General features: G+C 38.2%; 5 protein-coding genes and 1 long non-coding RNA gene across 8 annotated transcripts; 3 read left to right on the forward strand and 3 right to left on the reverse strand.

Moving 5' to 3' along the window:
* Positions 1–11,105: 11,105 nt before the first annotated feature.
* Positions 11,106–94,205, forward strand: SHOC1 (shortage in chiasmata 1). The gene is given in 27 exon segments (XM_003407806.3): positions 11,106–11,150; positions 11,623–11,746; positions 15,242–15,329; positions 16,030–16,214; positions 22,162–22,327; positions 23,170–23,281; positions 24,557–24,710; positions 27,216–27,314; positions 28,447–28,558; positions 32,540–32,634; positions 35,724–35,963; positions 42,571–42,987; positions 45,847–45,951; positions 47,385–47,561; positions 55,863–55,967; positions 59,780–59,958; positions 61,026–61,098; positions 62,164–62,233; positions 63,281–63,459; positions 65,834–65,951; positions 74,496–74,607; positions 76,916–77,037; positions 82,571–82,664; positions 84,709–84,840; positions 86,573–86,722; positions 87,438–88,389; positions 93,935–94,205. Coding segments are annotated over 27 exon segments (4,506 nt in total). The 3' UTR covers positions 94,036–94,205.
* Positions 94,206–96,387: 2,182 nt separating this feature from the next.
* Positions 96,388–102,160, reverse strand: GNG10 (G protein subunit gamma 10). 2 transcript variants are annotated; one of them, XM_064291613.1, is made up of 3 exons: positions 102,029–102,160; positions 98,266–98,397; positions 96,388–97,303 (listed from the first exon to the last, which is right to left on the reverse strand). In XM_064291613.1, the coding sequence occupies exons 1-2, from the start codon at positions 102,107–102,109 to the stop codon at positions 98,272–98,274; spliced, it is 207 nt and encodes a 68-aa protein (XP_064147683.1). In that variant the 5' UTR covers positions 102,110–102,160; the 3' UTR covers positions 96,388–97,303; positions 98,266–98,271. The 2 variants fall into 2 exon arrangements, with proteins under 2 accessions (XP_064147683.1, XP_023400823.1); XM_023545055.2 differs by having other exon boundaries at positions 96,388–97,306; positions 102,029–102,159.
* A 20-nt stretch (positions 102,161–102,180) lies between these two features.
* LOC135232456 (uncharacterized) lies at positions 102,181–127,681 on the forward strand. The gene is made up of 2 exons (XR_010323053.1): positions 102,181–102,266; positions 104,910–127,681. It is a non-coding gene; the product is annotated as an uncharacterized LOC135232456 (long non-coding RNA).
* On the reverse strand, positions 110,176–128,979 carry DNAJC25 (DnaJ heat shock protein family (Hsp40) member C25). The gene is made up of 4 exons (XM_003407525.4): positions 128,607–128,979; positions 116,727–116,879; positions 113,797–114,267; positions 110,176–112,088 (listed from the first exon to the last, which is right to left on the reverse strand). Exons 1-4 carry the CDS (start codon positions 128,925–128,927, stop codon positions 111,966–111,968), a joined length of 1,068 nt encoding a protein of 355 aa, XP_003407573.1. The 5' UTR covers positions 128,928–128,979; the 3' UTR covers positions 110,176–111,965.
* A 38,280-nt stretch (positions 128,980–167,259) lies between these two features.
* PTGR1 (prostaglandin reductase 1) lies at positions 167,260–189,741 on the forward strand. Of its 2 annotated transcripts, XM_003407526.4 has the most exons (10): positions 167,260–167,352; positions 169,064–169,179; positions 172,071–172,116; positions 173,358–173,414; positions 176,785–176,952; positions 180,400–180,517; positions 181,173–181,328; positions 183,218–183,326; positions 187,693–187,811; positions 188,823–189,741. In XM_003407526.4, the coding sequence occupies exons 2-10, from the start codon at positions 169,074–169,076 to the stop codon at positions 188,931–188,933; spliced, it is 990 nt and encodes a 329-aa protein (XP_003407574.2). In that variant the 5' UTR covers positions 167,260–167,352; positions 169,064–169,073; the 3' UTR covers positions 188,934–189,741. The 2 variants fall into 2 exon arrangements, with proteins under 2 accessions (XP_003407574.2, XP_023400824.2); XM_023545056.2 differs by lacking the exons at positions 187,693–187,811; positions 188,823–189,741 and adding an exon at positions 185,132–185,324.
* Positions 189,742–197,076: 7,335 nt separating this feature from the next.
* On the reverse strand, positions 197,077–209,947 carry ZNF483 (zinc finger protein 483). The gene is made up of 6 exons (XM_064290845.1): positions 209,876–209,947; positions 208,295–208,715; positions 206,516–206,604; positions 204,586–204,712; positions 204,106–204,201; positions 197,077–202,131 (listed from the first exon to the last, which is right to left on the reverse strand). Exons 1-6 carry the CDS (start codon positions 209,945–209,947, stop codon positions 200,579–200,581), a joined length of 2,358 nt encoding a protein of 785 aa, XP_064146915.1. The 3' UTR covers positions 197,077–200,578.
* Between the last annotated feature and the right edge of the window lie 9,377 nt (positions 209,948–219,324).

Here is a 219,324-nt window from a genome sequence, read left to right on the forward strand (position 1 = left end):
TCTGTTAGTAAAGTATAATAACACCTTGAAGTATTGCTATGAAGATCAGAAACAAATATTTATTGAGCTCCTACTCTTTTCTAGGCTCTTAACACAAATGAAAGATTTTGTTAAAGGTGCAATATGAAGTGCTATACAAAAATATGTTAACTCATCCAACAAGTCCCCTGCTCTAAAGAAGGGAAGGGGAGAGGAAAGGCAAACAACTGTACATACAATTAATGATAATTGTAACGATAATTTAGACACAGAGAGGAAAGCCATGTTAGGGGAGAGAATGAAGATGCACATGAAAGGAAATAACCTATGAGCTAAATTCTGGAGGTCAGTGGAGAGGAAATTAAGAATCCAAGAGGAATGGTACTCTTTGATTTTGATATCTGTTTTTATCCTGTGATACAGAATGCATTTTTCTAGGTAAAATATAATTTGGGAAGTAAATAAATACTGAAAGACAACAGTCTTGGAAAGAAAGACGTATACTTATCCAAAGGAAGAAGAGTAAGAAAATGCCAAATAACACTGCATAGACATTTTGAAATGAAAAGAGAAACTTAAAGGAGTAGACAGTTTGGTATGCTTGCTTATGATGACCACCTTGGTCCGGTCAATGAGTGGAAGCGGGGGAAGTGCAGCAATGAACAGATGGGCTGAGTTTGGACATGTTCTGCTGGTACCTATTGACCTAGACCATGGGAGCTAGGGATGAGACAGAAAGAGAGAGGAAGAGCTGGCTAACCAGAAGTGAAGGGAATTGTGTGGACTTCTGAGTTCATGGGTGGAGCCCATTGACCTAGCCCAAGGTGGCTAATTTCCTCTGGGAATAATATTTATGTAAATATCTTATTTTCTCTGCCACATTGACTGAGTTGAATCCATTTGCTCTCCCCAGCTAGCAGAGTCCCTTGTACATAATAGGTGCTTAAATAGTTGATGGGTAAATCAATGAATGAGCTACCACACTATAGATGTTAGAGGACCTAAGTTTTAGACCTATCTCTGTAGTTTTGGGCAAATTGTTAACCTCATAAGGCTGTAACATTAGGAAGGCATTAGGTTGAATATTACCCCGGGAACTTATAAAGTGTAAAGAGTAAGACCTTCCGTTTTTTCCAAAGAAATAGGGACCCAAGTATCACTGTTTATTTCTACCCATGGCTTTTTTAGGGTTACAGAGTCAAGTCTAAGCATGGATAAAGTTCTTATCCTGGCCAGAGCTTCAAGTAAGTGAATTTTTCAATGTGTATAAAATATCCAGTAAGCATGTGAGATACGAGATGGCTTATAATAAGAAAAATGTCGAGGACCTGAACATGTGGAACAAAGAAAAGCAATACTGTTTATAGAGGCAAACGTTACGAAGATACAAAAACATTCGGCCTCTTGTATTTGAAAAAAGGTAAACTGCATGAATATGAAATCTTATGTTTGTCTTCTATATTTGTGAAACTTTCTTTACATGGTACTGCTGCCACAGTTCTATCCAGCATTATCTAGTTTAATTAAATAAGTTGTACTAAATATGTTTAAATATTTTTACTCTCAACCTCTTGATTCGAAACAGCCCTTTACTGATCAAAAGATAGTATGTGAGGCTACACCTATAAATTAGCAGCCACAAGACAATAAATTACTTATGCAACACATTTGTGTAATATTCTTGTCATTCCATACATCCAGATTTTCTGCTTGATCTGGTCTGAGCTAATCTGCAATTCTGTCCCAAGCTGATTATCTGCCACATCCACACTATGTTCATATTGGCTGGTGTGTGTATGTGTGTGTGTGAGAGAGATACTTCATACACATTGATGCTCCTGCAAAAACACAGAAAGCCTATATTTAATAGAAAAGACAAAAACAAAAATGGTGATAGCCATTATTCCAAAACGACCTAGTACCAGCTTTTAAGAAGTAAATTCAATTAAATATTTATTTCAGTTCTTACTCTGGATAAAACACTGTGCTAGTTACTAGAGTATATAACATAACTAAGACAGGTCCATGATCTCAAAAAGATTGTAGTCTGATGAAGGAGGCAGATACGAACAAAACAATTATAAATGCAAAGCATGAAAATTACCCAGAGTGACATACTGACAAAAACTGTAGGAGTGCCAAAAAGGTAACAATTAGTTCTTACCAAAATTATCAGTGGGAGAAGGAAACATTTGAACTGAACCTTGGAAAACGAATAGGGTTTCAACATCTGATAAGGCTGTAAAATAAAACAAGAACAAAGATTTGGAAGCAGGAGAATCTGTGAGATATTCAGAGAATAGTCAAAGGTTCAGGGTGCCAGAGTAAATGGAGTTGAGGGTGTAGTTGTTCCATGCTAAGGATTTTAGATTTTATCCTGTAGGTGATAGAGAGCTGAGATTTGAGCAGGGGAGTGATGTTATCAGTTGTTTCAGAAATATCATCCTGGTAGCAGTGTATAGAATTGTCTGACAAGATGAAACATAAGAGCAACTTCAAACAAGGATTTGTGAGCTTCTTAAAGGCAAAGATTTTTTTTCCCCTTAATTTTGCATCCTCAGTGCCTAATATTATGCCTGGCACAAAGTATGTTCTCAATAAACATTAAATGTTATTAGAGTCCAGTGTCGCTTAATGTCCAAGATACGTTTTGGGAAATAGGATGTTATGGGTTTTGGATGTTGTGCAAACATGTCTAAATTGCGAGCAATAGCATTCTTTGATTTTCCATCCTTGTGGTGTTTAATAACCTTTTGTTTCATTTCCAAATCTATACTTCTCCTTTGCCTCTTCCTGCTGCTATCACTAGCACTGGTTTTGCTGTGTTTGAGAGCCATGATGCACTTCTTGATAATATTTTCAAAAGAAAATTAAACAGAGAGATAATGCTACAACACTCGAGATGCATAATACACAAGATTGGATGCTGCTGCCTATGAGTCGAAGCATATATTGTTATACAGTAACTAGGGAAAGTTTACATTGAAATAATGATAGAAAGTATAGTACAGCACATACATAAACCAATAATATAGGCATTATGATTATCAAGACATGTATTATAAGTTTTATATGTACCGTACCATTATACACCAGGCAGTGGAATCACTTTGTATACAAGAGCCATGTGATACATGTATTCACATGTTGCATGTGGGAAGGCATTGCATTCATTACATCTGGTTACATCCACTATGTCTGGTTATACCCACTATGTCCCATTCTCCAGTAGGGATTTCTGAACTCTCTTATAACCTTATGGGACCACGGACATATATGCGGTCAGATGTCGCCTGTCTTAGTTATCTAGTGCTGCTGTAATAGAAATACCACGGATGGCTTTAACAAAGTGAAATTTATTCTCTCACATTCTTGGAAGCTAGAAGTCTGAATTCAGAGTGCCAGCTCCAGGGAAAGGCTTTCTCTCTCTCTGGGCTCTGGAGGAAGGTCCTTGTCATCAATCTTCCCCTTATCTAGGAGCTACTCAGTGCAGGAACCTCGGGTCCAAAGGAAATGTTCTAGTCCTGGCGCTGCTTTCTTGTTGGTGCGAGGTCCCCTTGTCTTTGTGCTCCCTTCTCTCTTTTATATCTCAGAAAAGACTGATTTAAGACACAAGCTAATCTTGTAGATTGAGTCCTGCCTCATTAACATCATAGAGGTAGGATTTACAACACACAGGAAAATCACATCAGATAACAAAATGGTGGACAATCACACAATATTGGGAATCATGGCCTAGCCAAGTTAATACACATTTTGGGGGGACATAATTCAATCCATAACATTGCCTGAATGGACGTTACGCGGCACATGACTGTACTACTACAGCCTCAACAGTACAGCATGTAAATATGATGATAAAGCCTAATATTATTACAAGAGATTTCTACAAATATGTAAAATTAGTGTGGACAGGAGATGGCTTCATTTCTTCCCCTTTATCAAGGCTCCTCAGCTTAGTTCATATTCAAGTATGTGTCTAAGCTTATTTTATTTCCATTTAGATTTAAAGTAACAATAATGTAAATAATGATGAAGTAAAACTTATAGAGAAAAGTAATTATTCTAAGATTTCATGTGCAAAATATTAGAAATAATGATGCAGAAACATTATCAAATAAACAAAAAACCACAGACCATTTTGATATGGGAGTCATATAAAGAAAATTACATTTAGATATTTCCAAAGATAAACAGGGAGAAAATGTTCGCAAAACATATGGCGGACTAAAAGCTAATATTCCTTTTAGAGGTATGGCCTGGTTAAGAGCATGGGCTTGAAAGCCAGCCTGCCTGGATTTGCAAACCTGTCTTATACTTTCTAGCTGTTTAGTATCGGGCAAAATACTTAGACTTTTAATTTCCCCCATTTTCTCATTTGTAAACTGGGGCTCATAGTACAGTATCTATGCTATAAATTATTTCAAAGTGCTTGGAAGAGTGCTTGGCAGAGAGTAAGTGCTCAATAAAAGTTATTTTAAAAATTATTATCCTTAGCATGGCAACCAAACCTGTTGCCGTCGAGTCAATTCCAACGTCAGGGCAGAGTAGAACTGCTCCATAGGTTTTCCAAGGAGCAGCTGGTGGATTTGAACTGCCAACCTTTTGGTTAGGTGCCAAGCTCTTAACCACTGTGCCACCAGGGCGCCACTCTATATATCCCTGAATATGTATTTTACCTTTTTTAATAATAGAATCTCCAAGTTGTAACCATGCATATGGCTATTCGAAATAAATACTGCATCTTCTAAATTTAATTGCAGCTAGGTATGACCATGTGACTAGTGCCTGGCCAATAAGATGTAAGCAGAAGTGTCATATGACAGTTTATGGGAACCTTCCTTAAGAGACAACTGGATACCCCTCAGGTTCTCAAAATTAATAAGTATAAAATTACTAAGGGTTAGTAACAAGAAGACTGCAGTCTGATGAGAGACGCAGACATGAACAAAATAATTATAATGCAAAGCACAAAAATTGCCCAAAGTGAGGACACTGATAAACACTGTAGGAGTGCCAAAAAATTAATTCTCACCAAAATTATTAGGGGGAGGACGAAACACAGAGCAATGTTGTGGTTGCTGTTTGCTGTCAAGTCGATTCCAACTAATGACAACCCCGTGTGTGCAGAGTAGAACTGCTCACAGGGTTTTGAAGCCTGTGACCTTTCAGAAGCAAATCGCCAGGCTTGTCTTCTAAGGTACCTCTGGGTAGGGTTTGAACCTCTAATCTTTTGGCTAGTAGTAGAGTGCTGAATCACTTGTATCACTCAGGGACTCCTGCTGGTGCAAGTGTAAACTTTGGTAAACGGTTTGGCATTACTGAATAATTGTGAGGGTATGCATTCTCTATAATCCAGAAATTCATTCCTCAATGTCTATCCTAGAGAAATGTGTGCACATGTCTACCAAAATACAAGTACTAGGTTTGTAATAGCCAAAAATTGTAAAAAAAATCCAAAGCTCCATCAACAGTAGAATGGTTAAACAAAATTGAGGAATATTTATAAAATGGAATTCTATTCAACAATGAAACTGAATTAACATACATACATACAACAACATACATTGAATAAAGAAGCAAGAACCAAAAGGATACGAACAGAAGATTCAAAAACAGGCAAAACTATACTGCTTAGAAATACATACTTGGGTGAAACACTTTAAAGAAAAGCAAGGAAATGATTACCCTGAAGTCAGAATATAGTTATCTCTAGGTCTTTTTTTAGGTCTAGAGGGAGACTGCCCTAGTGAGAGTTGAGATTAGAAAAGGAAACAGGGCATCTAAAATTATTGTAATTTTTGTTTTTTTTACTTGAATGGAGGTTACATGGATGTTTCTTTAAAATAATTTTTAAAACCATACATTGTCTTATGCACTTTTCTGTATGAACATTATATTTCACAATTTTACAGATATATAAAGAAACACTGTGCCCTTGGCTTCTCTTTTTCATTCCTGCCTTCGCCCTGCTGCCTAAAACACAGATATTGTCACCTGAGACCATGAGAACAAGGACCACAACATCTGAATATCAAAGTACTGAGCTGGAAGGTGGGTAAGTCCCTGAGGCCTTTGTGGGACAGTCCTGAACCTTTTATCTCTGGATTTCATTTACATGAAAGAGAAATGAATTTTATGTTATTTTGGAATTTTCTGTTATTTGTAGCCAAATCTAATCTTAACCAACACATCTATATATAAGATCCACAAGAAAACAACCTACCCAATAAAAAAACAGGCCGACCTCAGCCACTAACAAATAGACACACACACAAAAATTAGGCAATCAATTCAAGGTAGAAGAAATCCAAAGAGCTCATAAACATATAAAAATTGTTTAATTTTAGCAGTAATCAGAGAAACGCATATTAAAATGAGATAGTATTTTTTATGCATCAGACTGACGGACTATTTTAAAGAACAATAGATTCAGTGATGTTGAATATTCAGGAAGATGGTCCCTGTCAGATATTGTTAATGAAAATTGCTGTTAATTTTTGGAAGGTAAATTGGCAATATTTATTAAATGCACTTGCAATTTGAGCCAGCAAACCAACAGGAAACTATGTCATGGAAATAACAGTGACAATATTCAGGTATGTGTCCAAAAATTCTTATTGAAACATTGTCAAGGTAAAAACCTGGAAACAATCTGTTAAATCCATCCATAGTGAAATGTTTAGATAAATCATGGCACAGCCCTACTATGAAATATTATGCATCTGTTTTTTTGTTTTTAAGGGTGTTAGATCTATGTATCTTGACCTGGAAGGTTGTTTATGATGTATTATTTAGTGAGGAAAGTAAATTACCCATTTTTATATAATTAGCCAGCCAACTTTGTATATGCGTATCTGTGTAAGTCTGTATGAACATGGAGGAAAATATGAAAAGATACACCCCAGATTGTTAACACTGGTTACCTGGTGGGGAGGGGAGGACAGGCTAGTGGTGATGATATTAATGGAGATTATTTTTTCTGTAAACATCTTTGGATGATTTCACTGGCTACAGTGAGTATAAGTATTTTGCTTTTGTAATTTCTACAAAATTATTTAAATTGATTTTAATAAAACGTATATATCCAAGAATACGAAATAATTAATGTACCTCAATGTCAGGTAAACATCTTTAAAACAGATTCTTGCCAAACATTTAATCCATTTCACTGAAGCAAACTGCACAGACCTGTACAAAATAATGAAGATAACTTAAGAAAATAATGTGATGTATTCACTAAAGTTTCACAATTAGTATTTAGGTAATAATTATAGTTATAATTGAAAGACACCCATGTGTTAGCAAAATAAATAAGTGCGTGTTACTTAATTTTCTGGGATGGAATTTTAATGCCAAGCATATCATTAAAAGACAGGAATTAAGAAATAGAAAGCAACAGTTCCTCTTCCTCATCAGGTGGGTCCAGAGATTCCAAAAGGAACGTGAGAGAGTGTGTGTGTATGTGTAAGGGGGTGGCTGCATTCAAACCCATTATCTTCTAACGCCGCTGAAATGTTCCTCCACCATCAAGACATGACCAAGTCCATGGTGGACACGTGAGTCCTTTTTGCCTCTCCCTTTTGTTTCCTCCTTCCCCTGAACCCGTTTGGTTGCTAAATCCTCTCAATTTTACCTCTGGAACGCTTCTGCCTTTTCCTTTCCTCTAGCCTTGTGGGTGAGCCTTGTTGCGTTGTGCCAGGGCTAGCTAATAACGCTGGAGCCACCGCTGCCAAAACAGCCCAGACTCCTTCGCCGGGTCTTCCAGACCCGTCACACCCTTCGCACTGGGCTCCTTCTGGCTTCCTGCCACCTTCTCCACCGTCACACTCTGCCCCATGATGCATCGGTGCTATTCCCCCGGGAGGACCTCGGCTCCGCCCAGGACGCACTGCAAAGTGGGCACCCGCCGACGGAAGCTCAGGAGCCTGAAGGGTAGGCTGGAGTGGGGCGGGGCTTGTCCTGGCCAATGGAGAACCTGAGGGCAGGGCCAGAGGTCACGTGTCAGTGGGCGTGAACTTCCCCAGAGAGGAACGGTGGGCGGCGGTTTTACCTCAGGTACAGTCCCTGAGAGAATGGTGAAAAGAGAGAAGGGAGGTGTTTCTTACACCCAGGGAAACTAAAGATCTAGAAGGGGCAAAACTATAAAAATGGCAGCTCCGAAATATCTGGAAAACAGATTTGTTTGGCCCGGCCAATGTGGCACTGTGGGGACAAGGCCCCAGACTCAGCGTCCGTGTAACCTGATTAGGCCAGAATAAAGGGTGTGAAGGGCACAGGAAGGTCGTGGGATAGAGTAAAAACCTCGCCTCCTCTGCGATTTCACAGTGTTAAACGCAGTGACGAGGGTGAGGGAGCGAGAGGGACGATCTCCTGATGCTTTTGGCTGGTGAGAGGAGATGGGAAGCGCAGGCCCAAGAATTCACACACATCAATGCGTGGTATTAAATCATTTTAGAACGCTTACTTCCCCCGTTTGTGAACAAGAGCCTGACCTAATTGTTGTATCTTTGGCCCGATAGATAAAGCACAAGAGGTAGTGCAAGAGAAACAAAGCCTTTAGAAGCAGGTAAGAAAATAATTTGGGAAATGCTGCAATTCAAAAGTACCCTCTCCCTGGCCATGATTTTGTTGGTTTTCCCGTGTCTCTGATTTTAGAAATAAGGCCAGTTTATCTCTTTGGAAGCCCTGGTGACGTAGTGGTTAAGTGCTATGGCTGCTAACTAAAAGGTCGGTGGTTCAAATGCACCAGGCGCTCCTTGGAAACTCTATGGGGCAATTCTGTTCTGTCCTATAGGGTCGCAATGAGTTGGAATTGAATCCATGGCAATGGGTGTTTTGTTTTGTTTTGTTTTATCTCTTTCCATCCACCTACTATTATAACATGGATTCAGATATCTTTAGTGCAATGAAATAAAATTAACAAATGAAAAATTCTATGAATGTACATAATGAATGGGATCTTATTTAAACACTAAATATTTAGCACAAATTTAAATGATTCACTTCAATACAACAGATTATTGGAATGGAACCAAAGTTAATAGAAACATTTTAAAAATAAATGCAAACAATAAATTGTCTTAATGGGTAAACTAGTATAGTTGTTTGTGACTTTTTAAAATGACTTACAGAATGAGTCACAATTAGGTAATTTCTTCTGAAAGAGCAATATCAAGAAATGGACATACAGAATCAATATTTGCTTCAAAAATCAGTGATACACTGTAGAAAAGGTATATTAGTACAAGGATTAGAAATACCATCAGAGAAGTAATCACCAGTACCACCACCCATCTCTCGTTTTGTTGTACTGTATGGGCTTGTGTGTTGCTGTATTGCTGGAAGCTATGCCATCAGTATTTCAAATACCAGTTGGGTCACCCACGGCAGACAGGTTTCAGAGGAGCTTCCAGACTAAGACAGACTAGAAAGAAAGACCTGGTGATCTGCTTTCGAAAATGTGCCAATGAAAACTTTACAGTTCACAACAAAATATTCTTTGATGTAGTATGGAAGATGAGCACCCTAGGCTAGAAGGTACTACACAATAGCCACAACAATAGACTCGAGCATTCTAAGGATCATGAAGATGGTGTAGGGCTGGGCAAAGTTTCATTCTGTTATATGTAAAAAAGAAAAGGTTATCATTATTTGAAGCCGACTCAAAGGCGACTAACAATTACCTGTAAGAAAATGCCATTTTGGCATTGTTTAAGTAAAAGTGAAACAGGATGGCAACACTGTGTATTCCCCGTATTTGTTGGTACCACAGAATCTAACGGTATTAAAGATAATTCATATAAAACCTTTAGGCTTATTTTAATTGAAAAGCTTACTGTAAAATCCAAAAAGTTTTCTGAGTCATTAATAAAATAATTGTGTTCTGGGTTGTTTAAAAGGAGCCTTGTTCACGAAGTGGTTAGTGCTTTGCTGCTAACCAAAAGATTGGTAGTTTAAACCCATCAGCTGCTCTGTGGGAGACAGATGTGGCAGCCTGCTTCTGTAAAGACTTACAGCCATGGAAACTCTATGGGGCAGTTCTGCCCTGTCCTACAGGGTCAAAATGAGTCAGAATCAACCCAATGGAGTGTGTTTGGTTGAATTTTGGGTTGTTTAAGAGGTTTACTATTGGGTTTTTTTGTTTTTTTTAATCCGGAAGTTGACTAGTCAAGGATGTTAACTTGATGGTAATTAAATAGAAGAATAAATTTGTAGTCCATTAATGCAGACCGGATCTTCAGGTCTTCTGGTCCAATGCTACAGGTAAGGAAATAGGTCAACTTCAGACAAACTTAATATAATGACTAAAGCAAGACTGCTTGGGTTAAAATGTATGTTTCATTGACCAAAAACTTACTGACAAACTACTATTTGGAAATTTCTAGCTTACATCTGAACTCCTCAGGATATTTTAAATGATTGATCAAAAGACTAAGAACTATCTGATAAACTGGAGTCTATCCCAAAGTAACTTTTCTAAATTGTAATTCTTCTGGTTTTCACATAAACGAGAAACATTCTGGACTAATTCAGCATTCTAAATTTTACTTATTGCTCCATTAGATGGGTTTTCCAATAATTGGCCTAGGAGTAATATACTGTAATTGCTTTATTCCAAATGAGCTAGCTCTTAGGGAATTCTGACTTCAGGCTTTTTATTTTATAAGTAAGAATATGGAAACAATTTCCCAGATCCTACTCCACTGCTTCAGCACAGAGTTTAGCCCTTGGTTATGCAGTTTCAAAAACAGTTAAGAAACATGGTTATCCTGGGAAAACCATTCTACCGGTCCTGTGAACTTCAGTCTCTTTTGGCTGAACTTCATAATTTGTATTAGATATATTTCAACCTACCAATTAGATGTATGGATTAAACAAAATGAGAAAATGTGTAGTTTTTATATCACCATATATTATTTTCATATTAAGTTTAAAATCAAAATAAAGAATGTTATTTTTGTAGTTAATGTTTATCAGTCAGAGTCTTTTTTTAAAAAAGAATGAACCAAAATTTTGTGATTAAGAGAGGTTTTCTGCTCCTAAATTTGCTGTTTTACCGACATTTCATTTTAATTTTTTATTTCCAGTTGTTGAAGTTTGTACTGCTTTCAAAGAAAGAAGATATGTTTTCACCAATCAAATATTATGCAATAGACTATTTATATGAGGTAGAGTATTATTGGTTCACTACCTATTTACTAAGACTGCAAAGATATAAATTGTTTTTTTTTTCTATAGAAAACAAAAATTAAGGCAGCCATATTATACTGTTAACTGAAAAAAAGCACATTGCTAAATGGTATATAAATAGTAAGATCTTTTTTTGTCAATCGTGCAGGCACATACATGCACACACACACACACTCTCTCTCTCTCATGCATACATATTTTAGCCTAGCCTAGAAAAAAAAAAATCTACGAAAATACATCAAATTATTACTGATTGTCTTGGGGGGATTAGTTTTCTAGGGACTTTGACTTAGTTAAGTGGTTCTGTGTTATTTGATATTTTACAATAAGCTTGTATTGCTTTTAGAGAAAAATCCTACACTTTTAAAAGAGTATAAAATTTTACTATTCTGAATATTGATAAATAAGTGGTATGTATTGAAATATTTTTAATCTTACTTTCTTACACAGAATGTAGTTAGAAAGAGGTTTTGCAGAGATGCTTTATTGCTCCAAATCCCTTCTTGTTTACATCAAGATAAAAATTATCATGCAGGAGTTACTGATGATGAATTTAGGAGGCCATGGACAAGAGGTGTGTTTTGCTTATATTTCTCAAAAATCTGTTTTAAAAATTATTTCATAGCACAGGGCAGTAAATTACTAAGAAAAAATAGTGTTTTCCTCATTAAATTTATTTACATTTAGTCATCATTTAGTTTACATATTAATATTTTTATTACAGAATTCAGGTGACAAAGTTAGGAATTGGAAAGCTTATACTAGATATGAATAGAACAAATAAAAGATATGTAAATGATGAGGTCTTAAAATATTCTAACATTGTAAACATTTGTAGCATTATAATAGGATTTTGTCAGACTGTATGAGGACTACTTAAGGTGTAGCGATACACTGACTATAAAATTATTTTTAAATGTATATGTGTATAATATCATTTTTTGCTTTTATTAAGTCATGGACTTAGGAAAGAGGTAGCTTCCTTAGAGAAGTCAAGTCAGGTAACATTTATTTAGTATGTATTATGTACCAGGCACTGTTACGGGTGCTGAGGACACAGGTACTAAGAAGACATAGAAATGGTCCCGGTCCTTGCTAAATGTATAGAGAAAAGACGATAGTGTAATGTGATGTAAAATTCAAGTGGGCAGTTCTATCTCCTAATATGGTTAGGGAAAGCCCTGTGTGAAGAGGTGGACATTTGAGTTTAGACCTTAATGATGAGAAGGCAACAACTGAGAAAAGATATGGGGGGAAAGCCTTTTAAGCAGTTGCAGGGTTCCTGACTCAGAAATGAACTTGATGTGTGTGAAGATCAGAAAACTAGGCCACTGTGACTGATTGTTGTTGTTAAGTGCCATTAAGTCTATATATATAGTGACCCTGTATATAACAGAGTGAAATGCTGCCCAGTCCTGTGCCATCCTCACAATCTTTGCTATGTTTGAGCCCGTTGTTGCAGCCACTGTGTCAATCTATCTCATTGAGGGTCTTGCTCTTTTTCACTGACTCTCTACTTTGTGACTAGAGGGTAATGAAAAAAGGGAGATCTGAGAAGTAGACAGTTGCTGAATGATATAAATACTTGTACGCCATGATGTAGAGTTTTACTTATTTATTTATATTATGGTTGATGGGGAAGCCATTGGATGATTTTAAGAAAGGGTGCGATATAATCTGATTTATGCTTTAGAGAGATCATTCTGGTTGTCTAGACGATGCAAGGAGTGGGTGCTAGAAGGCAAAAGTAGCCATAGGTACATCAGTGACGAAGCTATTGTAGTGATCTAGAATCTAGACTACTAGAAGAATATAGACTTAGATGAAACATGATGGTGGCTTGGACTAGGCTCATACATAGTAATGGAAATGTGAGAAATAGTTAAAACTGGGATTGTTTTAGAAGTCCAGCCAACAGTGACGAAGCTTAAAAAAAAAAAAGATAGGAATAAAGAATGTCTCCTGGGTTTTTGACCTGAGCAACTGGGTGGAAGGCAGTGCCATTTCCTGAGATAGAGAAAGGCTTATGGGGAAGCCAATTTGTGGCAGGATTCAATAGTTCTACTTTCGCCAGATTAAAATGCCTGTTAGGCATCTACGTGGAGATATAAAGAAAGCAGTTGGTTATACTAATCTTGAGCACAGCTGGTGTTTTAAATTGGAGTCATCAATATATAGATTGCACATAAAGTCATGGAAATGAATGAAGTCAACAAGAGCATGAGTAGAGAGCATAGAACAGAGAGCCTAGGACAGAGCCTGGGAGCACTACAACAGTTAAAGGTGTGACAGAATGAGAAATCAGCTAAGAAGACAAATGAGATAGGAAAATCAGGTAAGTGTGGTGTTGTAGAATTCTAAAGAAGAATGTGTTTCAAGAAGGAGGAAGTAGTCAGATGCATTGGCTCCTCTTAAAAGGTCAAATAAGATGAGGGCAATGAATTGACCATTAGGTTGACTAAATGTAGGCCATTGTGCCACCAGGACTCCTTGTATCAAATTGCTTCTCTTATAGAAGGAAAAAATTAGTTTACCATCTTTTTCTATTTCTTTTAAAAATAATAATATCAATAACAGCCAAATTTTATTGCATGTCAATTACCATTCTAAGCAAATTTCATGTCTTATTACATTTAATCTTTACAACAGCACTATGAAAAGGCTACTATTATTATTTCTAATTTATAGATAAGAAAACTGAGGTACAAAGAGATTAAGAAATTTACCCAAGGTCATACAGTTAATAAGTGGCAGTACAAGGATAAAAATTAGGCAGAGTGATTCCAGAACCTGTACTGTTAACCACTAAACTTTCTAGCCTTTCAGTGAGGCACACATTCAGGTGTTAAGTGATTTGTTCAGGGTAACAAAACTAGTAAGGATCAGCACTGATGGTACGATACAGGCCCTTTAACTCAGTTGCTTTTTCCAAAACTAGTACATAGTCCCTCTCCACAAAGAACCAAAAGTCTAATTTGGGATACAAGTGTTCTAGGGTAAAAATATCACAAAGTTTAGTAAAGCAGAAAGAAAGGTTTTATTCAGCATATATTCAAAGAAGCAGAAGTAGGAAACTGACAAGCATGCTGCCAAAGCTTTGTCTGCTCAAGTCCAAGGAATATTACAGAATAGGCAAGAATGGGAAAACAGAGAAGCATGCTGCTAGAGCTGTGTCTGTCCAAGTCCAAGGAATGTTACAGATTGATCAGTGTATTAACACTGCAAAATGGGCAAAACCACTGAGACCTTCACCTCTTTACAGACTGGCTAAAAACTATTAAATCACCATGATTCTACATTTTGAATCATCTTTCTTAACAATCATTGGTATAGCTTTCAGTAACAACAGCCAGACGGGTCCTCATTGGTCCAACAAATCTTACTATTCACTAAATGCTAATAGAAAAAGTTAAGAGTGGAAAGTATATGGGTCTTTTGTGCTCTGTTTATGATTTATGTGAAAGTTTACTTAAAAGATGTTTTCCAAGATTGTCCTTGCTATTGTCTTTATACCTCCAGGCCCAGATGATGTGTTCTTGTGAGTCCTTGTGGGTTCTTATAGGTCCAGCTCTAGCTGGGTCACATTCTCTGTGCTCAAGGACAGGGAATAATAGCTCCAATACTATCTCCTAAATCGCAAGCTATAGATACATAAAATTTTAAAATGGCGATATAAGACTATGTATGATTAAGTCCCGCAGTGAAGGCTACATTATGACTGTTCAAGGACGATATATCCGAGTGAACTGCAATGGTTAAGAAAGGCTTTATAAGGTATAGCATGAGCTGGCGAACAGGACCATCTGGGATGGTAGTACTGTATAAGCAAAAGAGACTATAAAAATGAAGATTGTGTGTTAGGCAATATTGTTCTAACTGTAATTGAGCTTTAAAAATAATAATGAAGGATGATCGTTTAAATATTTGGAAGAAGGTATCACTTTGGAAAAACTAACATTTGTGAACAAATAAAGATAGCAACATAATGTAAAAAGGTGAATGCTTGGCTTGCTTGTATTAAGTGTAAAATAAAATTTTAGAAGCTAATATTTGCCATGCTCCTTTCTAGCCTCAGCTCTTTCAGTTTGGGGAATGACAGATACTTCAGTCTTGGATCAATGGGAAGCAAGTTTCTTTGTGGAGGATTTCCTTGAAAAGTATGTGTCTTTAACCCCAAATTTCTACTTAAAAGAAACAAATAGCCATTTAAATGTGTCCAGATTCTGGATACAGAGAAGCCAGTATACCATTTCTTCCATCAAGGAATTTAAAAATCAGGTTAGGAGAATGATCTGGAGGAGCAGATATTGATATTAAATGTATAGCACAAAGGCAACTTAGCAATGTATGGCAGAGCCTAAAAAATGTTTACACATTTAACCTCATCATTTCTGTTTTTAGGAAACTTATTTTAAGAAAACTATTAGATAAGTACACAAACATGTTCTTGCATTGTTGATCACAATAGCAAAAAACTGCAACAAACTTAAATTTCCAGCAATAGGAAATTGGGTAAATAAATTATGATTTACCAGTACCATAGGATTCCATTCATCCATTAAAAAATGATGTGACTGTACGTAAATTACCATGTAAATGTGCTTATGCTTCATTGTTTAGCAGAAAAGAGCGGTTATAAAAAATATAGGATACTATAAATGGTTTTTTTAATGTTCAAACATATTGAAAAATTTGCGTAATTTTTGCATTCATCTCTGCAGTGATAGGGCTATGGGTGATTTTCCTTGGTTTTTATCTGTTGGAATTTGATAATTTTTGTACAATAAACATATACTATTTGTTAATAAAAATGTTTTAAAATAGGACATATATATCAGTTACTTTATAATGTTTTAGGAGAACAATTACAGGAATCCCAACCCTGGTTAATTGTGAACTTGAAGAAGTTGTTCCAAGTTCAAACCCGAATTCCCAGACTGATGTAGAGGAAGCCGATTTACATACCCATGAAGATTACAGCGAAGTTTTTACACTTGTCAGCTGTTCAGAAAAATATCCAGCACTTCAAACACAGAACGAAGGTAAAGCATTTATTATTTCTATTGTTACAAAACATTTCTCACTAATATACAAATTCTCATTTCTGTGAGTTCTTTATTTGATTGGATTGCTTATCTGAAAAATCTTAATTCTATTTTCTTATTTAACTGATTTGTTAATTATGGAACTTTAGGTTGGAAATAATTTTTTTCTCAGAATTTCAACGCTTTTGTTCCATTTTATTCTAGTTCCCAGTATTGCTGTTGAAAAGTCTACGACCATTCTAATTTCTAAATATTTTTACATGATCTCCTTTTCACCCTGAAAACTTTTACAAGTTTTTTCTTACAGTCTTCTGAAATTTCACAATGGTATGCCTTGTTGTGGGTCTGTGTTCATATATGGAGTTGGGCATGCGATGTTCCCTTTTAATCTAGATATTCACGCACTTCAATTTTGAGAAATTTTCTTGAATTATTTCTTTAATGAATTCCTTCCCTCATTTTTATTTTGTTCTCTCTTCCTGAATCTCCTATTGCATATTTATTAAGGTCTTCCTTAATGCCTTTCAATAAACTTAAAAATTTTTTTTTCATAAAGTTGGTACATATCTTTTATTAGATTTATTCCTATGGGTACTTTATTTTAGCAGCTATTATTAATTGTATTTTTCAATTAAGCTTTCTCTTTGTTGCTTGTGTGTAACAAAAACCGGACCAAACCCATTGCCATCAAGTCGATTCTAACTCATGTCAGCCCTATAGGACAGAGTAGAGAACCACCCCATAGGGTTTCCAAGGAGCAGCTGGTGGATTTGAACTGCTGACCTTTTGGTTAGCAGACACAGCTCTTAACCACTACACCACTAGTGTTTCTGTGTATAACAGAAGGCAGGTGATTTTTATATTGCTCTTATATATCCACCCACCTTCCTAAACTCTCATATTAATTCCGCTAATTAATTCTAATAATTGTAATATTCATAATCATCTGTGAATAATGGCCACTTGTTTCTTCCTTTACAATGTTTTTGTTTTTTTTTAATCTTACTATGCTGACTAGGACTCCCAAGTACTTTGTTCAACAGAAGCAGTGATAGTCGCCATCCTTGTCTTGTTCCTGACAATAAAGGAAATGCTTTATTAAAAATGTTTACATTACTTTTTTTAATGTTTACATCATTTTCAATGGTGAATCATCTTCCATGTTTACATCATTTTCAATGGTGAAATGTTAGAAGCATTTTCTTTATTGGGTTGAAGGAGCTTTTGTCTGTTCCTAGCTTGCTAAGAGCTTTTAATCATGAGTGAAGATTGAATTTTATAAACTATTTTTATATTCATCAATATATATGCTTCTTAAATGTATAGAATGTCCCTTTATTAAAAACCCATAATCCTGTAATCCAAAGATAAATCATTTTACTATTGTGATCATACTATATATACATTATATTATTTTAAATGTTAACATTATCTTGGGAACATTTTACCAAATTCTTAAATTTGCCTCAAAAGTATGGCTTTTAATGACTTCAGTTCTTAATTTTATGTAGGTATCTTACATCTTCCAATTTGAGAGCATTAATGTTGCTTTTAATTTCAAATATATACATAAATGTGTGTTCCCACTTCTAATTATTTCCTGAGAGTAAATTCCTGGAATTAGGTGGTATAAATATTTTTTAGCTACATGTCCACTAGTATGTTTGTGAATACTCTGTTCAGTCCAGCCTTATCATCCCTGGGTATATTATTACTGTGGTTGTAATAAATTTTTTTTATTGTACTTTAGATGAAAGTTTACAGAACAAACTAGCTTTTTATTAAACAGTCAGTACACACACTGTTTTGTGACATTGGTTGCCAAGCCCACAACATGTCAACACTCTCCCCTTCTTGACCTTGGGTTTCCTGTTACTGGCTTTCATGTCCCCTCCTGCCTTCTAGTCCTTGCCCCTGGGCTGGTGTGCCCATTTGGTCTTGTTTTGTTTTATGGGCCTGTCTAATCTTTGGCTGAAGAGTGAACCCCAGGAGTTACTTCATTACTGAGCTAAAACGGTATCCTGGGCTGTACTTTCAGGGTTTCTCTAGTCTCTGTCAGACCAGTAAGTCTGGCCTTTTTCTGTTAGCTTGTTTGTTTTTTGTGAGTTAGAATTTTGTTCTATGTTTTTCTCCAGCTCTGTCCGAGACCTTCCATTGTGATCCCTGTCAGAGCAGTCGGTGGTGGTAGCTAGGCACCATCTACTTGTGCTGGACTCAGTCTGGTAGAGGCTGTAGTACTTGTGGTCCGTTAGTCCTTTGGACTAATCTTTCCCTTGTGTCTTTGGTTTTCTTCATTCTCCCTTGCTCCAGATGGGGTGAGACCAGTGCAGTATCTTAGATGGCCGCTCGCAAGCTTTTAAGACTCCAGACGCTACTCACCAAAGTAAAATGCAGAACATTTTCTTTAGAAACTGTTATGCCAATTGAACTAGATGTTCCCCGAGACTGTTGTAATAAATTTTAACCGATAGACAAAAAACTATATTTTATTTGCATTTTTTAAATTATTGGTATGTATTGGCCATTTGTATCTTTTTACTTTATGAAATAATTCTCTTCTTTGTTTATTTTTCTATTCTTATGTTTTATCTTTATATATCAAGGTTATCAATAACCTCAAGTGTATTTAATTTGAATCTAATCAGTTCTGTCAATGTTTTCCTTCTTTGGTTTCTTTCATTGCTTTTATACTTAGAAAATTCTTCCTTGAATTAGATAAATATTTATTCATATTTTCTTTGAGGTTTTTTATGGTTTTATTTTTCAGATTCCAGTATATGTTTAAAAGTAGGTATAAAAATATTTCCAAATGTTTTGGCAGTTGTCTCAATAATCCTTCGTTTCCCTACTGATTAGATACCTCTTACATCATATACTAAATTCTTATCCACGTTAGAGTTTATTCCTGGATTTTCTAATACGTTCTGTTGATTTGCTTATTACTGTATCAGTATCATATAGTTTTAACTATTTTATATATACTTATAACAATAATCTCCTCTCATTACTCTTTATTATTTTTTTTTACCACTCTCAACTCTTTTTTCTTCTAGTTTTACTTTTGAATCATTTTTTCAAGTTCCAACACAGACCTATTGAAAAATTGAGATAGTATTGGAACCCTTTGAAATTTTTACCCTAATTAGTCTTTCTAACCAGGAACATGGATGATCTTGACTTCTATTCAAGTGTTTCTTTCTTTTTTTTTTTAATGGTCCTCAGTAAAGTTTCATTGTGTCCTCCATATACTTTCTGCACATTTTTAGCTGTGTTTACTCCTTGGTATTTCATATATTGGTGACCATTATGAATGTTTTGTTTTGTTTTCTCACCATTTTTTGACTGGGCTTTTATATGTTAGAGAACCATTGGTTTTATTTATTTTTTTATGAACATCTTTATTTGTTTCATTTAATCATCATGGGTTTTCTAGATGGACAAAAGTATCTCAAAGAAGAATAGTTAACCAGTCCTGTTACCAATCAGTAGATTCCTTTTTCTGCTCCTTTTCATAGTTAACTAGCCAAAACTTTGTTTCCTGGTGACAATTTAACACTGTTCTATGATAGAGGAAAATAGTCTCTTCATATCTGTGTAGTACACATAGTAGCTGTAATAACGTAAGAATTCTAGGGAAGGCTGTAATAGCTGTAAGAATATAAGGAAGTAGCACCCCTGGATAACAACCTTTGTGTATTTATAAAGAACATTGGTTGTGGTGAGATGCTGCCCTCAAGTGGCTCCATCAAAAACAAGTATGGTTGGAAAACAAGACCTCATAACTTACATGAGTTATCCCCATGAACTTCCAGAAATGCCTAGATGAGGCTCTAGGAAGGAAAGATGGCTCAACTTTCTGCTTTTGCAAGTGGAGTATGGAGATGGAGGTAAAAACTAATGTCATTTGAATTTTTACTATTAATATGATTTCATTAATATTTATGGGATGGATTATATAAATGAATCTTTTTAAAACTTTCTCAGATAAGCCCTGTTTAGACATAGAATTGATTTTCTAACTTTGCCTGATTTGTCATGTGAAGCTATTGGGCATGAGATCATCCAGAACTTAACAGGTTCAGAAGAGACAATCTTTTGTGGGGCTAGTTTATATCAGGAGTTCTCTTTTGGGTTTTCATTAAGCACCAAGCAAAGAGATGTCCCCTGGCTGCCTGCTTTATACCATATATTTATTAAATACACTACCTGAAAACTTAATTCTGTCTCTGTCCCATGCTGTTCTACCATCACTTAACTTAAAAGCCACCTTGACATTCCCCTCAGGGTGGCTTTTGCTTTTGGGAACTTGGCTTTCTCAATAGTTCCTCCTCTGAGCTTACATCTTCCTTTTTTCTCTTTCCATTTGAGAACTTATTAAAGAATGGGGGCATGTTTTATGTCTCCTTCCTCTACTTAAAAACTGTTAAAGCTCTCACACAATTAGCCAAGATTGTGAAGTAACCCAAGCATGGCAGGGTGGGGGTAGAGAGGAGAAATTTATTCCAGTAATTAACTGTTAGCAGTAATGTTTCTTAATATGTAAGATATATCACACTTCTCAAGTAGACACTTTGCTGTATACCTTCCATTGTAGTTAATTTTATAGCAACCATGTATGAATAACTTTAGAGTGATAGAATCAGAGTTGGTCTCATTTGTAGGCTTTGTAGACCATCTCCATTTCCGATATGTCAGAGTGTCTGGGAGATGAGTTAGAGACCTTAAGAGGGAAAATGATACAGAGAAGTAAAGACTAGGGTCTGCAAGAAGTCAAATGCTTTTATTTCTTTATAATTTTGCTTAGGCTACCCCTGCCTATTTTGAAGCATAAGGCAATAAGATATATTCTTCCATTGATTAAACTAATCTTTGCTAGTAAAGTAGGAAGTAGTATAACTCTTTCAGGCTGTTTGACTATTTCTTGGTGTATTAAATATTAAAATGTATTGAACTTTCCCTGCCAGTGGCCATCTAAAATATATCTGCTGGTCCCATCCCAGCTGGAGCAAAGGAGAGTGAAGAAGACCAAAGACACAAGGGAAGGATTAGTCCAAAGCACTAATGGACCACAACTACCACAACCTCCACCAGACTGAGCCTAGAATTAGCTGGTACCAAGTTACAACCACTGACTGCTCTGGCAGTGATCACAATAGAGGGTCCTGAACAGAGCAGGAGAAAATGTAGAACAAAATTCAAATTCACACACACACAAAAGACCAGGCTTGCTGGTCTGACAGAGAGTGGAGAAACCCCAAGAGTATGGCCCTTGGATACGCTTTTAACTCAGCACTGAAGTCACTCCTGGTTCACCCTTCAGCCAAAGATTAGACAGTTCTATAGGGTCAGTAGGAAACCCTGGTGGCTTAGTGGTGAAGTGCTATAGCCGCTAACCAAAAGGTCGGCAGTTCAAATCCACCAGGCACTCCTTGGAAACTGTATGGGGCAGTTCTGCCCTGTCCTATAGGGTTGCTGTGAGTTAAAATGGACTTGACAGCAAAGGGCTTTTTTGGTTTATAGGGCCAACAAAAACACACGCGAGGGTTGCGCTTCATGGCCACACCAGCCCAAAAGCAAAGACGAGAAGGCAGGAAGGGATAGGAAACCTGGACTAACAGAAACAGAACCTGGGGTGGAGAAGGGGAGAGTGTTGACACATTGCAGGGTTGGCAAATAATGTCACAAAACAATTTGCGTATTAACTGTTTAATGAGAAATGAATTTGCTCTGTAAACTTTCACCTAAATCACAATAAAAAAAAATTATTGAGCTTTTGTCTATGTACCAGTACTATGCCACATGCTTTATATGCACAGTACAGTGAAGAACTAATGAGTTAAAAATGTGTTTGAAAACCAACTATTTCTAATGGCTAATTACAGTAACTATCTAAATTTCTTTGCATAACTTTCAGATTTTTACTTATTCCATTATTTCTTTTCAGATTTTTTAATTGATGATGAAGAAATACTTTTTGTAAATAATTTGATGGACTATAGAAGTCATTTACCAACTTCGAATACTCTCTCGAGTAGGCTAAAACTACATTTGGTAAAGGATCCCTTTTTAGATTTGAAAGGACAGATCCTCACAAAAGCTGATTTTTTCAGGTACTTAATTGCTCAAGGCTATAAATATTTTTAAAAGGAGAAAATAGTCTTAGTACACTCCTAAGTTTAGATGTTATCAATAATAATATTTTATTGTTGCTTTACCTCAACTCTAAGGTAATCATTATGTATTTTGATTGGCTACAATTCTGGCTACATCTCCAAACTTTTGTCAGTAAATACAGTATAAACATTTTGTATATACATTAATCTAGAAAATTGAGATGAAAGAAAACCACTTTCATTTTCTATTTTGTTAAACGTTAAATTGGTATCTGGGTTGAGGTAGCTACAACTATTACTTGATACTATTATTTATTTTTTTTGTAATCATAGATTTAAACTGAATATTTAAGGTCATACATAGCATCTTACAATAAAATATCAGGCATATTGGCACTAGACTGTCACCCTAACTATCTTTTACTCATTCAAAATAATTCAAATATATAGGCTGCATAGATAATAAAACCCAGTGTAATAAAGATACATGCTATCAGTAGTTTTAAACTCTTATGCTTTAATTATGGTCACTATTTTTCAAAGCCAGAACTAGGATACATGGTCTAACAAAGGGTGTTTTGTTTGTTATTTCTAGGTGTTCAAGGCAATCTAGAATGCCAAAAATTATGGCATTAAAAAAAAATATTTTCAGTGGTTTGGAATTTCAAGTAAAATTTTATCTGATATGTTCTAAATTATAATGTGCCAATAAACAGTCCAGTCTTTGATAATTGACCACAGATCTTATTTATTTGTTCACTCATTCAACAGGTATTTACTGTACATTTAGTATGTACCTTGCTTTTAGTAAACACTTATTTAATTTTTTTTTTTTTAAGGGAATGCATACCTTTTCAAGAGAATTTGGAAGTTAATGAGAAAGAAGATTTTTCCATGGATAAAGAGAACTTTTGTCAGGAGAAACTAGAGGATACAGTAGGTTAAAATGAAGTTGTAATACTTGCTTTCAATAATTTTCTTATAAATGTAATGAAGCATGCTTTTTGAAAAATATACACTGACTGCCTACAATTGTCAGGTCAAAAGGACACAACAATGGGTGAAAAGTGTTTCAGTTACAGTCAGCTTTATTTCTAAGGCAGTGGTTCTCAGCTTGGCTACACATTGGAATTACTTGGGGAGTTTTAAAAAAATACATTGAAGCAAGATTCTGGCCTGGGTGTATTCTGATTTAATTGGCCTAGTGTGCAGCCGAGGTATAGGGAATTTTAAAACTTCTCCAGATGATGCTAATCTATATACCTGGTATAGGATATTAAGTGGTCATATCTAATTAAAAATTGGAGACTGGAGCTAGAAATACTGATTTATGAGTTAAACGCACAAAATAAATAGTAATTGAACTATAGGAGAAGTGGTCTCATTCAATTAAGAATACAGATAGTCCAAGATGGAATTTTAGGTGCTACAGAGTGGTTAATGAGTTAAGGAAGATAGTATCTTTGCATATTAAAGGCCAAACTTCTCAAAGACAGTGCTTCTTTTTCAGTGTACAGTTTCAGTAGCACACAAAATTGTTATTATGATGTTATTGTGCAAAGAATTCCACCAATTGAGAGTGCAAATTATTTTTTGCAATTTAAGGAGCTGAAAAACCTGGGCACATGTAAATTAGATGCATTCACAAAGTTAGTTAAAAAAAAATTTTAAAGGCAACTCAAAATGCTTCACATTTGGGACTTTTAAAAAACTTTCAAAGTATACACATATAACGCACTTAAGGCATTTTAAGAGTTTCCTTACATTTAATATTTTTAACACACATGGTAAGAATATCAATTCACCTATTGGCCTCTTTCCTTCATCCTCTCCACCCTTTAACTCTAGTGGAGTAGTGGTTAAGAGCTACGACTGCAAACAAAAAGACAGGCACTTGGAATCCACCAGGCACTCCTTGGAAACCGTTATGGGGCAATTGTAGTCTGTCCTGTAGGGTCACTGTGAGTCGGAATTGACTCGACGGCAACTGGAATGTAATCAATGGTCATAAAGGACATTACTCAGGGGACATATTGCTTGTAATATAATTTTGGCTGTACAACTTCTGTTTTTTAAATGTATGTAATATATAGCATTAAAAACTTTGAACATGGGTTTAGTTTAAAATATGGTACACCATTTAACCAAATGTATCCATTTATAAATTCAGAAATAATTATTTGTAAAACCTCTCTAAAATATCCTTTTAACTCTATATTATTTCAGCCATCAGTTTTGCCTCTTGAGTGTGACTTCTTAATATCTACAAGCCCCAAACAAGAGACAGATATTCCATCATTCTCAGGAGTGAAGGAGTCATTAAACTTAATGCCAGAAATAATAAATTATGTAGATGAAAATGAAGAGCTTTTAAAAAAAGGTAAGAATTAATTAAAAAATGTATTACTTGTAAAAACCATTTAATAATGTTTGTTATACAAGTTCTAGTTCATTAAACTTTTTTCTTAACCTCCAGGCTTTGTAAAATATTTTTTGGAAGTTATGTATTTAATCTCAGAATTATTATTGATGAGCCTCTTCTCATTGTCATTATCTTTATGCTGCTTTCAGGCTTAAAACTTCTCTGAAATAAATCTCACCATTTCAAGATAATTACAATATAAAAACAAAGCTAAAACATTTATAAGAGTACCAATTTCATTTAAGAATTGTTTTCTTATATACAAAAACATACACTATCAGCCTCTGTGCTAAATTTAGTTAGCCATAGAAAAGCTCAGGGCAAGGTTATGCTTCATGGAATCAGATGACTGAGTGAGTCATAACCTAGAGTTTAGATAGATTTGTCCCAATTAGTTTTAGCCAATATTGTTGAATTATTTTTAATGACAATTTAATCCCTAATATTTAAATCTCCTTTCATAAATTCTAGTTGAAATTATCAAAGATGTATAATATCAGGGGTCAGAGAAGGGGGGATTTCTTATATCCATTAAGTACAGGGATGCTTGCCATCAGTTGTTCACAGGCATGAAGAAATTCTTGCATATAGGGTTAAATCAAGGGAATTACTGATCAGCCTACCACTCAAAGCAAGAGAATGAAAAGCCAATCTGAGTAAGTGAATGAAAATCTATACCAGAACTTGAAAATGTATCAAAGCTTAGAACTGTATGGTAGCTTGCTAGCAGGCACAAATCTCAACTCTATGGCTGCGAATAGAAAGGACAGCCGTAACTAGTAAAGTCACTAGTAAAGTGACTGTGATGTTACACTCCCAGCCTTTAGGTGTCTTTGATTATGTACTAAATAAAATAGAGCTACTGGAGAGAGATGCTGATGAACAGTGAGCTAATTATATCAGGTGGACACTTGAGACTGTGTTGGCATCTCCTGTCTGGAGGGGGGATGGGAAGATAGAGAGAGTTGGAAGCTGGCAAAATTGTCACGAAAGGAGAGACTGGAAGGGTTGACTCATTAGGGGGAGAGCAAGTGGGAGTACGGAGTAAGGTGTATATAAACTTATATGTGACAGTCTGACTTGATTTGTAAACGTTCACTTGAAGCTCAATAAAAGTTAAAAAAAAATAGAGCTATTGCTCTTACAAGGAGGACTTCTTATAGGAAACGTTATGCAAGTTATTGAAAGGGCAGGGGTGGGCAATGTCCCATATATCTTTGGTTTTAACAACAATAACAACAAAATTGTTTAGTACAGTAATAAAATTACCTACAAGGATGTATCAGGCAATAGCACCATCACTATTTCTCATGGTAAAATGGTAAGTAAAACTATAGGAAATATAAAACATTTCTTTTTCCTCTTTGTCTTGAATCAATAAATTTGAACAGGGATGCACCCAGTCACTGATAGAACCGAGCTCAACTCTCAATATGATAAACATAGATCTCTTTCTGTAACAATAAATAAAAGAAAAATCACTGAACTTGAAGCAATAGTTAAAAGTTCAAAAGAAAGAGACAAGATACAAATCTAAAAGAAAGGAACCAAATGTACCTTTCTAAAACAGACTCCAAGGAATAGAAACAAAATGAACTTATCTAAATGATATTAATTTATGTTTTATTTAATTTACATCTGTGAAGAGGGGAAGAAGATGAGATCAGGGAAGATGACTTTCAGATAAAAACATTACAGAAGTAGAGAACACAGGAAGGCAGGTAACAGTCAATTGTGTGTTGCGGGAAACAGATTTAGTAAATTTCTTATAAAATTCTCCTGAAATCCAGAAGACAAGAAAAATAAAAAAAGACAGAGAGATAGTGATGATGACCTGAGACATGGATATCATACACACACACACATATAACATAGAAAGTCATCTTACATGGATGAAGGTTAAATGCTTCAAAGTGATCCCATTCTTTGAAGTTTGTGACTTACGGGTTGCCCACCCTATCTTAGCTTCCTGTGATAATATAGATTTTCCCGCTTTTACTTTCCTTTGGTCATGCTAACTGACAAATTGGGGAACAAAAACGGTGTGCATGGAGGAATATTTATTCACCTATTCTTAAGTCACCGTTTTCCTCATACATCTACATATCTACCACCACCCATTGCTGTGGAGTCAATTCCAACTCATGGTGGTCCCGTGTGTTTCAAAGTAGAACTGCTCTCCCTAGGGTTTTCACTGGCTGTGATCTTTCAGAAGTAGATTACCAGGCCTTTCTTCTGAGGCAACTCTGGGTGGATTCAAACCACCAAACTTTCAGTTAGCCAAGCACTTAGCCATTTGCTTCATCCAGGGACTCCTAAATATCTACTACTCTGTAAAAATAAAACTGACCTACAATAAAGCAATGAAGACACTTTAGGAAGAAAATGCCACTGAACAAAGTTACAAAAAACTAATTTAATTGCACTTTTGTTGATAATAGAGTTTCCTCCTTTTCTTTTCAGATCTTGCTACCAAGTATACAATTGACGTTGAGCGTATAAAATGCCGCTCCACAGAGATTTTGACATTTCAAAGCCCATGCGAACCAGAGTGTAGCGAACCTGTAAAAACCAAACCTGTTGGCATAGAGTCGATTCCGACTCATAGTGACCCCATTGAACCAGGTAGGAATTATGAATAAATCATTGAGTTTCCCAGTGGTTACCTACATATGATATAAAAGTATAATACATTCATATAAAAAGTCTGCTGTAAGGCAGTTTTCATGTTTACAATTTGATAATTGTAATCCAAATTGTCATTTCTTTTTCTGTTATCTGCTTTATTATATTTGCTATTATCATTAACTCAGAATCCTATCAGCCTCAAAACTGAATAGTTCTATAGTTACAACGATTTAGGAAGAGGAATGAAGGAAATAGCATTAATATTAAAAATAGAAATCTTACAATATTATAGCTCAGTAAACATAAATTTTATATTTTATCTCAATGTTAGCAGTCTTGCTAACTAACCTTTGTTACACTTGTTTAAAATTTGTCTTTTTAATCCCCTGAAGTAATCCTATAATTCTCTGATTCTTTATTATTGTTAGTATTGTCATCCTACTAGATTTGGAATCTGAGAGTCATCTTTTATTCTAGCATATACCAGATTATGTTGCTTTTTAACTATGTTGTTGATACTGTTATTAGTTTTGTTTGTGATTGGAGCAATCATCTGTTTGAAAGTTTACTGCTTTATTTATGAAAGCGATAGAAACACACTGACAACTTATGAATAAATGAGGATAGGTTTCAAGCGCATCCTATGAATGTGTAATTCTGCGCTAGGCCAACTAGAGTTCAGACTCATTAAGGTGAAGAATTACCCTCCACTAATACCATTTATTTAACATCACCAATATTTAGGATGAGGATAAAAATAGTCCTATCATAAAGCTGTTAGAATGTTATCTTACATACAATAAGGTCAATAAATTTTACCTGTCAATGCATTTTTTAAAAGTCACCACTCAGCAGAGACAGCAGGTAATACATATGCAATTCCTTATATAGCTGAAAATTTAAAAACGGTTATTTTGTATCCAAATTTCTTTTTACTGAAGTATTTTTGTCGTAACAGAATGATCTAACATAATACTTGTTTGTAAAAAAAATTCTATTTGATTTTATTCAGTGTTTATGCAATAGTATGATTTTTTAATTTTCGTTTTGAACAACTTAAATATTTCAGGAAATTTAGAAATGCCATTAACTCATCTACATATAACAAGCCAACGCTCTTCAGTGAATTCATTATGTGCAGGGCTTCAGACATTTCCATTTTCTCCTGTTTGCAAAATGTAAGTAAAGATAATATTTCCAAGTTGCAATTCAGAACAAGGAGTCTTTAATTAAATCTTGTCTTATGAAGGCAATTTCCAAGATACCTATTATGTAAAAAAGTAAGAAATAAAACATATCTATAGTAAACAACTGGAGGGAATATATGAATGTATATGTACATATTTGTTTTTATATGGATAGAGTATTTTTAGAAGGACACACAAGAAGCAAGTAACTTTGGTTGTGTTCAGAGGGGAACTCAGTAACTTGGGAACAGGAGTAGGAGATTTTTCACGATATACTTTTAACATTTTGAATGTGAATTTACTACCACTAAAAATAAATAACTTGAAATTTTTAAAAGATCCTGGAACAGGAAAAATCTTCTTAGGACACTGACACTGGACAGTTGCCAATGACATTGCTTTTAATGTGCGCTCACTGCCATGAAAGGTATCATTGTGGTTAAGAACACTGAACTAGAACTAGACTTCTTGGGTCTATCACTTACTAGCTATATGACCTTAATTGCTCTGTGTCTAAGTTTCCTTTTCTGTTATATTGGGATAATAATACTACCTGCCTCACAGGGTTGTTTATGAGGTCTTCTAGAAGATTTGTTATAGCTCTCTGGCTAGGAACAGTCAAGAATCACAGCAGAACAGTACGGATAGCAGTTAACCAGCAGATTTTGGCTATCAACCTACTCCCCTAGAAGTACTAGAGATCATGTTCCACCTGTAGCAGAGGATATCCACTGGTCTTGTTTACCTGTATCAATGTGGTCTTGGTGAACCAAACACGTCGAACTAAGGCTTGATCCACAAATCTCTCCAGTAACCCCATTGCTACTGACAGAATGGTCTATAGCCTTCTCAGAATTGATATTGCAGGGCTGGATCATTGTATTCTAGTTTGAGGGTGAGTCAAAATTGCATAGCTTAATGGGTCAGCATTCTCTCCTTCTGACAGAGTCTGGTACGGTTTTGGTTGCTTCTTATACCATGTGGCATATATGTAACTTAATGTTTTTTAGGCTGTATTAGTCTGCTATCTGGAAATAGGAAACCCTGGTGGTGTAGTGGTTAAGTGCTATAGCTGCTAACCAAGAGGTCAGCAGTTCAAATCCGCCAGGTGCTCCTTGGGAACTCTGTGGGGCAGTTCTACTCTGTCTTATAGGGTCACTATGATTCGGAATCAACTTGATGACAGTGGGCTCAATTTTTGGGGGTTTATCCTGGAATAAAGCCATCTCATTTCTCTGCTTCCTATACCAGTTACAAAACTAGGAGCATAACCTTTACAGCTCCCTTCTTCCCTACTGTAAACCTGGAGCTTAATGTATCCTAAAATAACATATCTTCAGGAGACATTACAGGGAAGTCTCCAAGTCTCTAGTGAATTATTTTAGAGCAGAAACTGTGGGAGCTCTATGGTGAATTTTGAGTTCTTAGTTATGCTTAGCTAATCTGCCAGGAAAGAAACCCTGGTGGCGTAGTGGTTAAGTGCTATGGCTGCTAACACAAGGATTGGCAGTTTGAATCTGCCAGGCGCTCCTTGGAAACTTTATGGGCCAGTTCTACTCTGTCCTATAGGGTCGCTATGAGTCGGAATCGACTTGACGGCACTGGGTTTGGTTTGTTTTTGGTAATCTGCCAGAGGAGAGTGCTATTACGCTACTGGGAGCAACTGAAGTCAAGAACTCATGATTGACTGCTCAGGTTTCTATTAATGGTCTCAGGAAGATACCACATAAGTTAGAGGATCTGGACACTGAGGATCCCGAATATATCTTCATCTACTGGCCAAGAATTATTTGCATTTGGGGGTAAATCTGTGCTGTATAGAACAGGTCTGCCTATATCGGATATAAACCCTAAGAATAGCATGGGATAAGTATACAAAACTACATATAATTTGTTTAAATACTGTAAGTCCTTTTGCTAAGGTGCAAAATGTTTATTTGCAGGACCTGGGTTTGTGGGTGCTGTCCTTTTTAGTGCTCTTTTATTTACTCCATATACTCTAATCCATCTGCTAAAGCAGATGGTCAGTTAAAACAGAAACTAACAGAAATTAGTATAATCTTGAATTTCAATCTGACATTAAAAGTATTTATAATAAATCATTTTAATCACACAAATCATATGTATATTTATTGTTATAACTCAAATATTTAATGAAAATTTATGAAACTTAAGTCTTACCTAATGCATTATGATTTAGGAGTTAGAAAAGAAATAGGTTTTAAATTAGGTGATGGTTTTAGAGCCATTTGAAACAACATGAAGGGAAGCAGTCTCATCACTACTGCTTTTACCAGCAGGCAATAAATCACTTCTACTTGGCTTATGAATATAAAAACTTAAAAATCCTTACTTCAGAAATGGACTTGTGTTTCAATTGTGAAACTAAAAACAAAGAGAAAAAGTGATATAGTAAAAAGAAACAGAATAGAAAGACATGTATGTTATTATACCCTTAACTTCCTTTATGGGTCTAATTACTTTTATTTCAGAATACAGTATTTCAGCTGAAAATAATTAATATGCCCAGTTAAGAAATATTTTTAGTGCCTCCCACATGTAAGACTTGGCTACATTTTATGGGGCTTAAAAGAAAAGTATGTGTGCATAAGAACTTATTTCCATACCAACTGATTACTGAATTGTAAGCATGTTTTTACATACGACCAAAGAATATATCAAATTCAGACATGTCTTTGGAAAGCTCCATTAAGAGTGAGAATGTTTGCTTTATTTGGTCTCCTTTTGGATGTGGCTTGCCTGAATATTTTCCCTTCTTCTCACTTTAAAATAATTGCCTACAATCTAAGATGTCTAGTTGTCAGAAAGACCTTGGTAAGGTTCAAGAATTGTCTAGGTTCCCAAATTTTGCCATCTGGTGCCCAGATTTTTGTTTTATGTGGGTAAATTGGACGGCTTAGACTTAAAACCTGGATTTCTACTGCCCTGGAACGTTGATTTAACTAACAGTACTTATAATTAGCATACTCACACATGTCCCATATGATCAGAGAAACAGAATACAATCAGTTCTCACTTGGGGAGTGGGAGGTTTGGGACACAGATTAAAGGGTTTGTAAATTATCAGTCTCTTTCCTCCCAAAGACTAGTAATTTTCATAGCTGTTGCAGAGATGTGATTTGCACTGACTTTCATACATATTTCCTGTTTCTCCCCCACCACCCAAAACACACCAACATACGCAGACACACATCACTCACTACATATCCGCTAAGATCGAAGGACCTGAGCTAAACTAAATTTTGAGACTCTATCACTTTCAGAGAAAGTAGAGAAGACAGGATATTTTCATGGTTCTGATCCCCTAACAGTAGAGGCTCCAGAATTTCTATGTATAAGGGACTTGGGGACAGCAATTTCATAAAAATTTGTCTTAAAGCTGCTATTTGCATGGTAATTTTACTTAGATTGCATTTTTATTTTGGGTAACTTGTACAGTTGGTGCTGGCATAGTTTATGGAGGGGAGTACTTAAACCCTCCTCTCAGCCCTCTCAGGGAACCCCGGTGGTGTAGTGGTTAAGTGCTACACCTGCTAACCAAAGGGTCAGCAGTTTGAATCTGCCAGGCACTCCTTGGAAACTCTACAGGGCAGTTCTACTCTGTCCTATAGGGTCACTATGAGTCGGAATTGACTCGGTGGCAATGGGTTTGGTTTGGTTTGGTTTGTTTGTTTGCCAGCCCTCTCAGGTTCCAAGTTCCACTGAGAGAGGAATTTAGGAGGCAAGCAGGAGCAATTAAGCAGCTGACAAATGACCAAACTTTCCCAGGGGAGGAGAGAGTTAGTATTTGTAATTTAGTCTATAGAATCTCTACTTCAGTTTACACATTTATAAAATAGAGTTAATTTCATGTGCTTTTAACTGTAAAAAGTACTTTTCCTAAAACAGATTTTTATTGTAAAAAAAGACTCAATATTATAAATGTACTAAACTTTAACTCTTCTCTTTCAGTACTTTGCTTAGCACTGAAGAATCAGCTAAAAAATACTGGATGGTATGGCAATTAGAAAGCTGCGAAAGTGTTTTGAAACCATTTTTGCTTACAGGTAAAGCTTAATTGATTTTGAATGCTAAATAGAAAACACTGGTGAAAAAGTACGATCAGTAGAAATATGGACTATCATTTTTTCATTGACTGTTTCTTAACACAGAATATATAACTTAGCACAAAGCTAAGATATCCAAATATCTGCCAGAGTGCTTATTATGCTCAGTATAGGAGTATATGACAAGATCTTGAGTTGCTGATTTTTTTAGTAATTCCTATTTATGCCGGGGGGGGTGGGGGGGGTCGGGGTGGGGGCATAAAAAAAAAGAAAATGCAAATACAGTCCCATATGTACAGTTTATATTTCCAAGTTTGTGAGTTGGTTATAAAAATTTTACTAGTGCAAAAATTATATTACTTGAGCTAATGCTAAAATTGATTTTTGGTTTCCCAAGCTTTCCAAAAGGGCTTCTTTAAAAATATTTTAACAAAATTTATATTTATAGTTTAACAAATAATTTTGAATTGAATATAAATTGCACATGTATATTCAGAGTTTATCAGAGTATGTTAAACTTTTTTTCTGTGTCTGAACTATTCTATGAAAATGGAACTCTGGATAAAATATTCTTTTAAAAAAATTTTAAAATAAGTTATGGAGCCAAAAACAGAAATCCTGGGGAGCAAGTGAGCACCAAAGCTGGCTTTCAACTTAGAGGATTTCTGTTAAGCCCTGGAGACCTTGAACCTCTGTTTTGATGTCTGCATGGTGTGTAGGGTCAAGAAATACACCTAAAGCTTATCCTAGGCAGAGAGTTTAATTGGAGACCCTAGAATAAAACTATGAGTCCAACAAAGTATTCTGTCAGAATAAGAACATGTAAGAAATAAACCACCACATAGAAGTGATACTGAGTAAATTTGCTTATTTCTACATTAGTGCCTGAGGAGAGGAAAAGAAAAAAAAAAAAACCTCTCTTTCAGAATTTTTAAGGAGGTACAAGCCATCATGGCAGGTTGCAGTCTAAATTCAGTATGATTTGAAAAACAGTGATTTAATTTAAAGTAGTTCCAGGTCGATGGTGCCCCCAAACAGATAGAGAAAACAAATGTAAATTCTTTCTAGAGGGAAGCATGTTGTTTCTGGAGGAAGGCAGTGTCAACCAATGCTTCAAGGAATTTCCACAAAGTTTGAAGAAACACATGCTAACAGATAAAAATCACAAATATTTAGGCAACATCAGTGATAGCAGAAACAAAAGACATAAAAATCAAATCACATAATGGAATTGTCAGACAGGAGTATAATAGCTATTTAAAGCAAAAGTGGGAGAGAAGAAGGAATACGAGCAATGAATAGAGACTATAAAGAGTGACTAACCAAACGAACAAGCCAAATAAAAAATGAACAAAGGACTTGAATAGAAGCGTTTCAAGGAAGATATACGAATGGCCAATAAACACATGAAAAGATGCTCAACATAATTTATCATCAGGGAATGCAAATCAAAATCACAATGAGATACCATTTCAGACCCACTAGAATCGCTATTATCAGGAAAATTGAAAAACAGCAAGTGTTGACAAGGTTCTGGAGAAATTGAAACCCTCATCCATTGCTAGTAGCGTTGTAAAATGGTGCAGCTTCTATAGAAAACAGTTTGGCGGGTCCTCAAAAAGGTAAGTATAGAATTGCCATATGACTCAGCAATTCCACTTCTAGGTATATACCCAATGTACTGGAAAGCAGGGGCTCAAACAGATGCTTGTACACCAGTATTCACTGCAGCACTATTCACAATAGCCAAAAAATGGAAACAACCCAAGTGTCCATTGACAGATGAATGGATAAACAATTTAAATATAGATATAATGAAATATTACTTAACCACAAAGAAAAATAAAGTTCCGGTACATGATATGACATACATGGACTTTGAAAACATTATGCTGAGTAAAGTAAGTCAGATACAAAAGGACAAATATTGTATGATCCTATTTATATGAAATATCTAGAACAAGCAAATGCATAGAGTCCAAAGTAGATTAGTTGGTTACCAGGATCTAGGGTGCAGGAAAAGTAGGGAGTTACTGTGTAAGGGGTACTGAGTTTCTGTTTGAAGTGATGAAAAAAATCTTAGACATAGACAGTGGTCATGGCTGCACAACATGGTGAATGTAATTAATGTCTCTGAATTATAAACTTAAAAATGGAAGGAAGAGATATTATAAAGGGACGTGATTAAACTTTGGAGGGTGATAAATATGTTTATTATTCTGATTGTGGTGATAGTTTCACGAATGTATAGTGTGTCAGATTCTTCACTTAAAATATGTATGAATTTTTGCATGTCAATTATACGTCTATAACACTGTTAAAAATAGTATCTATTTAATAGAGTTACTTTGGTGATTGAGAATAATGTACATAAAGCACTTAGCACAGTGTTGTGTATATTTTAGTAAATAATAATTACTATTATTGATTATTAGTACCTGTATTATCATTTTGTTAATATTATCATAAAAGAACCATTAAAAAATTAAGATTTCAAAATTTATAATCCTAATTTTGGGTTGATGCTTATTATAATAATAGCAATAATAATAAAACTATAATACAGATAATAACATTAAATAGTTGTACTACTTCGAATCTGTCATAAATTAAGATTTATCTCTATTTAGACTTTGTACCCTGATCATCACAAAATCTGATCAAATATACCTACTTGTTTAAAAAAAAATTTAAGCTTATTATAATTAGAGATTCTGATTTAATAAATCTTGCATGAATTCTTCAAAATGTTACCAAATGTGTTACTTTAGTAATTGAAATTGGTCAAACAAAATAATGGTTCCTTCTACTAAATATTAGAATAGTTTTACCCTCTTGGCTATTTCAAAAATTGAAATAAATCCTTTATGTGACTTCTGTTGCTGTAATATTTGAGATTTTTACAAATATTAGCATCTTGAAGACAAAATAACTAGATATAACTTCAAGTTTTTTTTTTTCTCTCATGTATGGAAATAAATTTCATGATAAGGAATTTTCAGTGTGGTTCTATTTATCGTGTTTTTCATCTCTTTTGCCCTGTGGACTGTTTTTGACTATTTGTTTTTGGGGGGGTTTCTTTTTTTAAGTACCAAGAACTCAAGAGCCCAACAGTCAACATTCAATTGCACGTTTAGAAAAGATGTCTTCTACTGAAGAAGAAAGGCTTGTGATTAGTCTGTTGAGGGCAGAGTGGTGGAAACAAGCAGGGCTAAATCTGATGACAGAAACTTTGGAACTTCTAAATATGGATTTGTGTCACAATTATCTGTCTTCTGACAATACTAAAAAGGAGATGTTTCTGCCTACAAAATTGCTTGCGTTAGAATGTAAGTACATAATAATAACTATCACTTTTGTGAACATTTCCGAATTGAAAAAAATGTTAGATACTGGGTTTCCTTTCACTAGGTGATACTGAAAATATAAGTAAGCTCCAGCATTCAATACTGGCCCTGTCTCTGCCAGGATTTATGACTTTGGGCCTCTCTAAGCCCTATTTTCTTCTATGGAAAAAAATGAGGAAATTTGACCTGCAAATCCTAAAATCTTTTTCTGTTCTAAAATTCTTCAGTCTCTGTTTTTAAATTTCTAGTAACTTTCAATTAAAATTGCTTTGTTTCATTTTATAAATGATTAATTGCTACCCAAGATTCTGTTCACATCAGCCTAGCCACAAATGAGCATATTGCCATAACAGTTATTTTTTGACCTGATAGCTGAACTTTGATAATATTTAGTAATCTCTCTTGAATAGAAAACTTTCTTTGGTATTAAAATGTCCAGTAATTTAGCATTTTTTACTTATGCAGTTATGAAGGCAGACATATCTGTTGAGTGTCTATCTTTTGAATTATTTTGGCTGCTAGATATGCCATTATAGCAAATGTAACAAACTCAGCCTGAATTATATCTTTATGAAGTATATATATACAGTTATTCAATTAGTTTCTGTAATAATTAACACATTTTGATTTTAAAGGAGCTGGGAAAATTTATTATAGAGCTAATTAATATATTTAAAAGTGAATTTTAGAAATTACTATGTATGTTGGGAGACTGGTTTAAAGAGATAAGGAATCAGGGTAAAAATTGTTATCAGCAAGGGCTGTTTCAAAGACAGAAGGCATAGAGGGTTTGGGACTTAGGAGGAAGAAGAATAGATAAACAGACTATGTGAATCAAATGCACACTGTATCCCAAGGCCTAGATGATTACCTGTGGTAGGATAAGAATTTTAAGAGATTTTCACATACCACACAATTCACCCATTTAAAGCATAAAATTCAATGGTGTTTAGAGTATTCAGAGTTATACAGCCATCATCATAATCAGTTACAGTACAAAAGGAACACAAAAAGAAACCCCATACTCATTAGCAGTCATTCTCCATTTTCCTACAAACCCCAGCCATAAAGCCACCGTGTTTCTATAGATTTGCTTATTGTGGACATTTCATGTAAGTGGAATCACCTAATATGTGGCCTTTTGTGACTTCTTTCACTTTGCATGTTTTCAAGATTCAGTTGTGTTGTTGTAGCACATTGTCCAAATGGCGTGGTGGCAGCGTCAGACCTCCTTATCTAATTTCACAAGGGGGAAGGAGAACCAAGATCAGTAGAGGATGATACCTGTGAGGCGGAGGCAGGCCAAACATACTTCCTCTGCCCAATTTTTTTTACCAGTTCTAACACCAGCCGTCCCTCCCACGGCAATCTCTGCTTCTCTGTTGGGTTTAATAATTTGTTGCAGTGGCCACACAGATCTTACAGACCATACTCACAGTTATGGGGTTTAATAGGGAAGTAACAGGTTACAATTCAGAATTAGGAATGACTCAGCATACAGTTCTTCGATCAGGGCAGCCTATTTTCAGCAGTGCCTGGAGGCAGGCTTTTCTCTGGATCTAGGCCTCTCGCCTAGGCCTCTGCCCTGCTTGGGCAAGTGTTACAAAGCTCTTTAGCTCAGCCAGATGCCCGGAGGCACCCTACTCCATCAGAAAGCCTGCCCAAAGGCTCTCAGCTCTCTTGTTCCATAGGTCAGCACACCCACTGTAACAGCCTTGCCCTGTCTGCTGGGAAGCCCACTGTGGTGTCTTTGGCTGGTCTCATGGTTCTGCTGCCTCTGTTTCTCTGCCACTGCTTCCTGAAGCCTTGTGCCGTCTCCAGTGTTACAGCTCTCTCTTGTCTCCTGGGTCTAGGAGGTTCTCGGTGCAGGGACCCCAGGTCCAAAGGGTGCACTCTGCTCCCATCAGTTCTTCTTGATAGTAGTGAGGTCCCCCCTGTCCGCGTCTGGGATGGCTCATTTTAACCCTGGCAGGATGGCAAAACTGACCAATCCCTTTGTTAGGGTTCCATACACCCTATTTTCATGGTCCCACCCCACAAGGGTACCATGCACCTTACTTACATTTTTAGCAAGCTGTCCAATCCCCTTAATTGGCCACAAGCACCTCATTTGCATAGTCCCACCCAGTCATTTGGTGGGAGTTAAAGACCATGGCGAGAAAGGCTATATGAAAGCAATCCATTGCACCACAGACTACCCCCTGGCTTTTCTAGCCATGGTTCTTTCATACTTGGAGGATATCTTCCCCCTACCAATCATTTTACCAGTCCAAAACAATTACTAACAATTAGTCCTTCAGTAGGGCAAAGAGTCCTCAGGTTGAGGTTACTCAGGTATCAGCCATTCAGTCTGCTCAGGTATCCATCTGATCTGGTCAGGTTCTCTGAGTCATCTCATCTTCACCCTTTCTGGCCTCTGGCAAAATTTAACTGAGAGAAGATTATTCCCTTGCTCTGAGCCTCATGAGGTATCGATATAACAAAGCCTTTTTAGGGACTTTAGGCTCAGCCACTATACTTTAGTCCAGCAGTGCCTCCCCCTTATTCCACTCTTTCACAGTTACTGCTTCTACAAGTTTTTACAGTCACAATTAACTCTGTTAACAGTCAGCATTCACAAGTGAATCATATAATCCTACCAGCATCTTCCCCCACCCTTTCTTCCCTAGACCCATCAGGAAAAGAGGAAACTATTCAGTGGGAATCCTCCTTTGTCCCCACATTTTGAGTGTAAGCACATCCATGAGAATGTATAAGCCAGTTACTTCATGCCTGTATCTCCACCTGCCCCCCGCCCCCATTTTAGATAGCCAATGTTTAAGTTGCCCATCCTGAGTAAACCAGTACCCTGAGAAGATAAGCATGTTCCTTTATTTGAAGAATCTCCTGTTCCGGTTAGAACTGTGAGCAACTGCATCCAGAAGCAAAGACCAGTCCAATTGCAGCAGTCCACAGCGGCTCACAGTGTCAAATATATCACTTTCTCTTCCCCCTTTACCTGGGGCCAGGTTATCTCATCCCCATTAAGTCAGGGTCAGCTCATCCCTAGCTATCCAAGCTATTTCAGTAGGGACCAGTTGTAGGCTCAAGAGTCCATATACCTCACTGCAAGCAGACCAGCCGGCCGCTTCTCTCTCTCATCCCTGGCCACCTGGACTAGGTCAACTGATTTTAAAGGAACATGTCCAAACTCAACCCATCTATTCGTTGCTGCATCTACCCCACTTCCACTCATTTCAGGGGCCCCAGCTGATCACTTCAAGCAAGCATACCAGGCTGTCTACTCACCAGCTCGCTTTAACTTTCAGTCCTAGAAGGAGGTTCTTCTTATGGGCACTGATTTTCTGCCTTGATGAATCCAACTGGCAAACTGCTTACTCAAAATTCAAAAAGTAAAACAATCGTTTTTTTTCTGCAGATCCTTCCTTCAAATGCTAATTTCCTGCTCTCTTAGCAGTTCTGGGTATGTCAGCAAGTCTTTTCAAATGTGAATTTCCTGGCTCTGAAGGTTTTGGGTGGGGCTCAGGTTTTCAACCTAAGCCCCCAATACTGCATTCAAACCAACAGACTGTTTCTTTCAGGCAAACCCTATAGTTTCCCTTTTAGCATATCCAATCATGTATTAGCTGAAGGTAGAGTTACATGCTCTCTGTAATCTGCAATACCCAATATTCATTTCCATCATACATTTAGGTCTATGATACAACACTAGTAGGAAAAACATTCAGTGTCCATAGTACATTCAGGTAAGCACATAATCCTTTTGAAAACTTTCCAGTTTCAGCCTCTCTTCCCTACACCCTGACTATCTTCCTATTCATATATATGGCCTTGGGCCTCTGGCTGGGTGGAATCAGAGGATCCTGGCCCCTTATCAGTCATCTTGTTTACCTGGCCTGTCTTTTGCCCCAAGCCACTTCAGATGCAGTTTCTCTCCTCTCAGCTGTAGCATAACACCTCTTACTTTCCTCTTAGCCATTACCAATAACAACCAAAGTAACCATTTAAAAAGCAAAACTTTCACTTCCCACACCCTTTCATCCTTTCTCTTCAAAAGTCCCACAATTCTTTGAGTCTGGAGCCATTGCAACAAATCCCACTTCTGATGTAACTGTAAAAGTGACATGATGGCATTGTCAGGCTTCCTCATCTAACTTCACAAGGCGGAAGGAGAATCAAGATCAATAGCCCAAGGCTGCATAAATCAGAGACTCTGTCAGTCTTAGACCAGAAGAACTAGATGGTGCCCGGCTACCCCCAGTGACTGCCCTGACACGGAACACAACAGAGGGTCCCTGATGGAGCAGGAGAAATGTGGGGTGCAGAACTCACATTCTAGTAAAAAGACTGAGACTGGAGGGACCCCAGAGGACATGGACCCTGGACTCTCTCTTAGCCCCAAACTAAAACCATTCCCAAAGCCAACTCTTCGAACAAAGATTAGACTGGACTATAAGACATAAAATGATACTGGTGAGGAGTGTGCTTTTTAGCTCAAGTAGACACATGAGACTAAGTGGGCAGCCCCTGTTCGGAGGCAAGATGAGAAGGCAGAGGGGGACAGGAGCTGGTTGAATGGGCACGTGAAATACAGGGTGGAGAGGAGGAGTGTGCTGTCACATTATAGGGAGACCAAGTAAGGTCACATAACATTGTGTGTATAAGTTTTTGTATGAGAAACTGACTTGAATTATAAACTCTCACTTAAAGCACAATTAAAAAAAAAAAAAAGCAATGGAGTAAAATCAGCAGGGCCTCAGCCAATGGCTCTCAGAGAGGACACTGCTGGAACACAGTGCCCTGTGGGCTGTATTGGAGTCTGAGGCAAAATAAATCAGCTATACTGATCCTGTCTTTATTTAAAATACTGATTTTTTTTTTTTTTTTTTTACCATAGATCCTTTTTGGATTAATTTGGTTTTTTAAAAAAAAATTATATTAAAATATTATTTATTTTAGGAAGAAAAAGATCCACAGCCCAAGGCTGATTCCTATGAGGTGGAGGGAGGTCACACATACCTCCTGTCTCCAACCTTTTTACCAGTTCTAATACCAGCCATCCCTCCCACGGTACACTCTACTTATTTTTGGGGTTTGATTCATTGCAATCAATTCATCGTAAATGCAATTCATTGCGGTGGCCACACAGAACACAGACCACACTCACAGTTATAGGGTGTTTTAGGGAAGTAATAGGTTACAATTCAGGTTCAGGAACAACTCAGAATACAGTTTTTCGATCAGGAAAGCCTTTTCTCAGCCATGCTCACAGGCAGGTGTCTCTTAGACCTTGGCCTCTTGGCCTCTTGGCCCCTTGGCCCAAACTCTGTCCTGCTCAGGCAAGTGTTACAAAGCTCTTTAGCTCTGCCAATAAGTGCTTGGGGTAGCCTATTCCACCAGGAAGCATCTTGCCCCAAGGCTCTCAGCTCTCTAGCTCCATGGATTGGCACACCCACTGTAACCACCTTGCTCTGTGGGCCAGGAAGCCCACTATGTTGTCTCATGTGGGTCTCCTGGTTCTGCTGCTGCCATTTCTCTGCCACTGCTTCCTGCCGTCTTGTGCCGTCTCCAGGGTTACAGCTCTCTCTCTCTCGGGTCTCGGAGGCTCTCAGCACAGGGACCCAAGGTCCAAAGGATGCTCTCTGCTCCCGTCTCTTCTTGGTAGTAGTGAGGTCTCACCTGTCTGCCTCTGGGATGGCTCATTTTAACCCTAGCAGGATGGCAAAACTGACCAATCCCTTTATTAGGGTTCCATATACCCTATTTTCATGGTCCCACCCTCACAAGGGTACCACGCAAATTATATTTTCAGCAAGCTGTCCAATCCCCTTGGTTGGCCACAAGCACCTCATTTGTATAATCCCACTCAGTCATTTGGCAGGAGTTATAAGACCCCGGTGGCATAGTCGTTAAGGGCTACAGCTACTAATCAAAAGGTTGTCAGTTTAAATCCACCAGGCACTCCTTGGAAACTCTATGGGGCAGTTCTACTCTTTCCTGTAGGGTTGCTTTGAGTCAGAATTGACTTGAAGGCAATAGGGTTTTTTTTAGTTATGAGACCATGGGGCGAAAGGCCAGATAAAAGTGATCCATCACACTGCGCATGTGTATATGTTATATGAAGTATTGTTCAAATCTTTTATGCATATTTTAATTGGGTTTCTTTCTTTAAATTCAGTTGTAAAAGTTCTTTATATATTTTTAGGACACAGGTCTTTGTCAGTATATGTATTGTAAGTATTTTCTCCCAGTCTGTGGCTTCCTAGTATATAAATTTTTAACCCTTGGAGTAACTTATTTCCAAGGCCCTGACTCATTTTAAACTTATTTGCAAATAGATTGTTTTTCTGGAATTTCTTCTTTACTTGGTATCCTAGGTCCTGTAGTAATAAAAAGAAGTGCTGAATTTTTATCTCTTTGCAAAATTTATTTTATATCTAGACCAAAAACTGATTTTCAAAATTGTAAACAAAGGACCCCTAAGGATCAAATTATATTACTAAGAAACCACAACTAAAAATTATCCTAATGTCCTAATACTCTTTTAGGCATAGAAGTCATTTGGTTATTTTTTATTTTCTGTTTTCAGCGTGGCTAGAAAATAAAAGTTGTTCTTCACCTATTATATGTATTAATGAGAAATCTGCAAATGGTCATTTATCACTGCCACAGAGGAGTTCATCTCTGGCAAAAGAAGTACCAGCTCTGTGTTTTCCTGACAAATGTATCTCTGTTAAAAGACCAACAAAAGAAGAAAAACCAAAGAATGATCCAGAGCTAGATTATAGAATAATCCAAAAGAAAGAAAATAAAGATGACTTTGAACTTGATTGCACAGTACCATCTACTGAATCATGCTCTTCTTCAAGAGTTGAAAAAGCATCATTTGAACCTGGTGAAAAACAAGGGAATGATTTGGATCTTTTGAGCGACTTTATTATGCTGCGAAAGAAATATAAGACTTCCACCTCAAAGACAGAAGTTACAAATAGTGATGAAAAAGATGGTGGGTAATTCAGTAATATTTTGGCATAGATATGATAGTGTCAAGAACTAAATGCATGATTTATTATAGAAAGCAAAGAAATAAAACTCTTTAGAATATTAGAGTCAAAGAAAATGTCTGACTTATGATGCTTGTTTATTAAGATAATACAAATACAGATATGTATTTTCTCTACAATTAACAAGTGCATTTGAATTTGTAACAAAAGCTACTACTTATAAAACTTACTTTCTGCAGCTTGGCCATACATACAGATTCATAGTGTTTCTGACTTTTGTTGGTCATTCTGCCATTCTCTTTCCTTTTTTACCTGTCATTAAGTCTTACTATTTTAACTTACATGTTAATATGTACTTACAGAACTTCTTTACCCATCTAATTACTTATTACTCTTTTCAACCTCACCCAAGAGTTTCTCTTTGAGTATATAGTTGTCTTACATTGACTGCTTATAAGCACATCAAAGGCAGTATATGTGTCATATCATTTCACTTCTGGTAAGGAATGCGTATGCTGGAGTAAGTTTGACACAGGTTACCCTGATGCAGTAAATACACACTTAAATATTTATATGTTAAACATAGCATACTTAGCCCTCAGTGCTCTTTATACTATCAGTGTACACAAGATCGTGAGTCCTTAATGTCATAATGGTTCCATATACCTTTCAAAAGACATAACAGCCTTTTATAGGTCTACTTAAAGTTATGTTACGTGATAAATCAGTATATTTTCTACAGTGAAAAATTCTGCAAAAAATGCAGAGCAATATTCAGAGATTCGTGAATCTTGTGATCCTTTATGTCTGTATGAGCCTGGTGTCCCAGAGGCTAAGAGCTAGGCTGCTAATCAAAAGTTAGCAGTTCAAATCCACCAGCCATTCCTTAGAAACCCTATGGGGCAGTTGTACTTTGTCCTATAGGGTCGTTGTGAGTCAGAATCGACTCAATGGCAATGGGTTTTTTAAATTTATATATATTCATCATAAAATTTTTTTTTATGTAGTAGAAAGAAATTTTATGTAATCGACCACCATATAATTTACAAACTTGATGACAATGCTATATGTAACTGAGATCTTTCTAACCAATATTTGCATTGTTACGCAGAGCATAATGAGCAAAATATAAAGATGATTCAGAAATAGGAATTTTTAGAAGTTTTGTTATTATTTTCAGATCTGTTAGTATTTTCAGATTTTTTCATATTTAGGGTAACAAAAGAAAACCACTCCAAAAATTAACACTGACATCCTTTTCTGGTTGCCATACTTGCAAGAATGGTTTGTGATAGGGTATATTGGCAAAAGAAACTGAGGGAAAGTAGCAAAGAAGGAAAAAAAGGATAAAAGTAACATTTCCCTGTGAAAAGTAGCCATTTATTTACTAAACAATTAAAGGAGTGTTAACATTAGAGGAGAATGCTTCTGTTCTCCTGGTGTTTCCTCAATTAGTATTACATTCCTAACCTCTTTCTCCCTTTATGCATCCTCCTCAGAGAAGGTAGAATGAATTATCTGAATGGTAAATTTGGAAAGAAAAAATTTGGCATAAGCTTATGGAATGAGCTGCCCACAAAGAACAAGCATTCTCCCTGCTTCTCTCTGTCAGGGATCTCTCCTGAGTAGGCCCACCACCACCACCATGGGGAATCCTGTCCTACTCCAGCATAGCCTGTGAATGGGTGGGTAAATCTGCCCAATTATGGTGTTTATTTAGCAAGCTCATTTGACTCTCAAAGTAAGCTCCATTCTCCGACTTAGGCTTTATTAGTAATAGAAGTAATTTTTTTGTACGTATTTTACTTGTCTTACTCTACAGCTGACTCAGGGACAGAAAAGAATGTTACAACTTATTAGCCCCCTCAAAAAACACAATAATTATATTATTTGATCATAGCTACTCCAGTTATAGTTAAAGTTTTATTTGGAAATAATAACATAAACTAGTTTAGGATATTTTACTCTATTTTTATATTTTTCACTGTGCATTTAAAGCTCATATATTAAAATGTTTTAAGATAATAATGTTTCTAAAATTATCTCTTAATTTCATTATTAAAGGATGATATTACTGTCTAGTTAATGTAACTGGAAATATATATATGTAAATATATATATATATTTGAATTTGCCACAATACCTAGGAAAGAAGGAAGAAAATTAACATTTATTGACTATTCTGTGCCAGGTACTTCATTATATATTAGAGATAAATATGATACTATGTCTCATGTTGAGAAGCTTACAGTCCAGTGGAGTAGTCTAGACTTACAGACAGATCATTTCAGTACAATGTGGTAAGTGCCGGGAGAAAGGTATGCACTGAGTGCTGAAGAAACAAAAAAGAGGGGCACTTTGCTGGCCGAAAGAAGGTGCCTGAGAGCTAAAGGGAGAGCAGTAAGAATTGGCCTACCTAAAAAAGGATGGAGACAGGGAGGGCTTGGGGCAGAGGAGACAATTCCTAGCAGAAGAAAGGGTATGTGGAAAGTCAGAGAGAAATGAAGTATAGTAGTATGTGCCTTTTATATATCAAGAACTGTACTTGGCATTTAATCCTTAGAGCAATATTCAAGGTAGGTATATTTATTCAGATTTTATGTATGAGGAAACAGGATAGTGTAAGAACCGAGATTGAAACACTGGTCTGATGCCGAAGTTTTTTCCGTTGTACCATTTCGCTTACTACCCAGCACAGTGTTAGGTCTATTGAAACTGAGTGGTTGTTCAATTTAATACTGATTCATTTCAAAGAAGAACTTTAGCAATTGTGATCATATTTTTGATGAAAGCAGTTGAGTAAAGCAACATTAAGTTTCTCCTGAACAGTCTACCTTAATATTTTTTATTAGAATTTCAAGATAAAGAGGAACATTCTTTGACTCCTCAAGAAGAAAGTGCTACTGCCCTAGAGAAAATAAATCAGAAAAGAGGAGCAGATAATGTAATTGAAATTCAAGCATCAGGTATGTTATATGCTTTTAAAATGCATTCAGATTTACTCAATTTGAAAGCCCTTTCCTCTGTATCTAGGACATACCTGATTTTCCATATAATTTTCTTCCCTTATTTCAGATGTGTCTGCTCAAAGTTGCCTTCATTTCTTCATTCTCTCCTATTTTCAAGTGATTTCCAAACCAGGAATGGCCTATTCACTGCCTTTGCTCCTTCCCATCTCCCTACCCCAGTCTATTAGGTATCCTTCCTTTATTTAAACTGCAGCTGCTTCCCTAGAATTATCACAGAAGAACTAACTGTAACTTCTCAGACTCTTCTGCCCAGTCTGGAAAATGAACTACTAGTGATTGCTGTCTTTATTCTTTTACCCTCAGTCAGGGAGATGTAAATAAGTTGCTATGGATTAAAATTTTGTACTGCTGTAAAGAATATTCTCTGACTCCTAAAGAATAGCTTGCTTGAGAACATCATGCTCATTATTAAAATCAATGAGGAAATATGACCCCAGTTCTCAAATACCTTTTCCTTCTTTTGGTTCAAGTTTATTTATAGTCTCTAGATGGCTATGCAAGGAGCGCTGGTAGTACAGTGGTTAGCACTTGACTGCTAACTGTAAGGTCAGTGGTTCGAACCCACCAGCTACTCAGAGGGAGAAAGACGTGGCAGTCTGCTTCCATAAAGATTACAGCCTTGGAAACTCTATCTGTTCTATAATGTCGTTATGAGTTGGAATCAACTTGACGGCAAAGGATTTAGATGGCCTTTCAATAATGATATTCTAGTGAAAACAATGATTGTGAGGATGGTGCAGGACTGGGCAATGTTTCGTTCTGTTATACACAGGGCTGCTATGAGTTGGAACCAACCTGATGGCACCTAAAAACAGCAGTGAAAGCTAGAAGCAATTTGTCACTGTTACAACGTTGTTTGGCTTAAGATTTTAAGCTAATAATGGAGCAAAAAGAAAAAACAATGTGATTCTCTTTACGTGGCTCTTCATACCTGTCATGTTGAATTAGTTACTGAATTAGTTTCTCATAAACAAGATACCCATGAAATTGTACTAATTCTATTTTTTGTTTTGTTTTAACTAGTCTAACCAAAAAAACTCCATTGCTGTCAAGTCAGTTCTGACTCATAGCAACGCTAAAGGACAGGGTAGAACTGCCCCATAGTTTCCAAGGAGCACCTGGTGGATTCAAACTGCCAACCTTTTGGTAGCAGCCATAGCACTTAACCACTATGCCACCAGGGTTTCCTTTACTAGTCTAGTTAGAATAAATATCCTAAAATAAGTCTGTATGCAACCTCATGATTTTAACTCAGAAAAAATTTTGGTTAGAAGTTCAGGTTTTCGTGAAGTAACATACTTTAATTGGTTTCCAGAAAATGAGCATACCATCTTTATAAAAGCACTAATTTTAATGCTTTTATTTTATAGATAGCCAGCGCCAAGCATACTGTTTCCTAGAAGCAGCAGCTACTCCTATCTTGAAAAAGCTTGTATGCCTCTGTACTCTCCCTGCCGCTACTTGGAAATTTGCCACTATTATCTTTGACCAATCAAGGTTTCTCTTAAAGGAACAAGAAAAAGTAATAAATGATACTATTCACCAAGGTAAGTGGAAATAAAAATCACATTATTTAAAAGAGAGTCTAAATTTATGGATTATTGTAGTGAATTAAAAATTATTGAGTACAGAAGATACAAAAATTACAGTCATAGATGAAGGCACAATTTTAAGTCAGTGTATTATCATACAATACTAAACCAATACTAGAGGCAGAGGTGTAACTACAGTATGGTAGGTATTGTTCTGGCCCCGGGCTTGTGGCGCCAATGAGCAATTTCTACTAATCTGGTACAGCCAGTGGTGTATTATGGAAAATGGCGCCTATGGCAAGCACTGAAATTGTACCCCTGTCCAAACATCTGACACCCCTCTTTAGATAACTTGCCTATAATATCAGCTCAAAAATACAAGTCAAGCTTGTTAGTCTCTTAACACATTACTGTGTTTGAGAAAGGATGTTGGGTTGTACCAGGTTAATAGAAACTGCTCAGTGGTGCCACACGCCCAGGGCCGGTGCAATACCCTAGATATGCCACTGCCTAGAGGATCAACTAAGTAAGGAAAAAGAGGTGTGAAATATCACCTGGTATTGCATCTTATTGAGACTCCTAATTGACATATATCACTTGACAGGGTCCTGTTGCAGAAACAAAATTAACCCTATTATTGTTAGCATGGGAACCACCCAATCCCCTTTAAAACAAACGGAGGGAGACAAAAAATAGATTCATTTAAGTCACTCCTGGACTTTTTACTTCCAGCCAAGATAGAGTAACAGGAACTGAATTTACCCTCCAGCCTGAAATAACTAACTAACCAAACAAAAAACAGACAAACCACGTAAAACCAGATTTTAAGACTCCAGACATCAGACAATGAAAGACAGTGACTATTGAGAGATCCAGAACTAATGAGATGATCCCTAACATTTGAGAGAGCTGCTAGGCCTGGTACAGGGAGAGGACCTAAGGCAGAGCCCAGTAGACTCTGTGAGTTAAAACATACTGAGAGTCTGAGGAGGCCAAGGCAGCTAGAGTTCACAGGATAGAATATTAGAGAGGAGAAAACTTCACAGAGAGAGAATCTTGGAGATCTGCAGGGCATCTTCCTCACGCAGTCAGGAGAGTACTCATTAGAGCATGTATGTGAGGCAACTACCTGAGCTTACAGAAACAAACCATCTGAAAGGATTAGAGGGAACAGTACTCTGTATGCACATGGGATTACTTTGTATGTTCCAGGTTCCGATTATTAATGGATGTTTGCAGCCGTTTCTTCTCATTTTGAGTCCTGCCCCATCAGCAAATGAAGGTCCCGAAAGCTTTACTCCATCCAAGTCATTGAGGTCGACTCTACTTTGAGGAGGCAGCTCTTCCCCAGTCATCTTTTGAGTGCCTTCCAACCTGGGGGGCTCGTCTTCCAGCACTATGTCAGACAATGTTCCGCTGCTATTCATAAGGTTTTCACTGTCTAATGCTTTTCAGAAGTAGACTGGTGGGTCGTTCTTCCTAGTCTGTGTTAGTCATTGCTAATCGGAACCTGGAATGTGTGAAGTAGGAATCTAGGAAAATTGGAAATCATCAAAAATGAAATGGAACGCATAAACATCAATATCCTAGGCATTAGTGAGATGAAGTGGACTGGTATTGGCCATTTTGAATCAATCATATAGTCTACTATGCTGGGAATGACAACTCAAAGAGGAACGGTGTTGCATTCGTCGTCAAAAAGAACGTTTCAAGATCTATCCTGAAGTACAACGCTGTCAGTGATAATATCCATACGCCTACAAGGAAGACCAGTTAATACGACTGTTATTCAAATTTACGCACCAACCACTAGGGCCAAAGATGAAGAAATAGAAGATTTTTATCAGCTGCTGCAGTCTGAAGTTGATAAAACATGCAATCAAGATGCATTGATAATTACTGGCGATTGGAATGGGAAAGTTGGATTTAAAGAAGAAGGATCAGTAGTTGGAAAATATGGCCTTGGTGATAGAAACAGTGCCAGAGATCGAATGATAGAATTTTGCAAGACCAATGACTTCTTCATTGCAAATACCTTTCACCAACATAAACAGTGACTATACACATGGACCTTGCCAGATGGAACACACAGAAATCAAATTGACTACATCTGTGGAAAGAGACAATGGAAAAGCTCAGTATCATCAGTCAGAACAAGGCCAGGGACCGACTGTGGAACAGACCATCCATTGCTCATATGCAAGTTCAAGCTGAAACTGAAGAAAATCAGAGTAAGTCCACGAGAGCCAAAATATGACCTTCGGTATATCCCACCTGAATTTAGAGACCATCTCAAGAATAGATTTGATGAATTGAACGCTAGTGACCGCAGACCAGATGAGTTGTGGAATGACATCAAGGACATCATCCATGAAGAAAGCAAGAGGTCACTGAAAAGACAGGAAGGAAAGAAGAGACCAAGTTGGATGTCAGAGGAGACTCTGAAACTTGCTCTTGAACGTCGAGCAGCTAAAGCAAAAGGAAGAACTGATGAAGTCAAAGAACTGAACAGAAGATTTCAAAGGGCCTCTTGAGAAGACGAAGTATTATAATGACATGTGCAAAGAGCTGGAGATGGAAAACCAAAAGGGAAGAACACGCTCGGCGTTTCTCAAGCTGAAGGAACTGAAGAAAAAATTCAAGCCTCGAGTTGCAATAGTGAAGGATTCCATGGGGAAAATATTAAATGATGCAGGAAGCATCAAAAGAAGATGGAAGGTCTAAGTCAATTGGCATAATAAAATCTATTAAGAAAACATTCTGCATCCCACTTTGAAGAGTGGTGTCTGGGGTCTTAAACGCTAGCAAGCAGCCATCTAAGATGCATCAGTTGGTCTCGACCCACCTGGATCAAAGGAGAATGAAGAACATCAAAGACAGAAGGTAATTATGTGCCCAAGAGACAGAAAGGGCCACGTGAACCAATGACTACATCATCCTGAGACCAGAAGAACTAGATAGTGCCTCGCTACAACCAATGACTGCCCTGACAGGGAACACAACAGAGAACCCATGAGGGAGCAGGAGAGCAGTGGGATGCAGACCCCAGATTCTCATAAGACCAGACTTGATGGTCTGACTGAGACTAGCAGGACCCTGGTGGTCATGGCCCGCAGACCTTCTCTTGGCCCAGGACAGGAACCATTCCCGAAGCCAACTCTTCAGACATGGATTGGACTGGACAATGGGTTGGAGAGGGATGCTGGTAAGGAGTGAGCTTCTTGGATCAGGTGGACACTTGAGACTATGTTGGCATCTCCTGCTTGGAGGGGAGATGAGAGGGTGGAGGGGGTTAGAAGCTGACAAAACGGACACAAAAAGAGAGAGTAGAGGGAGAGAGCGGGCTGTCTCATTAGGGGGAGAGTAATTGGGAGTGTGTGGCAGGGTGTATATGGGTTTTTGTGTAAGAGGCTGACTTGATTTGTAAACTTTCACTTAAAGCACAATAAAAATTATTTAAAAAAAAAAAAAAGAAGAAGAAGATGGGAGGAATACAGAGTCATTATACCGAAAAGAATTAGTCGATATTCAACCATTTCAAGAGGTGGCTTGTGATCAGGAATCGATGGTACTGAAGGAAGAAGTCCAAGCTGTTCTGAAGGCATTGGCGAAAAACAAGGCTCCAGGAATTCATGGAATATCAGTTGAGATGTTTCAACAAACAGATGCAGTGCTGGAGGTGCTCACTCGTCTATGCCAAGAAATATGAAAGACAGCTTCCTGGCCAACTGATTGGAAGAGATCCATATTTATGCCTATTCCAAGAAAGGTGATCCAACCAAATGTGGAAATTATAGAACAATATCATTAATACCGCACGCAAGCAAAATTTTGCTGAAGATCATTCAAAAACAGCTGCAGCAGTATATCAATAGGGAACTGCCAGAAATTCAGGCTGGTTTCAGAAGAGGATGTGGAACCAGGGATATCATTGCTGATGTCAGATGGATCCTGGCTGAAAGCAGAGAATACCAGAAGGATGTTTACCTGTGTTTTATTGACTATGCAAAGGCATTCGACTGTGTGGATCATAACAAACTATGGATAACACTGTGAAGAATGAGAATTCCAGAACACTTAATTGTGCTCATGAGGAACCTTTACATAGATCAAGAGGCAGTTGTTTGGACAGAACAAGGGGACACTGATTGGTTTAAAGTGAGGAAAGGTGTGCGTCAGGGTTGTATTCTTTATCCATACCTATTTAATCTGTATGCTGAACAAATAATATGAGAAGCTGGACGCTATGAAGAAGAACGGGGCATCAAGATTGGAGCAAGACTCATTAACAACCTGCATTATGCAGATGACACAACCTTGCTTGCTGAAAGTGAAGAGGACTTGAAGCACTTACTAAAAAAAAATGAAGATCAAAGACCACAGCCTTCAGTATGGATTACACCTCAATATAAAACAAAAATCCTCACAACTGGACCAATGAGCAACATCATGATAAACAGAGAAAAGATTGAAGTTGTCAAGGATTTCATTTTACTTGGATCCACAATCAACAGCCATGGAAGCAGCAGTCACGAAATCAAAAGACGCATTGCATTGGGTAAATCTGCTGCAAAGGACCTCTTTAAGGTGTTGAAGAGCAAAGATGTCACCTTGAAGACTATGGTGCGCCTGACCCAAGCCATGGTATTTTCAATCCCGTCATATGCATGTGAAAGCTGGACAATGAATAAGGAAGACCGAAGAAGAGTTGATGCCTTTGAATTGTGGTCTTGGCGAAGAATATTGAATATACCGTGGACTGCCAAAAGAACGAACAAGTCTGTCTCAGAAGTAAAGCCAGAATGCTCCTTAGAGGCGAGGATGGCGAGACTGTGTCTTACATACTTTGGACATGTTGTCAGGAGGGATCAGTCCCTGGAGAAGGACGTCATGCTTGGCAGAGTACAGGGTCAGTGGAAAAGAGGAAGACCCGCAACAAGGTGGACTGACACAATGGCTGCAACAGTGAGCTCAAGCCTAACAACGATTGTAAGGATGGCGCAGGACCAGGCAGTGTTTCGTTCTGTTGTGCGTAGGGTCGCTATGAGTTGGAACCGACTCGACGGCACCTAACAACAAGAACAACATTTATATGGGACAGGGAATGATGCCTGTTCACGCCAACTAGACTAAAAATATGTATAATCCATGGGGCATTAGGTAGAGTACTTAGCCCTAGAATTAGCACTGCTCTGGACCTACCTAAGAAATCACAAAAGCAAGACACAAAGGGTCAAACTGTTTCCAAGGAAATTAACTGCATCTGAGAACAAAGCTCAAGAAGATTTATAGGAATACAAAAATATCCAGCACCCAAAACCCAAAAAAAAAAACCAAAAAAACCCCAAACCCATTGCTGTTGAGTTGATTCTGACTCATAGTGACCCTATAGGACAGAGTAGATCTGCCCCACAGGGTTTCCAGGGAGCAGGTGGTGGGTTCGAACTGCTGACCTTTTGGTTAGCAGCCAAGCTGTTAACCACTGTGCCACCAGGACTCCATCCAGCATCCAGCAGAGTAAAATTCATAATCCAATCAAATATTACCAATCAAAGATTACCAGCCATACAAAGCTTGATAATCTGGCAGCCAATCAAAGATTATGAGGCATACAAAGAACCAAGAAAACACACTCATAATGAAAATAATCAAAATAAACCCAGGACTGATACAGATGCTAGAATTATCAGGAAAAAACACTAAAACAGTTATTATACCGTATCGCATATTTGCAAAAAAATTAGAGACGTAAAAAAGATCCAAATCAAATTTCTAGAGTCTAAACCTCAATGTCTAAGATGAAAAACACACTGGATGAAATTAATGAGAGATTACATACTACAGAAGAAAAGATTAGTGAACTTGAAGGCATAACAATAGAAACTATCTAAAAACACAGGTAGATAAAAGAAACCCTTGACAGCTTCAGTCAAGAAATCTAAGGGTGTATTGCACTGGGCAAATCTGCTGCAAAAGACCTCCTTAAAATGTTAAAAAGCAAAGATGTCAGTTTGATGACTAAGGTGTGCCTGACCCAAGCCATGGTCTTTTCAATTGCCTCGTGTGTGTGAAAGCTGGACAATAAAAAAGGAAGATCAAAGGAGAATTAACAAATTTAAATTGTGGTGCTAGTGAAGAATATTGAATATACCGTGGACTGCCAGAAGAATGAACAAATCTGTCTCAGATGAAGTACAGCCAGAATGCTCCTTAGAAGTGAGCATGGTGAGACTTTGTCTTGCTTACTTTGGACACATCACCAGGTGTCATGGATTGAATTATGTCCCCCCAAAAATATGTGTATCAACTTGGTTAGGCCATGATTTCCAGTATTGTGTTTGGTTGTCCTCCATTTTGTGATTTTATGTTAAGGGGATTAGGGTGGGATCGCAACACCCTTACTGAGGTCACATCCCTGATCCTATGTAAAGGGAGTTTTCCTGGGGTGTGGCCTGCACCACCTTTTCTCTCTCAAGAGAAAAAAGGAAAGGGAAGCTAGCAGAGAGGGGGGACCTTATACCACGAAGAAAGCAGTGCCAGGGGCACAGTGCATCCTTTGGACCCAGGGTCCCTGCACAGAGAACTTCTAATCTGGGGGAAGATTGATGAGAAGGCCGACAGAGAGAGAAAGCCTTCCCTTGGAGCTAACACCCTGGATTTGGACTTTTAGCCTATTTAACTGTGAAGAAATAAATTTCTCTTTGTTAAAGCCATCCACTTGTATTTCTGTTATAGCAGCACTAGATGACTAAGACACCAGGAAAGACCAATCGCTAAAAAAGGACATTATGTTTGGTAAAGTGGAGGATCAGTGAAAACGAGAGAAATGCTCCGTGAGATGGATTGCCATGATGGCTGCAACAATGGGCTCAAAACTCTCAAAGATTGTGAGGATGGCTTAGCACTGGGCAATGTTTCCTTCTGTTACACATAAGGTTGCCATGAGTCAGAGCTGACTCAAAGGCAACTAACAGTAACAACATCTCTGAAGTATAATGGGGGATAAGAAATGAACATGGTTTTAGGTATCCAGTTGGAACAATACTGTCTTAATCCTGAGCAAGTTATATACTTTCTATACTTGACATACTTTCATTGGTCCCAGAGTTGGGGTAAGGCTAAACCTACAAGTAAGGATTAAGTAAACCTACATTTAAAAACCCCAAAAAGTCAGACAGCTCACTTCCCACAACTGGCTTCCTATTCAGTACTCTATTTTTCAAACACTTTTATATACCAGTTCCCTAAATCTGGCATTTCTGGCCTATTCTCATCCTGTCCAGGTCATGACTGACTTGTTCCCATAGCCCTTCCAAGGGCTGGATATACTACCCATGATTGATTCTCCTGGTGCCTCTGATTCCAAATGCCTGCTACACATTTGTCTTGATCTTCATTGATTAAATCAGCAATTTTCAAACCTTTTAACACAGCTGTTTGTTCAAATAAATATTTAATTGGATCCCAATTTATAAAACAAAAGTGGAGCTACTCTGATTAAATGGAGGCAGTGGGCCTAGAGCCCTATCTCATTTTTATGTCCAGTAAGATTAAATCTGTCATTTTCAAAAAGCTCTGGAACTACATAGAACACACTAATTAGGCAATTTGCCTGTCCCTGTGAATACATCTCCTGTTTGAGACATATCATTGGACAAATATTCCCAGGTGTCTTTTTCCATTTCAAGGTATTGCTTTATGTTATGATTGTCCACCTTTATTTTACCCAGTTGGCAAGTTATACATTTAATTTTCTGTTTCATAACTGAGAATCATTGAACGTTTTTTCCACCAAGAGTAGAAATAATTGGATATTCTTTGTAAGTATTAAGGGCATAAGCTCCAAGGTTAGCTGTGTGGGTTTAAATGCCAGTTCCACCATTTATGTATTAATTGACCAGCAGTTACCTAACCTTGTTACGACTATTTCTCATCCACAAAATAAAAAATAATAAACTTGCCTGATAGGGTTGTTGTATGGATTTAATGAAATAGCTTATGTTCAGCCAGGCACATAAGTAAGCACTCGGTAATAAATGTTAGCTATTATTATGTTAACTATTATTATTTAGGAGCCCTGGTGGCATAGTGGTTAAGAGCTCAGCTGCTAACCAAAAGGTAGGCAGTTCAAATCCACCAGCCACTCCTTGGAAGCCCTATGGCGCAGTTTTACTCTTTCCTGTAGAGTCGCTGTGAGTTGGAACTCACTCGACACCTAACACCAAACAACAACAACATCATTGTTTAGCAGTATGATGCATTTTGTAAATTTCTAATATATACTGTATGTTTTTAAATATGCTTTTGCTTACTTAGGTACAAATGATGAAAGAGAAATGACGTTCAAGCACGCTGCTCTCTTACACCTTCTGGTAACAACTAGAGATGTCCTTTTAACGTGTAGCTTGGACACGGCATTGGGTTCGTGGAAAAATTTGTATCTCTGTTTTTTTATTTGTTTGTTTGTTTCCCTCCTGAAATATTTCATCTAAAATAAGTTTTATTTTTCTGAAAAAGGTGCACCTTATAAGAAATTAGTAACCTACTAAACATTATATACATTTGACATAATTATAATGGGATATATATTTTGTTCTTATTATATGCATAAAAATTGTCTTTAACAACTATCGTCACCTGGAAAAAGAGGTTTTATCTCTAATATAGGCCTAAATTACAGTGTCCTAATGGCCTTAAGCAGATTTGTTTGTGTAATCATTATTATATACTACTTTTATACGTTAATCTTATTTATTTGTTGTTATAAAATGTATATATAATGCAACATTTGTCAATTCAACATTTTTCCGGTGTTCAACGTAGTGGTATCAATTACATTAATCATGTTGTGCAGCCATCACCCATGATCGTGCCAAATTACTCATTGCTTCCTAAACAGTGACTCCCGCTTTCTTCATCCCTCCCTCCCCTGGTAACCACTGATAAACTTTGGTTTCTATACATTATGCACTACTTTTAAATGTAAGATCTGACATTTTGGCACATACATTTTGGGGGCTTGTTGAATATTTGTGGCTATGAATCTTTGCTAGATAAAATATAATTAAATTATAAGCAGTAGGATCTTTTGGAATTTCTTTTTTGTTGTGTGGGTAAATTAGAATATGAATTACTTGAGTAATAAAAAAGCCAACTATTTTGAACATATTGGAAGTTTGGAACACTTCGGACTTTTTTTTAAACTATCAAAATCATTTAAATATTTATCTTACTATATTATTGCATTAGGCCCCTAATTGCAGGATTATCTAGACTGGTCATGATATTCTTACAGGATTATGTTTTATAAGTTAGAATTTCCAGAACCTATTTCACACATGGAAACCCTGGTGCCATAGTGGTTAAGTACTATGGCTGCTTACCAAGAGGTCGGTGGCTTGCTCAAATCTGCCAGACATTCCTTGGAAACTCTACAGGGCAGTTCTACTCTGTCCTACAGGGTCTCTGTGAGTCGGAATCAACTCGATGGCAGTGGGTTTGGTTTGGTTTTTTCTTTATTTCATATAAAGTAAAAAGAAATTTTCTCTGATCTGTAACCCAGATATTTGTTTGGAGCCAGGTATTATAACTAAGTTACAGCTACCTTTGGAAAGCCCAGTATGGTGGTTTTCTGTTCTTCTCCAATTAAACCACTTGGGTGTTGATGCTGGACAAGGTTATATTTCTCCATCCCTAGACAAGTAAGGATTGGGACTATAGCCCTAGTTTATACTACCTGGAAGTAGTATAAAGGTGTAGTGTCATATGACCTTCTATTTAGTTGCCTGTCTTCATTATACTTCTCAGCTTTCATAAAAGATTATCAGTCCTCCCAACATCTGAGCTCACTGTTTAAGCATAATGTTAAGGTAGCATATCACAATATAGACTATCTGAGCTCCTAGTGCTGTAGAGAGAATACAGATATGACTCACTGCTGCTCAAATCTTATCAGAGCCTTGGATTAGAGAAATAATATTTATGGAGGATTGCTTGAAATATGTTCACCTTTAAACACTCTACAATTTACTGTAGAATTAAGTGAGACCATTGAGAACTATATACTTGGACTAAGTTGTTTTTGTTCCTCAAAGAAATACATTTACTAAATCATACTTTGACATTATTATCTAGCTACCTTGAAGAACACTATAAAAGTAAAACCCTTCATGTGAAATTAAGTCCTGAAACTCTAGGTAGCAAGCCATATGAATCACATAGCTGCCTTGGACATTTTTAGTGGAGAGCTTTCTCACTCCTCTAAACCAAAAACCAAACTCATTGCTGTCGAGTCAATTCTGAGTCATAGTGACCCTATAGGGCAGGGTAGAACTGCCCCATAGGGTTTCCAAGGCTGTAATCTTTACGGAAGTAGACTGGCACATCTCTCTCCCATAGAGTGGCCGGTGGGTTCAAATTGCTTACGTTTCAGTTAGCAAGCCGAGTACTTAACCCCGTGCCACCAGGGATCCCCTCACTCCTCTACACCTCTTGAAATCAAGGGGCAAATTAGGTTGTCCTCCCTTCCTTCTGTCTCTACAATAGTAGGGGAAGAAAGGTTTGTGGGGGTCTGGGTGCTTGCCCTGCTCCCACCCAAGTATCTGTATTTTCTCCTAACTTCCAGTTTGCTATGACCTCCTCAGTAGCAAGGTATAGAGTTTAAGGCGTAGCCCTTCACCCTGGGCTTTAATCCAGAAATAAATTCAGTATAGCGTAATAGGTGGTGTAGTAGAGATACACAGTAGTGGCACAAAGGATAGAGACTGTTACCCCTAAGCTGAATATTGAAAAAAAAAAAAAAAACAATAAGTAGGAGTCTGCCAAGTACAGGAAGTATAAAGGGCATTCTAGACAGAATTAAGAGCCTGGAGGAATGGCCCACTTGGGGGTGCTGCAAATAGTTCTGTGTGGCTACAGTGAAGAGTACAAGGTGGTAAGTAACACGATTTAAGCCTGGAGAAGTAAGCAAGAGCCAAATCATGAAAAAGCATTTTAAGCTACACACAAAAAAGTTTGGGTTTTATCCTGTAGATGACAAGAAGCCATTTAAACAATGATGCTGTTGGGTTATATTTGTCTTTTAGAAGGCTAAATCTGGTGGCAGTACAGAGCCATTGGGAAGTTTGGAGAATAAGAGGCAGAAACAACGTAAGACAATTACTAAACTGCCCATCAGTCTAATGGTACTAATATAAAATTAGAATTAATATGCACATTAAACATAAAGTATGTGAATTTGATGTTAAACATTTTTTATTATTTATTTTATTACCCAAATATTTATTGAACATATGATCTACATAAGTTACTATACCAGGTGCTCTACTGAAGTAATTCACACAACTCAGTGTACAGTGGAGTCAGCTGGAAAGCTTTTTAGGCATAGAAATTCCTGGGACACAATCTAGATTTACTGAATATGAGTCTTCAAAGATGGGTCTCAAAAATCTGTATGTTTAAAAATTTCCCGTAGTGAGTCTGAACTTAGGCACTGCTGTTTTAGCAGGTATACAGATTAATATGTATAAATATCATGGATCCAATCCTGAAAGTTTATAGACTAGTGAGGTTGATAAGTCACATATATAAATAACCAGAAACCAAGTACAAAGTATTACATTGGATAAAAGTTGTACAGATAAAATACCAAGAAAATTCCAATGAAGTGACATTTTAACAAGACTAGCATATAAGTATTGATCCTGGATTTAGAAAGAATGCAATAGCATTCAATGAGCAATGTTGTTGTTGCTGTGTGCCATAGAATCGATTCAGACTCATAGTAACCCTATAGGACAGAGTAGAACTTCCCCCATAGAGTTTCCAAGGCTATAATCTTTACAGTAGCAGACGGCCAGGTTTTTCTCCCGCGGAGCTGCTGGTGGATTCGAACCACCGACATTTTGTTTAGCAGCTGAGTGCTTAACCACTGTGCCACCAGGGCTCTTCAATAAGCCATAGGGGCAGGAAAAACTAGGATATATTCAGAGAATATATAGAATATATCCAGTCTATTGGTGTTAATGTAGCTTAAAAGAGACATTTGGTATATATTTTTCAGTTTTACTCAATTTTAAGGTTTTTGTTAGTTGATATATTTGATCAAAATCAAAAAAGGATTGAAGGAAAGTTTAACTTTCTTTATCTTGACTCATATTTCCTTTCAGTGTTTTGCCATGGAGTTTCCCAAAGGACAAGAAGGCATTTTTTCTTCATACTTTTGTTTTTAACAGGATATTTGTCAAATGCAAAAGAAGTCTACAAGAGCATTTTGGGCTCCTATTTGGATGACATTTGGAGACAGCTGGAGATTTTACATTTTACTAGAAAAAAAAATCCTGAAACCAACCACAAGATACAAGAATTGCAATGTCAGATTCTAAGTTGGATGCAAGTTCAACAGCAATTTAAGGTTAACTTTTAGAATAAAGCAGATAAAGTAATCAGTTTAAATAAGAATTAGATATAATATTTTTGCATTTAACTTTGAAAATGTGAAATAGTCTATACTCTTTGGCCCATTGACAGTTTTCTCCTTAAGTAGGTTAACAGAACAGAATCAGACCAACAGATAAGATGATTTGCATCTTACTCATATGTCTTGAATTAAAAAGTACTTTAATTTTGATTATACAGAGTTTTCTAAGGATTGGTTCTCCAGTTGTCAAAGATTTTGCCTGGTACTTCTAAGTCCATGAATGTATGTACAAGAATAGAACTACAACCATTTATTTTTAGATGTTGAGCCAGAATCTCATATGATTCTATTTTTTAAAAAAGCAGTTAATTTTGCCTTGGAATTTATTTACTCACCTTACCTCAAGTATATTAAGGTTGTGTTAATAAAGATTTAAGAGAAAATGCTTTTAAAAAATCTTTTTTTCAAGGAGAAAAGCACTTCAAATAGTTTATACTAAATCTGGATACAAATTTCTATGAACTTTTCTTCTCCACCCTCCCCTAGATCTTTATCTCCAACTTTATAGTTTCTTCGGTAACTTGCTTAAGTCATTAAAATAAATTAAATCATTGAGTAAGATGTTTAAAACCGAAACTGACTTGCTGTCCACCCCCTGCCAAAAAGAAAAAAAAAAAAAAAAAAAAACCGTAATGGTAGGTAGGAAAATAGAGCAGCAACTCATTGATTTTCTGAAAAAAAATTCAAACATGTCTGGGTTAAATTTAATAATACAGGCAGAGACAACTTATGTATTGATAGGATAACCTATATGAGAATACTTCAGGAATGCTAAGAACGCTACCCCAAAATATTTTATTCATGGATGCTTGATCTTACCAGAATTTATTCCTTTGTGTTTAAGTGTTGACATCTTTTCAAACACAAATACTTACTTTGTAATCTTGTTATTAATGGTTTCATGTAACCAGTTAAGTTTGTTATTTTGTCATTGTGGCTAAACTGTGGAAAAGAATAACCATTCAGATATGCATATGTACAAAATCCTTATTTTTGACTAGGTGCTGATTATAATAAGAATGGACTCAGATGGTGAAAAACATTTACTCATTAAAATGCTTAACAAAATAGAAGGTAGGAAGTTTTAAATATCAAATGTATTGATCTAACTAGTTTTTTTAAATAAGATATAATTCATATACCATAAAACTCATGCTTTAAAAGTATAGTGTTCAGTGGGATATAACCAGTTTTTAAATCAATCTGAACTATAAGTTTGCAATATAAATATACTATATATTTGTTATTATTAATAATTGAACACTTTTTATTGATTGCCTACTAGTTGCTAAGTAATTCTGGATACTTACAGCAACTCTGTGAATAGATTTTATTAAGTCAGTTACAAATAAAGAAACTAAACTTCATAAAGGTGACGTGGCATCCCAAAGCTTTTAGATAGTCAGTGAGGGTGTCAGGGTTTGAACCTGTCAAGTAAAGTAAACATGAAACTCTTCATTATTACATCACACCTTGTCAATTTTACAGTTTACAAAATATATTAATAGAATGTACAATTTATTTGAACTAGAATTAGCTATTCTTAAATTGATGTCTACCAAAATAAACTGTATTTGTGGATACAGACTTTTAAAAATGTATTATATTCTATTAAAAATAAGTAAAGTAAGAAATTTAAATTATAATTTAAAAATAGGAGTAAATCTAAACAGATAGTATCCAATAAGTCTTCCATTTCTTATACAAAAAAAAAAGCACTCCTACCACATAAAATTCAGTCTCTTGATATTTCATTATGTACTTAAATATTTGGCTGAAGAAAATAGTAAAATCCACCATGAATTTTAGCAAAATAAAATTATCTGCGTGGAATTGGTGAGTGTTTAAATTTTATTACTTTAAAATTAAGTTTCGATCCATTTCATTATTTCATATAATAAATTCAGAATTTCCATGTTCTTCATACACACACATACTCCAGGAATATTGCTTATGATAAGAACTTTGTGATATCCGAGACTTAGAAAGATATCTTTATCCAGCAAATTATATTTTAAGCAGTCTCCTCAAAGACCTTTAATTCATTTTTATGGAATTGAAGTATATGACACATCAAAAAAAGTGCATATGGGTAAGAACACTGAAGAAACTTTTTTGTATTATTCTTTTTTCCAACAGGTTTAACAGTGACAGTCCTATATTCAAATGAAAGAAAAGATTCCCTGGGATCTAAAGGTGTTTTAAATGGGTAAAAATGTATTTCTTCATTTATGAGGAACAAACACACCAATTCCACAGGAAAAGCAAAATTTCTCCTAGAATTTAAGTTTAATAAAATCTGAGATTAATCAATGTCTCTACCCTCTTCTTGAAAAATGCTTTATATAGAACATGTTAACTGAGCTCATTGCCTGTGTATTACATGTAATTGTTGTCCAGAATTTTAGTTTCATCTTGTTTTTGTATCCCCAAATTATCATTATTTATTATTGGTATAGGAAGTGCTTCTTTTACTTTTGTTTTTACCAGTTTCTTTGCTCAGCATTGTTTTTTCTTCTGGGTTCTCCATCTTCCTGAACTACATTCTTTAGAAATTCTTTCACTGAGGGTCTGCTAATGATGAACTTAGTTGTTGACTTATCTGAAAATATCTTTATTTTGTTTTATGTTATTTTTAATTTTTTTCTTATATTAGGATACAAATAATAAAAAGAGATGTAAACAAATAGTAGCCCATAAAAGCTAGACATAAATAATTTTAAAATTTTATAATGCCCTAGATAGAAAGCAGTAATGAAGAATTTTAATTACAGTAGGTGCTATATTGTATGAAAGTTGAAGATGAGAAAGCTAAACTTAAGATATTAAGTGTTCATCTTTGTTGTTGTTAAGTCACTTTTGAAGCCCACTGAGAAAAAAAAACCTCATTTCAGAGTTGTCAGATAATATTCTCTTATATAGATTCTCAAAGATTAAAACCTTACATTTATATGAAAATGAGATTTTTATTAATAGTACTCAGATAAGAAAATTAGGATCCCTTGCATTTGAGGGTTAAAATAGTCCACAGTTTTTTATATACTGACTAAAAAAAAAAAAAAAAAAGTATGATCATCAAAAAGAAAGATAAGAAGAGATAAACATAACTGGAGAGCAAATTAACAGAAAATATACCAGTGCCTTTCCAAGACGCCTAGATGAGAGAAGACTAAACTAGCCAGAAACAGCCATCATTTAGCCTTCAAGTAAATAACACAAATATAATTCCACTTTTTTGGCCTTCTTTTGTCTTCAGTACCTGTTCCTGTGTAGTTGTACACAATCAATATGTTGGAGCAGATTTCCCCTGGAATAGTTTCTCATTTGTGGTGGAATACAATTATGCAGAGAACTCCTGTTGGACAAGGCACTGTGAGAAGCTGAATATTCCTTACATGGCCTTTAAAACAATTCTTCCAGACACAGTTTTAAAGAGTAAGGCTATGAACCACATCCTTTTTTGCTCCATTAAAATGAAAAACTTTGTTTTCTGCTTGTTATCTATGAAAAGAAGATAAGCTATGGCATTAGAAGACTTGAGTCTAATCTTTAGCCGCACCTTGAACTGTGTGACCTTGGGGAAGTCCTTTAACTATGTCCTACCTAACTTTCCTCAGTTGTAAAGTGAGCTTTACTAATTATATTTGCTATCATCCCTTGATATAATTTCTAAGTTTTACTTGTAATAGCACAATTTTATTAGTTATATCAAATTATAATCTAATAATATTATGCACTAGTACTTTTGGTTTTCAGAAAAAAATTATGTTGACCGATTCAGAAAAATTTTAATATGCACCAAAAAATTATCCACAAATACTTAGAAAAGAGTCTAAAACCACCTCATATATCATTTGGTTTCTTTGTGTTTCTCAGAAGTGTTTCACATGACTAATGTTGTGAAATCTCAGGTTCATTAAACAAAAAGCCCATACGTCTTTAGTTCCAGTTCCTCTCTCCTTCAGTACTTTCCATAAGTTACGTTCTATCCATCTCAAGTTTGAATGGGAAGTCTGAATAGATTCGGAGCATTCCAACTCAATTCTAAAAATCAGTCACCATAATTATTTCTTTGAAATCTCTGATATGTAGAAATGAATGTTAAATTAATGAAAAAATGGGCCCAAGAAAGGATAAAAGATAAGTATTCTATAAATCAAAACCGAACCAAACCCATTGCCGTCAAGTTGATTCTGACTCATAGCGACCGTATAGGATAGGGTAGAACTGCCCCATAGGGTTTCCAAGCAACACCTGGTGGATTTGAACTGCTGACCTTTTGGTTAGCAGCCGAAGTCTTAACCATTATGCCACCTAGGTTTCCAAGTATTCTATAGTTATAGTTTTATAGCTTAACTAGAACAAATGTCTGCCTTGAGCATTATGCTCTTTTAAGAACTATCTGTATGGGATCAAACTGACAACAGCAACTCGAAAGATTAGATAGGAACCTTAGGGGAAAATGAATTTATGTAATGGAAGAGGAACTACTCAGAAAAGGAGGGAGAGAGTGGTTGCTTACATACCTCATAGAATGTAATCAATGTCATTAAATAGTACATTTAGAAACTGTTGAATTGGTGTATCTTTTGCTGTGTATATTCTCAACAACAACAAAATAAAGAAGGAGAATGAATTGCTGGGTCAAATATATACACACATTTAAAGTTTAAAGAATATTGCCAAATAGTCTACCAGAAATGTTGTCCTAATTTATATGTATGCAGAGTGTGAGAGTATCCTTTTCCCCATATCCTTACTTTAAACCAAGCCCGTTGCCCTCAAGTTGATTCTGACTCATAGCGACCCTATCATTGTCACCCTATAAGGCAGAGTAGAACTGCCCCATAGGGTTGCCAAGGAGCAGCTAGTGGATTCAAACTGCTGACTTTTTTTTGGGTTAGCAGCCAAGCTCTTAATCACTGCACCACCAAGTCTCCATCTTTACTATAAAAAAAAAAAAACTTGTTGGCGTTGAGTCAATTCTGACTAGGTAAAAAAAAAAATTGTAGGTATTATTAATCTTTTAAATCTTTGAAAAAGTTATAGGCAAAAAATATTTTATTACTGTGCATATCTTTATCTTCAAATGTGCATATCTGTATCTTAAAATGTGAATTGATTTTGTATAGCCATTCTTTTGTAAATTGCCTATTTATGTCATTTGCCCATTTTTCTACTGAGGTATTCTTGTCATACTGATCTCCAAAATGCTCTCCCTATGGATTATTGTGTGTAATTTAAAATTTTCATGTAAATCAGTATATATTATACAGCAAATGTCCAGTATATACTTAGGTGAATACAGAAGGTTTTAACTTTTTAGGTAGAGTGTGATCATCTTTTTTTCTTTAAGTGAGTGTACGTGTGAGTATAGGCAAGCAGATATATAGAAAAAAGTCTGGAAGTATATACTAAGCTCTTTTATTTCTAGGTAGTAGGATAACGGGTTTAGGATAACATGGGACCCCTGGTGGTTCAGTGGTTAAGAACTCGGCTACTAACCAAAAAGTCAGCAGTTCGAATCCACCAGCTTCTCCTTGGAAACCCTGTGGGGCAGTTCTACTCTGTCCTATAGGGTCTGTATGAGTAGGAATTGACTCAACGGCAACAAGTTTGGGTTTTTGTTGTTGTTTTTAGGATAACAGGATTTTTATTCTTCAGGCCTTCTGATTTTTTTTTTTGCATAATGAATAGATCCTCTTTTTATACTACACTGTGAACATACACCTATTACTCTCATGTTGAGTGAAAAAAGAGAGCTGAGGGATAAGAAAAATTAAATATTTATAAGTTTTCTCTTATTTAGGAAGCACCTCGCTGGATAGATTTAGTGGTTTTCTTCTGGAAATTCAGATTCCATATGTGTTTTTTGCATCTGAAGGACTTCTTAATACTCCAGAAATTCTTCAGCTGCTAGAATCCAAGTAAGTTATTGACTATATAACTTTAGCAAAGATATATGTATATCCTGATAGGCTAATATTTTGCTATATATGTAGCAGTATTTCTCTCTGATTCAAGCTGGGAATTATATTTGATAAGAATAGTTTTCTAGAGAGCTTATGTCAGTTTATACTTCTCTCCCTATACTACATCTTCATAATTATTGAATATTACTTTAGCAATTTTATGGACAACAAATAATGATAAAAGATATTTCATGACTGTTTAAATTTGTATTTTGCATTTCTCTTGTTACCAGCAAAATGTATTTTGTTTGCATTTGTCTTGCATTAATTATGTAGGTTTTTTTCCCTTCAAATTATGTATTCACTTCATTGGGTCACTGATAATATTGAGAATAAGTATTCTTGTTTTGTTGTTGTTGTTAGGGGCTGTCGAGTCGCTTCTAACTCATGGCAACCCCATGTACAACAGAATGAAACGCTGCTCAGTCCTGTGCCATCCTCAATCGTTCCTATGTTTGAGCTCATTGTTGAGACACTGTGTCAATCCATCTTGTTGAGGGTCTTCCTTTTTTTATTGACCTTTTTTTTAGCAACCATGATGTCCTTCTTCAGGGACTGGTCCCTTCTGATAACAAGTCCAAAGTATATGAGATGAAGTCTCACCACCCTCTCTTCTAAGGAGCATTCTGGCTGTACTTCTTCCAAGACATTTGTCTTCTGTCTTCCGTATTCATTGTGCAGCTTTCGCATGTATGTGAGGCAACTGAAAACACCATGGCTTGGATCAGATGCACCTTAGTCCTCAAAGTAGCATCTTTGCTTTTTAATACTCGAAGAGCTCTTTTGCGGCAGATTTGCCCAATGCAATGCATCATTTGATTTCTTGACTGCTAATTCCGTGGGTGTTGATTGTGGATCCAAGCAAAATGAAATCCTTGACAACGTCAGTTTTTTCTCTGCTTATCATGATGTTGCTCATTGGTCCACTTTAGGGGATTTTTTTTTTTTTTTTTATGTTGAGGTGTAATCCATACTGAAGGCTGCAGTCCTTGATCTTCATCAGTAAGTACTTCAAGTCCTCTTCACTTTCAGCAAGCAAGGTTGTGTCATCTGCATATCACAGGTTGTTAAAGAGTCTTCCTCCAATCCTGATACCATGTTCTTCTTCGTATAGTTCAGCTTTTTGGATTATTTGCTCAGAATACAGATTGAAGAAGTATGGTAAAAGAATACAACCCTGACATACACCTTTTCTGATTTTAAACCAGATAATTTGTTTGAACGACAGTCACTTGGTCTATGTATAGGTTCCTCATGAGCACGATTAAGTCTTCTGGAATTCCCGTTCTTAACAATGTCATCCATAATTTATTATGATCCACACAGTCGAATGCCTTTGTGTAGTCAATAAAACACAGGTAAACATCTTTCTGGTATTCTCTGCTTTCAGCCAAAATCCGTCTGACATCAGCAATGATATTACTCTTTGCATATCCTGTTCTGAATCCAGCTTGAATTTCTGGCAGTTCCCTGTCAAATTTCTGCTGCAGTAGTGTTTGAATTATCTTCAGCAAAATTTTACTTGTAATATTAATGATATTGTTGGATAATTTCCACATCTGTTAGATCACCTTCCTTTTTTTTAGTGTTTGAATTATCTTCAGCAAAATTTTACTTGTAATAGTAATGATATTGTTGGATAATTTCCACATCTGTTAGATCACCTTTCTTTGGAATGAGTATGTATATGGCTCTCTTCCAGTCAGTTGACCAGGTAGCTGTCTTCCAAATTTCTTGGCAAACTGAGAGAGCACTTCCAGCATTGCATCCGTTTGGTGAAACATCTCCATTGTCATTCCAGTCAATACCTGGAGACTTGTTCTTTGCCACTGCCTTCAGGGCAGCTTGGACTTCTTCCTTCAGTACTGTCATGGATTGAATTGTGTCTGAAAAAAATATCTGGGAACTTGGTAAGGCCATGATTCCCAGTACTGTGTGATTGTCCACCATTTTCTCTTCAGATGTGATTTTCCTGTATGTTGTAAATCCTACCTCTATGATGTTAATGAGGCAGGATTAGAGGCAGTTACGTTAATGAGGTAGCACTCAATCTATACGATGAGGTTGTATTTTAAATCAGTTTCTTTTGACATACAAAAGAGAGAGGTGAGCAGCGAGACAGGAGGACCTCATGCCACCAAGAATATAGTCCCAGGAGCACAGTGTGTCCTTTGAACCCAGGGTTCCTGCACAGAGAAGCTCCTCAGCAGGGGAGGATTGATGATAAGGAACTTCCTCCAGAGCCGACAGAGAGAGAAAGCCTTCCCCTGGAGCTGATGCCCTGAATTCGGACCTCTAGCCTACTAGACTGTAAGGGAATAAATTTCTGTTTGTTAAAGCCATTCACTTGTGGTATTTCTGTTATAGCAGCACTAGATAACGAAGATAAGTTCCACTGCTTCTTGATCATATGCTACCTCCTGAAACGGTTGAACACTGACCAATTCTTTTTGGTAGAGTAATTCTGTGTATTCTTCTATCTTCTTTTAAGCCTTCCTGCATTGTTCAGTATTTATCCCATGTCATTGTTGTTGTTAGGTGCCATCGAATCAGTTCCTACTCATAGCAACCCTATGCACAACAGAATGAAACACTGCCCAGTCCTGTGCCATCCTTACGGTAGTCATTATGCTTGACCCCAGTGTTTCAGCCACTGTGCCAATCCACCTCGTTGAGGGTCTTCCTCTTTTCCACTGACCCTGTACTTTACCAAGCATGATGTCCTTCTCCAGGGACTCATCCCTGCTGACGGTACGTCCAAAGTATGTAAAACGCAGTCTTGCCATCCCTGCTTCTAAGGAGCATTCTCGTTGTCCTTCTTCCAAGATAGATTTGTTTGTTCTTTTGGCAGTCTGTGGTATATTCAATATTCTTTGTCAACACCACAATTCAAAGCCATCAGTTCTTCTCCAGTCTTCCTTACCTGACATCAGCAATGATATCCTTGGTTCCATGTCCTCTTCTGAATCTGGCCTGAATTTCTGGCAGTTCCCTGTCAATACTGCTGTAGCCAATTTTGAATGATCTTCAACAAAATTTTGTTTGCATGTGATTATTAATGATATTGTTCTATAATTTCCACATTCAGTTGGATCACCATCTTGGGAATAGGCATAAATATGGATCTCTTCCAGTCACTTGGCCAGAAAGCTGTCTTAACATATTTCTTGGCATAGACGAGTGAGCACTTCCAGCACTGCATCCGTTTGTTAAAACATCTCACTTGATATTCCATCAATTCCTGGAGCCTTGTTTTTCACCAGTGCCCTAAACGCAGCTTGGACTTCTTCCTTCAGTACCGTCGGTTCCTGATCATATGCACCTGCTACCTCTTGAAATGGTTGAACGTTGACTAATTCTTTTTGGTATAATGACTGTGTGTATTCCTTTCATCGTCTTTTGATGCTTCCTGCGTCGTTTAATATTTTCCCCATAGAATCCTTCACTATTACAAGTTGAGGCCTGAATTTTTTCTTCAATTCTTTCAGCTTGAGAAACGCCGAGCATGTTCTTCCCTTTTGGTTTTCCATCTCCATGTCATTATAATACTTTGTCTTCTCGAGCTGCCCTTTGAAATCTTCTGTTCAGTTTTTTCACTTCATCAATTCTTCTTTTGCTTTAGCTGCTCCATGGTTTAGAGCAAGTTTCAGGGTCTCCTCTGACATCCATCTTGGTCTTTTCTTTCTTTTCTGTCTTTTCAATGACCTCTTGCTTTCTTCGTGTATGATGTCCTTGATGTCATTCCACAACTCATCTGATCTTTGCTCATTATTATTCAATATGTCAAATCTATTCTTGAGATGGTCACTAAATTCAGGTGGGATATGCTCAAGGTCGTATTTTAGCTCTCGTGGACTTGCTCTGATTTTCTTCAGTTTCAGCTTGAACTTGCATATGAGCAATGGATGCTCTCTTCCACAGTCAGCCCCTGGCCTTGTTCTGACTGATAATATTAAGCTTTTCCATCATCTCTTTCCACAGATGTAGTCAGTTTGATTCCTGTGTATTCCATCTGGTGAGGTCCATGTGTATAGTCGCCATTTATGTTGGTGAAAAAGGTGTTTGCAATAAAGAAGTTGTTGGTCTTGCAAAATCCTATCATTTGATCTCCGGCATTGTTTCTGTCACCAAGGCCATATTTTCCAACTACCGATCCTTCTTGTTTCCAACTTTTGCATTCCAATCACCGGTAGTTATCAATGCATCCTGATTGCATGTTTGATCAATTTCAGACTACAGAAGCTGGTCAAAATCTTCAGTTTCTTCATCTTTGGCCTCAGTGGTTTGTGCGTAAATTTGAATAATAGTCGTATTAACTGGTCTTCCTATTAGGTGCGTGGATATTATCCTATCACTGACAGCATTGTACTTCAGGAGGACAAGTTTCACCTGAGCTTCCAGACTAATACAAACTAGGAAGAAAGGCAGGGCAGTGTACTTCTGAAAATAATTAGCCAGTGAAAACATTATGAATATCAGCAGAACATTGTCTGATATAGTGGTGGAAGATGAGCCCTCCAGGTTGGAAGGCACTCAAAAGATGACTGGGGAAGAGCTGCCTCCTCAGAGTCGACCTTAATGAAGTGGATGGAGTCAAGCTTTCGGAACCTTCATTTGCTGATGTGGCATGACTCAAAATGAGAAGGAACAACTGCAAACATCCATTAATAATTGGAACCTGGAATGTACAAAGTATGAATCTAGGAAAATTGGAAATCATCAAAAATGAAATGGAACACATAAACATCGATATCCTAGGCATTAGTGAGCTGAAATGGACTGGTATTGGCCATTTTGAATCAGGCAATCGTATAGTCTACTATGCCAGGAATGACAACTTGAAGAGGAATGGTGTTGCATTCATTGTCAAAGAGAACATTTCAAGATCTATCCTGAAGTACAACACTGTCAGCGATAGGATAATATCCATACGCCTACTAGGAAGACCAGTTGATACGACTATTATTCAAATTTACGCACCAACTGCTAAGGCCAAAGATGAAGAAATTGAAGATTTTTACCAGATTCTGCAGTCTGAAATTGATCAAACATGCAATCAGGATGCATTGATAATTACTACATTGATTTAGCCCATAGACTCCTTCAATATTACAACTTGAGGCTTGGATTTTTCCTCAGATCTTTCAGCTTGAGAAATGCTGAGCATGTTCTTCCCTTTTGGTTTCTAATGCCAGGTCTTTGGATATGTCATTATAATATTTTGTCTTCTTGAACTGCTCTTTGAAATCTTCTGTTCGGCTCTTTCACTTCATCATTTCTTCTATTTGCTTTAGCTGTTCTATGTTCAAGAGCAAGTTTTAGAGTCTCTTCTGACATCCATTTTGGTCTTTTCTTTCCTTTTAATGACTTTTTGGTTTCTTAATATATGATGTCCTTGATGTCATCCCACAACTTGTCTGGTCTTCAGTAATTTGTGTTAAATGGATCGAATCTATTCTTGAGATGGTCTCTAAATTCAGGTGAGAGATATACACTCAAGGTCCTACTTTGGTTCTCGTGGACTTGTTTTGATTATTTTCAGCTTCAGCTTGAACTTGCATAGGAGCAATTGATAGTCTATTCTGCAGTTGGCCCCTGATCTTGTTCTAACTGATGACATTGAGTTTCTCCATCATCTCTTTCCACAGATATTGTCAATTCAATTCCTGTGTATTCCATTCTGTGAGGTTGACATGTTTTGTTGGTGTTGTTAGGTGCCATTGAGCCAATTCCGACTCATAGTGACCCAGTGCACAACAGAACAAAACACCGCCCAGTCCTGTGCCATCCTCACAATCATTGTTATGTTTGAGCCCACTGCTGTAGCTGTTGTGTCAGTCTGTCTTGTTGAGGGTCTTCCTCTTTTTTGCTGACGCTCTACTTTGCCAAGCATGATGTCCTTCTCCAGGGACTAATCCCTCCTGATAACACATTCAAAGTGAGACGAAGTCTTACCATCCTTGCTTCTAAGGAGCATTCTGGCTATATTTTTTCGAAGACAGATTTGTTTGTTCTTTTGGCAGTCTATGGTATATTCAGTATTCTCCACCAGCACCATAATTCAAAGTGATCAATTCTTCTTCAGTCTTCCTTATTCATTGTCCAGCTTTCACATGCCTATGAGGCAACTGAAAATACCATGGCTTGGATCAGGCGCACCTCAGTCTTCAAGGTGACATCTTTGCTTTTTAACACTTTAAAGTGGTCTCTTGCAGCAGATTTGCCCAAAGTAATGAGTTGTTTGATTTCTTGGCTGCTGCTTGCATGGGTGGTGATTGTGGATCCAATTAGAATGAAGTCCTCCACAACTTCAGTATTTTCTCCACTTTTCATGATGTTGCTTATTGGTCCAGTTGTGAGGATTTTTGTTTTCTTTATTTTGAGGTGTAATCCATACTGGAGACTGTAGTCTTTGATCTTTGTCAGTAAGTGCTTCAAGTCTTCTTCATTTTCAGCAAGCAAGGTTGTGTCATCTGCATAGTCACGTGTATAGTCACCATTTATGTTGTTGAAAAAAGATATTTGTGATGAATAAGTCATTGATTGGTCTTGCAAAATTCGATCACACAATCTCCAGCATCATTTCTGTCACCAAGGCCATGTTTTCCAACTACTGATCCTTCATTGTTTCTAACCTTGACATTCAAATCACCGGTAATTATCAATGCATTTTGATTGCATGTTTGATTAATTTCAGACTATAGAAGTTGAGAAAAAGTCTTCAATTTCTTCATCTTTGGCATTAGTGGTTAGTGGGTAAGTTTGAATAATAGTCATATTATAAACTGGTCGTCCTCATAGGCATATTGATATTATCATATCACTGACAGCATTGTACTTCAGGATAGATCCTGAAATGTTCTTTTTGATGGTAAATGTGATGCCATTTCTCTTCACTTTGTCATTCCTGGCATAGTAGACAATATGATTGCCTGATTCAAAATGGCCAATACCAGTACATTTCAGCTCACTGATGCCTAGGATGTTGATCTTCAAGTGTTCCATTTCGTTTTTGACAACTTCCAGTTTTCCTTGTTTTATGCTTCGTACATTCCATGATGCAACTACTAATGGATGTTTACAGCTGTTTCTTCTCATTTTGAATCGTGCCATATCGGCAAATGAAGGTCCTGAAAGTTGTACTTCATCCATGTCATTTAAGTCATGGGAATTGACGGCAGTGGGTTTGGTTTTTTGGTTCTAATTTGAGAAGGCAGTTCTTTCTCAGTTGTATTTAGAGTGTCTTCCAACCTGAGGGATTCATCTTCCAGCACTATATCAGACACTGTTCTGTTGCTATCCATAATGTTTTATTTTTCACTGGCTAATTTTTTTTTCAGAAGTATATCCCCAGGTCCTTCTTCCTAGTCTGGAACTCTGCTGAAACCTGTCCCTTGTGGGTGACCTTGCTGCTATTTGAAATACTGGTGGCATACCTTCCAGCATCACAGCAACACACAAATTACCACAGTACAACAATGACAGACAAGTGGTGGATTGTTGTTTATACCCATTGCTGTTGAGTTGATTCTGACTCATAGCCACCCTATAGGACAGAGTAGAAGTGCCCCATAGGGTTTCCAAGGAGCAGCTGCAAACTGCTAACCTTTTGATTAGCAGCTGAGCTCTTAATCACCACACTACCAGGGCTCCTGGTTTCTTGTACCAAACCAAAAAACCAAACCCACTGCCATCAAATCAATTCTAATTCATAGCAACCCTATTGGACAGAGTAGAACTGCTCCATAGGGTTTCCGAGGAGCACCTGGTGGATTCAAACCGCCAACCTTTTGGTTAGCAGCCATAGCTCTTAACCACTACGCCACCAGGGTTTCTGGATTCTTGTACAGAGGACTTTAAATGCTGGCTGGGAAACAGGACTATGAAGTTCTAAATGAATTCTCAAGTTTTAAACTTTCAGTTGTCAAGTTATAGGAACGCTGAACATTTTTAAAGCATAAAACACTTTACCACAGTACACAAGTTGTCACAGGAATGTTGGACATTAAGCTGCATATCAAAGAAGGATAATTTTGCTGTGATCTTCGTTAAAATGCAGCTCTATTTTGTGTGCTTTTGCTTTTATAGCTTAAGACTTTAGGGATTCACAGAAAACTGTGAGCTTATAAAAATAGTTAAAATGTTGGCTAATTTTAAGGTAAAAGAAAAGAAAATTCTGATATATGCAAAATTTTTTAGTTTCGTAACAGAATGTTTAGATTTCATAAATTATTAAAGAGCTGGAATAAATTGGTCAAGACATTTGTAATTATAATTTGTGCAGTAATATTTAGCAATACATATCTGAAATAATCTGTTTTATATGTTGAATAAATCATAATTTTATTCCTCAAATTTATAAAGTAGAATAAGTTCATGTCTGAAAGAAAAAAACACAGTAATTCAAATAATTTAATATGCAGGAGGACAATACAGCTTTTCTTGAAGCATATTTCTTAGACATTTCATTATTTCACCTAAGAATATTGTATTTTACAGCTATAATATCACACTAGTGGAGAGAAGCTGCAGTGAGTCACTGAAACTCTTTGGAGGTATAGAACATTATGTAGTGGTGACAATTGATGAACACACTGCCATAATTTTGCAGGTAAAACTATACAGTAAAAAATATAAACTCAAATATATTTTAAAATATGTACCCATGTAACTTATTTTTAACTTTTCCATAGAAAGATTAACTATAATCTATTAGTTATGTCTTCCAAAACTTTGCAAATGGGCCATCATGGCGACCCTATAGACTGAGTAGGACTGCCCCATAGTATTTTCCTAAGCTGTATTTTTTTTTTTCAATCTTTAGTAAAGTAGACTGCTACATCTCTCTCCTGCAGGGCAGCCAGTGGGTTGGAGCCGCTGGCCCTTCCGTTAGCAGTCGGTCAAATGAGCCATAAGTGCTAAAATCAACATTTTGGAAAATGACTGTTGACATGCATATTTGAAGCCTTGAAATTTTTAACATATTTTAAGAAGACAAAGGAAATGTTGAATCTTTTATTATTGTATTGACCTGTTTTTAAATACATTTACAGGATAATTATAGTACTGAAAGTTTTAAAAATAAAATTCTTGTTACTATGCTTCTTTAAAGGGGGTAGTACATTAATTGATGAGGACAGTGGTGGTTCAGTGGTAGAATTCTTCACTTCCATGTCGGAGACCCTGGTTCAATTCCTGGGCGGTGCACCTCAAGTGCAGCCACCAGTGGGCTGGGGACCATGATCTTGGGGAACATCTAGCTCAATTGGTATAACATAGTTTATAAAGAAAATGTTCTACGTTCTACTTTGGTGGGTAGCCTCTGAGGCCTTAAGAGCTTGTGAGTGGCTGTCAAAGATACTCCACTGGTCTCATCCCGTCTGGAGCAAGGGAGAAAGAAGAAAACCAAAGACACAAGGGAAAGATTAGTCCAAAGGACTAATGGGAAGGACTACCACAGCTTCCACCAGACTCAGTCCAGCGTAACTAGATGGTGCCTGGCTACTACCACCAACTGCTTTGACAGGGATCACAATAGAGGGTCCTGGACAGAGCTGGAGAAAAATGTAGAACAAAATTATAACTCACCAAAAAAAAAAAAAAAAAAAAGACTAGACCTACTGGTCTGACAGGGAGTGGAGAAACCATGGGAGTATGGCCCCTGGACACCCTTATAGCTCAGTACTGAAGTCACTCCTGAGGTTCGCCCTTCAGCCAAAGATTAGACAGGCCCGTAAAACAAAACAAGACTAAATGGGCACACCAGCCCAGGGGCAAGGATAAGAAGGCAGGAGGAGACAGGAAAAGCTGGTAATGGGGAACCCAAGGTAGAGAAGGGGAGTGTTGACATGTTGTGGGGTTGAAAACCAGTGTCACAAAATAATATTAATTGTTTAATAAGAAAAGAGTTTGCTCTGTAAATCTTTTAAGTTACAATTAAAAAAAAAAAAAAAGGTACAGCCACCACCTGTCTGTCAGTAGAGGCTTGCACATTGCTGTGATGTTAAACAGATTTCAGCAGAGCTTCCAGACTAAGACAGACCAGGAAGAAAAGCCTGGTGATCTACTTCCCAAAAATCAGCCAGTGAAAACTCTATAGATCACAATGGTCTGATCATAGGGTTTCCACGAGTCAGGGGCCGACTTGATGGCAGCTAACAACAATAACATTAATTGATGATTGGCAATATGGTTAAATGAGAATATAAATCAGAATTGCCTCTGATTTTGAAAAGACAGAGAAATTTTCTTCAAAAATCTACATAGGTTGGAAATTAAGATGCATAAATTCTTGGCTGAACCTCGATGTTTCCTCTGTTGAAGTACTAATTACAAGGCAATTAATTTGATGGGTTGGGAGTGGAGAATAGCAATCAGTTTTGATGGGATGGAGTACAAATTAATGGCAAATATTATGGTAAGGTACAAGTCTGAATTATTAACTCTATCAAAAATTACATGTGTTAAAGGAAAAAAGGGACCTAGACCATTAAGTGGAGATTCCTGGTGAGTCCAATAACTGCTAGTTTCCTTATCTTCCTTAAATATAAGTATGCAGACAGTGAGGATTATCCCATAGGTCTTTAAGTACATTTTCTATTGCCTTTGGGAGTAACCATATCCCTGTCCACAAAGGACATTGCCCAAATAGGGGCATCTGTAGGCTGGTTTCTTCATATCTAGGACCTCAGGAGATTCATGAGCCCTCCTTGCTGAAGCTATCATTAGCTGTTTTATGTCTACTGTAGCTTATCCCCAATACTTCCAGTGTGATTTTAATTTTCCCATGAAATGGGAACCCATACCCATGCCTCTTTTCAAGTTATTTATATAGCATGGATTCTTGAGATGTGGGAACAATAGTTTCAAAGTTAACTGTTAAAATCAATAAATTTTTTGTTTTCTTTATTTTCTGGTAGGATCTAGAAGAACTGAATTGTGAGAAGGCATCAGACAATATCATCATGAGACTGATGGCATTATCATTCCAGTATAGCCGTTGTTGGATAATTTTATATTTGAAAAAAACGTTAAATTCAGAGTAGGTAGACATTTTTTCACTCAAAGTCACGTTCCTATTTCTTAAGTTATTTAATCTTCTTCTTTGAATAGAAATAGCTATGCACATTTTCTGCTTGGTCACCTAGTTTCTTTTAAGTCAGGGATTCTCAAGGAAGTGTAGGCATGCCCATAGGAAAACAAATTGGAATCTGGAGATGATACATATTCCCCTGGACTTTCTGTACAAATCATCCTCACTTACCCCCACCTCATTGAGAATTGCTGTTTTAAGTGTTTCACTTATTATTCCATCCAGTATCTTATTAAATACATCAATGAAATAGCAGCTTGTTATACTTTCTTTCATTGATGTGTTTATCTCAAAAATGACCAAAAAAAAAATCCATGCGCAAGACACTGGCTTGAGTTATCATTATCTCTCCTTTTTCTCACCTCTAAACTTTCTGAAAGCACTGCTTCCGCTTTATCCTTTTATTTTTCACAATCTGGCTTTTCTGCCTTGCTCTATGATGATCTCTGTCTCTCAAAGATCACTCATGACCTTTTCATGGTCATCTTCAAAGATATTTTTATCTTTGACTACTCTGAAGTATTTAACATTGTTGTGTGTGCTTTCTTTAACTCTTCAGTTACATGAGACTTGATCTTCTACTTCTCTAACTACTCCTTCTCTGTATTCACCTCTGCTTTCTTGTCCCAGTCTCCAAATATACCTGTTATGGGTTCTCTTCTCTCTCCCATTCTGTCCATTGGAAATCTTATCTACTCCCGTAGCTTCAGTCATCATCTCTTTGCATATTAATTATACATTTATTTCTGCATCTGCAGTCTCCGGAATTCCTAGCATACATCTCTAATTTCCTATTAAATATTTCTACCCTGATATTCCACAGGATTTCAAATTTAACATGTTCAAATAGAAATTCCGCCTATTTCCTGTCCCCTCCAAACCTGTATCTCCTCTTATCTGCCCTTTAGCTCTTTATGATACTACCTTTCTTTTAGTCACCAAGACTGGAAAACAACTATAAATCCCATCACTGGACTTTCTCTTCCATTTATCCCTCCCCTTCCATTTGTATTACCAATATCTTAGTTTAGACTCTCATTATTTTATTTGGAATATGGTGGCACAGTGGTTAAAAGCTCAGGCTGCTTATCAAAATGTTGGCAGTTCAAATCCACTAGCAGCTCCTTGGAAACCCTATGGGGCAGTTCTACTCTGTACTATAGTGTTGCTATGAGTGGGATTTGACTCAAGCAATAGGTTTGTTTTTGGTTTGTTGTTTACAAACTACTGTTTCCCCACTTCCAGATGCCTTTCATGCTCCTCTCCATGATCTGCCATATACTCAATTAGTATTTCTAAAACCAGGTTCTAATTGTTTCAATCTGATAAAAAAATAAATAAAAATCTTCACTGACTTCTCCATTATCTACTGAATTCATACAAACAACTCACCCTAATATTCAAGGTCCTCAGAATATAATCCCAACCTACATTTTCAGACTTACTGTTCACTGCTTTCCATTTCAACCAAAAGGACTGCTCATCAGCTTTTAAACGTGCTCCTTCTTTCCCACTTCCACTTTTACGCATACATTTCTTTCTTCCTGCAATTCCTCTACTTCCTCCAACTATTTCATCTGGTGAAATTGTGCCTATTCTTCAGGAACCGTTCCCAGATACCACTTTTTCTGTGCAACCTTTCCTCAACACCCTACCCATGCACACAAACAGACAGGTATTGAGATGTGGCCTTTTCGTCCTTAGCTTTTTTTTTTAACCTTATTTTGTTTTGTATTATCTTTCTGGAGTACTTGTCCTATAGCACTGAGCACATTGCTTTCAGATGATAGGTGATTGGTAAATATTCCTAGGTTTGATCAATGAATTTCTTCTATCGAAGTACAAACTATCCTTACTCATATCTTGTATATCCCTGTGGTATCACATACATATATCAGTCATGGTAGAAGTTTTAAAGATATTCTTTAATTTAATTTTGAGAGAAGTTATGGAGATTTTATCTTCCTTGAAATTCTTTGATTTTTTTTCCCTTATTGACTTTCTTGTTTAACTCCATTTTTGTTCACCTACTGTGCCTAGCTCTTTGTATGCAATTATAGTCGTGTTGGGATAAGTAGAAGTTACAATGTAGTAACCTAAACACCTTGGTTCTTATTCCTTCTCTTAGTAGCAAGTAACCTGTAACAAGTTGATTAACCTAGTTTTTCCTTTCTACCAGAACTAAGAATAAAAATAATAATTCTGGTCTAAAACCTTCATTTTGATGACTTATGAAGGCTGTAAAGCATTTAAAGCTCCTTGGAAGTGTTCTGGATAAATAACTAGATTTGGAAAATTTTTAAAGTTGTTTTTAGGTTACTATCCACCTATAGTTCTAGTGGTGCAATTGAAGTACAGGAGAGAACAAGAGGGGATTTGAATTTATTTATACTCAACCTATTCATGAAAAAAAATTAATTAGGTAATACTCTGATATTTTTATGTTTACGATATGAAGTTATCATTTATTCACAATGTTATGAAATATAATAATTTTCAGACTCCCTGATATCTCAGTTTTATATTTTTAGATGATTAGAACATTTTGAAAGTATTTTAATCAACTGAACAAATGAGAAAAATTGAAAATAGAAAAGAAATTATATGGATCACCTTAGTAGTTCATGCTTTTAGTTTGAGACAGTGTGCCAGGGGTCCCCAGGACCACTCCCAGGTTTGACGATTTGCTGGGAGGCCTCGCAGGACTCAGCATATAGTCAAACTGTGACTGTATTTATTACACCAAAAGGATACAAAGAAAAGTCCACAAAGGGAGAAAGCATATGGGGCAACTTCTGGAGGAAACTAGGAGCAAGTTTCCAAGAGTCTTCTCCTAGTACAGTCACACTTAGTACACCACCCCCTCACCCCCCGCAATGAGTTGTGACAACACATGTAAAATGTTGTCTACCAGGGAAGCTCGTTAGGGACTCGGTGCCCAGGGTTTTAACTAAAGGCTGGTCATGTACATACTCTGTGCCTAGCACATACCAAAATTCCAGACTCCTAGAAAGAAAGCAGGTGTTCAGCACAAACTAATTTTTTTTTTTTTTATTAACTTTTATTTAAATTTTTTATATAAACAGTTTAGGCACAATGAGCCACTCTGGTCAGGGAATGGTGACAACTCTCCTGAAATCCAAGCTTCCAGAAACCAGCCAAAGGCCAACTTTCCAGCAGCCTTTCTAAGGATAGCAGTTTCAGGCTTGCTATGTTAACTCTTTTCTGCACAGGGAACATGTACAATTCAAGGACATTATAAACTATATTGAGGTTCGTCCTTAAAATAGGTCAGCATGTGAAGAAAAGGTTAAGGATATCTTTATGGACATTACTTACAATCATGCTTCATTGAGTCCTTATTAAGTGGAGCACAATTAGGTTTAAGACATAAAATTGTAACTGTTGAATAAACAATTTCTAGACTGCTTTTATATTTTCCATTATAACAAAGATACTGGAATGTTAGATTTTTCTTTACAGTAGTACTTGCATAATATTGCATTGATTTTAGAAACTAGTTGAATTAGAACTCCTTTGGTTGGTATTGACAGAAAGCCACTGTGACTAGCCTAAGCAACAAAAAGGGAATTTACTGGCCATATTACTAAACATCCAGGAGAAGACTTGGCTGGATCCAGAGACTCATCGACACAATGGCGCTCTCTGTTTCTTGGCTCTTCTTTCCTCTGTGTTGGCTTCTTTCTCAGGCAAGCTTTTTGCATAAGGCAGTAGGAATAGGCACCCACAGCCAACATTCACATCCTGCCTGCTTAATAACCATAAGGGGGCGGGGGCATTTTTTTCTCATAGTACAGGAAAGAGCCCCAGGGAGGATTCCAATTAGTCTGGCTGTGGTCATGTACATCTATATTACTTTGGCCAGGGGAATGGAATATTCTAGTAGCTAGGCTTCAGTCATATAACCTTTCCTGGGGCCATGAAGGGGATGGGTTAAACTGCTTTCCCACACCCCTTTCCTCCCAGCATCCCATAGATTTTTTTTTTTAATAATTTTTATTGTGCTTTAAGTGAACATTTACAAATCAAGTCAGTCTCTCACACAAAAACCCATATACACCTTGCTACACACTCCCAATTACTCTCCCCCTAATGAAACAGCCCGCTCTCTCCCTCCACTCTCTCTTTTCTTGTCCATTTCACCAGCTTCTAACCCCCTCCACCCTCTCGTCTCCCCACCAGGCAGGAGATGCCAACATAGTCTCAAGTGTCCACATATCCAAGAAGCTCACTCCTCACCAGCATCCCTCTCCAACCCGTTGTCCAGTCCAATCCATGTCTGAAGAGTTGGCTTCGGGAATGGTTCCTGTCCTGGGGCAACAGAAGGTCTGGGGGCCATGACCACTGGGGTCCTTCTAGTCCCAGACCATTAAGTCTGGTCTTATGAGAATTTGGGGTCTGCATCCCACTGCTCTCCTGCTCCCTCAGGGGTTCTCTGTTGTGTTACCTGTCAGGGCAGTCATCAGTTGTAGCCGGGCACCATCTAGTTCTTCTGGTCTCAGGATGATGTAGTCGCTAGTTCATGTGGCCCTTTCTGCCTCTTGGGCTCGTAATCACCTTGTGTCCTTGGTGTTCTTCCTTCTCCCTTGATCCAGGTGGGTTGAGACCAATTGATGCATCTCAGATGGCTGCTTGCTAGCGTTTAAGACCCCAGACGCCACTCTTCAAAGGGGATGCAGAATGTTTTCTTAATAGATTTTATTATGCCAGTTGACTTAGATGTCCCCTGAAACCATGGTCCCCAGACCCCTGCCCCTACTATGCTGGCCTCTGAAGCATTTCAGTTTATTCAGGAAACTTCTTTGCTTTTGGTTTAGTCCAATTGTGCTGACCTCCCCTGTACTGTGTGCTGTCTTTCCCTTCACCTAAAGTAGTTCTTATCTACCATCTAATTAGTGAATACCTCTCTCCCACCCTCCCTCCCTCCCCACTCTCGTAACCACAAAAGAATGTTTTCTTCTCATTTTAAACTATTTCTCAAGTTCTTATAATAGTGGTCTTACACAATATTTGTCCTTTTGCAACTAATTTCACTCAGCATAATTAATGCCTTCCAGGTTCCTCCATGTTATGAAATGTTTCACAGATCCCTCACTGTTTATCGATGCATAGTATTCCATTGTGTGAATATACCATAATCTATCCATTCATCCATTGATGGGCACCTTGGTTGCTTCCATGTTTTTGCTGTTGTAAACAGTGCTGCAGTAAACATGGGTGTGCATATATCTCTTATTTCTCTAGGCATCCCATAGATTTAACAGTATTGTTAGAGTGGAGGTGGAAACAGTTTTCAAAAGGGTGCTGAATGGACAAAAAAACATGAGTTTGCCACACTAGTATTAATACTGTCTTAGCCAGGTTATTCTAATAACATTATGAAATGTGGAAAACAATGAATTTTTAGCAAATACAATCAGATGTCAAATGAGTAGACATGTATTAATATAATTCTTTTTAGGTATCATCTTACAGAAAAGACACTTCATCACCTAGCACTGATTTATGCAGCTTTGGTTTCAAATGGCCTAAAATCTGAAGAACTGGATGTAAAGGTATCCTTTTGCTATATGTTTGTTCATAAATATTTTTCATAAACCAAAATAATACTGAAACTCAAGTGCCCTATAAGAAGAAACATTAAGTGGGTAAACTAAAAACTCCTTAAAAGCCAAATAAAGAATAGTTTTTGTTTTTAAGTAATATTTTATTGTGTTTTAGGTGAAGGTTTACAGAGCAGTTTAGGTTTCCATTCAATTTCTACACAAATTGTTCAGTGACATTGATTACATTCTTCACAATGCGTGAGCATTCTCACCATTTTCATTCTGGTTGTTTCAGTAGGAACAGTATTAAATTAATAAATATTCTTACCACTTATACTTCTGTTCTAAAAGTCTTTAATGAATTTAAAATCATATTTTATCTTGTGATTACTACTTAGATTTTTTGAAACATGACAGGATATGAATAAAAATAAATATTCTTTGATCAAAAAATGTTCACTTATGAAAGATGTACTAAGTTTTCATCTGCTATAAAATGGAAATCTTATGACATATGAATAGAGTATTATCTTAGTGGTCTCTAAACAGTCTCCTTTCATGGCCCATTTTCAATGTTGAGCCATTCCTCTAAGTTCAGGGCTCAGCACTCTTCTATTCTTACTTCACACTTTTAGCAACTTTTTATTCTCAGGCACCCAAAGAGCTTAACCATAAAGGAAGTATTAGGAAGCTGAAGTACATTTTCTTAAATTAAAATAGTGTTGCTATTGTTATACTAAATGTTATTATAATACAAAAAAAAGTTCTATAGATTTCATATGAACACTCTTCTTAGAAAAATGCAAAGTACACACACATACAAATTTTTGAAAATAATTTTAATGGATCCCTGGGTCCCCTAAAGTCTAGCCATGAACCTCAGAATCCTTGCCCCAATAAAGTAATATTCATTACGTGATCATAAAATCGTGCTTTTTTAAAAATAAAATGTATATTTAAATGAGTATGTAGGATTTCCTTAAAACATCCAAAATTTAGCAATAAAATAAATTTGGAAATAAACAGTGTCATTTCTGTGCACTCTATGTATATACTTAATATAGTTGAAAGAAAATCCTTCTTTAGAATACATACACTCCGCAAGTGTGTACTAACAGTTTTGTATTTGTTATTTTTGCAAAAGAAAAAATATTTATTTTGTGAGGTTGGTACAGTCTCTGTTTCTTAAGTGTCCACCACTGGACAGGGTATTTACATTTCTAAGACATGGTTGTTTAGCACAGTATTTCTGTATCTACATTAAACTGCTAACCATGAACTATCTTTCTTTCAAATAAATCTAAAAATGAAGGAAAAAAAGACAGACATGATAGGAGAATACAAAGGCTGGTATTTCAGAAGCAGAAGGGACTGAGGAAAAAAACACATGACAGATAAGAAGTAGAGAATATTAAGAAATTGTGTTTTACAATATGTGTAGAAATTGTTGACTAGGAACCTGTTTTACTGTGTACACTTCCACCAAAAATACAATATTATTTTTTTTTAAAAAGAAATTGTTTCTTAAGAGTTAAGATTAATAAACACACACATATTTTTGGCATGGGTAGCTTAGAATCAAATAAGCCAAGGTTGGATATAACAATTCCCTAAATATTTATTAATTTGACTTTTCTCTTTTAATTTTGCAGTTTATTTTTAGTTGAGAACTAGTAGGTTTAACCTAGAAAAAGCAAAAAAATATTACTAGTGATATTCAAATTGCTATTTCATCCAATATAGATGAAATATAACAGCAAATATATTTTAAAGATCTTACTAATAAATACCAAAAGAAAGTGAAGAAAACAGTTTAGTTTCAAAAATTGAAAACTACAAGGATATCATATTTAAATAAGGAAAGAAAACTGGTTACCCTCACAAATAAAATGTCTTGGATTTTACACAGATAAATTAATCAATTATATCTAAAATACTGTTTAAAGATCAGAATCAGTTGTTTTATCTTCTCTTTGAACTCTAAACTATTTTTGAATCATATATTTTGCTTCCTAATAGTTCCTATAATCTAACATTAAAATATATATTTTAGCTTATAATTGCACCAGGAATAAGAGAGACTGCATTGATAATTCGACAAGTTGCAGACCACAGTTTAATGACCTCCAAGAGAGATCCTCATGAATGGCTGGATAAATCCTGGCTCGGAGTTTCACCTTCTAAGGTTTATTTCCTAAATATATAAATTAATTTTCTCAAAACAAATATAAATACATGTTTATTTTACTGTTCTTTCTGGTAGCATATTTTTGCCCTATAATGGACAACAGCACGTATGCATGTCATTTTCCAGAATCATGGGTGTTTTTTAATTTCACACAACAATTTTAATGGGGACTTTTATGATAATGAACTTTCAACTTTAGCTTATTATAGTGACTTCCGTGCCTAATACTTTAAAAACAACTTTTTTCTAAACATATGAAAACAGTAAATATATTTAAAAGTAGCAAAATCCTATCATTTCATAATTTCTCAATAATGCAGTTATATAGTCGAAATTGAAAGTAGAGTTGTAATATATATATTTTTATAATTTACTTTTAAGTATAAATGTTTCCAAGTTCTCATGCCAATCGAAGTATTCCTATTTCCTTTATTTTAAAATATACTCATATAATGAAGTCATAAAAAAGAATAATGAAGGTCTTTATGTACTAATATGGAATGATCTTTAAGATATATTGTTAAAAAAACTAAAGTTGCATAACAGCATACGATATGTCCAAAACAGGGAAAGGAAAATAATATTTATGTGTATTTGTTTGTAAATGAATAAAATATCTCTGGAAAGATGCACAATAAACAGTAGCACTGGTTATCTTCAGAGAGAAGAAATGGGGTGGTAATGAGGTTTTTCATTGTATATCCTTTAAACCCACTGCTGTCGAGTCGATCCAGACTCATAGAGACCCTAGAGGACAGAGCAGAACTGCCCCATAGGGTTCGCAAAGCTATAAATCTTTACAGGAACAGACTGCCACATCTTTCTCCCACAGAGGAGCTGGTGGGTTCAAACTTCTGACCTTTCAGTTAGCAGCCAAGCACTTTAACCACTGTGCCACTAGGGCTCCTGCATATATCCTTTAGTACCTTTTAATTTTGAACCAAGTGACTGTTTTACATAGTCTAAAAAATAAATACAATTGTAAAATAAAATAGTCATAGCTATTAAACCACAGAACTTTGATATGCCTAAACAGGATATAGTACTGTTAGCAAGTATAGGTATAATTTACTCTCGTGTATTTGTGTCCAGTTTCCTTGCTATTAATGCAAATCCAGTCTACTTACATTTGTCATTTGATCAAATCAAAGAGGGTTCAAAAACCCAGTGTAACAGAAAAAATAGGAATGTGGTAGTAGTAAAGATGGCTGCTGTATACCTAGATTTTTATGAGATCTTTTTGAAAACATCCATGTTTAGACTGTCAAAGTCAGTTCTGGTTGATAGAAGTTCTTCCTAAACTCTTCACAACAAGATTTTTCTGGAAATGTAACATCTCTTAGATATTATGAACATGGTTTATCTTGGTCAAACAGTGACAGACTATAGTCTACAAAGCTAAATATTGAAGTATATAACTAAGCTCCCTCCCCAAAGGTTTTCTCATTAGATAAAACAGCTATCATCAATTGATGGAGATGAGCTGTAACTAATCATTTGGGATGGTGGATTATACTGAATGAACTTTAAGGTCCTTCCCAATTCTAAGAGTGTATATGAATTTTTACTGCTTTAAGAAATTTCTTTCCCTTCTGGCCATATTTTCTTTCCAGATATCCCAAATTCAGTAGTAGGTATAATGGCAAAAACTTTAATCTGCTAGAGTGAGTAAAATAAAGTGGGTCACTTTCAAAAGACCACTGACATTATTCCTTAAATTCTTTCCTAGGAAGAAATGTACTTACTTGATTTTCCATGTATTAATCCATTGGTGGCTCAGCTGATGTTAAGTAAAGGACCTTCATTGCATTGGATATTATTAGCAGCTTTTTGTCAACTTCAGGATCTCCTACCTGAAGTTCCAGATAAAGTGTTAAAGGTTAGTTATTTGTGATCCACATTCTTATATGAGGTTATTTTCTTTCCACTTGAGTATCCCTTTTTACTATAAGTGTTTTCAAAATAAAGGTATCCAAGTTTAATTGTTTTGAACTTTACATAACAAAGAAATAATTGAACTAAATTTCACATAGAATTCTTATGGACTCAACAGCACTGGGTTTTTGCCGGGTCAACCATGTTATACATCTTTAAAGCTATCTTTATACTGATCATTCAGTACAATCAGTTTATCACACTTTAAATCATTTTGAAATGGTATTGTGCTCACAGATAGCCACTTATACACCCTATTCACATGTATTTACATTACCTTTTCCAGTCTTTATGCTCTTCACTTAGCACAGTAAAGGGGACTTTGGCCTTATTGTTAATACAAAAATAATTTTATCGAGGAAACTGTATTCATGTATGAATTGTGTAACTAAAAATTCTATTCTAAGTGATTAGAAAAAAATAGAAATTTTAAGTTTTTCTTTTAACTGAGCCTAGTTATTTTATGCTCTTATTATAGAAGTCAATGTAATGCCTATGCATAAACTTCCTCAGTGAGATTATATACCTCAATAGACTATATTTACCTTCTTTCCATATATATAACCTAGTGCCATATATAGGCATCATAATTTATATTTACTGACTGATGTTTGTATTGTATTATTATGTAGTATTTATTAATTTTTTTTTTTTTTTAGCATTTTTGTGGCATCACTTCCTTATTCCAGATTAATTCTTCTTCCGTCACAAAATCACCTCAAATTTCATCACCTCCAGAAAAGAGCAATCGGACTAGTACTTTCATTTCTCAGAATTCAGCTTCTGGTTCTTCAAACTCAGTCATTCAAGAACATAATGAATCTTACCAATATTCAGACCTAGGAGAGACAGTAAAGGAAGACACAAATACTATTTCTAATTATAGCTCTTCCCTTATGGGACTAAGGGGAATGCCACGCATTTTACCATCTGTGCATTCTTACAGTCAGACTAGCTACCGGAGTGACTCTAGTTGTAACCGAAACACAGTACAGAATAGTTCTTTTCTAATTAATACAGAATCAAGAAAAGCGACTTGTCATTCCTTTCTAAACCAGAATGATTCAGAGTCAGATGTCTTTGGTCTGGGTCTAACACAAAGGAATTGTGAAACCAGAATACCACCAACTTGTACTCGTAAGAGAGTTGCCCCTAATTTTATAAATTATCAGAAAAAGGAAACACATGAAGCAAAAGCATCCAAAAATAAAGAAGTTTCTTCTCCTATGTATTCACTAGAGGGCTCTCAAGCTCCTGTTCCTTGGAACTTTAAGAAAAACGTACGGGAACGGAATCACGCATTCAACTTACAATATGGTGCACGTGACAAATGGTACTCTCAGAAAGGTAATTTATTCACTAGTCAGCAAAAATATTCATTGGATGAGTTAGAAGACTTCACATATGAAAGTTCAAATGCTGGTACTAAAAAGACTTTCTGGAGAGAATTACCATCTGCCCCCAATTTGGATTTATTTTGTTCTTCTGATTCTAATGTAAATCAAAAGGAATTTGACAGCCTATATTTCTGCCAAAGAGCTGGAAGATGTTTAGGACAGAAGAGGTACCCTGAAGCTTCATCCAATGCAGGAGACAAGGAAACATCAACAGGTAACACTATCCAATAGTTGCTGGAACTATTCTAAATTTAATTTAAAAAGATGGAACCATCATCACATTTTTAAAAAAAGTTTTTTTTTTTTCTTTTTTAAATTTGTTTTACTACACTTAAAAAACTCTCCTGAATAACTTTTGGTTCAAAGAGAAAATCAGAACTCTAATTTAGACTTTTAAGGAAATAAATGCTATGCCAGAACTGTTTTACTTAATTTTATCATTTCTGCATGTTATGTGTGTGGGTGCATTATTTGCAGAAAAAAAAAAATACAGTAATACATCAAATCCTTGTAGCTTTAAATGTGCTAAGCATTGTGCTTAAGAAATTAAAAATACAGAACAAATCTAAGCAGAAGGCTAAAGGCGGTAAAGATTAAACAGAGAAATTAGTGAATTAGAAAATTAGTCTTTGTGGGGCAGGGATATTTAGTTGGCTAACATTTATTGAGAGCTTATTATGTGCCAGGCACCATTCTAAGCCCTTTATGTGAATTGTTTAATTCCAACAACCCTACTAAATAGGTACTACTATTATCTCCATTTTACAATGTATGTTTTTTAGGTTTCTGAACATTTAATCATATGAACTTTAAATAATAATATTTTATTTTTTCCTTTTTAGTAGTTATAACGTTTCTTTGTGTCTCATCTCTTATTGCATTGACCAGAGCATCCAGACACAATATTAAGTTCGAACAGGCCTACAGAGTTGATCTACTATGACAGGGGTGAGGAGGTGGGGGAGCGGGAGAGTAAGCTTAAGCTACAAGGCTCTTGTTTTGTATAGGCCCTTTGAGAGGCCTGGGAGGCGCCTAGGCAATCTTGTACTTTTTTTTTTTTTTTAAATAGTTTCTTGAGTTTTTGGTGAAAGTTTATACAGCAAGTTAGGTTACCATTTAACAATTTCTGTACACATTGTTCAGGGACATTGGTTACATTTTCAACATTGTGTCAACATTCTCCGTATTTCCATTCCAGTTGTTCCGCTTCCAGTAATCCAGCTTCCCTGCCTTGCCCCTCTCCACACCGCCCCCTCCCCCCGCCCCTGACCTTCTCATCTATGCTTTAGGGTAAATGTTGACTATTTGGTCTCATATAGATGGTTTTTTTTAAAAAAAGAAGCACGCTACTCATGGGTGATACTGTTTATGAGCCAGTCTGTTATTTAACTGAAAAGTGACCTCAGGGAGCAGTTTGAATTCAAAGTTTAAAGGGTATCTGAGGGCAATAGTCTCAGAGTTTCTACTAGTCTCTACCGGTCCAGCAAATCTGGCCTTTTTTTAAAAAATAAATATTACAATTTTGTTCTACAATTTTCTCCCATTCTACTGGGGACTATCTATTGTGTCCCTGGTCAGAGCAGTGGGTAGTGGTAGCTGGGCACCATCTAGTTCTTCTGGTCTCTGGATAGATGAGACCATGGTTCAGGTAGGCAGTTAGTCCTGTAGACTAAATACTCTTTTTTTAAAAAAAGAACCTCCAAAATTATATAAGCTCCAGGCCTCTTAAACCTGGATTTGCTCCATTTAATAGTCATAACTTGTTTTGTTCCTGATTTTAATGAGTATTCCATCCCTAGGAGCCCTGGTGGCACAGTGGTTAAAGCACTCGGCTGCTAAGCAAAAGGTCAGTGATTCAAACCTACCAGCTGCTCCATGGGATAAAGATGTGGCAGTCTGCTTCCGTAAAGATTATAGCCTTGGAGACCCTATGGGTCAGTTCTACTCTGTCCTACAGGGTCACTATGAGTCAGAATCAATCAACTTGATGGCAGCAGGTTTGGTTTTTGGGTATTCCATCCCTACATTTATAAGAGATTTTGTGAGGAATAGATGCTGAATTTTATTCAAACACTTTTTAGCATTGAAATTAGGGAAAATCAAAGGTTTTCTCCATTGACTTATGATGTCAAGTATATATTTAAAAGTTTACTAATATTAAATAATCTTTGCATTTCTGTGATAAGCCTAATTATTTTTGAGGGATTATTCTTTTAACATGCTATTGAATATGGTTAATATTTTTTCACAATTTTTATATCTACCTTCATAATGAAACTGGTCTATTGTGTTCTTAATTTGTGCTTTGGCAAATTTTGACGTAAAGGTCACGCCAGCTTCATAAAATGAGTTGGATGAAAATTCCATCTTTTTTACACTCTAGAGCAAATTAATACTGTTTTTTTTTATTGCTATATATTTTTTAATATACGGCACTCCAATATGTAAGATAATCTCATTTTCTCAATGAGAAGTTCCCAGGAATTATTTTTTTAACAAATTTAAATATTTAGGCTTTTAGATATAAACAAAATAGTCAAATATCTATTTATATTTTTATTTATTAATTTAGTTATAAATACGTATTTTAAATCACATATTATATAATATGTCAGTTTAGAAATACTGTTTTTTCCACCCTTACATTCCATAAAACAATTTTATTCAAGCAAACATGAATCTTTGATGCCAGTATCTTCATTAGCAGTATGGCAACTTTTGACTTACTTCCTGTGGTTTTCCATAGTACATATTATTTCCAAATGTGTTAAGACTGAAAATTTTTTAAAAATTCATATTGATATAGTCCTAGAAAATTTATCCAAAGCCATTGATATAACCTCAAGATAATTTTCCATTTGTTCTGTAGGTACGTATTTCTGATCTCTGTAATTACCTGGAAACCCTGGTGGCTTAGTGGTTAAGAGCTACAGCTGCTAACCAAAAAGACTGGCAGTTTGAATCTACCAGATGCTCCTTGGAAACCCTATGGGGCAGTTCTACTCTGTCTTTTAGGGTCGCTATGAGTCAGAATTGACTTGACAGCAACGGGTTTGGGTTTTTGTTTTTGGTATAATTACCTATTATATTGGTTTTTAAACTTGATTATAATGTCATCCAACTATTGCAATTATGAGGTTATAGCCCCAGGAATAATTACTGGAAGTGTTCTAAATATTTTAACTAACCTCTCTTTTTATTGATGTCATAACTGACCTCTATAAGCATCCAGATCCAGCACATTTGAGGCTAATGTGTCTTCCTTAAATAATATGGTCATATAAAGTTAAGTCCCTTCATGATCACCACATTATAGCTCAGAATAAATTCCACCACATTACAAGTTTGAGTTAAGAAAAGCTTCATTAGGGGAAACTTAAAAAGCAAGTGTTTTAAAAATGAACATACTGGAGGCTGTGAAGTGGAAGCTGACTATAAGTTTCTAACACCATTTTTTAATGTGGTGTTCTAATTCTTAGTTTTTTCTGGTTAACCTGTTATTATAATTTTAATTTTTTCTTTGAACCAAGACTAGGTGCCGTGTACCATTTTTACAAGTTCTTAGTGAAGACCATTTGCAGCAGAGCACTGACCAGATTCTGTTCTAATGGCATGGTCAACAGACGTTTATTACTCACAGAATAAACAGGACAGGGATGAGCAGAACAGCAAACATCCTCATCAGCCAAGTCTCCCCGAGGTTAGGCTCCCATCCAAGGGTATAATGTTACTTTGCATTCATGCACACCCCACATTATGTCTTGGGGTAAGAATGCAGAAGCCTGTCTCTCCCAGGGTTACTATATCAGCAACCAGCCATGTCCACGTGCCATATAGCGTGTACACAGAACGAGTAGTGGAAAGCGGTAATAAATGGTAAAAGTGGTAATAAAAATGGAAGGCCCCCTGTGGGCAATGGACATTACTTATTGCCCTGTTCGAGTGGGGTGACCATCTCCTGATGACTGTTATAGACTTACTGGCATCAGGGAACAGTCCCTCCTCCTTCACTCCTCTAACAGATTTAACAGAGTTCTGGGTTTCTTCAGAGGGCAATCATCTCCCCCTAAGGCGCATACTTTACTGTGTGTCCATTAGTAGCTATTATGCCCATTAGTAGCTATGGAGACAATGTGGGGCGGGGCGGGGGAGTGTAATAATAGTAGAGCACACTGGCTGCACCCATCAGTAGGGTTTTTTTTAATCCAAATAGCCATCTTTTTTTTTTGAATAATTTTTATTGTGCTTTAAGTGAAAGTTTACAAATCAAGTCAGTCAAATATCCATCTCTTGAATTTTATTATTTCTAATTTAACTCCATTCTAGTCAGTTTATTACTTATTCTTTCCATTTATTCATAATGAAGCCTTCTCCACATTGGGAAATATGTACAGAATTTTGATCATACTCTCTAAAATGCTAGCCATCTCTTCAAGAGTGATTTAATCTGTGAATCTACTTGAGACACTTTGCATTAACTAATTTGGGATTCGTGGGTACTTTATATCGAATAACATGTGGATACCCTTCCTAATAAGTAGAAATTATTAAGTTGGTGCAAAGGATAAATTCATTTCATGGGAACGCTTTCTGGCAGATTTTTAAAAAAAATAAGAAGAATTTTTAGAATTGGCTGTGGGAGATTAGTAGCAAGAAAAAAAATGGTAGTTGCCATCATTTTGCTAGCTTGAAATCCGCCACGGTAGGAGTATTTACACCACAGAAATTTGCAGATGTTATAAATCAGGCCTCTCCCAACTGGCTGTCAGAGATCTGATTGTTAGACATTTACCAGCACACTACTGGTGCCAGTCCAGGTTCTCCCATGGCTTCACAGGGAAGGACAAGAGTCCTATCCTCATTAACATTTCTTGTGTTTTATCTGATTATTCATGTGTATAACCATATTCCTCAACTGGAGTTCAAGATCCATTTTCCAGACATGATTTTTAACACATAACCCCTCACAGAAAATCAGAAATATGTCCTTGGTGAAAATGATCTCCCACGGATCAGAGGGTATATGCTCATGAGAATAATAGCCAAAACCAAGAAAAAGAAAGCTGCAGTCAGGATTGGGACTGCAAACTTAGAAAGAAGGAGAGAAAAGAAGGAAAGGAAGGAGGGAGGGGGAGAGACAAAGAGAAGAAAGGAAGAGGGAAAGAAGGAAGGAAGAAAACAAGGAAAAAAGTGAGGGAAGGAGGGGAGAGAAACTGACAGAATGCCATGCACTCTCACCACACAGAAACAGGCTTCTTCCTACAGTAAATACATACAGATCAGGCAATATGTCTTTGTTTTAGGCTCAGAATCACCCAGGGTGAGCCTCAGACTTGTATCTTAATTAACGAGGGCTTATTGGAAACCTTCAGGAACCAGGAAACCCTGTCTGAGTTGCTTTCCAATCCATTTTGGATGATTTTACTCAAAAATACTAGAACTGGATGGTACTTTAGTGTAGCTTCCTCATTTCACAGAAGAGAAAATTGAAATCCAGACAGATTTAACTATTTGTTGAAGGCATGAACTATAAAAATGTGTACTTAATAATTTTTTAATTGGACCATTAGTTATGGGTGCATTAATGTTAAAAAATGTAATAATGTAATTTTTAGTCATTACTTTATCAGTTTAGAAACGTTAACACTTTGTAGATAAGTGATTAAGACAGGATCTCCTTCAATAAATGAAAAAAATAAAATAGGTATACTTTATTATTATCAGCAATGAAACGATTTTCGTTTTTCTCCTTTTAACAGGTTTCATGTACTCACAAGTACCACAATTCAAAAAACGACGTCTAGTGTATGAAAAAGTCCCTGGTAGACTGGATGGACAAACTCGTCTGAGGTTTTTTTGAAAGAGGGAAGGAACAGTGCTTACACGCCCTATTCTACTGCTTTTAATGACAACCCAGTACAAAAGCTATTTAGATTTGCTCATACATTAAAGAAAGTGCAATTATTTTTAGATATTCTGAGTGTTCTGTATTAAGTTTTTATATGTACTGTGCCCCAGAGTTTGTATTCTTATAAGTAAAATATTCTTATTTACCAATTAGTATAATAATTGTCATAAGAATCAAAATGTCTTCCAGATTCACCTAAATATCACAAGCCTTTTAAATTAGCCTCTATTACAGGTTCTTTAAATCAGTCTGATTTTTTGAGTCAAAAAGTGAAGATGACCACAGTCAACCCTCCAGCACCAAGAAAGTTAAAACCTAGGGTGAAGCTGAGTTAGAGAACTTCCAATTTAAAGTGCTGTCTTCCATAAACAAAAGAGGTTATTTGTAACCTACATAATAGAAAAAAGGTCTGCTTTCCTAACACACAAAGAATTCCTATAAGTTGATAGGACAAACACAACCTAATAGAAAAAAGAGCAAAATATATGATTAGACATTGTCTTAGTTATCTGGTGCTGCTTTAACAGAAATACCTTAAGTGGATGGCTTTAACAAAAATAAATTTATTCTCTCATAGTCTAGTAGGCTACATGTCCGAATTCAGGGCATCAGCTCCAGGGAAAGGGTTTCTCTCTCTCTGGGCTCTGGAGGAAGGTCCTTGTCATCAGTCTTTCCCTGGACTAGGAGCTTCTCTGCACAGGAACCCTGGGTCCAAAGGATGTGCTCTGCTCCTGGCACTACTTTCTTAGTGGTATGAGGTCCCTATGTCTCACTGCTCCCTTCTCTCTTTTATATCTCAGAAGGGATTGGCTTAAGACACTAATCTTGTAGATCTCATCCTAATCTATCTCATTAACATCATAGTGATAGGATGTACAATACATAGGGAAATCACATCAAATGACAAAATGGTGGACAATCACACAATACTGGGAATCATGGCATAGCCAAATTAACACATTTTTGGGGGACACAATTCAATCTATGACAGACGTATTTCACAGAAGAAACAAAAATAGCCAGTAAACATTTGAAACAATCTTCACTCTTATTATACAAATGCAAATTAAAACAGTAAGTTACTGTTTTTTCACCTATTGGATTGTAAAAATTTTTTTTTAATTCATAATATCCAGTGTTGGCATGTTGGAGAAAAGAACAGTTTCCTATATTGTTGGTACTTTTTTGGAAGACGCTTTGTTAACATCTACCAAAATACAAAATGTACGTATCTTTCGATCCAACAGTTAACGTATCTAGGAATGTCCTAAAGAATTATTCAATTACACAATGATATATATTGTAGTATAATTTGTAATAGGTAAAAATTGTAGACAACGTGACGAGTAGACAACATTGTGATAGCATTTTGCTGTTGAATTGTAGGAGTTCTTTATATATTCTGAATATTAAACCTTTATCGGATCTATAGTTCCCAAATGTTTTCTCCCATTCTGTCAGTTGTCTTTTCACTTTCTTGATAAGGTGCTTTAATGCACAAAAACTTTTCATTTTGCTGAAATCCAGTTTATCTCTTTTTTCTTTTGTTGTTCATGCTTTTGGTGCCATATCTAAGAATCTACTATCCAAAACAAGGTCTTGACATTTTACTCCTATGTTTTCTTCTAATAGTTTCTTGGTTTTACTTCTCATATTTAGGTTGTTAATTTTCATATATGGTGTGTGGTATTGGTCCAACTTCATTCTTTTATATGTGTGTACCATCCATTACTTTTATTTTGCTAATGTAGTGGATTGAAATTATTACTAAATAGGAGGAATTCAGATCACTTAGATTTGGAAGTTTAGTTGCTGCAAGTTAAGGGAATTCCAAATCTAATGGCTTGTATTTTTTCTGCTATTGCAACACTGCTCATGTTCAAAGATATTTTCATTTATTTATTATGGGTTTAGGTATAGCTATTTCAAAGAGAAGGAGCCCTGTTGGCACAGTGGTTAAGTGCTTGGCTGCTAACCATAAAGGGCAGCAGTTCAAACTCACCATCTGCTCTGCCGGAGAAAAGACCTGCCAACCTGCTCCTGGAAGATTACAGCCTAGGAAACCCTACAGCTCTATTCTACCCTATAGGGTAGATATGAATCGGAATCAACTCGACAGCACACAACAACAAACAGACATTTCACAGAGCTGTGTTGCCAGTAATTAAGATATTTATGTATACATCTATTTTTTCAGGACATTTAACAAAATTCTACAAGAACAAAAATTTTACCTCCCCCTTTCAGCACTCAATCTCACAAGCAGAAATTCATGAAGCCGTAAGACAAAAATCAGACACAAGATTTTCTGTCATAGAAAATGATGAATTAAGCAGAAATTTTATTTCCAAGCCCTTCACAGATTATCACAAAGTACCTTTTTAAAAGTATCCCAAATCAAATCAAAGGCACATCATCAAAACAAAACACTTGTGACATTAAAAATACTTTTAGGTTGTAATATTTTTCATATTTTTAACCATTTGCAACATTCTGCAGGTCACATTTTAAACATTTTTTTAAAGACATGAAATAATATTTTTTTTAAGTTTAAGGACAACCAAAAAGTCCATGAACTTGAAAAAACAGCAGCCAAATCTGCTTCATACACAAGAGCAACCTAATACCCAACACAGCATAAATGTTTCCACACATGTTTGCTAAGAAACAGCCCCCAATTTCAGTGTTAAAAATAAACCAGTCTTCTCATTTAGAAAAATCAAGGCATCAATTAATTAGTAAAGCCAAATTTTATACTTGTTTATTTAGAAATTGTAAATTCATGAGAAAAGAAATTTTGTTATGGTATAAAAATCTTAGGAACAAATTATATTTAATAAGCAAAAATGTTTTCTTCTTAAAATGTAAATACGTGGTAAATAAAACATACATGGTATTCCAGGTATAGAAACAACAGTAATTCACTTATGAAAAAGGTGTCTTTTGGTATGTTTGGTGGTAAGATTTTTGTTTACCTTAAGTGTAAAGCACTTCACCAAAAGAACCAGGCCATTATTATTTAAAGGTCTGCTCCTTCACCCAGTTTCCTTTTTTGAGCAGAAACACATCAATTTCTGTGGAATTTTGGCTATAGGACTAGGCCACAAGAAAGGTCACAAATATCTAAAAGTTGTTTGGCTAGAGAAAAATGTTTTCTTGGAACTTGGAGACAGTCATTCATCACTTTGTACTTGAAGGCATTCCTCAGCGAACTTCTTCCCTACTGGAAAAAGAGTTTGGTAGGTTTTTAGTTCAGTAAGATTTATTCATATAATTAACTAGTCATCATTTCATAGGGCATTTCAGTGTTCTCAAAATAGAAAGTGACAGGTTAACAAAAAAATCCAACCCACACCATTGAATAAATAGCACCAACGAAAGTGCTTTGTAAAAAGAAAAATGCTATGTTAACGTAAGACTGATGTTTTAACACCACAAATGTGGACATTTTCCATTAGAAGGTATGACAGTGAGATTACTTCCTCCTTCTAGATGTGAACAAGTTCCTTTTGCAACTATGTGACAAAGAACCTAAGGCAAAGCTTACTGTATGAACATCCCTTAGAACACATACCATATTTCAAAAAGACTCCAATAACCTATGCTCTTGCACCATTAAAAAAAAAAAAAAGTATTTGAATACCTGAAATTTCTAATAAGCCATCAGCGAAGTGTTCCCATTTCAATAATCAACTTTTAAAGGCCTTTTAACCCTACTCTCACTTTTCCTCCATTAAAACACAGAGATATATTCTGAAAGCCTTTAAGAAAGAAATCAGAGCTGGTAGTAGGAACCAGTCTTCCCCTCTGGGGTGTCCTTAGTCCCAAGAGGAAGAATTCACTCGATAGCACCAAATAGCAAATCGCGATCCTGGGATGGTGAGGGGTAGGATTAAGGTCAAGAAATTACTACCAGGCAGCACAAAGAGCTCAAGTACACCGAGAATATTAATATCTCATGAATTAATACCAAAAAGAATTGTGACTCTCCTAATTAGAAGTATCCTACAGGCATGGTAACAACAGATGACAGCTACCCTTCAGGGAAGGTTGTATATTTTGCTGTTCTTTGTTTTAGTTCCCCCAAGAATGGTAAATACTCTAAACTCAGTTGCCCCAATCCTTTGGGAAGCCCAGTGATAATGCCATGGCCCCCAAATGGCATGGTATATCATCACTTACTAGTCTTCAGAATAAAGCACAGGATCTGGGCTCCCGGAAGGGGTTGCTTCCTGCTGGAACACCAATCAGCAGGGCATCCTTGCAGGCATTCTGCATGCAGTACTGTTGAAGCTCTGCAGCCGCCTGAGAGACCTGAAACAAAGGGACGACAGCTTGACACTGCTCAGTCGGATCCCTCTGACAGTCATGTGATCTGAAAATGATCATACGACCTGATAAAGGTCACAATTCTTGGCAACCTTCAAAAGACCCTTTTTGCTGAAAGTTCTAATAACTGAACTCCAAAAATGAAAGGTTGAAATTTTTATGAACTTTAATTTAGACATTCTTTATTTAACACTGGTAAGAAAAAAAAGCATCTTTGATCCGTTTAGAATCCTAGTTTTGAGATTGAATTGGTGAAGAAATAGCTCATTCCAGGTGTTCCTTTACAAATTTGCAAGTATATAAAGCATGCATATCCAGATTTGCCACGTGAGCAAGCTGTTTTAATGCTTACAAGGCATTAACAACCTGTGTTAGGCAGACGATACAACCTTGCTTGCTTAAAATGAAGAGGAGTTGAAGCACTGATGAAGATCGAGAACTACAGCCTTCAGTATGGATTACACCTCCCCATAAAGAAAACAAAAATCCTCACAACTGGACCAATAGGCGACATCAAGACAAACGGAAAAGACTGAAGTTGTCAAAGATTTCTAAAATGGATCCACAATCAACACCCATGGAAGCAGCAGTAAAGAAATCAAATGACATATTGTATTGAGAAAATCTGCTGCAAAAGACCTCTTTAATGTGTTAAAAAGCAAAGGTGTCACTTTAAGGACTAAGGTGCACCTGACCCAAGCTACGGTGTTTTCAAATGCCTTATATGCATGCAACAGCTGGACAATGAATAAGAAGACCAAAGAAGAACTGAATGCATGCAACAGCTACACAATGAATAAGAAGACTGAAGAACTGATGCCTTTGTATTACGGTGTTGGCAAAGAATACTGAAAGTACCATGGACTGCCAAAAGAACAAACAAATCTGTCTTGGAAGAAGTACCACCAGAATACTACTTAGAGGCAAGGATGGCGAGACTTCACATCACATGCTTTGGACATGTTATCAGGAGGGGCCAGTCCGTGGAGAAGGACATCATGCTTGGTAAAGCAGAGGGTCAGCAAAAGTTAGGAAGACCCACAGTGAGATGGATTGACACGGTGGCTGCAACAAGGAGCTCAAGCATGATTGTGAGGATGGTGCAGGACCGGGCAGTGTTTCATTCTGTTGTACATAGGGTCACTGTGAGTTGGAACCAACTCGATGGCACCAAACAACAACAAAGTCTGTCACAGAGAAGACATCTCTGGGTGTGCTGAGCGCTTCCAACACTGAGCCATGCAATGAGGCAGACCAGCCCCTCGAATGCTGTGGATCCTGTAAGGTGCTGCCTGAAAGAAGCCTTGCCAAGCATCCCAAACCATACGACCATGAGTATACCCTCCAAATGAGCTTATTATCTGTGACTTTGAACAATTAAATTATTTGGGTTTCAGTTTTATCACCTATAGGGCGTATTTTTAAAAAGTAGATAAGAATATATTCCCTAGCTACCTCACAAGGTAGGCAGGCATCAGGCTCATAGTTTTCTTTTCCATCTCAGGTCCCAGCATTCATCTTGAACATTTTCAACAACCCTAGTTTCAGTTTCCTGACCTTTTCTCCCCCAAACATTCTCCTCAATGCCAACAGCCACAGCGAATGTCTGTAACTGCTGCAGTTCTGAAATTTTACACTCCAGTATGCTACTTCCTGATCACAATGTCTCCTACCAGTCCAGAGTGCTGAGTCCTTTATTCTCTCACTACACGGGCTCTTTGATCTCATGGCATCTCTATGCCCTGGCTCCTCCCTTTTTGTTTTGCCCATCACCTCCTCCTGGCTATAATTCCTTCTCTATCCAGCCTAGGTTCAGCCTCTTTCTGGCCAGATGTTTGCCCCTCACCCCCATCTCCACCTTACTGGCATTCCTCCCCTGCTAACCCAACTACCTGGATTAACTAACATTCACCTTTACCACTCAGATTTCTGGGTGCCCAAATGCTGCTGGAGGAGAAAAAAAAAATCCCAAGTAGAGCTATCGGTCTCTGATCCAACAGTAGCTGGGTCTTCAGAATCATAATGGATCTGTGTACGTGCCTAGATGATTCCTGCTCTCATTCCCAACAGCACTATCCCCAAATTTCCACTCTTAAAACTCCATTAGCTCTCTTCCCCTCCCCTAGAGGAAAACTTGGCCCCCTCTTTCACAAAGAAAATAATCATCATACAAGTCCCTGAGCCCATACCTAGTAACACCTATCTTTACACACACCTTTCCTCTTGTTTAGGAAGACATCCCTCCAATCCCATGCTTCCACCAACCCCTGTGTCCTTTACCTTCATGTCTCCTTCCCCATTTGTTTCTTCCCTGACCTAAAAATAGGGTTTCTTCCTTCCTCTCAACCTAGAAACATGGCCTTTCATTTCTTAAATTTAGAAGTTTCCCCCCCTTTTGAACCAGATTTATTACAAAAAAAAAAAGTCTATCTGATTACAATCTAGGTTCTACTTCTACTACTACATTGCCACTGAAACCTCTCTGCATTCCTTAACTCTCTATTCCCTTACCTTGTTTTATAGCTTTCATATCATTTATCTGAAATTATTTCACTTATTGGTTAATTTGCTTATTGTTTACCTTTTCCACTAGAATCATCCTATTCCCAGTACCTAGAATAGTGTCGGGTACATAGAAAAGGCACTACTGAGGTACGTAGACTATAACAACAGTGATTCATCCATACATATATACATACACTCTACAAATAATGCTATACTGGTTGCTAAACACAATTATACAACAGATACCTTTTGGCCAACGGACTAGACACTGGACATGGTAAGTCCTCAATTGTTTTAAATCCCTGCTTTCTTGCTTCACTAACCCTGCTTTCTCTGGGCTCCTTTTCCCCGTTTTGGCTGGTCCCTGTGCTCCATGTTCTGGCATCTTCACATAATACACCTCCCTCCCCTCAATACATTTTAATTACCCTTTCAGCCTTGTTCTCTAATCTGAATTTCAGGCCATACAGCCAAAACCCCCCTGGACATCTCTCGAAGTTCATATATCCAAAGCTGAATTCATCATTCCTCCAAAACTGCTCTCCCTCCTCTCCACCTCAGCGAATGGCACCGCCATTCATCCCGTCACCACTCCAGAAACCAAGCATCGTTTCTCCCCCCTCTCCTCCTCATCCTATCAATCCGTCACCAACTCCTGCCCCATTAATCGCTTCCCCATCTCCGGACTCCAGCCTCCAGCACCAGCCGAGCCCAGGCCACCAGCATGTCACTTGCATCACTGGTCTGCTCTCGTTCGTCCTGCTCCCCTCCGTACACTGTCCACGCCACAATCACGGTAAGGGAACGTCCCCGGGTACTCTCTGTCGGGGACATCCTCGCGGGACGGGTCCGTCTCCCGGGGGATCACCAGCCCTGACCTCCCCCGGAGCCTCCCGATCCCGGGTCGGCCCCGCACGGGCGCCCATCGTGCCGCGCACCACGTCCGACCCGGGAGCCTCCAGCCGGCGCAGGCCCAGCTGCGAGCCAGGCCGCTCGAAGGCCCGGCCCTCCCAGCCACTTCCGCTCAGGGCCCGCGGCCTCCTCCTCTCACGCGCCTCGGACGGCGGTTTCCGCGCAGCCGAGGAGAAGGCGCTTCCCGGCCGGCGCTCACCTTGATCCTTTCCACGCCGGCCTCCAGCTTGAGCTGCTCCACCAGGCGCTGCAGGGCGCTCACGCTGGGCCCGGAAGACATGGCGGCGGCGGCGGCGGCGGCGGCGCTCGGCTCCGAGGGTGGGTGTGCGGGGCTGGGCCTGACCGCGAGGCCGGGACCCGGGCGCCGCCCCCGGGCGGGGATGCCCTGCGCTCGCCCCGCCGCCCCGAGCGCCCGCACCAGTCGGCGAAAGCTGATGGTAAGAGACAGTTTGGGCTCTGAACTAGCTGGCAGTTATACCAACTCCTTCTGTGTTCTGAACGTACATAATACCTGTGTCTGTATCCGTAATGGGAGGCGGGGACGGACGGCTGCGTGGTGGGGCCCACAAAAGGGCGCCCATCCACATCTAAACTGGGACTAGGATGAGTAGGACTGGGTGTGGGGTGTAGGGATGGAGTAGGCAGGCAGCAAAATCAGAGAACTATAATTCTGTGTGGCTGGAGCCAAGGTGTGAGATGAGTGAAGGCTGCTATGCCATGCGAAGAAGGAGGAAGTGAAGGAGAGTTGGCAGAAATTCCATGCAACAGTAACAGGCTAACTTATTAGCTTGTAAGGAGGGTAACATCCCAGGCCTTGACATCTCTGCAGAACTTACAGAAGAAAATTAAATTTCACACACGCCCCATCCAACCATTTAACCATTGTTTCTCTTCCGCTGCATTTTAAAAATGTGCGTAATAAGTTCCTGTTACAAAACTCAGATCATACTATATGTAAGATTCATGTTGATCTTTTTCTCACTTTACATATCATTAACATTTTCTTATATTATTCTTGTACACCATTTTATTTGTTAGAACCCACTGAAGTTGAATAATGCAAGTAGGTGATGTATTGGCTTGTATGACCGAAAAGTCCAGAGACTTTAAACTGGTAGATCTAGTTGCCTAAATAATAGCTTCAGGGCTCTCATTCGCCATCTCTTGGCTCTGCTTCTGAGTGTTGACTTCATTTTCTTCAATGGTTGATGACTGTCTCCAGTGCTGTGAAGCAGGGCTGTTGTTGGCTGCCCTTAAGTCAGCTGACTCATGGTAACCCCATGTGTTACAGAGCAGAACTGCTCCATAGATTTTTTTTTAAATTAATTTTTATTGTGCTTTAAGTGAAAGTTTACAAATCAAGTCAGTCTCTCATACAAAAATTTATATACACCTTGCTATATACTCCTAATTGCTGTCCCCCCAATGAGACAGCACACTCCTTCCCTCCACTTTCCATTTTCTAGTCCATTCGGTCAGCTTCCAGCCCCCTTTACCCTCTCATCTCCCCTCTAGACAGGAGATGCCAACATAGTCTTATGGGTCTACTTGATCCTTGAAGCTTATTCTTCACCAGTATCATTTTCTATCTCATAGTCCAGTCCAGTCCCTGTCTGAAGAGTTGGCTATGGGAATGGGTCCTGTCTTGGGCTAACAGGTCTGGGCACCATGACCTCCAGGGTCCTTCTATTCTCAGTCAGACCCTTAAGTCTGGTCTTTTTACGGGAATTTGGGGTCTGCATCCCACTGCCCTGCTGCTCTCCATAGATTTTTCTTGGCTGTAATTTTTATGGAGGCTTCCCTGGGTGACACAAACCATTAAGCCTTCAAAAACTAGCAGGTTGAACTATCTAAAGCTGACTAAGAAGACAGGCTTGCTGATCTGCTTCCAAAAGGTCACAGCCTTGAAAACCCTGTGGAGGAGTTCTACTCTGCACATGTGGGGTCACCATGTCAGAATCAACTCTGTGGCAACTAAGAACAATAGTGATCTTTATGGAAGCAGTTCACCAAGCCTTTCTTTTGGGGAGCTCTTGGGCTACGTGTTTTCATTGTCCCAGCTCAGTTTAATTGTTCCAGCAAAAAACATTGGATCTCAAAATAATGGGTCATGTGCCTGCCTCTGAACCAATCACTATTTGAAGGCAGGAGCGCCTGGAGTCCTACTGTTTATGCCAAGAGCAGGAAGAAGCGCTAGGTCAGCCCCATGTCTAGTGGGTACCATGTCATACCACCCAAACTCCCGCCCCATTCAAAATGGAGACACTCATTCCCACAGCTGCCAGGAGTGGTGGCAACTGAGGCCTCTCAGCAGAGTCTTTCTCTCTGGGAATTGCCCTCAGCCAGAGAGCCTCCCAGACTAAGGCACACCTTATCCAGTGATTGTTGTGGGGTGTATAAGAGCGGAATCCCAGACACTGATGGGATAACTCCAGCTTCAGAGCTCCCCCAGGGATCATCTGAGGCCTTTATCACAACTACATCACAGTGCCCAGTTTTCTGGACTCCCCATAAGTATTGATCTTGAGGACACTCCCCGATAAACTTCCTGCATGTAAATCTCCATCTCCAAGTCTGTTTCTCTAAGGAATTCAAACTAAGACACCTACTTACTCAAGCCACATGGACTGGGAGAGGGCAAGAGTGGTTCCAGAATGGGCAAGGAGCAAAGATACTATTTTTAATATGCCTTACAAATATTATTTTTAATGGCTGCATTGTACTTGTTATACGACTGTATCATTTTTATTCACCTAAAACCAAACTCGGTTGCCGTTCAGTCAATTCTGACTCATAGTAACCCTATAGGACAGAGCAGAACTGCCCCATAGGGTTTCCAAGGAGCAGCTGGTGGATTCGAACTGCCGACCTTTTGATTAGCAGCTGAGCTCTTAACCACTGCTCCACCAGGACAACTTTATTCACCTAAAGCAAACCAAACCCATTGCCATTGATTCTGACTCATGATGACTTTAAATATACAGCTTTGAGCATATGTATTAGGATGTATTTCTCAAAGTGGAATTGATGGGCCAAAAGAGTATAAATATTTTAAGACATTTTCTTACATAATCTTCCAGACCCGTTGCTTAGCCCATTGCTGTCAAGTTGATTCCTGTTCCTACCAGAAGGCTATGAGACTGCCTATTTCTCTGCACCCTCACAACTCCATGTAATGGTTGTCATCTTTACCAATCTAATAAATGAAAAATAGCGTCTCATATCTCTTTAATGTCTTATTTATTGAGGTTGAACATTTCTTCTGTTTATTTTGTGGGCTGTGTGTTTATGGTCTTTGGGTTGTTAAGAGTTTTTATTTAGTGACGAGCATGTTTAACAAGTCTGAAAGCCCTCTCTGCTGGCAAGTTCCCTTACCACAAATATTTTAACGTGTATTCTAGTCAAGAGATGAAAAGTATACATTGGGAACAATACCTTAACAGATTGTTGAATAGGACAGGATAAATATGTGTCACAAAAGATATGCTAAAGAGCTCAGTACAAAGGTAGAGATGGAGAGGAGTAGGAAAGGCTCTTTGTAAATGGCAAGGCCTGGACCTTGAAAAAGGTGGCCTATGGATGGTCCAGAGGAAGAAGAGCTGTCCAATACAGAGGAAAGCAGGAGGCAGTGCTGACATGTGAAGTGAATGATTAAAAGAAGAGAGAAGGCTCTGCTGAGCAACAGAAAATACAAAGCTGCTAAGGCCAGAAGTCATGGAAAAGCTCGAAAGAAAAAGTTTATGGCAAACAGTCAGGTAGCCAAATGGTGAGACATTTTAGGAATACTCATCTAGAATGAACGTGCAAAATGGACTGAAGCTGGAGTGACAAGATGACTTCAATAAGTGTTTTGTTGTGTCTTTTTGGTGGGAGGAATAGCTAGACTGAGGCCCTTGATAAGACTATGAAGGTGGGAATAAAGGGGGACAAATTCAAAAGCATAAATAAATAGTACTTCATGGTGGTTATGAAATGTAAAGGAGAGAAAGGGGAGGGACAAAGGGTTCTGAAACATAAAGTAGGCTAGAATTGATGTCTGTAACAGAACTTAGGAAACAGAACTAGGTTTAAGGGGGGAGTAAAAAATGATGAGTTTGGCTTAGGAGAAAAAGAAGTCTTCAATGGTAACTGCTACATGCAAGTGTACTCTAGGCTGTAAAACTTCAGTAATCAAGATGTTGCTGTGGGAGATATCTGCATGGCAATGACAGCTGAAGTAATGAAATTAAGTAATTAGAAAGGTGACTTTGGAGTTGCCCAAAGGGAGCGGACACATGTAATACTTGTGTGTCAGTCATGAGGTAGCAGAGAATGTCTAGAGGTGAGCCCCATCTCCCTCTTCATGCCTTTGCACACCCACCTGTATTATCGTTTGTGCTGTTCTTCAAGATGAGTGGTCTGGCTTTGAAACAGCCAGGTTTCCATGTGGTCCACGGACAAGCAGGCTGGAACCATTTGTAATTGAGGAAGATTGACCATCTGTGTGATACTTTATACTTTACCAAAATGTCTTCTCATCCATTATTTTTGCATCATGAAACTTCTGAGTTGAAAGAGGCCGTTAACATAATGTGGTCCATCTCCAGTTTAAGGATGAGGAAACTAAAACCCACTAAGGAAAGTGAAATGATTTGCGTAGTGTCACACAAAGTGGTAGTGGAGAAAACAACTCTTAGTTTTCAAGAGAAGTCACTGCTCAAGTGGCTAGAGTCCTTTCCCATGTGTGCAGTTAGTCAATCCTCATTATTCATGGAGTCTATATTTATGAATTTGCCTACTCAGTGAAGTTTATTTCTAACCCCAAAATCAATACTTGTGGCAAATTTGCAGTCATTTATGGGCATGTACAGGGTGGGAAAAATTTGAGTCACCTGACACACGTTCCCAGCTGAGGTTGAATAAGGTGACACAAAGCTCTCCTATTGTAAACAACTGTACCATTTACAGCCCATCTAGTACCACGTTTTCTGCAGTTTCGTGCTTTTTGTTGATTTCCCTGTTTAAAATAGCCCCTAGCATAGTGCTGAAGTGCTGTCTAGTGTTCCTAAGCTCAAAAGGCTGCAGTGGGCCTTCATGATAAAAATGCATGTTAGATAAGCTTCATTCAGGCTTGAGTTGTAGTGCTGTTGGCCTTGAGTTCAATGCTAATGAAACTATATTAAATATGGTGTCTTTAACATAAGTGGGGTGGCTCAGTGGTTAAGAGCTCGACTGCTAGCCAAGAGGTCGGGAGTTCTAATTTACCAGCCACTCCTTAGAAACACTACGGGCAGTTTTACTCTGTCCTATAGGGTCACTATGAATTGGAATCAACCGGACGGCAAGGGTTTTTTTGTAGATATAAACACACATAAAACAAGGTTATGTGTTGATTGGTTGATAAAAATATCATGAGAAGCTTACAGAAACCTAACCTTGTATTTCATCTAGGAGCAATTGTTCAGTATTTGCTAATTCAATGTTTGCAGTGACTTTATGGAACATATGTACTGCAAATTAACAAAAATCAACTGCGTTTCCAGAGCTCTGAAAGGAGGTGAGGCATGGAGACTAAAAAGGACTCTCCTCTCCTCCACATAGCTGCTAAAATGCACAGATCACCACTATATTATCTTTGAAGAATTTGTTACTTTTTTTTTTCTTGGTTAAAAGCTTTTATATTTCCAATCTGTTTTGAAGAATCTCAGTACTTTTCAGAAATGTCAGTGTCCTTATAAAGACATCTCAAACATTTCATTTGTTTTCCTTTTATGATCTATAATTCTTTACTCCTCTGACATGTTTTTTGTCACCTTTCTACTGGCAGAGAGTTATTTTTCCAGAAAAGAGGCTATAAGTCACTGTTTTCAATAAAATGATATAATGCCAAGAGGTTTCTTTCCACTAATGTGATATCAAAATGACAATATGTACCTTCTGCAGTTTTCTAAATTAAAAACAAGCATATTAACAATATTTAATGTGACACAGTATAAATTCCATGTAAAATTATTTAATTTCCTTATACCTACTGCATTATTTTTAGAACTTATAGTAAATCAGGAGCTAAAGAAATTCCAGCAGGTTTGTAGATTTAGGATGGCTTCGTTGGAGAAATTTTTTACAGACATTGTTGAAACTTTAGGAGGAGGTGGACTTACAGCCACTTGGTATCTTTTTGAGCAACTGTTCCAAGAATATCTGCTTTGCTATTTTTTCTCATTGAATGTGTCACTTCAGTAAATGTAGGCCTTATACTACCAAGTCGCTGGTCATTTGTCTCTCAAAGTTTTTTTCTTTCCTGAGTTGTCATCTCACCTGTCACCTTGCACCCCAATGGCAACAAGAGACATCTGCTTTTAAAATATATAATTCCACTTCTTCACTCTAGCACAGTACCTTGCACTAGGTAAAGAATTCAAATATCCAGTAAAATAAACAATCAGTTTGTAATCATCATCAAAACACTCTCTTCTCCTATTACCATGGATTTTAACAAATGACTCCTTTCTGTTGTATATAGGGTCGCTAGTTTTTTTTTTTTATAAGTCAGAACCAGCTCAACGGCACCTAACTTAACCTTTGCTATCTTGTTTAGTTCTCACAATAATCTTGTGAGTTAGTTAGACTCTCCATTTTAAAGATGCAAAAACAAGGTCCAGGAGTTAAAGTAACCAGCACAAGGTCAAACTGTTAGTTGCAGAGCCAGAATCCTTGGTCTACCTGGCTGCAAATACTGAGCCATTCCACTACATCCTTGCTACTCTTCTGAAGGTTAAAAAAAGAAAAGCCTATCGATTGGGAAGGTTTCTCCATCCCCTCATGAAACCAGGGAGGTGTTCTGTAAGAAACCCTGTATGACACTGAACTAAGACCATTCCATACATTATTGTTGAAGATATTCTGAACCTTTTAAGAATTAAGAAGCTGGTTAAAGTTACCACTAATTAGGTAGACTTTTTACTTAAATATCTGTATGTCTCAATTGCTGGCAATCTCATTTACTTCAGCCCCTACACTTATATGAATCTGCAGCTTTAGGTTACAGAATTTTAAATCTAGATTATGTATGAAAAGATCCTCCCATTTCACAGATGAGGAAACCAGAAAGGTTAACTAATTTGTTCAGCAAATTTTATCCAGTTATTAAGTTCTAGATTTGGCCCTGGCCCATATTTAAATGTGAAAAGAATATCACATTTTGCAAATAAGATTATGATTCATTCATACACAACTGGCTTGTGTCAATACCAGTATTTATGTACTTCAAATGCACAGTTATAACTCAACAGAAAACCATGTTCGATTTAATACCTTGAAGTAGCTACATCCTATTTATGTAATGTCTAAAAAAAAGCCATTTCTAATTTCCACAGAACTTTCAGTTTGGGACCAGCAGCCTGGCTCGTAGCACTAGCTGAATGTTAGCTTAGCAACTGGCTTCTGCTCAAGCAAAATATTTCCACAGCTTGGTGTTAAAAGTTTACTGCCCTTTCAGTCCAAAAATTTAATAAAAAAATAAACCTCAAAGGAAACAAATTTATGATTTTCTAAACAAAAGTTGATAATTCTCTAAGCTTAACTATTTTTTCATGTAACATTTTAAAAATATTGTGCAACTATATGTATACTATATACAATTGTACTCTATTTAAAGATTCCAGGTATGGTACTTACCTAGTTATGAAACTGCAACATATGATTTGTAGAACTTGGAGAATTCATAACGAGATGGAACCAGTGAGGAAAGGGTTAGGAGTGAAATCTGTTACAAGGCATGTGAGAAGGAACTCACATTAATAAGCGTATTTGGTATTTATACGGCCTTAAGTGTAGTTTTGGGTAGTTTTAGTACAGACCTCAGTTACGTGAAGTGATAATAAATAGGTAGCAATAAGTAGCTATGCTCAGTAACCCCCTGAATACAAACCAAAAATGAAATGGTAACAGTCCAAATCAAGAAAGATAAAAATGAGACACAAGAAAAACTTTCTAACTTGTGGAATTTTGGGCTACCCTACTCAGGATTCCTCTCCAGATGTTTCTAAAATGGAGAGGCTTAGGAAGAATATGGACATAGTAAAAATACCCAAACTGTTTGAATACCACTTGTGACAGCTCAGGCCCTTCCTTAGCGCTAAGATTTTGAAGCACAGAGTTTGTTGAGGGAAGTGGAAAGAAGAACCGTAGTACTTCCGTTAAGGACAGTCTGTCTTGACCTACGCAATGGCCCGGGATTCCAAAAGACCAACTAAACTTTTGCTAAGTTAGCAGATGGCTGGAGAAAATTCCTGAAATGAGACTTCTAGAAAGACAGGAAGAAACACAGTGATCTAGCAGACATGCAAAAGAATTTTCAAAGATACATTGTGTGCATCAGACCACCTTTATGAACACTAACATATCCTGTCCTACTATTCTTATCACTAGGTAAAAAATACAGAGTCAATCACAAATCTCCTTGAAATTTTAACAGAGAGGGAAGAGCTTACGTTTCTTTTTGGTCCTTATAACATATGGCATATATGTTCTTGGATGATGAGTACCACTTTGTGTGAATTACCTGATAATGCATTCATTAAGGATTGCTAACTCTACAAGCACAGTACCTTTGAAAGGCATTTATCTATGGTAAGAGTTGGACATTTGAAGTTTAAAACATAGCTGCTTATACTTTAGCTCAGTACCTTCTCCATCCTCCTATAAAAGAACGGACGCATAAAACACCTTCATCTATAGTTTACAAAAAAAGTAAATACCGTACTAGATCACAGAGCTGCAGAAAAGCTGTAGTAATCATCTGGTCAAACTCCTCCCCAACTTTATAAGTGAGGCAACTGCAGCCCTCACTCACAGATTACGTAACTTGCCTAAAGTCTTTGGCTGTATTAGCAAGGTTGGAACACAGGCCTCCTGCTTCTTGGTATACTGTAAATTTGAGGGCTGAACTCTTGAAAGGACTAACTTATTTTAGCTAGAAAAACACTGCATAGCTACTATGCTACACTAGTCTTTAAAAATTACATATTAAAAAGATAATGTTAATCTTTGATTTAAAATTCCATACCAACAAACTTGTGGTGTATTGCAATCATTTTATTAATATAAAGCAATGGGATAAATCCTTTAACAGGAGTATTGATTCACTACCATGAATGCATATTGATACTTCAGTGCAGTATCATGCTTGCTTGAGCCAAATTATGTGTGGATTCCTTTCACTTCCACATATAATATATAAAAACATTTATACTTCACTGATCAACGGTAAAGCACCCAGCCATGCACCTCCTCTTTCTGGTTTAAATGCATATAAATGCATATATGAACACTTGGATTTTACCACTCAAGGACTTCATAATATATGAGCAAGTTTTCAGAACACTATTTCTGCCCTGTCATTACTTTTTAAATTAAAAAAAAAAGTGATACTGTGGTACAAAAGACCTTTTTATAAGGTCCTTTCTGGAGAAATGTTGGAGAATACAGTTATAGTCCTATAATGACTGTAATCAAGATCATCCTACAAGGACATGCTGGTAGACTCACTCTCCTGGAGAGTTTTGATCTTATGAGGAATACTATAACGATGGGTGAGGGAGAATATTTTATAAAGGCATTCCAGCAGAAGGCTCTCCTAGAGAGATTTTTTAAAACATATTTCAATCCTATAATGATTGTAATGAAGATAACATAGTTGGAGCATTCTGCTGGAGATTAAGTCTGCAAAGACAAATAATGTAATTGTGTTCTGTCTGTGAAAATATAGAGGTCATGAAAGCAGAAAAATGTAGCACTATAACAAAGAATGAGGAAACACTCTTGAAGAATAAACAAACACATAAAAATTTAAAATGGTATCTAATAAATTTTCATGTCAACTCTTTTAACTAGACATAAAATTTTTAAATGGCAATGAATAAATCTTCATGTCAAATCTTTTAACAAAACCCACAAATAGATTATAAAAATTGAACAATCATTAAATGTCCTATGTATAAAGTTTTAGGGGAAAGTTTAAATTTCTATATTATTCTTTTTAATCAAATACTTGAATTTTAGTTACTGCTGAGGAGCAACTGATACATTTCTAAAATAATTCAGATGGGAAGATAACATCACAATTATGGTTTGGCATAGCAGCATTCCAGTGATCTTCAGTCATCCACAAATGTTAGCCGTCCAGGCCCTTCATTCTTCATCCATCTCCTGTATCTCTTCCATCTAGGGTCATTTGCCAGTTTTTTCTTCAGTTCTTCCTCTTGTTCTTGTTTGTAAACCTAGAAGTATAAATAACACCAACTGGCTTTACAATCCAAAGAGAAACTTTGTCATTAGCTTTATGGCATATTTACATTTTTAAAATACAATTTTAGGTAAAAGTTTCCAATGAATATATTGATTTGTCTTCTAAAGACCCTTCATATAAAAATACTAAACAATTAAGCATTTTGACATTCAGGGTTAAATAAAACAGATCAACTTGTATAATAACTAGTTATTTTTTGTTATGGATTTCTGTATCCTAGAAATACATTTCTTTCCTTCTTGAAATCATATATAAACTGAGTTTAAAGAGTTTAAACACTTCCTTTCTACAAGTCCATTGTTAAAGAATCAACACTTTATCTTTTAACATGATACACTATAAATTTAACTGATGACTTTCAGTTATTTGTTGATCCTAACCAAGAAACAAATCAACCTTACATATGTTTGTCTCCAAATTGAACTTATATCTATTTTCATTTTCAAAGATAATTATTCATTTTTCAAAATATTTTTTGATTAAAGTTCCTAAAGAAGGTTAAATAAATCACACAGGTTAAGAATAAAGACCATTCCCATTCCTACAGCTTTCAGTGGATGTCAACTGAAGTTAAACAGAACTCATAGCCAGCTTAATAGCCACATCAAATTTTAGAAAGAAATTATTTCATTTCCAAATATTAGGAAGCAATGGCTAAGATAACCTTACATTAGCATTCAGTGAAAGACACAGTTTTGTGGATGGGGCTACTTAACCTACTTAAAAGAAAACTTTTCAAATAGCTTAGGAGCTAAATAGTTCATTACCTCTCATTTTAATGTTATTTTTAAGCAAGCTGAATATATCCACTTGTCAAAACATTCTGGCAGTTCACTATAAGTTAATTTACTTAAATATAATTCAGACTGAAATTTTACTTTCAGTAAACTGTATTTAGGACATTACATCTAAAAAGGAATGGCTATGAAACAAAAAAACTAATACATCTTGATTTCTTAAGAAGGTTTCACTGTGGTCTATTCTTATATTTAATACATGAACCAATTAATATTGCCCAGAATCTAAAACAATATCATTATGATGAGACTGCTAGACCATTTAGCAGTGTGGCTAGGTAGCTGATCACATCTAAGTAATTTTTATACTGACAGTTGTAGAATATAGCATTTATTAAAATGCCAAGAGTTTGAGACACTACAGTAAGTAAATTAAAAATAACTTTCCACATATATGTCAGTTATCAAGCAGAAGACTCTGTGCTCATTTATTTTTAAATGAACAATTATTTCAACAAAATTTCTCTCTCTCTACTTTTTTGTTTGGTTGGTTTTTTTAAATCTCTACCTAGGTCATGTAACTGGAAGAAAACTTGGGGAGGACCAAATTTTAGTTAGTATAGTCAACAGAGCTGTCATAACACCCCTGCAGATTTATATCTTCTCATCCCACTGCTGCTGAACACATCAAATTAGACCATTCTTAGCTTTCTTCAGAATTAATCAACTTAAGTATTTGAGATTCATCTTTTAAAAAGACAATTTCCTAGTTAATCCATTGTCCCACTACCAGATACACCCATACTTTCAATATAAGGTCTTTATTCGTTATTTAACTCTTGGATTTAAGAATCTGAGCATCCTTCTGTGACCCCTATCACATGCCTAATTTTAACTTCGTAAAGACTGTGACACTAGAATCACGGCAGAGGGAACACTCACCTCATAATTCTCCTTTATCCAGAGCTCCCGTTTAAGAAAGGTTTCTTTCTGATGATCCTCTAGACTGTCAAACTGAGACTTCGACATCTTCATAGATTTACGTATGATATACAGTCTCTCTTCCTCTCCATATTCTTTGCCTTTGATGTTAAAGTTATAGACCCACCGGCAATACCAGACTATATATGAGCACAGGTGAAAAGGAGCCAAGATAATTTGGAACAGGAGAAGATCACGGATTTGGGGCTTCTGATAGCCTCCCTTTATATCTATTTTACTCTTGATAATATTCTTTATGATGTTCTCCTCCTCATCACGAATTTCCTCTTTGGACTTTTTGTTTCTGCCTTTTTCTTTGGCTTTTTTTAGCAGTCCCTGCTGCTTGGCGATTTCTGTAGCTTGGATACGGTACTTGGGCACTGTGGCTAGGTAGCTGATTGCCTTATTGTAGCTATTCCACCAGCTGAAAAACTAGAATATTTAACAAAAATGAGTCATTTTTATTACCAAAATTCACCTACACCAAAGCAATGGTAGAGAGTCTTGATGAATACTATCACCCAAGAAACCTGTTCTGATTAACTAATAAGGTTCTCAAAGATATAACACATAAAAGATACAACTGAGTAGAAACTACCCAAGTGTCAAGTGTCCATCAACAGATGAATGGAGAAACAAAATGTGGTATATCGATACCATAAAGAGGAATGAAGTTCTGATATGTGCTACAACATGGATGAACCCTGACAATATTATGTTAAGTGAAGTAAGTCAGATGTAAAAGGGCAAATACTGTGATTCCCCTTACATGAAATATCTATAATATATAAATGCCTAGAGACAAAAGTTTGTTAGTGGCTACCAGGAGCTGGGGGAAGGGGGAAATGGAGAGTTACAGCTTAAGGGGTACTGAGTTTCTGTTTAGGGTGACAAGAAACATCTGGAAGTATATAGTGGTGATGGTTGCACAACATGATGAGTGAAATTAATGTCACAGAACTGTAAACTTAAAAATGGTTAAAACGGCAAATGTTTTTTTACATATTTTATCACACACACACACAAAGATGCAACTGAACAATGCTGAGGTGTGCTCCAGAATGCGATCTCAAGGTGGGTAAGGTAACCCTGAGCTGAGCCAAAATGCCACAGATTCAGACAGAAGGTACCCAAGGTGAGAGGATGGACAGATGGGATAACACCACATCTGTGGTTCCACATCATTATCATTTGGCTCTCCCCCAGACCGCTACTAAGACACCTTCCTGTTCTTTATGCTGCAGTTTACTTATCGGAGGCAGAGTTAAATTGCAAAAACCAACTGGTGAGGAATTAGAAAATCCACAGGGTACAGCCTCAGGCAACTATATTCATTCCTATCTCTTTCCTAAACCATCTGCACATACTACAGTAATGTCCATCATGTCCTGAACTGAAAGATTCAAGTATGTTTGAGCTCTCTTTTTGGGGCAGGAAGACATTAAATTACTTCATAAATATATTCAACCACAAAAAGTTTTATTAACTGTCAGAAAAGCCCTGCCCCTCACGCAGTCCCTCCACACAGTTCAGGTGCAATTTTAGTGAATGAATGCAGCAGTTATACCAATAATATCCTGAAGGATTATAATAGAAATTTATTAGGGCTAACAACCAAAAAAAATTAACTAGGGTATTACATTATCTAAAGCAGAAAACTAAAATGATCTGTGCTCTTTCCTTTGAAAGGGCAATACTTCTACAAAAGCTGATATGTTTAAAATATGCAACTTCAGTCTTCAACAGAAATTCTTTTATCATATAAACTGAACCTCATTTCTGGGAATTAAACTGGAGAAGTAATTTTCAAGCTAGCAAATTGCTTCACTTTAGTCACTTGTTCTTTTCCTCTCAAGAAGGACATGATAGATAAACGGTTAGTTTAAGAATAATTAGGAAAATTCATTTCAAGCTGAAGTTAAATTTTTTGATATTTCAAAACAACGTAACAAGTTATTGTAGCTCTTTTACTTTATTTCAGTGGTTCTCAACATGAGCAGAAGCACCCTTAGGGAAACGTGGGACATTTTTGGTTGTCACAATGGTGGGGAGTGCTACTGGCATTTGGTGGATGGGAGCCAGGATGTTAACCACACTGCATACATAGGACAGTCCCATACATGGAAGAATATTTCTGCCATGAAAACGAAAAGCTCTTCTGCTGAGAAACACTCAAATTGTTCTCCTTCAACTTGAAATGTTAACAGCAAAGGAAGGTTACACTGAGGAACTGACATTTAAGCTGAGATTAGAACATAATTAAGTAGCCAGCAAGGCAAAGTTTAAGTGGAAAGAGTGTTCCAGACAGAGAAAACTGCATGTACAGTATAGTATAGGTAGGCTCTGACTAGGTGAACGCCTGGTGTTCCACGAACTGAAATATGACCACTGTGCTTCAGTAGACTCAGTGAGTTGACTCTATCCTCATGAACAGCTCAACAGGACAGCTGAGAAGTAGGTAGGGGCCACATCATATCTGCCTTGGTAGGCCATATTAAAAAGTTCAGGTTTTTCTGAAATTTAATGGTAGGTAAATTATTGAAAAGTTCTACAAAGGCAAATATGAAGCAGTTGACATTCACTCTGGCTATGATGTGGAAAATACTCTAAAAGGGGGCAAGAGAAGAGATCAGGGGTTTCTTTGTTTTGTTTTGTATAGCTATATGATGACATTCACCATCAATTTCCTAGATTTCCCACTGACAAAGATTCCAATACTATTGATTGGTTGAATAAATGAATATTTTGCTAATGTGAAAAAATTAATCTGGAACTAAAATTTTACAAATGGTACTTATAAAAAAAATTTTTTTTTTAGCTCAGTTTTAATGACTAGCACTAAGCTAGTATACTTGTACATATACACACAGATACGTATACCCAATACATACCTGAAACACTGAAATAGCACAAACACTGACCAAAATCACAACTCTAACATCCACTTTAGGGGCTAAACGCCTGCGATAGTAGTGGTAGTAATGGCTGTAGTACTCTTCTGGATGATCCAGCAGGTAGTCATAATCTTTTCGTGTGTCTTCATCCTGTAAGATAACACAATATCCAATTTCATAGGACATTTCATGAAATGGCCTTAATTTAGAATCTGTTAAGTTCAATTTAGAATTTTATAATTACGTAAGATGAAGCTGAGTAAAATTAACTGTCAAAAAATAAAAATTCCCATCACTTTTCAGAGACAGACAAAACTTATCCCTAGAGCTTTAATATTAGACAGAAAGCATAATAAAAATATTTTCCCAAAATTCTTGAGTATTGTTGGTTCTCTAGGAAAAATAAAAACACATCAGTAAAATTACCCATGCTTTTTAAGCCAGTTTTGTGGTACTAAGGATGTTGTTATGTTCCTGTAACTTATTGACATCTACTCTCATAACCATTCATATAAAATGTGTCTCTCTGTTGTATATATTCACAATCATGTTCTAGCCTTGTGAAGAAAGTTTTCTGTTGCAAGCCACAATTAAGACACCAAAAAGTAGATGAAGCCACTGTGTGCCTACAAAACTGAATTAAATTCATCTCAAACACTGAAAAATCAATGCAGTAGAATAAAGAGAGCATTGGTCAAAGTCTATATACTTCAGTTTACTAGCTTTGTGACCCTCAGCAAAATTTTTAGCCTCTCTGAGCCTTACTCTAATTCATTTGTAAAACACAGATAATAATACCTGCCCTACTAATTTTATAGTAAAATATGTAGTACTTTACTATTCATAACACATTGTCACAACCAAGTTCTTAACTGAGGTAACATATAGATCTTTCTTACTCATATCAACATATTGAAAGAAGTACAGCCTTGTGAAATGCTGCTCTGAATGTTCACAAATAAAACATTTCTGAAAACCTTCTCTAACTCTCATCAGCTGCTAACAGGGATAAATGTCAATCTTTTATTGCGCTACATAGGTTGAAGAGCTATTAAACTAGGTTACAGTTTGCTTTTTATCCTACAGGAAACTTATACTTCAACTTGTCCTGTTTCAAAAAAAAAAAATGTTGAAGATAAAGACCAAAACAATCTTTTTACTCCCTATAACTGAGTGCGGCAGAAACTATTACAAAACGGAAATCTTTAACATACAGCATTTCTTTCTCGGATGAATTATTCAACATTCATATAATTGCAGATTCTAACTAAACGCATTTGAAAATCTACACCTAGAATCTGGCCGTGCTATTGCAGACAGAGGCTCAGGAATCTCGTCAGGGCCTCTCCTTTTGAGTCCAACATGTAGTTTCTCAGATTTAAAATAAAAAGTTTGCTAATGACAAATTGTCCTGTGTATCCATTAAAATCATTACATATTTTCTATTAAATTTTTACTTTAACTGACAGGATTCCCCAATGACAGTTCATTCATTACATTCAAAATATTTTTTTATCTCTGCCTAGTATCTGATACTAGATAAACTAGTATTTGGTTTAACTATATTTAAAGTCAATTCTGTGGCTCTATATACCTGGGGTCTATTTTATATGAGAATTGCCTTTTATATATGGAGGGCTGAGCTCAGCCTGAAATTCTTTCCAGATTCACTCCTTTTATGTTCTCTTCTGTCTGAAAGGATTTTCTTATGGCAACTGCTACAGCCACATTGTCAATTCTTATCATTCTTTTTTTAAACCATCATCATATCCCAGAGCTTGTCACCTAGAAACGGTAAAGCTTTACAGAGGTCACACAGAGAATCCTTAAGCCTAAAACTTAAGTTTCTTGATGTATCTCATTGAGTACTTCTAAATGTATTTTTAGAATTTTTCCATTCCCCTTCCCAGTCGTTTTTTGATCTTTGGGCTAGCTGTATAAAAATATCCTGCTTTTGACCTGAAAATTCTTGACTTACTTTAGTCTCCCAATCTTAGCAGATACCTTCTGAAATGTTTTCCTTCAAACATAAATCTCCTCCTTGCACCACTAGATTACATGTAGTTTTGAAACTAAATACCACACTGAAATCAGAATCCTACAGTCCTCCAGCCTCTTTGTACTCCTCTTGGTTGAGGCATACAGCCAGATCCTTGAGTGTCAATGCAATCTGGTATGTGGATATCATACTTCCATTAGTTAACCTCTCTTTCTTGTTCTTAGTGAAGTTCACATTTCGTAGAATGCAGATAACCTTCTTCAAGTATTTTACTAAAATCTTCCCTCAGGGTCACCATCTTCTCACTGGTCCCTAGATTTGTGACTTCACCACGTCCTGAGTGCCTCTAACAGGATGGTCAAGTAGTGTCCCAGTACCAGCAACTCCAAAATCTATACCTCATATCTGGTCTCTCTACTGCAAGCAGAGCCTCTAGGGGCTATTCTGGGCTTTCTTATGAGTCCTCAAACTACCCAATTCCTGCAAACAGTTTCAGGGCCAAGTCTGATTTCTCCTTTCCTTGGGGTCAACCATAAATTTTATGACCTTGTTTTGGTCATGATCAGAGATTGAAGGTTGGCCACCTCAATCAGAATTGTCAATCTAGGGTTCTTAAACAACTTTCTCTCCAGAATGAAGAAAATGATCTTTAGGCTGAAGCGTGTATAATACACTTTACAAAGTGTTCAAGGTCGAAACAAATTGGTCAGAATTAGGAGTTCTCAACAGCCTAAGTCAAAATCCTACTCTTTAGTAATGTCCAAAGCTTAGACTCAACCAAGTAAGCATACAAGGATACCAGAAATACTAGCACAGATGAAAAGACAGAAGTATCACCTTTCTTTCAGGGACCCAATTAGAGTGCATTAGGTACATATGTTTATTTTTCTCCCATATATCTCGGAACTAAGGTAACCCTGTAATTTTTCCCCCACTGCTTCCCTGTGGCCAATAAGTTAAAATTTCCTTGGCATAAAACAAGGCCTCCACAGCTGGCCCAAAGGCACCTACCTTCATCTCTTAATCATGCTTTCCTGTTTTGCCCAAACCAAACACTCAGCAATTTCTAGAATTTGGTGCGTTCTTCAGTATGGCATGCTCTTTCTCTATAGCTTGAGTGCCCATCCCTTTCTTTTCAGCCTCACGAACTCCTATTAATCCTTTAGGACACAAACAGTACCACCTCAGACAGAGTAGACCACTCTTATTCTGGTTCTAATTAGTACCTATTTATTATAGCACTTATCACATTGTAATTATCAGGTTGTTTTTTTTGTTTGTTTCTCCATTTCCTTGAATAAGAACTTCTAGAAGATAGGGAAAGTAAGTCATTAATCTCTGTATATCCAAGGCCTAGCACAGTGCCTGGCATTCATTAAATGTCACTTCAAAAATGAATGAAATTTTGTAAAGGCTCTCCTTCACTATAAACATCTACCTCTGCAACCACACAGGTCTCCATCTCACCAGCAAGGCTGGATCAGTGGTTATGTCACAAAAACATCAGCTTTGTAGAAATGATTGATTTTATAGCTTATGGAAATATGCTAATGTGGCTAAAATAGCTTAAACCTTAAAACAGTTGAATATCTTACCTTTCAATAAGGCAGTACTTTTTCCTTCAGCAATTTTGTGGATCTTAAGGTCCCAGGATCAGGAGATTCCAACTTCTTTCCAAACCAAAACCTTTATACTTGTTTCTTCCTCCTCTCTGTCCTGAGCCTTGATAAGCAGGGCAATAAGCTCCTTGTTTCTAATCTCTAGAGGAATAAATGGTGCTTCTGCTGGTGTCCACTCCATTCCCAATCCTCTTGGGCATAGGCAGGAGGACTGGAACATAACCACCAGTATCTAGATCAAAAGTGAACAAGAGGAAACCCACAAGCAAAGAAAGTACTGAATCCTCCCTTCGCTTACGAAAATGATCATCCCACCTCCCCAGAGGCAAAAATATATTATGTTCTTGCCTTTGAAAGAGATAATGAATTGCTTGACCTCAATAAACATAACTTGCAATAATCTGATATTGCAACCAGTTTTACATTAAAATTTTTCTATTACACAAAATGTAGAAACCATTTTAAGATGGTAAAGGCCAGGAATCAATAATATATGAAAACCTAGTAATACTTTATTCATTCTTAAAAGTATATATTAATCCTATTATTAAAAAACATACACAAAGGATCCTTTAGAAAGAATACACTTTGTCCCTCTAAAGTTTTTTTCCAGGTCATTACAGCCTACTAAAGAGGAAGAAAATGAACTGTTACCTCTTTTCTTATTCCCTGACTACCCAGTCACTAGTATGCCTATCTTCTCCTATGTCTTCACATTCTATATGTGGTCTCAACAACTTCCACGGTTTGGAATATCACCTATGTAACTTGTGATGCTCACATCTGTTTTTGCTGCTGTCTTCTATTTCCAACTATCTCCTGAACATTTTCTAAACGTAACGTAAATATCTCAAATTCAGCATGCTCAAAAACTAAAACCTGTTCCTCTGTATTTCAGATAGTAGTTATCATCATCTACTTAGTCACCTGAGCTTTTAAAAATTTTAGCCATTTTCCACTTAGGAAATAATTATACAGGGCACTAGGGCTTGTGTTGAACACAAAGGTAGATAAAAAGACAAGTAAGATAATGTCTTGGCCTTAAGAACCTTCCCATTTGAAGAATCTAGCAAGCAAGAAAAGCATAATACAATGTACTATGGAAAAGGACTAACTATGCCTCGAACCACTGTCAATGAAATTTACAGAAGAGATGAAATGAGAGCTGGATCTGGAAATACAAGATGTGATGAAATTTTTTCCAAGCAAAGGGAGCACCAAATATTATTGACTCAGTGCAGCTTGAGCATTGGGAAAACTTAGGAAGAGAAGAGTAGTAAATGTGGCTAAGAGGTAGGTTTGGTTAAGAACTTTTGAGGATCTTATATCCATGCTAACAAGTCAGGGTGCTATGTCTGTGCTATTCAAAAAAGAAATATTTTAAAGTATGAAAACAAAAGCATAGAGTAGAAGTATATTTTTGAAAGACAACTCTGGTAGTATGAATGTAAAGAATGAGGGAGAAACAGATTAGAGACTAAGAGTAAATAGGATTTGGTGATGAAACGGGTGTAAAAATCAAAGGAGATGTTGATCATGATACTGAAGTTTCTCCCTATAGTTACTGTGTGGACCATGTTGTTACTAAGATAAAAAACAGAGGAAGAGGACAGTGAGTTTGGAGAAGATACAGGGAAAAATTGGGGAATATTTTGAAATAGGGGGGACCCACTTACTAATCATCCTTTTCAGTGGAATACTGAAGCTTCCAGAGATTATCTATTCATGCTGGGGGTGTGTGCTTTTGTTTATCTTTGACTAAATTATTTTTAACTGGAGCCCTGGTGGTGCAGTGGTTAAGAGCTTGGCTGCTAACCAAAAGGTCAGCAGTTAGAAACCACCAGCCACTCTGGTCTACAGGGTTGTTATGAGTCGGAATCAACTTCACACCAACGGGTCTTGGGTTTTTTTTAACCTATTTTAAGTAGCCCTGGTGGTGCAATGGTTAAGAAATTGGCTGCTAACCAAAAGGTTGGCAGTTCAAATCCACCAGGCGCTCCTTGGAAACCCTATGGGGCAGTTCTACTCTGTCCTGTAGGGTCACTATGAGTCAGAATTGACTCGACGGCCAAGTCTGGTTTTTTGCAGGGGGAGGGTTAGAGACAAAACTTGTAGAAAACTAATAGTAATGCAAATAATTCATGTTCAGAGAAAGGCAAATTGTGACTGTTGTTGTGTGCTGTGGAGTCAAATCCGACTCACACAGAGTGGAACCACCTGATAGGGTTTCCTAGGCTATAAATCTTTACCGAAGCAGACTGCCATACTTTCTCCCATGGAGCAGCTGGTGAGTTGGAACTGCTGACCTTTCAGTCAGCAGCTGGGAACTTAACCACTGCCACCAGCGCTCCTATAAGTAGCTCCAGACCCTCTGAAGTCCATGAAGAATGAAATGAGGGTCTTTGTGCTGTTGTCAACCTCTCAAACTGTTCATTTACCCAGGACAATTCTGCACAAGTGAAATGAAAATGTCAAGTGCTCAGTTTCTGGCTAGAATTATAGCAGCTCAGTAGTTTCCATGTTGATCAGGAGCTCTAACTGATGACATCATGTGTCAGATGGTTACAGAACCAGGACTAAACACATCTGGTACATATAATCAACCTTGGCCATAAGTAGAGGATAGCAACTGAAATTAAGGATTCAGCAAAAATAAACACTTATGGATTCACACAGAAATAGCAAACGTGACACATACACTACCCTACCCTTCTTCTGGGCCCACAGGGGAAATCACTATCAAAGATGTCACTCTCTGCCACTAAACCCAGGCAAGCCCTCAAAACTCTTAATAATGTTTTGGATAGTCATGACCAGAGTTGGCATCTGAGGTGAAAACTATTTGCCATCCCTGGTCTATACACTTACTTAATTAGGCTGTTTATCAGCCTCACAACTGTAACAGAAATTTACATCATTTTATAATATTCTTAGGAACACCCAATTATTAAGAATTATTAAAATCTGGATCAATGTTAGAAAATAAAAACAGTAGTACTAATATGTGCAATTAATTTTTTCTCCCAAACAAAGAGTTCCCAGAGGAAATACAATAAAAGTGATTCTTGGTGGAGAAAACACTGACTCCACTATACCTCACCAAACTACACCTCATTCCTGGAACAAGCTTTGCATAGTTATGCCTCTAGGTTTTTGCTGATCCAGTTTTCTCTTTATCCAAAATGTCCCTTCACTACAACCAATGACTGCCCTGACAGAGAACACAACAGAGAATCCCTGGTGAAGCAGAAGGGCAGTGGGACGCAGACCTCAAATTCTTGTAAAAAGACCGGACTTAATGGTCTGACTGAGGCTAGAAGGACTCCAGGGGTCATGGTCCCCAAACCTTCTGTTAGCCCAAGACTGGAACCATTCCCAAAGCCAACTCTTCAGACAGGGATTGGACTGGACTATAAAACAGAAAATGATACCGGTGAGGAGTGAACTTCTTGGCTCAAGTAGACGCATGAGACTATGTGGGCAGCTCCTGTCTGGAGGGGAGAGGAGAGGGCAGAGGGGGACAGAGGCTGGCTGAATGGACACAGGGAATACAGGGTAGAGAGAGGGAGTGTGCTGTCATTAGAGAGAAAGCAACTAGGAGTATATAGCAAGGTATATATAATTTTTTGTATGAGAGACTGACTTGATTTGTAAACTTTCACTTGAAGCACAATAAAAAAAAATTTTTTTTAAATGTCCGTTCATTTGTTCTAGATCCAGCTCAAAGAGTACATTCTTCTCCAATTCCCCAAGAAGAAATAATTGCTTCCTCTCAGTACAGCAGTATAATTAGGAAATACTTATATAACTTAAATAAATAACAGCACAATAAGCATCTATCTCCCGTGTTATAGTAAGAGCTTAGAGGCAGGAACTGTGCCCTTTGCGTTGTTATGGACTCCTCCCCCAGCACCTATGTCAGTAAGGAGATAATGGGTTGAATGAGAGAATATACTAAGAAACAGTAGCATAACAGGGCAGAGAGTTTAGAGTCTCATTTTCAGCCAAGCTCTCCCTGCCACATCAACCAGACTGATAAAAAGAAACAAGTGTTCTTGTGATATTTCCCTTCCAAGACAAGGCTGGAGTAGAAGGCTCTTCCTACACATTCTTTCAACTTACCAGACAATCCTCAGGCCGGTAATATTTCTAAGACCATTTCTATGGCCTTCTCTGTGATCCTGCAAAATATGTAAAATTCTACTACTTTCCCATTTCTACCAATCATAGTTTTTCTATGTGCATCCTTTCCACCTGTTCCCTCATCTGTTTATTTCTATGCCATTCCTCATATTTCATCCAATTCTTATCTGCATTTAAAAAGGATTAATGCTCACACTTAAAAACCCTCAGAATATACTTTCTCCTTAAAGGTGGAAATGCAGTGTTTCTCTCATGCAGAAATTTTCCATTCATACATCCAGTCTACTTTACCTGTACCACTCACTCTTCAAAAACTACAATTAACTTGGAGTGAAAGAGCAACATAGGCGTCACATAATGGTCAAAATACCAGAGATCACTTTCAGTTTCCATTCTATCTGAATCTATCTCCAGATAAGAGTTTTAATTTAGTAAACATTCATTATTTGATGTGCCAGACACTGTGCTAAGTGCTATGGATATACATACAAAAAATGAGGAACATGGTTTAGTGGAGAAAGGGGAAGGACTACTCAATATTTACAGTGCAGTGCGATAAGTGCTATATTCACATAAAAACACATAGGCAGGACTAAACTTTCCGCCCCATAAGATCCAATTTTGACAAGACAAGTAAGAGTCCATTTACTTAACTTCCAAAGTCCGTGAATTCCCTGAATCCCAGTAGTCAAATACACTAAATATTACTAGGTTTTAGCAGTGTGTGAAAACATAATTTGAAGTCCTCCTGAGACCTGGAATTGTAAGTTATTTGGAAATATGAACTAAGTGTGATTTGGTGAAAGCATCTGACCATTTTTAGCCATCCTTTTTCTGATTTTCCTCAATCTCTCTATGCACAGGTAGAATCTTCACTGCTAAAACAGGAACAGCCAGCTGTGATAATACCTTCTTGTCTTGTCTTACCCACCGTATTTAAATCACATTACTGTACTTACTTTTTAAGAACCACCATTTAAATTTCTCTTAAACAGGCATTTATTTGACCAGGACCTCAGAGTCATAAACCCACCAATGTCTTGCACAAATACAGTTCCCATTTTGGCCACACATATATTATCAACATTGGGAGATCTCTGGTTATTGTAAGTATTGGTGGAACTCCAATGTAAGGTTATAATGAGGATAGACCACAGCATCTAAGATCATACACATTAAAAAGTATTAAGAGATTTGAACAGACCAATAATAAGAGAAATTGAGAAGGTTATCAAAAAACTGTAGCAAGAGAAAAAAGGTTCTTGGCTCCAATGAATTTACAATTAACCTTCCAACTTTCAAAAAAGAGATCACTGCTGTTACATAAACTGGTCCAGAGATGGAAGCTACCTATTCATTCTACAAAGTAAATATAAAATCAACTTTTCCCCGACATAACAGCAATAACTGACGATGGCTGCAAAGGAGGACTACTCTTTCCATGCCACTTTTGCTAGCTCTATTTTTATAGATAAGTGTACCCTTCAAAGGTTTTACTGTTAATCTTTATGAAGAAAGAGATACAGTACAACAAAAAGAGCAAACGGAAGTAAAAAAACTAAAAGTTTACGGTTGTGGTCTCAGGTCTGCAGTTCCTGCCTCCATAAGACAATATATGGAATTCTCAGTAGGCTTTTGCATCCCATTTGTATTTCAGAACCACTGGAACTCACCAACTTCTCCCACTATTCCATCTGACCTTCCTTTAGCAAAGATCACCTGGACCTTTCCTCCCTCACAAGTCATCTTTCCAACCTGAGGCTATAATCCAAGTAAAACAATAGTCCTATCCACATCACCTTAAAAGGATTAATTTAGAAGGCTGGGGCCCTCCAAACTGGATGACTTTAATTCATTAGATCTTTGTATTGCCCAGAAATTATATTCTCTGGCAATTTCCTCACAATTCTCCATTATGACAGAAATTAAACCAGACCACTGTTTGTTGTAATAATTTCTTCCACAGTGAGCCAAAGTCTTTTCTTATTCCAAGAGAGGACCTCTGCAGTGATGTAAACAGCTCCTGGAGATACTCCACTTGAAAACTGAATCTGTGTCCACCTATATAACGTTAAACTGGAGTTTTCATAGAACACAGCCAGGTATGATTTCCAGGGGCCCAAACTATTCCCAGACATCCCTTTTCTCTCACAGATAATTGTCATTCCTTTGCAGTAATACTTTAAGGTAGAAGAGCTATAGAACACTCCTCCCAATTTGAGTTCCATTTGGAGGCATCTGTACCTACAACAAACATCCTGTTGGGAGTCAAGGGTAAAAGCACTACTCTCTCCAGACAGACTAGTTTTTAACTGGCCCAAAGTTCCTTGTTCTTGAGTGGACAAATTATTTATCTGGATTTTTATTAGCTGACACATCAGAGCTAAAATTTAGGGATCAAAACCTTTAGAGGCAACCAAATCAGTACCCTAAATTTGCCCTAAAGTCTCTTCAAGAAGATGGCAAGAATATTTAGAAGCCTTGCTCCCTCCCAGCAAGAATTTCTCTGTGGTCTCTATTCCTACCCCCAATCTTGCATTTGTTTTCAAAGTTCTTACTAACATGCTCACCATTCTCATGTCAAGCCTACCTATCTCTAATCTCACCAAACCCAGCAGAAGGCAACAGGTGCCAGTGTTTCTGCTGGCCTTTCCTCTCCAAGTTCTCCATCTGTCCAGGGCTCCCTTATGCAACAGTAGAGCTTTGGAGCACAAAGGGTAAAGCCTCTGCAGCTTCTCTGGACCTCTATCTTCCCTCAAAGCATAAAAAAGAACTTAGGGCTTTATATGCTGGACTACCCTGGATGGAAAGATTTCTTTCCCATTTTTCTCAAACCTTTCCTCAGTCTCTCTTTAATAAGCCCTCTGGTCGTAACTTTTCCCAGCCCTCACCTATACCTCAATTAATTGCCAATAAAAATTACAATCTAATTAATGCTAATGAGAATTCAGTAAATTAGGCCTGCTCATTAATTACTGTAAATTCTCCAAACTGCTCTGTAAATCATGAATAAAGAGCCTTTAACTCCTTGACTCAGTATTTTGACCTCTGGAAAACTAATCTGAAGAAACAATCCATGGTTAAATTAGAATTCATCCACACAAAGCACTGCATTAAAAGCAGATTATATACAACAACAACAAAAAAAAAAACCTTGCAATTACAACAGCTGTTGTATTAGCACGATGGGGTCCTTGAAGCAGTAATAGGGTAATACGTCCATCAAGGATGATTGAAACTTTGTGATTTCTCATATGGTTTGACTTTTGCAGCAAGCAGAACAGAATAGCATCAAGCTGAATCTCCCCATTCTTGTCACCACATGATTCAATGAAACCTCTGTCAAATGACTAAACACATATTCACAAAATATTTCCTACTAGAAATTCTCAACAGTCTTTTACCCCAAGCGAGAACTCACACCCCCCCCCGCACCTACTAAATTAAAGGTCCTATATAGGGGGATTTCTCACACTTATCATTTAAGGGGGTTCATAATAATCCTGCGAGGAGGTGGTATCATGACCTTATTTTCACATATGAAGAAACAACTACTCTTATATATTAAGTCACCCACCCAAGGTCACAGAGGCTTTTCAGAGCCAAGAATCAAACATTCCATCTTGTGACTCGTTGTTTATCGTTCTTCTTCGTGTTTTTCTCATTCCAAACTAAAAATCATAATATATTTCCAGAAAACGAATTCCTTCCATGCCAAATTAGCGCCATCACAGTGTAATTCAATACTTTAGACCTTTCCTGTCCTGCACGTTATTAAAATGCTTTCGATATATCGTAAGACCCCCAAAGCTCTGCATAACAATAACTCACAAAAAGGAGCAGGAAACACCTTTTCCATAGAGGATTGTGTGGCAGAATCACTTGCCCACCCCAACCCCCCAGGAGGAGGGGCATGCTGTCCCCTAAAGGCCCGAAAGGGGTTCCCACCGTTGCCAGTAGGCCGTGTCGGAAAGCGTGAGCCTGCTCCGGGTCGTGGTAGCCCAGCATCGGGGTCACAGAGGACCTCGCTCCGCGGACCGGAGGCAGAAAGCGCCGCGCCATGAGCTTCCCGCGCGCGGCTAGTCCTCCCAGCCCATCTGCACCCCCAGGCCTCACCTTGAGAGTCTCGTAGGCGGTCGCCACTAGCAGGAAGGCCTCCTCTGCGCTCTGTGGCGTCCGCCCGGCTCCCTCGTCGCCGGGCTCCGGCCGGTAGCGGTCGGGGTGATAGCGCCGGGCCAGCTGGCGGTAGGCCCGAGCGATCTCCGCCTTGCTCGCCGTGCGGCTCACCCCCAGCACCTCATAGCAGTCGCGCGTGCCACAATACAGTCCCTCCAACAGGGCCCCCGCGGGCCGCGCCAGCAGCAGCAGGGGCAGCAAAGCCAACCAGCGCCGGCCGGCAGCCCCGGTTTCCCGGCACAGAGCGAGCTGTGCCGCCATCCCGGCCCGGGTTGCAGCTCCGCCACCCTAGCGGTTCTCCCACACTCCTTGGCGCGCCCCGCGCGGCGGCCGGAGTCGAACTCCACGTCAGCAGGCGACCCCTCCGCGCAGGCGCAATGGGCGCGGCTATCGTTGCTAGGGGAGAAGGACGCCTTTACCAGGCCGCTTCCGGTTTGCTACTCCACGCCTTCCTACTCCCAGCAGCGTGGTTTGTTCTTGGTTGGCCCTAAAGGATATCTCAGTCAGTGTCCGAGGCACTTGAGTTACAGAGTGTTGTGGTCCGACTTAACCAGGGTGTGCAGAGCACCTGACTGCCCCCAGTGCACTTCGCATACGATCTTTTCTAGATCATGCTTTCTCCTGCTGCAATAGGTAGTCTACCTCCTAGCCGTTACTTTCTCAGCCACAAGAAGGTGTGTGAGTAGGGTTTTAAGCCGGGCCTTCAGCCAAAAAAAAAAAAAAAATTTTTTTTTTTCAGCCCTGGATGGCCTCCTCTCCCTAACCACATGCTGCCTTTCCAAAAGGAAGAGAAACTTAGAATGCCCAAGCGCTGTCAGTCTGGAAGAGAACCTTAAAGTTCACGGCCATCTAGTTCAGAATTTTTCAGCCTTAGTACTACTAGCATTTTGGATCCTAGAATTCTTTGCCCGTAGAGGGAATGTAAGATGTTTAGCAGTATCCCTGGCCTCTACCCACTAGATGCCAGTAGCACCACCGCACCAATCAAAAAGATCACCAGATATTGCCAACTCCACTAGGAGTAGAGTTGCCAGATAAAATACAGGACGCCCAGTTAAATTTGAATTCCAGATAAACAATAAATAATTTTTTAGTATAACTATATACTTGCATGGGACTATGTATTATCATAAGGAGCCCTGGTGGCACAGTGGTTAGGTGCTCAGTGCTAAGCTGCTAATCAAAATGTCAGTGGTTGAAGCGCACCAGCCACTCAGCAAGAGAAAAGACCTGGTGAAAAGACAACTATTGTATGACACCACTACTGTAAAGACTCATGAAAAGGTTTACACACAAAAAGAAACAATCTTTAATGGTTAAGAGGGAAGGGAGGGGTGGGGATGGAAAAACACTATAAATAGACAATAGACAAGTGGTAACTTCAGTGAAGGGTAAGACAGTACACAATATTGGGGAAGCCAGTACAACTTCTACAAGGCAAGGTCATGGAAGCTACATATAAACATCCAAACTCCCTGAGGGACCACATTGTTGGGCTGAAGACTGTGGGGACCATGGTCTCTGGCAACATCCAAGCTCAACTGGCATAACATAGTTTATAAAGAAAATGTTCTACATCTTACTTTGGTAAGTAGCATCTGGGGTTGTAAAAGCCTATGAGTGGCCATTTAGGATACTCCACTGGTCTCACCCCTTTGAGAGCAAGAGAGAATGAAGAAAACTAAAGATACAAGGGAAATATTAGTCCAAAGGACTAATGGACCACATCTACCATGGCCTCCACCAGATTGAGTTCACTACAACTAGATGGTGCCCAGCTACCACCACTGACTACTCTGACAGAGATCACAATAGAGGGTCCCAGACAGAGCTGGAAAAAAATGTAGAAGAAAATTATAACTCACGAAAAAAGACCATACTTACTGGCCTGAAGAGACTGGAGAAACCTTGAGAGTATGGCCCCTGCACACCCTTTTAGCTCAGTAATGAAGTCACTCCCAAGGTTCACCCTTCAGCCAAAGATTAGATAGACCCAAAAAACAAAATGAGACTAAAGGGGCACACCAGCCCTGGGGCAAGGACTAGAAGGCAGGAGGGGACAGGAAAGCTGGTAATAGGGAACCCAAGGTTGAGAAGGGAGAGTGTTGACATGTTGTATGGTTGTTAACCAGTGTCATAAAACAATATGTGTACTAACTGTTTAATGAGAAACTAGTTTGTTCTGTAAAACTTCATCTAAAGTACAAAAAAAAAAATTTTAAGTCAAATCACCAAGAAAGAAAATGTTTTTTTAAAAAATCTTTGTTAAATTGAATTCTTGACAAGAAATTATCTTTGGATCAGTCATTGATAATAATTTTTAATCACTTCTATAAATCATAAAAGATTTAATAAAATGAAATTAAAAAAAAAATTACAGCCTAGGAAATCCTATGTGGCAGTTTTACTCCGTCCTGTAGGGTTGCTATGAGTCGGCATCAACTGCACCGCACACAACAACATAGTATCAACATGGAGAAGTTTGCTTCAAAAAATAATAGTATATATTATTCTCTCAGTAAACATGCAGAGTTTCTACTATGAGCCAGGCACTGTTGTAGGCACAAAAAGACACATTGGTGAGCAAGGTAGACAAGGACTTTGATCTCAGGGAGCGTATATTATGGTGAGTGATGAAGACAATAAAAAAGCAAATAAATAAACTTTCAGATACAATAAATGCTTTTAAGAAAAAGAAACAATGTAATGATACATATTAAAAAGTTTATATGTAATTTTGCCTACGTACATATATATATATATATATATATATGAGAGAGAGATACAGAATTAATGGAAACCCATTAATGTTTTGTTCGCTTTTCCCTTGGCCCTAGAAGTAGTAGCTGTGCTCTCTGCATTTACTACTTCTTTTACTGTGTACCCCATAGAGTTCTCTTTTACACTTTTTAGTACTTAACTATGGCCAGCACCATAAAGGAGCAACCCTAACAGGGTTACAGCTCTAAAGGAAAGTAAGTCAGACTACAGGCGACCACAAAAGGGCCAGGCCAGGCCAGGGTCAGGTGTTAGGCTAATCGTGTAAGGATACGTTCTAGATAGAATTACCCTACCCAGAGGGATGAAGGTGGCAGGATGTATTTGAAAAGTGTTGGCCAAGGCAGGTCTCACTTCATCTCCCTCACTATAAGAAACCCATATACCAGAATACAGAATAAAACAGGAAAATCTAATATTAGGATAAACTGAAAAACTTGCATGAAGTGGAAATGTTCCTAAAACAATATGAAATGCCAAAATGAGTTCCTGTATAGATTGATAAATATTAAACTGAAGAGTAGTCAGAGACTGCCCTTCTAAGAGAAACAAGTTGTTCCAAAGTTATAGACTTTAAAAGGTGCCCACTGATTTTATGAGGTTAGCATAACATTGATTCCAAAACCTGGTAAAGGAATCACAAGAAAATAATACCAGCTAATTGTATCCAACAGTGTTTTTAAAAAAAACTCCTACATCCTGACCCAGTAAGGTTTACTCCAGGAATGCAAAGATGGATTAATATCAGAAAATTTATCAATATATTAATAATTAATAGAATAAATGGAAAATCACAAGATTATCTCAAGTGATACAGGAAAAAATGTATAAAGTTTAACACCTACATATGATTTTTAAAATTATAAAATAGGAATAGTAGAAAATTTTCCTACTTTAGTACAGTTTATATATATGTATATTTTTTAAAAACCTACAGCAAAGTTAGACTTAATAAACTTACCTTAAGATCAGGAAAAAGATAAAGATGCTATTTTAGTATTATTGCTATTGTTTGATATGATACTGGAGGTTCTTGACTTCATTAGGAGGAAAAGAAAAAAAAAAAAAAAAAGATGCCAAAGGATTGTAGAGGAAAAGCTGAAACTGCCAATATTTGCAATGAACATCTGGAAAAACCAACAGAATCAACAATCACGCTATTAGAATAAGAGTTTAGCAACACTGATAGATGCAAATACAATCTATAAAAATCAATGGCATTTATCTCTATTAGCAACAGCCAACTAGAAGATGTAATCCATTTTACTCACTATTGTATGCATGGTGTCCAGCACGTAGTAAAAAAGGTGCTCAATATTTGTTGAATGTCTAAGTGAATGTGGTTTATGATGGAGTTGCTGTTTATGACTCTTCCTGGACTCACTACTTCATGAATCTTCATCTTTCCAATCCTAGGGAAAACTTCAGGTGTGGCCGTGGTCTGGATGTAATACTAACTACAGTTGCTCCAGCATAAAACTAGGGCTTGTACCATTTAAAATGCTCTTCCTACAATCCCTGACCACAGAGCAGAACTATCTTCTTTCTGGCTTTCTTTCTCAAAGTTGTGATGGAAGAAGCAGTAAGCTTAACATTCATTGATTTTTTTTATAGTAAAACTCAGGCAAAGGATGGGGGATGAGGGTTCTTACTTCTGATGATTCAACTGCTTAGATAGACATGTTCAATAAATCAGGGCAATCTTCTGGTTGGGCTTTATGAACCAATATAAATCATTTGAGTAACAATATCTTCAGCGAAAACATCCTTATTATCTAACTCTGTTCTTCGACTATTTTTTTAAGAGCAAAGTTCAAAACTGGATAATTGCAGATGGAATTTTGATAAGTAGCCTCTACACTCTATTCCTTAATTATCTATATCTTGATTTCCTCATAAAGAAAACAAAAAGTAAAATAATAAGCATAGTAAATAATGATTTCTTCACATATAACTTTTAACCAATAACCTGAATGAATCAGTAGACTTGTAGGCTATCAAGAGTTTATGATTAGCACCTGACAACTGTATTTAGACTTCTGGTCATTGGGATTGATCTCTGTAGCATTCTAAATTTTGATAAACAGAATTGGAAGCATATATGGAATATAATTAACTTCTACATGTTTAATGTTATTTTCTCCTTTGTAGTAGCAACACAGACTAGAGATGTCCATAAACTTAACTTTAATTATTTCATTTGATGTTAACTGGCCACTGACCTAGCACACATATTTATTCCAAAATAAGAGTCTCTATTAATAAAAAAAAAAATTTTTTTTTTTTTTTTATTAATAGTCACATTTGCAAATTTGCAAGAACACTCACAATTAATTCACACACATTACAGGAAGTGTTGGAATTTAAATCCTTTTCTTCAAAGCGTAGAAAGAAATGATTCAATGTGTCCACATTTAAAAAATAAAATTACAGTTTAAAAAGATAACTCAGAACCAGCATATACTCACGAACTTCCTTTCGGTAATATTTACCAAATCTGTCCATCTTACTGCAGGGAATATGCTAGCCCAGGCTCTGCTAGTGTGAGTAAGGTGGTTTCTGGAGTTGAAACATCCACTGTTTTTATTGCCAATCTCTTTCTGTTCTTTTGTCATACTTGTATAAATACAACCTATATTCTGCCTTCTTGGTACATGTCTACTTTTCTAAAAGGTTAACATCTGTTTCTTTATTTCCTGCAAGGCCATCCACTTGAAGAATGGGGAGGAAATTCTGCCTTTATTTTATCTAGATTTTCCCATACCCACTGCCCTTTACCTAACAGCCCACTCAGTCACTTGTGTGGGGAAACTCATTTTACAGTTCTCCCATTACTCTTTTCTTATTTAGGGCAATCAGAAAAATCACATAGCTCACAAAATTCGTTCCTCATGGGTTTAAATCCTGGACCTGCTAGATCACTAGGGAAATAGAAGCCACCTGCATACCTGCAGACCAGGAGAGAGCCACAGATAAAATCTTGAGCAGAGATTCAGGAGTTGGCTCATTCTGGTCCTAGATCTCCCTCCCCATCTTGTTCTAATACACTCATCAGAGTCTATGCCGTTTCTAAAACTGTCCACCAGAGGGTGGTAGCCAGTTCCTCACAGTCTTGCACATGTCTTTTTTTTTTTTTTTTTAATAATTGCAGTTTAGATGAAAGTTTACAGAATGAACTAGTTTCTCATTAAACAGTTCGTACACATACTGTTTTATGACATTGGTTAACAACCCCATGACGTGTCAATACTCTACCTTCTCAATCTTGGGTTCCCTATTACCAGCTTTCCTGTCCCCTACTGCCTTCTAGTCCTTGCCCCAGCTGATATGCCCCTTTAGTCTCCTTTTCTTTTATGGGCCTGTCCAATCTTTGGCTGAAGGGTGAACCTCAGATGTGACTTCATTACTGAGCTAAAAGTGTGTGCAGGGGCCATACTCTCAGGGTTTCTCCAGTCCCTTCAGGCCAGCAAGTCTGGTCTTTCCTTTTGCATTAGAAATATGTTCTACATTTTTCTCCAGATCTATTCAGGACCCTCTATTGTGATCCCTGTCAAAGCAGTCAGTGGTGGTAGCCCGGCACCATCTAGTTGTACTGGACTCAGTCTGATGGAGGCCGTGGTAGATGTGGTCCATTAGTCCCTTGGACTAATCTTTCCCTTGTATCTTTAGTTTTCTTCGTTCTCCCTTGCTCCCAAAGGGGTGAGACCAGTGGAGTATCCTAGACGGCTGCTCACAGGCTTTTAAGACCCCAGACGCTACTCATCAGAGTAGAATATAGAACATTTTCTTTATAAGCTGTGTTATGCCAATTGAGCTAGATATTCCCTGAGACCATGGTCCCCACAGTTTCCAGCCCAATGATTTGGTCCCTCAGGGAGTTCGGATGTATTTATGGTGCTTCTATGATCTTTGCCTTGTAGAAGCTGTGCTGGGCTCCCCAGTATTTTGTACTGTCTTACCCTTCACCAAACTTACCACTTATCTATTGTCTATTTAGTGTTTTTTCATCCCCATCCCTCACTTCCCTCATAACCATGAAAGATTGTTTCTTTTTGTATGTAAGCCTTTTCAGTTCAGTAGTGGTCTCATACAATATTTGTCCTTTTGTGACTGACTTATTTCACTGGGCACAATGCCGTCTAGATTCATCTATGTTATGAGATGCTTCGCAGATTCATCGTTGGTCTTTATCGTTGCGTAATACTTCATCGTGTGTGTGTACTACAGATTGGATGTCCATTCATCTATTGATGGGCATCTAGGTTGTTTCCATCTTTTTACTATCGTGAACAATGCTGGAATGAAGATGGGTGTGCCTGTTTGTGTGACCACTCTTATTTCTCTAGGATATATTCCTAGGACTGGGATTGCTGGATCATATGGTATTTCTATTTCTAGCTTTCTAAGGAAGCACCATATCGTTCTGCAAAATGTTTGTATCATTTTGCATTCCCACCAGCAGTGCATAAGAGGTCCGATCTCCCTGCAGCCTCTTCAACATTTGTTATTTGCTTTTTTTTTTTATTCTTGCCAGTAATGCTGGGGTGAGATGGTATCTCATTGCGTTTTTGATTTGCATTTCTCTGACGGCTAGAGATCATGAGCATTTCCTCATGTGTCTGTTGGCCACATGAATGTCTTCTTTGGCAAAGTGTCTGTTCAATTCCTTTGCCCATTTTTAAATTGAATTATTTGTCTTTTTGTGGTAGATGTGCTGGATTTTCTTGTAGATTTAAGAGATTAGAACCTTGTCTGATTTGTAATAGCCAAAAAATTTTTTCCCAGCCTGTGGTTTCTCTTTTATGCTTTTGGTGAAGTCTTTTGATGAGCGTTTAAGTGTTTAATTTTTAGAAGATCCCAGTTATTTAGCTTAGCTTGTGGAGTTTGTGTGTTGTTGGTTGTGCTTTGTATCCTGTTAATGCCGTATTAGGGCCTCTAGGGTTGATCCTATTTTTTCCTCTATGAACTTCATAGTTTTTGGCTTTATATTTAGGTGTTTGATCCATTTTGAATTAGTTTTTATATGTGGTGTGAGGTGTGGGTCCTGTTTCATTTTTTTTCAGATGGACATCCAGTATTGCCAGCACCATTTGTTAAAACAGACTGTCTTTTCCCCATTTCATGGACTTTGGACCCTTGTCAAAGATCAGGTGACTGTAGGTGGATGGATCTACATCTGGGTTCTCAATTCTGTTCCATTGGTCAATGTATCTGTAGTTGTACCAGTACCAGCTGTTTTGACTACCATAGCTGTATATTCTGAGGTCGGGTAGTGTGAGTCCCGCTACTTTATTCTTCTTCTTCGATAGTGCTTTACTTCTGCAAGGCTTCTTCCCTTTCCATATAAAGTTAATGATAAGTTTTTTCATCTCTTTGAAGAACGTTGTTGTTATTTGGATCGGGATTGCATTGTTTTTGTAAATCGCTTTGAGTAAAATTGTCATTTTCACATTTGGGTGTCTACCTACCCATGAGCATGGTATGTTTTTCCGTTTATGTAGATCTCTTTTGGTTTCTTGCAGTAGTGTTTTGTACTTGTCTTTGTATAGGTCTTTTACATACCTGGTTAGATGTATTCCTAAAAAAAATTTTTTTTAGGTACTATTAGTATTGTTTTCCTGATTTCCTTTTCATCTTTCTCTTTATTGGTATATAGGAATTCAACTGATTTTTGTATGTTTCTCTTGTGTCCTGCAACTCTGCTGAATCTTTCTATTAGTTTCAATAGTTTTCTTGTGGAGTCTTTTGGGTTTTCTATGCATAGTATCATATCACCCGCAAATAGGGGCAGCTCTATTTCTTCATTACCAATTTGGATACCTTTATTTCTTTTTCTTGCCTTAATGGTTTAGCTAGGACTTCCAGCACAAGTTTAAATAGGAGTGGTGATAAAGGCATCCTTGTCTCGTTCCTGTTCTCAGAGGGAATGTTTTCAGCCTCTCTCGATTAAGAATGATGTTGACTGTTGGTTTTGTGTAGATTTCCTTTATTATATTGAGAAATTTCCTTTCTATACTGATTTTATGAACAGTTTTTATCAGGAACGGGTATTGGACTTTGTTGAATGCCTTTTCTGTGTCAATTGAAATGATCATATGATTCTTTTCTTTCCTTTTATTTATGTGGTGGATTACATTGATTGATTTTCTAATGTTGAACCATCCTTGCATACCTGGTATGAATCCTACTTGGTCATGGTGTATTATTTTTTTGATATGATGCTGAATTCTATTGGCTAGAATTTTGCTGAGTTTTTGCACCTATATTTTTATTCATGAGAGACATTGTGGTGTCTTTACCTGGTTTTGGTATCAGGGTTATGCTGGCTTCACAGAGTGAATTTGGAAGTATCGCTGCCTTTTGTTTGTTCTGCAAAAGTTTGAGTAGTACTGGTGTAAGCTGTTCTCTGAATGTTTGGTAGAATTCTCCAGTGAAGCCATCCGGGCCAGGGTTTTTTTTTGTTGAGAGGTTTTTTTTATTACCTTTTCAGTCTCTTGTTATGAGTCTGTTCAGATTTTCAACATCATTTTGTGTTAGTTTGGGTTGTTGTGTTGTTGTTAGGTGATGTTGAGTCAGTTCTGACTCATAGCGACCCTATGCACAACAGAATGAAACACTGCCAAGTCCTGAGCCATCCTTACAATCATTGTTGTGCTTGAGCTAATTGTTGCAGCCACTGCGTCAATCCACCTCATTGAGGGTCTTCCTCTTTTCTGCTGATGCTGTACTCTGCCAAGCATGATGTACTTCTTCAGGAACTGATCCCTGCTGACAACATGTCCAAAGTATGTAAGATGCAGTCTCGCCATCCCTGCTTCTAAGGAGCATTCTGGTTGTACTTCTTCTAAGACAGATTTGTTCGTTCTTTTGGCAGTCCATGGTATATTCAATATTCTTCACCAACACCACAATTCAAAGGCATCAATTCTTCTTCGGTCTTCCTTATTCATTGTCCAGCTTTCACATGCATATGATGGGATTGAAAATACCATGGCTTGGGTCAGGTGCAGCTTAGTCTTCAGGGTGACATCTTTGCTCTTCAACACTTTGAAGAGGTCCTTTGCAGCAGATTTACCCAATGCAATGTGTCTTTTGATTTTGTGGCTGCTGCTTCCATGGCTGTTGATTGTGGATCCAAGTAAAACAAAATCCTTGACAACTTCAGTCTTTTCTCCATTCATCATGATGTTGCTCATTGGTCCAGTTGTGAGGATTTTCTTTTCTTTATGTTGAGGTGCAATCCATACTGAAGGCTATGGTCTTTGATCTTCATCAGTAAGTGCTTCAAGTCCTCTTCACTTTCCGCAAGCAAGGTTGTGTCTTCTGCAGAATGCAGATTGTTGATGAGTCTTCCTCCAATCCTGATGCCCCATTTTTCTTCATATAGTCCAGCTTCTCATATTATTTGTTCAGCATACAGATTGAATAGGTATGGTGAAAGAATACAACCCTGACGCACACCTTTCCTGACTTAAAACCAGTCGGTATCCCCTTGTTCTGTGCGAACAACTGCCTCTTGATCTATGTAACGGTTCCTCAAGAGCACAATTAAGTGTTCTGGAATTCCCATTCTTCACAATGTTATCCATAATTTGTTATGATCCACATAGTTGAATGCCTTTGCACAGTCAATAAAACACAGGTAAACATTCTTCTGGTATTCTCTGCTTTCAGCCAGGATCTATCTGACATCAGCAATGACATTCCTGGTTCCACGACCTCTTCTGAAACCGGTCTGAATTCCTGGCTGTTCCCTGTCGATATAATGCTGCAGCCGTTTTTGAATGATCTTCAGCAGAATTTTGCTTTCATGTGATATTAATGATATAGTTCTATAATTTCCATATTTGGTTGGATCACCTTTCTTGGGAATAGGCATAAATATGGATCTCTTCCCGTCAGTTGGCCAGAAAGCTGTCTTCCATATTTCTTGGCACAGATGAGTGAGCACCTCCAGCCCTGCATTTGTTTGTTGAAACATCTCATTTGATATTCCATCAATTCCTGGAGCCTTGTTTTTTGCCAATGCCTTCAGAGCAGCTTGGACTTCTTCCTTAGGTACCATTGGTTCCTGATCATATTCCACCTCTTGAAATGGTTGAACATCGACTAATTCTTTTTGGTATAATGACGGTGTATATTCCTTCCATCTTCTTTTGATGCTTCCCACATCGTTTAATATTTTCCCCATAGAATTCTTCACTATTGCAACTTGAGGCTTGAATTTTTTCTTCTGTTCTTTCAGCCTGAGAAATGCCGAGCGTGTTCTTCCCTTTTGGTTTTCCATCTCTAGCTCTTTGCACGTGTCATTATAATACTTTGTTTTCTCCAGACACCCTTTGAAATCTTCTGTTCAGTTCTTTTACTTCGTCAATTCTTCCTTTTGCTTTACCTGCTTGACTTTCAAGAGCAAGTTTCAGAGTCTTCTCTGACATCCTTCTTGCTCTTTTCTTTCTTTCCTGTCTTTTCAATGACCTCTTGCTTTCTTCATGGATGATGTCTTTGATGTCATTTCATAACTCATCTGGTCTTCGGTCGCTAGTGTTCAATGCATCAAATCTATTCTTCAGATGGTCTCTAAATTGAGGTGGGATGTACTCAAGGTCATATTTTGGCTCTCTTGGACTTGCTCTGATTTTCTTCAGTTTCAGTTTGAACTTGCATATGAGCAATGGGTGGCCTGTTCCACAGTCATCCCCTGGCCTTGTTCTGACTGATGGTACTGAGCTTTTCCATCGTCTCTTTCCACAGATGTAGTCAATTTGATTTCTGTGTGTTCCATCTGGTGAGGTCCATGTGTATAGTCACCGTTTATGTTGGTGAAAGAAGGTATGTGCAATGAAGAAGTCGTTGGTCTTGCAAAATTCTGTCATTCAATCTCTGGCATTGTTTCTGTCACCAAGGGCATATTTTCCAACTACTGATCCTTCTTCTTTATTTCCAACTTTCCTATTCCAATCGCCAGTAATTATCAATGCATCTTGATTGCATGTTCGATCAATTTCAGACTGCGGCAGCTGACAAAAATCTTCTATTTCTTCATCTTTGGCCCTAGTGGTTGGTGTGTAAATTTGAATAATAGTCGTATTAACTGGTCTTCCTTGTAGGCATATGGATATTATCGTATCACTGACAGCATTGTACTTCAGGATAGATCTTGAAACGTTCTTTTAGATGTATTTCTAGAAATTTGTCCATTTCCTCTAGGCTTTCAAATTTGTTGGAATATAGTTTTTCGTAATACTCTCTTATGACCCTTTTTATTTCAATTGAGTCTGTTATAATGTCCCCCATTTCATTTCTTATTTTGGTTATTTGTGTCCTCTCGTGCTTTTCTTTTGTCAGTTTGGCCAGTGGTTTGTCAATTTTGTTGATCCTTTCAGAGAACCAACTTTTGGATTTGTTGATTATTTGTATTTTTCTATTCTCTATTTCATTTATTTCTGCTCTGGTCTTTATCATTTCGTTTCTTCTGGTGGCTGTGGGCTTCTTTTGCTGTTCTCTTTCTATTTGTTCAAGCTGTGTAGCTAATGTTTCAATTTTATCCCATTCTTCTTTTTTGATGTGTGCATCTGTTGCTATAAATTGACCTCTGAGGACTGACTTTGCTGTGTCCCAAAGATTTTGGTATGATGTGTTTTCATTTTCATTTGATTCTAGGAATTTTTTTATTCCATCTCTGATTTATTCTATTATCCAGTGGTTTTTAGGGTGTTATTCAGTTTCCATGTAATTAATTTTTTTTCCTTGTTTTTTTGTAGTTAATTTCTACTTTGATGGCATTGTGGTCAGAGAAGATACTTTGTATTATTATGTTTTGGATTTTGTTGAGGGTTACTCTGTGGCCTAAGATGTGGTTTATTCTCAAGAACATTCCATGTGCATTGGAAAAGAATGTGTACTTTGCAGCCGTTGGGTGGAGTGTTCTATATATGCCTAAGAGGTCAAGTTGGCTGATTGTGCCCCTTAGCTCCTTTGTATCTTTGTTGAGCTTCCTTCTAGTTGTTTTGTCCTTTACTGAGAGTGGCGTGTTGAAGTCTCCTACTATTATTGTGGAACTGTCAGTTTCTCTTTTCGGTGCTGTTAACCAAGCATCTAAAAATGGAAAATAAATTATCTGATTGATTTCACAGACAAAATGGGAAAGCTGAAAACAGCTCCAATGCCCACTCTCCTGCCCCATAGCATGCTTCCTATAAAGCTTATTGCTGTAGAGTTGATTCTGACTCATGGCAACACTGTGTGTGTGTGTATATATAAACCCATTGCCATCGAGTTGATTCCGACTCATAATGACTTTATATGACAGAGTAGATCTGCCCCATCGTGTTTCCAAGGAGCGCCCGGTGAATTTGAACTGCCAACATTTTGGTTAGCTGCCGTAGCACTTAACTACTATGCCACAAGTGTTTCCGTGTGTGTGTGTGTGTGTGTGTGTGTGTGCACGCGTACAACAATCAAAAGAATGTTTTTAGCTTTGTCTCCATCTGCTCCACAGAGTCTCCAGCAACCTGGAAGTTTTTGTGAAGAGTGGTGTTCTGCCCCTGGTTGTCCTGGCTACCAGGCGGCTTCTGCTCTGTCTTTGCTCTGCCTCAGGCTGCTATGTCCTCTGTGGCTGCAGTTACCCACAGGGTTAACTGTCCTGGTTTACTAGGTCTGCCATAACAAAATACTAAAAAGTTGATGGCTTTAAAGAACAGAAATTTATTGTTTCACAGTTTTGAAGACTAGAACTCATTGAGATCTTATAGGACAGAGTAGTACTACCACACACGGTTTCCAATGCTGTAATCATTATAGAAGCAGACTGCCACATCTTTCTCTAGCTGAGTGAGTGGTGGCTTCCAATTGCCCACCTTTCGGTTAGCAGCCAAGCACTTTAACCACAGCACCACCAGGGCTCCTACTATATCTATACGATGCAATATTATTTCACAATAGAAAGCAATGAAATACTGATGCCTGCCACAACAGGGATGAACCTCGAAAACATGCTAAGTACAAGGAGACAGTCACAAAAAGCCACATATTGTATGATTCCATTTATATGAAATGTTGAGAATAGGCAAATCTGTGGAGTCAGAAATTAGGTTAGTGTTTGCCTAATGATCAGATGAGGGCCAACTCAATGGCAGCTAACAACAACAGAATTGGTGGAGGTGGGGGTTTTGGGGAGAGTGGTGGCTACGGTGTGTGGAGTTTCTTTTTGCAAAAATGAAATGCCCTAAAATTGATTGTTGTGATGTTTGCACAACTTCATGAATATACTGAAAATCATTAAATTGTACAATTTAAATAGATTAATTGTATCATATGTGAAATATATCTCAATAAAGCTGTTTTAAAAAATAGCAAGCAGACTGGCTGAAGGGGCCATGGGAATAAAAGTCATGTACTTCAAGAACCTCAATTCATCCTTAGTTAAAATTAAAGATCAAAACCACAGGTTATGATGGTTTTTGATGGCCTAATGGCTTTTATCTTCTTAATGAAGCATAAGGTAGAATTATCTCCTGAGGAGTGAGGGCTGAGAACAGAAGCTAAAGTATAAAATAGTCATGATGTTGTATGAAAAAGCAAACTTACTGAAGAATTGCTGAGGTTGCTGGGCAGCATTGTGTACATGGGGTTTGTGATAAGAAACAACTAGTCATTCTAGTTATATAATTATCTCCAGGAACGTTCAGTTGCTCATTGGAGGCATAGAGCTGGCAATCACTGGTTTTATTCAGGGTTGGTGTTATGCCAAGTTGGCTGATAGAGGAAGAGAGGAATAAGTGAGTGCTTGGCTGCTAACCAAAAGGTCAGTAGTTCAAACCCACCAACCTGTCTGCAGAGAAGACCTAGCAACATGATTCCATAAAGATGACAGCCTAGGAAGCCCCATGTGGCAGTTCTACTCTGCCCTATAGGGTCAGTATCAACTCAACATCAAACAACAACAATTATAATGAAGCACCTTGGAATCTTAGCTGAAGACTAAAATTAATGTCAGCTATAAGAAAAATAATTTTTTTATAAGAAAAATAATAATAATATAATATAATAATGGTAATAAAAGGCCAGAAATTCAGAACCAGGGAAAGAAGAGTACAAAAATAAAATACCCACAGGATTGCTAAAATTGAATTTTGTGTTGCGCCAGTTCCACATTCTTTTAGTTCCTTCCCTGGCAAGAAGGTTTGTAACTAAGCCTGGCAAGAGCAGTGAGGGAGTTAGCAAAAACCAGCATTGCATTTCAGCCCCAGCCAGAGCAATTGTGCCCGAAAGTGTTCAGGCAGAACCCTCAGCCTCTGTAATAGGGACACAACCAAGACAGAATCCTTTCAATACTTCTAGAAAGATTAAAGGCTATAGATCGCTCTCTTGCTGACCCACTTTTTCTGGCCAAAAGCTGATAGCTGGGCATGTAATACACTTGCAGCAAAATGAATGCTTATGGTCAAATTTCACTCTCACACCAGCAGGAATAAGAGGGGGCCAACATGGACTGAGGGCCCAAGGTTTATGGGGTACAGGTGGAATGAGATTGTCCCATATTTGTGTGAAGCTGAGCAAATGCAAAGGTGGAGTTATATGCAGTAGGCAATTAGGCACCAGGGAGATAAGCTGGTAAAGAAAATGAGATAGAAAGCAGAGACACCGGAACAGATTGAGTGGTTTCAGGATGCCAGGAAGGTGTTCAGACTAGCAGATATTTCCTGGGATGATAGAGTATAGCCCCACAGACCTCAATAATGTGCGATGAAGTGAGTATCAGGGACCTCAACTCAATTATCTATCACACACGTACAGAGACATATACTCTCACATCTAGATCTGCATTAACAAAACAAAATAGTATTTCCCTAGGTATCCCACACAGAAAGTTTTACTAGAGTACTTCTCAAACTGTAAAATATTCATCTGAATCATTTGGGGATCTTGTTTAAAATGTAGATTCTGAATCAGTAGGTCTGAAATGGGATCTGAGATTCTGCATTTTGACCAAGCTTTTGGCTGGTGCTAATGCTGCCCCAGGGACCACACTTTAAGGAACAAGACTCTAATAGACTGAAGGGTGATCTCTTCCACAACCACTCCTCTGTCTATTAGGCTTGCATGGTATTGCCATGAGTCCAGCTTCTCCTGAATAACATTCTCTTGTTATCTATTCTGAAGCCCTGTGTACAGAGTGGGACCTCAGTGAGCCTGGCATGGCAGAGAATGGTAAATGACAGGGTAGATACACTGGGGTCCAAAGAGTCTTGGACCAACAACTTCCATCTCTTTGAAATAGCCCAAGTAATAGTCTTCTTGCTTCAGGCATGGATTTAGAGTATGTATATCATGGCGGGAGAGTCAGGCACTGAGTTTTCTCCCTGAAGCTAGTGCCAGTCATCATACTTCTAATAGTGTTTTGCCCTTCAAGAGTTTCCTAGATGTTCTTCTTGGTGGCCTATATTTCTCTTAGGAACAAGTCACCCATCAGGGTATCAGTGTTACTAGATGGTTTCAGGAAATAAAAAGGATAGTGTCTTAGCCTGGGTTCTCTAGAGAAGCAAAACCGATAAAGCCTATAAACATATGTAGAGAGAGAGACTTATATCAAGGAAATGGCTCATGCGGTTGCAGAGGCTGGAATGTCCCAAGTTCATGGGTCAGGATAGAGGCTTCTCCTGATTCTCACAGCCAAAGGGGCTGGCGAACCCAACATTGGCAGGTAGGAGGGCAGGATTCTCACAGGCTTTGAAGATCGGTGAACTCCAAGATAGAAAGGCAAGATTGCAGGTAAGCTGCTAGCTCAAATCCTAAAAACTGGAGATCAAATGAACAGAAGCCAGCTGCATGATCCAGAGCAAGCAAAAAAAAAAAAAACCCAAGCCTTGCCAGAATGTTCGCTTATATTCCATGCAGGACACATGCCCTTTCAACTGATTGGATACACACAGCAGAATCCCATTATGGAGGTGGTCACGTATAACATCTCAACAGGGAAGTGATCACATTATACAACTGTCAAAACACTGAGAATCATGGCCAGACAAGCTGACACACAATCCTAACCGTCACAGATAGAAACAGTAGTTATTATGAATTAGGGTGTTCTGGAGGATGATACTGGAAATGGCGCACAGCATGCAGTATGGTGAAGATGGGGACCACTTGAGATGTTGGAGGAGGTAGAGAAATACATACTCCCTGCAAAGCCCCATGGTTCTCCCACTCGGTTATTGGTCTGTGGCTTTAGGTAACAGCCAGGTGGATTTAGATTCCCAGGGAAACTAACACAGAGATATTCAATACCAGGCCTCCACCAAAACCAAGCAGAGCCTGAGCATGAGGTACCCAGTTTGTACAGAACGGGATGGAGAGTGGTTCTGAAGACCAAATGAAGAAAATCCAATAGAGTCTGCTACTCCTGTCTCTCCTTGGAAGTTAGTGTTCCCTATTGGTTATTCTTGTCACAGAGAGGGGCCTATTTATGGAAAATAGCATCTATGGCAATTAATTTTAAATTGCTGAATGATCTCTCACCACTGGCAATGGAAAGTGAGATGGCCAGAAACTGCTCATTAGCACACCTCCTCAAGCGGCGCCCAGGGCACACACCCCACCTGCCATGCCTTAGTTATGTCTCTGGACTCACAGAGCACTTTGATTACTATCTTAATTGTTATAACCCCTTAGCTATAGAGCAGGTCCCTGGGTGGTGCGAATGGTTTACACTCTGCTGCTAACCTAAAGTTTGGTGGTTCAAATCTACCCAGCAGCACTGCAGAAGAGAGGCCTGAAGATCTGCTTCTGTAAAGATTGTAGCCAAGAAAACCCTATGGATCAGCTCTCCTTTGTAATCTTTGGGGTTGCTATGAGTCAGAATTGACTCAACGGCAACAGGTCTGATTTTTCGAGTTTCTCTGTATTGTCCTTTGAAGTTGGAAATTGTTTTTCATATGCGTTATGTCAGGAGTCTGTCAGATACATGAACATATATGTATCATCTTGCTGTACAAATGAAGCAATTGATCCTGAGAAAGGATGAGATTTCCCCAAAGATACATAGCAGATAAAAGACAAGGCCAGCGTTCAAATTCTGTTCTTCTGCTCTTCCCATCATATGTACAAATGCTTGTTGGTCTTTCTACACAATCTTTAATGAGAATTAAAGTTGTTAATAATATCATTTTCATATACTTTCCATCTTAAATAAACAATTAAAAAAAGCAAGAGTGGTTTAAAAAAATCTGTGTTTAACCTGATTCCTGGCTCATTCCTTAAATGAAATTCTTACACAGAAAATTGCCAAGTCAAAGACTGCTTCAGGGAGATTTTGCCTGAACTTGATTAGAACTTCAAAGAGCCTGCCAATTTAAATTTACTTTCCTTTCATTCAACAAATGTCTAGTCACAAAAACCCTGCACCTATTTATACAATTTTTTTAAGTTATAATAAGAAAAAGACAAACTATTACTGTATAATTTATGTTAGAGTTCTTTTTTCTTTTTGTAGTTTAGATGAAGGTTTACAGAGCAAACAAGTTTCTCATTAAACAATTAATACACATATTGTTTTGTGACATTGATTGCCAATCCCACAACATGTCAACACTCTTCTCTTCTTGACGTTGGTTCCTCATAATCAGCTTTCCTGTCCCCTCCAACCTTCTCATCCTTGTCCCTGAGCTGGTGTGCCCACTTAGTCTCGATTTGTTTTATGGGCCTGTCTAATTATTGGCTGAAATGTGAACCTCAGGAGTGACTTCAGTACAGAGCTGTAAGGGTGTCCAGGGGCCATACACTAGGGATGTCTCCAGTCTCTGTCAGACTGGTAAATCTGGTCTTTTTATATATGTGTGTGAGCTAGAATTTTGTTCTACAATTTTCTCCAGTTCTGTCTGGGACCCTGTATTGTGATCCCTGTCAGAGCAGTCAGTGGTGGTAGTCAGGCATCATCTAGTTGTGCTGGACTCAGTGTGATGGAGGCTGTGGTAGTCGTGGTCCATTAGTCCTTTGGACTAATCTTTCCCTGCGTCTTTGGTTTTATATGTTAGAGTTCTATACAACTACTAACTTCAATCCAAATAACAACATTCTAAAAACAATGCCCTTCACTCAAAATTCTTTTGGCTTAAAACAAACTAAGAAGCTTCAGGACAGATTTTATTCTATGACAATACAAAGCTACTCACCTTTCAAAATTTAAGCAATTTCTTGTCCTTTTTTTCCTCCTTCTAACTCCCTTCCTCTCTTTCGGATAAATACTCTTGCAACATGTTTTCCTATGAGCCAGAGAGACACACCAAAGATTTCCATTAAAAGCTGGCCCAAAATAATCTATATAATAGTAATAATCTGTAATCTGAATTCCCTAGTCATGAATGAAATTTTGTAACATTGGGTTTGCTGTTGTCCTGCTGCTCTCGCACTTCTCTGTCGAATCCCTTTACCCATTTGTGTGTGCTTTCCTTTCAGGAATGTTCTAGTCCTTGGCGTTGAAGGCTGCCTTATGGACATTCTGGTGTAGATTAGACTGTGAGGAAACCCTTTACTGTCTGATAAAGCTGTCAGTGAATCTTGCCTTTGACAGCCATTGTTTTAAACACTTTTTACATACAGATTTTTTTTTTTAATTTCAAATTCAGTTAAGTACTACCTATTCTGAAAAGGATTTGAAGTGTATCAATTAAGTATTAACAATTGGTGATTTTAACAATTAGAAGCAAAGGAAATGTTACATCTGTTAGATTATTTGAGTCTAAGTTTCTTGGCTTTAATGTTAAAAAGGAAATCACGTCAGGTTATATATTCCATTTTTTTCATTTTCTTACCTGCCTACCCACCTACCACCACAAAAATGGGGGGAAAAAAAAGGGCCAGCAGAGAACTTCTCTGCAGAGAGAGATGTTGCTGGAACCAGAAAAATTTATTGCTTGGGAGGACAACATTTTCAATAAAAGTTTTACAGAAGTCTTGAAAAAGCTGCTCAGTTGGGAGTCCCTGGATGGTGCAAATGTTAGCATGCTTGGCTACTAACCAAAAGGAGGGAGGTTCAAGTCCACCCAGAGGCTTCTTGGGAGAAAGGCTTGGTGATGTAATTCTAAAAAATCAGCCATTGAAAACCCTGTGGAGCACAGTTCTACTCCGACACGTATGGGTTGCCGTGAGTTGGAGAAGACACAACGACAACTGATTAATCAAAGGTGAATGTAACATCCATGACCAATATGCCATCTGAACGTCTAAAAACGGAAGTACACAAAAGCAGTTTAATTGTAAGATCCTATTATCAATCCTCTGTAAAGTCTGAGTTTTAACAGTTTATCATTATTTTCATAACTTTTTGTTTTGATATAATTTCAAACTTTCAGAAAGTATACACGTAGTCTTTATCTAGATTCACAATTAATACTTTTCCCCATTTGCTTATCCTTTGAATTTTCCCTCTCTTTATGTATTTTTTTTTTTAATGTATATGTGTCTCTGTGTGTTTACACATTTTTTCCCAGAGTCATTTGACAGTAAGTTGTATTCATTGTGCCCTTCCACCCCTGAATACTTTTAGTGTATATTTGCTAAGGATAAAGGCAAGGACATTTTTTCTAACAAAATCAGAATATTTAAATAGATACTATGCTGTTATTTAATCTAAGAGTTGGCAATTTTTTTCTATAAAAGGCCAGATAGTAAATATTTTAGGCTATGCCAGATGGTCTCTATTGTAACTACTCAATTCTGCCATTGCAGTGATAAAGCAGTCATAGACAACACATAAATGAATGAATGTGGCTGTTTCAATAAAACTTTATAGACGCTGATTTGAATTTAATATAATTTTACTGTGTCATGAAATATTTTTCTTTTGATTTTTTCATTCATTTAAAAATGTAAAAACCATTCTTAGCTTATAGGCCATACAAAAATAGTAGGCTGGACTTGACCCGAAGACCATATAGTTTGACAATTCCCTATCTAATCTACAGTTCCTATTCAGATTTCACCTGTTGTTTCAATCCTGTGCTTTATAGCTACCCTCCCATTCCTAGTCCAGTCCAGGTTCATACATTGCATTTAGTTGTCATGTTTCCTTAATCCCTTTAAAATGGAACAGTTCCTCAGGGTTTCCTTGACATCCATGACTTTGGCACTTTTGAAGGTTACAAACCAGTTATTTTGTAGAAGGCTTCTCAATTTGAGTTTGATATTTCCTCTTGATTAAATTTAGGTTATGCATTTCTGGTAGGAATACTACAGAATTGATGTTATGTCTTTCTCCATGCAAAATATCAGAAAGCACATGATACTATCTGCTTGTCTGGTTAAATGTGATGTTGACTTTGACCACTTGTTTGCCAGGTTTCTCCACTATAAAGTTAATAATTTGTGAAGAGATACTTTTAAAACAAGCAAATATCCTGTTCCTCATCAGACTTTCACCCACTTAATTTTAGCTTCCACTGGTGATTCTTGCCTGAGCCAGTTATTAATTAAATGGTTACATAATGGTGACATTCTAAATCCATCATTCTGCCTACATTTATTAGTTGGCATCCTACAGTAAGGAAGATCTTTTTATTTATTATATTTTGTATTTATCCCTTTATTGATAGGCTTATAAACTAACGGAAACTTATTTTACGGGTGAAAATTATGTTAATTCATTAACATATTGTTATTCTTAATAGTATGAGGTGACAATATGTTAATTTCATTATTTTTTTCGGTGATCAGATTGTCTTAGATTTGGCCAATAGAAGCTCCTTTAAGATGATTTCTGTGTCCTTTTGACATGTCCCATCCTTTTTTGCTCCTATCATGTTTTGAGCACTTTCTTGCTTACTGGTACAAAAAGGTGTTTCAGATTCATCCTGTACTTACCCTGTCCCAGCCCCAGACATCATGAGGCAGAAAGAAATTCTTGCCACAGAGTTACATTAGACATTAGCAAACTGGATAGAAGGGTGGGAAGAGAAACAAAGAAGGCAGAATGAGAGAGTGACATTCCAAGATGTTCAGCATACTCATATGTTAGAAATAATACTACTGATAGTAGTTTATAGGCATCCCCTAAGGGTGATGTTTGCTAAGTTTTTCTTATGTACAAGAGGAATCCACCTACCCTGCATGGGGTTGTAGAATGGAGCAGGGAAAAGGGCAGGGCTTTGGAGAAGGCAGACTCATGTTAAAATCTCAATCCTGCTACTGATGAACTATGTGATCTTGTCTAAGTTACTCTACTTGTCAAAGTTCACTGTCCTGAGGAGCCAAAGAAGATAATAATTTGCTTCCTGGGATTGTTATAAGGACTAGAAATGCTAGATACCAAGGGCTACTCTAGTGCAAGGCTTGTAGTTGGTGCTGAACCAACTGCGGCTCATATGCGTTATGGAAAGAGACAAGATCATTCTTTCTCCAAATGTGAGGGTCCTACATGTTTTCAAAGATTCTTGCAATTATGAGAATAATATTACTATTTAGGTTGATAATACTTTCACAAGCATTACCTCAGCAGACCAGTGAAATGGAAATTGCAGAAGAGAAAGGGGGAACCGAATCTATTGTCTGTCAGTTTTTAAAGTGTATTGCTGTGGAAAAATATCCAGAAGAAATTCCCACCAAACAGACAATAATGATTTTTGCTTTTACACTATACACAAGCGTCATCTGCATATCAAAGATCGTTAATGAGTCTTTCTCCAGTCCTGATGCACCTCTCTTCTTCATATAGTCCAGCTTCTCAGATTATTTGCTCAGCATACAGATTGAATAAGTATGGTGAAAAGATACAGCTCTGACACACTCCTTTCCTGACTTTAAACCATGAAGTACCCCCTTGTTCCGTTTGAACAACTGCCTCTTGATCTATGTACAGGTTCCTCATGAGCACAATTAAGTGTTCTAGAATTTTCATTCTTCACAATGTTATCCATAGTTTGTTATTACCCACACAGTCAAATGCCTTTGCATAGTCAATAAAACACAGGTAAAATTTTTTCTGGTATTCTCTGCTTTCAGACAGGTACCATATGACATTAGCAACGATATCCCCCAGTCCATGTTCTCTTCTGAATTTGGCTTGAATTTCTGGCAGTTCCCTGCTAGTGTATCGCTTTTGAATGATCTTCAGCAAAATTTTACTTGGGCGTAATATTAATGGTATTGTTAGATAATTTCTGCATTCAGTTGAATCTCCTTTCTTTGGAATAGACATAAATATGGATCTCTTCCAGTCAGTTGGCCAGGTAGCTGTCTTCCAAATTTCTTGGCATAGATGAGTGAGCACCTCCAATGCTGCATCCATTTGTTGAAACCTCTCAGTTGGTATTCCGTCAATTCCTGGAGACTTGTTTTTAGCCAATGCCTTCAATGCACCTTGGACCTCTTCTTTCAGTACCATCAATTCCTGATTATATATTACCTCCTGAAATGGTTGAAAGTCCACTAATTCTTTTTGGTATAGTGACTCTGTGTACTCCTTCCACCTTTTTTGATGCTTCCTGCATCGTTTAATATTTTGCCCATGGAATCCTTCAGTATTGCAACTCGAGGCTTGAATTTTTTCTTCAGTTCTTTCAGCTTGAGAAATGCTGAATGTGTTCTTCCTTTTTGGTTTTCTAACTCCAGGTGTTTGCACATGTCATTATAATACTTTACTTTGTCTTCTTAAGCCACTCTCTGAAATCTTCTGTTCGGCTATTTTACGTCATCATTTCTTCCCGTTGCTTTAGCTACTCGAGGTTCAACAGCAAGTTTCAGAGTTTCTTCTGACATCCATTTTGGTCTTTTCCTTTTTCCTGTCTTTTTACTGACGTCTTGCTTTCTTCCTGTATGATGTCCTTGATGTCATTCCACAACTCGTCTGGTCTTTGGTAATTAGAGTTCAATGGGTCAATTCTGTTCCCTATATGATCTCTAAATTCAGGTGGGATATACTCAACATCGTACTTTGGTTCTTGTGGACTTCTAATTTTCTTCAGCTTCAACTTCAACTTGCATATGAACAACTGATGGTCTGTTTCACAGTTGGCCCCTGGCCTTGTTCTGGCTCGTGATGTGGAGCTTCTCCATTGTCCCTTTCCACAAAGTCAATTTTTTTTTTTAAATTTTTATTCTGCTTTAAGTGAAAGTTTACAAATCAAGTCAGTCTCTCGTACAAAAATTTATATACACCTTGCTATATACTCCTAATTGCTCTCCCCCTAATGAGACAGCACACTCCTTCCCTCCACTCTCTCTTTTTGTGTCTGTTCTGCCAGCTTCTGGCCCTCTCTGCCCTCTCATCTCCTCTCCAGAGAGAAGATGCCAACATAGTCTCATGTGTCTACTTGATCCAAGAAGCTCACTCTTCATCAGTATCAATTTCTGTGCCATAGACCAGTCCAATCCCTGTCTGAAGAGTTGGCTTTGGGAATGGTTCCTGTCTTGGGCTAACAGAAGGTCTGGGGACCATGACCTCCAGGGTCCTTCTAGTCTCAGTCAGACTGTTAAGTCTGGTCTTTTTACAAGAATTTGGGGTCTGCATCCCACTGCTCTCCTGCTCCCTCAGGGGTTCTCTATTGTGTTCCGTTGTCAAGGCAGTCATCGGTTGTAGCCAGGCACCATCTAGTTCTTCTGGTCTCAGGCTGATGTTGTCTCTGGTTTATGTGGTCCTTTCTGTCTCTTGGGCTCATAATTACCTTGTGTCTTTGGTATTCTTCATTCTCCTTTGCTCCAGGTGGGTTGAGACGAATTGATCCATCTTAGATGGCTGCTTGCTAGCATTTAAGACCCCAGAAGCCATTCTCCAAAGTGAGATGCAGAATGTTTTCTTAATAGATTTTATTATGCCAATTAACTTAGATGTCCCCTGAAACCATGGTCCCCAAACCCCTGCCCCTCCTACACTGGCCTTCGAAGGGTTCAGTTTATTCAGGAAACTTCTTTGCTTTTAGTTTAGTCCATTTGTGTTGACCTCGCCTGTATTGTGTGTGGTCTTTCCCTTCACCTAAAATAATTCTTACCTGCAATCTAATTAGTGAAAACCCCTCTCCGTCCCTCCCTCCCTACCACCTCTCATAACCATCAAAGAATATTTTCTTCTCCATTTAAACTATTTCTCCAGTTATGAAAATAATGGTATTAAACAATATTTGTCCTTTTGCAACTAAGTTCACTCAACATAATGCCTTCCAAACTCCTCCATATTATGAAATATTTCACAGATTCAACATTGTTCTTTATCGGTGTAGTATTCCATTGTGTGGGTATACCATAATTTTTTTATCCATTCATCCGTTGATGGGCACCTTGGTTGCTTCCATCTTTTTGCTATTGTAAACAGTGCTACAATGAACATGGGTGTGTATATATCTGTTCATGTAAAAAAAAAAGTTTAAAGGCTCTTAATTATCTAGGGTATATCCCAACGAGTGGGATTGCTGGATCTTATGGTAGTTCTATTTTTAGCTTTTTAAGGAACTGCCAAATCAGTTTCCAAGGTGGTTGTACCATTTTGCATTCCCACCAGCAGTGTATAAGTGTTCCAGTCTCTCCACAACCTCTCCAACATTTATTGTTTGGGGTTTTGGGGATTAATGCCAGCCTTGCTGGAGTGAGATGGAATCTCATTGTAGTTTTGATTCGCATTTCTCTAATGGCTAACGACTGCGATCATTTCCTCATATATCTGTTAGCTACCTGAATGTCTTCATTAGTGAAGTGCCTGTTCATATCCTTGCCCATTTTTTAATGGGGTTATTTGCCTTTTTGTAGTTGACTTTTTGCAGTATCATGTAGATTTTAGAGATCAGACATTGATCAGAAATGTCATAGCTAAAAATTTTTCTCAGTCTGTAGGTAATCTTTTTACTCTTCTGGTGAAATCTTTTGATGAGTATAGGTGTTTGATTTTTAGAAGCTTCCAGTTTTTTTTAGTTTTCCTTCTGCGTTGTTAGTAATGTTTTGTATACTGTTTAAGCTATGTATTAGGGCTCCTAGTGTTGCCCCTATTTTTTCTTCTGTGATCTTTATCATTTTAGATTTTATATTTAGGTCTTTGACCCACTTGTGCATGGTGTGAGGTATGGGTCTTGTTTCATTTTTCTTGCAGTTGGATATCAACTTATGCCAGCACCGTTTGTTAAAAAGATTGTCTTTTCCCCATTTAACTGACTGTGGGCTTTGTCAAATATCAACTGCTCACATGTGGATGGATTTCTGTCTGGATTCTCAATTCTGTTCCACTGGTCTATGTATCTGTTGTTGTACCAGTACCAGGGTGTTTTGACTACTGTGGTGGTATAATAGGTTCTAAAATCAGGTAGAGTAAGGCCTCCCACTTTGTTCTTCTTTTTCAGTAACGCTTTACTTATCCAGGGCCTCTTTCCCTTCCACATTAAGTTGGTGATTTGTTTCTCCATCTCATTAAAAAATGTCATTGGAATTTGGATCAGAATTGGGTTCTATCTATAGATCGCTTTTGGTAGAGTAGACATTTTTAAAATGTTAAGTCTTCCTATCCGTGAGCGAGGTATGCTTTTTCACTTATGTAGATCTCTTTTGGTTTCTTGCAGTAGTGTCTTGTAGTTTTCTTTGTATAGGTCTTTTACATCTCTGGTAAGATTTATTCCTAAGTATTTTATCTTCTTGGAGGCTAGTGTAAATGGTATTGATTTGGTGATTTCCTTCTTGATGTTCTCTTTGTTGGTGTAGAGGAATCCAACTGATTTTTGTGTGTTTATCTTGTATCCTGATGATCTGCTGAACTCCTATTAGTTTCAGTAGTTTCTTGAGGATTCTTTAGGGTTTTCAGTGTATAAGATCATATCATGTGCTAATAGAGATACTTTTACTTCTTCCTTGCAAATCTGGAGGCCCTTTATTTCTTTATCTAGCCTAATTGCTCTGGCTAGGACCTCCAGCACAATGTGGAATAAGAGTGGTAATAAAGGGCATTCTTGTCTGGTTCCTGATCTCAAGGGGAATGTTTTCAGACTCTCTCCATTTAGGATGATGTTGGCTGTTGGCTTTGTATAAATGCCCTTGATTATATTGAGGAATTTTTCTTCTATTCCTATTTTGCCAAGAGTTTTTATCATGAATGGGTGTTGAACTTTGTCAAATGCCTTTTCTGCATCAATTCATAAAATCACGTGATTCTTGTGTTTGTTTTGTTTATATGATGGATTACATTAATTGTTTTTCTAATATTGAACCATCCCTGCATACCTGGTATGAATCCCACTTGGTCATGGTGAATTATTTTTTTTTTGATATGTTGTTGAATTCCATTGGCTAGAATTTTGTTACAAATTTTTGCATCTAAGTTCAGCAGGGAAATAGGTCTGTAATTTTCTTTTTTTGTGGTGTGTTTACCTGGTTTTGGTATCAGGGATATGCTGGCTTCACAGAATGAGTTTGGGAGTATGCTGTCCTTTTCTATGCTTTGAAATACCTCTAGCACAGAAAAGGACCGAATACTCTGCAGCAGTATATGGACAGGGAATTGCCAGAAATTCAGGCCGGTTTCAGAAGAGGTTGTGGAACCAGGGATATCATTGCTGATGTCAGATGGATCCTGGCTGAAAGCAGAGAATACCAGAAAGATGTTTACCTGTGTTTTATTGACTATGCAAAGGCATTCGACTGTGTGGATTGTAACAAATTATGGATAACATTGCAAGGAATGGGAATTCCAGAAGACTTAATTGTGCTCTTGAGGAACCCTTACATAGATCAAGAGGCAGTTGTTCGGACAGAACAAAGGGATACTGATTGGTTTAAAGCCATGAAAGGTGTGTGTCAGGGTTGTATTCTTTCACCATACCTATTCAATCTGTATGCTGAACAAATAATATGAGAAGCTGGACTATATGAAGAAGAACGGGGCATCAGGATTGGAGGAAGACTCTTTAACAACCTGCATTATACAGATGACACAACCTTGCTTGCTGGAAGTGAAGAGGACTTGAAGCACTTACTAATGAAGATCAAAGACCACAGCCTTGAGTATGGATTGCACCTCAACATAAAGAAAAGAAAATCCTCACAACTGGACCAATGAGCAACATCATGATAAACGGAGAAAAGATTGAAGTTGTCAAAGATTTCATTTTACTTGGATCCACAATCAACAGCCATGGAAGCAGCAGTCAAGAAATCAAAAGACACATTGCATTGGGTAAATCTGCTGCAAAGGACCTCTTTAAAGTGTTGGAGAGCAAAGATGTCACCTTGAAGACTAAGGTGCTCCTGACCCAGGCCATGGTATTTTCAATCCCATCATATGCATGTGAAAGCTGGACAATGAATAAGGAAGACCGAAGAAGAATTGATGCCTTTGAATTGTGGTGTTGGCAAAGAATATTGAATATACCACAGACTGCCAAAAGAACGATCAAATCTTAGAAGAAGTGCAGCCAGAATGCTCCTTAGAACCAAGGATGGCGAGGCTGTGTCTACATACTTTGGACATGTTGTCAGGAGGGATCAGTCCCTGGAGAAGGACATCATGCTTGGCAGAGTACAGGGTCAGTGGAAAAGAGGAAGACCCTCAACGAGGTGGATTGACCCAGTGGCTGCAACAATGAGCTCAAGCATAACAACGATTGTAAGGATGGCTCAGGACAGGGCAGTGTTTCGTTCTGTTGTGCATAGGGTCACTATGAGTCAGAATCGACTCAAGGGCACCTAAGAACAACAGTAGTGGTGTTAACTCTTCCCTGAAAGTTTGGTAGAACTTTGCTGTGAAGCCATCAGAGCCAGGGCTTTTTTTTGTTGGGAGTTTTTTGATTACCTTTTCAGTCTCTTCTTTTGTTATGGGTCTATTTAGTTGTTCTACCTCTGTGTTAGTTTAGGTAGGCGTTGTGTTTCTGGGAATTCATCCATTTCTTCTAGGTTCTCGAACTTCTTAGAGTACAATTTTTATACTAATCTGATATGATTCTTTTAATTCCAGTTAGTTCTGTTGTAATATCATCCATCTTATTTCTTATTTGGGTTATTTGCTTCCTCTCTTGTATTTCCTTTTTCAGTTTGGTCAATGGTTTATCAGTTTTGTTAATTTTTTTCAAGGATCCAGCATTTGGTCTTGTTAACTCTCTCAATTGTTTTTCTGTTTTCTATTTCATTTAATTCTGCTCTAATTTTTATTATTTCCTTTCTTCTGGTGCCTGAAGGTTTCTTTTGTTGCTTTCTTTCTATTTGTTCGAGTTGTAGGGATAATTCTTTGATTTTGGCCCTTTCTTCTTTTTGGATGTGTGCATTTATTGATATAAATTGGCCCCTGAGCACCACTTTTGCTGTGTCCCAAAAGTTCTGATAGGAAATGTTTTCATTCTCATTGGATTCTACGAATTTATTTAGTCCATCCTTAATGTCTTGTATGACCCAGTCATTTTTGAGCAGGGTATTGTTCAGTTTCCAAGTGTTTGATTTCTTTTCCCTGCTTTTTCTGTTATTGATTTCTACTTATGGCCTTATGGTCAGAGCAGATGCTTTGTAATATTTCAATGTTTTGGATTTTGCTAAGGCTTGCTTTATGACCTAATATGTGGTCTCTTCTAGAGAATGTTCCATGTGCACTAGAAAAGAAAGTATACTTGGCTGCTGTTGGGTGGAGTGTTCTGTATATGTCTATGAGGTCAAGTTGGTTGATTGTGATATTTAGATCTTCTGTCTCTTTATTGAGCTTCTTTCTGGATGCCATGTCCTTCACTGAAAGTGGTGTGTTAAAGTCTCTTACTATAACATCATCTCACTTTTCAATGCTGTTAGAGTTTGTTTTGCGTATCTTTCAGCCCTGTTATTGGGTGCATAAATATTTAATATGGTTATATCCTCCTAGTATATTGTCTTTTTAATCATTACATAGTGTCCTTCATTGTCCTTTGTGGTGGATTTAACTTTAAAGTCTATTTTGTCAGAAACTAATACTGCTACTCCTGCTCTTTTTTGATATTTGCTTGATACATTTTTTTCCATCTTTTGAGTTTTAGTTTGTTTGTGTCTCTAAGTCTAAGGTGTGTCTCTTGTAGGCAGCATATAGACAGATGGTGTTTTTTAATTCATTCTGCCACTCTCTGTCTCTTTATTTGTTCATTTAGTCCATTTACATTTAGCGTAATTACAGATAGGTATGAGTTTAGTGCTGTCATTTAGATGTCTTTTTTTGTGTTGTTGACAGTTTCTTTTTCCCACTTAATGTTTTGTGCTGAGAAGTTCATCTTTATATATTGTTTTTTCCTCTTATTCATTGTTGTTGATTTTGTTTCTGCTGAGTCTGTATTTTTTTCCTGTATTTTAATTTGATGAGTAGGATAGTTAGTCTCCTTTGTGGTTATCTTAATATTTACCCCTATTTTTCTAAGTTTAAATCTAACTTTTATTTCTTTATATCGTCTTGTCTTCCTCTCCATATGAAAGATCTATGACTACATTTCTTAGTCCCTCTTTATTGTTTTAATGTGTCTTCTTTGACATAATAACATCGCTATTTCCTTGTTTTGAGCATTTTTTTTATCTTGATTTATTTTTGTGATTTCCATGTCTGCGTTGACATCTGATTGCTCTGTCCAGCGTTCTAGTCTTGGGTTGATATCTGATATTATTGATCTTCCAACTAAAGACCTCCCTTTAGTATTTCTTGTAGTTTTGGTTTGGTTTTTACAAGTTCCCTAAACTCGTGTTTATTTGGAAATCTCCTAATATCATCTTCATATTTGAGAGACAGTTTTGCTGGATATGTAATTCTTGGCTGACAATTTTTTTCCTTTGGTGCTCTGTATAAGTCATCCCATTGCCTTTTTGTCTGCATGGTTTCTGCCAAGTAGTCTGAGCTTATTCTTATTGACTCTCCTTTGTAGGTGATTTTTCGTTTAGCCCTAGATGCTCTTAAAATTCTGTCTTTATCTTTGGTTTTGGCAAGTTTGATTATAATATGTCTTGGTGACTTTCTTTTAGAATCTACCTCACGTGGAATTTGATGAGCATTTTGGACAGATATCTTCTCATCTTTCATGATATCAAGGAAGTTTTCTGCCAACAAATCTTCAAGAATTTTCTCTGTATTTCTGTTGTCTCTCCCTGTTCTGGTACTCCAATCACTCGTAGGTTATTTCTCTTGATAGAGTCCCACATAATTTTTAAGTATTCTTCATTTTTTTAAATTCTTTTTTCTGATTTTTCTTGAAATATGTTGGTGCCAAGTACTTTATCTACAAGCTCACCAATTCTTCCTTCCACTTGCTCAATTCCGTTCCTCTGGCTTTCCATTGAGTTGTCTAGTTCTGTATTTTTATTGTCAATCTTCTGAATTTCTGATTGCTGTCTCTCTATGGATTCTTGCAGCTTATTAAATTTTTCATTATGTTCTTGAATAACCTTTTCTAATTTCTTCAACTACTTTATCTGTGTGTTCCTTGGTTTGTTCTGCATATTGCCTGATCTCCTTCCTAATTTCATTCCTGATGTGTTGAAGAGTTCTGTATATTAATGTTTTGAATTCTGCATCTGGTAATTCCAGGAAGACACCTTCATCTAGAAGGACTGTTGATTCTTTGTTTTGAGAGCTTGTTGAGGCAATCACGGTCTGTTTCTTTATGTGGTTTGTTATTGACTGTTGTCTCTGAGCCATCTATAAGTTATTGTATTAGTTTATTTATTTTGCTTACCGTATCCTAGCTTTTTGCTTTGTTTTGTTTTGATATGCCCAAATGGGTTGCTTGAGTGAGCTAGCTTGATTATTTATACCTTTGAAGCTCTGATATCCTGTCACCAGATGGCTAGAGCTGTTATCAGGTATGTCAGTCTAGATGTCCATTCACTTTTCTTGTATGAATTCAGCTCAGGGGTCCAGGTAGCTGATCATCAACTGTGTGGTACAGGCTCTCTCCTACAGTCTTAGAGGAGCAGGGGTGCTTGGTGTAGGTACCAGTATCTGGTTGCAGCAGGTGGTCTCCTTCTGAACAAGGCAGGGGGCTGACAACTATCCCTCAAATGTCTGTGAGGAAAGTGTGCCCCTAATCCCTAAAGAGTATAGGTGGGTGAGTTCTGCAGACTGCTCATGGGCATCCAATGGTTTTGGTTGTAAGGACTGGGAGGTACCAGTTATCCTTGGACTTCCATTGCGGGTGGCTGGGTGACCTGAGTGGAGCCACAAGGCCTTATGCCCTGATGTTGGTAGGTGAGAACCCTATTTAATAGGCAAAGTGGTGTCAAATATCAGACACCCAGCTCTTCAACACACAGCTGAAACTGTTGCAGTCTGTCAACAAGGGCCTATTCTTCTGAAATAGGCCCACACAGGTCCATGCAGGGGGGAAAGGTATTCAAAGTTCACAGACCGTTTATGCCTGGGCAGGAGCAGCTTCTGTCTTGAGCTCCCCCAGTTAGTGGAGCTGGCAAATTATCTTTTCCCCCAGTTGTGAATTTATTCCTATTCCAAGTCTGGGAGGATGCCTCCGGGGACTCAACACAGCCTATCTCAGACCCAGGGAAATCAACAGCCTCTGAAGCTAGTTTGGGGTTGGGGTCCTGGTAAAATATATCCAAGTACTTAGCTTTTGCTGAGAGCGCCATTCTTCTCTGGTTCCAGAGGTGTGAGTAGGCTGCGCGGCTGGCTGCTTCTCCCTGAGGAAACTGCAGCCAAATGCTACCACCAGCCTGCGGTGGCCACTCCTGGGAATGGTGCCTGAAGGATCCCGGCAATTCAGGTCTGGCAACTCTTCTCCACTTCTGAACTGTCTCTCCCTCCCCTGCTGCTCAGTTCGTTTTCTGACTTTCCCTTTGATGTTCAGGGCTCCTAGCTTGTCATAAATAGAACTGTTTCACTTGTTATTTGGGGTCTTTGTTGTGAGAGGGATCACAGGAAGAGTCTGGCTATTCTGCCATCTTGGCCCCGCCCCCAGACATAGTCAATTTGATTCCTGTGTATTCCATCTGGTGAGGTCCACATGTAAAGTTGCCTTTTATGATGTTGAAAAAAGGTATTTGCAATGAAGAAGTTGTTAGTCTTACAAAATTCTATCATGTGATTTCTGGCATCATTTCTATCACCAAGGGCATATTTTCCAACTACTGATCTTTCTTTGTTTCCAGTTTTTGCATTCGAGTCAGCAGTAATTATCAATGCATCCTGATTGTATGCTCAACCAATTTCACACTGCAGAAGCTGGTAAAAATCTTCAATTTCTTCATCTTTGGCCTTAGTGGTTGGTGCATAAATTTGAACAATAGTCGTATTAACTGGTCTTTCTTATAAGCGTATGGATATTATGCTATCACTGACAGCATTATATTTCAGGATAGATCTTGAAATGTTCTTTTTGATGGTGGATGCAGTGTTATTCCTTTTCAAGTTGTCATTCTTGGCATAATAGATCATGATTGTCTGATTCAAAATGGCCAATACCAGTCCATTTCAACTCACTAATACCTAGGATAGCAATGTTTACACATTCCATTTCATTTTTGATGATTTCCGATTTTCTTAGGTTCATACTTCATATATTCCACATTCCAATTATTAATGAATGAATGTTTCTTCTCATTTTGAGCCGTGCCACATCAGCAAATGAAGGTCACGAAAGCTTGACTGTGATATGCAGATGACACAACCTTGCTTGCTGAAAGTGAAAAGGACTTGAAGCACTTACTGATGGAGATCAAAGACTACAGCCTGTAGTATGGGTTACGCCTCAACATAAAGAAAACAAAATTCCTCACAACTGGACCAAGAAGCAACATCAGGATAAGCAGAGAAAACATTGAAGTTGTCAAAGATTTCATTTTACTTGGATCCTCAATCAACACCCATAGAAGCAGCAGTCAGGAAATTGAACGATGCATTGCATTGGGCAAATCTGCTGCAAAAAACCTTTTTAAAGTGTTAAAAAGCAAAGATGTCACTTTAAGGACTAAGATGCACCTGACCCAAGCCATGGTGCTCTCAATTACCTCATATTCATGTGAAAGCTGGACAATGCATAAGGAAGATTGAAGAAGAATTGAGGCCTTTGAATTATGGTGTTGGTGAAGAATATTGAACATACCATGAACTGCCAAAAGGATGAACAAATCTGTCTTGGAAGAAGTACAGCCAGTGTGCTCCTTAGAAGTAAGGATAGTGAGACTACATCTCACATACTTTGGACATGTTATCAGGAAGGACCACTCCTTAGAGAAGGACATGACGCTTGGTAAAATAGAGGGTCATCAAAAATTAGGAAGACCCTCAAAGAGATGGATTGACACAGTGGCTGCAACAATGGGCTCAAGCATAACAATGATTGTGAGGATGACAGAGGACCAGGCAGTGTTTCATCCTGTTGTACATAGGGATCGCTATGAGTCGGAACCAACTCAATGGCACCTAACAATAACAACAGCAACACACTATACACACCTGTATTGTATGAATTATTTAACAAGCTGCATTCATTACTTGTGTGAAACCTAAGGTGAGAGGACCAAAATGAATGAGGTTTTGTCTCAGAACAAAGAAAACCTTTTTTGCTCAGCCCTTGATTCTGTATTCCAACTCTCTATGTGATTATAAATCAGCCAGGATGTACCCGAGTCAGCATGACTTAGCTAACTGCAGTCATTAATACAAAGTCATGATAACTGGGAAAGAGATCCTGTTTGATCTGATGTGATCAAATCTTATCCATGCATTCCACTGAATGGCAGGTGAGTAAATGTTTGCTGTGGCTTTTTTTTTTTTTTTTTTTTGTGCTTTAGGTGAAAGTTCACAAAGCAAATTAGTTTCTCATTACACATTGGTTGCCGGCCCTGTGATGTGTCAACACTCCCCTTCTCAACCTCAGGTTCCCCATTTCTATTTGTCCAACTTTCCTGTCTCTTTCTGCCTTCTTGTCCTTGCCCCTGGGCTGGTGTACCCATTTAGTCTCATATGCGTGGTTGACCTGCATATGTCATTGTTTGTTTTATGGGCTTGTGTAATCTTTGGCTCAAGGGTGAGGTTCAGGAGTGACTTCAGTACTGAGTTAAAAAGTGTCCAGGTGCCATATTCTTGGGGTTTCTCCAGTCTCCGTCAAGCCAGTACATCTGGTCTTTTTTTGTGCGTTAGAATTTTGTTCTGTGTTTTTCGTGAGCTCTGCCCAGGACCCTTTATTGCGATCCTTGTCAGAGCAGTAGGTGATGGTAGCTGGGCACCACGTAGTTGTGCTGGACTCAGTCTGGTGGAGGCTGTGGTAGTTGTGGTCCACTAGTCCTTTGGACTAATCTTTCCTTTGTGTCTAAGGTTTTCTTCATTCTCCCTTGCTCCAGACAGGGTGGGACCAGTAGATGTATCTCAGATGGCCACTCACAAGCTTTTAAGACCCCAGGCACTACTCACCAAACTAGGATGTAGAACATTTTCTTTATAAACCATGTTACTGGCACTTTACGTCTATAATTCTTGTTTCCTTTGCAAAGGTTTTTCATATCTGCAATTTTATTAGCTCTTCCAATGTTTAAAGGCAGAATATGTCTTTCTCATCTTTGATTCCCTGCTGTATCTGAAAGACGTATTTACAATAGGTGCTTAATATGTATATTTTTAAAAAAATGAGGATAGAGAACCAACCCTATTGCCATCGAGTCGATTCTGACTCATAGCGACCCTACAGGACAGAGTAGAACTGCCCCGTAGGGTTTCTAAGGCTGGAAATCTTTATGGAAGCAGACTGCCACATCTTTCAACTACAGAGCAGCTGGTGGATTCAAATCGTTGACCTTTCAGTTAGCAGCCAAGCACTTAACCACTGTGCCACCAGGGAAGGGGGAGGAAAATGAAGATGTCTCGAGGGCTTGCTTGTTGGCAGCACTTTATATCCCATCTCCCGCTTAATCTTTACAACAATCTTGTTTAATAGTGTAGTGGGCTTTGCAGTTGTTTCCCTAAAACCCACTTCACATGTGCTGTATAAGAATCTCACCCCACAGGCAGAGGCAGCTTCTTGACTAATTGCTGTGACAGCCCCCCCGCTCCAACCCCTCATCTGGAAGAAGAGTGAACTTGATAAATTTTTTCCAGTGGGGCATGGTAGCACAGGGCCAGCCTAGTTCATTCCCAGGAGATCAATTATATAAGCTAAGTGTCAGGGCTGCATTCAGTGATTCTGGAAAACATTAAAAAATAATAATAAAAGACTTAACCACATGTTTTTTGTGCAACTAGAAGTCCAAAAGTAGGAAGTCCAGGGTGGGTGCAACTCCTCAAAAAAAAAAAAAACCCTCAACAAGATGGACTGATACAGTGGCTACAACAGTGAGCTCAAGCATAGAAACAATTGTGAGAATGGTGCCGGACCAGCCAGTATTTCATTCTGTTGTACATAGGATCGCTATGAATTGGAACCGACTCAACAACACCTAACAACTGCTGTCCCTAAGGAGTCCTGGTGGAACAGTGGTTAAGCACTGGGCTGCTAACCAAAAGCTGGGCTGTTCAAACACAGCAGCCACTCCGTGGGAGAAATACCCTGGCTATCTGCTCTTATAAAAATCACAGCCAGAAACCCATGCAGCCATTCTTCTCTGTCCTCTAGGGTCACTGTAAGTCAGAATCGAGTGGCCTTAGTGAGTGGATTTCTTCTCTGTGGTCACAAAGTGTTTGCTGCATCCTTGGCATCATATCCACATTCCAGGCAGGAAAACAGGCAAAGTACAGAAGATATGTGTCAGCTGAGTTCGCCGCCTTTTCTTTTAATCAGGAAAACAGAGACTTCCCTGAAAGTCATACCCTTTTGGCTTCTGTTTACATCCTGTTGCCCAGAATTATGTCATAACACCATCCTAGCTCCAAAGGCGTCTTGAAAGTAGAGCTCGTTAACTGAGCACACTGTTACCCTGGACAAAATTGGGGTATGTAGTAAAGATGAAGGGGAGAATGGGTATTGAGCAGGCAACCGGCATGGTCTGCTACTGGATATACCAAGCATGAGATGTTTTTCAAAAGTCTTAAATCTTGCTCTCTGCCATTAATTGTGCACGCTTGTTACTTTGGTTACTTTGCCATATTTCTGTTAGAGAATAGAGGAAGCTGTAACTCTGTGTCCCAAAAGGGAAAGAACATGGTTTAACTGGATGTCACTCCTGCTGTTGTCGTTAGGTTCTGAGGAGTCATTTCTGACTCACAGCGACCCTATGTACAACAGAGCAAAACACTGCCCGGTCCTGCACCATCCTCGGAATCGTTGTTATGCTTGAGCCCATTGTTGCAGCCACTGTGTCAGTCCATCTTGTTGAGGGTATTCCACTCTTTTGCTGACCCTCTACTTTACCAAGCATGATGTCCTTCTCCATGGACTGTTCCCTCCTGATAACATGTCCAAAGTACGTGAGGCCAAGTCTTGCCACCTTTGATTCATGCCATCACTAGGGCCAAATAAAAAAGGGGTAGACAGGATGTCTTGAGTCCATGGAGCTGGACTGTCCCAGAATCTCTCTTTGTCCATTTCTTGAGATGATAGGGCAGGGATGATGTGGTTTCCTCAACTGTTCAGATTTTATTTTGGGCCTCAGGGGCAGAGGGCTGTGGTCTCAGAGGTGCCAGAGCCCTGGAGGAGGTCTGAATATAAGGTGCCAAGAGGTCCCACTTCCAGGACTTTCTCTGAGCTGCCTGGTGATGTCATGGTTTTGTTATGCAAATCCAGTTTCAGTTAACATTTACAGTGGCAGGTTGTTGGACACAGCCTAGCAGGAAATTGTGAAAATGTGACTCCAGTGATTTGATGATGATCCTTTTTTTTTTCTTCTATTGAATTTCCCAGTAAATTAATAGAAATTCTAGTTCTCACATACTCTCTCTGCAAACAACTCCTTCTTCCCTTCATTTAATCACATTTCATGAGCACTGATCAAGGGTGCAAGATACATATGTGAATAAAGTCAGGTCTCAGAACTCAAAGGGTTGTGGGGGTGGGGACCATAAGATCAACACCGTCCTGATGACGGGCTTTAAGGAACAGAAATTCTCATTCATCCCTCGTGGGAATGTAAATTACTGCCATATTTTTGGAAAGTCATCTAGCAAATATTAGGTTTAACCAGTTTAAATTTATGAAACTGCCATTTCTTTAGGTCAACGTCTTTGAATATTAACACTTCTATATGATTCATCCTAACACATTAAAAAATGCACATCCTCTTTGGCCCAACATTCTCACTTTTGGGAATCTAGACTGTAGAAATAAAAACATTACAATGGATGACTTAAGACCAGCTCAATAAAGTGCACACCATAAAGAAGCAAAAAAAAAAAAAAATTAGTGGAAAGCTATTCATACAAGAGATATTACTGCTCTGCTGACATTGGTTATCTCAGGGAGGGGGTAACAGAGTAGGTTAAGGGGAAGTTTCTAGTTCTTTAGACATCGTTGCATTGTTTCAATATTTACATTCCACGGTTGTTAAGAATTGGGATGGGGGAGTCTGAGAAGGATTCACAAGGGAGGCGACCCTTGAACTGCCTTGTGCAAGGTGTTCAGGCAGGCTGGGGCCTGCGGCCAGAGGCCAGCGTCCAGGCACCGGCTGTAGGCATGGACCCCTGGCAAGCTGTGGGGCCAAGGAGGAGCACAGGACCAGACCCACACTGGGCCAGACCCGGGCTGCTTCGGCCTCTCCCTGTCTGAGCCATGGCTCCCTCTCTGCCACATGTTTCCGCCGGGTTCCCAATAAGGACGCTGGGTGCAGGTACAGCAGCACCTGGGCAGGGCTCGGATGCGGCCTTTGGAAACACACACACAACCCCCAACACCCAGACATTCCTCTAACCCGGAAGTTTCCTGCCCGTGACCCTCTCCAGAGCCCGGGCGCCCGCGCTTGCAGGAGTAGCTCCGCCCCGGGGAAGCCCCACCCTCGCCTGGGACCTGCCATAAGTCTCGGCCCCCGCGCGCTGCGGCGCAGTACTGCAGCCTTCCCGAGCTAGTGGGCTCAGCCGACGCTTGTAAGTAGACATTCCTCCCCTGCCACTTGTTTTTTCCGTGCTGAATTTCTAGACTCCCCGGTTATGGAGCGTTTGCACGTTGCTCCTCTTGTTGTGCCGAATAACCTGGCCTCCGCCTTGCACTCGGAGGAAACTTGGAAGGGAGTAAATGGAGAGACCAGAAAGGGTGGATGCTGGAGGGAAGGGCACGGGCTGGCGGCATTTTGGGTAAACCCCGTAGTTGTCTGCGCCTGGGGAAGAGGCTAGCCAAGGAATTTGCGGGACTGCAAAACTGAGGAAGCGTGGAAGGAGGAGAAAGGCGGGGTTGGCGTTCGGGGAGGTATGGTTAAGGGGTGCGGGAGTGGGGCAGGAAGAGGCGGCTGGGAGCCAACACCACACCGGGTCCCCTTCTCTTGCGGGGAGGACGCCATGGACCGAGTCGGCGTCTGAGGCCTTGCCCTTGTCAAAGAGCCTTCTGGGCTTGGAGCGAGTTCAGAATTCGCAGCGGTTGCCGTTTTGGGAAAAGGGACTAGAAAGAGCACCCGGGCTGCAGATTGGACGCCCCCACAGCTCCACTGGCAATGAGGAAGTGTCCCCTCCAGGCTACAAGCGTCCCTTTTTCCTGGCACTTGTTTGCAGCGGATTCACTCGCAGGGAAGCCCCGCTCGCGGGGAAGTTCGATCCAAGCGGAACGTTCAGGGCAGTCTTAATTATCTTCTCTGGGTTTTATGTGGCGGAAAGTTGTTGTTAGTAGCCTTCAATGGATTCCAATCATGGCAAATCCAAGCGTACAGAGTAGAACTGCTTCTTAAGGTTTTCAAGGCTTTCGGAAGCAGATCACCAGGCCTGCCTTCCAAGCCTGTGAGTTCCAGCCGCCAACTTTTGGGCTAGTCCAGAGCTTAACTTGGAAACCCTGGTGGCATAGTGGTTAAGTGCTACTACGGCTGCGGCTGCTAACAAAAGGTCGGCAGTTCGAATCCGCCAGGCGCTCCTTGGAAACTCTATGGGGCAGTTTCACGCTGTCCTATAGGGTCGCTATGAGTCAGAATCGACTCGACGGCAGTGGGTTTGGTTTGGTTTAGAGCTTAACTTAACCCTTTGCACCGCCCAGGGACTCTAGCCCGCAAATTTAAACCCCAGCGAACAAATGCTTGATTTCCGTTTGGAGGCAAAGAAAGACCGGGTTTGAAAATGGGGCGGAACAACGGAGCCCCCCACCGACCCGCGGTTTTCAGGTGTCGGTTATAATGTTTGCCTTAGAACGCGTTGCTTCGTCATCTAAAAAATGGGCGTGAGCTTCTGTTCTTAATATTTGAAACTTTTTCTTAGGATTCGCTTCATGTGAGGTGAGAAACTGGAAATATTTACATGCCCGGTAGCACTCTGTTCAGCCTCCCCAGAGAAGCGCTAGGGGTGGCTGGGAAGAATTTGCTTTACATTTTTCCTTGCCTTGGAGATTTCCTTAAAGCCTCAGTTTCCTTATTTTGTACACTGGCAAAGATAATAGTGCCTGTCTTATAGGAAAGTAATGAAGATAAAATGAGATCATATGCTTAGCACAGCACCAGATACATAGTAAATATTTAATACTAGATAAATGTGATCGATGCTAAATGATGATGAGGAATATCATGGGTGGACCCTGCAATGGCTAGGACATCATAAGAATTCAGTCACTTCATGGCAGTTGATTACATGTTTACTGTGTTCACTGGGGTTGGGTGTGTTCTAGGAGCTTCAGGATGGTTCGTGCTAGGAGCTGGACCCTGAAGAAGAATTTTGAAGGCTACCCTACTAACAGTGACTTTGAATTGAAGACAACTGAGCTCCCACCCTTAAAAAATGGAGGTAAGTCATAAGATTTCAGAATTGGAAGAGTGTTGTTATGGATTAAAGTATGCCTCCCAAAAATACGTGTTGTAAATCCTAACCTGTGGTTATAATCCCATTTGGGAATGGGTTGTCTTTGTTGTGTTAATGAGGCAGGTTAGTGTGAGGTGTGTTTTGAGTCAATTTCTTTTGAGATCTAGAAGAGATTATATAAGCCAGCAGAGTAGAGATGGGGTGAGATAGATGCCATGACACATGGTGATCTCCAAGGAGCCAGGAAGCAGAATCTGAAGAGACAAGGACTTTCCTTCAGAGCAGACAGATAGCGAAAGCCTTGCTCTAGAGCTGGCACTCTGAATTTGGACTTTTAGCCTCCTGAACTGTGAGAAAATAAATTTCTGCTTGTGGAAGCTTTCCACTTGTAGTATTTCTGTTATAGCAGCACTAGATAACTAACACAGGTGTTTATCAGTCTTTGCTGCATAGCAAACTATCCCAAAACTTAGTGACTTCAAACAACATTTATTAGTTCATGAGTCTGTGGGTTGGCAATTTGGGCTAGGCTAAGCTGTGCAGCTCTTCTATAAATCTCATCTGGGCTAGATGGTTGTTTAGGATGGGCTTTCCTCATATGTTTGATGTTTAGCAGGCTTTCTGCTGAGATGCATGCCTCAATTCTCCTCTATGGGCCTTTCTGGTAGGACAGCTTGAGATTGTTTTCATGGTAGTCTTATGGATCTAGCACAGTGGGAGTTGGCAAGCTCCGGTATGCAAGCGGTTTTCAAGCCTCTACTTGAGTCCTGTTTGCTAATATTCCGTTGGTGAAAGCAATCACATGGCCAAGCCCAGATTCAAGGGTGGAGAAACAGATTTCTTGATAGGAAGAGTGGCAAAGAGGCCAGCATATAGGGGTGGGCAGTTTTTGTGGCCATTTTACAATCTACCACAGAGACCTTTTCAAGGTTCTCTGTATGTCATGTTGGAGGATCCCTCTGCTTTCCTTGATAATTGACGTATGTGCTTGGGTGCATTACTCTTCATGACTTTGACCAGACCGTAGGAAGGCTGTCCTCTCTGTTTGGTGAGCCAATGATGACAGCAGGGTAAGCACTGCCCAACAGCTGTGTGCAAAAAAACTCAGACTATCCCTGGGAGCAGACAAAGAGGAAAAAACTCTCGTCCTTCACTGAGAAGTCTGGCATGCACTTGGGGGAAGTGGAGGGACAAGACAAACCTAAAGAAATGGAAGGGAGAGAAATGGCATATACCCCATGACATAGTTGGGGATTGGCTTTGTAGAATAGAATATATGAAGTTTCTAAAGGTAGGTAACCTTTTAGGAAAAGGGGATGCAGTCGAGTAGCATGGCAAAGTTGTCAGTCCTACGTAAGTGAAAAAATGGCTTGGTGGAGGCGTCTGACCTCCTCTAACTTTACAAGGAGGAAGGAGAGTCAAGATTAATAGCCCAAGGCTGATTCCTAAGAGGTGGAGGTCAGACATGCTTCCTTTCTCTACCGTCTTTACCAATTCTGACACTGTCCATTCCTCCCATGGCACTCTCTACTTCTCTGATGATTTGATAATTCATTGCAAGGGACACACACAACTCACAGGCAATACTCATGATTATGGGGTTCATTTAGAGAAGTAACAGGCTATAATTCAGGTTCAGGAACAACTCAGGATACAGTTCTTCCATCAGGACAGCGTCTTCTCCATCATGCTTGCAGACAGGGCTCTCTCTGGCCCCTCAGCTTCTGCCCTGGTCTGGCAAGTGTTACAAAGCTCTTTTAGCTCTGCTGATAAGTGCTCTGAGGCACCCCACTCACCAGTAAGCCTCGGCCCAGTGGCACTCAGTTCTAGCTCCGCGGGTCAGAAAGCGTAGCTCCACCAAGTGCCTGGAGCCACCCTACTCCACCAGCAAGCCTCCTGCCCAAAATCACTCAGCTTTCTTGCCCCTCAGGCCAGACTGCCTCCCTCAGGTCTCTTGGTTCAGCTGCCACGGCTCTTCTGCCACTGCTTCCTCATCTTCAGTGTTAACAGCTCACTCTCTCTCTCTGCCTCCTGGTTCCAGGAGCTTCTCAGCGTAGGAATCCTGGGTCCAAAAGATGCGCTTCACTCCTAGTTCTTGTTCATTGTTGGTGGTGAGATTCTCTTCTCCCACCTCTGTGATGGCTCATTTTAAGCCTAGTGGGATAAAAAAAAAAATAGGGGATGGCAAAACTGACCTTCTTTAGAATCCTGTAGACCTTATTTGCATGGTCCGACCCCTACACTGTGACATGAGCTTTATTTGCACTATTAGCAAGCTATCCAGTCCCCTTGGTGGGCCACAATTACATTATTTGTATAGTCCCACCCAGTCACTTGGATGGGAGTTACAAGACCAAGGCAAGAAAAGCCATGTAAAAGCAATCCATCGCACTGCGTCACGATGGCCAGGGCCGGGGCGCAAAATTTCAGAGAATGTCTGTGTGAGGTCACTTCAGCAAAATGCATATTCTTTACTACTAGTTGAGGTTGGTTTAATGAAACCTTATATGAGCGTTGTAATGTAACGGTTACAAGGGTGGCCTCGGACAATTTACTTAACCTAAGCTTAAATTCTTCATTGATAAAACTGGAAATAATAATTGAACCTATCTCGCAGGGTTGCTGAGAACATCAAATGAAATAATCCATGTAAATTATGGAGTAAATGATGAATAAATAGCATTATTATTAACTAGGCTGGACCAAGTGAGAGAGCCTTTCATGTCTCTTGAATAGAATGCCAACCCTTAGATGAGAGGCCAAACCTACACCAGAAAAAAAAACACCAGAAAGGCAATGTTTATTTAGAATGCCAAACACAATAAAGACATAAGGCCTTGAGTTTCTAATTGACCGTGGAATGCTTTATTTTGTAGAGGTCCTGCTTGAAGCTTTGTTCCTTACCGTGGATCCTTATATGAGGTATTATCTTCTTCCTAAAAATTCTTATGTTGTCTGTTGGGCCCTAATTTGAAGTAGTTAATGTTTTAACACATCCAGCTGATTTGAAATACTGTCACTTTTCCCTCCTTTTTTTCCCCAGTTTATCATTACCAGGCAAAGGTTTGAGAAGCTCGGTGAATGACTACCCCAGTCCTGTTATTTTATTACAATCTCCTGTCTACTATGCACAATTTGCCTTTTATTGCCCACCAGAATTGCTTCCAGAAAAATTAAAAAAGAAATCAAAGTCCAATTTGTCCATTTCACTACTGGAAAATAATTTGGATAGAGGGAGATGTTAAGACTAAAATCAGATTCTCTTGCCTTCCATTTACCTGTATTGAATTGACTCAAACTTGTATCCAAAATTAGCAAACAACTGGGGGAAGGGAAGGAATGAAAGCCTTCATGGGCCACCTATCTCCTCAGTAATTTTTTGCCTCGGTAAATAATTATAGCCATCGTTCTTTTAAATAATTTTTTTCATAGCCGATTAATAAAGATTCAAATCTGAAGTGAAAAATATAGTTTAAAAATGTTAACTAGCATCCCTTTTTGTGTTGCTAGCATTCTGGGTGAACAAGCATCAGTGGTGTCTGGGGCATATATTAAAAATCGTTCATGGAAACTTGTCCACAATTGAACTAGTGGTAAAGGGCGAAGGACATAAAGAGAATTCACAGAAGGAAACAGTGTACTGATAGATAATTAACTTGCAAAACAATTGCAAGGTCACTAACAATTAAATTCAAATTAAGCTAAGCACAAAGTATCAGCATGTTCATACCAGATTGCCAAGACTGGTAGCAAGCAGTGGGCAGAGGGATGAGGAAAACAGGCTCTCTCATATGCTACTGGTTAGAGTGGATACTTGTGCAGTGTTTTTGAAGAACAATTTGTCATCTATTCAAAATAAAAATATGCATCTCCTTTGACCTAGAATTTATACTTCTGGGAATTTAATGTAAAGGAATACTTGACATCATGTTCATTTCACAGAAAATTACTATCAGAGTGTTTCTCTGGAGTCACAGAGCAGAACGACTACCTCTAACAGCTTTCCCCTGCATCTCACCCAGTCGTACCGCTCTCTTGTATCCAAGGTTCATCTCTGCACATACTCCCCCAGTGGTTTTTCTTTTGGCTTTAAACTCGACAGATTTCCCCAGGTGCTATTATGTATTAAGAACGGGATTTCGTTTTTTTTTTTTTTTCCCCAGAATCGCAGCCAAAAGATTGAAGGAGGGTGACATGATGATGGGGCAACAAGTTGCCAGGTAATTACTTCTGTTTGTCCTAATGCTTGGAAAACATGTCTCCTCCTGACCCTCTTGCTGGGGCCTTTCTCTATCCGTTGCTCCAACAATTTCTTCAGCCTGCTTGCTTCTCTCACTGTTTGATCTTGGAAGCAACCTGGAAATCCTCACTCTTCCTGACTAATTGGGAGGGGAAGAAGGATGTGAAATGGCCATCATTTCAGTCTCACTTTGCTATCCTTACTTTTACTAAAAAGCGTTACTCATCCAGTTCATGATTATTATAAAAATTCAAATAAAAAGTTGCCTTGAAAACTGAAAGTTTCTCCATCATGTGAAGCTTTAGGGATGACTGTTGTAAACATATTACTATTTCAAATGCTGCTCTGTGCACATACTAGTATCTACAATTTTTTTTTTTAAATGACTTTTTTTTTTTTATACCATGAGGTTATCTTTTAGTTAATAACAGATTGACTCATAAAATAAACAGTATCATCCACGAGGACTGTGTTCCTTTAAAAAATCATCTATATGAGACCAAATGATCAACATTTACTCAAAAGCAAAGAGATGAGAAGGCAAGGGGGCAGGGAAACTAGATTACTAAAAAAAAATCAGAATGGAAATTACGAGAACACATTGTGAAAAAAGTAACCAATGTCATAGAACAAATTGTGTAGAAATTACTAAATGGGAACCTAATTTTCTGTGTAAACTTCCACCAAAAATCAATAAACTATATTAATTTTTAAAAAATGGCATTATAGACTCTTCGATAAAGTTTTTTTCTTACTTAACATTATATCATGGGTATCTTGTTGACAATATATATATACCCCCTACCTTTTAATGGTTATAAATTATTCTATTGTATTCCATTATTTAACTAATCTACTACTGATAACAATTATTTCAAATTTCTATACAAATAATTCTGCAAGAAACATATTTGTATCTCTATGTGTGCGTCTTTGTATTCTTTGCCAATTTGTCAAGTATTCCTTTACATTAAATTCCCAGAAGTATAAATTCTAGGTCAAAGGAGATGCATATTTTTAATTTGAATAGATGACAAATTGTTCTTCAAAAACACTGCACAAGTATCCACTCTAACCAGTAGCATATGAGAGAGCCTGTTTTCCTCATCCCTCTGCCCACTGCTTGCTATCAGTGTTGGCAGTCTGGTATGAACATGCTGATGCTTTGTGCTTAGCTTAATTTGAATTTCTTTAATTGTTAGTGACCTTGCAATTGTTTTGCAAGTTAATTATCAATCAGTACACTGTTTCCTTCTGTGAATTCTCTTTATGTCCTTTGCTCTTACCATTAGTTTTTTTCATCTTTTATACTGATTTGCAAAGCTTCTTGTATGTTAGTGAGACTAGGGCTGTAAATATTTGCATCTTTGTTTAATCTTTATCTTTGTCCTGTGACCAATCATAGTTTAAAATTTTTATGTGATGAGATTATTATTTTTATGGCTTCTTGGTTTCATTATCATACTTAAAAAGACATTCTCTTCTCCAAATTGCTGAACTATTTGTGTTTTCTTCTATAGTTTAATATTTAACAGCCTATTTTTATTTTGGCATAAGGAGTGAGGTATTTATTTCCAAATGACTCGCCATCACTATAATATTGGTTATAATATAATCTTGTTTGGATTTCTGTTGGGATTCCAATGACTTTATAGATTTATTTAGAGGGAGCTGACATCTTTACAATCTTTCTCTCTAAACACGAAGTATCCCTCTCCATTTATCAATTTTCTCTTGTGACCCATTAGCAGTTTTATTCATGTAGCCTTTTACATCTCTTGCTAGTAACGAAAGAAATGAACATGTATTTGTGTTTGCTGAATTGGTGAAGACTTTTTGAAAGATAATACTCAGCGCTGTAGATGATGTGATGGTACCTTCATACACTGATGGTGCAAGCAGAAATTGGTACAACTTTCCAGAAAGCAATTTGGCAATATACAGCGATAGTTACAAATGTCTTAATACTCTTTGATCTAGTAATTCCATTTATAAAAATATTACTCAGAAAGAAAATTCACATTTATTAATGTTAAAGTATACTTTACATGAGGAAAAATACTGAAAATAATCCAAATATCTAGCAATAGGGGAATAATTACATTTGTTACTTTTTGAAGAATTTTTACTAATGTGGAAAAAAACCTAAGATATATAGACTAGTATTATGTTTAGAGAGAAAAATTAGGTTACAAAACTATATAAAATGATTTAAATTATTAAATACATGTAATAAATATTAAAAATATTATTATGATTGCCATAAAATAAACCAAAATGTTAACAGCAGTTATGTTTGTATTATGCAATTAAGACTGATATTTTCATTTTATATGTTTTACATTTTTAAAAATAAATATGTTATATAACTTGAGGATCTGGGGGAAGATAGTAAAGAATGGTAAGAATGGTCAACAGGAACTTGAAAGATTAGATAGGAAACTTAGAGGGCCGTGAATTTATTTTTATGGAAAAGGAACAGTTCGGAAAAGGAGGATGAGAATGGTTATACAACTTGAATGTAATCAGTGTCACTGAACTGTGCATGTAGAAATTATTGAATTGTATAGGTTCTGCTGTGTATATTCTCAACAACAAACATAAAATAAATTATGTGTATGTGTGTGTGTGTGTAAGAATGGGAGAAGATAGAAGAAAGGGAATTAGTAAATGAGACAGAAAAGGGGCAGCTTGGGGGGGGGGTTGCACAAAAAGGCCAGGAGAGGTCAGTATCTTGAAAACTAATGGGGTAAGAGTCTTGAATAAAAACAGTGTTGAATAGAGTAGAAAGTTAAAATCAGAAGATTGAAGAATGGCCCCTGGATTTTGCAGTCAGGAGGTTGTAATCTTAATGGAGTAATGATGGTCGAAGGCAGAATGTAGTGCGTTTTCCAGTGAATGGAAAGTGAGGAAGTTTGGCTGTAAAAGGAAGAAGAGAGAGAGGGAAGGTAGGGAGAGGATGGGGTTATAAAATGGTAGAGTTGAGCATATTTAGATGATGAGGGAAAGGGACAATAGAGAGGAAAATGTTAAAGATTGAGGAGAGAGGAGGGCTAAGACATTGAGGGTGGCCCCTGAAGAACAGAAAAGAGCATCTTGAGTTAGAGAACAGATGCCACTTGCTCAGAAAGAAGTGGATGAAAACGGACAGATGCTGAACCAGCTGAGAGAGTTCTCTGATTCTTCTCAAGGAGGAAGAGAGGCCAAAGGCTAAGAATTAAAATGGAGAAATGTGTATTTAATCCTGGAATGTCAACCTAAGTGCCCTTTTGTGAACACTAATCACCCAGCATCTTGACTTCCTTGAAAGAAAAGAGGTTTTACATGTCTTAATGTCCTTTATTCTTCAGAGTTGTGGAAAGTAAAAACTCAGCCTTCCCAACAGGAACTATTGTACTGGCTTCTTCAGGCTGGACAACACACTCCATTTCTGATGGAAAAGAACTGGAAAAGCTGCCTACAGAGTGGCCAGACACATTACCACTGTCTCTGGCTCTGGGGGCAGTTGGCATGCCAGGGTGAGTTTCATGGATACATTTTGTTTGCTTGAATGCCTAACACTGAGTTTCCAAAATGATTTGTCTAGAACTTGGTCAGTAGGAAGAGACTTGAGACATTATAGGTTCAGGAGCTGATTGGAGTAGATGGTGGAACTAAGCAGGGAAGACGGGTAGGCTAGAGTTAGCTTTGGGACTCGAGGAAAATCAAGTGAGAGACCCTTAGGCACAAAGAGAAAGCAACAGGGAGAAGCAACATGGGGTGTGACCCCTCCTCTTGAGCAGCCAGTAAATGGTAATACAAAGGAACCATCCCCTTTTGTCCCTGGAAGGCTCTCTGCTTCACTTATCTCTGCTTCCAGAGTTTAAAAAGAGAAAGAGAATTCAATCTACCTTGGCCTTTCTGAATTCTCTCCTTCCTCACTTTTTCCCTGTACACATCTGAGATTTTGCAATCTGAAGGGAAATGAAGTTCACAGTAAACAGTTAAGATGAATCACAAATATGGTTGTATAGTCACTCAGCTTAGTATGGATTTAAAATACTCAAGCTTCTCTTGGCCTTGTCCCTCAGGAAAATTCCCGGTCCATTCTCCTTCCTGTGCCCATTCTCCAGTCCTCAGGTTGACTTTGGACATCAAGTTCCTTTTGTGTCTTGGAGAAGCAAGTTCGTTGCCTTTTAGAATCCCTAAAACTTTTCTAACTCATGATTCATTTAGTTCCTTCCTTTCTTCTAAGCTGTGTCATCTTTCTCTCCCTTCCTTCTTCTCACCCTCTTCTCTTCCTTTTTTATTTTTTAAAAGAATTCCAGAGAATGAAATGGAGATATATATCTCCAAACAATCAGCCTTGAACAAAATTACCCCCATACATTACAAGTTCATATTCCACTTAATCTCCTCAAAATTGCCACTGCCAAGAGATATCACTGTGAAATTAGACGATACTTGGTACCTTCTTACATTCAATTAGTGGACAGTAAACAGAATTGCGGCGGTTCCTGTTCACCCCTGCCGCCCCTGTACCCTCCACTGGTGACAGCTTTTCCTCCCACCTTGTTTTCCTTCTCTCAGAATTGTGAGCCAGGTGTAGAAGAATAGAGGTAAACGTAGACATGAGGAAATCTAGGGTAAGTCTCTCTTAACTTAGTTGGGGAGAAAATAATTTGTAAAATATTAAGATATCTTGATCCTTGAAACATAAGATAATTTACTCATTCATGTATACTTTTTTTATTTACTTGTTGCCAGGCTCCTAAGGAGTGCAATTTTACTCCAGAAAAATCAACTTTATACCAGTGGTTCTCAATAATGGGGGGGGGAGGAGTTATACCATACCTGTTTCTAGCCTCATCCAGCCACATACCACCTATTCTTTGAGAATTCCTGCTATTATGAGCCACCTGCCAGTGAGATGGGTCAGTCCTTTAAGAATGGTGGGACTCTGTTAAAGACTACAAAGAAGTTGTCCAAGCTTCACAGATATAACATTCCCCCAATGTATTACATCATTTCCTTCAACAAGACCCCTCTCAATTAAATTGGAAGAGTTCATGTGTTTTGATCTCCAATCTGTTGATTCGATCAATTTGCTTTAGTCCAAAATGCGCCTTAATTTTTCTTCTAGGATTTCTTTACTGTTGGTTTCTCCATCTTCCTTTTATTTTTAAAAGGCTTGATGTTTGGGAAAGGCTTTAGATCAATATGTCTTGTTAAGAGGTGACTGTGGAAATACCTAGAAGGTGGATTGGGGGTGCTGGTTGTGGTGACACAATCAGAAAATGTACCCTCTTCCTCTCCTTTGGGGTTAGGCTAACTTGTGCAGCAAACTCTGGCATCAGCATTCATTAAGGCGGTGGTTCTCAGTTGCTAGCATTAATAAGAATCGTCTGGAGTGACATGAAAATTCAGAGTTCCAGGTCCCAGTACTTCTGAATTAGTGGGTATCTCAGGTATGCTGCTATAGCAGAAATACCACAAGTGGATGGCTTTGACATACAGAAATTTATTTTGTCACTGTTTAGGAGCCTTAAAGTCTGAATTCAGGGTGCCGGCTCTAGGGGAAGGCGCTCTTTCTCTGTTGGCTCTGAGTGAAAGTCCTTGTCTCTTTTTAGCATCTTTAGGCCTAACGTTCCTTGACTCTTTGGTGATCTTCATGTGGCATGCCATCTGTCTTCCCCCAGCTGTGCTTTACTTCCTTGCTTAATCTGTTCCCTTTATATTTGAAAAGAGATTGACTCAAGACACACCGAATTTGTCTGAAATTTTTAAAGTGGCTTAACAATCACCATAGTGGCTGTGGGTTTCATTGGCTCAGACTCAGGGGTACAAAAAATATGACTTAAAAAATTTCTACTACTGAATTTCATTTCTATCTCAGCCCTTCATTTTGGCTGGTGTAGTAGTAAAAGAAAACCTATTAAAGTCGATGATTCCTCATGTCATTTCAGGCTTAAAACTCAGGAGTTCCGCTTCTCCCTAGGGTTGATACAAAGCATCAAGGGCTAACACAAGGGCAGTGTCAGTAGAGAGTCTTACCCTTGATCTATACGGTCATAGATGCTGGTCTTCTTTGTGCTCAGAGTGTAACTTTTCCTATTGATTCAGTCACATCCCCTTCCAAGCTGGCAATCCACGAAGGTGTGGTGGTGTCTTCACCCCGTCCCCATCAGTACTGTCCATGCAGCATCCTTACAGGCCCAGTAGTTCTTTCCTTGCAAGCTAACGTCAATGTCACACTTGGGGTGATATGGGAAACTTTCAGAAGTTCTTCACACCACCATGGAAAACTTTAGGTGCTCTCTCTGACCTTTCTGTGCCTAGATACATCATACTATACTGGATGGCTATGGCACTGTAATGACTTGAGGCTTTTCCCATGAAACTCATATCTCCTGAGGACTTACAGGAAATGAGGCACAAACCCTCTATTCTTGGATCCCCAAAGTTTAAGGGAAATCTATCTTCTTTCTCTTTGGGACTTGGCCTGTGGATTGGATGGGATGCAGCCCCCTTCCAGCTAACTCTTCATTCCTCCCTAGTTCATGTCTTCTTTATTGGTATTTCAGATATGGAAGGAGGAGGTGGGATAATAATAGCGGCTAGTCATATTCATTTCCTATATTTTCTGTCTTTAACCTGCACCCAAGGAACTTGGCTGCTAAGATGGCCTTCCAACCAAAAATTAGTTGCTGTCAAGCCAATTCCAATTCATAGCGACCCCTTGTGTGCCAGTGTACAACTGTGCTCCATAGGGTTTTTAATGGCTGATTTTTTAGAAGCAGGTTACCAGGCCTTTCTTCTGCAGCATCTCAGGGTAGACTTTAACCACCAACCTTTTCTTTTTTTAGCAGCAAAGCACATTAACCATTTGCACCACCCAGGGACTCCTAAGAAGGCCTGGTGACCTGCTTCTAATGAATTATAGGGGAAAGAAAAAAATCTTTCCATATGTCCTTTTTTCCCCTCAGTCTGACAGCCTACTTTGGCCTACTTGACGTCTGTGGTGTGAAGGGTGGAGAAACACTGATGGTTAATGCAGCAGCAGGAGCAGTGGGCTCTGTTGTTGGGCAGATAGCTAAGCTCAAGGTAAGCAGTTTCCTCCAGTACCAAACGTTTACTCAGGGTTCACAGTGTGCACTGGGAAGGCAACAGTGAACAGAGCAGACCTTCCCCAGCCTGAGAGTTTATAGTCTAGTGATTGAAGCTGAAGATTGGGAATGATTGAGAAATAGGGGGAAAATGGTGTAGCAAAGATGACCTGCACGTTGTTATTTGATAACAATGCAGGTGTCAAGTCAGGAATCTAGAATATCCTATCTATCTAGAATAGTGGGTGTATAAGCAGTAACTAGTTTCATAGTTTTTATGGAACATTCTGTTGCTACAACTTAATCTCCTTTCCTCATGATTGCCCTCAGCAATAAAGAATCAAGAAGTCAAATGAATAGGTTGTCCAAGAAGCAGGTTGAAACAGACTGCAAACCAAATGAACATATTAGTAATCTGCTAAGTAGACAACAAGCTGAAGTTATGGTTGGGTTGTAGGCTGGCTCGAGGATGATTTCACTTATGGGGCCTGTTGGCCCCTTACAGTATTCCTCAGATAATGTGGCTCAGTCCATAAGAGTGTGTTCTTGGGGAATTGACCATACTAGACTAGGAGATGGAATTGGTCCATGCCTATGGCTTATAAATGGTTTCTACCCCCCTTTCCCCCTGCCACCCTCCCCACCCAATTTAGGGCTGCAAAGTGGTTGGAGCAGCTGGGTCTGATGACAAGGTTGCCTACCTTAAAAAAGTTGGATTTGATGTTGCCTTTAACTACAAGACAGTAGAGTCTTTGGAAGAAACTTTGAAAAAAGCCTCTCCTGGTGGTTATGATTGCTATTTTGATAATGTAAGTACCAACTGGACTTAATATCTGGTTTATTAACAAAGTACTACACAATGAATATACTTATGGGGTTTCCATCTAAAATTTAGGAAAGTGCATATGCCATTTTTTCTCACGGCCTTATTGAGATATTATTCATATACCATACATTTCACATATTTAAAGTGTATAATCCAATGGTTTTCAGTATATTCACAAAGTTGTACAACCACCCCCACAATCAATTTTAAAACATTTTCACGATTACAAAAAGAAACCCTGTACCCATTATCAGTAACTCCTCGTTTTTCCCCGTGTGGTCTTTTGTGACTGACTTCTTTCACTTAATGTTTTCAAGGTTCATCCATGCTGTAGCATGGATCAGTACCTCATTCCATTTTATGGACAACTAACATTCCACTGTATGGGTATGCCCCATTTTATTTATCCATTTACCAGTTGGTGGGCATTTGAGTTGTTTGCATGTTTTGGCTCTTGTGTATAATGCTGCTGTGAATATTTGCAAGTTTTTGTGTGGACTTATATTTTTATTTCTCTTGGGTATACATACACCTATGAGTGGGATTCCATGTTTAACATTTCGAGGAACTGCCAAAGTGACTGCACTATTTTACATTTCCACCAGCAATGTATCAGGGCTCCAGTTTCTCCAAATCCTCACCAACACCTATTTCTATCAGTCTTTTTTTCATTTTAGCCATCCTGGTGGGTTTGAAGTGGTATTTCATTGTAGTTTTGATTTGTATTTCCCTAATAGCTAATGATGTTGAGCATTTTTTCATGCTACCGTTGGCCATTTGCATATCTTCTTGGAGAAATGTCTGTTCAAATTCTTTGTCCATTTTTCAGTTGGTTTATTTGTTGAGTTGTAAGAGTTCATTGTATATCCTGGATACAAGTCTCTCATCAGACATAGGATTTGCAAATATTTTCTCTTATTCTATGAGTTTTTTTTTTACTTTCTGATAGTGGCCTTTGAAACACAAAAGTTTTTAATTTTGACAAAGTCCGATAAATCTATTTTGTCTTTTGTTGCTTGGGTTCTAGTGTCATGTCTTAGAAGGCTTTGCCTTACCCAAGGTCATGAAGATTTACTCTTCTGTTTTTCTTCTAAGACTTTTATAGTTTTATCATTTTATAGCTCTTACATTTAGGTCTGTGATCCATTTTGAATTAATTTTTGTGTAGAGTGTAAGGAAGGGGTCCAATTTCATTCTCTTCAATGTAGATATCTAGTTATTTTGCACCATTTGTTGAAAAGACTGTTCTTTCCCTATTGAATTATTTTGGCACTCTTGTTGAAAATCAGTTGATTATAAATGTAAGGGTTTATCTCTGGACTCTCAGTTCCATTGACCTATATTCTTTGGAGTAAGTTTTGAAATCAGGAAATATGAGTCTCCAACTTCATTCTTCATATGCCTTTTGAATATTTTTCTATACTTTTAGATTATGGGACAACGAGATTATTGGACTGATCAAAGAACCCCAGTATACCCTTTGCCGTTGAGTCGATTCCGACTCATAGTAACCCTAAAGGACACAGTAGAACTACCCCATAGGGTTTCCAAGGAGCACCTGGTGGATTCAAACTGCTGACCTTTTGGTTAGCAGCCGTAGCTCTTAACCACTGTGCCACCAGGGTTTCCACCCCAGTACACAATAAAGTAAAACTTGTAAGTTATGGAAGGTATTTTCTTAGAGTTAAGTGGAAATGCCCAGATTCTACTGCTTTTTTTCTGTGATTTTCTGCACTGTTGTGCCAATTAAATCAGTTTCTTCCTGTTCAAACAGATATTATGAAATGAAGATTGTGACTTAATGGTTCCCTGAATCATCTAGTGTTTAGATTATTTAAGTTTTTGTTTGTTTGTTTATTTGTTCCTGTTTAGGTAGGTGGAGAGTTTTCAAACACTGTTATTGGCCAGATGAAGAAATTTGGAAGAATTGCTATATGTGGGGCCATCTCTACATATAACCGTACTGGTCTGCCTCCCCCAGGTAATGAGCTCGTGTACATGATCACAGATGTAGGAAGTCTGGACAAGGAGAAGATTCACAGATATGGTGTAGGCCAGTGACTACTAAGATATTAAAAAGATTAAAATTATATCTTCATATGACATATTTCTGAGACAACAATGAACTCTGTCACTGACTATACAGATAGATAAGAAAACTGCTCATGATGGTGTTGCAAAAAAAATTTAGAAACATTTCCTGATATTCTTGATGAAGTATTATGATAGTATTTATTAAAATATAAAATTTAATATATTTGGTATTAAATCAGCTTATATTAAATTTTAATGTAGAGAAATAACAGTATCTAAAAATATGGAATAAAAACTTATTAAAAGTTTTAGTTTTTTACCTGTTGTTTTCTGGAAAGTTGTAAAAAGATAGCCATGATTAGATTTAGAAACTGAACACCTTGGTCTGGCCAGTAGAATATTGGGGTTTTTCACCATACTTATTTAATCTATATGCTGGGCAAATAATCTGAGAAGTTGGATGGTATGAAGGAGAACGCAGCATCAGGATTAGAGGAAGACTCATTAACAACCTGGGATATGCAGATGATACAGCCTTGCTATTGAAGAGGATTTGAAGCACTTACTGATGAAGACCAAAGACCACAGCCTTCAGTATGAATTATACCTCAACATAAAGAAAAATCCTCACAACTGGACCAATAGGCAACATCATGATAAACAGAGAACAGATTGAAGTGGTAGAGGATTTCATTTTACTTGGATCTACAATCAACACCCATGGAAGCAGCAGTCAAGAAATCAAAAGACGCATTGCATTGGGCAAATCTGCTGCAAAAGATCTCTTTAAAGCGTTAAAAAGCAAAGATGTCACTTTAAACACTAAGGTGTGCCTGACCCGACCCATGGTGTTTTCAGTCACCTCATATGCATGTGAAAGCTGAATAAGGGAGACCAAAGAAGAACTGATGCTTTTGAATTATGGTATTGGCAAAGAATGTTGAATATTTCACAGACTGCCAGAAGAATGAACAAATCTGTCTTGGATGAAGTACAGCCAGAATGCTCATTAGAAGCAAGGTGGCAAGACTCTGTCTCACATACATTGGACATGTTATCAGGAGGGACGAGTCCCTGGAGAAGGACGTCATGCCTGGTAAAGTAGAGGGTCAGTGAAAAAAAAGGAAGGCCCTCAATGAGATGGATTTACACAGTGGCTGCAACAGTGGCCTCAAGCATAACAATTGTGTCATGGATTGAATTGTATCCTCCCAAAATATGGCAACTTGGCGAGGCCATGATTCCTAGTATTTTGTGAATATCCACCATTTTGTCATCTGATGTGATTTCCCTATAGTGTTATAAATCCTATCTGTATGATGTTGATGAGGTGGAATTAGCGGCAGGTATATTAATGACGCAGGACTCAGTCTACAAGATTAGGTTTTGTCTTAAATCAATCTCTTTTGAAGATATAAAAGAGAGAAGTGAGCAGAGAGACATGGGGACCTCATACCACCAAGAAACAAGTCAGGAGAATAGTGTGTCCTTTGGATCCAAGGTTTCTGTACAGACAAGCTCCTCAACCAGGGGAAAATTGATGACAAGGACCTTTCTCCAGAGCTGACAGAGAAAGCCATCCCTGGAGCTGACACCATGAGTTTGAACTTGTAGCCTACTAGACTGTGAGAGAATAAATTTCTCTTTGTTAAAACTGTCCACTTGTGGTATTTGTTATAGCAGCACTAGATGACTAAGAGAGATTGTGAGGATGGTGCAGGACCAGGCAGTGTTTTGTTCTGTTGTACATAGGGTCGCCGTTATTTCGAACTGACTCAACAGCACCTAACAACAACAGGCAACCATAAAGAAATTGGATTTTCATCCTATGACAGGCTTTGACTTATGGAAATGAAACCTTATAGCCCTGCTAGATACCACCACCACAAGTACACTGAGACAAGTGCAAAGGGGCTCGAGTGCGAAGAGCTGAGGAACGGCAACTGGTAGGTCCTCTCTTGGGTTGTGAGAAATCAAAGACGTCAACTTTTCCCAGAGGAAAAGTCCAGTTTTACTTGACAATTCTGTTCTTAGGGACTTTTTCCCCCTATATTTTTCTAATTGATGCTAAGCTAGAATCATGTCAGCCTGTCTACTGAGCAAGGCTCCATTTTCTTAACCACAGTCCAATAAGCTACAGCCAAATATTTTAGATATAGCACCTTGATCTATTCTTTTAGCAATTAGTTTTTGGAAATTCAGCTGCTCGGACAGGTCTTTGATAGATCACCTGGCCTTGTCCATTTTACTTTAATCAGATGGGGTTCTGCCTGATCTCTGATCTTCAGCAATTCATATTTCAGTGTTAGGATAGCTTAAAGACAAGTAATTATTCATCCAAATTTTAATGCCACATTTGCTTTTTTTGCCCTCAGTAAAGAAACCAACATTCCCATCAGGTTAGATAAGCCCAGAAACAGTACTTCATCCTCCTCCATGATGAGGAAATGCGATTCCAATCCTTAAGTCGGGAAAAAAAAAAAAAAAAAAAAGATGGTTGGGGTGGGTCTTCTGAAGAAGCTCTCTTTGTGCAAGACCAGTCTAGCATTTGGATGTGTCACTGCTGTATGTCAATGTCATGTCTCACTTGTCTTTCCTGGGCATACATTGGTTTCGGTTCAAGAAAAAGTTCCATTTTTATGACTGCTGTTTTTAATGTAATTTCCTTCCACATAGTGAGTGGGAACTTCAGGCTTGAGTGACACCAGTTATGAAGAGCTCTGAGGATAGATTCTGCCACTCATCTTGTTTCTTTTGGCTTTGATATTCTCCAGTCATCTTCACCTGACTTCTGGATCTTAATAGCATTATGCTGAAGTATTATTTCCTCACTGTTTGGTCATGTATGATCCTGGGGAAAAAAAGCCAGGCAACGAATACAACCTTTTGTCTCTCACACAGACAAGGAGTACCTTCTTTATTAGGTGCAGTGATTTCATAGTAACCTTATGTGTTTTCTAGGCCAGTAGTTCTCAAAGTGTAACCCCAAACCAACTACACCACCATTTCCTGGGAACTTGTTAGAAATTCAAATTCTCAGATCCACTAGATGAGAAATTGGGAGAGGGGCCCAGCAATCTGCTTTCACAAGCCCTCTAGATGATTCTGGTACATGCTAAAGTTTGAGACCCACTGTTCAGGCCAACTCTCGGTGTTCTGAAATGGTGAGGGCAGGGGCAGGTGGGGGAGCTGCTGAGCCTCTTCATCTTTCTTACTGACTCTCATGTCTCCTTTAAGGAGTAAATAGGTTTATGCCACAGAATGACACCATTAAGCCATAAGGCAGAACACACTATCAGGAATATCAGGTATTCTTAAGTATTCCAGAAAATTTTTCCTTTGTTAGCTTCGCCTCATTCTGTTCCATGGAACTGTTTGGGAAGCTTTTGGTGGGCCTTGCTTCTGGCAGGTGAGGAATGAGCAGTCCCTGGCTGCCTGGTTTGTGCAAGGACCCCCAGTGTATATTAGTTTCCTGTTGCTGCTGTAACAAATTTCCACAAATTTAGTGGCTTAAAACCTGGGGTTCCAACTGGTTTGTTTTTATGTCAGAATTCTTAACATAAATAAGAATCACCTGGGGATCTTGTTAAACTGTAGATTCTGATTCAGTATATCTGGGGTAGAAATACAAATTCTCACCAGGGGGTCAAACTGGAACAAACAGATTCAAAGTTCTGCTTAAAACAACACAAATTTATTATCTTACAATTCTGGAGGTCAGAAGTCTAGAATGGAAAAAAAAAATCTAAAATAGGTTAGCAGGGCTGTGTTCCTTCTGAAGGATCTAGAGGAAAATCCATTTCCTTGGTCTTTTCCAGCTTCTAGAGGCTGCTTGCATTCCTTGGCATGAGGCCCCTTCCTCCATCTTCAAAGCCTGCAGCCTAGGGTCTTCAAATATTTCTCTCTCTGTTCTCAATCTGACCTCTTCTGCCATTGTCACATCTCTCTCTTTGACTTTCTTGCCTCCTTCTTTCCCTTATAAGAACCCTTGTGATTACACTGGGCCCACCCAGATAATCCAGGATAATTTCCCCATCTCAAAATCCTTAATCATATCCAGTATTCCACATCCAGTATTCACAGCTACTGGAGATTAGGACGTGGACATCTTTGGGGGGGGCATTATTCTGCCTGCCACAGACTGCATGCTGATTAGTCAGCAACCCCATGGATTAAGAAGGAGCGGAGGAAATGGAAGGGAAGCACTAGGAGAACAGTGATGGTAAATTGTGCTGCCTGTGTTGTTTTTTTTTTTTTTTTACCACATCCACTTCTCTGGACCCTGTGGCCCAAATGTGCCCTCCTCTTCACAGGTCCACCCCCAGAAATTGTCATCTATCAGGAACTCCGCATGGAAGGGTTCATCTTCAACCGCTGGCAAGGGGATGTCCGCCAGAAGGCTCTGAAAGACTTGCTGAAATGGGTCTCAGAGGTAAGGAGCTCTGGGACCAACCCCTCCAATTGTACACATATCCCATTCTCTTTTGCCACTCAAGACTGCCATCCTACCAATTCTTCCCTCTTTCTGCTGCATTATCAGTTTTCTGCTGTCAGGTCATTGCCTTTAGAATACAAACGCTCTTCTCCGTCTTAAAAAGGAAAAACAAAACCAACAAACAAAAAAACCCTCTCATTTCCACTGCAAATACAGGTCCACCCCACTTCTTTCCCTTTTATAACAAAATTCCTAGGAGAGTTTTCTATTCCCACTGTCTGTTATTCCTCTCTTTCCATTCTTTCTTGAGCCCATTTATCAGATTTTTGCCCTGCTGCCATTCCACCAAAATCGCTTTTGTCAAGGTTGTCCCTGTTCCTCACATTGCAAAATCCAATGGTCAATTTCCAGCATCACTTAACAATGGGCAGTATTTGTCAGAGGTGATCACACTCCTTCCTTGGTATACTTTCTTCCCTTGGCTTGCAGGACAATGCTCTTGGTCTTCTTACCTTACTGACTGGTTCTTCTCAGACTCCTTTGCTGTTTTTTTCCTTCTCTCCCAAGTTAATATTAGAGTGCCACAGAATATGGTTACTGGATCTCTTTTCTCCTCTCGATCCACACTCTGTGCCTTAATTAGCTCATCCAGGCTCATGCGTTTAAATATCAATATACTGATGGCTCCCAAATTTCTGTCTTCAGCCTACTTTCTTGAACTCTAGGCTCGTATATCCAGCTGCTTACTCAATAGTTGCACTTAGATGCCTAATACACATCTGACTTACCATGTCACACACAAAATATGTATTGATCTTTCTGTGACATACACTTTGTGTGTATACCTTGTCACAAAGTTGACTGTGAAGTTAATGGAGGATAGGGCCTCCAGCTTATGTTTTCAAATCTTGCGTGATCTACCTGACTAATGTTTGTTGCTGGGATGAGAAGGCTGTATCATTTGGAATATGAAATTAACCTGTTACATTTGTTGTTGTTTGGATGCAGGGTAAAATCCAATACCATGAATACATCAAAGAAGGATTTGAAAACATGCCAGCTGCATTTATGGGAATGCTGAAAGGAGAAAATTTGGGGAAGGCAATAGTGAAAGTATGAAAAACGACACATGGAATCTAGAGATCATTTGAATGACTACTTAATTGCTGCTTTTCCCCATTTAGTAAAAATGTATATTGCCTTAATTATCTAAGAAATGGCAACTAATGAGTTTGACCTACTGAATAAGGTAAATTTAAGTATAACTGGTGTGTTATTAGCAACAGGGAATGATAATTTCAGTGAACAAAAACCAGTCACCCCACTGCCAATTACAGGTCCTTCTGGGTTATGGTAGAAAATAATGGCTTTGAAGTCTGATTTACTGCCTCTGCGACCTTGGACTTCTGCTTTTTCATCTGTACAATGAGGATAATGACATCTGCTTCATATACATATTATACACTTACTTAAAGCATCTGCATAATGCCTGGCATATATTAGCTGCTCAGTAAATGCTAGCCGTGAATTCAAAGTCATAATATTATAATATTACTACTCCTACTGCTTATGATTATCCTAGAAAAAATAATCATTGCTAGTGTAAAAGAGGTCCCAGGACCAGCCCACACTGATCCTTTGCAGGCAAGTCGAGTGATGGACCAGGGAAGGAATCTACTCCTCACCACAGCTACAAAAAAGATAATACAATGGAATATTAATAGCTTATAAAAATTGTACAATGTATATGACAAAAGCTTAAAACATTACTGAGGAACACAAAAGAAAACTTGAACATATAGAAAGGTGTCTTGTTCTGGGACAGGAAGATTCAGTGTCATAATGTCGTCAATTCTGTTGGTCAATCGTGCCACCAACAGAAGAGGGATTAAAGAAATTGTAGTACAATAAAACAATGAAAAAATTGTGTGTGTGTACAGTTGATCATTCTTGGGTTCCTTATTTGTGAATTCACGTGCTCGCTAAAACTTATTTGTAACCCCAAAATTAGTTTTTGCAGCACTTTCCCTATCATCCAGAGAGTGGTGAAAAAGTTGAGTTGCCTGAGGTGAAGGTTCCTGACAGGTTAAGAAGACTGGTTTGGTATTTGCTAATACAGCTTCTGGAAACCCTGATGGTGTAGTGGTTAAGTGCTACGGCTGTTAACCAGAAGGTAGCAGTTCAAATCCACCAGGCGCTCCTTGTAAACTCTATGGGGCAGTTCTAATCTGTCCTGAGTTGGAATCGACTCAATGGCAAGAGGTTTTAATACAGGTTCTGGTGGTTCGGTGGTTAAGAGCTTGGCTGCTAACCCAAAGCGGGGCAGTTCAAATCCACCAGCCACTCCTTGGAAACCGTATGGGGCAGTTCTACTTTGTCCTATAGGGTTGCTATGAATCAGGATTGACTCAGTGGCAATGGGCTTAGTTTTTTTGGTTAATACAGGTTCTTATTGACTTTATAGAATATACCAGTTGCTGCCCAGCAGACCCTGACTCATGGTGACCCCATGTATCAGAATACAACCATGCTCCACAGGGTTTTTAATGGTTTGTTTTTTGAATTCTGAACCCTAAGAACAAATTACTCGCAAGTACAATTTAAAAAAAAAAATCAAAAACAAAACTTCTTGCCCTTTCAATCTTAAATGCATTAGATGATGCAGAGGAAGGTAAATGTCTGCTGGGATTCAGGGTGGAGGGACCTCAGTGACCTAAAGCAGGCAGAGGTCATGCATATAGGCTGGCTGCCCAGGATGAGGAGTCTAAAGCCCAACATTTCTGTGTGTGGAGGGTATTGCAGCCTAGGGTGGGTAGCTGGAGCTTGAGCAGAAGGAGGAAGGCACCTGAGTCACAAGAGGGCTGCCCAGTGTGGTGTCAGTGCCCAAGAGGAGTACAGAAGGCATTCATGCAGGTGAGGGGGGCTGAAGTTGGAGAAAAGCATGGCCTGACGAACCACTTTGATGTCTTGGGCTGTCTGTGGCTAGATCTGCTTACTCTAACTGCACTGTCCAATATGGTAGCCACAAGTCACTTGAGGCTATTGAGAACAAGAAATGTGGATAGTGCCACATTTTAAGATTCAAAAACCTGAAGCAGAATAAATTTTTTTCCCATTGAAGACGACTTTATTGTTTTGATAGAACTATAATTCATTTCAACCGTTGCATCACATAGGGTATTATAATGCTTGGACACGCGCGTGCGATGTTTCTAGTATTACACATAAACACATCACCAATCTACTCAGTGTCAGCAGATTCAGTTCAGATGACTTTTTGTCCTACAGACTGAAGTAACATCTTGTTGACTTGGATGTTTTATGCAGGCAGCACAAGTTACAGTGTACCTATGTAAATCACATTCATAAGGTGAAATACTATTTTAGTCGTAATTACCTTTCTAAATTATAAAATATAGACAAATATTTAAATTTTAAATGGAAGCGTATTAGCGATACAGAGTTATATGCAGATGCAGAAGCTAGTACTATGACCAGTACAGGAAAGAAGAGACTGAAAGAAGGCAGAGCACAAATTTCACATTGAATTGTAATTGCAACTTACTGGAGCACAGCAAAATGAAAAAGTAATTTGTTCTGTAAAAAAGTATTAACAATAGTACAGTAGACAATACTTAACATGTCATTTTTCACTAACACAGTGAGTTTGATAAGTTTTCTCCCAATAGTCACAAAAGAATCAATAGAATTAGTCATTGCAAATGAAAATTAAATTTCTACCCAAAAAAACTTAAACCACTTTTAGCAGGCTCTAAGCTTGTAAATTTGGCCAGCTATAAAACAGTCTGACTTCCTGCACAGAAAAGACAACTTTAGCTGGCAAGATGGCAAAAAGAAATTAACATTTTAGTCATTGTAATTTAGGAAATTATGAAGAAAAGACTAAAAAAGATATTTCATAAAAAGTAAAATTTTTGGTTAAGCTACCAAACAATTTTGATCAGAGAATAAAAGACACTTTTAGTAATATTGTCAAAGATCAACTGATTCACAATTTGAAAATTTTCAGGTTTCAACTGGCTTGGATCAGTCAGTCACGTGCTATGACACTGCCCAGTGAATACATACGTTGGGTATATTTTGTCTCAAAGGACATCCAAGTTTACAAATAACTTACCAATTCACAGCCTAAAAACTGAAACTCTTTGTGTAGGTACTTCTGACACTTTCACATCTATCAAAGAATTTCAGCTAAAGACAGAAAAATTAGTTCTTATCATGAAGATGGGACTCCAACTGTTAGGTCAAAATCCAGGTGTACTGAAAGCAGAAGCAATTGAATAATTTCTCTCATTGCTTTGTTCCATTCTATGATGCGTATTGAAAATATCTGAACTCAGTTTTCTGAAGCAGAGTCCAAGAAAAGTGTCATGGATACAGATGCTAGAACTGTTTGGTATACATGTGCAAATACTGTGAAATAATCATCTCCAGTTTAGGGAACTGTTGAAATAGAGAAGATAATGATCTTGTGATCTTGTATTCTTTACCAATGCTCCTTGAGTTGAGTCATAGAAGATTTTTACAAAGGTTTTACAAAGATTTTTTGTAATTCCAATTCAAGATTTCCTTGAAACAAAAGGAATGTCACCACATATTCAATAATCAAAGATAAACAATGGCAATGTAATTTAGGTTTCTTCCCTGATGTTATGCTGTATATGAATGAGCTAAATTTGAAGATCCAGGAAAGGGAAAAATTTGTTAAAAGAAACAAAAATCCTTGCAACTGGACCAATAAACAACATCATGATAAACAAAGAAAATATTGAAGTTGTCAAGGATTTCACTTTACTTGGATCCACAAATGCCCATGGAAAGAGCAGTCAGGAAATGAAACAACATATTGCACTGGGAAAATCTGCTGCAAAAGACCTCTTTAAAGTGTTAAAAAGCAAAGATGTCATTTGAGGACTAAGGTGCAGCTGACCCAAGTCATGGTATTTTCAATCACCTCATATGTTTGTGAAAGCTGGACAATGAATAAGGCGACCGAAGAACTGATGCCTTTGAGTTAGTGTTGGTGAAGACTATTAAATATGCCACGGACTGCCAGAAGAACAAACAAATCTGTCTTGGAAGAAGTACAGCCAGAACACTCCTTGGAAGTAAGGATGGTGAGTCTTTGTCTCAGGCACTTTGGCTGCCACAATGGGCTCAAACAGCAACCACTGTGAGGATGGCCCAAGACCAGGCAGTGTTTCAGTCTGTTGTACATAAGGTCGCTATGAATCGGAACCAACTCAAGGGCACCTAACAACAACACAACAGCTATACAAGTGCAAGAATATATATTGAGATCTAAACATCTCATAATAAAACAAAAAATTACAAATTTTTCTAACAAGAATCAATATGCAGATTTTAACTGTGATCAATAGTACTGTATTTGTAACTGGCTGCAAAAAGAAACAATTTTGAAAAATGCTTTGTTGATATTGATAACTTTAGGGTTTTTTTCCCCATTCATGCAATACTTCTTTTAATTTGATGTTAATAATACTGAGTTCACATAAGAGTTAGTAAATTTATTTAACCTAGACAGACATAGTTTTGAAACTGACTTTTGTGTCAAAGTCAAATCCATCTTTGTAATAAAAAAATGAACAATGTGGATGGAAACTGCAAAGGAAAATAGTTTTTTTGATACTTAATTCAGTGACTGGAAAACTTAAGTATATTTGGAGCAACTTGGGTACGTCAATCTACTTTTCCAATGTAAACTTTATAAATCTAAATATGGATCAAGTATTTCAGATGAAAATCTAGTGTTAAGATGTGCTATCAGTGTAAAATATATATTGGATTTTGAAGACATATACCAGAAATATGAAATATCTCAATAATTTTTATATAAAGTGTAAAATACATATTGGATTTTGAAGACTTATACCAAAAATATGAAATATCTCAGTAATTTTTTATATTGATTACATGTTGAAATGATAAAATTTTGGTATACAGGATTAAATAAAATATACTAATTTCACCTGTTTCTTTTACTTTTTTAATCTGGCTACTAGAAAATTTAAAATCACATGTGGCATTATTTCCTACTGTACAGAACTGCACTAAAACATCTTCCAGTCAGCTTTTTAGAGCCCTTCTTTGAAATATGAAGAGATAGTCAAGGATCACCAGAAGTCTGAGGAAATCCTCCAATGCAAAAGAAATAGAAAACAAGTAAAAGAAACACAGAGGAAACAGTACAGGAACAGAGAATCAGAAAATACACTTAGAAATAAAAACATGATCCAGCACAACTAGGTGGTGCCCAGGTACCACCACTGACTGCTCTGACAGGGATCACAGTAGAGGGTCCCAGATAGAGCTGGGGAAAAACAAACAACATTCTAACTCATAAAAAAAAAAAGACCAGACTTACTGGTCTGACAGAGACTGGAGAAACCCTGAGAGTATGGCCCCCCCGGACACCCTTTTAACTCAGTACTGAAGTCACTCCTGAGGTTCACCCTTCAGCCAAAGATTAGACAGGCCTATAAAACAAACAATAACACAGGTAGTTCAACCGTGTATACAGACTAAGTGGGCACACCAGCCCAGGGGCAAGGATGAGAAGGCAGGAAGGGACAGGAAAGCTGGACGAATGGAAATGGGGAACTCAGAGTAGAGAAGGGGGGAGTGTTGACATGTTGTGGGGTTGGCAACCAATGTCACAAAACAATATGTGTACTTATTGTTCAATGAGGAACTAATTTTCTCTGTAAACTTTTACCTAAAGTACAATTTAAAAAAAAGAAAAATATGAGAACTGACACAAAGCACCCAAAACATTTGACAGTAGGGTTTGAAGATAAAAGTTGAAGAAATCTTCTAGAAAGTGGGATAAAATAAAGACTTGGAAAATAAGAAGAAAAAGATGACAAAACTTATACCAAAAAAAACACTACCCACTGCCATGGAGTCGATTCTGACTCATAGCGACCTTATAGGACAGAGTAGAACTGCCCCATAGGGTTTTTAAGGAGCACCTGGTGGATTTGAACTGCCGACCTTTTGGTTAGCAGCTGTAGCACTTAACCACTATGCCACCAGGGTTTCCAATATTTATAAAATCAGTAAAAAAACAAATCCAAAAGCTGACTAATAGGAATGATGAAAAGAATAAGAACAGAGAAATTATTAAACAAATAATACCAAAGAATTTCCCAGAACCAAAGGACATGTGTTCCCCCACTGAAGGGGCCCCATGAATTCCCAATACAGTAAGAAACGACCTGTATCACGAAACAGCAGAGTGAGATTTCTGAGTATCACATACAGACAATCACAAAGGCATCCTAAGGGGGAAAAATGCTAATGAGTGACATACAAATGTTCAGAAATTAGAATGGCACTGGACTTCATAAAAGGAACACTGAAAGGTAGAAAATAATGCAACAAGACATTAAAAAATCTGAAGAAAAGTGATTTCCAACCTAGAATTCATTACTCTCAGCTATTAACATTATACTGTATTTTTTCATACTGTATATAATCTTTATCAGTTTAAGGATGAGCATTTCCTTCCGTCTTTAGCTTACTATGAGTTATTTAAACACCAGGAATGAAGTTTGTCCCCCTCCAATACATTATTCAGAAACCCTGGTGGCACAGTAGTTAAGAGCTATAGCTGCTAACCAAAAGATCAGCAGTTTGAATCCACCAGGCGCTGCTTGGAAACCCTATGGAGCAGTTCTACTCTGTCCTATAGGGTCGCTATGAGCTGGAATCAACTTGATGGCAAAGGTTGTTTTTTTTTTTTTAATACATTATTCAGTCATTCAACAAATATTTACTGAATTCCTACTAAGAGCTAGGAGCAGGGATCACAGCAGAAGATTCTTGCTCCTATGAAGCTTACAGAGTAGAGAGAAAAAGCAATATACAAATAAGGAAAAATTCTGTATTCTCAAGGTTTACTTATGTCAAGTAGAATTTTGTTCAATTTTTTCTAGCCAAATTGGTGCTAGACTTGTTAAGAGTGGCTACAAAAAACTCAGAGGTTTTAAAGAAAATGTAGCTATTTATTCATAGCACCTGTGTTGTTGTATTAGCCATCAAAATTACTTGGAAATCTAGAGAAAACAAAATTGTCAAAGCTTATATTTTACTAGACTTGTTTTATTATAAAACCTATGTGCTTTGTTTATTTCGAGAGAATATGTTAAATATGATGTCTACTCAACAACTGTTTTAATACAGGCTCAACAACTATGTCAATATTGACCAAACAGACTCTAGCAGTTGTAGGTCATACACAAGACAAAGCCCTAGTATCTTTGATGATCCCATGAAGGAAATAAAACAGTGGAATAAAACGATGACCAGCAGTTTATTTTCGTTATGGTGGAAGTGAAGTATATTAAAATATTTTCTGATGTTGAACTACTCATGAATCAAGGCACTAGTGCCTAGAACCCCTCTGAAGACCTAAGGATAAGAAATCCAGGACCAAGGCTCACCACTGCAGTTGGCTTGCCAAAAAGAATCATAGAACCTGATCCCTGATCACTAAAGGAATCCAAATCTACCAGATTGGCAAGCCCTAGGTCAACCAGGCTCCCTTCCAGCCTGCTGCTGTCAAGAGTGTGCTTGAGGGGCATTTAGAACACAGAAAAAGGAAACTTAAGAGGATGTTAGGGACAGACTAATAAGGTAGAAGTTGAAATTTAAGAAAAAAAAAACTTTATATACATATGTAACTGTTACATATTTTGTTCTAAAATCTAAAAAGTATTTGAAACAGCTTCAAAAAGTAAACAATTTTTGTTACTTAAATAAGTGGACGACTAATGGGGGCTGGAGCAAAAATATAAGTGGGAAAAATAAAATCAAGGAGAAGCTTAGCACAAAAAACACAAGCAATTAGGTTTTGTACACTTACAACAGATGAGCTTGAAATGTGCCTCAACATCCTAGAAACCAATACAAAGAAACATGATTAGTTGTAAGATTCAAGAACTAAACTGTTGATTGCAGGAGCCTTGTCTTGTCCTGTGACCTAAAAGAGACATCTTCGATGGAGACACATTAAGAAGAAATGTTTTTAAAAGCAAACCCCAAACCAAACCCACTGCTGTTGTTTCCAAATGATAGCGGCCCTACAGGACAGACTAGAACTGCCCCTTAGTTTCCAAGGCTGTAATCTTTACAGAAGCAGACTGCCACATCTTTCTCCCTTGTAGCAGCTGGTGGGTTTGAACTGCCAACCTTTCAGTTAGCAGCCGTGCACCTAATGACTGCGCTACCAGGACTCCTTTTTAAAAGCAAGATCTTCATTATAAAGTAAAATATTTCATAAGGCTGATCTTAATATGCATTACATAATGTAAACCAATGGCCTAATGCAATTCTGTAAGGAGACAAAAGAAGTGTAAAAACTTTTGAGGATGGGACTAATCTAAAAATGAATTTTAAGTATTTAGGTGATGGGCAAGATTAAATATTCTTCAGGCCAGTCACCCAAAATTAATTATTGAAACCAAGCTTTTGATATATAGCGTGCAGCAGGGTTTGAGGTTGCCCTCTGCGGCTAGTACATGGTGTTAGAAAATTCATGCTGGATAAAGGACTTGTATTCAGGATATACGAAGAATACTATAGTAAAGCCTGTGACAGCCAGAACTCAATAGAACTCAAAAAGACTGCCTTCTTTTTCCGGGTCTTACAAGTTTTCCGCCTTTGACAGGGTGCAGTCACCACTTTCCTATCACTGTTAGTGGAAACTATTTGCATTCTCCTGCTGTGACAGGTTTCTGCCTCACACAGGTTCTAGCTTTCACAGCTTTTACTGTAACTCAATAATAGGACAACCCAATTTTTTAAATAGGCAAAAGATTTGAATAAACATTTCATCAAAGAAGGTATATGAATGGCTAAAGAGCACATGAAAAGGTGCTCAATATCATTAGTCATTAAAGAAGTTCCAATTAAAATGATAAAAAGATACCCCTTCATCTGCTAGGATGGCTATAACCTAAAGGACGGACAATAAGTACCGGTGAGGACGCGGAGAAACAGGGCCTCATACGCTACTGGTGGGCACATAAAATGGTGTAGTCATAGTGGAAAACAATTTGGCAGTTTCCTAAAAATGTAAACAAAAAGCAACTGCACTTGTAGGCACCCACCCAAGAATAATAAAAACATATGTCCAAAGACTTGCACACTGATGTTAAAGGAAGCCTTATTCATAAACCCAGAGAGCCTAAAACTGTAAACAGCCCAAATATCCCTCGACTGGTGAATGGACAAAATATGGTATATCCACACAATGGAATATTATTCAATAATTTAACAATAAAAACATTGTTAAATGAAGAAAGATAAATACAAAAGACCACATACTGTATGATCCCATTTATATAAAGTATCTCAAAAAGGCAACTCTATAAAGACAAAGTAGAATGATTAGTGGTTGCCTGGGATGGGGATGGGGATTAACTGGAAATGGGCATGAGGAGTCTCACTGGGTTGATGAAATATTCCAAATTTGGATTATGGCGATGGCTACACAACTCAGTATATTTATTCAAACTCACTGAACTGTACACTTGAAATAAATTTTATGGTATGTAATTCATACCTCAATAAAGTTGTAAAAAAAAAACAACTATGTTCCAGATTTCCAGGAGATGCTGGAAATAAAACATTCTCTTATAAAAGCTGAGCAGCCCAACTAAATGTCTGGAACAAAGCTTTCCTCAAGAGAAGTAACTTAACAAATTTAATTATTTTTATAAGTTTTTTTTTTTTTCCCCCAGAAAAAATTTAAACCACAATGAATGATCCTCATAAGCCATATTCTTTTCATGGCTAGAATGTGCTTGGTCCATTCAGCAATAACTACGCAGAGCAATTTATCACACAGCATCTATGTGAACTGCAAGCTTTGCTTCTGAGGGGGAGGGGAAAGAAAAACGAAGAAGCCAAAAACTTTCTTCAGAGGTAGCATCGCAAATCCAAGCCCGTCAAATCACAGCAAATATTGCTGAGTATGAGATCAGCACAAGGCTCTCTTCACTTCCATAGCCTGGAGTATCCCGATTCAGTGCTTTTCCAGGAGCCGCCTCATATTTCAACTTTGTTGCTTCTGATTAGGTGCCGTAAAGTCCATTTCACCTCAACTTCAGGGACTTCTTATTCTTGAACCATTGCTGAGCCAGTAGGGTTCTTCAAGCCCTATGTCCTGAGTTCATTCAGGGTCTTTAGTTTGTTTCTCAGTTAGAAATTATTATTTAGGCTCCACCAATGAAATTTAGGAATACTCCACCTATGTCTATACATTTCACTCTTTTGAGGTCTAACTTCGCAGCTGGAAACTTATTCTAGATCACTTCTACATCTTTTCCTGAATTTTACTTGCTATTTTTATCAGTGGGTTCTCTTTAGATTTTGGATATATATTCTCCATACGGGAGGGGATCATAATATCAAATCCTACCATGGACCAGTCATGTCACATAAAAGAATTTGGCAAGCAAAAGAGTACATTCCCCATCTAAAGATGGCAGGTGCTACCCAAGACCAGCTAACTGTACTATAGAAATATGAGCCCAGTGTTGTCAGCTCTTAAAATATTTCAAAATGAGCCCTGGTTTTCTTAAATATGAAATTTCCTAATTTTCAAATGGTGAAAACTAATTCTACACACACCCACCCATGCAGACCAACTAAAACATGTCTAAGGTCTCTACTTGATTCTTGAGGCAACATCTCATGACCTTTGCCATACAGAATATTTACACTCCAACTACCAGGATCTGTACTTGCTACAGGCAAATGTGTGGTTTAAAAAAATAAAATTCTATTTTGCAAGAGAGAATCCATCAGAAAAGTTGTTTTCAGCAACTGCCTTACCCCTACCCCTACCCTATCGCCACCCCCATCTATTTTCCTAGCACTGTTACTCTCACAGCTCAGACGGCTCAAGTAGAAGCCTTCTGAATTCCCCATCTCAGCCAATCAGAGGAAAAGAGGTTGGGGTCTTTATCCAGTTAAAACATTACCTGAAGGAAAATTCGTTTGAGTCTGACTTCTTCCATTTTACAGTATTCTAGAGATTCCTGCATCAAGTATTCAAAAAATATACTGTAATCTCACTAAGCCAGAAGTCCAGCAACCTAAATGAGAATAATTCTCTACTAGAGAAACTTGAAAGTTCCAATTAACCTAAACTCATTAACTTATTTTCACAGCTTTGGACAATATCTGAGCTAGGAAGACACAAAATTCATTAGTCTAACCTCTTCATTCTACTGTTAAAGAACTGAAATTCAGAAATGCTAAATAATCTGCCCAAGATTACATAGCAAATTGGTTGGCAAGTAAGGACAGAACCCAGGTTACCTGATTCTAGTCAAGTGTTCTTTCCAATACACTACATGGTAGTGGAAGGGGTGCTAGAGGAAAATCCCCTGAAGAACAAAGGTTAGTAAGGTGGTCCTGTGCACAAATTCCCCCCACCCACACCTTGGGTGTTAAATTCAAGCTTGGCTTTTTAGAGTCATTTTACATCTCAAGCTACTTTCCTCATTTTTCACATGACTTTACCGAATCTAGTTACTATCTACTAGCAGTTAACATCTTTGCAAGGGGGATGAATGGGAAAAGTACTATTTTTCCTAGCTCCCAACCTATCACAGTTACAGCCAGTAATCAATACTGTGGTAGTTTAACTCTCAGGTTTTTAATAAGGGACAATTTTCGCTAAAATGTTCCCTTTTATTATATTCCCAGAATTACTCTACAGGGTGAAATCCTCGATGTCTGATGAGGCCTGAATTACTTTTAAACGTCTTCCGACATTCTTTACATTCATACTCTCTCCTTCCAGTGTGAATTTTTAGGTGCTCTACAAGGACTGAGCTTCGACTAAAGGTTGCTCCACAATAGGTACATTCATAGGGTTTCTCTCCAGTATGAATTCGATGATGTTCATTAAGAGATGAACTCTGACTGAACGATTTCCCACATTCTTTACATTTATAAGGCTTTACACCAGTATGAATTCTCTGATGACGACTAAGAAGTGAATGGGTAGGGAAGGCTTTCTCACACTGGCTACATTTGTAGGGTTTTTCTCCTGAATGAAGTCTTTGATGATAAATAACAGATGTAAAATGGCTGAAGGTCATTCCGCAATCATTACATAAGTATGGTTTTTCTCCAGTATGAATTCTCTGATGTCGAGTAAGGCAGGAAGCCTGTCTAAAAGTTTTTCCACATTCACCACATTTATAGGGTTTCTCTCCAGTATGAATCCTCTGATGTTTGGAAAGGGATGAGCTATGACTGAAGGATTTTCCACAATCATTACATGTATAAGGCTTCTCTCCAGTATGAATTCGCTGGTGCTGAACAAGAGACGAACTGTCACTGAACGGTCTCCCACAATCTTTACACTTGTAGGGTTTTTCTCCAGTATGAATTCTCTGATGTTTAATGAGATGGGCACTCAGGGTGAAAGCTTTTCCACAATCATCACATTTGTAGGGTTTCTTTCCAGTATGAGTTCTGTGGTGTGGTGTGAGTGACGAACTGCTACTGACAGCTTTTCCACATTCATTGCACATAGAGGGTTTTTCCCCAGCATGAATTCTGGGATGTTTAGTGACTGATGCACTATAGTCAAAGGCTTTTCCACACTTACTGCATTTATGGTTTTCTTCTCCAGACTTAGTATTCTCATCTTTATTCAAGGCTGTATCCTGACATAAATCTTTCCAACATCTATCACATGTAGAGGAGTTTTTTCCATCAGTTCTCTTACTAAGGGATGAGCTTTGAATAAAGGTTGTACCACAGTGAATGCATTTCTGGGATTTATCCCCCAAATGAATTTTCTTATGTTTCTGACGTCTAATAACAGTTGAAGAGTGACTTAAGGCTTTTCCACCTTCACTGCATTTCCATGTTTTTTCTCCATTATGTTCTTTGCGGTTCAGAACAAGGTCTGAATGGAAACTGAAGGATTTCTTGCATTCATTATACCTCCGAGATTTCTTCCTTAAGTAGACCCTCAGATGTTTAATTACGTTCGAATTTTGTTTGGAATTATTTCCAAAGGGGCTTTTTTCGGGGGTAAGGACTGACCTCACACTGAGGCTTCCACCAAATTCTTCATCCTTATTGACTTTTTCTTGAGTTTTCTTTTGTGTGAATGTTTCTTGTGAATATTCCTGACTCCTATGATCCTCTTCTAATCTGTTGTGACACTCCGAGGACTCTCCCATCATTAAGTCACAATCATCATCCCTTAATAAACTCTCCATTATTGTATCCAGAGATAAGTCTTCCATAAAAGCATCATGGTTTGGAATGGATTTCTTAAATTCACATAGAGGATCACAGTCTAAAAGAAATAAGAAACAATATTTCCTGTTTGCAATAAAGGAAACTGCTGTATTTGAACTGAAACAGGAATACAGATAATGACTATAAGAAATATAGCTTGGATGGTTCTTAAATAGAGCCTTATAACACAAGGAAAAGAAAGGAGCCATAGGGAAGCAAGGTAAACATAGCAGTTAGGAAGATGAAATGTTTGTGCTTTTTTGTTAGAGATGCAAGTTCTGACTCATATTTTAAATTACTTTAATAGGCTCCAATCTATTCTCCCTATATCCAAACTTTCCTCTTTTAACAGTAATAATAGCACACACATCGAATGCCTACCAAGTGCCAGGCCTCACGCCAAGCACTTCACTTGCGTTACATCATTTAATTTTCACAACAACTCTATGAAGCAGATGCTTTTATTATCCCTGTTTTATGGATGTGACAACGAGGCACATAGAATGTAAGTAACTTGTCCAAGATCATGTGGATTTTTAAGTGGTAGAGCCGGATTTGTAACCTAGGCTTATGACAAAGGTCATATTCTTGATCCTTACACCATACTGCCTCTCCTGAAAGGAGCCAAATAGCACTCATTTTACAGAAAATGTGAATCATATCACGGACATGCAATAACACTGATGCTAAACTCTCAAAGGTTTGGTCCTACTTTACCTACACGATCTTGCAGATACACTAATCATGCATCCATTTACTGTTCCTGCCACACTGCAGCATTTTCAACCCTCTTTTGTTTTGGTATTACTACTTCCTATTAACTACAATGCAATCCTATGGCACCCTCATCTATCACAAACATATACATTTAACACGGTCTAAAGTTCAAGTTGGAAGACAGGCCGGCTGATCTGCTTCCCAAAGGTAGCAGAGGTAACAGCCTTGCAAATTCTATGGAGCACAGTTCTATTCTACACACATGGAGTTACCGTGAGTTGGAATGGACTCAGTGGCAACTAACAACAACAAAATAGAGTTCAAGTTCCACAATTTCTACAAAGCTTTCTCCACTACCATACTCTCACTGATGGTTAATCTTGAAGGATTAACACAACTGTTTTCCAAATATTAGAATCCATATATATCTATGCATTTAGACATGTATAGATGTATATTTTTCCCCTTTAACAAAAATGGGATTATACCATACATGTTGTCCGTTGGATGGGGCTTTACTTATCCTTCAAGATTCAGCTCAAATGTTAATTAAGCCCCTGCTCCTATACACCTCCATGGCTCCTTATACATGATATTATTTAGCACTCATCCCATTACTAACATTTTTTTTTTATATGTCTCTATGGTATCCGTGAAAATGCACCTTTCAGATCTCCTCCTGTAGGGAGCTTGCCTGACAGCCCTTGTTGCTGGAATGTGGATCTACCACTGCATTCATGCCAAGGCCACTTTCCTATGGGCTGCTCCCAGCTGATGACTGAGTACGGTAGGGATACCGAAGCAAGCCCTTTTCTACAAAGCAAGGGACTCCTCTGATGGGCAACTTTGGTTTGAGGACTCCCTTTTTACCTTGCCAAAGCATTCTTAGAACTGCACTGCAGTCTAAGAAGGGCTCTTCCTTCCCAATCTTCCTTCCTTCCCTCTCTCATTCACAGGGGTCTGGCCAGCACCATGCTCTGACAGCTCTTCTATCCTCTTCCTGTTCCCTCCCCATTTTCTTACACTGAATTTTCCCTAAAAAAATCTCTTGCATGGCTAATTGTTTCTTGGCATCTTACTTCTCACAGGACCCAAACAAAGACAATCTCTCCCACTATAATGAACATTCTAGGAACAAGCGCTACATTCTAATCATCTTTATATTTTAGCCCACTCAGCATTTCAAAGGTTCTTCTTCTCAACTGAGGTGGTGAGCAACTGTTTTAATTTCTCTGGCTACTTTTCACCAATTTACCTGGTCTGGAGCCTTTTGAGCCTTCTTTTTCCAGCAGCCATGGCATTACAACCCACTTCAGCTGGGAAATCAATTCTAGTTTGGAAACTGGTAAGCCTACTCATAGAGACAAAAATGGAAAATAGTTGTTTATGCATAGAACAAAGACATCCAATATCTATTCATACATAGCCTCTCCAGGGACGACAGAAGATACTTTCAAGCACAAAGATATCAATACTGACATGTGAGGAGGAAACGAGTGAAGACATGGCCTTGATGGCAGCAAAAGGATGGTTTACATTTGTAGTTCAATGAGGCAAAGACCCTTCTTTGGAGGAAATGTACATTTTTAGGACTCATTTTTAGGATTAGTAATCTTAGTCCCTGCATGCCCCGCCAAAACAAAGTTAAAGTACTTCATGTGGCACTTATCTTTCAATAATGGGAGACAAAAAGATATCCAACTTAGATGCCAGGTCATGAAGAGAAGATGTTTACCCAGAAATTCTAGGTTCCTAAAGTTCTCCAGCAGCACTTCCATAAACAGCTCCTTTTGAAAAGGCTCCAGCCTCTTCCACTCTCCTCTGGAAAAGTTCACAACCACATCCTTGAAGGCCATGGATCCCTACAACACCAAACAGAGATCTTTTCCATTGGATTATCCCCAAATAGATCCTAAGGATCCAAAGCAGTAGTCAAGATACAAAGTAACAGCTTTGATAGCTTTCAAATTTTTTAAGTATTTCAAAGCAAGCTAGGAAGCAGCTATTATACAACAAATGCCATTATTATTATCTGTGTTAAAGTGATGCAGATCATGTCTATGACACAATTCCTGCCTCTCTCCTCGAGTCCCTGGTATGAAATGCTGTACAAGGATTCTCTGGAATAATACTGACCGAGTCCTACATTGACTTCTACGATTAAAAGAAAAATATTAAATGAAGGGTACAATTCACATTCCCGTACTCCAAATTCATACAATTTACGTAAGCTAACCACACATAATGATTAATACATAAAAGTAATATCAGCAACTATATTCCCAACTTTAATTTCCAGTTGATTAAACACAGCAATCACTATCTATCACAATCAACCAGAACCTGTATTCAATAACACAGACGTAACATAGACACACTTGGAATTTCTCTATAATTACTGACTCATTAAAATATACTTTCTATAACATCCTCTGCATGGCATTTTACAGTATACAGCAGACTTACTACTAGCATTTGTATTAGTTTCTTGCAGCTGTTGTAACAAATTACCATAACTATGGTGGCTTAAAATTTATTCGCTCATAGTTCTCAGGACTAGAATCCAAAATCAAGGTGTTAGCACAGCTGAGCTCCCTTCAGAGGCTCTGAGGGGAAATCCATTTCTTGCCTTTTCTAGCTTCTGGTAGCTGCTAACATTCCTTGGCTTATGGCCGTATCACTCTAATCCCTGCCTCTGTCTTTACATGGCCTTCTCTTCTGTGTGAATGTGTCTGATCTCCCTCTGCCTCTCTCTTATAAGGGCTTTTAGGGACCACCTCAACAATCCAGGATAATCTCCTCATCTCAAACTCCTCAACTTAATTGTATCTGCAAAGACTCTTTTTCCAAATAAGGTAACATTTTTAGGCTCCAGAGATTAGAACATGGACATATTTTTGGGAGCCATTATCAGCCTACCTCAGCACTATTATTCATTATCGTCAATAAGAATTTTTTCCCTAACTAATGGCATATAGGAAACTTACTGATTTATAACCACCTGCTTTTCTCAATTATTGTATGAGTTTCAGTATTTGTTCAGTTGATTTTCTGAGGTTTTCCAGACAATAATATTATCCATAAAAAATATGCATTTGCCTCTTTCAAACCAATACTTGTATCTTGTTTCTTATCTTTCTGGCTCATCTAATTGGCCAGGATGGTCAGAAAATACTGATTAACAGAAGTGAGATTACCAAACCAAAACCAAACCCAGTGCCATCGAGTCGATTCTGACTCATAGCGATCCTATAGGTCAGGGTAGAACTACCCCATAGAGTTTCTAAGGAGCGCCTGGCAGATTTGAACTGCTGACCCTTTGGTTAGCAGCCGTAGCAGTTAACCACTGTGCCACCCGGGTTTCAGACATCCTTATTTTTTGATGACGTTGTAAGGCCCGTTTCCAATTTTCCATTAACCAGCTGCAGATATTCTTTATCATGTTAATTTTATCAAGAATACTTATTGAATTTTCGTTAAAAAATTTTTTTAAATTGTCGTCAGACTTGTGATACATTATGGAAAATGAAATAAAATAGCACATGAAGAATGAGGTATAAGTTCCTTCAAAGTGAGACTGTCAATTATTTTTGTGTCTTTAAACCACATAGTAGAAGCTCAATGAGTATTCACTAAAGAAGAAAAATCAGTGAACGCAAACTTACTGAGGCCTCAGCACTTGGAAGGCCGACAGTCATTTTATCTTCTTCTGGGTTCTCATCTTGGGAAATGGCATTATCTTGAGAGATCGGATCTAGGAAGGGGGAAAAGAAAAGACCAGTTTTTAAATGGATTTTTCAAACCAGAAATCCTCACGTCCATCTCATGCTCCTTTAGAGAAAAAGTTCAGAAGACACAGGGAAAAAAAAAAGTTTTCCCCACCTTTTAAGAGAGCTAGCAGCCACAGATACTGTTTCCTATAAAACCCCAAGCTTTTGCCCCTTCCTCATAAAAAATCTTTAAGTCCTAAGCTCATAAAAACTCTCTCTCCTTCATTCTACATACCCAATTTTAATGTATTTAATTTGCACAATAAAGATTTTTAAAATTTATACATTTACTGGATGTATTAAGGTAAAGTAGCATATTTCTTTCATATATTAATTTATTTTCTTTACCATCCTAGCACAGTGTCACTCATAATTATTTACTGAAGGAAAGCACTAAGCTGGCCTCAAGAAATGACTCCATCTCTGGGGTCACTAGCAGATTCCGAAAGACAGAAATGGGTATTTAAACATAGGAACTAAATGTACAAAATGCCCTGAGATGTCAACTGCTCCTCTTGTAATAAAGGAAATTTTTTTTTTTTTTTTTTTAAGAATACTCCACCTTCTTAAGAAAAGAATTTTAGGTAGCTTTATTGTTTAGGCAATCAACACAAATTAAGAATTAGAATTACGCAATCAAAAAGAAAAGAGGGATGATCTTAAACAAAAACTGTCCAGACGAGTCATGGAGGAGGGGTTAGGAAAGCCAAATTTTAGATTCACCAATTTGCTGTGTGACCACAAAGTAAGTCTGTGGAGGTAAACAATACTTCCTTACCTCTCTCAGAGGTCTTGGTAGAATAAAACTGTCACATAGTGTATTGTGAGTCCAGGGGTAAATAGTATGCTAAAAATATGTGGCATAAACATTGTTAGCATATTAGAGGGTTTTTATAAAAGTTGAGCCATATTCCCTCAAAGGGCTCTTTCCCTAGAAGTGTTTACATTAATATTTTATAATGATATAATGATAAATATGCTATAATTCAGTTTATATTTTATACTTATATACAACTTACAATAATGTAACTATAAAAATATAATTCAGTTGTTCTTCCTCCTGAAGGCTCTAAAACTGCACTATCTCAATAGGGTAGTCACTAGCCACCTGTAGCTATTTAAATTAAAAATCAGTTCCTTATTTGCATTACTCACATTTCAAGTACTTAACTTGAACTCCAAAACAGTACAGAGTACATTCCCATCACTGCAGAGAAAGCTTCTACTGATTATCTCTACTCTAAAAAACATGCTACTGCACACATTGGAGTTAGAAGTTAAGGCTGGGGCTGGGAGATATGCTTCATACTCCAAACATTTTCACAGATAACTTCTTTCTCTCTTGTTTTCTAAGGGTCCCCTTACTCAAGGGGGAAGGGAAAAAATTAATATTTCTTAAGCATCTACCATGTATTACACCTTATCATGTTTAATCCTTATAACCAAACTATGGAGAAGACTGTACTCCTTTTCTACAGGTAAAAAAAAATTAATGTTCTGAGAGGCTGCGTGGCTTGCCCAAGATTGCACAGTAAATGGCAGGGCTGATTCAAACCCAGTCCCCACTCCAAAACTTAGACCTCTCTTTAGCAGTAAAGTACTTTCTGTGGAAGGAGTTACTTTCACACCTTGAGGAGATCTCTCCCACTTCCTCCCTCCATCTATAAATCTTACCGTCCTTTTCTTCAAGCATTTGGGTCAAATCCTCTACTAGGGTCACCACCTTCTCACTACTCTCAGGATGTTGTGACTTTACCCAATTCCTGATCTCCCCAGGTAAAATGGCCAGGAATTGCTCAAACACCAAAAGCTCTAAAATCTGTTCTTTCGTGTGAATGTCTGGTCTCAGCCACTGAACACAGAGCTCCCAGAGGTGATTCAGGGCTTTTCTGGGTCCAGCCATTTCTGAGTAACGAAACCACCTGAACCTCTGTCTTGAAGTCTCTGGGTCAGTAGCGTCTCCTCTTAAGATAGCTTCTTGATCCCCAGGAGCATCCAATTTTAGGACCTTGTTTTGTTCACTTGAAGCCAGAGCATGAGGGTCTGAGAAAGTGGCCTCCATCTTGTTCAAGAGCAGTACAGCTTGCAGAATGTACTACCAGCAGGAATCCAGTCCCCTTTAGATTAGTTGAATATCAGTACAGTCCACTAACGGGCACTACAGACAGCAAAATACCAAGGTTAATTCAAAGGTTCCAAGGATTCAGTTTACAGTCTTGCAGAAACTGTCAAGAAATACAAGGTATTAAATAAGTGAGACACATTGTTTTTAATCCTAAAAACACTGTTCTTGGTTTGGTTCAGATATATATTCACATACGCATAACCCTCAGGTGACTAGAATAGCCCTGCCCAACTACTATATTGAAAAGGTAATTTTCTTTGCAGGTCAACAGTCAAAGTGTTATTTAAGGGTAATTAAAAGTGTCCTCCACTGAACGTAATTAATGTCACCAAACTGTACATGTGAAGGCTGTAGAAATGGCAAATGTTTTGTTACCTATATATTTATCACAATAAAAGAAATAATAATAAAAAAAGCACTCTCCAAGGAAGCAGCTGCCTCAGGCTAAATACTATGCCTTATAAGCAAAATGTCAGAAAAAGCTCAGTAATACAAAGGGATCCAGTCACAAACTATTTAGAAACTCCTGTTCTCTCTGTGTGCATGGCAACACATTTCCCACCAGTCACTCAACTCAGGGGTCACCCACCGGACTCTCAAATCTCTCTTCCTCATTACTGCTCACATCATCATTAACCAAGTCCTAGGGATTTTATTCCCTAAGTACTTCCCCATTTCATCCGTACTGAGACTAGCTAAGTACAAGCTACCACTCACCTCCCTCAATCCAGTCTGCACACTATAGCCTAACGATTCCCTCCAACACGCAAAAGATAATGCTATCACTCCCCTGCTTAGAACTCTTCACTGTCTTCCCAAATGTCTCAGTATGACACTCAAGCACAGAGGCCATGCATGATGATCTAGAGACCCTGCCTTGATGACCTCAGTTCTCTGAGCTTTAGCTACCCCTAATGGATTGATACTGCAGTCATAAAGAATATCTTGCCCACTCTAAGGCACTATTTATCCTTTTCCATCCTTTGCACCAAGACCATTCCCTCTCCTACTAATTTTTACTCATTCTTTAAAACTTGACTGCTTTCAACTGTCGCCTCTTCTGCGAAACTCCCTTTGCTCTTCCTTGTGCTCCTTTGCACAGAGCCTGCTCCTGTGTTGCATGCATTCACCCATTCTATAAATAACTGGGCATCTACAATGAGCTGGGCACTGAAGAGACAGGCACCGACACGTGAGACCATCCGAGCAGATGCCTTCTACATCCTCAGAGGGCTCCCAGGATATTAGAATACAGCCGAAGATGTGCTAGGATGCGGCAAGTCAGAGTGACATTCTCTGCTTATTGCAATTATCATACCAATAATTACTCATCTCCGAGCACAGAGCACGGCACACAGCATGCATAACGTTATTTATTTCTGCTGGGAAGGTTTATTAGTTGCCTACCAAGTGGTACCTGGGTCTCCGTGGTGACTACGACACTTGTCTCGGTCTCCAGGGTGTTTACAGCAAAGGATTGGAGAAAATATGACGCATGCAGAGACTCTCACCGGGGGGCTACCGTGCTCCACAGGGAACATCTGGCAATGTCTGCAGATATTTTTTGGTTGTCACGACTGGGGTGGGGGGGATTGCTGGCATCTAATAGGCAGAGGCCAGGAATGCTGCTCAACATCCTGCAATGCTAAGAACAGCCCACCACCACCACTACCACCACCTCTCTCTTTCTCTCTCTCACACACACCAAGGAATTAAACGGCCCAAAAGAGCAATAGTGCCAAAGTTGAGAAACCTTGGGGGCAGAGAAGGGATGGATGAAAGCCGATGGCTCCTTTATTCAAGAGTGTGTCCACTTCCCACAGAAGCAGCAGCATTGGGAGCGCAGAGCAGATGCGTCGCCTACTCTGACACCCACTCCACCCCGGGTGCGCCCTTGGGGCCGACGCCGAACGAACGGCCCCAAATCTAAGGGCCTGGGACAATCAATACCTGCTTCCAGATCCGCAGCCAGGACCAACGCCACTGCAATGAGCTTCCAGAAGCAGCTCCCGTAGGAGCTGCGTGCGCAAGCCAGCTGGGGCTGCTGCGCCTGCGTGAGAGCTCAGAACTACGATTCCCGGAATGCGCTGATAATGCTCTCCGAAAGCAGTGTGCTTTGTATAGGCTCCGACCCCAGCCTGCTGCGCGTGGTCACTGGGAAGCGGCGGGGGGCTCAGTCACAGAATTATTGCTGCGCAACAGGCTCCAGGCCTGGAAGCCTGGGACATTCTTACGTTTTCAGGTTCATGACGTTCTGTCCCTTTGTAACCTCAAACTCTCTTTCTCCTCTGCATACCCCTCTCTGAAATCTGGAAAAAAAAGATCTACCGAAGAAATATATTAGCAATGTGTTCAATGAATGCCACAATTAATGCCTCTACTTGGTGGTGCAGTGGTTAAGAGCTTGGCTGCTAACCAAAAGATGGGCAGTTGGAATCCACCAGCTGCTCCTTGGAAACCCTATGGGGCAGCTCTACTCTGCCCTTTCAGGGTCCCTGTGAGTCCGAATGGAGAGCAAAGTGTTTGGTTTTTAAGGGGTTTTGAACTGAAGTTAAATATTATGCCCTCCACACCTGCCACTGTCATCCTTTGCCTGAATTATTGCAATAGCTTCCTGTATGCTACCTACTCCCCCCGCCCCCCACCGCCCCCCACCTATTCTCAGCAGCCAGAGAGACCTTTGAAAACGTAGAACAGACTATGTCCCTCTCCTGTGGGTTTCTGTTTAAAACCCTGCAATGGCTTCCCTTTTCACTCGGAGTGAAAAACCCAAGTCTTTGCATTGCCTAGAGGCCCAGGAAGCTGCAAATGGTTAATGCAGTTGACTGCTAACGGAAAGATCAGAGGTTTCAGACCGTATAGAGGTGCCTTGGAAGAAAGTCCTGGTGATTACTTCTGAAAAATAAGACGTTAAAAGTGCTGTGGGACTCAGTTCTGTAAGTCACGTGGGGTCAGAACAGACTGTAGGGCAACTGGCGTTTGGTTTACACTGCTTGTTAGGCTCAGTGGGAACCCTGGTGGTGTAGTGGTTGAGTGCTACTGCTGCGAACCAAAGGGTCGGCAGTTCAAATCCGGCAGGTGCTCCTTGGAAACTCTATAGGTCAGTTCTACTCTGTTCTATAGGGTCGCTATGAGTTGGAATCTACTCAGCGGCACTGGGTTTGGGTGGTTTTATTAGGCTTAATGTAATCTGGTCACCCATAACTTAGATGACCTTATCCTCTACATCCCTATTCTACTCACACTGGCCTCCTCCATTTCCTTCTAAGCAGCCTGGCACTTTTGGTGGAGATGATCCACTTCTAGGTAGCCATATGGCTCAACCCCACACCCCTTAATATCTTGATGAATCTCCCCAATACATTTAAATTGGCATCCCACCCCACTCCTGTTTCCCCCTCTAACATGCCATTCAATGGGTAAACAAATTGTCTTAGGTCCACGGGATGGCATACTACTTACTCAGCAATCCAAAGGAATGAACTACTGATACATGCAACACTATGGCTGAAACTCAGAAGCATTATGTGAAGTGAGAGCAGCCAGACACAAAGCAGCACATACTGTACGATTCCAGATGGTTTGTATCACCCAGGGACCTAAGGAAATAACTTTAAAATGATCTCTGAGAAAGAGAAGGTAACCAATAAATAGAAAAGCTTCAGGAGAGACCAACACAAGGAAAACCAACAGAGAAAAGTTTTGAAAAGGAGGGTGGAGTCAATAGTTTAAATAAGTAAGTCTAGTACTAAGGAGTGTTCACCAGATTTTGCAGGTGATCGATCCACAAGTAGTTATTTCCAAGGAAATTCAGTGGATTAAGGAAAGAATAAAGGTAAAGCCTGACTATGAGAATGCAAGGAGACAGATACATGTAAAATTTCTGACTGATAAGAACTCGTTCATGTGTTTTCTTTCTAATGAATGATGTTGTTGTTGGGTGCCATCCAATTGATTTTCAACTCATAGTGACTCCATGTGACAGAGTAGAGCTGCCGCATTGGGCTTTCTAGGCTGTAATCTTTACAGGAGTAGATCTCCAAGTCTTTCTCCCTGGGAGCCGTTGGGTGAATTTAAACAGCCAACCCTTTGGTTAGCAGCCAAGTGCTTAACAGTTGTGCCCCCAGGGTTCCTCAGTGGATGATGGTGGGTATCAAAACATTATCTTAATTAGGAAAAAAAAATCTTATTTAGAATCCTATAAATACATTTAAATGGGCGATAGAACTTTATTTTAAAATGCTAGTATTTACAATAGAATTTGTTGTCAAAATGTCCCCTTTTCAATTATGTAAGCTAACAAGGAAAAATTCTAGATCCCAACCTAAGAATGCATGAGGATTCCATTGTTTTTCAACATTCTTAAAGGGGTACATGACCCAAAAAATCTTTGAAGCCAGTGTTCTAAACAAAACAGAGGATGTATGATTCAGAGCACTGGTTATAGGGGTGAAGTTTCAAAAGGAGCAAGGCTGCCTCATCGTCTGAGATCATAAGAATGGACGGTATAGCTTTATATTGAACCAGGTCAGCTTTTTGCATTTCGCAACAGTATTTGGGAGAGTAAGGAAAGTGGAGGGTGGGGTTTGGCCAAGGATGGGAATTGATTGGCAATGTCTATAAGATAGAAACTTTGGGGAAAGAAAGAGCTGAAGGTGCTAGTGAGAATTCATTGCCATCTCTGGGGTTTAGGCTAAGATGGGAAACAAGTGACATTAGGAGAAGATAAAGGACCACACAGCAGTTGAAACACTGGGGGTGACTATGAGGATCTAAAATGTATTCTAAATCCATAAGAATTAGAGAGCACAAGAGTGGAAGGATTCTATATTGTGGTCAGAGACTAAAGTTTCTGAGTTTCTTTTAAAAGTGGAATGCTTTGGATCATGACACAGCCTTATGAGCAGTGAAATAGCTTTTAAAAATGTTGTTAGGTGGCATCAATTTCAACTCATAGCGACTACATAGGACAGGGTAGAACTGCCCCAGAGGGTTTTCTTGGCTGTAATCTTTACGGACACAGATTGCTGGGTCTTCTCCTGATGAGCTGCTGGTTGAGTTGGAACTGTCAATTTTTCAGTTAGCAGCTGAACCCCTAACTGTCGCATCACTGGGGCTCCTTTCTTTAATAAGTAACTGGCTGAAAAGAGCAGAGATGCAGATCACTAATACTGGGGACTATATAGGCAGATTGGACCCAGTTCCTGATATTTTGAGTAACCAAAACAAATATTCTATGAGTATTAATACAGAAGTTTGACTTGTCTGGAAACCTCTGAGAGTGGATAGTAGAATCGTTTGAGATAACTGGATTTTCTAGATAGTTTAGGATTAATCCTTCTAGGCATCTAAAATTGCTTATCTTAACCATTTTAGATCGAAAACTTGCTAAAATATACTCCATACTTCTTTTCTGATGCTGATATGCAAGGCATAATCTTACTATTTCTTGATATTAGGATTAGCACGATGAGCACCCGTCCTTCAAGTGACATGATTTCAAGGCCTATTGGGGTGAGTGGTGCTTTTCGTACTTTATTAATGCCCCCGTAATGCTTTGCTTTTCGAGGTCTTGTAGCTTCTTAGTTTTTCTGCTTCCCTTGTTTTCAGTGTCTGTTAGCATTTTGGAGCTCTGGTGGCACAGTGGTTAAGAGCTCAGCTGCTGACCAAAAGGCTGGGAGTTCAAATCCACCGGCCACTCCTTGGAAACTGTATAAGCCAAAAAAGCCAAACCTGTTGCCCCTGAGTTGATTCCAATTCATAGCGATAGTATAGGGCAGAGTAGAACTGCCCCACAGAGTTTCCAAATAGCACCTGGTGGAGTTGAACTGCTGACCTTTTGGTTAGCAGCCGTAGCACTGAAGCACTGCGTCACCAGGGAAGCCCTATAGGGCAGTTCCATTTTGTCCTATAGGGTCATTATGAGTAGGAATCGACTCGACAGCAACAGGTCTGGTTAGCACTTCTGCCATCCGTATATCTACTCAGAAGAATGCTTTCTAATATTTTGCCCCTAATCTGCTCTAATTTCGAATAATGGGAACTCCAGAACACTTAATTGTGCTCATGAGGAAGCTGTACACAGACCAAGAGGCAGTCATTTGAACAGAATAAAGGGATACTATGTAGTTTAAAATCAGGGTTGTATCTTTTCACCATACCTATTCAATCTCTATGTTGAGCAGATAATCTGAGAAACTGGACTATATGAAGAAGAACACAGCATCAGGATTGGAGGAAGACTCAACTTGCATTACACAGATGACACAATCTTGCTTGCTGGAAGTGAAGAGGATTTGAAACACTCATGAAGATCAAAGACCATAGTCTTCAGTATGGATTACACCTCAACATAAAAAATCCTTACACCTAGGCCAATAAGCAACATCATGATAAATGGAGAAAAGATTGAAGTTGTCAAGGATTTCATTTTACTTGGATTCACAATTATTGCCCATGGAAGCAGCAGTCAAGAAATCAAACAATGTATTGTATTGAGCAAATCTACTACAAAAGACTTTTTTCAACTGTTAAAAAGCAAAGATGTCACTTTGAGGACTAAGGTGCCCCTGATTTAAGACACGGTATTTTGAATTGCCTCACATGCATGTGAAAGCTGGACAAGTGAATAAGGAAGACCAAAGAAGAATTGATGCCCTTGAATTATGGTGTTGGTGAAGAATATTGTATATACCATGGACTGCCAAAAGAACAAACAAATTTGTCTTGAAGTATGTACATCCAGAATGCTTCATAGTCTCACATACTTTGGACATGTTGTCAGGAGAGACCAGCGTCTGGAGAAGGACATCCTTCTTGGTAAAGTAAAGGGTCAGCAAAAAAGAGGAAGACTCTCAAGGAGATGGATTGACACAGTGGCTGCAACAATGTGCTCAAACATGGCAACGATTGCGAGGATATTGCAGGACTGGGCAGTGTTTTGTTCTGTCGTACCTAGGGTGGCCATGAGTTGGAACTGACTCAACAGCACCTAACATCAACGACATTCTGCTTTAACTCTGAAAACAAGATTATACACCTTGTTAAAACTATGTATGCATTTAGTGTGACTAGGCCCTGCATGAAGGAGCCCTAGTGACACAGTGGTAAAGTGATTGACTGTTCACCAGAAAGTCGGCGGTTTGAAACTACCAGCAGCTTTGCAGAAGAAAGATGTGGAAGATGTGGCAGTATGCTTCTGTAGAGATTCGGAGCCTTGGAAACCACATGGGGTCAGTCTGAGTCAGAATCGACTTGATGACAGTGGATTTGGTTTTTGGTTAGGGCCTGAATGAAGGCATCCTGGTGGCACAGCGGTTAAGAGCTCAGCTGCTAACCAGAAAGTTGGCAGTTTGAACCCATCAATTGCTCGAGGAGAAAGATGTGGCAATCTGCTTCCATAAAGACTATGGCCTTGGAAACCCCATAGGGCAGTTCTACCCTATAAGAAGCCCTGGTAACACAGTGGTTAAAGCATTTAGTGGCTAACTGAAAGGTCAGCGGATCAAACCCACCAGCTGCTACATGGGAGAAAGATGTGGTAGTCTGCTTCCTTAAAGATTTGTTGTTGTTGTTGTTGTTGTTAGGTGCTGTCGAGTCAGTTCAGACTCATAGCGACCCTATGTACCACAGAACGAAACACGGCCAGTTGTTTGCCATGCTCCCAATCATTGTTATGCTTGAGTCCACTGTTGCAGCCACCATGTCAATCCATCTCGTTGAGGGCCTTCCTCTTTTCCACTGACCCTGTACTTTATCAAGCATGATGTCCTTCTCCAGGGACTGATCCCTTCTGACAACATATCCAAAGTATGTAAGACACAGTCTTGTCATCCTTGCTTCTAAGGAGCATTCTGGTTGTACTTCTTTCAAGACAGATTTGTTCGTTCTTTTGGCAGTCCACGGTATATTCAATATTCTTCACCAACACCATAATTCAAAGGCATCAGTCCTTCTTTGGTCTTCCTTATTCATTGTCCAGCTTTCACATGCATATGATGTGATTGAAAATACCATGGCTTGGGTCAGGTGCACCTTAGTCTTCTAGGTGACATCTTTCCTTTTTAACACTTTAAAGAGATCCTTTGTAGATTTGCCCAATGCAATGTATCTTTTGATTTCTTGACTGCTGCTTCCATGGGTGTTGATTGTGGATCCAAGTAAAACGAAATCCTTGACAGCTTCAATATATTGTCTGTTTATTGTGATGTTGCTTATTGGTCTAGTTGGGAGGATTTTGATTTTCTTTATGTTGAGATGTGATCCATACTGAAGGCTGTGGTCTTTGATCTCAATGAGTAAATGCTTCAAATCTTCTTCACTTTCAGCAAGCAAGGTTGTGTCATCTGTATAATGCAAGTTGTTAAGGAGTCTTCCTCCAATCCTGATGCCTCATCCTCCTTCATGTAGTCCAGCTTCTCCGATAATTTGCTCAACATAGAGACTGAATAGGTATGGTGAAAGGATGCAACCCTGACACACACCTGTCCTTACTTTAAACCATGAAGTATCCCCTTGTTCTGTTCGAATGACTGCCTCTTTAGTACATTTTCCTCATGAGCACAGTTAAGTGTTCTCGAATTCCCAGTCTTCACAACGTTATCCATAATTTGTTATGATTCACACAGAACTACATCATTCTTTTAAAGCGGTATGTGATAGGTACGTAAACTTTATTTATCATTTATAATGATAAAAATTTACAGCTTAGGAAACCCTATAGGGTTATTATGAGTCTAAATTGACTCAATGGCCATTTTTTTTTTTTTTTTTTTAGGGCTTGAATGAGGGGAGAAGGGGCTTTCTAAGGAGTAAAAAACCAAAAACCCATTGCTGTCAAGTCAATTCCGACTCATAGCGACCCTATAGGACAGAGCAGAACTGCTCCACAGGGTTTCCAAGGAGCGCCTGGTGGATTCAAACTGCTGACCTTTTGGTTAGCACCCAAACTCTTAACCACTACACCGCCAGGGTTTCCAAGGAGTAAAGGATAAACATTTTTAGTTCATGTTGTTGTTGTTAGGTACTGTGGAGTTGTTTTTGACTCTTAGCGACCCCATGTGACAGAGTAGAATTGCCCCATGGGATTTTCTTGGCTGCAATCTTTATGGAAGTAGATCGCCAGGTCTTTTTGCCATGGAGCAGCTGAGTGGGTTCCAGTCGCCAACCTTTTGGTTAGCGGCTGAGTGCTTAACCGTTTGCACCACCAGGGCTCCTTCACGAATTCTATAATATCTTATTTTGGCTTCTCAGTGGACTTTTCTCATTACCCACTCATCCCTCCACATCAATTCCTTCTTGTGTGTATTTTTGAAATTTGAAATGATATTCTAGGTAGGAAGTACCTCAAGGTCACTATTCAGACCAACGTGTTTCATATGAATATGTAGCTGTTTTGTAGGAATAATAAACAATAAGTAGTTTGAAGGGAGAAAAACTTAGAGCTTAAAGCATTAGTGATTAGGAACGTTGTAAGCTGCTATAAATTACTGTATAACCCAAAACCAAACCAAACCCACTGCCGTCAAGTCGATTCCGACTCATAGCAACCCTATGAAATTACTGTATATGAGATGTTAAAAGCATCTTTTTCTGCCTAACAACCATGTCTATGTATGGAAATATGTAAACACATAAAGATATACATATAAAATTGTTTCATGGTAGCATTGTTTGCAATAGTCAAAAATTGTAAACAACCTAAATGCTCATCAGTAGGGGAATGGCTAAATAAATTTTACGTACCTATCACACAGCCCTTTAAAAGAAAAACATAGTTCTGCATATAATGATCATAGTGGCTAATAATGCAAACTCTGGACCTACATGGCCTGGTTTCAACTCCCAGCTCCACCATTTACTTCCTAGTTTGTGGCTCTTTGGATGTGTTCGTCAACCATTCTGTGCCTTGGGAATTCCTCATCTATAAAATTGCCATAAGAAGCCCTACTTTATAAAATTATTGTGAGGAATTATATGAGTTCATTCATGTAAAACACTTAGAAAATGCCCAGCACATAATATATGCATAATTATTATCATTTTGGATTCCCTGGGTGGGCTCGAGTACTAGCTGAACCCACCCAGAGGCACCTCTGAATACAGGCCTGGTGATATGCTGCCAAAAGGTCACAGCCTTGAAAACGCTATAGAGCAGTTCTACTCTGTAGATGTGGGGTTGCCATGATTCAGAATTGGCAATTAAGGAAAACATTATCGTTACTGACATGGAAGGACACCTGTGATATACTATTTGTGAGAAGATAGTTACATAATCCATTTGTAGTAAGATTCCATTTTTGTTCAACAAACAAAAATCTGTATACACACATACATGTAATTTGCATGCAAAGGAACTCTGGAATTTCTATATAGGAAGAATGTAGGAGTTGCTAACTTGCCATTTCTGGAGGTTAAAATTGCCTAATAAACTCATTGTTGTTTCCTTAAATCCTATATTAATTTGAGGTGGCTTCGGGAGGATCCATTTGGGGTTGTGGGAAGTTAAATTCTCCCCAAGGCAGCCTTTGGTGCAGCTACTTTATATATTCACATCATGGTCAGGAAAGGTTGTATTCAC

The sequence above is a fragment of the Loxodonta africana genome, chromosome 9 (genome assembly GCF_030014295.1).
Source record: "Loxodonta africana isolate mLoxAfr1 chromosome 9, mLoxAfr1.hap2, whole genome shotgun sequence".
NCBI lineage: Eukaryota > Metazoa > Chordata > Mammalia > Proboscidea > Elephantidae > Loxodonta > Loxodonta africana.

Excerpts from the sequence above, each read along its gene's own strand:
- GNG10 (XM_064291613.1), bottom strand. The coding sequence starts at position 102,109 with ATGTCTTCCGGGCCCAGCGTGAGCGCCCTGCAGCGCCTGGTGGAGCAG. Across the intron at positions 98,398-102,028 it reads CCGGCGTGGAAAGGATCAAG|GTCTCTCAGGCGGCTGCAGA; the intron begins GTGAGCGCCGGC and ends CCTTTGTTTCAG.
- DNAJC25 (XM_003407525.4), bottom strand. The coding sequence starts at position 128,927 with ATGGCGGCACAGCTCGCTCTGTGCCGGGAAACCGGGGCTGCCGGCCGG. Across the intron at positions 116,880-128,606 it reads CCGCCTACGAGACTCTCAAG|GATGAAGACACACGAAAAGA; the intron begins GTGAGGCCTGGG and ends GTTATCTTACAG. Across the intron at positions 112,089-113,796 it reads GGATAAAGGAGAATTATGAG|GTTTACAAACAAGAACAAGA; the intron begins GTGAGTGTTCCC and ends TTATACTTCTAG.
- ZNF483 (XM_064290845.1), bottom strand. The coding sequence starts at position 209,947 with ATGGTCTCACGTGTCGGTGCCTGTCTCTTCAGTGCCCAGCTCATTGTA. Across the intron at positions 204,202-204,585 it reads TAGGAACCTAGAATTTCTGG|GCTTACCAGTTTCCAAACTA; the intron begins GTAAACATCTTC and ends CTCTATGAGTAG. Across the intron at positions 202,132-204,105 it reads CTCAAAAGGCTCCAGACCAG|ACTTATCTCTGGATACAATA; the intron begins GTAAATTGGTGA and ends CTTTTATGGAAG.
- PTGR1 (XM_003407526.4), top strand. The coding sequence starts at position 169,074 with ATGGTTCGTGCTAGGAGCTGGACCCTGAAGAAGAATTTTGAAGGCTAC. Across the intron at positions 173,415-176,784 it reads ATGGGGCAACAAGTTGCCAG|AGTTGTGGAAAGTAAAAACT; the intron begins GTAATTACTTCT and ends TTTATTCTTCAG. Across the intron at positions 176,953-180,399 it reads GGGGCAGTTGGCATGCCAGG|TCTGACAGCCTACTTTGGCC; the intron begins GTGAGTTTCATG and ends TTTTCCCCTCAG.